The sequence below is a fragment of the Aphelocoma coerulescens genome, chromosome 3 (genome assembly GCF_041296385.1).
Source record: "Aphelocoma coerulescens isolate FSJ_1873_10779 chromosome 3, UR_Acoe_1.0, whole genome shotgun sequence".
Lineage (NCBI taxonomy): Eukaryota > Metazoa > Chordata > Aves > Passeriformes > Corvidae > Aphelocoma > Aphelocoma coerulescens.
The window spans coordinates 115,634,753-115,899,477 of NC_091016.1; the positions used below are offsets into that span (position 1 = coordinate 115,634,753).

A 264,725-nucleotide genomic window follows, 5' to 3' on the forward strand; every position below is an offset into this window, starting at 1 on the left:
GAGTGCATTCCCTGCTCCATTCCCTGTCAAAAGCAAACACCACACCTGGCTCCACATCCCCCCAGGAAGCTGATACCCCTTTCCATGGTCCTCAAATACAGACAGGGCAATGAAATTTCCCCTTTGACTTTATGCCATAGGATGCTTCCCTCTGCCAGTTTACTTTTCAGTCACAAGAAAAGGAAAGCAGGGAACAGGGCAGCTTTACTTTCCTCCTTTGCTTACCTGGCAAAGAATCCACAGGTTTATTTTTCTTACCTGTGGTTTTATTTGTCAGTCCAAGTATATCAAATCAAACATAGTTTTTGGTCTGGATGGATCTTAAAGAGAAAATGATACTGTCTTTCAACATTTTGTAGATCAGAAGAAGTTAAGCAATGGCTGTAATTACAGTGGTATAAGCAGCAAGTGATGTGGGAAGAGGGATCAGATGATGACCGTCAAAATTAATTATGTGCAACAGGACCAGTTGACCAGAGGCTGCTATAGGAAAAAATGAGCCAATATGAACTGCAACCTGCACGAAATAGAAAGCATACTCTGCAGATCTGGGGGGGAAAGAAGCTATATTGCCTTATCGTTGGTGGATTCTTCAGAAGGACACATATAGGGATAGTGTGTCAGAGTCTTGTCCACCACCTGGTTTTCACTATTTGCTTGTCAGAAAGGAGCCAAAACAACTGAATTCCATATGAAGGCATGACCTAAAGTTCATTTAGTCATTGCTTAAAATTAAAAATGCCAGGTTATATTCATGCTGTTAGTCTGGAAAAAAAAAGACCTTTCAGAATCCCTCACAGGAACAGAGCATGAAGATTCCCCTTTTGGTGTGGGCCTGTCTTTTATGTTTATGCCTCTGAAGTACAAAGAGAGAAGTCTACAACCACACTAACAGTTTTCAAGTTTTTGTGACTCAGAGATCTTTCCCAGCAGAGATCCTGTGGATCTCATCTAGGAAACACATACTTAACGTGTGGCCTGTTGGAATCTGCAGAGAAGAGGCTGAAACCCAAATGCTTTACAGTAGGGAAAACCAGGACCTGTCTCTTCACCAGACTACACTTCCAGGGTGAGAACATTCCAATATTGTGGTCAAGTTTGTTGCTGTTCCCAAGCTTTATCTTCTTTTTGTCAGACAACATCAACATCTTTGGCCCATACCTCAGAAAGCAGCTAACACCTGCTTTCACACCAGACATGGCTGAACATCCAAACTTGGGGCTCCAGGGAGCTTATTTGGCACCAATCTTGGCCCCGTTATTAACATTTCATGTAGTTTCAGCCAAATCACATCAATTCAATATCCCCCTCCACAGAAGCAAGGATATGATTTCTCCTTTTGCTCGTATCTCTGCCACCACAGCTGCTACCAGCACCTCTCTAATAACCCTGTCTTCACAAAAAGCCCTCCCCTGGACCAAGGCTCCTCAAACAAGGTCAGGCTTTCATTGGGGAACACCTCAGGTCTTCTCACGCACCTGCTGTTTGCTGCTCTCGAGCACAGTTTCCAAACAAGAATCAAATTATGATTCTGTCAGGCCAAGAGCAGGATATGAGAGCAGACATGAATCCCTGTCTGCTCAAGATTTAATGAGCAATTCGGTTTTAAATTTATTGAATATCAAACAGGCAGAGGAAGAGGACACTGAGCTGTTTCCCATGTCTCTCTACCTGAAGACAAGGATTATAGATATTTTGATAGCAAAATATCCCCTTTTTCCTTTTCAATCAACAAAATGTGAGTCTCTTGCTCATCAGTGAGCTATGCTGGAGCAGTCTGTTTTGCATTTGGTAATGAATTGCATACCATCTTTAGATAGAGATCTTTTGGACTCGTTTTTGGCATCTCCGAGGAAATATGCTCTCCACCTGCTTTCTGTCCAGTGCAAACACCATTCCCACAGCATGTTTCACTGCTGCAGACAGATCCTGCCACCTAGTGCATCCAGATGTGTACTAGCCCCAAGGCACACCTGGAACAGCTGCCTGGACCCCCACTCCTCACCAGGGATGACCTTATTTCTCCATAACACGCCTTTCCTTCAGTAACTGAAGGAAAAACACTGCCACTAGAAACATTTTTATGAGAGATGGACCTCGGCAAATATTTTCCCAGGACCTGGATCAATTCTCAAAAAAGCCATTCTGATTTTAATTTCCATTTAGAAAATGGTATGTCTGTATTTCTCTGTTAGTAATAGCGAGGAGTAAAAGACAAGACCTCATCACAGTCTACAGATTCCTCATGAGAAGTGGAGGGGCAGGTTCTGATCTTTTCTCTGTAGTGACAGTGAGAGGACCTCAGGGAATGGCCTGAAGTTGTGTCAGGGGAGGTTTAGGCTGGATATTAGAATAAGATTCTTCACCCAGAGGGTGGTTGGGCACTGAAACAGGCTCCCCATGAAGTGGTCACAGCACCAAGCCTGACAGAGTTCAAGAAAAATTTGGACAACTCTCTCAGGTATGTGGTGGTTCTTGGAGTTGTCCTGTGGAGGGCCAGGACTTGGACTCAATGATTCTTGTGGGTCCTTTCCAACTCAGGATATTCTATAATTTTATGATAATAAACCAGGTAAGCAGATGCAGGGGCACCCTATTTTGTTCTGCTCTCGTTCTCAGGTTATATCCCTTTTCTCTGGCTCGCTCAGGCCAGTATCCAGCAAGGAATAGTATTGTCTGGTTTTATGGTCTCTTTTGCCCCCTTATTCTATGGGGTTTCCTCTGTGTCATAAAATGAATGGCCTTTCGGAAAGCCCTCAGTGCGCTAACTTTGCTTCCAGTCATAGGTTAAGTGGTGTGGCTACTGAAAAAGGAGAGAGTGCACAGCCCAAAACTGGATTAGAGATTGTCAGGAAAACAAAATGGGACTTAGGTATCCATGTGTGGCCTGATTCCCCTCCATAAGACTGAGATACTCCGTGTGTGTGTGTGTGTGTGTGTGTGTGTGTGTGTGTGTGTGTGCTACACAAAACACACTGTCTTCCTCTGAGAAATCAGGTCTGGGCAGTGTTGCAGAGGGAATACCAAACTGGACGCAAAAGTTATGATATTTGACAAATTCTGTTTATCAAAGGAAAATTCTGCTTTCATTTTGCAAGAACAGTTTATAAATCTTCAGTCCAGGTTTGGAAGTCTGAACTCTTCCACACTTTCCTCCTCACAGAGCCAATGATACTGTATTCTGACACGACAACCACCAGGTTTTTGCACTCTGTGCTGAACAAATATCCACTTCTTTCCTCATCTCTCATCTCTGGGAGGAAGGTATTTGTTTTCCTCCACAGTAGCAATATAATGTATTGCTTCAATCCTTCATTAGCTGCCTAATCCAATTCATGTCAGCCTCTTCTCTTTTCTTCTGCCCTGTGTTTCTAACCTTGCATCTAGAGAAAAGCTGTCTTTGCTATCCTTTTTTCAAACTGTTGACCAGCCTTGCAAAATTTGCACTTCTCTTCTCTGTTTCTTTTTCTCCTATGCTTCTGATGGTAAATAGATTCAAACCAGTAAAGAGGTGTATGGTTTTTGTATCATTCATTGAAATTACTTACCAAGAGCCTTGGTAGACTCTCCACCACTTGTGTGGCTTTTATATAAGATCAGAGCCAAATCATAGCAGCAGGTGAGAGGGACTGAGCCCAGAGCAGTGGGAAGGGGGATCCACAAGCTGCCTTCTCATGCAGTGCTAGGAAAGAGGTGGAGGACCCCTCTGAGCCAAAGCACAGCACAGCTGGATGCCAGGGTAATGCCCTGATCCTGCCCCAAGGGAAGGATTGGGAACAGTGGTGGGGCACAGCTGGAGTGAGAAGCAGCTTGTGGTGCACCCTAATACTCCTGGCAGCAGAAAGGACTGTTGCCCAGGTGTCCCCTCCTCAAGACCCTTGCCTACCTGTAGCTCTCTTCCCATCCATTTGTGTTAGTCCCCTGATGCAAGGTAAGACAAATAGGAACGGCACAAATAGGGCGGTGTTTCTTGCCCCAGGGGGTCAGCTGGGGCTCACGCTGTGGGGCTCACCCTCCTCTGAAGTATAGGAGCTGTAAATCCAGAGGGGAAGGGGCTGGATCAGGTGAGGATCCCTACCTCAAGTGACAGTTCCCTCAAACTCATGTCTCTCGAATCCCTCCTGCCCTCCACTCAGACCTCTCAAAAGTTTCATCACTTCCATTCCCTCTCTGGAATTCATGACTTTTCTTCTCCATCTCCAGCCTGTGATGCTTCAGTTTTAAACTGCCTGGCCCTGTGACCTCCTTCTGAAACACACCTGCCAAAAAATAACCTTAATCACCTCCATATCTTCTCTGCAGTTGTCTGTGATGTTTTCTGAGCCTGTTTGACGCTCATGGTCTCCAAAAGCTTGCCTACCGGAGTCCTCCTGACTGATCCCAGCATTGTCATCCCCATCTCCTGAAATCCCCTGGCCCCTTCCAGCCCTTCTTCTCTCACAACCCATTCTGCTGCTGCCCTGAAAAGAAATTTTTGCCTACCCTGCCAAAAAGCCTTCAGCCATCTCTGATTACAATGGAAAACTTTCTTCAAGTACTCTCTCTCCCAGCTGCAGGAAATCCTGAGGGGGCTATTCAGTGACCTCCATAATGAAATAGGTCAGATTAGATAACCACAATAAGCTTTCCTGGCCCTAAAGGCCTCCTGCAAAACAAATTGCATGATCTAGCACATAAGAACATGGATTAATAAGGACATTCAGGGAGGACAAACCGCGTGTTCCTAAAGCCTTTGAAACTCCAGATGCCAAGAGCAGTCTAAGCCTATAGATCTAAAGAGGGAGGAAAACAAGTGTAAGGGCAAAGGAACAATCTCTGTAGCTGTGATAATTCCAGCATTACACCCGTATCATTTGTTTTGTATTATTAGACAAGTTACACAGACATCCCATATTCCCCAGTTTGAACTAGCAAAATGCCAATGGACAAGGAAAAAAAACACAAAAGTTTGTTTTTGTAGGAATAATGTGATGACACATTTTCAGCAATATATACTATATCGTCAAGCCCTCATTAGACAAGCCAAATATTTTTGTGTAATTTCTGCAGTAAAATATGAAAGCAGCAACATTCAGACAGAGAGGCTGGCTTTTGTTAGAGTGGGGCTCCAAGAATAACAGCTTGTGAATTACCAACACCATTGTTTGGGGGGAGAAAGTTGCTTGATATTAACAAATTCATTAAGCCCAAACTGACACGCCTGTTAAAGCAGCCATTAGTCTCAATCTTTATGGATTTGTGTCCCAAACATACCAAATGACACCAATCGTGGGTACTGTGTTGGGGCACAGATCTGTTTTCCAGCAGATGTTAACGATGATTTATGACTCACATTTCTTCCATGTACTGTGGCATTCTTACAACTCATTTGTGCTACGTGCTTGCAAGAGTCATTTCACCCACCCACAATGCCAGCGAAAGGCGATTGTCTCTACGGATCAAAGGGAGCGAGGCTTGGAGCTGTTACAGGAGCAGCACACAGGTGTCTGGAGCAGGGGATGAGGAACACACTCATCTGCTGAGGCCCACCTCACCAAAGAGGCTCTGAGCCTCTCTCTAATTCCTTCCCTATCTCCCATCCCAAGTTATCATCCTGGTGGACAACTGACCTGCAGCACATGTCAGTGTTCCCTTTTTCAGGTAGGGACCATGCACAGGGACAGGGCATGAGCCCCAACCTAAGTGCAGTCCAGGGCCTCAGCACATGGCAAACTTTTTTTCTTTCTCCAGTAGAAACTGCCAAAAGGATTTGGGAAGATGGATAACAATTTGCCCAGGAGAAATTTGGCAAGGACACCAGTGTAAGTGTTCCAACCCCTCTGATAAACTTCATATGATATTACAGCTTTAGGTATGCAGCAACTGTGTCTGACTACACAAAGTTTATTTATTTGCTGCTTGATCTGGGTTTTTTTTCTATCTGAAGGACAGTTTCTCCTTGTCTCCATCTCATATCTTTGGGAGATTTGATCCAGGACAACAGAAGGAAAAGCGGGTTTCCACAGCATTAACAAGAAAAATTACAGCAAAACGTGGGAATCTTTACTTGAAGTACCCCCATTGCTGAACATTCATTTTCCTTGTTATCTCCTCCTTTTCCAAAGGAAATGGTTCTGCCTTCCACCTCAGCTGAAACTCCCGTTTGCACAGCAACTTCAGAAACATTTGCACTGTGTAAGGCTATCATGTTAGACATTCATATTTTGATCTGGAAGGTCACAAACTTGAGGGAACATCAAAATATAACACTATTATGGTGGTAATGCTCTTTCCATTCCTTAAAAAACTGTAGGAACACTAACAGATACAGAGACATTGAAAGATAAAAGTTTTTACAGAAGCAGAAAACCCTTTTAGGGTCAGGCTAGCCTAGGTTTAGCCCAGTTCACCAAGTAATCTTTCGTGAAGCTCACATAAATCAATTTTAGACAAGGATCATGCTAATTTTCACCTTCTTACCTATCCACACATTTCATTTATCTCCAAAATGACACTTCATTGTCAAAAGAGATCTCATGAGTACTGTAGAGATGTGCAACTCCCATCACAGTTAACTGACATCCTACCACACCATTTATGTAGCACTCTCATCTGGAAAATGTTTCTTCCCTGCAGTAGTTTACAGCCTATATAGAAGAAAAATGTTAAATTTGGAGTGATGGAGACTTTCAAGTAAGAAAGAAACTCGAGGTTCTTTTTAATCCCTAGGTCCCTGGGAAACTCAGCTGCCAAGTATCTGTCCTACCCAACAAAGAAAGCCAAAGAAGCCCTACTCCTACGTGTCACTGTCTTTTACCAGTCAAACAGAGCTAAGATTTAGCTGGATTAAAGCAAAACTGCACAAACCACCAGAGACACATTATCAAACAAACCCTTAGACAGCATGGAGACTACCATGGCAGAATCAGATAGGAAAGACAGATCAGTGTATTATCCTTTTGTATAACCAAAGAGTAGTATGAAGTAGCAGCAAATCATCTGTGTTATTCCTCCACCTCCCTTAGGGAATACATGTCCCAGTGAATCCAAATCCACTTCTGCAGATCTGTCAAAAAACCCATGGAAAACCTGCTTCCTCCTTGCTCTGTCACCAGTAACAAAACCTGACCCCAAAGCCCCCAACAAGCTTCTGTCATGTTAAGCCTGCCCTGTACCAATACTGATCAATAAATTATGTGCTGTACCTGTCACCTGCACACATGTGCCCACAAAAAGTCAAGCACTGCCTCTCTGTTGCACTTGTCTGTGTTCATTAAAGCTTGCAGCACAGGATGCTCACTCTAGCTCATGTCACCAGCATAAACTCCCACAAAATAACAGTTATATTCATAGAAAACAAATGAGTAAATTAGGTGACTTTGTTATTTGAGAGGACTGAAGATAATGTTCTAGAACTTCTCAAGGGCATACAAGCTGTAGCCCTGAGCTGAAACAGCCCCAGAAAATTCTGTTATTTGGGAGTGTGGGTAGAGTTTGTGGTTTATCTCGCACTTTGCTGAATCCCTCCATTTAGTCAGCTCTCTCTTCTTTCAGTCCCACGTGTAGTGACTGAGTTCTGGTACCCTGTCCAAGTCTCCCCATCCTGGGAATACCGACCCCATTGGTTCTGGAATCAAAATGACCACATGGCACTTATAACATTTCCAGACAGACATAAATACACAGATTAGTCTTTTCTGCATTTTTCCTCATAAAAACAACAGCAGATTCAAAGCGCATTGGCACAAGCACTGAGATTAAGTATTGCAACCTGCTATTGTTGGCAGGGTTGCTCTGGCTTCTTCTGCTTTCCCCACCTCCTTGTAATCCTCTCTCCTCTTGGAGAGTAGTTAAATGCTATGTCCATTCATGTCACCACGGAGTAGTTTTGGCAGATGCATGCCCCAAGGCTGGGATGTTTTTACGAGAACCGTTTTCATATTTCACTGTTTGCCTGGCTGATCCTTTATCTGTTCTAACAGTTATACAACTAAACATACTGAACCTTCTGTCAGATGATTACATATTCCATGCTGAATTTCAGGATATGGATATCCTGCCAAACACAGTCCTGATCTAACTCTGTCAACTTCAGTGCACAGCTAAGAATTAATTCAGACTTTAAACTCCTTTATGCTGGTCTTGGAGAATAAATAGAAGCAAATTATCAGTAACATGTCTTTGGTTTTGTGCATCTATGCCTTTCTAGACCTAAAGGCTCCTGTGGATGCCCTTTAGCTGTGAGTGATGGGCTTGTATATACCACCCCTCTCCTCGGAGGTGTGCATTGAGGGCGTTAGAATCCCACAGTATAAAGCTGAAAGCATTTTGGTCTAGAAGCAGTGGCTGACAGGCTCCTAAAGAAAAAGAAAAGATGGCAGCAGATGGAGCCCTTCCCTTCACTCCTCGCTGTTGACCCGGCAGAGGCAGGAGGGAGGTGGAGGTGAGGGAGGGAGGGGCAGAGAGGAGCTCATTTCCCTTCTCCACCTGGCAGCATCCTCCCAGTGCTGCCGGCTCTGGCTGCACAGCTCCCAGCGGGCACGGGCTGCACTCATCTGCTCCTGGTAGAAAAACTCAGGGCATTTTTCAGCTTGCATTTAAACATCCCCGAGACCATGAGGTGTTTGGGTTTTTTATGAGGAAGACCTCATTCATTTTTGAACTCATGATTCCCTAGAGAACTGCTTCAGGAGGAAAAAGCTGATCTTATCTATTCCCCTATCATTCAGCTATTGCTACTGAATCAAGCCATTAATACAGCCTGAGGGTCTGGGGTGCACCTGATCAGAAGGGAAGGAGACAACAGATGATTGTAGCAAGAGTTGAGGAAGGGATTTTCTCCACAGGAGAATCCTAAGAGAGAATGGACACATGGAAAGAAGGAAAAGCAAACGTACTGTTCATGTTTAAAAAATAGCTATCAAAGTGTTCTGTAACTTTGATTTCAGGATTTTTTCACAGTCTCTGAGTCCTCCTATTAATATTGCCACCCAGACACCTCCCAGACATTTTAGCCAGCTTATCATGTGTTTATCTTATATTTTCAGTGCTGTTACTCTGATCACAGCTGCCCACACACAAGCAGCATTCTTTTGTATTAAAAGCAGAGGAGGGTTGTCTATTTAGTAGGGGATTTTTTCTGTGTTTTGACAAGAGTGGCAACCTCATCTCCTACCAGTGTCAAAACAGCATAAAAGAGGCCAAAGCAAAGGAAAAGGAAAGCAAAGGGAAGGGAAGTTTTCAGCAGGAAAGTTCTTCAAAAGTATCACAGAGAGTGGCTGAATAATCATCCTCAGCATCTCTGGGTGACTCACACACTGAATTTCAAAACAAAAAAGTCGTGTCCTGTTAATATTAGCATTTCAGTTCCTCAGTCCCCAAAGCTGGGGAACCACAGAGCTGTTCTTCTTCTCAAACCATTTTTCCCTGCATGACTTCTGTGCAGCCCCTCACTATTCCCACTTCTCTGGGCCCTAACAGCAATTTCTGCTTACAGCAGATTTAATTGAGGACTGCATGTTGCTGGCTATTTAGTTGGCTGTAGCTATAATTAGACAGCTGACAAAGACTGGCTGGTTGTGGGTTCTTTTTTTCTGTGATTACATATCATAGTTGGTCTGTGTGCAAGACAAAAGATGATTTTTCTTCTTTGTCACTCCCCAAACTCCTCAAGGGAGTTGATAAGAGTACTGGCTGCTTTCTGCCACTTACCTCACTACTAGCAAGAGGACATTGTCATCATTTCTAAGCTAATAAGTGTGTTGAAGTGACATAAAAAGGAATTCAGTCAGTTGCCTGCCTATGCCAGCACTTTTTCCTCTCTTTGCAGAAGTGCTAAGGTTTTGGGTTTTTTTGGGGGGAGAGGGAATATAAACAAATATTTTAATTTTTAAATGCAGTGTTTCATGAAAATAGTTGGTTGAACTGCACGTCCCAGTGCACTGTGATGTCCTCACACAGCAAAGGGAAGCAGTGAAAGGTGGCAATTCTGTGACTACAACAGAACAGAGATGGGGTCAGGCCCATATGAGAAAGTGTGGACGTGAAGATGGCCTGACATAGAACTTTCTAATAATATTTTTCACCTGAAATATTTCTTGGTTTTACTCAAATTTTTCTATTTTTCATGCAGAAGGCTCAATCTTCCCATGAAATTAGAGCCTTTTAAGGAAAGAGTCAATGAAAATGTTTTTAAACATAATGTGCTAGTAGAACACTTGTTAGTTTATTAAAATAAACACATTATCTTTAGTAATCACTCACAGTAAAAGCCTAGACTCAAAGTCAAGCCAGAACATATATTTTGAGTGAGAAGACAGCATTTCCAAGACAGTTACTTTTCTAATAATAGTTCAAGACCCTACCAGCAACAATAAAACTATCTGTAAAACTACATAGAGCCATTCTTCATGTCCAGTTCACTGAGATGAGCAAGCACAGTATTATTACCAAGATAAATGGGTAAAACAAATTCCTGAAAAATAGAGACCAATTTAAAAAAAAAAAAAAATCAAGGAAAGACTTTTGATCCCTAGTCTGTGAAATCTCTCAGTGAAGGCAATGGAAATTGTACTTGTCTAAGGACAAGGTTTCTACCTTACCAAAAAAGGCCATAAACACAGAAAAGTCAGGTGACATATACTGGCACTCCTCATAACCTTAATTTGCTGTGGATAACACCACATCTCTCCAACCAGAACCTGTCCAGAAAAATATGGACTTTTTATCCCAAGAGAAGCAGAAACCTCCTGTAAGCTTCACTCTCAAACATACAGAATGGAAAGGTAGCCCCTCTGTGGACACTGGCCAGAAATGGTACTGCTAACACTGGGCACTACTTCATGACATCAGACAGATGCAGGAGTGGAAGCAAAGCCTATGAGGCTGCAAGCAAAGTTCCATCCTAACGATGCTGTGACCAACCCAACTCCAGCTGCTACACATTTTCTATCAGGTTGCTTCTGGCAAGCGAACAACCAAAAGCAAGTTATTCATTTTAGCAGCTACCTCCAATTTCTACCTTTCTTCCTCTGTCAAGAATGTCCTGGCTATGTTAGATACCACACGAACAGCTTTCCCACTGTCTCTCCTGCTTCCTTCCACTGTTCCATAATTCAGCACAGCACCTTGTAACGCTCAGAAATTATACCCCAGGGTATCATTCCTAACACCTTCCCAGTCCCCCCCAACAGCTGCCCCCACTTGCCTTTTGGGCCGACCTCCTCACAAGTCAAGCGGGTTGGTAAAAATAGTTCTCCCTGTCTGCCCCACTTCTGATTCATGGTCCACTTAGGTAACGTCTCTTTCAGCTACATGGAATGGCTGGGGCCTCCTGGACCCCAGGGACATTACATCCCCATAAATAAGGAGATTTATTTACATATATAAATCAAGAGACAATGTTTAGAACATGCTACAGGGAAACAGTAAAATGCAAGGAGAAGGAAAGAAGAATAATCAAAAGTCGAGGATTCTGGCCAAATTCTTCTTAAAATAGCTCTTCCAAGACATAGTGAACATTGTATCAAACTCACACAGGATCTTTGCTTCTTCATGACTCATTTCACTTGAGCTGGAGAGTAACAATTTCCTCCCTAGCCACCGACTCACATGGCTAAGACTAGGTAGATAGAGCTCAACCTGTTGTGATTGATCAGGCCCCTCTTTAGGGTAAACGATGCATTTCATCAAATGCTACCATACATCAAGATGTCAGCATCCAGAAAATCGTCCTCTTTAACACACACTAAGCCCCTGCACACCCACACACACCCGTGCACACCCAGCCCGGTGGTCAGATCATCACCTGCTAGTGTTAACATGCACACAAGCAATTACAGAGCAGACATCTGTTCAGGATGTTGCTCACTGGATCAGCATCTTTGCACTGAGATGGCTGCAAGCCTCTGAAGCATTTATGTTCTGACTCTGTGCTGTCTACTAGTGCGGGATGGTTTGTCTGTAAATGTCCCTCATGTTGGCACAGCATGCGTTGGTGTGAATTATTCTGGTTCTGGTTCAGAGCTAAAGCAATGATCCTAATGGGGGAAAGTCAGCCTTGTGCAGACAAGATGAAGACCACTTCTTTCAATTATCACTAAGTGGAAATTATGGAGTCCTGGGTGGAAGAAGGTTTTGCAAATTTTCCTATAAACAAAAAATAAACAGTGTCAATAACCTGTTCTGTTTGACAAGATAGGCACCATCTCAGGGAAATCAAATAATGATTTGGAAATTAAAAACAAAACACAGGTCAGTTACAGGGTCTCATCTCAATTATACTAAAGTTTTAAAATATTCCTCAGAATGAATGCCAAAGCAAAGTTTGAGTTTTCACTGTGATTTCTGAATACAGACTGACGCAACTCACTCTGAGGGCATTGGTAATATCTTGAGATTGGCCTCGAGGGTAATTAAAAATTAAACTGGACAGTGGTTGCCAAGAGGTGGTAAATGCCCTTGCCAAGTCCCTGGTCCTCTGTCCTGGTATGTTGGTAGCAGAGGTGCACAGCCCCTGGCCATGACACTGCAGAGGTCATCATGCCCTGACTTCTGCACCTCTGCACCATCACACAAGTGACAAGTCTTCCTGTGCCCGTCAGCTATAAAAAAAAAAAAAGCAAAAATATATTTGAAATCCATGTGAACTAGACATTACTCTGGAATTCACCATGCCTGACCTCAGGTGTCCATGAATAACCCATGGGTATCCCAGCATCTTCATACATAGAGCCTAATGGCCCCTTCTCTTGTGGGCTGAGCCAGGCAGAGCAGTGTGATTTTCAGGATGGGCTATGCCACATATTGAACTTGGAGCCCTTCTCTGTGCCGCTGTCACCAAATATTGCAAATAAGGGGAGAGATTGGGAGGAGAAAGAGAGAGAGAGAGAGAGAGAGAGAACAAGCACGTGTATCTAATACACACACAACAAATTTAAACTGCACAGTTGTCTAATGTTGCCCACACCAGCAGCTGGAGCCCATGCACTGGAGCTGGACACAGCAGAGGCTGCAGCACAGCCACAGCGCCACAGCCACAGCACCTCAGTGCCAGGTGGGAGAGCAGCACACATGGCACCCACGGGGGCACCCACTCAGCCCCAGGCCACCACGGGGATCAGGCTGATCCCAGGTTCTTGGAGGCATTGAGCTAACAATGGACAGTGCCCTCGGGACGTGTGTTTGCTCCATGCTGAGGTGGAGGCGAAGTGGGGAGCCAGTGCCAAGGCAGCTGAGCCAGCTGCCACAGGGCACCCGGGCTCCTGCTCACATTCAGTGCCTGTGCTATATTCTTATCCTGAGCAGGTGTTCCAGGCCTCCTCTCCCTGGACATGGTGCTATATTCTTATCCTGAGCAGATATTCCATGCCTTCTCTCCTCGGACACGGTGCAGCAGTGGCTGAGCTCGCTGGGCTGCGGTGGAGCTGGGAGCAGGACGGGAGGAGGGAGGCATGGCCAACACTTCATTCAGTGATTGCAGCCCTCCTCCAAGGCTCAGACTTTGAAACAAGACATTGGCAGGACTGCTCAGAGAAATGATTTCATCCATGTATGAATTAAGCCAAAGAACACAGTACTTGTCCCTTTGGTGTTTATTTTAAAATAATTATTACATGTTCCCTTTTCTTTCAGGAACATTAAACACAATGCTGCACATGATTTTGTTCAGGAGGGCTGCAGATGGCTGAGATGGGGGAAAGTCAGTGGCAAGTACTGACATATGCACTATGGCAAGCACTCAAAAATGAACTCCTCATTCCCTTCAGCCTGAGGAATGCTGAATTCTGATACCATTTTGGGGGAAATGAAGATCAATAATAGCTAGCAGATTTATTTGGTTGTTGATTTTTCTAGTGCTGGGCCATCAGTCCTGTTGTATTTTTACTCTTTAAATCGAGAGCAGACCTTTGCAACCAAGTGCCAGCACCTGGTAGCAAGAAAGGCTTTCCTCAAGCAGCTGTCCTCAGAAAAACATGCCATGGTTTGAAAACGTGGTTGCAAAATGTTGACAATGTGCACAGGAGTTATTAATGTTTGCAAGAAAATGTGCTGCTTCATCTCCATTATGGTCATTAAGCACAGCTGTGGTTTTGCAAGCAAAGAATTCTGCACTCATTCTTAGAGCTGAGATTTGGATTTCAGAAGCAGAGACACAGGTAGTTCCTAGAATTCCTCTCCCAGCTACAACACAAACATATATAGATACTGGAAAAAGACTTCTCTTTATCTTAATGGACCTAGCACACAGATTGCAGAAGGAATTTAAAATAGGGGTTTGATGTCAGATGTTTCACAAGGACCATGTTTCTCACAGTGAAAAGGGAATATATACATATATATATATAATTTATTTTTTTTAAAGGGAGACAATACACTGTCCAGGAAAACAAAGCAAGCCAGCCAGCTCTACAACCATTTGACTGGGAGACAGCTCCAGAGTCATTCCAGTACTGGCAGTACAGCTAAGCCAAAGTTCTCCTATAAGCCAGATGACACACTTGGAAAAATATATTCCAGAGCTTGTTATCCATCCTGTGCACCTGCCAAATTTGCCCATATGGGACCACAGGTGTTGGCTCAACCCAAGGAGGAAATGGATGAGAAAAGGCAGCAAGATGAAGAGTATCAATATCTCAAGCAGTGAGTATCATCAAGCCAGTGCTGAAGTTGCTAGAAGCCAATTTCTGATGAAAGGATTGTGATGTTTAGAATGTCCAGTCCAAGGAAGAGGGTGCTTTTAGATACCTGCATGGGCAGATATTTAAAAGGCCAACATATAAAATGCCAATCCAGCTTGGGATGCTCCATTTTCACACATGCATGCACACAATAGTTGTCAAACATTTGTGGGCACAGGTGCTGGAAAGCACAGCCTTCAGCTTTGGTGGCACAGGACCTCTTTTGGCAGTTGACCATTAAGTGGTTCCCCAAGCACTGTTAACATAACTCTCTTTACAGTGGTGTGAACACTCTCTTTACAGTGACCAATGCATTCACCCCAAATTCCAAGCTGCCCCTGTCTGGAAGTTGTATCTCTGTGCTAGTGTAGCAGGGTACCCAAATGAAACACCACCCTGGAAAGCAGGATATATTATCCAGAGAGCACTGCAGTATTAGCATGGCTGTGTGGCTTCTGGAGCCGAGACCAAAGGGGCTGAGGGCTCTCTGAACCACGCAGATGTAACCAGGGAGGAATTTGCTTAGCACCTGCACAGGTCTGATCTTTCTTCCAGGAGAGTGAACTAAAGCAGAGTTGTCCTTGACTAAGTGTAACATACCTGACTTTCAGTTCCAAAGGCTGGCCCCCGGCTGCTGGCTTCAGATGAGTCAAATCCTGAGCAGCGCACGGATCGGCACTATATTTGTCATTGGGAAAAAGCATGGGAATTTTAGCATCAAAGGTACAAAAGCTCAGCACTTGAACAGGAACAGCATCTCTTACATTACCAGCTTGAGCCATCCAAAAGTTGCAGACAGGTTCCCATACTCATGAACTTGTCCTTAGCTAAAAATCACACCACAAGATATGATTTTAATAACACATTTGGGGTTGATTGCAGTTGCTGTCTAGGGTTTTTTTTTTTTTTACCACTGGGGTCTACTTCCAAACACTTCCACAACAGGAAGGCTCAGAATGTGTTATTTTATGCTATTTTTCAAATGAAAGCTGAGGTTCTATGCAGTCATCTTAACTCCAGGAGCTGTGTTTTTTAAGGCACACACCAAATGTCAAGGGACTCACAATAAAATCTCAAGAATTGGCAAGATTGCCTTTGCTGGCTTTGGGGAATGAGCAGGTTGTTGTTGGAGCCACACATTAGAGGGAGACACACTCACATGTTCTTAACCAGTAAACCGTGCACCGAGGTATAATGGCAATCCGCCCAGCACTGACATGGAGCAACAAGAACAGGATGCACAAAATTCCCAGGCCTCTTAAGCTAATAGAGAAGCTTTGTTAGTTTCACTAACAAGGGAACCAATGACATAACCTGTCATAAACATGTTGGGGCCATTATATACACAGACATGAGATATATTTAAACTATAAAACCCATTTAATAACCAAAAAGACAGCTGTGTAATCTGCACATTACACTCACAAAAAGGAAATAAAAGTAAAATGAACTGGAACATGTGTGTCTGGAGAGAAAAGGGGTGAGAGAGGACTGAAGACTGCTCAGAGGAATCTAGGACCTACTTTAGCAGGAATGCCCTTCTATCCTCCAGTCTCTCTTGCTCTGTACAAACCCTATTTTTACAGGTTTTTTTGATTTTTTTTAAATAGAATTGCACGTACACTAACAATGGGACAATTTTCAAGTACGGGGAGCTGGGAGCAGGACTTTATCTTCTCTATTGACGGGGGAAAACAAATGTGTGCTCTTCTCTGTGTCCAAACGATCTGACTAACATCACTCAGGATCGAGACAAAGTCCAAGGAACACAGTGAACTAGCCCTTAACTTTCTTGCATTGACGTGCAAACACTGAGACACAATATGGCAGAAAAGAAAGGGACCTGCTCTCTTCATCTATCTCTGCCTTTTGTCTTAAAGGCATTGTAGATTTATGTGCAACAGGAAAACTGACTGAAGCGTATTTAACTAGGACTATGCTCACAATGTATTTGGGGTATGGAGGTTTTTATAAATCATATCACTTATGTTTTGCCATCTCTATGAAGGACAGGTTTAGCTCTATAATAACTCACTGAGGTTTTGTCAGGATCAATTTACATTTGTCAGATGCTCTGCAGTCTTCAAACAAAAGCCATAAAAAACAGCACTGCACCAGTATTTCATCTTTTTAAAGGTTATGATTTATAGCCCAGAAGAAGAGGCAGTGGAGAGGTGTATTTCTCTCCCAGCTGCAAGCACTGATCTTCTCAAGAGAGGAACCAATGTACAAAACTCTGCAACATGTATCCTTAATACTAAAATAGAGATCAAAAAAACCCTCCAAGGTGCCTAAATGTCTGTATCTAATTTATGGGTGATTTACAATGGAAATAGATGATTTAAAAATGTATACAAATTGTATCCTTGCACATCAGGGCAGATAGATAGTTTAACTACAAAATAATGAACATGAAGTGTCTCTTGTGAGCTGCCAGGTAGACATTTTGATTGCCCAGATTTCATTAAACTCAAACCAGAGAGAGCTTGAAGTCTTCCAAACATTCTTTAACTCTATCAAGTGTGTCGGTGCTCTACAGCCGATGACAATATATTTCACCAGAGTTGCCAAAAAATTGTTTAATTTTAAGCAATGCCTGTATTGCATTACTTTTACAAGTTGAGCCAGTGTGTAGGGCACGATCAGCTCCATAGCAGAATAAACCCATTGCCAATGTTTTCTTTGCATCCATAAAACAAATTTCACACAGCCGTTCCTTAACCAAGGAGAAAGACAACAAAAACAACAATAGAACCCCTGTCATGTCCTTGTCTCCTCTAGCCCTCAAGTCAGCATTGCTTTTCCCAACTTTGCCAATCAGACTCAAGCAAGTGAAGAGTTACAGAGAATGTCTGTGCTGCCAAGAGCTATTTCCAGTGGACTTTGATCAAATGATGCTGTAATCCCTAATGGGAAGCATACTTCATTTATAAGGTATTCTTTGGTGTCATTCCCAAGGAGCAGGCATATGAGTTTTTGAGCAGCAAAGCTCTTTCCCTGCAGAAAGTTTGTGTGAGGGTAGCACTGCCATATCCAGTGTAGGTGTCCAGGCCCGCCCAGGCCAGTGGGATTTCATCGTTAGCCATTGGTACAGTCAGAAAAGGCCAAGGGGGTCAGAGACAAGACTGAGCTCTGGAATTCCCTCAGCCACAGACCTTTACCCAGCAGCAAACACACAGCAGTGCGCTCTGATTTGATCTTTTCAGTGAGGAACACGACAGCAGGCTGTTCTGACATTTGCACTTTCATGCAACTTTGTTGAACTTAAGAGACTCGGGTTGTTCAGAACAGTGTTTTATTTTCCCTGAAGGTTTATTCCAAGACCAAGGACAATTAGCTCACATTTTAACAAGGAAGCAATTAAAATGCAGGATGTTCATAAAATTGATTTATCGTGCTATTAAATTAGGATGAAAATCATCAAAGTTCATAATAGCCAAAGAAAAATAAATATAAATAATCTTCATACTCAGTTTGTCCCCTGATGCTTATCAGCCTGAAACACATGTATTTATTCTCCAGTGCTGCTGTGCAATTTTGTCACTGTGTCTGGCCATTTGGAAAACCTACCATTTTCATTCTGTTCTGAATAGCAGCCCTTTAAATTGAAAAGGCTAAGACAGCCCTTATCTGCTTAAAATTTCCTCAAAAAATAGGTCAGGCTTCTACAGTTAAAAGGCGTTTTGGGCACCCCAGCCAAACCTACTGGAGTCAGGTGTACCATTGGACACAAGAAGAGCCCCTTGTCACCCAAAACCCTCTGCTTCTTCCATCTATCCATTTGTCTATGAATTTACAAAAAAAGCCTGCTCTCATAACTAATAAAAAATCTATTCTTTTTTATGTGCCTTCACTTTTTCGTTAGGTTTTTTCCACTGTTTTTACATTCAAACCAAAAAAATTAAGATATTTTTTCTGAAATAGAAGTTTCAAACCAATACACTTTGCTCCCATTTTCTTCTCTAGCATATTTGGAAATTGCAAAGATATCTATTTATTATGAGATAGAAATATGTTAATAAGTCCTCAAGAAAAGAAAAAGCAATGAGAATATGTCCCAGTAGTAGCAGTATAGAACCAGAGAGGAGTCTTTCTACTACTGGCTGCCTCTGTGATACTGAGAAGAAAAGTTATCTGTGCCTTTGTTTTGTCGGTGAAATTACAACATATTAACTCCTTTGTAAGACTTTTGTCTGAAAAACATTTGGGCACTTCTATAAAGAAGCATTATGTTCCTTTCAGGCAAGGTTTCCCAAGAAATCAGGGTTTCCCTTCCATACCAATACACAGAAGCCCCTTGTAGCAGCTTTCTGCTCTTTATTAGCATCTTTCATAAGAATCCTTCTGGCACCTCACTGCCAGCCCCTCAGATTCTGACCAGAGAGCAGGTTCAAAGTCTGGCAGAAGCTGCATCCCTGTAAAGGTCCAGTTTGCACAATGTTTAGGCAGCCTGCCGTGCTATCAGAGGCTGTGAGCCTGCTGGTCCTTCCTGAGGTTACAAAGTGATGAGAAGATACACCTAAGAATTGAAAATGAGGCCTCCTGAGCAGTAAAATCATCAGGAAAAATCTATCCCTCAGTAGGTAAGAGCCAGTTCAGATAACCTGCCTTCCTATCCTAAATTTGAAGCACGTGGGAAATTGAGCGCCTTACTTATTAATAGCTGGAAAGATTCTTGGTTTAGATGTCTGAATTCCATGTCAACAACAGAGTTCCTTATAGATTTAATTTAAGGGAATTGTTCATCTACTAGCTACATGTTAAATTGATTTGCTGAATAGGGACCTGTGTTTTAAAGTCATAAGAAATTTCTGTTACTGTGGACACTGTTTCCCTTACTTTAACTTGGTAAACACTTATTTATTAAAATTTGGATTATGCAATTTGCAAGTAACTTTCATAGGTTCCTTAAGAAGGCTCCTTCATGACTTGGAAAGCATCATGCATTATCACATCAATGCAAAGGGAGCTAATAAGAGCTTAAGTACATCTGTTTTCTAGAAAGTAAAATCAAAAAAAAAAAAAAAAAAAGTGTATCCATTCCCCATTTCCTTAGCAAATCATCCTTACTTTTTTTGAAAAAGGGAAGCATTAAATGCTCTGTCTCCATGATGAGTTCTAAATAGATATTTTCAGTGAATTATCCTGATTGAGTTGCCTGTCAAGATAATGGTATAAATTGCTCCTTCAATCTACATTTACAAACTGATTTGAACAGCCTCAGTAAAGACTCAGACAAAAAGTAACAAAAGTTAAAGGAATCTGATGTAAATCAACAATGAGATTAGTGTTCAGATCTCCTCTCACAGACAGGCTGTGCTGCAGCTGAACAGACTCATGTTACAGTTTCTTTTCTGTTTTGCTTTAGTTGCCTTATTTCATCTCTGTTTAAATTTTAAAAGTATGAGTGGCAGGCTAGAAAGAGCATTCTGAGCTAGATAAGGAAATATTTCCAGAACATCAGGTACTACATCTTAAAAACTTGCATTCACCAATTGAAGGACTGAATTTTACATGTAGGAGATGCATTCAAATGTTGAAAGAGAAACAAAAAAAGGGATTTTAAGAACTAGAAATTTTCGAGTACTTTACATGTGATATGGGCTTAAAAGGCAGAAGTATTGCAGGTCTTATTAATGAACCTCAATCTCATATAGAAAATGTTATTTTTAGCTTTTCACTTCCCTGCTATAAAAAAAATACATCTTTTACTGTGTTTAGTTTAATTTAAATAACTTGATCATTAGAGTGATCCCCGTTTTATTTTGTTTGTAGTTCAGAGGCTTTAGGTGCTCTAGTAACTTTTAACAGCATGTTCCAATACTGTTTTACCTTCTCAATTACTTTACAGACATTAATAGAAGAAAAAGGAGTAATGATAATTGGATATAAATTTGCAGTATTCATGTTCTGAAAAATGATTAGAAGCCTTGAAAAATGTTGACATACCTCACTGTTCTGTTTTGCTCTGGTTTAAATATCAGTGTATTTATTAAAGCTGGTTGGAAAATTTAATCACATATAATATTTTCTTTTTCATCAGATGTGAATTCTTTCCAGGTTTTTCAAGACTCTCATTTTTCTATACATCTCAGAAAATCTGTATTAAATGAGGTAGGATTTATTCCAAGTTATCCAGTGCATATCTTCAAAGAAGTACGTTATGCATATATCTTTTAAAATAACTTATTATGTAAATAGTCATTAATACAGAATAGCTGGGGAAAGATTACTTCAAAAAATGTTGGTCTTTTAAAATGCTATGTGAGAGAGATTTAATGAACATAGTGAATATCCTGAGTTATAGTTCTATAGTTTGTGTAGTATTTTATATTCATCAGATTTAACTCCTGAGGTTATTTTCTATGGTTTTTTTCATGGATATATGTTATCTGTTGTTTTCCACAGCCAGAAACTAATTCCTGAAGGGCAAGATTTTTTTCTTCTTGAACTTGTTGTGTGCTGCATGATTCTCCACTGCAAATAACTCATACATGTAGTGGAGAACCATGCACGTGTGGATGCTCAGACTCTGATCTCACAGCTCTGGGCACAGAGGACAGACGGCTGCAGCCACCCGCGGCTCCGGCACAGGACCCACTCACGGAGCTGCTGCAGGAGCAGGACCAGCTCCATCACCTTCAACAAGGTCAAGGTCAGGGGGAGTTTTGGGTGCAAGGACTTCAGCAATAACCTCACAGGTGGTTCTTAGACATTAATAGCTGAGGGTATCCCCTCCTTCCCCCAGCTTTAGGGATATAACTGAGGCTAGTTTGGAGCCCAGTCATTGTAAATTCCCAGTATGGTCCTGGAAGAAAGACAGGCTTCGTCTCCACTTGCAGAGCACAGCTAAGACTGGACACGATGTCTGGAGAAGCTGACCTCTGTCTGTTGACTGCTGTGGGAGTGCGACCTGAGGAGATGCTTACTTAGGCACTTCCAGAAATTTCCTACAGCTCGGCAGAATGGATCCAGGAATAGAAGTACTGCAAGAAAAGTGGCACAGCTGGGTCATGGATTTTGCCAAAGATGCTTATTATAGGAGTGTTTATATAATTTAAGCTTGGAATGAAATCCTGCTAGACATACACTCCATTATTTTTTTTACCCTCTGAGCAGATCTCCCATCAATCTCTGTGGTGGTAACCCAAGGTAAAACCTTGGTTTGTAAACACACAGAGGTTGAAGTACACGAGCAGTCCTTCTGAAGTCAAGGACCTGGCTTTTTCAAGAGGGATTACTTGGCATGTGTGTAATGTGCAGGACTTCAAAATGGTGATGCCCAAGCAAAGGCCAAAGGCTTTCAAAAGAGAGAGGCAGGAGGCAGAAGCAGTTCGGTTCCTTTCAGTGAGAGGAGAGACAAATGATTGCAATTGCTGCTTGAAACTGTTCTTGCTACCCAGGAAGCTGCCAACTGCCTGCCATTGCCTGAAGCTGCCCAAATTCAAGGAACAGGGGAGAACATGGCCAGTCATTATAGTGATTTCTTCCTTGCCAAGGGAACTGAACTACTACAGCTTCATGTGGGTTCACACCAGAAGAGACAATATTCCCAAACTCCTCAAAAAAATTGCTCTGAATTGCTATTACATCAGTGGGAGTTTCATTTTTGAGCCTTAATATTCTTCAAATACAAAAGGGTTTGTGCCATGTAGAAATTATACTATCAATGCACTTTTCTGGCAGTAAAAAGATATGTTTGTCACTTCTTTGCATCTCCTTCATTCTAAAATATGACTGGGGCCACGGGGACAGATTGCATTTCAAGGGTACCATTACCTTTTGGCAGCAAGTAAAGCTTGCTAAACCCACCTTCCTCTAGCCTGAGGAAGGACACTCAGTTTGAGAAGTATGTTCCTCATCAGGCCGCTGGGGGGGTTGTTAAGTGGTAAAACCAAACAATCCTTTTTCATGTAGGCTGTGCTGAAAAGTGACTTTCCTTTTATAAAATGGGCCCTAGTCTCTCTCAGCCACGTCTGGTTTATGTCCATGATCCTTGCAGGGGAGGGAAGGGAGTAAAAGTGATTCAGCGCTTGGAGGCTCATCCAAGACTCTGCACAGCTTGGATCACTGTCATGTTGGGAGGTAGGAGGATGACAGGAGAATCTGCTAGCAGAATGCCTCAGATTGTTTGTCCTTGCACTTAATCCACTTTATATTTCCTCTCATGCCAACACTAGCAGCAACCAGCAGCTTTGAAACACTGGAGGTTTTGTGTAGCTCTTGATCATTGTTTTGCTTCAATTTTTCCTTTCAGTGTTGCACTTATTTTTTCTCTTTTGTGATATATGTGGTGGTTATGAACGGTGTGCCTGTGAAAACAATACTGACAAAAGGTTCTATTCGGTTCACCCAGGAATACAACAGGAATTATGCTGAAGGTATCCAGCTATTGTAAAGTCATGGAATAAATTAGGTTGGAAGACACCTCTGGAAGTCATCTGGTCAAAACTTGTACTCAGAACTTCAAAATTACTTCAGATTGCTCTGGGCTTTGTTCAGTCATATTTTGAAAATCTTCAAGGATGGAGACTGCACAGCCTCTCTGGGCAATCATGCCAGTGGTTAACCACTGATTGTGAATGCTTTTTCCTTATATTCAGTCAGTATTTCCCTTCCTGCAGATTGTGATTATTGCCTTCTGTACTTTTGCTATGAACATCTGAGAAGAGTTCAGTTCTATCTTCTCTGCAGCCCTCCTTTAGGCAGCTGGACACAACAGTGAGTAGATGTTCCTCATGCTGAGAGAACCCAGATGTCTTGACCTCTCCTCCTATCTCAAGGAATCACCAGTTCCCTCAGCCTGCTGGCTACACTTTGGCTAATACAGCCTAGGGCACATTAGCCTCGCTGGCACAGGAGCCCGTTGGGGAGTTCTGTCCCATTTGGTGTCCACCAGGACCCCTACCTACATCCTTTGTTGCAAAGCTTCTTCCCAGCACTCAGTCACTCCTCAGCCAGCGGTGGTGCATGGGGTTGCTCCATCCCAGGTTCAGGACCTCACATTCTTTTTTGTTGAGCTTTCTGAGGCCCCTTTCCCCAGCTTGTCATGTCTCTCTAGATAGCAGCGAAACCTCCAGCATGCTCAGTGCTCCAATCAGTTGGCATTATCCACGGAGGTGCCTGCCAGCATCACCTGGGGCAGTGGTGAAGGTGTTTGACACCATCCATCGCAGTACCACAGCTGAGAGACACCACTCAGCACTGACCACCAGCCAGACCCCAGCTCACTAACCACTCACCGCCAACCCAGACAGATTTTCAGCCACCTTTTTATTCCACATCTCCCGAGTTTGGCTACATCACCTCTCTTGCCTGTGGACATTAGTGTTGCTCTGTGGTTGGGGAAGCATTGCGAAAATTCAACCAGAGAGATCAGAGGCAGGAGAGCTGGGCTGTTTCCCAGTCTCTGCTATGTGACCTTCAGTAAGTGGCCCAAGCCACAGAGACCAGATGCTACATGTTGTTTAAATAAGTCAGCCTATACCAAAGATTGTAGATGCAGCTGCATCTGGGGCAAAACTCTGCTTGTGAGACAGCTGAACTAACATCACTGCCAGCAAGAGGAGCTCATGCCCAGAATTAATAAATAAATTTAAATCAAAATAAAATTTTAAAAAATACTTCTGTAAAGACATTCCTCTCTGGCATCTAAATCTTGGCATGATGTTTCAGGCGCAAGCTTAAGTCCTTCTTTCTACAAAATGGTGACAAGATAACCTAAACTCATATGCTGCAAGTGTGCCAGTGGTGCCACTTCAGTGTTGCATGTGAATTAAGAATAAAATATGCAATCAGTTATAAAACTTTTAGTGCCACAAAAATCCCAAAAAATCACAAAAAATGCAAGATGAGTTCAGATGAGGAGCAAGCCATGGTAGTGACTGGATGATCTCTGTGAAGGCTGCAGCATGCAGGTATATTCACAACCTGCTGTATTTTGAGCACGAAATAATACTGGATCAGCAGAAATTCACGTCCAGTGTCAAGATGCACAAAACTTGAATAATTTTAGACAGCTCCCTGGGATGACACACAGGCTACACAGGAGCCAAACTGATTAAAGCAGAGGTAGGATCAGAAATCATCTGCAGAAAGAGAGGCAAAAGCCTCCCAGCCACTCTATTGCCAAAAAGGGCCTTTTTCTCACCACATAAAGTCTCCGGATCATTGCCATCATTTCACATTAGGATTCAGGGAGGGGGCCAGGCACGTTTGTGCATGGCTTGCTATCATGCATCCTTCTTTGCACATGTTTTCTTCACACATTGGTAACACAGGGGAACATCCCAAACAGGGACAGCACATAGTACCTGTGACTAGGCAACAGCCCTTCTCTAAGCCTCCCTCCACCTTACTGGCCTGCTTTCCTGACACCAGGAACTCTGGGTTCAGCCTGAAACTCCATGTAGGTGTGTTGAATGAAGCCACAAAGTAAGTTGTATGGATACAACATAGATACAGCTCTGTGTCTGTGGGGCTTCTGCTGGACAAAAAGCTGGACATGACACAAGAGTGCCCTTGCAGCCCAGAAAGCAAATCATGTCCTGGGCTGCATCCAAAGCATTGTGGGCTCCAGGCTGAGGGAAGGGATTCTGCTCCATGATTCTGGTCTCATGAGACCTCACCTGCAGTGCTGCATCCAGCTCTGGGGTCCCCAGCACAAGAAGGATGTGGATGTGTTAGACAGGGTCCAGAGGGGGCCACAAAGGTGATGAGAGAGCTAGAGTACCTCTCCTGTGGAGACAGGCTAAGAGACCTGGAGCAGAGAAGGCTCGGGGGAGGCCTCTAAGCAGGAATGTCTCCAAACAGAAAGAGACCTCCTAGTAGCCTTCCAGTACCTAAAGGGGAAACTTAAACTACTTATAAAAAGAGGGAAAGCAACTTTTTCCACTGGCAGATAGTGATAGGGCAAGACATAATGGTTTTAAACTAAATGAGAGATTTAGATTAGATATTAGGAAGAAATTCTTTATTGTGAGGGTGGTGAGGCACTGGAACAGGTTGTGCACAGGAGCTGTGGATGCCCCAACCCTGGAGGTGTTCAAGATTAGATGGGGCTTTGGGCAACCTGGTCTAGTGGAAGGTGTCCTGGCCCATGGCAGGGGCTTGGAACAGGACGATCTTAAAGGTCCCTTCCAACCCAAACCATTCTGTGATTCTGTGACAGTCAGCACTGTTTGTCCCTGCCTGCAGACACACCTATCCCGAGCAGGGATGCTGTTTGCCCCGAGCAGGCAGGGAATAGGAGCCCCAAGGAGCCCCAAAGATCACTGTGCAGCCCCGGGGAGGCTGGAAAAGGGGGGGACACACTGCTCTGACAGCGGTGCCGGTGGCAGGATCCAGCTCCCTTCCCTTGCCAAGGAAATTTCCTGGGCAAACATCCCGGCACAACATCCATCAATGTGCCCTGAGCCAGAAGCTGACGGCGGCGGGCTGCGGTGCCCGATCCCGGTGCGCCGTCCCGGAGCGGCGCTGAGGGGCGATCCCGATCCCCCCGCTGCCGCCCGCACGGACCGCGCTCTCCGTACGGAGGGGAAGGGAGACACCTAATGGGAACCGGCGCTAAAAGCGGGGCCAGCGGCGTGTAGGGGTTTGGGAGCGGCTGGGCGAGTACCGCTCTGAACACTGCTTCTGCAAAGACATCCAGACGGGTAGGCTGTTGTTCCACCCCCACACCAAAAAAATATTCTGTCTGCAGGTGACAGCAGCATCGTGCACTACATCAGGCTGGATACCTGAGGACAATCGGCATCAAAATTGTTTCCCTCAAGAGAACAAAAGGACACTGCACCTTGCTCTCCCCTTCACTGTGGGCCATGAGCACCAAGTCCTACTGAGAGGTGGGGAAGTCTGACAGGTCCCACAGAACACAAAGACTCAGTTCCTGTAGTGCAGCACTAATTTAATTCCTCGATTTCTGACAGTAGAAAGAGCCATAAGGTACCAGTGATATGAAGCAGTGACCTCATAGATCATCTTCCCAAACAGACCTCCACTCACAGGGAGGCTGAGCCTGGTGAGTTATAGATACTCTCGAGTTACCCAGCAACTAATTAGTAGGATTCCCTGCTAATCCCTTGCAAGGGTCCCTGGCAGCAAGTACTGTTCCCATGTTACAGGTTTTACATCCCCAAGGGGATGAGAGGGGCTGCAGCTCATCAAACTGATGGAAACAGCATCCACCCCCCTGACAGCAACATGACAAGAAGAATTATCCAGTGAGGCCAGGAAGTAGATTACCTCCACAGCCACATAGGCAAGCGTGGAGAACTCACAGAGAAGAGAGCAGCCATGCAAGCCACTGAGTGAAATCAGGAAGAAACCTCACAGATCACTGTTAATGACAGCTGCTCAGCAAGGAACAAAGTGCTTCACACTGGTCATGGGCTGAAGCCCATGGTTGTCCATGCTGGCCATCATCTTAGACAGATGCACAGCATTAGCTTGCCAGGGATTTCAAGCTTCTGTAGTCCTAACCCACGTTGTGGTAACCCGAGATAGGAAATAAAAGCAACTTCTTGCCAGCATTCCTGAATGTGCTTCAGGGTGAAATCTGTCTGCTCCTCTCTGGCCAGGCTATGCCTATAACTGTGTGAGTCTAGGGAAGCACGAGTGGCTTTGTGGTGAAAATGTGACTCAGCAGGTTTTGTGCTCAGCTGGATCCTGGAGGCAGCTGTGGGTGTCTGAGATGGAGGTGAAATACCTCCAACAGGCCGATGACAGCTCCATGGGAGGGGGCTGCCCACTGGTGCAGGTACATGTGGGGGGCAGGATGGGGGATGCCACAGTGCGTGGCAGAGAGAGCAGAGATGCTGTAGAAAGAGATGGAGATTAATAGTACGGGTATTAGGGGTAGTCAGGGAAAAGGGTAAGAGAAAGAAAGGAGCACAGGGCTCCTCTACAGGAGAAGAGGAGAGGGGAAGGACATATATATGTCCCCTTGAGGGGTAGCCAGGAAATTATGCTGATAATAGGTCAATACCTGTTGTGGAACTGACTGCAATAAGCATATCAACAAAATATCTAATTCTTTAATATAATCAACCTTTTTTCTTGGTTCCTGACAGTGAAAGGCATGTCATCCTTAGCACAGGACACCAGAGGTAGCAGCAAGGGGAGACACAGGTCTGAGCTTGGCATGCCCAGGGTTTGGGAAAGATTTATTTGTGTTTAAATCTTACTGAAATAAATGAGATTTAAGCAAGGGCTTAACTACTGCACTCAATAGAGATGTTTTCTCTAATCAGGCCCTTCGTCAAGAAATGTTAATTAGATGTATTTCCTTCTGAAGACACCTGCCTGTGAGGACAACTTGATCATCTCTGAGATGTTCAAATACATTAGTAACAGGGCTCCACAGTCATCTGGGCAGGCAGAGTGCTGAACCTCTCAGATCCCAGTTCTGCTACTGCAGATCATGACAAATAGTGGTTTGTTTTGTTTGGTTTTTTTTTAAATAACCTCCTAAATAACTACTTCAGTCCTGCTAAATGCAGGACTGCTCCTCATGAGAAAGATGACAGTCCAGTCTTGGGATTCCAACTCCTTCATACCAGGACTTAACAGACAGCTCTGAAGACCACCACGGTGCTGGGTGTCACAGGCACTACAGAAACATACAGTGCATGGTCCACCTCCTCCACCTGCACAGAAAAAAGTCGTGTGCCTTCAGCGGAAAATAAACCCATGCAGTCAAATACCAGAGTGAGGTGGGGGAAAAGTCAGACAAATTAAATAGATGGATCAGATTCCAGTATGCCCCAAAGGTCACTCCATGCAGGGTCTGCTGGAGGGAAGGTGGGAGCAGCATCGCTCCTCCACGGAGGGTGCCAAGCTACCAGTCTCTTGATGATTAATCCTGGGGAGCAGGAGGCAGTGGAGAACACCCTGCCAATTGTAAATGTGGTGATGGGGCACTGGGGGCATATATATGCATCATTAGTCATCTGTAAGAATTTTGTTTTTGTAACCTCTGCATTTTTATCTGTCACTTCGAGCAATAAATATGCACTCCCGCCAGTGATTTGACATTACACTTGCTTTGGATGGTTGCCTTTCCCAAATATTAATAGTAACTCATTGTGGACACAGCATTGGTATTTAGTTAGATCAGACCAGTTTCTTTTAAAAAACAACTTTTCGTATAAAGGGAACAGATGTTTTTAATTTACACAAAGAACAAAAACAAAGTTCTATTGTTCAGTTATAGTGAACACAAACATTACAGACACTGAGAAATTAACACCAATTGCATGTTTAAAAAAAAATTAAAAGCCCATCAAGGTACAGGTCTGCCTATTTGTGCTTTTTCCACCACTTTAATGATTTAGTGGCATGCAATGATAGCAACTGTTGCTTTTTGGAATTCACATGCATTTGAGTGTGGCATGTTTTAAAGATAAAAATGGCATAAACACAAAGACAATTTCTAAACACACATTATACAGACAATAATAATAATAATAATTATGATATTTTAATAATAACAGATGAGGAATGTAAACTCTCACAGTCCAGAGCATAAGCCAACTACTTGCTCATGGGGATAGGAAGAAATTGCCTCTTTCAGCTGATTTTTCTGTAGTTGTTCCTTACAGGTATATTTTCCCCTGCACCATCTGCACAGAACAGTAAGGCCTCAACCCTCTGAAACATGACATGTGCATATGAAGACAGACAGACCAGTGGCATCAGTGAGGTTATCTTGTGCCATGGTATGAAGTTCAACCAGAACTGTCTTTAGATGGTATTTTACCCTGGGAATTCAAGAGCCTTTTGAATGCATTTACAAGCTCCTGGTGCATGTGGATGGGAGCAGAGCTCAAGCTTACAACTGTGCCAAGGTGACCAAGCTCATTCCAGAACAACAATGCTACCCTGCAGGTGGAGGCCACTTGCACCTCTCTGTCTCACAGACACCCTGAGAAAATACTTCTCAGAGATAAAGCTTAACACCACTCCCATTTCTCACCTTCTGAACCCACAACCTGGTTATCTAATTCTCAGCTTTCTCCAAGGCATATCTCTTCCCATGGAGAGGCATCTCTTCTAGCATCTCCTCGAAGACTTTCTAGAGGCTGTCTCTAGTTGAAGGCCACATCTTAACTCACCTTCTTGGGCAGCTACTTCTAGTTTTAGAAACACTGACATAACAATATTTCTACCTCTATTTCAGGTTTGCCAGTCCTGCCGTTGCAAGAGGACAAGGAGGGCAGAGATATCTTATATTGGCTTTTCCCAACCCATAGGTATAAGCAAAGATTCTATATAAGCAAAGACTGTTTCTCAGAGAAGCTGTGGATACCCCATCCCTGGAATTGTTCAAGGCCAAGTCAGATGGAGCCCTGAGCAGTTTTATCCAGGGAAAGGTGTCCCTGCCCATGGCAGGGGGGTTGGAACAAGATGATCTTTAAGGTTACTTCCAACCCAAACCGTTCTGTGATTTTATGATTCTATTAATCTGCTTTTGATACGCTAAAACAAGACTTTGCCCCATTCCCTCTCCCATTGCTCACTAGTTTTTTTTTGTCCAATAATCGGTGTCATATTACTCTATCCCACACTCAGACTAAGTATCAGACTATGAGGCTTACTTCAGATCAACACGCAGGACCCAGAGGAAAAGAAAAAACACCAAAAATATCTTTGGACTTTAACCAGTGGTAGAAATAAAGTTATCATTAAAAGACCTGGGACAAAGAAATTCAAAAATCTGTTTCTGTAGTATTCAGCTAACCTGTGGATTTCAGTGCCACAGAACAACAGACACAAACACCATGACTCAAAGGGCTGGAGACTTTTTCCACCACTGAAAGCAAGCCTCACTGGGAGAGGTGCTGCTCCAAGTGGCTGGTTTTAAATCTTCAATCACGTTATATAATACAAAGCCCAGGTCCAGACCCATGCAGGAAAAAAAGAGAAACCAAAACATTACATTCAAACAGTACCTTTCAGCTCAAAAGAACCCAAGCCATGAATCATCCACCACAGAATGCCATCACCTCAACGCTGAAATGCAGCAGCTGTTTATTACCCTGCAAGAACATTAAGATGGGTGCTCTTTTGCAGCCAAAACAGCGAGGAAAACCGAGTAGACAAACATAATAACCTGGAACACACAGGCTTATTCTCCCTACCTTTATAATGAGTACCAGAGGAACTTTAGGGACCACAAGCAGCTGATGCTTCCAGACGCCCAGTGCTAACAATGCTTTCCACAGCACTTAAGCCATCCTTGGAAGCCAAAAGCATTTGACCTGGACATGCTTTGCTTTGCTTTGTTGACAGTGAGGCCAAGAACTGGCTATCGCACACTGACCACAATTTCTATGTCACATCCAAGGTCACCTCTGTCACATTTAGAACCACAATTAATGCCAGAAACATTGTAATCACAATGGTCTGAGTTGTCCAAAGATGCAGAAATTTTCTCAGTGCTTGTGGCAGCTAATTGCAGCTGTGTACCTGCCCTGACAGTTGACTGCTAATTAATAAATTGCGATCACGCTCTCTCAAACATGGCTCCCTCAGACCTTGACTCACAGTATCTCGGGGAGATGCTACATGTCTCTTGGAAGTGCCTTATCAAAATTGGAACTGTTTGCTGTCCAAATACACTGAAGTTTTCACTCAAAATTCAAAATCTCATTGTTACACCACACTCATCACTGTGGTATCTGAGTATGGCCATTTCCAGCAGAATTCCAGCCCCAGCTGGATTCAATGAAGAGTCACTCGGACGCAGAGTTAACACGGGCCAGGATCATGCAGCGAGTCCTGCATGGGCTCATGAGAAGTTGTTGCAGAAGCTGGACTTCAGTTCCCACTGAATGAGAAAGGGTCTTGTGGCCAAAGGACATTAATTAGGAGATTGCTAAAGCCCCGGGGCTTCGCTTCCAGAGCACTCACACAATGTGTGCCACTGTTCCCTGCTGTGCAAAGTGAGCGTGTCTGGCTGGGCAGTGGTGGGGGGTCTGCTGTTACTACACAGGTCCTCTGAGAGGGGAAGAAATCACACTGATTGCACTGTGTCCTGGGAGGGCATTTGTCCGCTGGCTTTTGTTTATCCTACAATGGTGCGAAGTGAGCTGCAAAAGCAATCTCAGTTCTACAGCACAGCTCTGCTCATGCCTGTGAACCAAAGTAAGGTAAGAACGTTTGGGCAATGGCCCAAAATGGGGACAAAAAGGAAATTGAGCCCTGGGTTGAAATGGCTAAAATGTCAACCTAAATCTCCTGTACTCCTCACCTGGCCGCAGCTCATCCATGCCACACAAGCTGTATTTTTACCTCACTAAGCCTCTCAGCCTTTCTTTCCTGGGTCACTTGCAGTCCCAGAGAAAAAACTCCTGTCTGGAGCAAAGACTTTCCCAGGCAATATGCTTGGCCATTTACAGACCTGCACATGGTCTGACTGACACAGAGATATCGCTGCACTTCTGAAAACAAGATGTTTTCAGCAAAACACTCTCTGATAATCAAATAAATCAAAGGGCAACCTAACTGGATCCACAAAAGCAAAACGTGCAGCTGCCAAAGTACTGCTGTTATCTCTGGCATGGCTGGGTCACTGGGACATTTCACAGAAACAAAAATGTATTTCCTGTGTAGACCCAATTAAAATACCTCTGGGGAAATGTTTCATGTGTTCTAAAGACCTGAAGCCAGAGCTACCCAACTGGCCTGTAAGGAATAAGGGTACTTCCCAGGGTTTGATGGAAAGCACCAAGCACCCTCTGCTGTACTCATTACAATTAGGCTCAGCAGCAGCCTCTGACCTTGCAAATATCTGGCAGGAGGGTGCTGTGCCCTCCCAGAGAGAGGGAGCTGCCTCCCACTGCTGGGAGCGAGCTCTGATAACCTTGGAGGGCACTGCAGGATTCCACCCAGGTGTCCTTGCACAACAGAAGCCACTGGCCTCTCCTGGTCCACACACAAGGTTTGGAGAAGACAGCACAATCTGTAAAAGGTAACCTGTACCCTCTTCCTGGGTCTGACCAAGTTCCATCTGCACACCTGGGTCTGCTTTACTTCACAGGGAGGAGAACTTTGCTGCCCACGCGCAGGTCTCTGGGGACGGATGGAGGCTGTGGGTCACTTGCTGTGCAGGTAACAACAATTTGGTTTCCACCTCCTTAATTTTCCATTTTGATCTTTTATTTTTCCTCTCTGTTCTCCCTGTTATTAGTTCATGTGCTTATACTGCAGGATCTGGCTGTTTTTCTTGCTGTTCTGGCTGGGACAAGGGAGGCGGATGGCTCCCCCAGGTTAGTGAAACATGATAAAAAGCAGAGTGGGGAGAGAGGCAAGGATGACAACTCGGTTATTTTGCTCATAACACAATGTGTCTCTTCTCTGCCCTCCAGTCCCACTGACTCAAAAGCTCTGTATGTGCTCCTACCAGGTTTTGTAGAGAGCAGCTGCCGCTCCAGAATTTTTTGGATGAAACTGAATAAACTCTTGCTCCAGGGAAAGTTCTTCCAGCTGGAAATTTATGGTGAGTTACAAGTGGCAGCCTCGAATAACATGAAGGCTGGGGAATCACCTAAGTGATCACAGAGTCTGTGATCTGGATGCTGCTGCCATCTATTGATAATTGGTAACTTACCCCAAGGAACTTGCAGCATATCCTTGTCACCCTGAGCCAGCCTCTCCCACCTCAGTTTGGCCACTGCCTTACAGAGGAGTAAAGCTTGGGACTACAGCCACAGTCCCCTCTGCCCCATGCAACTACGGTGCTGGGAGAGAAGAAAGGATGGTCTGAGGAGGGAGGGCTGACGTTTGCCTTTCATTCTTTCCTCTGCTGAGCCCTTACACATGTCTAGCAAGGAAAACGAAGGCGACATTGCAGATTGGATGTGTCCTGAACAGCATAATGACAACAGCAGTGTAGGCTGGGTAATACCCAGAAAACACACTCTCAGTGAGTGCTGAGTGAGTGCTGCAGCAATCAAAGGACTTTGGAGGTTTTTTGAATTTCCTTTTTATTTAACACCACAATGGCATTTAAATACCGTAATTCAGATTGGACAAAGGGGTTCCATTTTGTGAGGAAAACAAAAATCTTCGGAACCAAAATGAAAACCAGAAAATGTTCACATGAGATTGTAAAAAGAATGTGATTTCACCCCAAACATAATTAATTTCTCTTGAGATCAGTGCACTTTTTTTCTGGGTTATGGTTTTTTCATTTTATTTGGAGGCAAAACTGAAAAAATCAAGTACGGAAAGGGTGTGGGCAGAAGGGATAGCATTTATGAGAGTAACCGATACTGCTGGAAAAAACAGACCAGCCTTCAGGCACAAAATGCTGTTTGTTTCTTCCAGCTCTATCAGTTGGTCTCATAAAAGCTTTTCCTTCTTCTTCCAAAATCGTTCCGACTTATCTTCTGAGCCTGGCTGCAGCCATACATATACTGAACCAGCAGTTCTAGAACTGTCTGACATACAGACATGACAGACAAATCTAGAAATTGCAGTGGCAGCTAGTTAAACCCTATCTATTTGTACAGATTCTTGTGTCTAACCCAAGACTAAAATAGTTCCTTAATCAGAGGGAAGATAATTAACAAAATATGATGTTATTAACTTACCATCATCAAGAGCTGAGCACAGCCAGCCTGTCATGCCTCTGAACTTGGCACCCCCATGGGCTTCACAGCCCACAGAGAGGAGCAGCAAACCTGATCAATATGTAGAAGTGACCACCCAAAACAGGTCTGTGACCACATCCTTTGAGCAAAGTGAGCAGGAGATTATCACAACTTGATGATTTTTAGAAATTGATGGGCTTAATAGCCCATAACTCTTTTCTAGAGAAAAAAATCAGGGAGAGAGAAATGTAGGTGATGCTTCAGAGAAACTCTCCATAACAGCACTTCAAAGTGGCAATGGCACAAGTTTATGGATGCAAGGAAACAGGCACTGAAGTGCACATTATGTGTGGGAGCTTGAGTCATGCCAGACTGTCTCATGCACTCCTACACATGCCAGCACAGTGTCACCAGCTCCTTAACAGCACATGTCGCTGGAGAGCACCCAGCCCACATGGAGAAGAGCTGTGTGAGAGGGCCTCAGCACCACTCTGCCCCAGGACTTGCCTTGAGCTTTACACCCCCACATATCTTTCCCTTTTTCTGTAGATCCTTATTCTGGCCCTGTTCTGCTGGATGAGAACCTAGCATCTCGCTGTGGCTATGTCCTGTCAGAAGACGTGTGGGGCAATCCCGTCTTCCGTGCTTCAGTGCTTGGCTGTCACGTGGCCAACGAGGTAAGGCCCAGACACGGGGTTGGAAACAGCTCAGGCATCTTCTCCAAAAATACAAGACTGAGATAGTATATGGCATTCTAATGGCATGTTTTGAGAATACTCAACTCAAGGAACTAGTGTTGGTAGCGTAGCGTAGAAATGAATAGGCAATGGCTCTCTGCTCTGAGGTTTGTTCAGTGTGACTGACATGGGATTTCCTCTCTCCATGGAATGACACTTATCCTAATGCTGCTGAGTAGCTGCCAGTTCTCAAGCATATCCTTGTAGCTGCTGATTGCCAGAGAGTTTCTTGAAAGCCTCTCTGGAAAGAAGTAGGCATCTGCTTGAAAAAGCAATGTTTGCAGTGTGATTCTGGCAGATCATTTCCTGGCTTAATTTGTATGGTAATATGCCTGTTAACACATGCCTAGGAATGTAGATCACACATGTCTATTAGACCCAGATTTGCCTCACGTAACTTTAGCCATCTAAAAGATAATGTCTAGTCTAAACTAGTTGTTTGCTCTTCCACAATAGTCAGTGGAGAGAAGCAGGCATCTCCGGAAGGTGATTCACCCCTTCCAAAAATACATGTAAAAGTGTAGCCTGGATTTCCAATTTCTAAATGTTAGTTGAGATGAAATGTACTCAAAACCAGAAAAAATCAGAGTAGAAACTTCATTGCTTGTCCATGTTTAGTCTGCTTGGTCCTGGAAGCCCCACAGAAAAAATATGGTAAAACTTTATAGGCAGAGGTTAGCTAACAAGAATGGGGGTGTACAGTGTCCTGTGCAATGACTTGGATTTCCAGGCTGGAAATTTCTCTGTAAAGGTTTTGCCTTCTTCTGTAGAAAAATACACATATATGTCAGATAGAAGGACAGTCCATGGCTTTGTGTGTGGCTCCTGGGGAGCTGAAGAACCAAAAGGATTTTTTACTGGAGTTAGTCTAGTGTTAGACACTAAACAGCATTTGTAGGATGGATCTGAACTACTTACACCAAAACAAAAGTTCCAGTACTTTCTCTCCATGTGGAGACACATAGAGTCACAAATGGGAAAACAAGAACCTCAGAGTAAGGTAGGTCAGATCTTCCCTTGACCAGCTGCTCCTTTATAGTGTGGCAAAAATAGTGCTGAGATGGGGTCTGAGGCAAAGGCTGTGAGTGCTGAGGCAATGCCCTTGGCTCCAAAAGACCCTGCACACAAACCATTTCAGACAGAGTGGTTTGTTGGAGGACCTGTCACTGCAGCTCTCAACCTGCTCTCATCATTATAAAACTGTCAGAAACTGGACACTGGGCTGGATGGTCCCATGCAGCCACTCCTGGAACCTTCCACACCATCTGCTGAATTGCCTGTTTTTCTTCCCAGGCAGATGAGCTGTTTTCACTGACTGTGAACATCAAGGTCTCCTCATTTTCAAGCATGAGGGCAGCTGTCACCTACACCTACCCTATGTACTGCTCCTACGCTTCCTGGGCTTCAAGAGAAATTGTGTGCGAAGAAAATTATATGGAGGTAAAAACGTTCCCACGAAAGCTGAGGCTACATCCAAGCTCCCTGCCAGGCACAACAACCTCCCCAAATTCCTTTCAGAAGTTGATTGTACCCCATGTACCAGGCATAAAAACAACCTGCTAATATTTAGCAGAGTGTGTAACTGTAGATCTGATTAGTAACACATTTACATGCCATAGATATTTTGGATGCAGTGAAACTTGGTTAACTGTACAGATGAAGTAAGGCAAGACTCTGCAAGCAAATCAACAGAGAGGCTTAAGGCCAAGCTCTTAAGCTCATGAGAGTACCTTTTTGTCATAAAGTCCTGCAGCATCTGTGAGAATGTCATCCTCATATCTGACATAATAAAACCTAGAGTTTGAAGAGCTGCATCTCTGCTGCATCACACAACTCACAGGACATGACTGTGAGAAAGGACCTGCCTCCTGCCAGGTGGTCCAGTTGGGCTGTCCAGCCTGCTGCCATCACCTACACACCAGTGTAGAAATGAGGCAGTGAACAAACCAAACTTCATTGCTTGCTGTGCACGCCTACAAGAGGCAGGACAAAGAAAACATACTTCTCCTGTTAGAACTCGAGGCTGTGCAGTCACATCTGGGTGTTGCAACACACTTAAACCATGGTACAGATGTCTGAGGCAAACATTGACTCCAAACTCGGTGTCCTCTGACTCTGTCCTCTGTCCTTGCCTCACTCTGCAGCACGTGAGGGCAAGATTTATACCACAGCACCTGCCTTAGGTACTTAGGGATCCTGCATTTTCAGGTGTTCAGCCTGCATGGGAAGATGGAACCAGTCCTGTTAGTGCCAATAACCTGCTTTCCAGTATCTCCACTGGAGAGACCCAGATGTCCCTGAAAGTCTCCGGAGCAGAATCTAGGTTACACCTTACCAGATAGGAGCAGGACTTTAGGTTTACCTGATTATACACAAAGTATTCCCACCACTATAAATGCCATGGTTTTAACTTTCATTTTAAGGCCACATAAATTACTGCCATCAAGAACCTCCATGGAAACACTAATTACCTCCAGGGAATGCAAACTGCTAAATCCTGATAGACACTGCTCCCGATGCCTGTAATAATACTGACGATCTGTTTGCTCCCATTGCTCCCAAAGAATCTCCTGTGTCCCCAGGTGTCAGTGAAGACTGATGTCCCAGCTGTTTCAAATGACTACACCGTGGCATGGATGTCAGCACTGCCAGAGGTATGAAGGAGAGTCTTTCCTAACAGTTCCTAGCCTGCCTCTTCTCTCTACTCTTATGAGTCATTCTTGGGGCATAGCTCCAGCTCTGAAAAAAAAACGGAGATGACAAATTTGCCATCAAGTACTGAAAACCTCTCAAGTATTTTTAAACCTCTAGACTGCAAAAAGACATTTAGGTGGGAGAACAGAGTCATATGTTTGTTCCATTAGTAGAAACTGAGTTCAAGACAAACAAAGGTAGGTGGTTCTTCACACAATGGGTAGTGAAACTGTCAAACTCATCACCAAAAGATGTTATGGCTGCTAAAATCTTACTTGATCCCAAGGAGAGTCTGGAAAAGTTGACTGAAGAGAGTAAGCCCAATAAGACATACAAAATACAAAGAAGCTACAGACAGCTCAGGAGTCACTGAGATGAAAAATATTTGAGGCTGGAAAGAATGAGTGGGAAATGGTGACTGGAGCATCTCTCTTATGAGGAAAAGCTGAGGGAGTTGGGCCTGTTTAGTCTGGGGAAGACTAGGAGAGGATCTTACCAATGTACACAAGCATCTGAAGGAGGGGTGTCAAGAGGATGAAGCCAGGTTCTCCTCAGTGGTGCCCAGCAGTAGGACAAGAGACAGCAGACAGAAACTGATCCACTGGAAGTTCCACCTGAACATGAGGAAGAATGGAAGAGATCTCCCAGAGAAGGTGTGGAGTCTCCTCTGAAGATATTCAAAAGCTGCCTGGACACAATCCTGAGTAACATGCTCATGGGGACCCTGCTCAATCAGGGAGGTTGGACTAGATGGCCTCCAGTGGTTCCTTCCAACTTTAATCATTCTGTAATTCTGTGAAATATATATGCTTGTCCCATTTTTTCATGTCTTACTTGCTCCTTATGCCTATTTTCCTTTTGACTGTGTTCCCATATGGCCATCATTTCAGAGGACTCTGTTCAAGGCAAGTACAGGCATTGCTCTCATCTTATCTTTGACACAGTATGGCTACACACTATAAAAAGTAGTCTGTCATTTGGCCTCTGGGCTGCTCCAGCAATCAACAGACATGGAGACAATCAGTTTCTTAACAGAACAGGTATTTTGTCCACAGTGCATTTGTTCAAGGCCACCCGTCTACATTTCTTCCAGGGCTGCTAAACGATTATCTCTAAAGATGCCTTAAAGAGCTCTAGAATTCCTTATCTTTACACATACATATATATATATATATCAAGGGTATTTCTTGCCTGAGATGAACTAGTAGTGTCCAGTATCATTCCAGTTACTCCCATTTCTAACAGGAAAATAGGTGCTACAATATCATAGCTTTCTAAGAGTCTTTGGGAGACCTAGAACTGATGTAGCTCACCTTTCTCTTGCAGACTCAAAATGTTGCATACCAGCAATGGCAACTGGTGTTTGTTTCTCCATCAGGGAGAAAGAGAATAACAGTAAGTGATGCAGTAAAACTGGGCTACAGCTTCAATAACACCCTGTCCCGAGTGTACCTGCGAGCGCCCTACCACAGCAACGAGTCTGATGTCAGCGTGGTGAGTTGTTGATCCCAGCCAGAAACAAAGCTCTGCTGTTCCCACTGCCCCTCCAGAACATCAGCTCTCTTTTTCTGCCTGGGCTCAAACAGGTCAGTGGTGTAAATATGAACATGGTCACTTCCACTTCCATGTACAGGCAGCGATGGCTGCTCTTGCTGATTGACACAACTGTCTCCTGTCCTGTTGGTAAGGATCTCCTCCTTCTTCAACACCACCTAAGGATAAAAATAACCACCTAAGGAGTTAGTAGAAAACACAGTCCTCCTATTCTCTCTAAGAGAAGAGGTTTACAAGCTTCCCTCGGAGCAACATGAGCTAAGAGTCTGTGGCTTTGGTCCTGGACAAACACGGTCCCTGCTGTGACACTACATTACTTGTGTTCCCAGTGCAGTGTCATGCCTTCTCTGGTTTCTCAAAACCCCCCCATTAGATGCAGGGAACTGGAAACAAGGAAAACTGCTATAGAAGAGCAAGGGAGCCTCCCCTGGGCTAATCCCACAGCCTTGGCTTTCCTCTTTCATACAACTCTACGCAAGGCATGCAGCTCTGCATCCTTGTGACTCACCTAGTCCTTTTCTTTGGAGAGGCAGGACTAGCCTGGCTTTTTGCAGAGAAGTGGTGGCTGCACCTGGCTCTCACAGAAGAGTATTAATGTGAACAAGTGATGAGGAAGCATGAGGTTTTAAGTTGTCGTGACCTTGAAGCCAGTATTTCAAGAAGGTCCAAACAGGTTGCTCTGTGCCCTATTCTTTTTTCCAGTAATCCCTGGGACCAGAAGGACAACAGAGCAGGTATCTGGAGTATGGCTGCCAGTTCTTCTGAATAAATTAATGATTCACCTGAAACTGGTGATTTAGGTCTGTTTTGAGTGCCAGGGTCTCTGTGACAAAATAGCATCATTTGACTGATATCCTACAAGGTGTTGCATCACTGAAAGCTGTAGAGATAGCCTGGTGAGGGGAATCAGAGAAAGGCAGAGACATGACTGACTGGTAACCCCTCCTCTGGGACTGTCTATCTAACTCCACAGATGGCATCAGCTTCACCAATACTACGCTAACATGGACTGTGCCAAGAGTTATCCCCACACTAGTGGTTCAGGAATCCACCTTTCTGTCTAAAAGCATTGTAATGGGAGTGGATGATCAAGTCATAATAAATCCAGAGGATATGAACTACTCACTGGAGCACAACGAGACACATATCCGAATAACCATCCCCATTGGAGCAGAAGGAGGCAAGCTAGAGGTTAGTACAAACCTATCACACACAAATACATTTGAGGGCTGATTCTGTGGATGTTTCCAAATCATGATAATTCCAAATACTGATTGATTGCTGCTTAAAATTTGTAGATACAATAAATATTTGAAGAACCAGATGCCACTTTCCTGTGTTTTCAAAGTACCTACTCAGAAATTAAGAATTTATGATGACAAATCATGATAGAAGCAAGAGACGGCCTTTTGTTAGTAATCTATAAGACATACTAATAAATCAAGGGCAAAAGTACTCCTGGAAACTGGAATTCAATTGTCTATGTTGTTAAATAATGAAACTAGTCCTGGTTAATTCTGGCCTGGCTCCAGGAGTAATTTCCCTGCCAATTTCCATACATAGAAAGACAGCATGATTTAGCATGGGACAGGTTCTCTGCATGTGGTTGGCATGCAGTCACCTGCTTTGAATATAGTTTGTTCCTCATCAATATATAATTTACAGATAGAGAGGTAATGTCAAGAAAAATGTTCAGTAGAACAGAATAGAATAGTTTGGGCTGAAAGGCACCTTTAAAGATCATCTACTCCAGACTCCCCTGCCATGGGCATCTTTCACTAGATCATTTTGCTCAAAAGTCCACCCAGCTTGACCTTGAATATCTAGAAAGGAGTTGGCAATATTTCTTCAAAATTACATTGGTGTGATTTTGACTTACCTCCTTCAGGAGTTCCCTTTTTGTGTATCAGACAGAACAAAAGACATGACTGGTAATCCATGGATTGTAAAAAAACCCACAAATGTGGTGACATGCTACACTTAATGAGGACACCCCTGAAAACCTGGTACTTCATTATTAAGGATCTCAGCAGTATCTGAGCCACACACGGACCAGACAAATGGGCCAAACTACCAAACAAGCTCCCTTAGCAAAATCCATTCCAAGCTATACTAGAATACCATTTTCTCTTTCTAGTGTAAGAATTGTAGCCATTTTCAGTCATCTCTTTATTAAGCTACTGAGAATTAAGACTTAATCACACTTTTTACCTCCTAGAGCTCCATATCTGGTGGTGTATATGGAGTCATTTACAGTATTGACCTGTGTCTGGAGCACACGTGGACAGATGCAGGTTGGCAAACCACGAAGTATACGGTCATCAAATCCATCACCACACCTTTCATGCCACAAATACCAACTGTTATCAACAGTAAGTCATTCCTCTCACTGATTTTTACCAACCTTTTGCTGTGCTAAACATAGCTCCACCTGACCTGTGCCACACATCTACATTCACCAGAATGTTCTCAACTCCCAATTTGCTAGGCAAAGTCAAGATTCAAGTATCATATTACAAAACAAAACAAAACAAAACAAAAAATACACACAAGAAAACAACAAACAAACATATAAACAAAACAAACCACCAACAAAAACTCTTTAGCCTTAACTTACAAGTTGCTGATAAAAATGTAAACATTCCTTTAACATTAACACCCGGATTTTTCCAGTAGCCGCTGGGACCCTAGCATAAAGATGTTGTGATGTGCAGTTATCACACTGGGAAGAAGAACTATCTGAGGACAGCATTCTTTGATGGTATTTTCTCCCCCAAACTGCCTGCATTTGACACCTTGGGGGTGTACTGAAATCATTGTACCCCCCAGTGCTGCAGTCATGGTTTTTAAATTATATTTTCCAATGCATTAAGGCACTAAACATATTTGGAGCTTTCTGGATAAGTGATATAGAAAGAAAAAGGAGCCTCTTATCATACATTATGATTTTTTTTCATATTTTATGTGGCTGAACTAGATTCTAGATTTCTTTATAGCAAAGGTATTGCACATCATAGTGCACCTCTAGAAAGTCACTGAACCCACTTCCTATAGAGTTGTATGTATTTGTTGTTAATCCCCTGCAGCTTGAAGCAATTCTCATGTGCTCAGAGTATTTCAGATCTGACTAGAACACAAACATTCATTAATCAGAGCCATTAAAGAGATGGCTGCTGGCTAAGTTTCCTGGAATTTGAATGGGAGGCCACCCTAACCGTCTTCGTTATTCGATCCACATCAGCAGTAATTTGATGTTCTCTCCCTGCAGATACTGTGCCAGAGGAAAGGCTATTTAATGTTGCATTTGGACACTTTCTTCCTGATGTCTCTCTGGTGGCAATCGCAATAGGAAATGTGCCATTTACCCTGAGGGAAGCACAACACCACAGCTTCAGCATTTATGAAACTCCCTTTTCTAATGGAACAAAAGGATTTATCCTGGAAGTCTCTTTTGATGATCCATATGTTCTAAAAGAGGTAGGATACAGCAGGTCACTTCAGCAGCAGAGTGGAGGAAGTGGGCAGTCCCTTTGCAGAACATGGTCCAGCTTTTATTAACCAACAACAGTTCCTTGATCATAAAGGTGTCAATGAGTCTGAGCTCATCTGAGTTAAGATTAGAAGCTTTTGCCCCCCCTTGCTCTCCACAGATCTCTAGGAGATCAGTATCAAGTGTAATTAGATAGGATGAAATGTTACTTTCTTAAGTGCCTGTCAGCATGACTAATGTCCAAGTGCACACCCAACAGGAAGAGGTTTGCCAAATCTGTGTTAGACACTGCCCCTTGAAACAGGAGTGTCTAGGAAAAATAAATTAATTATTGCAATGCTGGCAAACACCAGTTTCCAAAATCCAGTAACTCCTGAGCCCACTGTTTGTGCAGAGCCATTTGACTGCTGGCACAGGCCATGCCCCATGCAAGCATGTTACAGGCAGGGTCAGGGTACTCTAAATGTAATTTTGTTAAGCTTCAGACCATTTGTAATCTAAATATTTGTAAAAAGTATATACTCACAGAGGGGTTTCAACCTCTCATTTCAGTGGGAGGATGCATAACTGCAAGTCCTCTACCACTCTTTCAACCAAACCACACAGAGCTGTGATGCTGTTACATGGAATAACATTGTGAATGCACAGGGTTTGTGCAAATAGTTTTCAGGCTGCAGTCAAACCACAGGCAAATGGCATTAAGGATCAAAGCAAGCAAAAAAAATTCAGAAGTATTTCTTTCAGGTTGAACACCAGGTTTTGCTTTGGGAGCACTTTCAGTGAAGTCAAAGAGGATATTGAGAGGGATCTCTCACAGCATCTCCTTGTACCTTCTATTCAACCGATTACTTACTGTCCTGGGTTCAGCCCACACTCTGAGTAAAGAAGAATAAGGATTTGGACCTGGATCTCCCTCTACGAACTCTTTCACCACTGGGCTACAGAGGAACCACCACTATATTCACTTGTCTTTATTTTCTGAAAAGGCACAACATTCTCCACATTTATGCTTGGCTGAAAGAGCTGTTGAATCCAGGCCAGATTTCTGAATAGTTTTAGGCCAGCTGAAGCAATGCTTTTGGAGACTGAGCTATTTGCAGGGGAGAGGAGGGTGTTGGAATAATTATTGTTGTTCAGCATATACATATACTTCTCTCTCTTTCAGTATGTGAACAGAAATGAAACAAAATACACCCTCCTGGTTAACTACACCCTTAGCGTGGGTCCAGAGATGACACTCTATTATCATTCAGCAGAGGTGGAGTGTGTGATTGCTGATATTGGTAAGCTTTCCCCTGACATAAAACTGGTTTGCATCAACAGCATGGATCAGGCTGTCACTGAATTCAGTGAGAACATTAGAGTGAGGGTGAGAGCTTTGGGGAAAACCCCACCCCTCCATAGCTCATTGTTGGTAACAGCCAAGTTGCTGCTCTACTGATGGCAGCTCCTCTGCATACTGGCAAGACAGTCTGCCCTCGAGACACTGAGAGCAATAAAGCAAGCGTGTAAAAGAAGTTGGCTTGCAAACTCAGTGAACAAGATGCCTCAGAACATGAACATACATCTACTGGCAAAACTTTCAGACATTGCTACAAGTTTCAGTTTGTCCTCAAACACAATTTTGCCTCTGCATACAGGGCAGAATTTAACTGACTCAATTAAATTGCTCTGATCTCCAAAGACAGCATTTCTGTAAGGAGAAATCATCTACTAAGAGCTGTACTTAGCAGGTTACTGAAACAAGGCAGGAGGTCTGTTTGGTATTTTCTCAAATTTATTTGCTTTTTGCATGCCACAAATATGACAGTCTCCTCACTGTCCTGTTTTATCTTTGAAGTAGCTCTTGGTTCAGGTCAAAGAAGGCTGATCAAAAAATATATTTACATACATAGCTCAGCTTGCCCTACTGAAATAGGGATCAGTCCTGGATGCAAGCTGGCAGGCCACCGCTAAAGCAGGAGGACTCCCCATCCCACCAGATGTGAGCTGCTACACCCACTACACAGCCAAGCCCTGCAGACAATGCCAGCATGCACATAACAGGTTGCTGGGTTTTTCACCTGTGACAGAAATCTCTGCCTGGGCCAAATATCACCCTCAAACCTTCCTTCATTGCTAACTCTTCACCCCACCTTCTTCCTGCAGAAATACCAGAGGCAGTTGGTGACTGTGATGAAGAAAACCTGTATCTAACGCTGCCCACTTTTGGCTTGCACCAGTACTGGGACCTGTACCTTGGTAACAAGCTTCTGAACAGGCACCTTGCCCTCACCAATGGGTATCTTGCAGCTACCAACTCCACACACCTGATCTTGCAAATACCTCTGTTTGCTGGGGGAGTCATCTATAAGGTACAGGAGCTGTTTAGCAATGCCTTTTTTAACACACATGGGACTGTTTGCTCTCACAGAGTCCTACAGTCACAGTCTGTAGTGCTGTGGTGTTACACATATTGGAAAACCTCCAGAGGGAAGGACTAAGCCAGAGCAAGTAGGACAAGAGGCATCGGACACGGACCCTTCTGGTAATGCCATGTATTATGCAACCTGCAGTCCCCACTTGTTTCTAAAAGATACGCACCAAGTCTTCAAAAACAAACTCCTCAGTGTTTTTAGTAAGATGAGGCAAAATGTCCCATCTGCACTGAGCCAGAAACAATATTTCAATACAGCTTTTATGAAAGAAGCTCTTTTAAAGGAACTTTTTTGTAGAAATGCTAAGACACGGCAGGGGAAAATTGATGCTGTAATAAACATTTGAACTATTCTACAATAATCAGCCAAAATTTATCACCATGACAGTGACTGATTAATTCATACAAGAAACCTTCTGCCTCCATGTTGCATCAGGCTCGAGTCTTCACACTGACTTAACTCTTGTGACTTGTTAGCATTCAAGTGGCACAAGCTAAGGAGAGAACTTTGTATATATGGATGATTTACGGTAACAGGAGATTTCTTCCATCTCCTCCTTTGCAGGAAGTGTCCTTTCAGAAAATTAAAGCAAGGTTTGATGTTGCCCTAAGGAAAGTGAGAACTATGGAGACCTTACAGATGTTCTCTGTTAGCTGCAGTTTTAATTCATCAGTATTTATAAGTAAGTCATCAACTGATCAATCAATAAAAAGATGTGCGATTACTTCCTTGAATACTTACTCATAATCAACTCTGACTTTCTCAGTTTGCCACCCAGATGGTACCATAATGATATCTGCCCAAATGAAGACAGTTCCTGCCATTGACATGAGTAAAACCAAGCTAAGGGACAGCTCCTGCAAGCCTAGAGAGTATAATGAAGCCCATGCCTTCTTCAAGTTCCATGTCACTACCTGTGGCACTTCAGTAAGGGTAAGCCCATGGCCAGAGCAGACACACCTGCTGGAAGTCTCTGCCTCTCCTGCATTCTCGTTTGTTCCCCTGCCCCAGCTCCTGAGAAGAGCCAATTTATAATGAGCTTCCCATATGCACAGTTTGAAGGTGATCACATCATTTATGAGAATGAAATCTCTTATGAGAAGGAGACTCTTCCAGGACAGAGCATACCGACAATCACAAGAGATCCAGACTACAGGTAGGAGCTGCTGCTCACTGACACTGCTCACTTTCACACAGCTGCTGGGAAGCAGATGTGAACACAAAAATTGCTGCTTCTTCTATTCTAGACTAACAGTCTTGTGCTACTACCAAGCAAAAGAGACCCTAGTGCTCGGTGCCTTCTCCAGTGACCCAGCCACATCCTCTCCCTTTGGCTCTGGGACGATGGTTCCACGATCAAATACTGCAGGTATGCAATTCTCTTCCCCCATTTTCAAACCTCTCTGACTCTTTCAGTCCTAAATTCCCTTGTTAACACATGCCTTTCTTTCAACTAAAGAACCTCACCAACATTTCCTTTTCTGCAGCTTACAGAAGGGTAAGACAAGCTCTGAATGTAGTTTCAAGAGTGTCCAAAGGTAAATCTCCTCCTATGGAAATCAGAGAATTTCCAAACATGTTTTAGTTTAAATAAAATTAAACAAAAACAAAATCCCCTGACATTTTCTCGAGATGAATCCTTCACGGAATTCTATGAGCCCAGCATAGCAATACTCAAACAACCTGTAGAGCCTGTGTTTCTTGAGGTGGAGCTGAAAGACGAGAGCCCCAGTGTCGAGTTATACTTGGAAAACTGCTGGGTAGCCAGATCTCCAGACTTCAACAGCACCCCAAGATGGAACATCACTGCAGATGGGCAAGTAGTATTTAATGTCCAATGCACTCATCAGCAAAGCCCCAATTTCTGCTTAGATCTGTTGGTCTTTCCTCTCAAATAGGTGTGAGATTAGTGGCAGTGAGTTTGCTGCAGAGTTCTGCCCGGTACCTGTTAGCTCCAGGGTGAGACACGCTTCTCACTTTAAAAGGCTGGCAGTAAGGACCCTGGCACAGCAACTGGAACAGGTAGGATCGAGTGAAGGGTTCACATCCCACTCGTGGACCCTATCCTGGAAGTCTGGGTGATGCTCTTAGTTATATGGTTAAGTTGGAGGCAGTTCTGTGAGGACCAGGATGCTGGACTTGATGATCCATATGGGTCCCTTCTAACCTGAGAGATTCTATGACTCCATGCTTTGAAAAATAGTTGATTTAGGCACCTCACAGACTTAAACCCTAGCCAGAATTCAACTCAACTACCCTGACTGGTGCACGGCTTTAATTTAGTTCTCTTCTTAAATCTCCTCTGCCACCCAATTGACTTGAGACTGGACTGGTTGGAGTAAACAAAATAATTTGATGTGTAAATATAATTTTTATATGGTGGTTCTGGCTTTGTGTAGGATCAGATTCATAGCACTTCAACTCAAAATGTCTAGAGCAAAAAATCAACTTATATGTCCCAATATCCATGTGAAGTTCAGCTCTGTTGTCTCCCATCTGTCCTAGCCACTCATCCATCTCCTTGGGTGTCAGCCCAATGGGCAGAGAAGCAGAGATGTGGGTTTGGTCTTAAAGTTTGAGATCCTGTTCTCCTCTAAGGACTAAGTAGAGCAAAATACCTAGGACAGTCGCCTGAGGGTACTTTTCTCCTTGTGCACCAGCTGAGTGAACTGCCTGCCCTGACATGTACTGATACCAGCCATGGTGTGTTCACCCTGCCTGGGCAGCTCAGCTAACTGCATTATTATTTACTCTGCCTTTCACAGGCACCTCAACTCTTGAACTTGCTAGAAATGAACGTGATGCAATTCTGGCTCATGCTGCTTCCTTAAGTGCGCAGCTGCAGCAGACACCAGATTGAGTTTCTGTCTAGGTTTGATACACTGCAGCACGTGAGGTTTGATTTCTCCTGTCTCAGCCTCTCAGTTACCAAACTGCCTGAGGGCTTCCTTGACACCAACTTTAAAATTCAAGGCAGGTTCAGCTAGAAGGTTCCACATGGAAGTGTTCAGAGAAGCCTAAGTCTAATCAGATGTAGTTTCTGCAAAAGGACAACGAAAGATAAAACAATGCTCTGCAAATTGGGATTTGATGTGGACCAAGTGGCACTTTTTCTTCTTCTTTTCAGGTGTATGTGCATTGTTCAGTGGCAGCGTGCTCTCCTACCAACACACAGCCTGGCAGCACCTGCAGAGGACAGTGCCGCTCAAGCAGGGAGAGGAAGGGTAGGTGTGGAGGAGAAAAAGAGCCATTGCAATGCACCCCAAACCTGATGTTTCTCAGAGATTTAGGAGCTCTGACTTTTGGTATCTGAAATGCCTCAAGCATGGACTGTGAACACTGATGTCACCTTTAGTTCATGCTTAATACACAAGCACTTAACGTGCAGCATGTATGTATTCTTTAAAAACTGCACAAACATGCTGTGTGTCGTTCTCAGCCTTTCCAGGTCACCGTTCTGACAGTCTCCAGGGCTATGTACTTGCTGGACCAGTACGAATTGTTGCTCCAGATCTAAGATGACACATGTAAACTGAATTTGGTAAGAACACCAGGCCCTGTGTACTCACCCTGAGAGGTCACATGCAGAGCCTGTCCTTGAGGACCTCAAAAATAAAAGTTGAGGGACAAGAACTAGGGAATGGACATGGTTTGAGCCCATGAGAGGAGAAGAAGGAGAGCTTGAGCCCATGAGAGGAGAAGAAGGAGAGCTCCCTGCCAAGCCAAACACAGGTGGCGTGGCTCTGGAGCAGATGCCAGCAGCAGAGCAGGTCATGTTGGCGTTGGGCCATAGCAGGCAGTTTTGGAGCCAGGTATTATTTCAACAGGTTTTCAACGGGACTGACCCCAGTCTGAGAGAAAACAGATCCAAAAATTTAGAAACAAACATTAAGGCACAAGTCACTGCCATATTCCAAGTGCTTTTGAATGGTTCAAACCCTCCAAACAGTAGGGTTTATCCTATAGCTTCATCTGCCCTTGGAGAACCAGAGCTGCTGAGTTGTCTGCTCCAGCATCACTCCTCACTTCAGCCTCTGTGTGTCTCCAACAGCACCTGAAGGCTCTGCTGTGCTGGCTGCTTTCCAAACAGTGCCACTGGACACAGGAGCTACTTCTTCCAGGAATGACCAGAACTATTTGCATGAAGTTTAAAGACCAGATGGTGGGACAGCACTGGAAAGTTCTAGAGTCTGCTAACAGTATCAGTAAATCTTGCAACCTGTTGCCTCTCTGAAGTGGCTAAAAAAGAAAACTTACCAGAAAATGACCCAAGGCTGCGAAATAACACTTCTTATTTCTTCCAGCTGCTGAAATATGGGACTTGCATATCACTAAAATTATTCCAGCCCTGATTATGGCTGCTTCTTGTAATATTTCATAAAATGACTGCCAATCCTCCCATCTGAATGTAAAGTGCAAATCTGAAAAGTCAAATAAAAATACATCAGAGCAATGTAAGCACAGAACATCTCCTTGCTAATGTGCAACAGCAACCATCTGGTGTACCAACACTGGCTTCAAAGAGCCAAGCAACCGCTGCCAGCATCCCTTCCACATGCAACACAAGGGCACATGCTCCTTCCCACTAATGCAGGGCTTTGTCTGTATCATTACATCAACCTGACATTCCTGGAAACGTGTTAGTTCCTCATTTTCCTCTCACCTGCCCCTGTATGGAAAAGACTAACTCTACAAAATGTGAGTAGATCGATGCTCTAGTAGGAGTGAAAATGACACCTGGTATTTTTAGTTTCTGTGCACACAGAAAGCTTTTGGTTTTTATTATTATTATTTTTTTTAGCGATCAAGTACAAACCTGACACACGGCCACCTGTAATCACTCTCAGGATGTGCCTACAGTGTAACTGCAGGTGTGGCTGCAGCACATATTGGTGTTCAACAGCACGGCAGAGGGGGCAGATGGCACACTTGTGTTGACAGCACACTCGTGTGCAGTCTCCAGAGGGTTTCCCAGCTCCGGCAGCCCCTGCCTTCCCAGGCCTGCTGGTCAGTGCACACACGTAGCCTGCTTTCCAAAAGCTGCTGTCATGCCTGAGATGATTGCTGAATAAATGCCCTCTTAAAGCTGTACCTGCTGAAGGAGTAAGATCTGTAAAAAGGAATGGGAGGGTGCTGGGACCCCAGGACCCCCCAGCAGCTGCCTGGGTGCTGCCTTCCTCTGCTGCACGAGTAGTGCACTCTGCTGTCCACAGCCTACACTGCAGAGCCCAGGAAGCTACTGCTCCCACACCTTGGCCAGGAGAGTATATTCCCTATTTTTAACAACAGCAACAAACTCCTAAGTTTAGGTTAACTTTCTGTAAATCTAAAAAGAGATCCTCTAGAAATTAGCAATGGGGATGAAGGGAAAATAATGATGACTAAATGCTAGCTCTTCTTTTCTCAGCACCCTCGAGCCATATAGGTGAGCATCGGGTCTGGTGTCACAAGGTTCATTTGTTTTCCAGCCTTGCAGAGTATATTCAGATGAAATTGTCTGCAGCAAGTGGGATATCCCAGATTCCCCCCTTTTGCCCTGGAAAACCAGGAATGGGTCCAGCAGCATTCCATACCCTGACAGATGAGGAGACCTTTCTCTTCCACATATGTTGGAAGGGAGATGGAGAAGGGGAGACAGACTTGCTTTCCCATTTCAACAGCCATTTCAGGTTTCCACCTTCCCATAGACAAGCCAGAGCAATTCCACATACTTGGTGTCTTTCTCCTACCTTGGTTGCTGTTCATGGTGTGGATGATGATTTTGACACTGAATCTCACCATGTGTTAGAGTTAGGCATTCCCTGTTTACATCTGAGGGTCTTTCCCAAGGTGTGGTTCAGCCACACTATTGCACGGGTGTATTGCTCTGCACCTACACTCTCCTGGGATTATTCCTACTTCTCAGGTGTTGCAGGTGGAACTTCCAGCACCTAACTCCTGTCCTAGATTGCTGTTTTCAGGCCCATGGGCTTAAGTAGTTCCTTGAATTAGCTTTCAGGAACCACTCTGGTCATACCACTGTAGTTGAACAAGCCTTCATTATTCAGCCAATTTGGAGAAAAGGAACTGGAAAGTTATTTTAAATGCACAGAGAGAGGCACACCAGAGTCCCCATGCTGGGGAGTCCCCAGCCTGGAAAGCACTCATCAGCCTTCTGTAGCAACAGGAGTCAGGTTGAAACTACTGTTGTGAAGTCTGGGACACAGCTGGAGCAGCTGTTCCTTGCTGGGAGACAAGGATATCCTTCAAGCCCATTTCACATGCTCATTGTACAACACAGACATGAGTGATGAAAAACGTGATCATCACGAGCTGTAGGAAGCGATGCTCTGGACTGCATCCAATCCCTGCTCATGCACTGAAGGGATCGTAGGAGGAGAGTCTTGGTAATAATCTTTGGAAACAGACCAGTGTTCAGCTCAAACAGTCCAAACATGCTAGAAGTGGGGCCTCCAACTTGACCAGATCTCTCAGCAAACCTTTTTCATAAAAAGCAATCAGACGTTTCATTCTGCATGAAAGCCATTGGCTGGGGTCAAATCTGTTCCACTGATCCAGCTCCTGCCTCTGTTAAAAGGATGAGGCAAAGGAACAGTAATCTGCTGACATAAAAGAATATTGGATATTATCCTTCCACTAGCAATCTTCAATTTTGAACATTGCTTTTGCTTTTCTGAATCCTTCCCCTCCTGACAGGCAACAGAGAGCATGACCTGCATAGCTGAGCTTGACTGGGGTAGAGGTGTTCAATCCCCACAAAACTGGGATAGTGCACCTTTCTCTCCTCAGTCACTTTTTAACAAGGTTACCTCCTAGATGAGAAGTGCACAGTGCAGCCCTCACTTTTAACAGGCCAAGAGTTTCAGGCTTTTCATGCTGACTTAACCTCTGTAGCTCACTAGGAAGGCAGGCACGTGGAAGAGGGACATACTCTGGGTACTTGACAACCAAACCCTTTGCCCTCAGTGTACCACAGCTTTTCCATTGGGAAAGGCTCTCCTTGCTCCCCATGCTGCACTCACATCAAAACATGCACGAAAGCCTTCCAACACTGCTCGGTGCCCTGCTAACCTTGGCATTGTCAGGTTTTCCCACCTTTCTGCAAAAGCAAGGGAAAGGCCTTGCAACACTGAGAGCTGTGTGACAACTCCTCCTCCCGTATTTCAGTAGGACAAATAGAGTCCTAGGGAAAAAAACAGGGTGATGATGTTACTCTTTGCCTTGCTCTGTATGGTAGGGATGTTATTCTTTGACATTCTTTAACGTGTTATGGAACTCACAGGGGTTTTTGTAAGTTTAGAGGTAAATCATCAGGTGAGAACAGTTACTCATTGCCAAATTAATCCTGGCTACAGGGAATAAGCCAAACAGAGGGGCTGCCAGTGACGGCTGTGGAAGGAAAGTCAAGGGTTTGGGAGAGTAGCTTTATAGGTAGGAAACCTTGGGAAAGCAGCTGAGAATTATTCACGTCTGAAACATTTCTGGCCAGAGTAAAGAGAGTCACAGGGCATTAGCAGCAAGCACCTGTTGGACTTTCTGGTACAGCCCCATGACTTTGATAAGGGCAGTGGAATGGGCAGGACTGACCCAGGAGCTCCACAGAGGTGTGGAAATCTTGTGCAGAGACAACCCCTAAAGCCTTGTATAAAGCTACAGCACCTCACACTGCAAAGCATCCAAAGCACACAACCCTGCTCCTTTTACAGGCTGAGAGGTTGCCTGAATTTCACAAAACATTACATAAAAGGATTTTATTATTCTCCATTAAGCTTTTAATTCTTAAACTTTTACAAAGAGGAGACTTTGCAGGACAAGGGGAGTTACTAAATACATCCTCCTCTTTTGAGTTTTGGGGTTTTTTGTATACTTTATATACTGAGTATGATGCCCTATGGTGTGGAGTACCCCTTTGGTCAGTTTGGGTCACCTGTCCCTGCTGTGTCTCCTTCCAGCCTCACAGGCATCTCCAACTTCCTCACCAGGATGGCAATACAAAAATCAGAAAAGGTCTTGGCTCTGTGTAAGCCCTGCTCAGGAATAACAAAAACATCTCCATGTTATCAGCTCTATGTTTGGCACAAATCCAAAACACAGCTCCATACCAGCCACTGTGAAGAAAACTAACTCTACCCCAGCTGAAACCAGCAGAGCTATTTAATAACTTCAGGCTGAAAACCTGAAAGCCAGAGAACTAAGTGAGTGACTCGTGTGCATGTGAAAGGGGAAAATGTGAAAACCCTACTGGCCAAAATTACCTTGAAAGAATTCCAGATTATGCTGAAATACATGATGACAGTTCATCCTTTCACAGGAGAGACAAGGAAATACTGTGGAGAACTGGCAATTACTCCCAGCCCAGTGTAGTATTTCTGTGCCAACAACTGCATGAGAAGTAATTAAGCAACATTCACAAAACAACACAAGCTGGAATATTATCTCTAGCATCTTTGTTTTCTAAAATACTTATTGACTGTTAATATTTTGATCTATAGCCTGTCATTTAAAGTGTTGTGTGCAGAACCACATCTGTGATCTCTCTTCTCACTGCAAAAGTTCGTAAGTCACATTCAACTATTCATTACTGGTTTTTTAATTGCCTTGGCATGGTCAGTCAGGAACATGTTTAGTTCTAGTTCACCTTCTCACCATCAACCAGAAGCTGGTAGGATTTCTCAATTTTTAAGACTGAGGTGACATGAAGTGTGTCAAGTCATTGAATTATCTGTGTTGTTTTGGAGACAGAAGAGCAAGATAAATGGTAGCAAAGCATGTGCTTAATATATCAAGAAAAGTCCAAAATTAAGACTTCTGAGGGGGGAAAAAAATGGCCAATGCCTATTTCCCAAACTGTCAAGGGTCACATCCTGGTATCATGCATCTTATTTCTGTAACTTCAAATGGCTGCAGTCAAGTGTCAGGAGCATGAGAGCTAAATGCAGCACTTCCTCAGCCCTGTTTCAAATTTGCTCATTGTGGCTGTTGCAGTTTCATCCCAAAGCTGAAAGTGATCTCGGTGAGGCTGCTGGGAAGGATATCCAGAGGCTCCAGTCTGCTCTCATGACTCACCCAAAGGGTCCCACCATCTTCAGTGAGACCTGTGCTTGTGCAGGCTCTGGGATCATCCATGGAGGAACTCACCGTAAGAAGCAGAAATGTCACTGGCATAATTTTATTTAAAAAACAAAATCCTAATGCTCATGTAGGCAATCTGAGAGTATGAACATGCAAGGGTGTTTCTGCCTGATGATTCACAGGTTTCAGTAATGGTCCCTCCTACCATGTGAGAAATGAAGCTGCCTGGGTATTCCCAGCCAGTTCCATCAGATGGATTTCACACAGTATTTTTCAGGGAATTGATCTCTTCAATAAGAGAAAACGACAATTCCTCCTGTGAATATTCTTTACAGTAAACTTATTTGCAGACAATCATGAGATAAAAAGTACATGTTCATCTTTTATTTTCAATTCATCTGGCCAATACATTTTTTATAGAACTACAAACTATTTCTGTACAAAATCTGTACATGCATCTCACGGAGATCAACATTATACTTCCCCTCAAGACTAAAAATATCCAAAATCCAGTTTATTTTGCAATCATAATCAATTTTTAACTTATTTACTTGAGAATGAAGTTCTTCAACAGGTCGTAACAGATGATCTTGTGTTTCATCCATCAATGACACACATCACATGTTTAGTGGAACACTTTCACATCACAACACTACCTGTATTTTCAATAACCCCGCTTCTGTTTTTCTTCTTTATCAAGAATAGCCTGTTTTAGACTCAATGCAGCATCTTCAAACTGCGGGTTTAACTCTAATACTTTTCTGAAATCTTTCATGGCCTCATCAAAGTCTCCTGTCCCAAAAAAAAAAAGAAAAAGAAAGTAAAATTATCTTTCTGTAACTGCTCACACTCACAAACCACAACTCAAGAACATCTCCAAATAGTTTCACCAACAAAAAGTAGCAGCTACTTACTGGACCCACTACATTTGGATTCCCCACAGGCCCAAGCGGGAGTCAAAGCGTTTCACACTGAGAATCAGAATATGTATTTTTGAACCTCAAACGGACTTAAGGCTCAATTCAGCCAGTTTATTCCAAGAGAAGGAGACAAAAGGCCCACACCAATAATGAGGCTGCCTTAAAGCTGGCACACAGGCAGAGAGCTTCCAGCTGGTGCCCATGGTCTGGCTCCATTCTCCAGTCCCTCAACCTCTACAACGGCCAAGCTCCAACAAAAGGCACAGGGCTGTCACTTTCTTACAGCATCATCAAAAACAGGGCAGGAAATTCCCCAGAGTCGCCGGCAGCCCACTGGAAGTTGAGAAGGCTGCACTCACGGCAGCTACAGCTGCTTGGGAGATGCTTTATCTCAGGTTTAATGGTGGTGTTTGGAACCGGCTTTATTTACCCCAGTGCAAATTTTCCCACAAGTCAAACGGCACCTTTCCTCCCACTTTCCACGGAATAGCATCGTTTCGAATGACTCAGCAGCACACCTAGGAACAGGGGGTGTAGCTGCACACACGGGCAGGCAGCTGTCGCTGCTGGGAACGCGTGTCCCGCCTGTCCCGCGTGTCCCGGAGCGATGCCCGCCCCGTCCCGCCAGTGCCAGGCAGGTGTCCCCGCCCGTGGCCCGGGGCCGCCCGGGTCGCGCTGTCCCGCCCCGCCCCGGCTCGTACCCAGCCGGTAGCGCACCAGCCCGCGGTTGTAGTAGGGCACCTCGAAGCCGGGCTGGCACTCGATGGCGGCCGTGAAGTCCTGCACGGCGGCGGCGAACTCCACGCGCAGGTACCGCACCTGCCCGCGGTCGTTGAGCGCCGTGGCGAGGTCGCTGCGGGCGCTGCGGGGACGGAGGAGCGGCGTTAGCGGGGGCCCGCCCGGCGCGCCCGCCCCGCTCCCCGGCCCCGGCGTTACCCCGGGGGGCTGCGGGCGATGAAGCGGCTCAAGAGCTCCTCGGCCGCCGAGAGCCGCCGCGCCCGCAGCTCCGCCCGCGCCGCCGCCAGCAGCGCCGCCGCCTCGCCCGCCATCGCGCCGACGTCACGCGGGGCGGGCGCGCCCTGACGTCACGGGCGCGGGAGGCGCGCGGCCTCGTGAGGGACGGCGCTGGGGCGGGGGGGGCTGCGCGCTCGGCGAACACAGAAACGTGGCGGTGTTCTCAGAGATAACCAGCGCGGCCGGGGAGGTGCCTGCTCCTCTCTTCTCCTCTCGTGAGAGCCCCGCCTGCAATGCAGCGTCCAGCTCTGGGGCCGCACCACAGGCACGACAAGGACCTGGTGCAGCGAGGCCAGAGCAGGCCAAGAGGATCAGGGAGCTGGAGCACCGCTTCTCGGGAGAAAGGCTGGGAGAGGTGGGGCTGTTCAGCCTGGAGAAGGCTCTGTGGAGACCTTAGAGCACCTTCCAGTACCTGAAGACGCTCTAAGAGAACTGGAGAAGGACTGTTCACAAGGGCATAAAGGGATAGGACAAGGGAGAATGGCTTTAAGATGAAGGAGGGAAGGTTTAAATTAAACATACGGAAGAAACTGTTTTGTGTGAGGATAGTGAGACACTGGAAGAGGTTGCCCCAAAAAGCTGTGTCTGCCCCATCCCTGGAAGTGTTCAAGAACAGGTCAGATGAGCTTTGAGCTACCTGGTCCAGTGGAAGGTGTCCCAGGCCAGGGCTCAGGGCTCAAAACAAGATGGTCTTTAAGGTCTCTTCCAACCCAGGCCGTTGTACAACTCTGTGATTCTGTCTTCACCAGGCTTCAGCTTAGGTGAGAGCACAGAAGAGGTCTCACACTCTCAGAAACATGCCAATGCACAATGGGAACAGCACAGCTCATGGCTCTTGCCAGGCAGCCGAGTGCTGGCTGGCCCTGGGGAGAGCTCACCCTGTGCATCAAGGCCCTGCAGCACTGCCAGAGCAGAGGCCTAGGCCAGCAGTATGGTAGGACAGTGAGACATCGTTCCTTGGACCTCTGTGTGTAACAAGGGTGGCACTTAAGCTCCTGAAATCTGTTCAACAGATGCAGGCTGCTCTCTCAAGCTACATGAAAAATGCCAGGTTCCAGTTTGTAGGTTCATGGAGGTTTCCTTAACCTGTTGAGGATATCACCCAAGCTCAGGAACTGGACTGACACACTGACTGCTGAGTGTTTTCAAGCCCTTTATTGCTATGGTGATTTCAATACTCTTGGCAAAAGAAACCAGCACTAACCTATGCTTACACTAGTATCATCACTCTAGTAACCTTAAACAGTAGTACAAAAACATACATGGTAATATTATCAAAATTATTGCGACATTATTTCAACTCAGGAATCACTTCTTTCAAAAAGCTGAATTCTGAGAAAACCCAGTAATTTCTGATGGAATTAGAGAGACAAAATAATGGAACCTGCTCAGAGTAAAACATATTGATATGAACCCATATTCAGCTCACAAAGTTTTGAAACTAGGCTCAATCTATAATTCAAAAAGAATGCTTTTACCTTAAATCTTTTTTTTTAAAGTGTAGCAAAAAATGGGGTCTATTTGCATGGTAATTTTTTCAGACAAATGGAACCACTAAAGGTTTCTCTTGTGGTTTTCTGTCTTGGTCTTGTTTGGTTTTTGTTTTGTTTTTTTTTAATGTTGCTCTAATAGCAGCACTAACTGCTACAATACAGTACCTGAGCTGTATTTCAAAACATAGTAACATTTTACAGGCTGTTTTTAGCAGTCATAAATGCAGCTACACAGTCTTTTTCCTCAGCTTCCTGTGCTGTGGCACAGAGGACAGGCTTTATAATGTTCTGCTTCTTTGGTTTTCATGCAGTGCTTACACACACTGCACATCCAGAATTGATACTCCAGGATAGGGGCTCCTGTTGCGACACATACAGGAATTTTACCATCTCCACTATTAAAAACAGAAAAAAAAAGAGTAAATAAAGCTGAAAGAATAAAAATGTGGTGCACCAATTGTTGATTAGAAGTTACTAGCTCATGTAACATTTCACTGTTCACTTAACCGAGCATGTAAATCTTCACACCAGAGAATGCCCACCCCCAGAACCATACAGTCAACAAATTAGGAGCAGCAGATCCAAGAGGTGGGGTGAAAAGAAGCAGTGAAGGCCATGTAAAGGTGAGGTGTGATTAGACACCTGCCCTGCTATTATACTCCTTCCTCTGAAGTCTGAAGGGTCAACTTGACAGCTGCTAGTGAGATTCTGTACAGCTGCACAGTAGGATCAATCAAGACAGGTTAAAATCCTGTTTGCTGAAAGAAAATTGATTCGCAATTGATTTCCATATTTACAAGTTCCATGCTCTCAGCATGTCAAAGACACTATTGTGGGTACAGCCACTCCAAAGACTTACCCCCTTAAATGTGCCCTTCATACTCATTTTTCCACTTCACATACTGATCTTTTCACACCAAGTAGATTTAGGTAATTCACAAAACACTGGAGACCTGTTAGTTAATAATGGTTAAACATTCCCTTGTTGATACTTGCATCACACCACCATGGTGATGCAAACACTAACATTCTTACTTTAATGTCACATGACACAGTACCAAAGTCCTAAATCTCCTGTGCTTTGTCTACTTGCATTTCAAATTAAGATGAAGTTACATCTCTGTGCCCAATTCCTCGAATGCAGTCAGTGTCTATTTTCCCAAACAACATAGTGCTGTATTACCTTCCTCCAAACTGGCTAACACCTTCTTCATTCTTGCCTGATAGTTGGTTTAAGCAGCAAAGCACTTACTTAATTTGGCCATACACAAAACCTGCTAAAACCCAAAATACAGAGAACAGCAGAAAAAAATGATAGTAGTATTTTAGTAGCATGTAAAAATAAACCCACCTCTCAAGAACAGCATCCAGATCAGGTTTTTTGTTACACTTTGGACTATATCTTGTGAATATCTCTAGAGCAAGGTCTTCATACTGTTGCCTCTGCTCTGGCTTAAGAGTTTCCAAGGATTCTAGTTTAACAAAGGCTTTTGAACAAGTATCAAATTCTCTGTTTGCACATGCACAGAGTGCCAAAAGGGAATAGATTTCAACTGCAGGGATAATGTCTTCATAATCTCGCAAATGAAGAGCTAAAAAAATGAAAAAGATAAATCCAAGGAAATTTTTACATATCTGAGAAGTGCAAACATCTGTATGAAATAGTTGATACTAGTAGACAGTATTAATCCTAGAAATTGGACAAAATGAACCACAGTTTTTTATTGACATTACTATGAAACATTGCTCTAAAAAAAATTAAGGACATTTGACTGGGAAATTGAAGTGTCTTCTTGAAACACTTTATTTTAGTTGGTTGGTTGGTTTGTTTTAAAAATATTAGATTTGAAATCTTCACTACTTGGACAAAGTACAAGGCACTATTTGTTTCTCTAATTCCCACAGATTTTTTATGAAGGACGTCTGATGTAAATGCAGGTATGCCTTATAATTTAAGGAAAGAAACAAAACAGTCAGCAGAACATCTGCAGAGATTGACCAATTTACCAGGTAATATTTGGAAAGATTTGCATTTTTTTCAGCAAAGTCCTTTCCAGGTACTGTGACTGCAGCCACATTCAATTCATTATATGGTTTTGGTTTAAATTACATGGATTTACTAAGAACTGAAAAGTGTGGCAGCTGTAAATGAAGTTACGTGCTGTCTTTACAGGGTTGAAAATTAATTCTTACCTGTTTTAAGTGCTGCATCTACAGAACCTTTATAGAGCTGTTTTTGTGCAAGTATGAAAAAGTGGTAAGCCTCAGCTCCTCGCCAAGCATTGTCTGCAAAGCGATTTGTTGAAGAAAGAACATCTTCTTCCAGCAAACCAGCCAAAGCTGAAGCACTCTGAAAACAAACCGGTATCACAAGTAATTTTTTATATGAAACAGATACAGCAGGAAATGGGGATATATGAAAAGAGCTTTTCTATACTTGGTGATTATACCACTGTCCGTGTTAAGTAGGAGAACTACAAATGGACCTACAGTGAGCATTGTCAGGCGTTCTGTACAGAGCACAGGCAGAACATATGGTGCAGATTTTCAAAGATAAATATCATATATGTGTGTATACAAATATATTTTGTGCACATCTGCAGACTGGTTCATAGTTTGGATTAATACTGCATTTCAACACCAGAGCTCTTAAAACTTTGTTTAAACTATTTCATTTGTGCATATGAAGATGAACGTGTGAGCAGAGAAAAAAAATTCTTCCATTTGCTTCCCCCATATCTGGAGCCATCTCTCTGCTGAATTACAGGCAACATAGCTTAATCTAATCACAGATCACCCTGTGGGATCAGTACTTACTCCTAAATGACATGAGAGTCTTGCAGGAAGAAAAAAGTCCAGAGTTTCTTAGTATGGTTTTCATTGTTACAGTGAAAACATTAAGAAAAACACATTAAACTTAGGAAGAAAAATATCTATTAATACATACAATTTAAATGTTTTAAAATAATACTTAAAACAATATGTTTTCATGGGGAACTTGCTTTAAGGAAAGCTTTGTTCTTAGGAGGGAAAAGGGTTATTAAAAAAACATTATAGGCTCCCATGAAGATGGCTTGCTTTATTCTGACTAGCTAGCAGATACCAGAATTCAGAAAGGGGAAAAAAAAAAAAAGACACTACCTCGGAACTTTTCTCTTTAACTTTTCCCCTTTGTGCATTTTGCATTTGTTCATGACACTGTTCCATAAGTAAGGCTGATAGCACATAAAGCTTTTTAACTCGCAAAGGCTTCGTTCTTTTCTTTGACTCTTCATCTGCAATCTTAAAAAACACAACAAAGGGATTTAATTCTCTTGGACAATTGCATGCTAGTACAAACCTAGGAAACCATGCCAAAAAATGATTCTGCCTTTAAATGTAATAATTTAGACTACAAACAGAACTATAAATGAAAATGTCAAAGTGAAGTATGCACATTATTCTATATTTATTTAGCTAACATGTATATAAAGCCAGATTCTCAGGAAGGATATATCAGTGTAACCATGTATAAGTCTATTGACCTAGTATAAAAATAAACTAAAAAATAGCGATTTTTAAACACATACATAGCTTTCAATAAGGTCTGGTGGTTTTCCCAGAAAAGAAGAATGGCTTTTGAAAGTAACATATATATACTGCTATAAATATTTGCTGTAAAAATTACATATCACTCCTACAGACTTTAAGCTATAAAGAGAAATCTCTGCAGCCAAACCAAATCTAAGCAACATCTTTATGTTAAAAGCACACCACAGCCGTTTCTAATTGAAGGAACTAATTGAAGAAATACCAAAATTTAACTTCTACTTATTGACATTGCTATTTTTTTAATAAAGGAGATAAAAATAACTCCCATGACATCTAAACTAATGTGGTCATTGCACCCCAGGCCCATCTACCATACTCCTTTTCTAGGCAATGCAGGGCATCCGGACCTTTTCTGAGGTGCAGTTCATCGCATACTGAAGCGAACGTCTCCCAATAAATAGATGGCTTGTGTCCCCAAAGTGTCCTTTCCACTAGCTACAGAGGACCCCCAGGGTAACTATTACACATAGAGATACCTGAACTCTGGGAGTTGAGTTCATCTTTGCAGTATCCTGTATGATGGTATCTGCTTACTGCCTAGACATTGTTAAAACTAAAATAACCCCAAGAGAATAAAAGAAGCATGGAAACAGTAAGAGCTAGTCCAAAAAACCCAGTCATTTGACATAAAAATAAAACCTGCAATACCTTGAACATGAGCTTAGCAGCTTCAAAGAAATAATTGGCTTTGCGGTACAGTTCTATAGCATCAAGGATTTTATTCTTTTCCAGTAAATGACTTGCATATCTGGCTAGCAATGATCCAATCTCTTTCATATTGTGATTTTTAGCAAGCTCCACAGCTTTATTCCACTAGAAATGAAAGGAGATAATTATTAACCTCATTTTTTCAAATACACTCTCAGAACAAACTGGTTATCCATGAACAGACTGCAACATTTGTGTGCAATATTTCATCACCATTTTGAACCAGACTTCCATAAAATTAACATAGAAAGCAAGAGAATACAAATTCTTACATCACTGCCAATCACGTGATGCAGCAGGCTTTTGAAAAAAATGCTGGACTTCTGTCCAAAACCATATATAAAACAGTTGCTTCTGCTTTCATAAAAGCTTTGCAAAATCATTTCACTGCAGCTCATAGCTGGACATGTGGATTTCAACACTTCTGATATTACTTAACCCAGACTCTCAAAAGCATGTCTGAAAGAGGACCTCAACCCAGAATCTTAAAGCACACAGTAACACTTTACTTATCCTTCTATATACCTCATTTTGTCTGTGAATTTTCCTGATCTTCAGTGGTTTGGCTACTGTGTTTGCTCCAGATGAAAAGTTTGGCAAGACTAAGAATCTTAACTGAATCTCACACCTAATAGTTCTTCAGGTCCATAAACTAAGAAATTGTTCACATAAAGCCAGCCCTAGCTAGTCCTGCCATTCCCATCCATCAAGTTCCTCATAGCCATGCTCAGTTTTTCTCTTATTTGTGTTGACACAGACATTTGCACAGGTTAAGTCATAGCAGGAAACAGCTCTAGTTACAAACATGCAGATCAATTTCCAGCTCAGCTTTTTTCAGCTACGTCCTCATGCAGTGACAAATCCATTTGCATCTATACAAAGGAGGAGGATGTGGAAAATATCCAGAACAAACATCTGTCTCTTCTCCTGTCTTCTCCCATTCCATCAGGAGGTAGCACAGCCCAGCTTCACAGAGGCTACAGAGGTCTGTATGCTGAGCATGCTGCCCACACACCCTGCATGTAGCTTTGCACTGCCCCTCCAGTGGTCTAATCTCAACCTCAGAGAACTGGCTTAAGCATCGAAGTATGAATTTTCCAGAAACTATGACAAAACATCTGACACTTAACAAGGATTTGTATTTAACTGGTCATCAGGATAGAAATCTCACTGTTAAACTGGTATTGCTAAAGCAGATTATCTCCTTTTATTTTACCTGGTTGAGATGCACACAGGTATCCACAGCATCCTTTGGTTGATTACATTTCAGAAAGGCTGACACAGCTTGTTCACACATCCCCACTCTCACAAACATGTAAGCTATATCCTGCAAAAAGCATCAGCACTGTGTTAAATTCACTTCCACATTTTTAGTACATTGTGCAGCAACAGCAATACTCCTATTTGGTTAATTTAGTCGAAGAGGGTGGGGAATGGGTTGTTTGCTTCATGGATCCTGTGAAGGCACCATGCATTGTTGAAAATCTTTAGAACAGTGTGCTACGCTCTACTGCTTGTAAATTCAAGAAAACTATTACAATGAGGTTAAAAGAAAATGCTATGTCTTGGTTTACTGAAAAAGGCATTAAAGGAGCATGTCTTGCATTTTTCAAGCATTTTGGGTTAAATCAACCATGGCATAGTTTTAAATTAGCTATTATTTAGTAGGTAATTTCCTGCTACATAGACTCACTTATACCCTGTACACCTATATACCCTATACACCCTATCCCACCTATTTCCCCTCCTTTTAGAGTATTGTCAGTCAGCTCTTTCTGGGGAACTGGGACAATAAGGGAAAGGGAGAGTGATGGAGTATGAAAACAGCAATAATACCAGAGATCAATACCACAGTAACACTATTGCACTTAAGTGAGTAGGTTATACACTGCATTCTTTCTCTCATTTTTAATCCTCCCAAGATGGGAAATTTTAAAGAAATAGTTGGGTATAAGACAATGAAAAATAAAGGTGTTTTTTGCTTACAGGGAGCAATTTATGATTCTCTGGAAGTGAGTTAGCCAGGTTCTCCAGTCCTTGGTAATCCTCTAGCATGTAGTAACATTCAGCTAAACGTTCCTGGTTTTGTCCTTGGACATAGTACTGTACAGCATTTAACCTAATAAGACAAAAAAATGTGTGGCTTCTGATGTATAAACACAAGAGATGTTTTTAACTCTGTAAGCCTTTTGCATTTGTAAATTTAAAATCACATTTTAAATAGGTAACTTTGCTTGGAAAAGCTTGTGTAGCTAGAATTTCACTGTTTTTCCAAAATGCACTACAAATTTTAATTTTTACAGATCATCATATTCAGAGTGTAGCAATATTGATTCTCTGACTAGCATAAGATTAGGAGGAATTCCTAAAGCTATATTCCTACATCTGCAGAGATCACAGCAGATAATGGACAACTTACAACTAATCTTTCAGGAAAGGCTTTACTGTTGTGCTTCCATATTTTACAACACAAGCACCAAGACCTCCAAGGCAATTCTCCAAAATTACCTAAGGCACCTAAAACTCAACTTTTAAAATCTAATCACAAGTTTTCAGCATTGTGACAACAGTCTGGATAATGGCAATACATAGTGCAGCTGTGGAACTCTGTGGCATGAGCTTAGAAAGCAACACGTTCATTAAAAAAAATCCCTTCAAGTTATTAGCGATGAAGACATTGCCTCTGGCTCAGTAAGCAGCTGACTGCAAAATGTGTTTTGGAGAAATACCATTACAAGTGTGCATTGCCCTTAAAATCTTCCTTGGGTGCCCAGTTTAGGCAGCAGCTGGAGACAGATCCAGGTCATAGAGAATTCTGGACCTTCTCAAATATTTGTGGGTTGAAGCTTTCAGAAAATTCACTGATGGTAAGTAATTACATCCTACTTTTAACCCTACTTTGTTTTTGTTAATACTTTCTATATCACAACTGTATAGGTATTTCTCTTTTCTTCCCCTCTTTTGAAGCAGACAGACTTCTGTAAAGCAGAGATTTTTTTTACCTTCACCTTTTGAGTAGCTGATCAACAGCTCTCTGTTTATCATACCATGGAACCATAAAGGTCTGAACTAAATCTCATCACGCCAAAATTATCCAATGTATTGCATCCTGACTTTCCTGACATCTGTCCCTCCTCATAAATTAAGTTTTGTCATCAATTTAATAACTTCCTTTGTAAATTCCTTACTGCTGTTCCTCTACAGAATGTACCATTTCTGCCGGTCTGCAAAGTAGTCTCCAATAGCGTTGTGTGCCTGTTCCAGGAGGGCGTCATCCGAGCCCCCCGAGCCCGTTTTCAACAGCTGCAGCACCCGGAACCAATCCCCCAGTTTGATCCGCAGCCCAATGGCAAGGTCTCTTAGCAGAAAACAGCAGGGAAATGTCAAACACAAAAAATAGGCAACAAAAATCTCGAGAAAAGTATCCAAAAGTATTTTTGTGTTCTTAACCTGCATTGCAGGTATCAGAGTGATCCCAGGTAACTTGTTTACAATTCAAACACTATTCCATTTAAGCAAATACTCAAGAGAACCCACAGGTTATATCACACATATGCACCTTCTTATCAGCCACACTCCTGTCTGAGGGGTTAAATGCGTGAGACACTTGGGCTGATATTACTGCAGGTTGCCTCTTACTCTGTTCTGCATCTTTCACTGCTGACCACTACAAGAGATGGCAGCAGCTGCAAAAGGCTAAAAGCAGAAGAAAGATGAGGGGAAAGGCCAAGAAGCAAGGAATATGAATAATGGAGGCTAAAGCTGAGATGTAATAAAATGGATTTCAGAGACTTCTCTTCCAGATTCAGGGTGATTTTGGATAAAGGAGAAAGGACTCAGCAGTAGTTTTTCCTTTTTATTATTCATGCATACATATGACTCACTGTGTGTGTGTCTGTCTGGCATGTTTTTTTCCACCAAATAGAATAATTCTATATTACCTCATATAAAAGTAATTCTGCAGGTGCATAGAAAATATGGAAAAATGGGAGAGACCTATGCACTTCTTTTAAAAATGCCCTCAACTTACAAGTAAATTAAGGAAGGCACTAGCAAGTCAGTGAAGTCAGATAAATAAGAGCATCTATCTAAAAACATTAAAATTGTATTTGAAAAATATAATTATTTCATTGTGATTTATGGTAGATCCTTAACAGGAGTTTTCTAGTTGTGCAAGTTGTGTTTTCTAGGAGACACATAAGGTCATACAGAATTTCCATATTCTTGTAGCTGGACAATAAGATGCTTTACTGTTGAAGAAAGCAGTAAAAAAAAAAGCAAGTTTTTGACTTCTGCAATTCTATGTCCAAATTTCTCTTCAGCCATGTGAAAGGGAATATGCCATATCTAAAACTGGGTGTTGCAGTGTGACTGAAGTGCTCAGGAGGCAGCCCACATCCCCAGACCAGCAAACTGCCATCAACTAATTAACGACATGCAAGGAAGTTTTCGTTACCAGGCTCTGTTGGGCAACTCTCCCCAACTCCTGCCTTCTCCCTCTGGCCTGCCACCCTGTCCCCCTTACTTTCACTCTTACAGAATGAAATAGTCACTAATTTTTTCCTCCATAATTCCCTACTGTTTTTCATGGCTCCTTTAATCAAAGCTTAAAAATTTCACGTGTGCGTAAGGGATTCATGTTTCTCCATGTTTGACTACCATCTACAGGCTACACTGCACAACTGCTGCTGATGATTTCTCATTATCCTTTTTCAATAGAGACAGTGCTCTAGCTAATTACTTAGTGTTAATTTATATTCCCAGCAATACTAAAATTTTGCTTTGTTTGTTTTCATTCCTGAGCAAAAATTACGCTGATTGGTTTCAATGTTTCACAGTTTCATCCAGAGTCCTCTTGTCTCTCCAAAGATTACAGTTCATTACAAACTCTGTTGTTTGTATATGTAATTGAGAAGAATGTGTACTTGGCTACTAGCGAAGAGCAACACCACATAAATTAAACATTATTTAAGATTGTTTGTATTTTTGGAATCCCAGTTGAAATACCGACAAAATACTTGTGAAAAAAAATCTATAAAACACAGCACTACCTAGAGCAGCCAAGGTTTTGTAAACAGTTTGGAATGCACTAGTTTACATACAGAACTGGTTATCTATGGATAAACCAAAATTCTCTCCATCTGATCCTTTTATGTCTTTGCAGAAACTGGTAAAGACTCTCCAGAGAAAACAGCCATTCCTGATTAAGGAATGCTTTTTCTTTTCCCAGACTTTTTTTTCTTTGCTGCTGAGATGTTTACATGCAATTACCTTCTGTCCATATCCAGATACATTCTTTCAGCCTCTTCAAATCTGCTAAAATAGGCTGCCACTTCTGCTTGCTTCATGGACTCGCTCTGCAGATTGCCCAGGCGCTTCACAAACTTAATGCCTTGGTAATCTTTGCAACGCACAAAAGCTTGTTCAGCCATCTGCAGATCCAGCTTCTGAAGAGCAGCTTCAGCCAGGAGACGCCTGTGTGAAAAACAAACATAGCAGATAGAAAAGCAGCTAGAGTAAATTAAATGAGGATACATTTAACTAGTAATTATTTAAAGAAGACATACAAGTTGTTGCAATTTATTGTTTATTAGCTGATCTTAATACAGTCATGTGTTTATTCCTAATACATTCTGTGATCTGTCTGGTACTTGGTCAGGGAGAGATGTTCAAATAATTGCTAATATTCTTTTGTTCAGCTGTTCAGATGGACACTGGCTTGGGAGGAATGGGCAAGATTTGAGTGTTACACTTCTGTGAAATGTGTTGCTGGTCTCAGTGCAGTTCCATTTATTTATTTCTCCCTATGCATTTGTTGAAACTTTAAGCCTTGATGGCAGCCTCAGTCTAAATGCCTCCAACTACACTGGCCACGACATATAAATTATGCTTCTGATCCATCTGGATATTCCTTGTCCTGTTGGGACAGCAGTCTGGGAGAGCAAGGAAAACCTTTGGAGAGCCTTGTAACAGGTGCTGCCACATTGGTTAGTTCTGCAAAGAGGGAATTCAGGCCAACCTATGTGCATCAGGTGCTTGAATGAGCTCTAGAAATTTCTGCAAAAATAAAGCAATTTAAAATTTAGGCTGGCTGATTGACATTGTAAGGCACTGACAAAACCACTAATTATTGCTGTATTCAGTGACCCAAGCCATGCTTAGGCAGTATCAGCTCTGTATTTTTGCATCAATTTGAGAAGATTGGTATCACTTAAGTGCTCATCACTGACATCAAATAAACCAATTGATCTGCTACACATCACCCTGTTTGTTGCATTCTAGAAGCAAGGTCACTGTTTTGTTCTGATCTGGAATATATTGGCTTTATATCCAGTACTTCTAATCCATCTCTTCTTCATAAATATGTGACACGTTTTCTCTCATAATAAAAATAAAATTCATGGCAATTCTGGAGCAAGATGAACAGAATTTCACATATATTTTGTGATTTTACAATATAAAACTTTTACTGAGACACAGACTTGCAAAACCAATAGTCATTTTATATTAAGTGAACAGATGGTACTAGCAAAAAAAGCATGAAAGATCTCAAAGTTAAAAAATCTTCAGCTAGTTCAAGATATTAGCAAAACTGAAGACTCAAAATTCTAACATTTTACCCTACACACTCAAGCTAATAAAATTACAGGATTATTACAGAAATTTTCAATATGTAACTAGCAAATCCTGTTTCTCAAAATGAACATTGTGGAGACAAGGGCACAACCAGATAGAAAGGAATGTTTTTTGGGACAAACTTTTAAAGCAAGGTGTCTTGGCCAGTCTTTCAGCAACTCTAAATTCCTCTTGAACCATCATAATTAACAGTGAACTCTTTAACCCCCTTGATGCAAGCTAAACATCCAATGCTGCAAGAGATCATTTAGCTTCAAGACAGAGCCAAAATTACTAAAGAAAGGTACAGATAAGTAAACAATCCCCATGGAGTTAAAGAGAATTGATGCCATTCATCAAGAAACCTGTCAATGAAGTTTTAGGTTCTGCACTGACTTTTCATTAAATTACTTACTAAGGCCTTTACTCTTTCAGCCCTTACAAGCTGGGATATTAAACAGATTTCCAGAAATCCTGTTTTCACAGGTTTACTCTCACATGTTTGCTGTGTAGGCTTTTCAACTTTAGTTTAAAAGCTGAGCCATGTTTAGTTTAAGGCTGCCAATATCTCCATTTCTCAGATTACTTCTGAGAGGCTACATGGGAACACAGCACACCCAGCTCTTCTCATTTCTGTCCTTTACGGCCTGTCCAAATGCTACAAGGTTACTCAAACTACTCTTATCCTATTACCATTCTGATGTGTTCCCTTTACTGGGTTTTAAGCTCTTTAATGTTCCATATAAAATATAAAAATTTTAATTTAACCAACTTGGTTAGCTTTCTGTCAGATTTTAATTTCCTTTAAATTCCCTCCAAAACACAAGGAGCACTGTGTTTTGGGGCCCATACAGCACAGAGCAAAAAGGTGTCCTGAGCCTGCACCCTATACCCACTACCATGACACAGCACATGCCTAGGTAGACCAACATTCTTTAAATCTTAAATGATTCTGTGTAGGATGATTTTACCAAAGTCTGGGATGTGGATTGTCTTCTATGAACTGGAAAGATTCCTCAATGCCAACTTTTTCAATCAATGCTCGACTGTCTCGTAATGACCGAATCTCGAAATTGATGATGTAATCCTTGTTAGGATGTTCAGGATTCTAACATAATGGATAAAGAAACATACTTTTATTCCTGGTGACCTTTATTTTCACCCAACAAAACAGGTATCTATCATTAGACAGACACCAACTTTTCCTACAAAATAAAATTAATTATACTAACCTTTAATATTTCATCCAGAAGAACAGACTTGATTTCTAAATCTTCAAAGTTGCATATATATCCAGATGTTTGTATAGGTTCCTTAAATTTAAGTAAGTTACATAGGAATGAACTTGTATTCTCTCTGACTAAATCCTAATCAAACCTGTTAAGTGTACATATAGATTCATTCTTCTCTAAACTAGGACAGAATTGCACTTCCAACAGGAAACAAATACTACAATCATTAACATTATTGACAATTCTGTAAACACAGACATCATTAAAACTCATGTTTTCTGTAATTAAATTATGAGAAAAAGATAAAGCAACACCTGCCAATATTTAGATTCAACTGAACTGTTTTACAGGCATCTCTACTAAAATTGCATTTATGTTTTCCAAAGCATACAAAAACATATGCTCCTGAAAATCTCATACATTTAAGAAAATATGACAGCATTTTTTATGTTTCTAGGACTGACCATTCGTTTTACCTGTTTGGTCCAAAACAACATTCCCACATAGGAGTTGATAGATTTCGAGGTTTTCTGAAGCAAGTTTATATAAACAAACACTTGCAGAACTGAATGGTAAGCACAAAAATAATACTGTTCAAGAAAGAGCCATTAACTTACAAGTGAATTTTTTTAATTAGTAGTTTATGTATGTTGATATTTACCTCCGGATCCAAGTTTCTGAAAACATACATTCTTGTTTTCTCCATCATTGCAAACAAATCTGGGTTGTCCTTGGCCCATTTCATATCCCAGACGTCTCTGCGTTCCAGTTTCAGCTGCTCACCTGCCTCTTGCTGCCCTGTGCTGTCTGCAGCCCGCATGTCCAGGTCAAGGAAAGTCAGAACCCCTGAAAGATCTATGATGGCAAGACGACTACAGAAAAACAGAGAAAAAATAAGGCAGCCAAATAACACTACTCAAGGCTGTAAATCTGAAAGAGTTCTCTAACCCAGCACAGTATAATTCTATATATTCCATGAGATGCTGTCATGTGCCAGAACCAGCACAGATCCATGTGATTTTCATTTTTTTGCACAGCAGAGACCAGACACATGGAAAGATGTTCTTCATCTGCTCACACAGGATCTGGCCCTGCAAAGGTTCTGAAATACGCCCATTTATATTGTATACCAGGTTGAATAAATTACAGGTTCTGTCCTTCGCCAAACTTTTCTTGACAAAAACTAAAATGAACAACTGAACAGAACTGGTTTTCCTTATTTACTAGGAGGCAATGAAGCAGATTATTAAATTAAAAAATCAGTGTGGTGATGCAGATTGTTAATCCCTAAAACGGGATAAAGCAATATGAAGTATAATCCAATTAATCTTTGAAGTAATTTAAAATATGGGGAAAATACAATTTCTAAAAGGCTACATGTGAAAATTTACGGTTGTGTAGGTCTTCAGTGACTCACAGTAACCTGTATTTACTACAAGGCCATTTTAAGAGCACTTCTAAATATTGATAGGTAGACACCCTTAATCCCTATTAAAATATCAAAAGCAATTTAGAAAATTAACCTCAAAATGCTTATGAATCTGAACTTATTTCCCTAGACCAAAGTCATTTAGGAAGAAAACAACTTGTGTTCAAAACAAATTGAATATGGCTCTGAGTAGATCACATTGCCTTTTAAGCGAAGCAATCTATTTTTGGGCTATACCTGAAGAAGCAAGAGATCTACACATGCATTATGAATTTTGTTTGAAATTATAAAGTTATTTTGAAGTGATTAAAATTGCCTTGCAAATTCTTGTGTATTTTTGCCTTTTTTGCCAACACTCTCATGCACTCTCTTGCAAAAAAAATAGCTGTTAAATAGAAAGTAACTTCAGTATTGGCACAGCTAAAGCTCAAGAGAACCAGACTTACTAGAAGCATCACCACTAATTACAGCCTGTAACAATGGAAAATTAAATGGGATGAACAAAGTTTCCAGGCATTAGAAGGACACGGAAACAGAAAGAAGTCATAGAGATATAAAGTTTCAGGTTATGACATAATTTTATCAATTCATGTTGCAATCAAAGGAAGGTTAAGTTTGGTTCATCTAATAAAACAAAGGTATTTTCATGTATATAGGGTAGAAAACACAGGAGACCTTTACTAACAGTCTCTCAGAGCAATGACTGTCCAGATGGAATTAATTAGTAATAAATAAATGCTTAAGCAACTATTAAGAACAACTAAAATAAATAAATTGTTTCTATTAAATTAAAATTAGTATATAATTATTATAGAATTGTGGATGTCATAGAATTAGTATTTTCACAAATTTTAGCGCTGCATTTTGAAATTGGATACCTCTGTTAGAAGCAGATCTGTAACTCACCTGGAATTGCAGTTCAAACACAGCTGATAGGCACGACAGCCCAGGGTATAGCTCTGCACCACAGCCACACTAGGGAGGCTGTACCTCTGAATAGTGCCAGATTCTCTGCCCTAGAGGAGAGCAATGCTGCCTTAGTGAGAGAATTTGTCCATCAGTAAATCCTTTAAAATAGTCTTCTTTATATGCTGTTTTAGACAAAAGAGCTTTGGGATAAGTGACAGAGCATGAGTGGAAAGAGGGAATGTCATCAGCCTAAAAGTTATGAATTCTGGTATTTAAACAAAATACTTTTAAGATGCTACAACTGACAGATCTGCTTAAATCAGGGCTGTAAAAACAAACAGTTACAGTCCACATACAGCGCACAGAATTTCAGGAGCCATGAATCTCCAGACATGGTCACAAAACAAGAAAGGAGAGGTGTCCTTGTCCGATGCTGGTAAATCCCCTCAAAGAGCACCATATGACAGCATCAGCCCAGGTCTGAAAGCAGGACAGCTCTGCTCACGTGGGGCTGTCTGCATGCCAATAAGTCTCACCAGTTACTGCAAGACCAGAGCTAGATTTAAAAGGAAATGCTATAAAATACACTGGTTATTCACAGGTTTGAGTAACAGGAAACAAATCTAAGTACCAGTGTGGTTTATCTTTATTTTGCTGAATGTAACACCCTTTCCTTGTGTCAAGATACCATCAGGCCAACAGGCTGAAAAGTAGTCTGACATCCCTGGACTGAAATGATGACTGCCACCATTTTCTCGTGGTGCTTCTGTAAAGTGAACAACATATCCAGCTTGGTCTGCCTACTGTTCAACTCTTATGCTGGAAATGAGTCAACATTAAAGGAGTGCAAATTTTATTCCTTCTTTTTCTTTTTTTTCTCCCCCAAAGCCCTCCCTAAGATCCTCAGCATAAATCACCAGCTTAGACTTTTTCACATGTGTATATTCTATAGACTAAGAAGCACATTAGTTCAGAAGTGTTAGAAAATTGAACCATTATAATATGCATTCAGCTTCAACACATTTACCCAGATCTGGTCTCAAAGGCATTTCCTCACATTCCTTTCCTTTTAACAAGAGTCACAGATTAATTATTGTCTGAAGTTCATTTTCTTATTCTTCAAGTGGCAACAATCCTATAGTCACCTATTTAACCATTGCACTTTTCTTGTTCATGCTTTCTCCCATGACCCTCTGATTTTGTAAAATCTAGTCCAAGGATATAACAAAAAACAAACAAAAATCCACACTGGAATAAGAACATGAGAAAACAACAAAATCTTTCTTGGAAGGTGGGTAACGGGAAGAAATAGTGTTCTTTCTCTCTCTTTGTCCTGTTCAGTTAGTTTGCTTTAAAGCCAACATGTAAGTTTGTTCATCTAATGAGATCACTTTCCAGATCAGAACAAAAAAATGCACTGGCTCTTTGGCATGATTCAATACCTCACACATCTGTATGATCCATAAGTGTATGAATCTGTATATGGTATCGTACCATACATTATACCATTAAAAGGTAAACAGACAAACTTTGTAATCTTTGTGCCTAGAACATACAGTCAAAGAGACTTCCCAGGACTCAGATTACAGAATTAAGTCTTGACTTAGACTTTATAAAATCCTATGTGTAAGTATTAACTCAGGCAACTAGTCTGTAATTAAATTGTAAGTACTTAGTGTATTAGCCCTCCTAAGGAAAGAATCCAGGTTAACAGAAGAAACTGTTAAAGTTATCTTCAAGGAAGTTTAGAAAGAGATTTTGTGTAAGTTCTAACTTCAGAAATGCTTTGAAATTATGACTGCTTATGAACACAGAGCAGAAGAATCTTATGTCTACAAGCACAAGAGGCAATTAGAAGTTGTGTTAATTGTGTAGCTTACCACAAGTAGTATCTTATCAGATGCTGTTATTGCACAAATTGGATCTATTGTTCCCTGAAAGTATACAAGTGATATCAGTATCAGTTTTACTGCAAATTAAGAATGCCCTGTTAAAGAAAGAAGGTTTATTTAAATAAACAAGAATGTTGCTACGTATCCACATGAAAAGGAGCCGGCTATCAAACGTCAGCATACACTGTATGGATGGTTTATGATATTAGTAGCCTTTGCTATGGGAACCATGACAATATTAACACCTTCCTTTCTTGTCCTGCCCATCCCTCCAGAAATATAAGAAACCCAAAATGTAACAGGTGTTTAACAGAAAACACAAGAAAGCAACAATCCCAGACTTGTGAGGCTTGTTAATTAATAATTTCAGGTATATTACTAAGGACAGTCAGCACTCGCACACACACCTGAAGTGAAAACAGCCAAAAATATTAGAAAATATCACAAAGGATATTGAGTTTTAACAAGGTTATATTTTGTTGAAGTAAGGGGAGCTGCCTCTGACTAAGAAGACAGCAGGTGTCTACATACTGTACCCCAGAATATACTTTTTCCATGTTCCCTATCGTTTGCTGTAAATTTCCAGCAACACATGACATAGGTAACAGCACCAACCAGAGGGAAGAAACATAACACTTATGTACAAAAGGTAGAAGTAAAAGAAATTTTAAGTACAACCACTTCTACTAATGAAAATCGCTGAAAATAAATAAATCAACATGTACTACTGCTCTTTCAAGCTACCAGTGACACCACAATAAACTAGTTCAGAACATCACTCACTTCAAAAGCTCTGCTGTAATCAAGGTGTCCATCTCCAGACCCTGAAGAGGTGTCATCAATATGATAGATCCTGTAGAGAAGGAAAGTTAGAAGAAAAAGTGAGTCCAAAGAAAGGATTATCTTTGGTATTATATAGGTATGTCCTTGGAGAAGAAACCATTGTAATTAGAGAAGACAATAAAAGCTGTGCCTGTTCTTATGGTCCAAAGCACCCCCTTTGATAAACCTGCTTTGTATTGATATAAAGATATGGCAACTGCTTTCACTTTCACAGCCCTGATGGTCTATTCCCTATGATCTGTAAGATTTCATCCTGTAACACTAAGTTCCTGCAAACCACCAACCACGCAGTTGTCTCTTTTCAAACATACACTTCCATATTTCCCCAGGCTCTTCTCCATAACTATGAAGAGTTTCACCTTCACATCCACAAAAGCTTATATATTACTGCATTATTCAACACTTACTCATAACTTCTCTTTTGCCTTAAAAAGTAGCATTAGGAAAGATTTTAGAATGCTAAAATCATCATTAATGATGAATTATGACTATTTACATTTTTCAATATTTTTATCAATTTATAATCTTGTCCAAGGCTAGAACATCCAGGTCCTACAACAATATAAGTTATTACACTATGTACAAATAATTACTCATTACTAGGGATATATGGTGACAAGAGATGGTAGATTTACACAAAGATGATATAGTGTCTCTATGGAAGAACCATGAAAACCATGACAAAGTTGCAAGCTTGTGGAGGTGACAGAAAAATTAATGCCACAAATGAGCACCTGGGAAGGAAATATTTTGGAAGCAAAACAATGTTGACTTTGGCTTGTTTAGTTTGAGAGGATAAAAGTCCATACAGGATTAGTTGTCAAAGCCACAATCAGACACGAGTGTATTAGAGAAGAGCCAGCTGGACAGACTGTATTCTTACAGGCAGTGACAGACGACAAGCAGTTAAAGTTATCACAGGGAACAGAGCTGCTTGGAAACTAAGAGCATGGAGGAGAAACAGGAGAGGGGCAAAAAGGCAGCAAGACACACAGCTCTGTAAGGAAAGTATGCAGCAAGCAAATGGAGACACTGAACAGGAACTAATTCAAAAAAGTCTAAGGGATTTGGATAACACACAGTTGTTATAAAAAACTAGTATTTCATCTTGCAGGCCTGCAAGTCAACAAACCTGATTAAAAAATGAGAAGATAAGGGTTTGCATTTTAGACATGGCAGAATCCACCTTATCAATGACACCAATGCAGAGGAAGAAAAATGACAAAGCCTGAAGACAAACCTTTCCCTGCCCTCTCTCCTGGTCCGTGTCAGCTGATTGATTTCCATGGCTGTGAGCTTCTTGGCCACCCGATACTGCCAGACGTAAAACGCTTGTCTGGAAGCCGCAATCACGTGTGTTTTGGTCATTGTGACAAACAATGGCTCTGTTACAAAACCCAAAGAGTTGCAAAATTAGAGCAGCAAGCATTGAAGTAGATGCTGATTCATAAATTTTTTCCAAGAGGGATGAAAGCATATGCCCATACATTAAAAGCAAAAAAACAACAACCAAAAAATCCACCCACACAAAACCTAACTGCAGTTTTCACTAGCTGGTAACAAGTTTCAGAGAGGCCTTGTGGCCTTGTCCAGAAGAAAAGAGAAATTCTTTAAAAGTTCTGATTTTACCATTAACACTTTTCTCCCTACTATTTCAGCAAATCTTCATGCGCTGATGCAGAAAACATCAAATACATATAGACAAACTTTCATTTTAATGACCAGTTATTTCAGGAATATCTTGAATCTCATTAACAAGATCTATTAAATACTTCTATACCTGACATATTTAAGGCTATTCAAAAGTTGACAATCTAGAAGAGGTTCTTCTTCTTAAAATCAGTTCATAAATTTTAGTTAGACAAGACCTAGAAATGCTGTTTGTACCTTAGTTAACAGCTGGGCCAAATATCAATTCTTTATCTGAATGGCAACAAATTAAATATTTAGTAGACTCTACATTTAGTCTTACTTTATTATACCAAAAAATCACTGTGTAGGAATGCAGAATATTTTCTTTACTTCAGCCCTAAGCCCACTTAGAATTTGTGCATAAATTGAGTATCTCATTTCTGCTGTCCGTGCTCAGGAAAAAAAAAAAACAATACAAAAGAACCAAAACAAACAAAAAAAAAACCCAACAAAACCAAAACAGTGAAGGCATAGAAAAATGAAGAAACCTTGTATGTAAATCACCCAATGTCTTTAAGTTCTACAAGTAAATCATGATGATACCAAAAAAACCCCCAGATAAATTCAGAAGAATTGTGCAAACCAGCCTCGTAGTGGAACACTGAGTCACGCAGATAACATGATGTGAGCACAAAATACAATTCTTTTACAGTGAATCTCTTTTGGTTTTTTTCTGCTCTGTATTTTAGAACAGAACAGAACTCTGGAGGGAGCTATAAGCCTGCCACATAGAAGAGCACTGCTACAAGAGACAGATGGGGGAAGATTGGTTGAACAGATTTCATTTCTTTGAAACCAAGAGGATTATATAAGCTACCTGATGGCTGCAGAATACTTTTGAGTAAAAATGTCAATACTGGGTAAGAAGGCTTAGTGATGATGCTTAACATGTGAGCAGCACAGTTGTTTACATTATATACAACTCAGTGTATTTCATGTACTTATAACATTCATTTCAACTAGTCACATCCAAACTGATACAGTCTCCTGTTTCATCAAAAACATTAATAAATTCTATGTATTTACTCTGTTCTTTTATTAACTTCCAGCTGTATGTGCCATAACAATCAATGCTTTAAAAATGAAACAAGAGAATCTCCTGACCTGTGAGGGAATAAGGTTTGCACAAATCACAGTATTTTTGTACTAAGCCTCATATTTGGACTCAAATTAGTCAACATTTGAGTACTTGTGGGCCAAGACAATGTTAAACCACATTGCCATACCCACATTTGAAAGCCATGGGCATTCCTCACACTCACCAGGTGATGCCCCCTTTGACTTACAGCTTCCACAGAGCCTAAACTTGCTCATTTGTGCAGACCCTGAAATAGCCCAATCTGGGAAAAAAGGTTGTTCACATAAGCTCTATTGTGATCCAGAAACAAGATGGCAAAGCATCCATGCTTTATCCAGGGGAATACAATCAGTTAGGCATTTTATGAACATGCCTAAGACTAAAGTGACTGTTACTGCCAAAAAGCACACGCACACCAACCCCTGACGCATTTTCCTGCCACTTCTTTCATATCAGCTCTAGCAGCAGCTGGACAGCAGAGTAAGTTGGATCAGTTCATTCATCTAAATGACCTCAAAAATAAATAAATAAAAGATTACATTAAGGTGGATTAAAGAGAAAATCACAAATGCTGGAGCAGGCAGGAATGAGCAGCCAGCATGGAGGGCAGGGCCTTCCCTTCTTTGCAACAGAAGGCTCAGCAATGACTGGATTTAAGCCAAACATGAAATCACAGGGCACAGCACACAGACACAATCATCAGCATCAGATCCATTCAAAGCCACATCTGGAAGAGCAGCATCTCTATGTGGGAACTGATGCTTTTACAAAATTGCCTATATAACTTCAACAATTGCATAAAAGTAGGACACACATGGCATTTTTTCTAGAATTGCTTTAGCATTTTATATTGGTCAATCATTGAACAAGAAAACACAAACAGAAAACTCTGTGGAAAAAGAAACTGAAATCCAAGTCTAGACTGGAGATAAGAAACACTTTTTACAGAGGGGGTAGGCACATGCTGGAACAGCTTCCTAGATAGGTGGTCAGTGCCCCAAGCCTGTCAGTGTTTAACAGGCATTTGGACAATGCCCTTAGCAACATGCTTTTGGTCAGCCCTAGAGTGATCATGGACTGGCTGATCCTTGTCAGTCTCCACCAACTGAAAGTATTCCATCCCACCTTCTCACCTCAGAGCCTTCCACACTGGGCTATGCTCTGCTCCTAAAATGTTTTCCTTCTTGACTGCATAATAGCATAAATTCAGCATGAGGGAAGGATGTCTCAGCCACTCCAAGTTTGGGCTGTTGCTGGGGCAGAGAAGGAAGGAATGGGATTTGTCATTTCCTAGGAAAGACAATATGCTCATTGCAATCCCTTCAGGCTGAGGAAGATCTAGAATCCCTTTCCAGGCAGCTGGTTTAATTACCTAAGTTTCCTTCAGTGTAGGGAAATACCATTTTATATGACAGCATTGATTTACCAGCAGGTGCTGCTTACCTGAGCATCAGTGCCCTTCACAGAACCTGTGCTCTGACTATTAAGCAGACAGAAATGCAAGCACCTAAGGTCTGAAGAAGGCAAGAGATTTGGACACTCCTCTGCCCAGCATTCCCCATGCACAGCAGCTTTCCATGCTCAACGTGTAAACTTCTGAAACTGTTTAGTTCTTCCTGCTGATTTTGCAGATACCCAACTTCAGTATTGATGTCTTAATACTTCATTTTCAGACATTGAAAATATGTGGGGAAAACACTTAAACAGGTGCTTTACTTTTCAGTGGCAAAATACTGAAAAGGACTAAACAAACCATCCCCATCAAAACAACTCCAACATGTGAAACAACTGCCCTTTAAATTCTCTCTGGCCCTCCTTTCTCTTTTCACCTCATTTCTCTTCACTATTCCTTCATAAAGCCTCCTCCCTGAAGGAAAGAAACTTTTTTCCTATATATCCAGGAATCTCAAATAACCTACAATGTCTGCATTTCATCCACACACACTCCATCTCACTTCAAAACTGTTAGAAAACACCTGCTTCAATGTCTAATCTTGTAAAAATAGTAGACAGAAAACAAACTCAGTGCATGACTGACTACATTACTTCACCACACGAAAAGGCTGGGATGCTTTTCAGTCTATGAGATAGGATACACAAACAAGAAAGACAAGAAATCCCACCTAAATCTGATGGAAAGGAAGCAATCTGACTGACAGACAATACTAAACTGTTGTTTCCATACAAGTCTGTTACAGGCTGTTCCTGAGAAACTGGAATGAACGTAGTCTAATCAATAAATCTACCTAATTTTAGAGCTTGATTCAAGTATCTCTACAAGTGTTGGCTCACAAATTGAAGAAAATGTCAGGCAACAGCAGGGACAACTGAACATGTTGGGACATGTGGGACAACTCATGAACAACCACAGTTTACAGAACATACTCAGAATCTGTTATGATTTACATTAAAAGGATCAAGCAAGTAACAGCAATTCAAGTGCTGTTTCACATGTAGTTCAGTCATCCCTGCTAAGGCATCCAGGAGGGAGGCAAGACACCTGGACATGACTCCAGCTCTGCCTTTAATCCACCTGTATGTTGGTCAGGCTGGTGTATTAATTTCACTGGGTGCTAACACACACTTGAAAGATAACTCAACACTTCAGTATGTCAGTGCTCCTAAGCACATGTAAGATGATGATATAATCCAGCCTGAGTGACCTTTTCTTAGCAGATACCATCTGTTGTGTTTCCATTAAAAAGATATGATATAACAAGATATTTAACGTTCTGTAGTGTATATTTAGTTATTCATCAAAGGACTTTGACAGAAAGCCTGTGAGCCTGTAAAACAAGCACAGAAGACACTGTGTTGGTTAATTTTTGTACCAAAGTAGGATGGAATGCAGTAATGTTAAACAATGAAGAAAAGAGTAATTTATGGGCTAGCAAACATGAGCTATTGTGAAGGACCTCAAACACAAGGCACAGGAAGCAAAATGCCTTTGGACAAAATAAAAAGCAGTATGAGGAACAGCTGAAAGTGTAACCACCCATCAATGTCTAAAGAAAGCTGAAGTGATGGCCCTTCATCAGATAATGACTGATTAATCTTTTTTTGCCAACTTTAACAGAGACAAGCATTAGAAAGCTAATGACATAATTAAAAATTCAACAGAATAAAGGAAATAAGCACTTCTTTTCTTGAGCCTTACTTGAGCTACTGGCTTAGAGCCCAAGAGCAAGATTTACATCTCCTGAGGGTGAGTCAAATATTGCATAATGTCACAATTACTTTGTCATTAGGAGATTAATAGTGCTTTGTTGAAACAGTATTATAAAATACTATAAATTGACAAATCAGACAAATTGTGCCTTAACACACATTCTCAGATGCATTATTTAAGTACTCTGGCAGCTATTTAGCATATCTAGATGAGCAGTCTTTTTTCTCCACTATCAATCTTCTACCTGGACAAAGTCCAAGAGGCTCTGCCCAAGAGGCCTGTAAGGCACCAAAGTCTCAAGGAGGAATAAACCCTTTATGCTCACTAGAGCTCCAGGTGATTCTTGTTTCAACAAGGGGCAGTCTGCTAGAAACCAAAAATAGGTGTGTTCAACTTGCAGTAGTTACAGCCAGTCAAAAAGTATAGTTTAGACTCATGGCAGTGAAGAGCACATACTCAAGAAAAGGTAGGAGCACACAGACACCAAGTAGTCTGTTGAGGACATCCTACAGCATAAGAAATAATTTTTTCTCAGCATTTATGAAAATCAAATAAAGTAACAACCTAAGTGTATTTAAGCCACTCTGAAAGACGGCACTTAGAACTCCAAAATGAGAACAAGAGTTCAAAACAAAACTCATCTAACTTTTTGTGGACAGAACTTAATGTAACAATATATCAGTTTACTAAACGAAAATAACCTGAAAAACTGTACTGGTATAAAGAAGAGGAAAAAAAAGAATATCACAAACAGATAATAGTATGTTTTGTAAGTCAGTAACACCCCTCCAGTTATCTTGAGGAATAGATAAGTTAATTTTACTTTTTAACTGCTAATACCTTAAACTATTAATAATGACTCTCACCTGATAAATTATTTAATGTGGATTTTCCTCATTTATAAGCAGAACAAAAGGTCAATGATTTGGTTAGAAATCATGTATCAACTGGAATCTTAGAAGAACTTTCAGAAAGGTCTTCTGCTCTTAAAGTTTTACAAGGTCTTCTCTCTCTATTGACTTCTGCAAGGCCAGACAGCTGCTTAAGTTCAGCATGCTGTCAAACTGGAACAATTACACTTCCTACTGCCAAGAAGCTCCAACTGTGATAAACAGCATGACATACTGTACAATAGGACCTTGACTATGTACAGCTGTTAACCTCTCACACAAACTGACCTTATGCTGTAAATATTTCAAGTTGTTCTATAAAGTTGCATTTTCAAATGTTACAGAAAGAGGAAAATAACTATGATGAAACCAGCACAATGTGTTCCAAAGGAGTTGCATTTATAGGCATTTGCTTTACACTTTTACCTTCAATCCCTTCTGCAAGTTTGGAGAGCAAACTTTAAAGGAGTCTTACAGGATGCATATATTTTTAAAAAAAGGTTGAATCTTTGGCTGTGTTTACCATACAGCAATGAATGACTCACTTGTAATGTTTTAACTACTGAGGCTACAGAAATTTTTCAGGATTCAAAAATGTAAATATTCCTAACCTCAGGTATCTGCCCATCTATGCGGCTGAAGGCCATAAGGCCCAGCATTTTCACAAGCAAACTCACTTTAGAAAAGAGCATTGCAAATCTCTGCACTAAACTGGTTCTCCAATACTGGAGGGAACAGCAGCAGACTGCAGAAGGCTTCGTTATGCTAAAGGAATAAATTGTTTAATCTCTTCAGTGCAATTCAAATACAGTTGGAATAACAACAGCCTTCTTCAATTAAATAGCCTTTCTTTTTAACTGTTCCCAGTTACTGAAAAGGATTCTTTTCTTGTGTACAGGCAGCTGTAGGAGATGGATCATACTGGCAGAATCACAAAGAAACCTTTGTTTATAATGTAAATAAAACTCACAGATACATTCAGTAAGTTCACATAAACAGAACACTAGAAAAATGCAAAGCAAAGAGTTTAAATGCAGAGTTAGAGGTGTATATGCAAAGCTAATTTTAACAGTGAGTGGGATTCATCTCGCCTAATTTTAGACATCTCTGACAGAGATGAGCTGGCTGCCCTGGGCTTCTTTGTACCCAATGGAGAGCAAAAAGACCCCCTTCATGAATGATTCACTCAACTTATTTTAGATGTCAACTGCAGAAATGAGAAGAACTACTCCCTCTAAATCCCTGAATCTGCCTCCCACCCAATCCCACCTGCCAAGTAAGAACAGGAAACTACTGGGCACATACAGTGTAGACATCTGATCAGGAGCAGACACAGGACAGGGGGACAAAAGAGCCACCCAACTTACACCACCATCACCCACCACATCATCTTATTTCAGTGCTTATGTTGTTGGGATTCTGGTTTGGGTTTAGGGTTTTTGGGAGGGAGGGAACATTGTTTGGTTGTTTTTTTGCTATTTTTTCATCCATTCTTGGTAAAACTTTTGATATTGAACTTCCTGGACACATTATTCCTTAAGATTCTGATATGGCCCCCCTATTGCAAAAGGTGGCAAGAGGACATCAAAGGGACACAAACAGAAATCACAAGACTAAAACTACCATAGTATTTCATACACTTTTCATGGGACAAAGTAGTCAAACTCATTCATCAGAGCATACTCTTCATTTTATTTATGATCTACAATATAGGGCATGAATTTCACAAAATATGTATGACTCACAGATGATTTCCTCCTGCTATCACTGAAAAATTGAACATTAGAAATTGATACTTACAAACTTAGTTAATAGATAAGAAAGAATAAAACTGTTTAGAAGCATTGGTTGAGGAAAATAATCATCTTTATGATCTCAATTTTTTCTAGTCTTTGGTTGATTTTTTCCTACCTATACTCTTCTGTGAATTGTTGTTACTTCCTTGTTTAATAGTTCTTCATCTTACTTTTCTCATCATTTCTATCTTACCAAAACCTTGCTAGACACCTTACCCATCAATTTTATCAGACAAAAGGACTGTTTGTTGTTTAATATTAACACCAAGTATTAGCACTATGGCTTGGAACTAACTTCTCTACTGAGACTAATTTAGGCAGAGTAGTCTCTTTTTTCAGAGAGGATAAAACAATGGCTCTAGAAGGCAATTTACATAAAAACTTCATGAGGTTTCTTGTCATTATAGAGTCTTCTCTCTCATTCAAAAGCAAATAAATATTTGTATAAATTTAAATAAATTATTTAGCCTTTCAACAAAACAGGAGAGTTAATCAAAGAATCAAGCTTCAAAAGGAAAACTGCAAACAGGATTCACAGTGTCTACTCTGAATCCAAATTCAGATCTATTTGGGTAACAAACCAAAAATAAAGCAAAAACCAGAACAAATAAAAGTGGATTCATTCATCAAAAAAATTATTAATTTGCCAGTTTGTCTACAATTCCCTCATCTGTTTAAAGGGAAAATAATCAATGATCCTTATGCTCAAGCAAAACTCACAGAAAGCAGTGGTTTGCAATTACTTGGCAATGTTCTGTACCACACCTGCAGCAAACAAGAAGTAGGGAAAGCCTGGAATTAAGCACTATTTAGGATTTGGGGGAGTTTTCATAGTTCTGTTATAATCCACTAATTTTTCTTTAATTGAATTTTAATTTATAATCTGAAACTATTTAGATAAAACAATTGTGAGGAAGATAAAGAAGACATTATCAACACTGAAACACAAGAAATTAATGTTTAAGATATCTGGGAAGCAGCAACAAGTTATTTTTAAATGAAAGTCCAAATCAAATTATTTCACTTCCTCTGATACAACTGGACCCTTTTCAAAGTACATTTCCTTAAAAAGAAGTTGAATTACGACTGTTGTGAAGGAAAATCTGAATTGCCAAAAACCATCCATTAAAAAGAAAAAAAAGAAAAGTAGCAATTTTTAAAAATTCTATTATCCATAGTTTGCATTAAGTTGAAAACTCAGTTTAAGTTTAGCCAATTTGACAAGGAATATGACAGGTTTTATAAGCCATTATCTTTATTAACAGATAACTAACAGGTCAATTCCAACATAAGTTACAGAATAAGACTATACCAAGTTGCTTACCAACATCGATATATTTCGGGTCCAAGGGTGTGCCAATAGAATTGCAGAGAACCAGCACATACTGTATGGAAATAAAACCAAGGTAGAAATGAATTACCACCACACTTTTTGTAAATTAGTAAGCTGTACAAGGTTTTCTGTGAAGGTGCATCTCATAACTCACATCACACATTCTAATGCTCATCAGCAACAGAAAACACAGAGACCGTGACTACAGCAAATATAAAGCAGCGTAAGCATGAGAGTAATGAGATACTTGCCAATTAGCACTATAAATGAAGAACAAGCACAAAACAGGCAAGTAACCAGCTGTTTTATGCATGGGAGCAAATCTACCAGAAAAAATCCAATAGGTAGGAGGTAACAGCAGCATGTCCACAGACAACACATGGGCAAGACAGGCAGCATCTTCCCTGCTGCTGTGAGGCACACACTGCACTGTGAGTATTTACAGGCATGACACACCACTGACTCAGTGGCTCAACTCTCATCAGCTGCTCATGCAAAAGACAATCTAGTGAACTCTCAGCAGTTAGGATCTTTGTTTTATCCTTTGCAGATCTCCATCTCCTTGAACCTCCAAGAGGGTAACAGTGTGGGGAGAATTGTCAGTAAGTCTCTTCCTGTGCCCTGCAGTATCACAGGTACTACAAAAAAAGGTTTTTTTAGTTTTGCCCTTATTGTAATGCCACTGGGGAAGGATTTGATAGCACAGGTACCTCAGATATTGGGCTGTTAAATTCAGGAAGATGCAAATATGTAACAATTCGCTAGACACCAATGCTTCATTGTTGTAGCTTATGTATTTATTTCTTCAGATCTAAATCAAGAATTAAATAGCTTAATGATTATTACATAGGGAAATGCCTTGAATGAGAAGTGTGGAAATTAAGCAGCAACTTTTACTGCCAAGTCTTTAAACTTAAAATAAATATAATATACACGTAAAATAAATATAATATAATTCACATTTGGTACCAAAATGTGAGTTGCCCAAGAGTCATTACCCTGACTCTCCAAGAAAATGAAAGATAATTATTTTTTCATGGCTCTTTCACCTTCTGAACAATCCATGTAATTGTGGTAGCAGAATACAGCAACTGTACAGCTACCCTTTTAAACTGATAGATTGACAGCTTATTCATCACATGAGAGTGTGGGGTATGTCCAGCCCCTGCCCTGGAGGAGGCCTGCTGAGATAAAGATTGCATAACCTCCCAGCAGAATCCCCTTGGAAAAGGCAGCACTTTCGGTGAGGGTGAGAGAAAACAAGAACCATGCTCCTCTGGGAGACCCTATGTAGATTCCTTGGAATCCATTGGCTTCTACCCTCTCACCCCCACCCTTGTATCCCTGTAAGACCTACCCTTCTCCCCCTTTGAGTTGGGAGAACTCGTCCCTGGCCTCCGCGGGGTGCGGACTAAAATAGCTGCCGCATGCGGAACTGCTAAAGGAGCCTCTCGTCTCTCCTCCTGGTCCAGCCTGGGGTTTGCCCCGCAGAACAAGAGCTGGAGTCACTCTCGCTGAATCACTGAAGGGCTGACAGCCTGCTGAGACAGGCACCTTTCTGCAGAGGCATCCCCGGCGGCTGAGGGAACGCCGGGGGTTCCCTCTGGATGAGTGTCCCTTGCGGGACGCTCCCTCCGGGTCGGTCACGGCTTCCTGGCTCTGAGCCACAGACCCAACCCGGCCGCACTGAGAGCAGCTCAACTTATCTTTTCATCTACTGTGTGAACTTCATTCTTTCAAAGAAAAAGAGCTGAACATGGATTTCTTTTCATTAAATAATTTTTTTTTTCTGGTTTGGCCACCAATAAGTACCTCACAAAAATTGTATTTTTATTTCTTTGTTCATGAGTTAAACTGTCCACCAGCATTCTCAAATTTCTATTATCCAAAAAAATACGTTGTGCCTTTGCCTTTGTAGGAAAACACACATAGCTTTCTTAACTGTCTTATTTTTTTATTTCCATCATGTTTACATTAATTCGTCTCTGGTAAATTATGCCCACATTCACTCTACAATAAATTCCTCTTTTATGCCCTTACTAGTAACTTCTGTGACTCCAAGTCACTAGATCAGAGCCTGTCAAGGGATGATGGAGTAGCAGTATCCACGACTGGCTGTATGACCCACACAGGGTGGTGCCAGGGCAGGGAGTTTCCATTATCTGATTTATCCAGCCTTGTTAATGGTATCAACATGAAGTCCTTCTTAACTTACTGACACATCTACTTGCAATATCTTTAAACAGGTCCTGCTGAAATTAAGTCTTTTTTTTAACTATTGCTGTACATTCTGCCAATTTGAAAGCACAATTCTAATGACCAAAATCTCTTGTAAACCAAATCAGTTCTTCAGAAAACAACTCTAATGAACTTCTACCCATAAGCCTATGCACTTCATTTCCTAAAACCTGGCAACTCACAGTGTTAATAACTCCACTGGAGCCATTTCAAAACAAATGAAAGGTCCTTACTATCTGTAATTTTCAGGTGCTAAAATTAAATCTCTTATTTATACTCAATAAAGTTACACTAAATCTCTCTACTGTTTGTTTCCTCCTTTAAAATTACAATCAAAAAAATCCCCCAAAATTGTATTGCACTCAACTTCACCAAATGGTTATGGCCACATATCCTATGTTTTCAGTCCATATGATAGTATACCATTTATTGCACAATGAAGCAAAGCAGCACTAAAGCATGTTTGGGGTTTTTTACCATGGCACCAAATGACTCTGTCTCAGGCTCCTCCTTCGTAAGCAATATACAAGTGATACAGAAAAATAATTCTGAAGTGATTGAGCAAGAAAAATCGTGTAACAGTATCACACTAACCGAACATTCATTAACCAAAGGATACATTTATCATTTGTGATTACATATAAAATAAATTAATAAACAAAGAAGTTTGCAGTAACATGCAATTTACATCACCTAAGAAATTGCCCCTTTTTTTCCATTTCTGACTGATGAAATATTCGTTATTGTTCTGATGCTTTTAGCTTGTCTCTGGAGAACTGTTCCAAATATTTCTAAAGAAACACTAATCTGGAAGGGTGCAGTTTTTATTAGTTTACTAATGGCTACAAGGATTTCATCTGTAGATGCAGTTTATCAGCTACTTTGTTATTTGTTGGGATTCTTTGTTTTTAAACACTGAGCCCCTTCAAGTGCTATTCCATCAAATGACAACTGACACAACTCTAAGACAGATTCAGACTTTTACATTTCATTTTATTGTCTGTAAAAAACTGACGTGTGGAACAGAGCATTTCATGCGAAAATTAAAAGACAGATTTTACCTGAGGCTGATTTTCATCTGCTTTGGTTGCTAAAACACAGAAGTCCCCATAAGTTGTTATGGAAATAAGGCTCTTGACATATTTCACATATTTCTCATTGTTTTTTGTGTCCCAAAAGACTACACAGCATTCCGGGCGATCCGGTCGGGTATAGGCATAAACAACGGTATTGGAGCAGTAACCCCACTGCCAAGAAAGACAACGTTGACAAAACCAATCAGAAATTATAAGCATTCAATAATGAATTGTTCACAGCCATGAAAGAAAGAGTTTATTTCATCTACACAATCAGTATTCAGTATTTTTTACCTGTCAAGTAAACTGTTAAAAGTATGAGAACACAGCTCAGGCAATAAGATATTGGCATAACATTAAACAGGCAAAATAAGCCTTTCTATCATGCAAAGCAGCCTCAGAATTGGAAGATCAACCTCAAAATGTGACAAGATCTCACTTTGCCTTGTTTCTTCCTTGTTCAGCGGGTATGCAGAAATACCTACTGTGATGATGGTTTTTGCCATGAAAATGCTTGCTTTGTGACTACTGATTTGGAAACCCAAAGTTCATTTCCCAGAGGAAATATAATAAATACCCTAAACAGTGCAATTCCAGAAGCAGACAAATTAAGCAATTATACAGGAGTACTGTAATAACTCACATCACCTCTTCCACATCAGTACCATGAGAAAACCCCTCCCTTACTCCCAGAAGAATATAATTATTCCTCTAACAAGAGAAAGGGCAAAAAGGCAAAAGAAACAGAATATACAAGAGGATCCATTTTATTGCATTCGACTGATTTAAGTACAGAATTTAATAATGAAAATCAATAAAATAGAACAGAATCAGAAAATGTCTCAGAAAGGAGGTGAAGCTGTCAAATAAACGAGACATAAAGCAAACCACTTAAAGATGATGATGGAATTGCAGAAAAACTAATAGAATTCTCTGCATCAGCATCTACTAGAGAGAGAGAAGAGAAAGCTTATTAGTGCTGGCAAGAGAGGTTCCCACACTCCTCAGGAAATGAAACCAAGATGATAAACTACAGCATAAACAGAAGAACTAGAATAGATCTACAGACTCTTAATTAGTATTACAACTCCATGCAAACTATGAATAGGTCAAAAAAAGATAAGCTCAACTGACAGTTTTTACTGTCATGTTAATTTAAAAACCCCTCTTATTTTACTTTATTGAAAAATAGAGGAAAATAAATTATTTAGTATATTGGTAATGTGATATTAACTCTTCATCTCCAGGTCATTAATTCCAGTCCAGCCTAAGATAATTACTGCTTTAAATCACTCCTATTTAATAACTGTCACTTTTAGCATATCTAGTTCTGAAAAGGGAGTTACTGATATAATCAGAACACAGCAGAAGTAATGTGTATTATTTATTGAAGGAAAACATATATCATTCACCATAAAAATATTTAACATTGAAATAGAGTACACTATCAACATACTAGGAGTTTATCTGATGCAGAAATAATTTAATTTGAACACATCTTTTTCCATTTCAACTATACAAAATGAAGTTGGGGGGGGAAGAAGAGCTTACACATGCAGTTTCTAAAACTAAGGTTTCAAAATATTATTAATTTGCAAACTGTGCCAGATCTTGAAAGACTTGTGGTCTCCTAGATACTGATGAGTTTAAGAAAAAGCAACAGGCCTGTGTTCCAGCTGTTAACACATTTCCCAGAATAAACATTAGGTAGCATTTCCTGAAAGACTAATTTCCAGCTCAGATTTCCAAAGTCTTTTCCAGAAGATTTACAAACTAGTTCAAATTGTTTCCTAGCAGATTTGTGTTTACAACTCCCTAACCAATGATTTTTCACAACCAAGTGGAAGAATACATTTCAATATAGCTGCAGGGTGTTCCTCACATTGCACTCTCTTTTTAATTACAGTGGGTACACACTGATGATTAAAGAACATATCCTGTGCTGGGAAAAAAAAGTATACAATACTGTATACTGGATAGTAATTGCTATTATTTGTTAAACTGTGAATTTTAGTGAAATATTCCTAACTCCTAAAACAACACCCCACCAAATGAAAAAAACTCAGGTGGTGGGTAAGATAAAACATTATTTAGAATTAGCTGAATACATACTTGTAAGGAGTATATGGGGAATTGAAATTTAAGTAGGAAGTACATCTATCAGGTTGCATTCATTTCTGTTGTTCAGGTTTCTACATAACTTCCCTGGCTCAAATAAATAATTCACCACCAAAAAAAAACCCACTAAGACTCAAACAATTCCCATCGTATCGCTTAGCTCGACCTAGTTAACCAAACAGCAGTGAAAACACAGGAGCCTTACCTAATGACATCCTCCATTTCTACAAAATTTAGAATCATGCCCAATTTAACAATGCATACATTTCCTTATTGTGAAAATGAAACTCCAAATGCATTGTAAAGGCAATGGCTGAGTCACTGCATCACCAAGACAGACCCTCACATTCCACTAAAATGTCAAGTCAGTAGTGTTGATGAAGCTGTAATCCTAAATTAAGCTAATACTAATTTCATATATATATACATACACACACCCACAGATATGTATGTATGTATATTAGAAAAAGCTACTTTTTCAACCTGATCAGAAAGAGAATAAATAACTTATAGGAAGTTATGAGTTTCCTATATAAATAGGAAACTTATTAATACAATTAAGCTTCACATTATTACATACCTTGTAATGTGGACGAATGTTTGCAAAATATATGTAATAATCAACAGCCAGTGCAATTTTCAGTCCACCTCCCTCCCAGGACAAGGAGGATATCTGTTTGCCAGGAACTTTCAGTGTACGTAAGTGCTTCGTTAGAACAAGGAAAGAAAAAGATTCTGAATTTATCACAGGAAAGCCACTCTAAAATACATAAACAACAATTTTGATAGTTGATGAAAAAAAACCCCGTAGATATTCTTTACAGTACCCCATAACAATTATCAAATTGCAATACATTTGCAAAGAGAGAGATATTTAAGGTGTACACCATAATGTGTTCTTTCACCTCAGGTTTGGTTTGTTGTTTTTTCGTTTGTGTTTTATTTCTCCAGAGAGAAATTAAAAACAAGACTCAGTGATAGTTCGATCTTACACAAAGAAACAGTAGATGGAGAACGACAGTTATAAACATTATTTCCTTTGGCTGGTAATTTGAATCACCTTTATCATTTCAGTCACAACTAAAACACAGCAATAATACTGATCCTGACACACCTCAGAAGTTTCACTGACGCTCGAAGTGTATTAGTCAGTTCATGGACAAAACCTTAACTACAGCTGATAGCTTAAATAAAAACATATCCCTAATCTATGTCAAGAGCATGCAATGAATTAGCTGCATATGTACACAATTTTCAGTGAGGTAATGGACATTTTCCTCTTCTCTATCCCCTTTCCAAAAGAATCTAAGAAAGGCAGTTGGTACACTTTCCATCTTTTTTCAAGTATCTTTATTTTGCTGAAGAATTTTAAATTGAATGAAGGAAACAATTGGAAAAAAAATAATGCTTTCAAAAGCTATAACCTTAGTCCCACAGAGCACTTGTTTGTGGGTACCTTTTTAGTTGCAAATAATACAGATGTATGTAATAAAAGATACACTTATCTACTGTTTACTGTATGTTTTAAAATAATCTTAGGCTTTAAAAAATACATTTTATTGAGTATAACACTGATACTTATGCTTAGATCTAACTTTCCTTGTGAGGGCATAACTTTGTGTCTAAGGAAACTGCTACCAATGAACTTACACAGTTCAGTACCTATTTCGTGCCTTTGACCAGATGCAAATACCAAGTCAAAATACTGGTCACACATTATTCACAGAAAATACCATCTTCCAAAAAGTCAAGTCCATATCTGAGTATCAGAACTAGTACAAAATTCTAAAACCTGAAGAATTTACTTCTGAACATTAAATACAAAATCTGGAACATCCATTTCAGTTAATCTGAAGGACATTAGCAACCAGAGATGTAACATTACTGCCAAAAAACTTTGGTTCCATTAAATACTTTCAACTAGGGAAGCCCCTACAGATGATGTTAGATACCAACCCCTTTCACAGTTCAGCTCAGAGCTGGCTGGTACTTTTGTACAAAGGACAAACTTCATTGCACTCTGATACATTACACTAACTTTCAGATATATTACTAAGAGAGAAAGGGATATTACCTGGCAAGGCAAAAATAGCACAACAAAAATGTATTGACCAGTTATCTCTCAACTATTAAACATCTAACATACTATCAAAAAGACAGTATGAACAAAAAACATTTACAAAACAATAGCCCCAACAGCCAAATGAAGAAGTTTAGAAACAATTTAGCTTTTCTGAGGTTTCTGAGCCATTGCTTTTACTCATACAGGATGCCTTTTTGCCAGTTTCACTGATTCCATAAAAAAGAGGGGAGCATTCACTGCTTTTCAGCTTTTCAGCTTCTTTTCAGCTTCTAATTTTCAGCTTCTAATTTAGCTTCTAATTTTCAGCTTCTAATCTAGAGATGTCCAAGTTTCTTAGACAGTGTAGAAAGAAAAGTACTTCTCGATTTTATACACAGATGCTGACATCTTGACTGGTGTCTATGCTCAAAACTGCTCATCCTCTATAGTCTCATGGGATCTGGTGTTCAAAGCTAGACACCACACACTTATCCTATCATTAGTGTTTTGAGATGCACTTGGATTTTCGTGCTGGACACTACCCTGCTGTTCTAAAATGGTACTTGGTCCTGTGCCACCTTTCCAGATCCATGTGGATATCCTAGATGGATAACTGAGAGCATGTTAAACACACTAAACACCTACATTTTGGCATTCAAATTCCATCAGTAATGACCCTGTAGCAAAACATAATAAAATTTTTAAAACAAACAAATAAACATTTCTATTATATATCAAATATTTTTACCTCACCAAAGGGAGTATAGAACTGCACAACATTGACATCTTTATCTTGAGAAGCTGCTTTGAGGGAGCCTGCCACTGCCAGGACACTTCCATTGGGGTTCCACTGAATACACACTACATTGATACCAGTGTCAATCAAAATAGGATCTAGTTTTTAAGGAATAAACATTAAGAATATCAACACAAGTAGACATTTTGGGTCAAGAGCAGCTCAGTAACTCACACCCCACATTTTGTACCTACTGTAGTCATTCTCATCTCTCATTATCTGACATCTCCCGTTGTCATAACAGACAGCAAGGCAAGGACAGTTGGGTTCAATGTAGCCTTGGGTACCGTGGTACCAGTGTATCCCAGCAATACAGAATGCTCCAGTTGAGTTCACCAAACAACTCAGCTTCATTTTCACCTACACAAGAATGGTTAATTAAAGTCATATACAACAGGTTATTTAAAGAATAATTTATATCTCTACTGACACTTGCAAAAGACAAGATGTCTAAGCAAAATTGTTTTCCTGTTCCAAGAAAAATTTTCAAGTTCTCAGAATTTTATGGGTTTGAAAAACTTCCTTATATAATCAAAGCCAGATCAGACACATGAAAACATATATTTTTAACTACAAAGGAGTACCCTAATATTGGCATTTTCATTCTTTGAAAAGTAACTTAAAAACAAAGAAAACCAACAACATAAAAAGCCCACTGTGCACACACACATGTACATAGACACAAGAAACCCCCTGGAGCATTGGAAAAAAAGAAAAAGTATTTCAAACCGTTCCTGGGCACAATATTAAAAAAAAAACAACCTTCTGTCTGCTTTTTCTCGACTAAAGTCTGCTGAATAACATATAAAAACAATGGAAAAAAACTAGTATCCAAATTAAAACACCAATCAAGATGAGTTCACTTTTGCAATAATTAGCCCTGAATACCTGGTAACACAAGTAAGGGTTTTTCTGAAAGATAAGAGTATTCCTGGATCATTTCAAAGAGGAATGCCAGGTAAGTTATGGGAGAGAAGGGAAGAGGGAAAGAGAGCACAACCATACATGTTGTTGATATGGTGGGGGAAATGACAGCAAGTTATTTAAAGAATTTCAGTAATTCTCTAGCAGTAATTCAGCAGTTGGAAATACCATGACTCACACAGTGGGAAGGAAGAAAGATACAGTGGGAGGATAAAGAAAAGAAAATGGGAAGGGTAGCAGATACTTTCTTAGAAAGGTAATGGAAAGGAGAAGAAAATTCACCATATTAAGCATTTAAAAGTTAAGAACATGGTCCCAAATCACAGACTTTAAAACCAGTGTTTTTACTTAGCATTTTGCTATAGTCATATTCCAATACTCCAAGTAAGTAGAAAAAAAAAAAAAAAGAAGTCTAGGTTGTAGGACTTCAACAATATACTATAGCTGTTATTTTTCCACTCACTACCAGGTTTCTCTAAAGAATAATAGGAGCAATAGGAAAATAAACTATTGCTTTTTTCTAAAAGCATGCTAATACTTTAAGAAGTAGAGGCTGTAAGAAGTCAGTATCCTTTAAGCCAGCATTAGTTCCTCCAAATAATGAAGAGAGGAAAGAAACAACAGCTTAAAAATATTAAATCTGACCTATCATCACAAACATCTTTGAAAGTAAGTATTTTCAGATGTCCTAAAGAGTTTCATTTAATTTCACTAGTATGACCATTCCTACTTTTACATTTTCAGTAATCATTGCAAGGCCAAAAGGCATTAGTTGATGTGATATTCATTTAGCTACCAGAAAAGAAATTATTATAAAAAGCTGCAGAATTCTTGAATAAAAGCTCTGTGCAGGAGGTTGTCCAGTTCTCAGTACTGAAGTCCACCAACTAAACAAACATGAAATAAATTAAGAGGAAGTGAGCTTTTATGCCTGTTGAAGTTATAGTCCTTGATTATACAACAATGAACTTACAATAAAATTTCCCTGATTGTCATAAATGTGAATCTCTCCATTTGCCATTCCAAAGAGTAGAATTTTGCTATCAGAGGACCAGGCCACGTGGGACAGGTGGGTACCTTTCAAGTCTTTTCCCCAAATGCGATTGCCTGGAACAGAACATTGACTGCACTTAATCAATACACCATAAAATTTAAAACAGGATGCAAGTTACCAGTGTAAAAACTAAAACAGCTAAAGTCAAAGCAACAATTAGTAACTAACTATTAATTGTATTTACCTAGAGAAACAGGGCCACTGTGTATATAACACTACGAACAAATTTGTGTAATAGCACAGCAATTAGTAGGGCTTAAAATTTTACCATCCACTGATCCAACAATCACAGCTCCATCTTCATATACAATACAAATCTTCTGTCCATCAGCATTCCAGCTCATACTTCGAACCACTGATTTATTTCTGTTGTTAATCATCTCTTCATACCAAGAACCTATTTGTAGTGAGAGAAGAACTGAGTTACACTTCTGATTTGACAAACCTCTAGAGGACTCAAGGGACATGCTAATCACTGAATTGCCCTTTCAGTAAAAGCCTAACAAGACTACAGTACAGTGTCCCCAGAAGACACAGGCACAGTTACTGTGAAACCCAGAGCTCACATGGGAGCTGCTCATTTCCAAAGCGAACAGTGACGAATGAGGGCTCGGAAAGGGGAGCCAAAGTCCAAGAGGGGCCCTACAGAAAGAGTTCTGTGCTTAAGGAATTTCAGAACTGACAATACAATAGGAAACATAAACAGAGCAAACAACTGGCTTTGCTATGAATAGGTAGTAAGAAATTTACTGATTACTTTCTAAAACTAAGAGGAGATTATTTATATGACAGTAGCCACCACAAATCAGCCAGAAAGACTGAGTTTTATTCTTTACTCCTGAAATGAGAAGCAGAGCTAAGATTTTATTTGTTTCCATTTTTCATTAAACTAAAATTCCCAAAAGAATAGGAAAGCCCTTTATTTTCTTTTTCTTTCCCAGATGTGTTGGAAAGTGGTTACCTTGACTGTGAGGTTTGCTGGCTTTCAAATGAATGCCAGTGAACCACAGTAGTATATATGTGTGTGTGAAAGGGTCAAGAGCAATAAAAGATAATTACAGTCATACACTGGTTAGTCATATTGGTTCACTACCTTAAACATTTCTAAAGATTGTTTTTATGAGACTATTTAATTGATGCTTTAAGCAGGGTTGATAAGTTCTTCTAGTCTACCAATATGTTTGTGCTCAATGCACAATGTATTTTTCATATAGTATTCCAAGGGAATAAAGCAGCAGAGATCAAAAATTTAGAGCACTTTATCAAGCACATGGCTAAGTACTGGTATCTTCTTCTACAGTAGGCTCAGCAGGACCAATGCCTTGTCACATATGACTACACTATAAACAAGTATTACAATAAAACTTGAAAATTGTTTTAAAGCTATTTTGAACTATACAATCTGCAAAATAAAAACTCCAGAAAAGAATTGTAAAAACTGCAGGCGAGGGGAAAAAAAAATATTTCTCATGACACAGAATATTATCCCAAGTTTATTTGCAGAATACCTCTGTACAGCATCCACACAATAATGAGGCCATTTTGATCACTGGTAGTCAATTTTTGATACTGTTCATTCCACGTCACAACCTGCACAAAGCCTAGAAAGTGATAAAAAGCTTTTTATTGGCACTATTTAAGTAAGTTAATAAAAATATCACATCCAACCTAATCAGCCTGGAGCTTTTCAGAAATTTGCACTGCTGACTTTGATTTAGTTGTAGGTTTCTTTCTGTGCCACTTATTTCCTCTTTTAAAATTCTGCTCAAGAGCTCCTTTTGCTTCTATATTCACCCACTGGAGTAACATCCTCTCCAAATCCTACTCAGAGTATTGATTCCACACCCAAAACCCAAATCATAGTTACGCAGTTTCTGACCACCTCTGACACTCTTGGATACTGACAAAACTTTACTGTTACAGGAAGTTTTGGGTTTTTCTTCCTCTCAGTAGTCTGATCCTCACTATTGCTGCACTTTTAAAACAATCTCCCTGATAATTACCCAAAAGAGCATTCTACATATAAATGCTTCAGACCCTCAAGTTTCATATGGGATCCCACTCACAAATATTTGACTTTACTTGAAACATATTTGAACTTTTATCAGTTCCATACTGTACATCAACTTGCATCGCACTTTTTCCCTCCCTCACTCCTGGGTACCCATTCTCTCTGTATCATTTCCATTTTTAGTGTTTCAGTCATGAACTTTACCAATAGATGCAATCAAAGATATTCTGAATGTCAGGGATTTTTAAGGTAATAGTAATCTGTTTCAGAATTGAACACATTCACCCAAAGTATCCACTAAATCAATTCCTCACAATTAATTTGTTCCAATCCTATTTAATTAAGCCCTTAAAATAACCTGACTCTTGCCAGATTTCAACTGCAAGTCCTCGTAAAAAAGTCCACTTCTTCAAATATTGCAAGGATTTTATAATCCTCTTCATATCCCATTGTCCATGGGTGATGACCATTCACCATTTCTCATGTGAGAATTTAAGTCCTCCCTAATTTTGCTGCATTCAGTTTTTACCTTCACACATTATCCTTCTGCAGCTTGCTTTCTAACCTCTCTAAATTTTGTCTGTACACTACACTGCAGTCTATGCATATACACATTCTGTAATTTGTCAATAAAGGGAAGAATGTTTAACACAGAAATCATGTTTACTGAAATAACTTTCATTTCTTCAGAAGAAAATGGAAAGCTACTGTAACACATAAGCAAATCTCACAGACATGAAAACCCCAAACAACTTTATCCAGGATAACATGGTAAAAATATACAACCAAGCTGTTACATACCCATGCTAAATACTCATAACCTGTATTTCAGACTTACAATAAAAAGTTACACCAAAATTACTCTATCAGCTTCACAAAATCTTGTGGTTTTTTTATTCTAACCAAAAGCAGACTAAATGCCCAAATACACTTACCACTATGGCCTTCAAGAGTCTGAGTCACAGAAATGTTGTTAGGAGCCGCCAGTCCCTTTATCTTTGCTTCATCTAAAAAATAACAAAATTCACTATGAAAATAAACCTAACAAAGCAAACATATTACCATGTTTCTATGAATACTGCAGCTCTAATCACTATTTACAGAGATAAACTGAACCACTTAAAAGAAAGTATATAGTAACTGCGAGATGGAATTTTCCCCTCTCTGTTCCATGTGTTTGCTGTTCACATCTGTCATCCAAATTGATATATGCCTTATGGTCTAGCAGTTTTTCAGGAAAAAAAGCCAACAAAATAAACAAAACAAAACAAACAAACAAAAAAAAACCACCACAACAGCAGCTATGGCTATCACATTTTGTTACATTCAGAAAAAAAAAGTTTAAAAATTTTTGAAAATTGATTTTACCTTTCTTGGAACACATTTATTTAAAAGAAAATACACAGCTTTCTCCCCTAAAATAATTAAGATGGTAGAGAACGTTCAAACAAAATCAAGAAATAACAAAGTAAGTTCCAAAATAAAGAAGAAGCCTACACAAAAAGAATGAATGATATGCCCTGAAAAAAAAAAAAGCAGCACTGAAGAAAACTTCAGCAAATATAACAGGCAGACAAATTGTGTGCCAAGTAAGACCAGCTGGAGGAAAACTGTATTCAAAAGACAGTGATGAAAAAATGTGATGTTAGTGGAAATACATAACTAGCTATGTACAGATTTAAAACATATGCAATATTGCCAAGGAACTCAAGGGAAAAGTTATGCTTTCTTAAGTGTGTTGCTCTTAAAATAAAAACAGACAAACAACAACAACAACAAAAACCCGCCAAAACCAAAAAACGCTGCCCCCCCGCATTTACCTGTTTGTGTTTCTAATTTTAGAACTTTCAGTAATCCATCCTCTCCACCACAGGCTATAAAACCTTGATTCTTATTCCAGGAAATACATTTTAATCGAACATTACCTGGAATTGCAATCTGAAAAAGAAGTATTTTGCATCTCTACACAGTTGCAACAACAACGTTTTATTTTACATAGTCTATTTGAGCACCTCAAAGACACCTACAACTGGACAAGAGATAAATTTATTTCTATTAACAGATCCGTATATGCAAAAAAGAGGAGAGAAGACAGAATTACAATCACTAATGAAACTGTGCCACACTCGAGCAATTGAACACATGAAGTAAGTAATAATAACAGGACACCTTCGAAGGTGTGCTCAGCAACCAAAGCAGGTGACCGTGGTCACACAGTGCACAGCGCTCCGGTCTCCAGCGGAAAAGCCGCGTCCAAAGCCCACCGGGGGGAAAACTGCGGAGCTGCTGGTGCAGCGGGAGATCAAAGAAACCCCAGCCGGGCCGAGGGAAGTGGCGGGACAGAGCAGGGCAGCGCTCTGGGAATGCCGCACCGTGTCCGGCCTCCTCGCAGCGGCCGCAGGCGGCGGGGGGACCCCGAGGGTCCCCTCAGCTCCCGCGGATTCCCGACCCCCGGGACTCCCCAGGGCAGCTCCCCCTGCCCGAGAGCAGCCTGCCCTCCGCCGTCCCGCGTGTCCCCAGCAGCACCTTCTTGCACAGGTAGATGAACATCCCGGCGGAGCGCGGGAGCCGACCCGGGCCGGCTCTCACGGCAGCGCGGCCGCGCCGGCAGCCGCGTCCCCCTGGCAACCGCCGGCGGAAATGGCGGCGCTTCCGGGGGAGCGGCCGGGCGCCATCAGCGGCTGTGCCCGCCCCGCCGCGGGCCCCGAGCCTCCGGGGATGGGCCCTGAGGGGCCGCCCGCGGCTCCCCGGATCAGGCGGGCTGGGAGCCCCAGCCCGGCACAGCCGGTAATGGGAGTGCTCAGCTTGGTAAGAAAGCACTGGGAATTTGTTAATAAAGGTCACTTTGCTTTTACACGAAGGAAAATCCCAGAGTTTGTGAACCCCAGGTTGTCTGCACACGGTGTTTGTAGTGTAACTTATATCAACATAGAATCATAGAATGGTTTGGGTTGGAAACCTTGAAGAGCATTGTGAAAAACGAGGTTCACTCTCCTGTGAGAATTTAAAGGGTTTAATATAAAGACAATAAGAGACACATAAAATAAAGCAAAGGGGTAACGGCCGGGTGCCTTGGTGCTCTGCCAAGAGCACACCTGATGCTCGGGGATAGTCCTTTTTATACCATTTTTACTGTCTGTTCTCTGTTAATATTAAAACTTTTCCCGGAGCTGTTCTGCATGGCCACTCCTTGGTTCCGCCTTTTTAGAGCATGCGTATTCTTCTGCCTTGTGGTTTTATTTCTTTTGATTCTTGGGGTTGGGCCCGCTAGGTAAGAGTCGATGGTAGGTAATTCTCCAGACAGTCAGGGCTGATTGCAGCTTTGGCCTCTTTGCCCCCCGGGCAGAGCGGGGATAGTGGCTCTGGCCCCCCTGGGACCCCGTTCTCCGGGCAGAGCAGCCTTTGGGCCCTTTTGTTCCCTGGACAAAGTGTTGATTAGCAGCTCCTTGGGCCTCATCCTCTGTTCGCTTGGAGGTTATCTTACTTGCTCACACTTGCTAACATTCTTGCTAAAAAGAGAGAAAACCACATCCACACAGCAAAAAGCATTTCTAACATTATATAATATCTACCTTTATACTTTGCGAGAAGCCAATATTACAATATATGTTTATAACAGCATCTAGATCCAACCTCCCTGCCATGGGCAGGGACACCTTCCGCTAGGCCAGGCTGCACAAAGCCCCGTCTGAAGAAGGGGCAGTCAATAACTAACGCGTGTAAGCACAAGTTAACTATTGGGAGACAGCAAATGTTAGTTCAGACAGAAGATGTTAATTACAAAGCCTGAGAAGCCAAATTCACCCTAATCTTGTCAAGATAGAGGGGACAAGGATCATCTCAGAGATTGCTGAATCATCCCTCAAAGGACTACGCATGTCCAGGGAGAAAGGTGAAAAGTTCACTGCGAGGATGAGTACTGGCCTTCATCAGAAAGACCCCCGAGGAAGAGGAGAGGCCTTCCTCAGCGCGACCACCAGGACACACAGCGCATGCGTGGCCCATATGCTAATGACTTCCAAGAAATAATTTGTGTAACCACACCTGTCCCAAGGAATGTGATGAATATTCATAATTTAACCCTTAATAGTGTGCTGTAGAGAGCACCAGGTGTGTGTGTTTGGAGGAGCGATCCCCACACACCCGGCGCGCCGAATAAAGCAAATACCCGCTTCTCTGACTCTGTCTCTGAAGTGTCTCCTGGCCTGGTTGCGGCACGATTCACATCCAACCTGGCCTTGGACGCTTCCAGGGATGGAGCACCCACAGCTGCTCTGGGCAACCCGTGCCAGAGCCTCACACCCCCACAGTAACAAATTTCTTCCTAATACATAATCTACAGCTGCCCTCTTCCAGTTTAAAAACGTTCCTAATCAAAAAAAAGGAGACTTAATCCATGAAACAGAGAGTGACTAACAAGCTCTCAGTGATGTTCAGGTATTAGAAAGATAAATTGTCACTAATATTGCTGTGTTAAAATTTACAGCTGGACAAGTTTTGATGATCTCAGACCTAGGGAGAGGTTAACAAAGCTTAGGAAGAAGGATGTCACACTGATAATGGACACAAAGAATGCAGAATTTATGAGCCTCAAGGCCCACATTTGGCAGGACTCCCAAGATAAGAAAGAAACTAATAAATTCAACTCAGCAACCATGCTGAAATCAGCTCTGACAGGGTAAAGGGTAATTCCAGCAGGGCAGATTGCGACCACCAGACCCAAGAAACCCACCAACCCAAAAGAAAGACTGAGCATGTGGACTAATTAGCATGAAAAGCAAGAGAATCATTAACCAATAGAAGATAGAATGCTAATTATTAGAGAACTATATAACTTGTAGCACTATGTAACTCCAGCACCCACAGCCCTTATGGTCAGGAACTCTGTGAGTGTCTCCCCATCCAGGAGTGCGTAAGAGACTCAAAGATGCAACATATGAAAAGCGACTGTATAAAGTAAAAAGAGGGGTTGATATAATATTGTGGACTTGGCATTGTGTAGTAGAATTTTAGAATACTCATACATGCTTTACAGTGACGAGTGTATGAAGTCATGGTTAAAAAACATTCTTTTTTGGGTAATGATAGGGAATGGGGCAATTGGTTAAACCTTCTCCTTGTTCTCCATTAGGAGGTATTTTTAATCATTGGAATAAGATTGGTGGAGAACCTCTTACAAAGTGGAAGTTAAAGGAATATTGTACTCAATGATTGGATGGTGATGAAAAGTGGCCAGAAATGGAAACATTAAATTATAATGACATGCTGCAACTGTTGTTTTGCAGAAGATTGGATATGTGGGATGAAATGTCATGTGTGGAGTTATTTTTCTCATTGAGAAATGGTGATGAAACAAGAAAAAAATGCAGGTTATTGATGTCTGATTCAAATATGTTGATGATGGAAGAGAAAAAGAAATTATCTTGTTGCTGCTCTGCTTGTAGTATAGGGAAAAGGTGTCTGAACATGGATAGTGAGGAAGAGGGTGTACAGTTGTTGGTTTCTCTGAGGAAGAATCAGGACAGTGATAATTGGGACCAGGACAGTACTGATGGTAAGACTGGAGGGAGTGATACATTTAGTCCAATTGTAGGTAGAATTTGGGCACACCAAAACCCTGTATATGTAGAAGTTCCTTTTTCGACCACTGATTTGATACATTGGAAGGAGTCTGCCAGGTTGTACTGAAAAATCCAGAAAAATTTGAAATCCTGTATGGTACACCACATAATGTGAATCTGACAGGAATTCATGTAGTAGCAGAGAAAGCTTTAACCAATCATCTCTTGTCTTTAAGTAAAATCCTGTCATTATTACAGAAGTGCTTGCTGTTTAGAACACCGGTCCCAGTCAAGTCACCAATACATTCTTTCAAGCATCGAGATCAAGACTACCTGAAAACGTGGAAAGATGCTCCACTAGCTGAGAAGTGGAAAGGACCTTATCAAGTACTGCTAACCACACACAGAGCCATGAAATTAAGGGCACTGGACTCATGAATTCGTTACACACGGACCAAAGGTATTCCTCCAACTTCATGGTGATCTGAACAGAAGGACCCTGAAGCTGAAACTGACTCAGGACTCATGAGCTGTATGTGGACGGAAATAGAATCTGTACTGCATTTTGATTGTATTCAGGGAGAAATGTTACTCTATTTTTGTGTTTTACTAAGTTTAAAAAGTTTTTATAGTCAATGTGCTTGATTTTTAGAACACCACCGAGCACCCAGGCCTGGGTGCACAACTCTGAAATAAACAATTATGTCTCTCTTGAGTGTGTAATTATTGGCTTGTAGCACACTGGATAATAAATCCAATTTTGCTGAACAACAGTATGTCCTATTTTAAACAAATCGTTTATATAATCTTGGAATTTTACCTGGTACTCACAAAGTGAGGCAGGTAATTGCTCAGAGGAATTGAATGTAAATATTATCATTTGCAGTATAAAATGAAGTTGTGAATACTAGTGCATGAATCAAAGCCTGCACAGCTGACAGCTTGCAAGATACATCTGGCCTCCAGAACAATTTTCCACTATCATATAAAATTTTACATCTCATCTGACAACTGGCCTTAGTGTAAATAGGACTGATGTCATCCCCTCCCAATTGCCAAGAAGTTGTAAAGTCTTGCATTAGATTTACGACTTGTTTATTCTTACCAATTACAGAGGCCAAGGCATACTGCTGGCCCTATAAATGCCTGTATAATACCCATGTCTATGCAGAGGACATGAAAGTAAGCAAAGTGCTGGATATAAAACTCCATGACTTACAGAAAAAAAAAATGCATGCACAGCACTTTGAGGAAGCAAGTGTAGCATAGCCAGGATGTCCCACACTCACTTTAATTATACTACAGCAAATTAATATCAGTGTGGGGACACATCACAAAATACCAAGCACAGCCAAATCCAGCATTATTAGAGAGTTTATGGTCTCGTATTTAGCCCTTGCAGCTGAAGCTGTGTCCTGTGTTCACTTGTGCTGTGTAGTGTTGTATTCCCGCTGAACATTACTGTGTAGGCATACCTGAAGTCACACTCCCATGTGCAGTGAAGTGAACATAACTGAACTTGCTTCAATGTGTTATGTGCAGGGTGCAAAACAAGTACAGATGTTTTTTGATATGCCTTTGGCAAACCAGCTACCAGATATAATATTTTATGTAATTGTATTGCAAGGGTCTACAAACTGTGTGGGATTTTTCCATTAAAAAATCCCCATCATTTTGGCTCCTAATTTAAATATAATTTCTAAAGTATTTGGATGATTATAAATGCCAAATGTATAAAATCAATGGATTCCTTTAATGACTAATTTTTTTTAATTGTTAGCTTGTATGTTTTATCCTAAAGGCCTGATTGACACAAGTAAAGTGTCAGTAAAGTTTGTGTAATGACAACAGGAATGACTGTCTAATAACATAAGTAAATCTTGCAGGGTAAAAATATTAAATTGGAGGATGTCTTTCATTCTTCTACATGTTAAACATTATTAATACTTGAAATTACTGTTAAATATTTTATCTATATTTTCAATGACTTCTAGGTTTTAAAATAAAATACTTCTTTTTCCAAACATGTGACTTGGGGCAGTTTTCTGTTTAATTCTTCCATTTATGCCTCCTTTATCTTTGAGGTGTTGTTTCCTTGGGTTTTTTAAACCCTTTATTTCATAACACACACCCTTTAAGTTGAATACAAAATAACTTACAACATCAATCTGCATATCATATTATATTTTATTAAAATAAGTTACAAGATCCCAACTTACTTTCCAGTTTAATGGAAAGAAGACATGGGCACATTTTTTCATTCTGCCTTGCCATTTCAAAGTTTTATATAATGTGATATACTGTGTCCATTCTTTTTTTTTTTTTTTTTTTTCGTATTTACTTTGAAGTAAGAGAATAAAAAATGCAGTTACTACAGAACAGCAGTACCTGCAGTACAGACTGAAGCACAGCAGGTATGGGTAGCCCCGTGGCTATAAAGTGACTGTATACGAAGATCTCAGGGTCACTGTATTTTCAAGACTGTTGTCTTCCTGAAGTCTTCTTGACGTTTGTCAATAATAATAAACCAACTGCTGTTTTGTAAGCTGTGCAGTGAAATAAAGCTTGCTGAAAACAATAAAAAGGTTTGATTCTGAAAGATTATTTTAAAATCAATCAGAATGATAGCTTAGACAGTCTGCTGTCTGTCTTGATATGCCTGCAGCTTCTCAGACACTTCCTCTAGTGGTCAGTTGTTAAGGGCAATAAAATAGATGTCTATAAGGTTTGTTTTATTTACAGTCTTTTTCATTGCAGCATTTTCAAAAAGCAGTCTGTTTTCTAGATGAGGTCAATACATGCTTGAAATAGAGATTTCCAAACACTTTAGAGCTCTGTCAAGATCTGGCATCTTCCCAAATAATCTCAACCACCCCAATTTCTTAAAAAGGAGTTGGATCAGGTGATATTCAGGGATGAAAAGCAGAAGGTGATGGTCTCTGCTGGGTTTTCCAGGTTGTCTTGAAAGGATGCTAGGGATAGAAATGGCCCATCAAAGAATAACTTTGAAAGAAAGACTCAGTTCTTTATAATAAAGTCTATTCCTAACTTAAACCCACAACATTTTCTTCCTTAATATGAACTCTTGGGGCAGAAAGATTGATCTCTGAAGGATGTGCTAGTACTGAGATGACATTACAGGTTTAAATATCTTGGTGTTCAGTTCTAACTACTTAAATTCCCTATAATTATATATTATAATCCAGGAAAATCAGAGTTCTTCCCCTCACTTTTCCCAGGCAGATAAACTGAACTCCAAGCATACTGCAAGAAGAGGGATGTGCAGTTAGATCTCACAAAAATAACTTTGAATTTATTGAAAAACTGGGAAAGTCTTGTGTCCTTGGCAGAAATTTTCATTTGGCTTTCAGAAACTTTGGCAAACTGGAAAATTATTTTATCTATGTAAATGATGAGTTCATGTATAAAACTCACTAGTCTGCTCTCCTTTTTTTTAATCTTAAATATCCCACTCTTCCTTGATTATGAATCCCCAGGGATCAGGATGATAACCACAGACATGATGCTTATTTAAATCAATTCCTATTTGAACTAAAGCACCTTTGACAGAAAAAAAACATTAAGTCTCAAAAATTTCAGCAAAGAAAATCTGCCACAGTCCTTGGTAAACTGTAACAGTGACCAACCACTCCTAAAAATTGTACCTTATAATGTACTATGGCTTGTCTCACTTTAATTTCCAGCTATTAGCTCCTGCCATGTCATCTGAGGGCATTTATTCCAGCATGCAGGCTTGCTGTGGTAACACAGAGTTCACCACTTTCTCTTTGGTGGTTGGATGGGGTTTTTTTCTCTCCCACATGTTTGTGGAATGTCTAATCCAGGGGCTGGCCACATTTCACGGCTGCAGACATGGCACTGCAGCAAACGAAGCTGGCAAATTCCACCCACCAGCACCTCCGACCTCCTCTGGACCCAACGCTTGCCCAGAGCCTCCAGCCTCAGCACCCTGCCTTGCAGCTCTCCCATTTTCCTGTATCCCAGGATACTAATATGCTCACACATTTCCAGAGAAAAGAAGATGCTTGAAAATCACTTGGGACAGTGCCTGTGGAGGTGGGATGCAGAGGAATACCACAGCTAATGGGACTGTTGTCACACATGAAGTTGTCTCTAAAATTTTGGGGCATAATAAGAGGGGTCAAAACTCAGTGTTTGATGTAACAGTAAAAGTCATCCAGAAGAATTATTAGTAGAGCTGTGCTTGATGTTCAACATGGTATAAGTAATCTAGGAAATGTAGGTATATGCATTTATTTTATCTGTATCATGTTGCTCTTCAATGAAGTGTGAAAATATAGTCATGTTTGCAAACAAGATTTTTTTTCCATTGTATTGCTAAAATCACCCTGAAAATACTTTCTCTTTTGAGGGATATTTCTTCCCTGGTTTATGTCAAAACAGCTACCTCTAAAATACCAGTAAAGTGCTAAATGCAGATGATCATGTACAAAAAAGGATATATTTTGAGGACAGAGCTTCAAGGCGTGAGGTCACTGAGTCCTGGAGGGCAACTATGGCTTCACACTTACAGGACTCTTCAGTTGTTACAAGACTGCTTGTTATGGATCCTAAGAGAGAAAACAGCATTTAGTATTTTTATTACAATTATTGAACATTTAAATCCCAAGAAAATGCTTGACTCTGTGGAAGGAGTCAAATCCATGCTGTGAGACTACAGCAAGCACTGCAAGCCAGGGCAGTTGGGAAGGAGGGACAGCAATGAACAGGGGCTTGTGTGTGGCCAGAGACCTGAGTGTCATAGTCCAGGACAGGCAAGAGAGAGCTCAACTAACCAAGAAGGAAGCAGAGCAATGATTTCCTCGCCTGCCTACCTGGATCCTGAATCCTAGTCGTTAAATTAGACCATTACTGAGCAAAAAAAAGAAAAAGGGCCTGGCTGCAGAGACCAACCAGCCTCCCCATCAACTTTAATTGTGTCACCCCACAAGTATTCTTGGTTTCTAACATTGCCAATATGCATGCATAGGGAGTATCTATCTTGCTTCAAGAGGGTGGACACAAATCCATTCCAATGTCACATGAATATAGATGGGGGGAATGACATCATTCAAATAGGCCCAAGTGAATTTAAAATCTAGCAGAAAGTCACTGCAGGATCACTGGAAGAGCCAGTTAGTATGACAGAGAAGTCACCAGTCTCTTCAGAAAGAGAAAGCAAGCACTGCTATACTCCACAGTGCTTCCATTGAATCTGTTCCTAGGTCTTGACCTCAGTCTTCCAGACTTACAGGGGACCAGCCTCAGATGTCCTCAAGAATTCCTTTTTCTCCATAATTCACAAAAAACCCAGCAATGATGACAACGAGTTCAGAGAGACAACAATTTCACTGTAGTATAATAACGTCAAGCATCAGCAGATGACTGTGAGTTCTTAGCTGCATGAAAGGCAATTCAGCCTCACCTACTCCATAAGATGAGTAAGTTAAGGCTGCACCACTTGCTGACGGTTGAGAACAAATGTGTCAACAGCTACTGCAGCACAGGTAGCTACTGATATTACCATATACATCTGAGACAGGAATAATAAGTTTCCAAAGCCAAAGCCTTCTTAAAAGAGAGCCTATGAATACTTTTTCAACAAGTTATCCAGAGGTATTACCTGTATACAATACCCACCCCTTCCTAAGTGTTTTTTTCATTGCTTGCAAAGGTAGCAACAGCATATTAATCTTTTTTTTCTGTAGATATATAAATGCATAGCTGATCAATGCCAAACAAAGTGGGTGAGCATTGTCACAGTAAAACAATAAAAATATTATACTCAAGTACATTTCCCTTTTTTCCTGGATTGTTTTGGCTTCTTTTTTTTCTTTCAGAGAAACTGCAAAATCTAAAATCTGTGAGTTTGCAGTTCTGGCAGTGCAGAAATTCATTTGTCTTAAAGCCAGTGTTGAAACTGGTGTCTCCTTGATTCCACTGAAGCTGTATTTGTCCAGCTCCCCTCTTTGGAACATTCCACCGGCTTTATGGTCAATGTACAAAGAAGAGCTGTTCAAGAGTCAGCTGGAGGAAGGCCAGTTCAAAACATCACACCAGCATGGTTGGTTTCCAACCAACTGCCAGTCAACTTTTTATGTCTGCATTTAAATTCTCCAATGACAGATATAGATCCTCCTTGGATTTTGTCTGATTTAACAAAATTACTTTTCCAACCAACCCTGGAAATTGTCCAAGAGTACTCTGAATTCTTCCACAGTCCTGTGAATTTGAGAGTCTTCCAGTATTTGATATTCAAAATCTGGGGCGTTCCTGTTGCTACTGGGATGCCCAACAAGTCACAAAAAACATGCTAAAGCTGTGTTTTTACACTGCCTTTGTGTTCAAGTCCAGACCAACAAGAAACTATTTTTGCAGATGGTGTTTGTCTATATCCACCTATTTTATAACTGTGCTCTTACACAGGGTCTTCAGCCACTTGATATGATGGCAGGTTATTCCTGCTCTGAACCAAGGGCTGTGCTAGGTAGCTCTTGATGCCCCTTCCAACCCAGCCTAACTTAGGATTCTACATCAAACTGTGGAGCGGTTCTGCCAACATTTGATCCCAGTATTGCCCATCTGAAGAGAAAACAGTTGGTGAGTTCATGCTTGCCCCATTCATCTTGGAGGAGTGGGCAAGAATATAAGGTTTAGCATTGCAGTAGTTCTAACCTGAGTATTGTTCCCCTCTGGACCCCCACAGCCACTCTCCAAATGGTGGTAGGCAATGCAGACTCACTTCCCAGAGACAGGTGCCCCAGAATCCTGCCTTGCCAACACTGCCAATTATTCCCATTTCATAAGGAATGTAGATTATGACAGATTATATTTCTAAATACAGTGAGTCCTTAAATGTGTAACGATAGGTAAGAGGCAACATTAAACTTAAACTAATTTTAAATACAGTAATTGTTATAACTAAACAAGAAGGACCAAACTAGCTCACAATAGTCATGGAAAGAGGCATAAAAGAATGAAAAGGGATTATGCTTTCTGGGAGCTTGTGAGTTGATAGACCATTTCTCAAAGAGATTAAAAATGTTTAACACATTAAAAAGAGGTGCTTCAATAAATAAGCATATTCTGAAAAAACCACAACATTAAATTATTACTTGAGCATGTTTTGTCATCTGAATTTAAGATAAAGCCTTCATAGCAGTCACAGGTGTATGATCCACTCACACAGACCTGCTTCCAGTCATGGGTTCCTTGTGCACATACATCAGTTCACACAGGATGTGCTTTGGAGAGGCAGTTATCCAAAAACAAGATAACATTTTTAAATGCTTCCCAGTGGCAATGCTTTTCCATGCTGGAAGCCTATCTTCTGTGAATCTTACCAGGAACTACTGAGCTGTGTAACTGATCTTGCCTTGGAGCAGCAATTGTCTTACTGGGGATTAATACATTAATTAATACAAGGGATACCTGAGACCTTGCTCACTCTGACCCAGCTGGTGCCTTACCCCACCAGACGTGAAATGTCACATGAGCTCCAAAGGCACGCTAGGAAAGGTTTCCAGTACACAAAAACTTGTAAGGAGACTGGGAAGGAAAGAAACACTTCTGAAATTATTACATTTTTACTGTAGCACAAAGTCACTGAGAAGCTAAAAAAAGGAACAGCAAGATGAAATTCAGCCTGGAGGGGAGGACATCCCCTCAAACTGTCTTGTATGGTGGTACACACATTCCACAATACTGCAAAGCGTGTGACTAACCCCTTCTCTCTTCAACAATTTCTCAGTTCTGGGTTTTCTCAATATTGCATAAATTAGGGAAGGCCTTAAGTTGTAAGTTGAGAAAGACTGCGTGGTGAGTACTTACTAACATTGTTAAATATAAAATCCTTTGTGTCTCTGAATTTTGCTCAAAATGGGCAAAGCAGAGTGACACAGAGCTGTCTTTTAACACCTGAATGCACATGAAAGTTCCTCCGACAGATACAAATATATGAATGTGCTAATGAGAGTTATTTCAATACATGCACTTAGCTGGGGAGGGCATGGGGGGGAAGGGATCAGCAATCTGCTCTTACTTGAGCATGTCTTCCTGTCTGGGTTGAGGGTGTAGCCTTGGTGGCAGTCACAGGTGTAGAACAGGTCATCCCTCACGCAGACCTGCTCGCAGTCGTGCCTGCCAGGCGCACACACGTCAGCAGCTGAGGGAGGCATTTCAGAGGAGAAGAATATCAATCAGTGCCCAAACTTCAGCCTTGAGAGCTGCTCGTAGTGATTCCCATTTGCGAATGTATCTTCATTTGGATGCAAACCAGGATGCTTTTACTGCATATCAGCATGCTATTAACCAGAGCAGGGTGCAGAGAGTGTGTTTTTATCTGGCTATCAACATCACAAAATTAGTACAAGTTTTGGAATACTGGCAACACTTTTTTGCAGCTGTAACAAACAGATGGCAAGAGGAATGGAACTAGAAGTGATGCATTTACAAAACAATTATCCAACAGAACTTCAGAAATCAAATACCTAGATTCTAAGAGACTGTTTGGCATTACTTCAGCTCTAATTGAGTTGGAGAAGACACTGTTTTATGGAGTGAGAAGACCATAAACAGAAAAGTGTATGTGGCTGCTAAAAAGATGTGACACCCACTGCCAGTTACAAAGTGGGCACTTTATGTGTGAGGCTGCTGTTTTCTGCCAAATTTAACATGTCAATTTGGAAGGACAAGCTGAGAAGGAATTCCTATATTTGGATATCTTTGCAGTAAGGAGGCCCAGTAAGGCACAAGAAAAAATAAAGGACGGAGAAAGAAAAAAGGAGAGAGAGAAAAGAGAGTGAGAAAAAAAGAAAGAAAGAAAGAAGGAAAGGGAAGCAAAGGAAGAGAAGAAAAAAAGGAAAAGTAAAAGGAAAAAGGAACAAATACCCTCTCCCAGACCTAGACTATTTTTGCATCATTTTTGCACATCTTTGTGATGTAATTGTCACAAAGACATGAATGGTTGGGAAATCATTAGCAGCATACTGCAAAATGAGATTCAAAATAAAAAAAAAAAAACAAGCATGTGCAGAAAATAATTTAAAGTTTGAGTATGCAGGAGGAGAATTGGTGCAATGAAATGAAGTTTGGGATTTACATTCCCTCACATATTTATTGCCTCTCTATAACGCCAGCTAAGAGCTAATCCTAGGCACCGTACTTACAAAATGAGCTCCTGACCTAGGCAGGAAGAAATACTCAGGCCCTGTGACTTCACCTTTTTACGATGTGAGAGCTGTGACTTAACTGAAGAGATTTGCCTAGGAACCTCCTGGAACTGGAAGCCTAAGTTCAACACTTGGTCACACAAAATATAGTAAGGAAAGGGATTGTAGTGGAAGTAGAAAAAAAAGGATTTTCCCTATATAAATAACCAGTGAGACATCCAAAGAAATTCAGAGTGAAGATCAAACCATAATCAAGTGAAGACAATATAGAATAGATACTAATCTGTAGATAATATATACTTAAGTGTATATCCCTGAGTACCAGCTACATCTATGCTCTTGTTCTCCACAAGAGACCAGCACTGAGAAGGAACATTTCCCTCCATCCTCTAGAGCTCTAAGGCTGCAATATTTTTTAAGGTCCAAACACATCCACCACAAAGAGCAGTAACACTCGTGATAATACAGACTGCAATCTCTCTTCCAGCACAGTCCATGCTCTCCCTTATCTCATTCATTGTGCTGCTTTACTGAAGAGTTTTCTGACAGAGATGGTACACATCATGTATTGGATATGGCAGTTCATGCTCCATGGGTGTGAAAATACTGTGAGGTCCTCAAGGAAATGCCAAATGGCATATTAATCTTACCAAATACAAGCCTCACAGAACTGTAGCATAGCCAAGGGTCTCAAATTACTACTGTTCATATGAAAAAACAAAGTTGCCCTGAGTTTTCAGGGGTTGTACAGAAACTCTGAGATAATTTATCAGAAACATAACATAAATTAGCTGGCTTTTTAAAAGCTACTTGCTTTTAATGGAACACAATTTTTCCTTAATCAGATCTTACTTGAGCAAGTCTTCTTGTCTGGATTCAGAGTGTATCCTTCATAGCAGCCACAGCTGTACGATCCATCATTACTCAGGCAGACATGGGCACAGTCATGCCTTCCAGGTGCACACATGTCCATGGCTGTGGTGAGCCACGGTTTAGAAAAGAAACCTATTAATCCCTCCCAGACACTTCACTGTTTTAAATGCTCATTTAAACATTTGTAATTACATTTTAATTACAATTTAACCAGTGTCCTACTACATTATTATATTATGCTGCAGACAGCTGAATTCAGTTATTAATTATTTAATGGAGGAGGTAGATACTGCAAGACGTGACTACATCACATCTCATGCAGTTCTGTCTTTCATCAGCAATTCCAGCAGTCCTTACCCCAGTAAGGATGAACCTAAAAACCCACGAGATAAGCAGTAACTTGCCCCATGTCAGACTGAGCAGCTAAACGATGTTTATGGAATTCTGTGAAGACCATAAAAGGGTAGGTAAGTGCCAAACTGCATTTTTTAATCAACAAATTTAAAGAAAAATGCAGTGTTATTGTTATTGAAACCAAGGGGAAAGACTACAGCTGAGTTCTTATTTTAGGGTAACTCACAGAAAACATGTCCATATCTCCATGGGTTTCATGTATTCAAGTAGCCTTTAATTCTTACCTGAGCAAGTCTTCTTGTCTGGATTCAAGGTGTAGCCTTCATAGCAGTCACAGACATAGGATCCATTTTTACTCACACAGATCTGGTCACATTCATGCCTCCCAGGTGCACATGTGTCCACAGCTTGTAAGGTATGTTAGAGAAACAATTCATTGTTAATAACAAGCAGTTTGGAATGGAGTGAACATTCACTTTTTTTAATATATTTTGGTTTGGAATCAGCTCAGAAATGGCAATAGTAGTTGAAGGAACTAGAACAAGTGGTAGGAGAAAATATCTATACAGTATCTGCATCTGAAGACTTTGTTTTGGCATCTGGCCCATGAATGGATCTGTAGGCACAATAAAAAGGATGGTGACAGAATCAAACTACATCTCACCATTACTTGCAGTTGAGTTTTATTTATTATTCATTACTAGATTTTTTATTATTGAAAAAGATACAGATGTTTGCTGTTTCAACAGAAGCACACAGGTAGCATCTCAAATTCAATTATAGTGTAAAATTTTTATTTTTTTTCTATTTGAACTCATCTTCCAAAGGAGTAATACCTGAGCAGGTTCTCTTATCTGGATTCAGGGTGTATCCTTCATAGCAATCACAGAGGTAGGATGCCCCGTTACTCACACAGACGTGCTGGCAGCCGTGGGTCCCCAGGGCACACACATTCACAGCTACAAAGGGCATTGACAGAGAGGTGCTTCAGTCATCCCAGAGGAAAGGAACAGGCATTAATCATTCATGCTTACAGAAGTACACCTTGCACTGTTTGCTGGATTAGTGGTAGTAAATGTCAGTGCTGTGTTGCTGTCACAAGAAGTTACAGGCCTCCTTTGCACCTCTGTAGCCCGGAGAGAGAGGTTATAAACTGCACGGAAATAACTCACCACCTGAGGTGGCAGAAGAGGTGCCCTGAGAAGGGTTCAACAAGGAGAGTTCTAAGCATTTAGTAGCATTACACTGGAAGTGAGAGCTCAGCAATGAAAAGGACCATCTGGCTCTTCGTATCCAGTCCCTTTCTATTACAGGCAATCAGTTAAAATAATGCTAAAATACATCACTGTCTGTTGGCTTAAGAGCTTCAGCTCATCTGCACAGAAACCAATCTATGAATTCCTGCTGCACTGTAAAAAACTCCCAGATAAACTGAAATGCAACAGAAAGCAAAACTAAATTAAATTAAATTTTAAAATAAAATAACATAAAATAAAACTAAAAAATAAAACCAGGAAATATTAGAGAGAGAAATGGGAAGACAAATCTGTTTTTACCTGAGATTTTACTTATATTATTAGTAGTTACAGTGTGGGTATGGACTACTGGTAAAATCAATCTCCAAAGCAATTCTGGTGAGATAAGAAATCAGAAGCAAGAGTGCTTGAACCTTCTCATGTATTGCTGAAAACAAAGCAATTTTGTGGCAACAAAATGGCAACATTTCCCATTTTCTAAAACAAGGAAGATTTAGAAGTCCGCTAAAAAGGCTGATAGAGTTGTCTTGTCTTGGTAAAAACAAATTTGAAACAAAGACAGAACCTTTTCATTGTGCTACACCCTTGGGAATAAGAGAATTAATCACCATGATTTATGAACAAAATCTCTGGATGATATTTTCAAGCATAAGTGAGAAGCTCAGACTCAAGTGGTCAGATTTTTGTGGTAGGAAAGTCAAATGTCCCCGAGTTGGACAGCAATTCAAGGCTAAGATTTTTCATCTCTGAGATGGTCTCATGCTGAATAATGCTTTCAATGCATCAAGATCTTGGCCAGCTATTTTTCCCCTGAACATTAGCTTTCCTGTTCACCCTACAAACAAATTTATTTGCCTCGGTCAAAGCAAAGAAAATCCTAATTGTCACTGGTGAGTCCAGATTTCTGACCAAAAAGCACTCTGGAGCTGGAAAGGGACCCAGTTTACCACACTGTCTTACAAGACCCTCTTAGGTTCATTTGGTTTATAGTAGTCTTTTTAAAGACTATTTCCTTCACCCTGTTTTTTTCATGAATCCCACAGATTCTGGCAAACGGCATGCAGGCAACTCAGAGTTACACTGGAAGTGTACATGTGTGAGCTCTCTGATTTATCCTCCAGTCTTGCAGGTGCATAATTTCTGTACTTCAGCACAGTAAACTCTTAAGTTTATTCTTAAGTACAAGAATAAATTATTACTTTAAATATTCTTAAGTTTTTTCTTAAGAAGAAGAGTTTTTTTCTTTGCTGCTATGAAAGGACTTGCTTTGGCAAGAACATAGGTGGAAATGAGTGCCATGTTCACAGCACACATACCTGTCCAGCCAGGTGGGGGCACTTGTGAGGATCTGGTCACATCAGCAGCACAACATGGTGTCAAGCCAAACCTCAAGGCATTTCCTATGCTAATTATTGGGCAAAGTGTCCTGTCTGCAGATGGTCTTACACATTTATTTCATACCTAGAGAAAGAGGTCTATTCACTCTAAACCTACTCAAAAGGTGTGGTGGTAATTTTTAGTAAGCCTCTGAAATAACAAAGTAATACACTGCCAACCAAGTTCCCAAGGCAGTGGCTGTTATTTTAATTTTCTTACAATGTTATTTACGCCTGATTTTACCTATTACTTGCTGGAGACTTATTTTAAAGTAAATTTCTTAGAAATTTACTAGAAAAAACTGCTTTGCACAAGTTTTTTAACTGTTGAAAAGTTGTCATTTGATTTTTGTGACTAGGGCCATGTCACAGCTATCTATAGGCAGTTCTAAATACTCCAGATGACCTTTTTTCCCTGTAAATGACAATAACAGCCCACTGTGGCCTAGAGTCGTTAGTGAAGTTCTAGCCTAAACCAAATACATACAGCATTTTTACAAGACCAGCCCTGAAAAAGTAAAGTTAATTCATCTCATCCCAGAGTTCCTTGTCTAAATCAAGTTGCAGAGAAACAGGGGGAGATGTGAGCCTGGCACACTGGAAAAACCCAGCAGAGCCTAAGGAGTGAAAGCCCGTCCTGAGATGGCCTAACACTGTGTTTGGGCACTTAATCCTGCACCACATTGCTCAAGCCAGTGTAGTGGTTTACCTGCCACACTGATTTTCCTACTCTGAACCATAAGGAATCCCTTCAGCTGCACACTCCCACCCTCCTTGCTTCCCAGTGAGATGGAAAAAGAAATGAGCAGCCTGCACAGCTCTTCAGTAACTTAGTAAATATATGCAGTCAAACCTTGTCCAATTGCTGTGATTTCTTTTGCACTAAATCTGACCAACTGCACAAGGAGGTCCACTCAAGTCAGGTCTGTTACCTGCATTAAGGTCACTATTTGAAATGAAAGGCCATTACATGGCCTCAACTGAAAAAAAGGGCTGGCTTGTTTGCCCAATGGATGGTAAAGGAAATATTTAGATGCAATACGTAACACTCATTAAAAACTTCTTTCTTAGGGAGTGGAACCAGAGCAGAAGTCAAAAGGAGCCAAGTTACACTACTCTTTTGGACCGATCCCCTTACCACAGAAAGTTTCCCTGAATTTGGATGTCAGCTTTTCGATCACACCATAGGTCTCCACATAGAAGACGTGTTCATCCAAGGGCTCACTGGCCATTATCCTCAGGGACTGCATGTCCGCCCGGTCTACCCCAACCGCGTAGATCTCGATGCCAGCTGTCCGGGCGCGTGCTGCCACATCTTGAACCTGGTCTTGTGGCCGTCCATCTGTCACAACAATGACCACCTTGGGGATGTTGAAGGCTGCTGGCCGGGTGCCCATTTCCTCAGTGAAGACTTCATCCATGGCAGTTTGGATGGCAAGGCCAGTCATTGTGCCAGCAGACAAGGGCTCAATGTGAGACACAGCCTCCTTCAGAGAGGCTTTGTCAAAGTAGGTCCGGAGGGGAAACTCCACCTTGACAGTGCTCGCGTAGTTCATGACCGCCACACGCGTTGTTCTTTCACCAACATCCAGGGTATCGATCATTTCTGACAAGAAGATTTTCACCTTCTCAAACTCTCCAGGTCGGACGCTACGGGAGCTGTCTACGATGAAGACGAGGTCTAGGGGCCGGTTCTTACAGGCAGTGTCTGCCAAGAAGGAAGGAAAACGCTTCAGTCGTCTCCTGCACGGGACAGGAGCTCTCACCCAAGGGCAGTGAGTGCTGTCATGGCAAACTGCTCCTACCAGATAATGCTGGTTGATTCTTTATGAAGAGGCTTCAAATGATAGTGAGCAACACATTAGATATTCTTAAATATTAATTTTAATAATTAATAGATAACTGAACTTTTCTAAGCATTAATAGATAGGTGCACATTTGAGCCCTCAAAATGTCTAATTATCCTTGAAACAAAGGGTTGTGGTTTTCATGTAACAGCCAACACAGACATGGAGCAGTTATATATAAATGTACTTACTGTTTATTTTCATAAAGCCTGAATTCCAGTTTTTATAAGATAAAGAAATAAAATGGCAAAACATCTGAGTAGATCACACAGGGAACAAATCTTAATATTTTTTAGCATAGTAAAAATATAAACTGCTAATTAGGAATTATTTCTTCTTTGCAAGTAACAATCCAAAATACACAACAGAAAAATAAAGGTCACCAGGAAAAAATAAAGGTCAACAGGAAAAAGACACAAATGATGCTGTAAAAAGGCTTCATTGGAAATTTTTACTGTTTTAAGGCTTGTAGAACAGAGAGAAAAGTGAAATTAGTTATGAAGTAATTTTACATGTAAAAATGAACATTTACACACACATTTCCAAAATTCCTCACTGCCATATAAATCTAGACAGAAGCAGAAAAGCCATAGCTCAGATCAGAGACAAGCATCACTTCTAGGAAGAGAAAAACCAATTAAGACAGTGACATTAATTCGGCAGACAGCCGAAATGCACCCTCCTGGTACTGATACCATGTCCTGACACTGACAGTACCATGTACTTAGTTTCTATCATCAAGGTTGGATTTGCAGCTGAAAAATGGACAACCTAAAACAAGAGTATTTCTATAAAAGAGACATTCTGGTTCACCAGTGCATTAAATAGCAAAATATGAGGTGTTCAGTTTGAATTCACACCTTGAGGGCTGTTTTGGGAACCTGACATACCTCTCCTGGCTACTATCAAGTTCACTCTTATTATTCCATTCCAGCTGAAATTTTAAAAACCGTCAGATGTATCTTAAAAGTAGAGGTGAAAACAGCACCTTGGTTTGGTTTTTTTTCAAGGCATTAGAAACTTTTTTTCTCTGATTCAAGTGAAAACAGAGGGAAAAAATGAACTTGCACAAAGTCCCTCAGGAAGCACAGCAGCAGAGTTGATTTTGCCTTTGGATGGATTAGTAGACCAGATGAATCTAGGATCCCATCCAGGTATATTCTGTATCGTTCTGTATGTATCCTGTAACTCAATTTTGCCTTTGGGAAGCTGAGAAAATATGAAGAAATGTTAGTGCATGCATGCATAGCTTAAGACATAGGAAAAAAAAAAAAAAAAGACAAGCAATGTTTGTCCTAAAAAAAAGGAAAGAAAAGAAAGTAAAAAGCCCCAATGCAGAGTTTGTAGGTAGAAGAATTCTCTTTTTCAGAGTAAGAAGAACAAAAAAGCTTTTCAGCAACCTGGTCCTTCCATGAGTCTGAGATAACAATGTTTCGAGCAACGAGCACAGGTGGGGAAGAGCTACGCGGGGTTTGGGGCAGCAGCGAGCGGAGCGCGGAGCGGGCGGGCCGCGGTACCTGCGGAGGGGCCGCCCGGGCGCGGCTGCCGGCGCGGGCGGAGCGCGGGGCCCCGCGGGGCCGCGGGCAGCGGCAGCAGCACAAGTGCCAGCGCCAGGCAGCAGCCGAGGATGCCGAGCGCCCGCCCCATGGTGCCACCGCCGGCCCCGCACCCGCCGCGCCGCCTTTAAAGCTGCCGGGCCGGGGAAGGGGGACGGGACACCGACGGGGCATCGGCCGCCCCCGCCGCCTCCTCCCCGGGGCGGGCCGGTGGCCCTCGCTCCCCCGCCCCGACGGGTGCTCAGCCGCCGGGAGAGGGAAGGGGGCGAGGATTAGAGCTCCTCTTTGGGAACGTGCGGCAGGACCCGGGCAAGGTTCAAACCCGGGCGCAGGGGAAACTGAGACACCATTTTTTCTTTCACCAGAAGTGTTCACCAGGCTAATTTTGCATTTCAGTCTGTAGGGCAGTATTTGAAAAGAACAGGAGAAAAAGCTCCCAGTGTGATCACCGAGGCACAAGGAAGAACTGCCTGCTCTGTTGCCAAATCTGACCAAGGGCATTTTGTCTGGTTCCTGGCACTGAACTCCTGCCAGTTCCTGCAGGAAGCTGCAGTGAGCTTCAACGGAAAGCACAGCTTAGGGCACAAAGGCACCCTGATCTCCAGCACGGGGCTTTAGAAGACACCTTTGCCAAATCTGTACCCTGTTGTACTGCAGAATCATCTTCTCTCCCATCACCTCCATCAGGGGAACAGGAAGCCCTGATCTAGAAGAGGAACCACCAACCCACCAGCTGTACGGTATCAGGCAGGCACTGACTCACTTCAGCAAGTTCTACCGCGAAGGCAGAGTAGAAGAGGCCACCATCACATTCACAAAGGCTGCAAACAACAGCAGGGAAGAGGGACCACCACCCTCCAAGCAGGACAAAGCCACAGGACAGGGCTCCAGGGGAGTACAATGCCTTTTCTCACCCAGAAGAGGCTGCAGCTTTTTGAACAGGAGCACATGCATACATACCCCAGACAAATTTCAGGCAGTGCCTTTTGCTGCCAAAAAATGCTCACCCACATGGCCAGCCACCCACTTAGATAGTCTCAATAGCCAGCCCTTGGCAGGAGCTCTTCACCCACTCGTGGTCGGACACACACGCACTCCCTTGCTGGAGAGGGATCCAGAGCACAGTGGGCTGGAATCCGTATTTGAGCAGCACCCAACTGCCCAACAACTTCAGCTGTGGTTCTTAGACCACACAAAACCACAGTGATGTTTCATATCCCCCCCTCCTCCAGTCACACTTAAGCAGTCTGTGGCAGCATCTAAAGACGCCCTGGGTTTGGAGTCTCTCTGGGAGTCCAGATCCAGTGCAGTTCCTCAGAATGTGGAAACAGAGCGCAGCTGCCACCAGCACTGGGCACAGCCTGGGTACCCCCGCAGGGAGGGAGGGCACTGTCACAACAGGGGCAGAGAGGCTCTGAGACCAGTACAGTTCAAAGTGCTCTCACAGGTGGCACCTGAGTTAACAGGGAAACTACTGCTGATAGCAGGCCCCTACCAGAGCATTTCTAAATGTGTACAGAGGTACATACCAAAAATATAGTAATAACCCCACAAACTCTATGCTGTAACAATTTGAATCCCTTTTTCCAGAATTTAATACCAGGTACCTTTTCTTTTCCAAAGCAGAAAGATATTTTATTTCTTCAGACATGCTAATTGCTAAATTATCTTTTACCTCTTTACACCTCTTGCTACAAAAAAAGGAAGAGTAGAAAGTTGTGTGGTTTGGTTTTTTGGTTTGGGGTTTTTTGTTGATTTTAGAAGAACATCACTGAAGTTATGGCATATCTCCAATGACTGTGGACACTTTCCAATGTAAATAATGGTGTGGTCCTACTGGGTGTCTGTCCTGCTCTTAATGCCTGAGCTGACCAGACATCAGATTTCCCCGAGGGCTCAAAGCCTCCAGTACAATTCCCTTTTCCCAGCTCATGTGTAAGTACCAATCAGACAAGTGGAAAACAATCAAGTACTTGAACTGTGAAGGCTTTAAACACAGGCTTGTGTGTTAGAGAGAATCCATGTTCTCCACCCACTCAAGGTGTTCTGCTGAAGAATGGATCAACCACTAAATGTGTAAACTACAGATGTTGGACTATCTGCAGCACAAGGAAACACTCCAACAAAAAAGCCACCAAACAGACTGTGGCGGTTTGATGCTGCTAAACCACCACACAGACCAACCAACACTACTGATAAACATTTTGTAAAAGATTTATTTAAGTATCATTTATCACAAAGAGGAAAATACATAGAAGATTAGAAGCATGCAACCATCTTCCACATTTCTATTTATTTTTCTTGCATTCCCAGCTTGTTGTAATAGAACTCCTGTGCCACCCTCACCTGTTCCTCAAAAATACTATGTTTCAAGACATAGGATAACCAAAAAAACCACAATAAAAGGTAAGATAACATATGAGAAAAGTGCAAAGTAAAAAAGTCATGTATATACCACATTCAAACCCTTCCCCTTCCAAAAAATGGATAAAGGCAAACTGTCATTTTGCTGCACAATCAGATTGTCTTTATGAACTACTTACAAAAATTAATATAAATTAAGGGCACAATCCTGCAGACACTTATAATTGTAGCTAACTTCAATCAGAGTGGCTCAATTGGTATTCTTAAAAGCCACAAGTTAGTCACATGCTTAAGTTCTTGCAGGTGCAAGGCCCTAAGGCAATAAAATGTTTAAGAGCATTAGGGAGAACAAAAATTAAAGCAAACAAAATCACTCTCAGATGTGTTTTGCTTAGTAAGTTTATATCAAATATATTTTAAACAGAACAGTTTGCTCCTAAAGCCCTGGATATTTCTATTACTTAAGCAGTTTTGCAAGATTAAAAGACAAAACCCCCAGGAAGCTGGTACAGATGTTAATGAACATAAAAATTGCTTCAGGCAGGTATGTAGGGAGGTGGAGGTTCCTTCTCAGGCATCTTCACTGCCATTTCATATGTTGGCAGAACATACTAAGGAGAAGACATTTTGAAGTGATTAATGCAGTAGACTTCAAATGAAGAAAAAAAAAAAGCAGAACAAAAGCACACATGCCCCATCAGCAACTTAGTCCTCTGTTGCAGGCAGTTATTTTAAGAACTTACTGCTTTCCTAGTAAGCAAATGAGGAAGTGAAAGAAGGTGCAGGAGCAGTTTACTGCTCTGCTGAGCCTAACCCTGGGTCATTCATTCCATACCCCACTGCTTCTTGACTTTGCACAGCAGGCAAGGTTTGGACTGGTACAATCAAAGCTTCCCTCTGCTACAAGAAAACATTCAAAGACTTCTCTCTAAAGATCCTCCTTTTCGGCAATGACAGAATTTAGCTAAGAAATAACCCACCACAAAATTAGCTGCTTTAAATTTTTTTTATCTTTCCAGTCTTTGTTTAGAAAGCTGGACTAGGCTTGGAAACATACATGGTTGTGGTGATTTTCTACTTCAAAATTAATGATACTGGTTCCTTTTATCTCAAGAAGAGGTTTTACCTGTGGAGGAGCTTCAAAAGCAGGGTACACAGCAATCTCTGGCAAATTTCTGTTGCTGATGTATTTATAGCAGTTCCATACACAATTAATTAAGTATGCCTGAAAGAAGAGATATTTCTTTTAAACACCTCATATGCATTGGCAGAGTCAGAAATTAGATGCTGGATTACATTCCTATGATAAAAAGGAACATAAATCAACTTAGGCAATACATATCTGAGGAATGGTTGCTATTTCACAGACCTGGCCACATACCTATGCTGCTCTCCATTTAGCTTTGCTGTCACAGTGACTCAGAGAGGATGCACTGCACAGGTTTTAGCAAAAGAATTCACAGATCCGTTCAATTAATCTCTGTCTGCCTCAGCAGTGCTAATCAAATTAATCCCCAACTGGCTTATGCTTCTGTGGATCTCAGTCCAAAGCTGCCAGGAGGAGGAGGAAAGGCCAGCAGTACAATCCCACTCATCCCCCAGTTAGCACTATTTCTCCAACTAACTGCCAGTGTGAAGGAGAGGGCTCAAACACACAACTGAGGCAGCAGGGAGATGGTAGAGCCAAGAACCTTGAACTTTGAGTTAACACTGACTGCTGCAGAAAGAAACACTATCGTGGTATGATGAGGATTAAGGGTTTTTTTACTATTAATTAGTCTAACATTAATCTCTCACTGGCAAGTTAGCACTTTGTTGTACAAAAGGTATCAAGTTTCCCAATCAACACACAAGTGTTATCTACTGTATTAGGCTTCCACTCCCCTCAGTTAAACATTCCTCTTGTGATAAAGTATAGAAGATCAGTAAAATTATTTTTCATCATTGCATTTTTTTCTTAAATGCAATCTGAATGCAACAAAGAAATAATATAATAACCAATGTATATTATCAATTCATTTCTCTAATATGCTTTGTCTACACAAGAGTTTTTATAATTCAAATGAATGCTTCTGTATTTAGATCTTCAGAAAGAAAATGACTGGTAATACCCTTCAGTACAGAGGAAGATGCAGCTCTGAATTAACCTATGCATTTCCTCATTCTATCATCTTCCTTCCAAAGCTTGCACCCTGGTTTGTTAGGCACAGTGAGAGATTTTAAACATTTTGTTTAGAAACTTGTATGCATTAAGTCAATATTCTTTCACTACAAGCTTAATTACAAATATTAAAATTATCTCCACATAGACAAAAAGATGGTATGAAGCCTTTTTGCCTTCCTCCTTCCTACTCAGGAAGGGCAGAGCTGCATAAGAGCTGCACACCTCACTGCAAACACACAAATGAGCTGAAGACACCAGTACACAACATATTAGACTTAAGTCATACCGGCACTGAACATCCTAACAATTGTGCTCAAAGAAGTTCTTACCTCAGCATTAAGAGGGCAGCTGGGTTCTCAACTCAGCATTAACTCAGATTGACAGCATCTTAATATTTATTAATTCTTCCAACAGACACATGATTAAGTTTTAACTTACCTTTAAAATGATAAATAAAACAAAGAACACCAGAACAATAAACAAGAGACAGCTGGAGTCCAAAGAAAGGAGATCTTGTTTGTAAGGGAAATCCGGCTAGTGAAAAAAAAAAAATGGGGGAAGGGAGAGAAAGGGAGGAGATAAGAATGAACACTGCACAGTCAAATATGATAGAAAAACATCCAAACTCCACACCAAATAAATAAAACAAACCCTTGCACAAACTACTCCCCTGAAACAAAAAGTTCTGTTTCTAGCAAGTTTCCTCTTTATCTTCCCACAAAGCACAGCATTTATCCTGCCTCTGTCCTGCAAGAGCAGATCACTACAGTACAGTCTGTCTCCCTAGTCACTTCATCAGTCTCATGCCTATACAGATAGCCACAAGATTCCTTTTCTTAGCTGCAGCACAGTATTTGTGCTTACGGTCCTCCACAACTCTTTTAATGACTTACTGTTAATTACATCCTGTCAGTCCAACCTGTAACATACAGATGTATAGCATAAGAAGTCATCATCAAACTTGGAAGAGCCAAAACAGAGCTTCTGCAAAGCTCAGTCTCTTTTCTTTCCCTGACAACAGTAACAAAGCCTCTCTCCAACACCAATCTAACACTTAATCTGTTTTAAAAAAGGACTTTTTTTTAAACATCTACTTGAACAGATCAAAACACCAGCCAGACAGAGCTTGTGGTCCCTGCTGCCAGTAAATTCTATCCATTGACTCTTCTTGCAGTTAAAACATAGGCAGTGTTAGTGAGAACTCCACTGCAGTTTTGTTAGAAAGTGTTGTTTCAACTTGAGAAGAGACACATGGAATGTAAAAGGGAAACCTTGGAATCTCAGATTCCATGTGTAATGCTGTTGGAATCCTTACCTACACTTTTCTTCCCCTTCCCTACCAAATAAGGGTTAACACATCTTTAATGTGCAGCAGCAAATTTGCCACTGAGCCCCATTGCTTAAAGGGTTACAAACAGTTTCAAGTTCAATTGTAGCCAACACAATCTAAACCAGTAGTTCCCATCAATTCTTTCCTTATTCTCCCTGGCTTTCTTTTTAGGGAGTAATGACACCTTTGACTCTTCCACCTCTGATAAGCTAACATTCCTATAACCACCTATGGCTGCTGCAGGCTGAATTCCTTTTTCTTATGTACAGGAAGGGAACTGTAGCTCAGTCACTGATCCAATTAAAACAAACTTTAATTTCAAATGTAAAATATCAACTTGAGCTGAATACTTACCAACTGATCCAGGTAATCCTTGATTCTGGGCAAATAGGTTAGAGAGCTGATGGCAACCAGACAACTGAGCACAAAGTCAAAGAACTGATAACAGAAAAATGGGATCAGCCAGCCTACACGATGCTAAGAAGAAATAGAAAAAAGGAAGTGCCTGTAAATTATTTAGTTAAAAAAAAAAATCAAGTAGCAACTTTAAAGCCATGGATTATAAATATACTTACAGCAATGGCACCATACACCATCATTGCACTGATTGTGAACATGAGGAGGGAGATAGCAAACAGAACGCAGGCATTTTCTGCATTAAAAGAAAAACAGTAAGAATCAGTCATTTCCTGGAGTTGTCACACTGCAGCTGACAGGTACCCAAGCTTTGTCCATTACTATGATCTGTTCTCAACTGGTTCATCTGTGCCAACTACCAGCAGCAGAAAATAGAGTACCTCAGATCCTTCCTAACAAAAAAAGATGTGGTTCAAGAAAACCTGCAACTGTCTGGAAAAATCCCTCTGCCTTAATCAAAAGCCTGACTAAAGCCCAGAAACACCAATTAGAAGCTTGACATAGTTTGACAGTAATGCACCATAATGATGCTGATTTACAATATATGTCAGTACTAAAAGTATGTGAGTGATTAACTCTACAACTGGACAGAATATTAAGTGAAGCTAACACAGTATCAACTTTTACACTTGAAAATGGTTTGGTTACGTAATTTGGTCATTGGCAGTGGGAGCAGTACTGCTCCTTCAGTAACACTAAGGGAAACAGGAAATCACTGTGTGGAAGGTATCCCATTATTTACAAGAAAAGGCAGTTGAACAGAAACCAATTTGTAGCAAAATCCAGGACACTCATGGAAACTGCATGATAAACATTCTCCTTGTGCATCACAGTTACTGATGACAGAAGCACAGCTGCTTTCCACAAGTAAGATTATACTTGTTCTTTTTTAACACAAAGAAACCAGCTTGAGAGTCTATAGATGTGGTAAATTAATGGTTTTGAGCAATATTGAAGCCAAAATGTTGTGGTTCCCCTGCTTGAAAAAGAGATGATCTGAGACTCCTTTCTACTCTGCAATTAATTTGAAAAGACACTGTGGAAGCACTTACATATCCAATTCAGTACAAGGTAATAATATCTACATACACAGATGGCATCAAGAAAGAGCCCCCCTGTGTCTGAAATGCACTGTGTTGATCAGAACTAAGTCTCAGCAATCACCCATAAGTGTGGTTGTCTTCTGAGGATTTATTACTCACAATATCCACAAGCACAGTAAGATCTGTAATATTCTTTCATGCACACAAAACCCTCTAGGCCCAGATCCCGACACAAGGAATAAATTTTTAAGTCAAAAGCATGTAACAGAGGTTTTACACTAAAGAGTGAAGAAAGCACCTTCAGCAGCATGTTTCACTCATATAAACTTAAGGCTACCAAGTACACCAACAGTTGTTAGAGATCATATGACATTTTACAGACATCTGCTGTGATTTTAGTTAATATCTTAGCCTTATGAAGAATTTGGTCCTTGCTCCCACTCTTATTTCATTACTAATAACTGTGAGTTACAGTCACAGGTCAGAACTGACAGATTCTCAATTCATTAAAAATTAACACAAAATGTTCAAAACCCAGGTTTGGGCTGTACTATTTATCTTTGCTGAATCTGACCCTCCCTAAATTTTCATGTAACACAACAGACTGAGGTAGATTAGAACTGCCACACAACACATTTCTGCACATTTGAAACCAAGAGAAGCAAAGCATATGCACAAGTTTACAGATACAATAGTTAAAAAGCTTGACACCTATTACACTTGTACACATCATACACTCAATAACAGAGTGAAAGTAGGCTTAATTCTGCTCATGGTGCTTTCTATTTCATTTATTCTGCAGGTGAAACTTAGAGAAACACTTTGGTTTCACTCAAGTACTTGGCATCCCAATTCTTCCACTTTTCTTAAAAAGATATCATGGTGTTATTCTTAGTAAATTCATACACAATAGTGCTAAGCTCTTTCCTGATCTATGAAGATCACTAAAAATTCCGAAAAAAGTCTTTTGTTTTCTGCTGCTTGTTTTACTGAGACAGCAAAGATAGTTAATGTTTATGGAGAAAGTGAACCAGATGTCCCACACATACTTCAACACTTGAAGCATTAGAAGGCCAAGAAATCTCATCGCTTAAGATGCTTCAGTGTAATATGAAGTTAAAATAATAGTCCATGAAGTCTTTTTTTATATTGTAAAAGAATTTGGTCCTAGTATAATTAAAGGGAAATTCAGAAAACAAGATAAGCATATTTAAAAGGTGTATGCATGTATTACACCCTATTGTAAGGCAAATCCATGACATTGCATGCTTGATATTCCAATCAGCCAGCAGAGTTCTAGACCTACCAGCCATTCTCTCGGAAGCATAGTAATTTCCAATGACTTCATACTGAATATCGACAGTTGGCACCATATTTGGATGAGTCACTTCTACTGTCAACAAGATGCCCATCAGCAAGTTCACCACCTGAGAGAGATCACAGTTACCTCAAGGTTAATTACACTGCAACAGCTAAGATCTTTTTAATGACCACTAATAATCCTTTATTTCAGTTAAAAATAAACTCTTCCCTTTGCCTGTATGTGGAAAGAAAAAAAAAAAAGAGCCCAACTTACAGTTAAATTTCAAGCTGATTTAGTTAAACCACTACCAAAACAACCCAAAGAGCATGGAGCACTTACTAGGTTCAATGAATCACAACTAAATAACTTTGAAAATTGAGGAGATGGTAAGGTTCCTAGGGATTCAAATTACATAATTAAGCTGATGCTGCTTGTAGAATGTACAGATTTGTGAACTGGAAAACTGAAAACAGTTTAAAAAGGTCAGGAAGGTAAAGGTATAAAATGAGGAACATCTGGAAAGAATTTCTGCTTTCTACAACAAATTGAGTTAATTTAACACACAAAGTACTGTGTTTCTGCCATGTTACAGCTTTGATAAGATAGAACATCTCCCTGTACTTCCCAGATAATTTACTAAAACCTCATCAGTCCTTATCAGAAAGGTCTACACAAGCACAGGGGAAGTTAAAAAGTTTCACACGAAGATCAACCCCCATAATGCGGACGCATTCAGCAAAGGCTGTGCGCTCACCAGTCCTGCTCCTCCCTCACGCTGCTACTTAAGACTCCTTCTGTGGCCACATTTTGGTACACACCAGAAATATCTTCAGTAAGAGCTCAAAGAATCATAAGTAGCTTAAGCTTTTGTAAAATTGCCTTGACAGCATTTATATTGTATTCAAGATTTACAGGGACATAGTTTCTGTTACTAATATCTGGACACATATGCCAAAGGTTGCATAACACAAAAAAAGTCATGATTCAAGCTGCAGATATTTTCCAATCAGTATTCAGTACTGCCACCACCACCAGCAGCATCCCTTCCAATTAGCCTCAAAAGAAAAAAAACTGGTTTGCAGTTTCTCACAACGTAAGAATATTTGCCAGGTATTTCTTCTTCTACTGGCCGGGTTCCAGCAGTCAATGATGTACAATTACTGAAGATTTCAGTAGTGGAAAAAAAACCCCACCATTTTTAACCTTTTGAAAACTTTGAGATGCACAGTTCCCATAACTTTTCCCCCCCTGCTGTTTATATTGGTTTTTTTCTTTTTCTTTTTTTCCCAGGGGTTTAGAGACACATGGTGATAAACTTGTTTGCACATTCCACTAAAAAGAACCCTTTAGTGGAATCAAAGGTGGTCACTTTGTATAAATGCAATAATCTCATCATGTATTACACAAACTTGATAGAATTTCCAGCTGTTTTGAGCCACTTGTATTTTTATAAGGCATTTTATGCCTTGGAATATAAAACATAGTAGCCAAAACAGCTGGCAGTAAAGAACTCTGTTCAACCACCAATATCTTTAGCCCCAAAAGGCACATATTTTCACTCTCACAGGACATTTCCTACAGGGCAAACTGTCAAGTTGCTCACCTGCCTCTTTAAATCTTACTTTCCTTCACCATTGGTCTCATATAGAAAACGATCATCTCCCACCCAGTTCATCCTTCTGTACTCTGGCCTTCTGCTCGCAATGCATTTTCAACCCTTCTATTTCATCCCCTCTGTGAGTGAACTGGGAGTACTGGAAAACACCTTTCTGCACTGTACTTGTTTTGAAAAGCCCATGTCAAGGTTCAGGTCTCTGGCAGTTGAAACAGTGATCTCTACTTTGTAAAGCACAAAATTCAATTACAGCTAAATCATTTATTGTTTATACACAGTCATGAGTTTGACTGCCATGATAGGCTATCTGCCTCAAGATAAGGAACAAGCAGCACCTGAAATACTATAGAAGTACTAAAGAACTTGAATGCATCCAAATTTTGAGATTGTAATTCCCCATTAGTAACTTTTTTTTATTTTCATCCTGTAGTCCTAATTCAGCATACCAAAGTCCTTAGTAATTTCACTAGTTACTGACTGCAGTTCCAAGTATTAAAGGTTTATTTTCTCAACCTGAAATGGTATGCAAGTAAAACAGAAAATAAAGAGTCATTCAAAATCCAATCTATTAGAATCAATGAGACCAAATAAAAATAGCAACAAACCAAATGTAAACAAAACAAATAAACCCAAACTTCTGCCAATTAACACCTCAGGGTTTCCAGTACTCCATTACTGCTGTTTATAAATCCATCATAACACTGAGCAATTTATCACATTTAACATATGGAGTTCAATAAAGAGGTACACAGCCAGAGCCTCTATTTTAAATACTTCCATTCTTTCCCAGAAGCTTGATAACAGCAATATCACAAGGCTCACTTCAAAATAATCAACATAACAGCAAGCAAAAATATAGCTCGGATCACAAAACATCGTTAGAGCTTTTAAGTACATTCTCACTGCAGATCAAATGCATGTTCACAAACATCTACGTGGAGAAGTCAGAAAAACCATAACTCATGTATGCCTTAGTGTAATATGAGGGGTAAACCCATCATCACCTCCTCCTTAAAAAAAAAACCCAAAAAACCCCCAAACCAGACAAGACAGCACTCAGTGGATACTGCAGCACTCTGAGGTAACACCTCAGAAATCCCAGAGGCCTCATCCTGGTCTTTTTTGCTAGGAAATCAAAATTAGTAACAAAAAAAATTTGCAAAATGCATGTTCAAATTCTTATTCAAAAAATTATTCCATTAAGATGAAAAGAACCTTAATTTAGTTTTGTAGTAGTTTAAGGAGTGTATTTTACATTTTTATATTTGGGATAACTAAGTTTAACAGTTTGGTGTAGCTTGTATCAAAATTCAAATGGCTGAAATTTCAAATTCGCAAGCAGAAAGTCAGCATTTATTACACACAGGTAACAGAAATATTAGCTCCCCACATGAATAGAATGCAAAAGACCATGGAACTATGAACAAGCATTAGCTTTTTAATTAGTGAGTTTTATGTGCATGGCATATACTTAACGCCTTATCATGTAAGTGCTTCATCTCTCTGGAGGCCTGAACATGAAGTCTAGTTTTCCCCAAGCACTCTGAGTGGCTTGGGCAAACTCAAGAATGCCTACTTATAATTTGCTTATATCCTTTTATGAGGGGAAAGAGGGAAATTGCCTTGCACTACTAAACTCATTTTCCTGTCACTTTTCCAGTATTTTTCCCCTAGACACATTCCCAAAGGAAAAAAAAAAAAAAACAAAAAAAACCACCCCAAAAACAACAACAACCAAACAAGACAGAGATTCTGGTTTGGTTTATCATTATATTGAATTAATAAAAACTGAAAAAGAGTAATTTTAAATAGGGGACTTCAGAGCCTCTAGCACTACCAGTATTAGACTGAGACCAGTTATACTGGCTCATTTCTGTCAATCTTGTTCAGTGAACAAATGAGTCCAGAGATCCCCCTCATGCTCCTGCTAACCAGCAGCAATTGCATCACTGACTCCAGTGCTGGAGTCTGCTGCCAGAACGCCCCAGCCCCTCCCTCCAAAACAATGCTATTGGCTTTTAGACTGTTTGTTGAACTCTGATCCCATTTTTGCCAGTGCAGTGTTCATGCTTCCGGTTTCTGGAAAGTGCAGTGCCCAATATGAAAGTTTACAGGAAGAAACAAACTTCAAAGCAACACGACTGCAGTTATGGAGAGAGGAACAGGAGGTTTCTTTTTCCTTCCTACACAGAACAGCAGTGGGTGTTGCAGAGCTAATCAAGCTTTATCAGTCCTGGAACTCAAGTACAATTCTGCCGTTAGTGTTCTTAACTCATCTTTTGGGAAATACACTTTTATTCATTAATCACAAACATCAGCAGCACACAGACATAACCGTGCTTAAGACACACTTCGATCACACAGCATCAGCAGCAGACATTTTAGAAGACAGTCCTCATTCTCTCTGGACTCACAAAAGCACGCAACAAGGACAGTGATAAAACTGTTTTAGTGAGGAGAAAAGTTAATTACATGCACAATTTAAGAATATACACATAAGCAAGGAATAGGAAAATGCCTAAAGAAATGGTTACATAACACAAGTACTAAGTAGACAGAAGTCTTATCTTACTAAAACATCTGGAGTAGACTGCTATGGGACTCCATTTTAAGTTTGATAGCAAATTCCTTCAGGACTGCACTGTACGAGAACACTGTTTATGCAGTAAATAGCAAGATTTTCAGTAACACAAAGCTATTCTTGAACTAAACATTCTCCCCCCTACATCCTTCAAAAAAAAAAAAAAAAAAAAAACAAAACACACAAAATACAAATAAAAAACCCCACCAAACCCACAAAGTAAAAAACACCATCCTACACAGAAAGTTACTACTATTTGTCCCATCATAACTTACATGAGAGATAATTTAATTGATTTAGCAATACTTCTCATAAGAACCTGAAAGACTAAGTTAGAGCTATACTTAAATTGTGCATTAATTAACATGTCTAAACAACCTGACATATTCCGGGCCATTTTTTTTTAAAGTTTGGCAGCAGACAAAAATTTAACTTTCACTGTCCAAACTGCATTTTACCTTCAAAAAGGTACAATTTATAGCTGAGTTCTGATTTAAAGCACTAGGCAAGACCACCTAAAGCTTTGTGTTATAACCTTATTTCAGCTCAAACAGCCAAGAGTTACCAGAATCAAAAGTTCTCACCCTTTCCCAGGTGACAGCTGAGAACTGGATAAAAATACTAAATGCGCAGTTTAACAAAGTTTTCGATACACTTGATATACAGGGAGTTTTTAATAAAAAAACCGCACCTATGAAGCCCTTTGCATGCCCCCGCTACCTTGAACTCAACTCTACTTTTCCGTCTAGCAGACCGAGTCGCTGCGGCTCCACGAGATCAAAGCCGCACTCTGCCCCTGGAGCAGCAGCCTCACGGGTGCCCGGCGCAGCTTTCACCGTCCCCAGCACCCATTCAGAAAGAAGAAAGAGGTGCTGCATCCAGGCAACAAGAGGAAACATAAGCACAGCAAAGGAGGTAGAAGCTGGAAGTGCTACCAGGTCTGTGGCCACGGAAATATCTCCCAGTCCTCCACCCCCAGCAAGTTCCTGGGTTTACAGACACTCCCGCGAACAGGAATCACAGTGCGGAAGGCAGCGAGGTGCTTTTGTTCCCCTCACTGTTAACGATTCGTGCTTTTACTTGAGGTACCAGAAGCATATTCTTGAACTCCATCCATGAGCAGCCCAGCGTGGTCTGCGGGTTTCCAAAAGAAGTTTGATTCTCAATACTACAGTGGACCTTTTCCTTTTTAAATGAACTAATAATAAAACTTAATGAGTACCAAGACTTTTGCCCAATTTCTTTTTGAAAAAGAAATAACCTTTCCCTAAAGTTCTGCATTTCCAACTCCCTAGCTTGCCTTTTCCTCAGGTCCTCTGTCTCCAGCCACTTTGTTTGCCTGTACATTTTCTTTTTTTTGCCAATTGAGGGACCACGATGCATAAAAATAAAGGACCTCCCCATACTTGTTGAAAATAAGCCATGAAGTCTTCAAAGTCAAATCCCCATGCCTCCAAAGGCAGTTTCTGTGCATGGCTGTTTCATATCAACACAAAAATTCAGCATTCTTTGTTTCTTACAATCTGGAGAAGGGTGAAGGAGAATAAAGGCTTTGATTACAGCTTCAGGAGAAAAAAACAGCTATGATGCTACTTTTGTAAACTATCCACTCATTTTTACTGCCCACGAGGGTGAGGGGAAGGAAAGAGGAAATGACTTCGATAAAGGGGAGCTCAGGCCCCCTTTAAGGGAACCAAGGGAATTAGGGCTCCAGGCCTTTAACTTGGTACTGTTCTCACATTTCCACTTCACCCTAGTTCAGAACTTTAATATTTCACCTTCACTACCACAGCTTTTTCTCGGACAGAAAGCACTCACCAGTCAGGAAAAAGAGGTGTTTTGGGAGCCAAATTTGTTTCCATTGCTCTTCAACCACTGTGCTGAGTATGGAAGAACCAGGAACTTCCCCTGCCACAAAGCTCTTGCCCACTTGGAGACACTCATTTTCCTCTCAGAGGTTACATACCACTCACGGGTACCACACCTTATTCTCCTATAAAATACCCCAAATTCCACTCTCACCCAACTCTCCTCCTTTACCAAGGACACGCTCAGTACTGTATAAAAGTCTTAACTTTTACTGTATAAAAGTCAAACCAAGAAAAGGAAGAGTAACACAATCCCTCTGAGACGCAGATTAAAACGCTCTAAACTTTCTCTTCACTTTTTTCCCAACCACAACAAGGAAGGCAGCCGAGGAACAACAGGGCTTGGTTAGCCGGAAGGAGACCCCAGAAAAGAAGAGAGACCCCAATCCCGCCAGGTGACCCCAGGCAATCCCCTCGTGCAGCTTCCCCCGATCGCCTCAGGAAACAACTTCCCGGGCGAGGGGAGCGGGACCCCGCGGCCCCCCAGGAAAGTGAACAACTCCCCGGGCGAGGGGAGCGGGACGCCCGCGGTCCCTCAGAGCGGCCGCGCGGGCGCTGCTCCGCCGCCCCACCGAGCCCCCCGCGCACGCGCGCTGAACACGGCCCCCACCGCCGCCCCTCCAGCCGCTGCCCGCCTCTCACCATGTACCAGGTGCCCAAGATGATAGTGCCGGTGCGCACATGGCAGCAGCCGCAGCAGCGGGTGCTGTAGAAGCGGTCACGACTCCGCTTGAACGTCATGGCGGCAGCACACAACTCCAATCACCACAGCCGCCACCCGCCCTCTCCAAGCAGCTCCCGATACCGAGGCCCGTAAAACGCCCGGCGCGCGCGTCACCGCCGCGCTGACCAATCAACCGCCGAGAGAGTGTCGCGGGGCGGGCCTGTGTTGCCGCGGTGACAGGTGATTGACAGCACCGCAGACCAATCACAAGAGCCCTGGGACTGACGCCCCGCGTCCACCTGCGGCGCGAGGGCCGCACCTGAGGCTGAGGCGGGGGAGGTGTACCTGCCGCCATGTCGGACTTCGCCCGCCCCCACCGCCGGCCCTCAGGCGCTGCTGTTCGGCGGGTCTGGCGGGGACACGTCCCGCCCTCTCCGCCTGGCGCACGGGGAGCAGCTCGCCGGGGATTTCAATAGCTGGGACTTAGCAGCCGGGGAGGCAGCGAAACCTTATGGGGAAAGCTGCGTTGTCTAGAGACGTTCCGCTGTACTTGGCGCGGGTGAGGGGCAGCTCGAGTCCTGCGGCCAGTTCTGGGCCCCTCAGTTCAGGAGGGACACTGAGGTTCTGGAGACTGTCCAGAGAAGGGCAGCGGAGCTGGTGAAGCGTGTGGAGTAGAATTCTGATGAGGAGCGGCTGAAGGTGTTTTGCCTGGAGAAAAGAAGGCTCAGAGAGAATCTTATCGCCCTTTACAACTCCCTGAAAGGAGGTTGTAGCCAGGTGGGGGTCGGCCTCTTCTCCCAGGCAGCTGGTGACAGCACGAGAGGACTTGGCCTCAAGCTGTATTAGGGGAGGTTTTGTCTGGACATAAGGAGGAATTTCTTCCTGGAAAGGGTGATTAGACAGGAGAACAGGAGTCACTATCCCTGGAGGTATTTAATGAAAGACTGGACATGGCACTCACTGCCATGGTCTGGTTGACATGGTGTTAGGTTATGGTTTGGATTCGATGATCTCAGAGGTCTTTTCCGACCTAATTGATTTTGTGATTATGGACAATCCTTAATTCTAAAATAGTAATGAATAAGTAATATCTCCTGATGTCCTGATTCCAACTGGGGCAGGGTTAATTTTTGCAGGAACCAGGAGAGAGCGTGGTGGCTAGGATGTGGAGGTTATTCTATCGCACCTCACATCATTGGTCATTGCCAGCAGCAGGGGCAAAAGGGGTTTCTTCCTATGGAGAAAACTAGTATTGTGTATTGGGAGGGGGAGCAGGTTTCCTATCTCATTGATTTTTCCAGTATATTGTTGTGCCTCCAATTCTCAACTCCAGCCCACAGCAGCGGGAAAGAGGAGGAGAAGGGGGAGTGAGAGAGAGCAGCAGCATGTGGTTTTGGAAAGCCTCAGTGGGGCTCCTGAACTGGGGAGTACCATTCCTAGACCACGACACCTGGGATACAGCCTGAAGAGGCCAGCTTTGAGGTGCTGCCAACCTCCCCCAGCTTTCAGTGAAATTCACCCAGTGCTGCAGAAGGTTTAGTTCACATGGACCGTTTTGCTGTTCTTTTGAGTTAATTCCGTGGATTAAAGAATAATATTAAGATTGTGTTACATGCTAAGAGGATATGCCATCAGAGGGAAAACAGAAGAGGTGAAATTCAGTCCACAGAGTTGCTTTACTTTGTTGGTGACTCCAAGCCCCACTCAAGCCCCTGTTGCTGAGTTGGTAGTGCAAATGCTTCGTTAGTTCCACCAAAACCTGCGGGTGCTGCACTGGTTAATACGTTAAAGAAATAACGTGTAAATCCGAGTCCTGTCTTCATATGTGTATGAGATAAGTTTCACCACCACTTAGACACACAGTCTCCTGTTCCCACATGGAGCAGGACCTGTAAACTTCCCCTGACCCAATGGTTTCTGGAGACCTGAGCTGTTGATGCAGAAATGCACACAGTTTATTTTAACCTTCTACTTGCAGCTGCAAGTATTTCCTTCTCAGCAGTGTACAATCTGAGACACTCACAGAACCATAAATATTTGCTGTGCATATATACACCAAGATGTATGTCAGTATTAATACTGAGTTTTTTCACTTTGAACAATGAGAAGGTAATGAGGGTGACTGTGCTTGTCCGTTTGATACGTTCCAGATTGCCCAATTAACACATTTTATTGTTTTAGCTGCTTGGTCTATTTTTAATGTGAGCTGTTGCTGAGTTGTTTGAAATTATTTACTTAAGGGCTTTAAAAGTGACCTTTTTATTTTAAATCCCCAGAGTTCCATAGTTGGTGTTTTTCTTCCTTAGGGCATATTTCATTTTTGGATAAACATGTTGTAAGTGCTGCTAAGATGTCTGTAATGATCCTATTATAAACTATTGTTTGTTTCTTTAGTGCTCCTAATGTTTTCAGCCCTGTGGATATTTGTCTAATTATCAACACTGATTCAATGTAGCAAGAAAGGACTAATTTTAATCAATATACATGCATCTATGTAAAAAATAGAAAAAAGAATGTGCATTTTGTTGTAATCAGTCATTTAAAAAATCGGTTTTCTCACAGATGGCACTTTGGGAAGTCTAAGCCAACTATTCCTGCTGCATGCATGCCTGAATTTATTACATTGTTCTGCGGAGCTGAGAGATTCTCCTTCCTGTTGGTCTGTCCCTGTGTGAAACAGGAATTCACAGGACTAGAATGAGTCAGAAATGAAAGCTGCAAAGTTTGGACATCTACTTGGAAACACTTAGATCTCGCTCGCAGCTCAAATGATTTGTGAGGGCAAGTGTTCCAGCTAAGATCTTGCAGTTGGACACTTTGCCTTCACTAAGATCAAGCTCTCATGTCAGGCTCGGATATTCAGGGTTATTTTCATGAGATGAAAGAAGTCTTAATTAAGTGTTCATATCTTTGTCAGCCAGACTCAGAATAAAAATTGATGCGATTCCCTTGAGCTTCACTGCTTGTTATACTCTGCAAACAACAAAGATAATGGAGAAGAATAATGTGAATCTCATTTAACATTACAAAGAAGCTTTCCACAGCAGGATAGGCTGATGTGGAACTATTGAATTTGCATAAAAAAACCTCTCCGCTTTCTCCTCCCTTAAAAAAAAAAAAAAAAGGAAAAGAAAGATTTAAAGAGTATTTTAAGAATGACTGGATTGTTTCTTGTACTCGAGGGAAGAGATAATAGGTTAATGATTTTAGTCCTACTCTCTGTGAAAAATTCCAGTTCTTCCATGCTACAAGCAGCCCAGATGACCTCAGGCAAGACACTTCCTTCTCGCTGAGCCTTAATTCTCTCCTTTTTGCTAGTTCAAAGAGGATTTGTGAGGCTAAATGTATTAAAAACTCTGAGTGGCTCAGCTTACAGTCATAACAGGCAGAGCAAAATTTCAGAGACAGCAAGTACTAGTGAAAAAACTTCCTCACAAATAGCAAAAAGACCGTGGCATGCAGGACCAAAGCATCCATAGCAGTAAGAGCAGGAAGCCCTACACAGGATTTGCAAGTCAGAAGCAGCTGCAAAAGAATGATTGGGATTCCTTTACCAGCATGACATTTTAACTCCTTCCGTCTCAGCAGGTAGGGAGGGTTTGGTATCATGATGTTCCTCATTAGCCAAGCTAGTCAGGGCTTTCAAAACCCATGTCTAGACAGGAGATTTGCACTTCTGTCTTGAGAGGGCCTGGCAATGTTTTACCAAACACAAATTAGTTTTGGATAATCATATTTTAATAAGGTGACAGCAAAACAGCTAGGATCAGGTAAATGAGAGACCAGGCTTCAACTTCTTCAAAAATTTGAAGTCCAACACTTGCCAGATGTCAAAACAATGCAGCCCTGTTTTCTGCTAATTTTTGGAATACCACAGTTTTTTCCTTTTGTGCCATTCTTCAGTCTGTCCTTGACTAGAAGATGGTGGTTTAACGCTGTAACCACACACTGAGCTATTGCCAGGATGGCAGTATTTTGAAGAATAAGGTGTTCTGCTTCAGCATTTGCTTTGTTATTTGAAGGGAAGCCTACAGACCCTGAACTGATAATCATATGTAATCTCGGGCAGAGTTCATATCACTTTATAACGAAAGTATTGTCCTGATTGGGGTTGAGAAACTTAAGGCACAGCGAGATGAACTGATCTGACCAACACCACTAAAGGTCAATCAAAGTCCTAGGAACATCAAGGAAGTCTCTTGTCCATTGGCTTCTTTGCCAGGCAATAAAAGCTGCAGTGCAGGACATGTGGGAGCTCCTCCATCCCAAATAGAAGGCACTTGACTATGAGGGCAGGAACAAGCTACTACTATTTTTTTCCCTATAACTTAATGCATGTGCCTGCTACTCTGCATTCTAAAATTAAAAAAAAACAAAAAGAGAAAAGGTTAGTTAGCTTCTCAGACTCAGTTATTTTCCATGCTGAACAACCATTTTTACGTTAAAAAACACGGAAGTTTTTCAACATCACAGAGAAAGTAATATCTTTACATAGAAACTGCAATATATAACACTGTATCCCCTTAACAGAATTTAGAAAAATCCATAGAACTGGTGCAGAACGTGTGAAAAATACCCAGGCTGAAAGCATGGATTGACTTTTTGCTTCCTTAAAAAAGATAAGAATGTGCTGGAGTAAAAGCAAAGCATTAACATATCAATGAAGGGAAAAAAAACCTCATATAAATTAGTCGGGGGAAACTTTCCTGTTGGTGATTCATACAGCAAAATCATAAATATACTGAAGTCAGCATTAACAAATTTTACCATCCTTTTTTTCCAAGATGAATTTTGCAGGAAAACAATCTAATTTGGAGGATCAGTGGTTTCTTGTAAAAGGGGTAAGAAAGTAATAAGAATGTATCACGATGAGTTTTGTGGTTATTGAATTTTACTCGTTTACTGAATTAATCAACTTCACTTTGGGATTCCTAATGTAATGTTCCAAGCTTCTGTACTATTTGTTCTAGTTGGTTACTGTTAACAATATGAATTATCTTTTACCAGTATGACTCAGTTTAACTCAGTTCCAAACCTTTTAAACTCATAACAGATGGATCTGAAAGTCAGGGTTAGAAAATAAGCTAAAATATGACAGCATGGTTTAAAATTTCTCTAAGCCCAGGACTATGTTTCTGGGTTACTCGCTGTACACTCAGATTTTCTAAATCTCAACACTGAATAAATCTTGTCTTCATTTAGAGAGTCAAAATCTGCTAAACTAAAAGAGCTGTGGTTCGTTTATAGCAGCCTCCACACAGCTGAGGAGCTATGAAAATATCTAAAAATAACATGATCTAAAATGGAACTTGCAATTCCAGATATCTCAGTGCTTCCACATGAACAACAGTGAGCACTGGAAATGGAAAATGTCCTGTACTCAGTGGCAGGCTCCCCCTTCCAGCCCTCAGCCCGAACTTGCCCCCTCCATGAATCTTGGCAGGGTGAAGAGCAGGAGCCTGAGGACATGAACACTACCTGCTCAGGGAAGCAGGGAGTTCTGGTGGTTGTTATTTCTTTACACATTGGCTACTTGGCTGCGTTTGCAGTTCGGGATGCCAGCAGATTTCCAGGAGGAACACTGGCAGGCAGCTGTTGCTGCCAGAAGAGCTCGATAAAACCATTTATCATGTGTCCCTGTAACATGCACTGCACAGAACCACCACCCAAGGTAAATTGTGCATGCAAAGAGAAATCAAAGTTTGATAGAAAATAAAGTTTACCAAATTTATAATATTCTCATGATGGGATGACACAAGGGTGAATTACTCCTACAGTGGCCTTTTCCCCAGAAGACACAGGGAGTTGTTTCTGAGATCAGTGCATTGCAGTGTCTGTTCAGTCAGTACGGGGGGACCTTTCCTTTGCAGGAACATCTGCAGGGCTGAATGTCAGGGATGGCACATACTGGGAAAGTTCATTTTGCCTTGAAAAGATCCCTGGGTCTGGTCCAGTACAATCAAAGAAGGACAAGGTTTCCTATATTTGATTTTTGTGACCCATGACTTGAAAACCCTCTCTCCTCACAACATTCAGCTACCCTTAGAAAATACTCAGTGCTACAGAGGAGGCCCATGTTGTAACCATAGTAAAGAAATTATTTCCTGCCAGCCAATTAGCATTGCTACCTGCTAGTCAGCTTGTGCACATGCTGGCTGTGCCACTGATCTGCAGACTGGGTGGGACCTTGATAATTATAGACAATTATAATGATCAGTTATGGATAATTATGGAACAGCAGGCCAAATTCCTCTCTGCGGTTTCCCCTCTTAACCTTGGCAGTGTTACACCATGGTTTGAGTGTGAAGCAAAGCTTCAGCCTGTGCCTCTGCAGCCTGCTGTCTGTCTGCAAGTAAACACAACTTTGTAGGTCAGGAGTTCATCAGTTACATAATCAGCCACATCTTAATGCCTGTGATACTATGGACTCATCACGTATGGATATGGCTTTATTATAAGGATATAGCCAATCTTCCACCTTCAAGAGGCTGCCCACAAGAAAGAGCATCATTACAAAATAGAGCAGACTGAGTTTAAGAGAAAGTGGAAACTTAAAGCCGTGTATTTCATCATTTACAGCTGCTGCTGTAACAATTAACTGCCTGCCCCTAACCAGATCATAGATGTTTGCCAGCCACACTTCATCCCACCTCCCACACTGTGGCTGCACCAGATGATTGATTTCCAGCCAGTGGGCCATTTGCAGGCACGGGGAGAGCTTTTGGCTGTTGGTAAGGCAAGTGTCTCTCAAGCAGCTAATAAACTGCTTAGGGAAAAGGCAGGGGGTGCCAGCTGGACCTTGCCCATGAACTGGCAATTAGACTACACTGTGTTATTGAATGACCAGAGAGAATGACTCTCAATTTACTCTTCTAAGGGATAACATTCAGTTATAGCTCAAGCAGTGCTTCAGTGTGTTGGGGGGATGTTGAATCTTCTGTCTGAGGATTTACAGTACTCTCCAGCTAGCAAAGATCAGAGACTGGGAGAATCCACACATCTAGCACATTAATTTAACTCTGCCAGAGCCAGGAGCACCAGAGCAGGCTGATGATCTGCACAGCCTCTGTCTTAGAAGCACAGAAACCAGGGAATAACCTGAACATGTGGTGATGAAGGGGATTTTCTTAAAGAACTCAAAGGTCTGATTTTCAGGGAATCTGCAGAGACCGTTCATTAAGCTGTGTGATGGCTTTTCAGCCTCTGACAACTGGGAAGTGCAAGAATGGAAGTTGACAGCAGTTGCTGAGAGCTTTGTTTTGGTTTGGTAGTTTTTGTAAACTCAGTTTTCTGATTGAAGAACACTTTTGCATCCCTGGAAGCCTGTGCAGCAGCACTGCTGGGGGATGTGGTACAGGAAGGATCCAGGCAGTGCAATAGCCATATTAAACAAGCAGCACCCAACATACCATTTCCTAACTGCTGACAAAACAGATGAATCACACAAGCATGCTGTACATTGCCACCCAATTTGCCCTGAAAGGTGCTTTTCAATTATTTAGGAAAGCCTACGATCAAGAATATTTAGTTGTAGGAGTGTGGAGGTTTTTTGCCTACATTAGAGCATGGTTTTAAATAATGTGCTGCTGTAAACTACTGAGCCCATCTGTATTACTGTGATGACTTCCCAGAGGTGAAACAGTGGAACCAGAAGAAAAATGCAGGTCTCAGACAGCACTGAAGTCACCAAGAGGGGTACTGAAGAATTTGACAGAGAAACAGTAATATCATTTGCTGCTGCTTGTCATCAGCACCTCAGTCAGCTTGTCAGTGTTGCAAGTCTGGATTGTTCTTTCATCCCAACAACAAAAGAATGTCTTGAGGATTTCCTGAACATAGAAGAGTTCAGATGAAGGGAATCTCTTAAAGAAATTTATAGTACCTCAAAAAAGCTTGAAAATGGAATAGTTCTAGCCAAAACCACATGCTCTCACACACATACAAATTAAATAAAACAGCTCATGAGTGTTGGGCTTTGGACAAAAGTCTTAATTTTTTATTATAAAAACAGTGACATTTGAAATACTGAAAAATGTTGAAATAAAGCATAATTACAGAGACATCAAAAAGTTAACAAGCAGATATAGAGAAAAAAGCAGAAGAAATCTGTAGTCCACCAATCTTGTGAGCTTCTCTTTTTTTTCTTTCTTGTTTGGATGACAGAGGTTATCTTCAATGCTAAGCAAAGACCATGGGCAACATCCTGGCCCCAATGAGGTCAACGAATGTTTTCCATTGGCTTCAGAGATAGCAGAACTTTGCTCATTACCCACATACTCATTAGCACATCTTCTAAGTCCTTGAACTTGCTGTACCTGCTCCTCCAGTGAGGCCATGTATTTTCTTGTTACGCATCTGCTCCAAACCAGTTACTTTGCAGATAAAAGCTCTTTGGTCTATTCAGTTCATTCATAAACTGCCAATATTTTGCCTACACTGAGACACAAACACCAAGATGTGCAGATTCTAGGCAGTGGCCTGCAAAGTGGCATCAGTTAAGATTACTCCTCGCCTGCCTGTCTGAAATAACCCTGCTGTGCTAAATTTCAGGGCACACAGTACAGCTGACTACCCCAAAAATCACAGCACAAGAGAACTGCCCTTCAACATATAGTACCTAAACTCTAAACACAAATAGATTGCTGCAGTTAATTGCTTCTCTGAAGGGTGCAGCTGCTTTGACAGCTATGCAATAGATGATGGCCATCAGGGAAAAGTGTTGAGCTGCAGGTAAAGCTCAGACAAGCCAGGATCAGGGATCGGGGATGCAATGGCAGAAGCACAGAGCTCTCCTCTGGCTCCGTGATACAAACAGGAGTGCAGCTGTGGCAGTGTAAAACCACGGACATCCCTGGTTATACATGGTCCTAGCGAAAGGAGTTTCACAGCATCAGCCCAAAGCTTACAAATGTGCACACATTTAACATGCATTGGTAACCTTCCCACACTGTCTCCAAAGGCACAAATGCAGATGGAGAGTTGAGAAACGCTATCTCATCCTTCAAGGCAGCACTTCTGGGATGGGTCAGGCATAGTCTCAGGACCGTCTGAAGAAAACCCCCCAGCTACCACCAAAGCTGCAGCTCCTCTGGGGATAAAGGGCTTCTGCTTTTCGTGGTGTCAGTTCAGCATTGTTTATAAACCATAGTATTCAGTTGTAACACATTCTCTTCTCCATACTATGAGCCCTCTGACAAGGAGAAATACACACTCTTCAATAAATACTAAACCAACATTTTTAAAAACTTCATTCACAAATTTAGTTTATATTAGAATATTCAAGTGACAAAATGATAAAAACTTCCAAACATCAGATTAAGAAAAATGACTTTAAAAAGTTACCTCAGTCTACTATAAGTACAAATGCTACATGCTTTGGACACACAGACTTTAAACTTTAGCCCACCATAAAATTCAGGGAGAAAAAGGGTTTAGATCATCTTTCCAAATAAGTTTAAAAGCTCCTTTAGAAATATTCCTTGAGGAGCGAACTAGTCTGATGTGGGGTAAAAAGGATAAATATAGCAATGTAAGAGGCAAAAGTCTGACCGTAGCAGCCACCAAGGATTTAAAAAAGGAGGTTGGAGAATGATCCATGTTATTCTCCCTCTGTCTCTGAGCAGTGCTTCCTTCTGTACATTACTAGCCTGTCGATGAGCACCTCTGCAAAAATGCCAGAGGAGACCAGACTAGCTGGTGGATCCTCCATGGGACCAAAGTACAATCACAGTCAGGTATAGCCCAACTATTTCTACAATGGCATAGAACACTACAAGTTGACGAACAACATGACAGCAAAAAACTGAAAGGACTTTATGCAACCAGTCAAACCCCATTCAGCAGCTTTTGATCAAGGGCAGCAGCTTGCAATGAACAGCCACTCTGTTTCAAAACCACCTCCTGTGCACAGCCTGCTCCCTCTCTCTGCTTTCTCACACACTCACGCTTTCTGGCTCACTGCTCCTCTTCTCCTCTTCCTCTCACTGGGAGGTCTCCCGGAGCCTCTCTTGCCTGGGGCTCAGCGGCATCGCAGAAAGCAGAATCCTTGCAGCTCATCGGCATGTCTGCCCCATCGGGTTGGCGCTCTGGCAGCTACACAGCTCCCTCAAGTCTCTTTCTTCATTTTCTTCCTCTTCCTCCTCTCCTTTTTTCCAGGTACACCTGCCATACAAACAACAGGGGCCAGTGCACAAACCTTTCACATGCAATTGCATCCCTGAGAACTCTTGGCTTTTTGCCAGATGAAGGAAATTTAAGGGTTCTTAGATGTGTTTTACAAGGGCCACCTACTTTCAAGGGTAATTCAAAGTCATGGGGAGAACTCTGAATGTTTTCAGTGGGCTCTGGATCACTCATATTTGCTTCTGTTTCACGTTGAAAAGTGCTGTGCAAAAATTATTGTCACTTAATGCAATAGTAGCTTTTTTTTTTGCTCAGTAACTCCAAGAGGAGCAGGAACAGGTATTTGTCACAGAAAAGCCTCTGAGTAATACAGACCCTCTCAAAGAATTAACACATGCAGCTAAAGGAGAAGCATTTCGCATATTCACTTAAATATGCATTTGTGAACACTTCTCAGATTACACATTCTTCTGAAAATTCATCCGATGTGCAATCACTTACCATTATTGGGTGAATTATTAGCAATGTCCAAGGATTTTTTGAAGGAAGCACCAACTGCATCACTGCTATGTTTTGTAGATATGAAGTCCCTTGGGCCTTCTTCCATTCTTGTTTGCAAACCTTGCTGGGGCTTAATTGAAACAATGTGCTTCACTAAGCATATGAGTTAAACAAAGCATAGGCAATTACAAAATATGAGAGAAAATGTCATTATTGTAGGGCATTTAAAGGAACTGCAGGACAAATTAATTTTTACATGATTAGAATATTTTGCCATGTTATCTACCTACCTCTTATTTATTTGTTTTAGAGGGGATTAAAGTGTTGAAATTGTCTTTCATTACCATTTTTCCCCTTGCTTCCCCCAGTGAACAGAGGAATAGCAAGAAATACTGAGATGAAAGTACTGTCATTGTATAGTGACACTGAAGAGTAAGATGCACCCAGTGACTGCTAAGTGACTAGAGTCCACAGAAAGACTGGAGGTAGCACAAGGAGTGTGATGAGCAACTTTGCGGATCTGGCTTCATAAGTAATTTCATTTTTTATGTCCATCTGAAGGATGAGCTTGCACAGCAGCATTTGGGGCACCAGACACCAGCATTTGGGGCTGACATGCAACATGAGCTTCTTCTGGCCCATCATAAATGTCAGAAGAAGCAATGCTGTCCTGAGGAGTCTGAACAGCACTGTTAAGATTATTCATTAAGGTATCTACGAAGCTAAACCAACTAATTGGTTGTGCAAGAGAGTGGCATGACAGCACTCTGGGAACTGATAGGATATCCTAATGATTATGTGGATTGTGGTCAGTGAGGTAGTTAAAACCTTTCCCTTAAAATGGGAGCATCAGGAGATCCGGGAGCAAAACTGTCCCAAGGATCATAAGAGACCACAGGGGGTGTGAGGGGAAGACAAATTATTTAAAAAAAAAAAGGGGGAAGAGAAGGGGAGGGGGAGGGGAGGGGAAGGGAAGGGAAGGGAAGGGAAGGGAAGGGAAGGGAAGGGAAGGGAAGGGAAGGGAAGGGAAGGGAAGGGAAGGGAAGGGAAGGGAAGGGAAGGGAAGGGAAGGGAAGGGAAGGGAAGGGAAAAGGGGAAAGGGGAAAGGGGAAAGGGGAAAGGGAAAAGGGGAAAGGGGAAAGGGGAAAGGGGAAAGAAAAAAGTAGCTATACATGTCCAGAAAAACATATTCTGTGACAAGTGAATGAAATACAATTTGGATATTTTGGGAGATCCCTCCCCATTTCTCATTTAACTGAGCACCAAGGACATCACAGGCAAGGACTAGCCCAAAACCCAGTACACACTCTGTTCCTTTGCACTTCCCATCCCAAATGAACTGACATTGTCTGCAGCCTTCCTCTGTTGCACTCTGAGACATTTTTCTCTCAATAGGCTTTTTACTGGTATAACAGTGGCCTCGTTTTATCTTCACTGACTTTTGGGAACCACCTTTTCATTACTGTTAATATCTCTGGGTGACCTTCAGCTATAGATGAAACAGGCCAATTGTACATTAAATTTGGAGTGCATCTGGCTTTAATCATGGATGAAAAATTGTTTAGGCAGATGCATTCCAAGTTTAGTGCACAACATTCTGTACTGCAAAATCAAAGTGTTGTGCAAATATGTTAGAGAATACCATGTTGCAAAACTCCACTGTTCGCTGTACTCATAACTTCTTTTTGTGGGGAGAAAATAGAAGAGAAAGCCAGAAGAGAGAGGAAGAAAAGTCTCCCTTAGGTCATCCTAACAGAGAAGAATCCCCCTCTGCTTGTGGAAAACCAAACACTACTCTTAAAATACAAAATACTCACATGCCTCAGTCCAGCTCCACCCCTTGCTTCCTTCACTTCCATTTTCTTCTTCTTCCGCTGTGTTTTGCTTTCAAGCCCAGAAAGGCAGAAACTGATGCCTGCTTTGCCTTTTGGCAAATCCTGAAAGCATCAGAGATTTTGTAAGATGAGTCCTGGGACAGCTAACTTTGTTTTTTTCAGGAAAACTGATTACCTCCAGGAGTGTGTGCTAACAGTGTACAAGCAGAGCTATCTCTCTGGATAAGGTGCACACCTCAGCTCTTTGCAAAAAGCTCAGCATGCTCTTCCCACGCCTGCCTGAGGGGAATATTTCCCTGGGCTTCCAGAAAGCATTTAAACAGCAAGATTTCTGCTTCTACATCTCCACCCAAGATACCACTGTATCACTGTCACCAAACCCTCTTATCAGCAAACTTAAATATGTCCCGCCTGCCCAAGATGCTGTGAAGGCTGTGTCAGCTCTTGACTCCAAACCTCTTTTAAGGCCTGGTTATTTGAGAAGGTCAGCAGCAGTAGGGTGCAAACAGCCAGGATTTGCTGCTTAGGACAGCAATACCACCTGGATGATGAACTCTCAGAACCAGCCAACTCTCCCCAAGCCATCTCATGCATCCTGCAAGTGTGTGCTCCAGCTCCCGCTATCTCAGACAGATCAGGCAGTGACCATGCCAAGCACTTCCTCCCATCATGAGAAGGCCCCCACAACCAAAGGAGCCTGGCTCCAGGGCTGGAGACCCCAGCCTGGGTGAGTCTGACCCCAGTGGAGCAGGTCTTCCTTGGCCATCAACACCACTCTCCTCACCTTCCTCTCATCCCTCTTCTGATGCTCCTCATCTCCAGTCCAGTTTCCCCACTCTTCCGTGGGAGCCTTCCAGTCAGAGTCCAGATCAATCACTGAAGGGTCAGCTATTAGGGCAAGCAGACAAATGAGTTATGTTCAAATCCATACTACTTCCCAGCCTCACATGAGTAGCACAAATGCTGCAAAAATACCTTCCTGCTCGTCGTCTTCCTGCTTGACCGTGTGATGTCTGGATGTGCATGTGTGCACATCTTAAATGCATTAAAACATTTACAAATTTATTTTAAAAATGTATTAAGACATATACATTGACTGCCAATTCACAATTAGTGACTGCACTCTTCAGGACAGGAGAAAAATTAAAGAAGGGCAGAAAAGCACATACAGAAACAAAAGCCCTTCCAGCCTGCACTTCAAGAAAGCAAGCTTTACAAAACTAATAGTGTGTCTTGTCAAACATCTCCTTTTAATTTTATGGAGAAGGATTGAGACATATCCAGAAAACACTGGTAACAATGTCCACGTTATTAATTGTTGTCTTCCCTGATGGGGGAGATGCCAGGAGAAAAAAGGAGGCGAATGGGACTTCATGCTTCTCAGTCTCCAGATGGGTGTTTATTAATTCTTATCTAAGGCGTACAAGCCACTGCCATGGCCGAGACATAGCACAGAGCAGAGAATGCAGCAAGAAGACAACTTACCAAGATTTCACAGCCTTTTTAAAGGTAAATTACCCAATGAAAACTTAAAACGCAAGATATTTTCACTTTTTTACCAATGTCCAACAAGTTCCTAAATCACATAGACAGGAACTGTGGAATTTTGTATCCAATCATCCCACACCACTATTGCTGCAAAATATGGAGTTAGTGAAGAAGGAGAAAGAAGGTTTTAACTACAACTTATCCTCCATTTTGAGGTTTTCTACTTTTACCTACTTACTATGCAAATAGACCTAAAAACTCTAAATTTTTCACCCTGTGATAATCTCACATAGTATTCTATCACCTAATTCACACCATTGTAGATTCAAATTCTTCCCAGAGGCTAGGCAAATTTTCCCATGGACAAAGGCCAAAAACAGTGTTGTTCAGGGGGGTAAAAGCCTTCAAAACAGGCAGAGAAATGTTCTCTGCGTTCTGGGTTCCCACACACTGGCAGACACAGCAGGCTCTTCCATTCACTGCAACACACCATCCTCTGGGCGATTATTTGTAAGGAAGAGTAATATTAGCAAAGGATTTGTGCATTTGTTATTGCTTTCATTGGTGTTTTCTTTCTTACAAAAAATAGAACCAAGTACATTCTCAACTTCATCATGCTTTTCTATTTTCTTTTCTTGAATGTAAGCCAGAATAGCACCATCCCAGCACTGATTTCCAAACCTCCCTAAGATGCAACTCTAAACAGGCACGAAATAGGTATCACCTACCCAGCATAAATTCTGATCATTTCATGGGAGCTGGGCAAAAAAACTTCTCAAAATCTTTTAGTTTTCTCTATGTTTCAGCATCTGGTACCTTTGAAAATCTGGCTGCAAGCCCTCAGCTGCCTCTCCTCAAAGCACTGGCAAACTGTACTCAGGCAAGAAGGCAAAACAGACCAGTTTAATTCCTTCACCCAAACTGAATGAGGCGCAAAAAAGCAGATAAATTGGCATAAGATGTTGAAAGGACTAGTTGATTATTTTTTAACAATTTGAATGTAACAATCTTAAGTCTTATCCTAGCAGGAAGAAAGACTTTAAAAACATAACATATAATAATAAGTCTTAGCTGATTACTTCTCTTAAAAAAAAAAAAAAACATCCCAAGCCGGATGGAAAAACTTCTACTTGAAGCAGGGCCAAAACCAAAAGCATGCTGGGAATGATAAAAGAAAACTCTTTCCAAAATGTTGCTCTGACCAGTTTACTGCCAAATATTATACACATGATTATAAACATTGTTTAAGTTTCTCAGTTTAAAATCCATGCCCTCTATATAAACAATATTTCTTTCCTTATTCAAAAGGGAAAGGAACAACTAATTTTGAATGCATTCCCCGATAAAATTCCAGTCCAAAACAGAATTCAATCTCCTGAGATGCAAGGCAGCAGCTCTGCTGATGGATGCTCTTATGGGTGCGCAAGCAAAACAGACAATAGCTTAACAAATGGAAAGCCACAACTGTTGTTTTCACATTTTTAACTTCTGATATCTCAAAAAGTGCATTTGTCTATATACTTCTAAACATGAAAATAGTTTTGATGGCAAACTGCTTGCAATGGGCTTACATTAATGTTCACCCTTATCACATGTGGGCATGAAACAGCTGAACAGCGGTGACTCTGCCTCATCTCAGAATTACTCTTCGCGAAGCATTGTGTCCCAGGGGTGTTAAAAATCAACTCAGACTAAAGTTAAGGGCGGTATAAGATTCTTTATAATTTGCTGAATTTGATGGGGATATCAGATTAAATGTACTTATCCCAAAGGTCTGTCTTAAAATCTCTTCTCTTGTGTAGCATATTTCTCTTCTACAGTGACATCTCCCACACTGTCGTTAAACTTTGAATGCTCTCTAGTATTTTTAAATCAGCAACTGATTCTCCTTGGGTCATCAATCCTCTCACAGGCTAAAACTGATCAGAAGTTTCTGTGAACATAAACTCTAAAAGGAATGTACCATGCAGCAGCACATCCCCCTTCTCCCCATGTGGGTTTAGCCCTGACAGAGGTGATATCCCTGACAGAGGTGATATCTCTCTCAGCACCAGTACAGACCAACATCTTGGCAATTCCTTCTGTTCATTTTGACAAAAGCAATGCTGTTAAATGTCATTTTCCAACTAAGTTCTTGCTTGCAGGCCACTTCAGTCCTCCAGCAAACTCCACCCAGACACAGCTGTACTTTTCTGTTGGCAGCAAATATTTGCAGTGTGCATTTCAAGGCCAAGGTAGTTTCCATGTACCCCGTGCAATGAAAACACTTTTAGATCCTGAAAGGCACAATGTTGAAGGTGTCTTCAGAAACTCTGAAGGCAGAAAGTCCATCCCAGCACCAACTACCAAAATGCCCCTGGTCTCCAATCTCTCCCCTGTGTAATGAAGAGGAGCAGATGGCTGCACCCTGGGGGGTGTTGGGGAGCAGGCAAACAGGGCCCCACAGCAGCAGGATCTGGTCAAAGGGGACAGTCAGCAAGTTCCCTGTGCCTGCTGATAGATAGGGTGGAGTACAGGCTGAACCTAATTATCTGGCCTGGAAAACGAAACTGGAAAGTACTGCAGCAAAACTCAGTCTGTGTCACCAAGAAGGGGATTAAAAATGTTCTAATCCAGAGTTGTACATTTGGATTCTATCTACCAGTATCTCTCTTGGCATGGTGTCCCTCAATATGGGCAGCAGAAACCTAAGGGAGGTTCATCTGGCAGGGCAAACTTCTCAGTAGGCTGCATATTGTCCCTGGCATTGAGCTTTTCTGTGGCTGCTGCAGAAAACCCATCCCTTTGCAAAGGGCAGTTGACTGTATAATGAACATACACCCAAATCCTTGCCAAGTCATCACTTGTAGACCAAGTGTAATACATCCAGTTAAAATGGGTAGAAAATTTCCAGTCTAAGGCTTGCATTTCTGTGTTACAGGTCAAAACCATTGCCACCAATAGCTGGGTGAAGGAATCCCTTATTTTGCATCTTCCTTCAGCATAACTCAGTAGAGGCAAAATAGCAAATAAACCCCAGACTGAAGACTTCTTTTAATGGCTAAAAGCTACTTATTCCCATAAAACAAAGGAATTAAAATTGATTTTAACCCTGGAACAGAAGGAAGGTTGGGAGTCAGGAGACATAGGATCAGGAGACATGGGAGTTTTCTTAAGGTTCTGGGGAAAATTTGCATTGGCAATCAAGGACTCATTGGGAAGATGCCAAGATGCAGGTAAAAAGCGACTCTCATGGTCATGAGATGTTGCATTTGCAAAGCAGCATGTGGGTTTTCTGAGACTGCACTGTGCTGTTGCCAAAGCGCAGGTCCACTTCACTTGGAAGCAGATGCATGGGATAAAATTAGTATTCCCTTGCCTTAGAACCAGGAACAAGTGCTCTAAAACAGCCCAGCCGGCCTCACTGTGTGGGTTACATGTTTTATAACAGCAAAACCAGCCACAGCTTGAGATGCATTCTGTGGGACAGCAAAGCTGAAGTATATAAATGTCACCAAAGGGGCAGTGGCAGATATGTGGCATAGGTACATAAAAGGAGTATTGGGAAACACATGCAAGTAAAGCTTCCAAGGCAGAGGCAGGAGGATCAAGAACAACCCTGCAGAAGAAGCAGGAAAGGTGCCTGGCAAAAGCAGAGCATTTCCCGGGCTCAAACATAAAGTGAATTATGCCAGGACCAGAAGAGGTTCGCCCCCCTTTCTTTCTCTTTGTGACAGGAATGAAAGGTAGGTAAACACTAATGATGAGCAGGGAAAAATGATGATGAAAAAACTTTGGGGCCCCCTTCCCTCGTGGAAGAGTCCTGGCCACCTCAGCCTGCTGGTGGGACTAATGGGACAGCACCCATCAGTGCTGACCACTGTGGCTTCAACTCCAGGACACTGAATGCCCCCAGCTAACAAAGGCTTGGATTGCTAAGGACTAATTGTTTGAATATGCAGAGACAATAACTGATGACAGAATGAGAATTTCAGAATCAATGAGGTTGGAAGAGGCCTCTGGAGATTGTCTAGTCCCACCCCACACCTTACAGACGGCTCAGCTACAGCAGGTTTCTCAGGAATGTAGCAATCAGGGTTTTGAATATTTTGAAGGGCAGAAAGTCTGCAGACTCTCTGGGCAAACAGTTCTGTTGCCTGACCACTCTCACCATAAAAAAAAAGCTTTCACTTATGGATAAGTGGAAATGAACTTCTTATCCATTGCCTCTTCCCCACTGTCTGGGCTGACCATAGGCAACAACCCTATGCTCATACACAGGCATGGCTGGATCTGCTCTGGTATATCCCTGACTGGCTTGTACTGGGGAGCCCAGAAATGGACACAGAACTCCAGATATGACAATAATTAAGAATTAACCATGAGCAGCATGTATCATTAGTGAATGTCAACACAGCAGTGCATTATTTGGAAACCAGCCAGACTGATAGACTTTTAAATATTCCAAAAGTGATTGCCCAGTTCCCTTTACCACTAACTCCCTCTCTCCCTCTATCTATATACACTTTCAGTTGTGCCAACACTTACGCCTCAAGGCTTTTGTAAGTGCGGGTGTTATTATTGTTGGTACTTCACAAAAAACCCCATGTGGGGCAGGGAGCCAGCCAAGGCAGCTCCAGTAGCAGGGGCAGAGGCAGGAGGCCAGCATCCAGCTCCTTTGGTTGTACCAGCCTGGCAAAGAACAAAGAGAGTCATTACATGTACTGCTCTGGATCTGATAAAATGACCCCAGCTCATATTTAGGCTATGAATGGTTTTTTCTTTTAGTTCCCAAGCCTGCAAGAGCTAATAGGCCATGTTTAACTGTCTAAGAGCTCATTTTGCCTGCAGCGCTGACCTTAATGCCAACCATTACCTCATCTAAATTCAGGGAATACATGTTCATGACATGGCTCTCCCCTGCATCAATATCAAGGCTGATGATTCAAAGGCAAAAAAAAAAAACAGGACAAAAAAGCAAGCTGTAATACAGACAGACTTCTCCAAAAACTTCTGTTCCGGTATTTGCAGAAGGAAGCTGCTGAATTTGCTCCCATCGTTCTACTCTCAGGCAGATATGGAACTCCAAAAGCAGAGCCCTGCCTGGCTTTGCAACTGCAGATCAAGCCCAGAGTGTGCCAAGTCTGACATGTGCTAAATGTAGTGCAAGGGAACGCTGCTGAAGAGCTGCCCACACTGCCTCCCTCCATCCCACGTGGGCACAACGGGCTCCAAAGTTGGAAAGGGCCAGGAACCCTTTGCAGCAACACAGGGGTAAAGAAACACAGCACCAAGGGAAGGGAATGCTGGGGGTTGGGGGTTTAGTTTTTATTATTTTTAAAGCAAACTGTGCTATTTATAGAATCACGGCCAAAATGATGCATTTTCTGCAGAGCTTCAGTTACCGCTGGACAGAGAAGCAAGACAACCACAATCTTTTCTCCTTAATGCATTCCACCCCTCTGGGTTCTCCTGCAGTTAGGCAATCAGAGCAGCTAGAGCATGAAGAGGTTTGCTCAGCTCATCAGCCACCATTCCTGCAAGAGCAGGGAAAGGCCTCCCAACAGCAGGGGTATATATAGATACTTCACTCAATCCTGACCAAAAGGTTGAGAGAAAAGGTCATCTAATACCCACACTCTTCATGTTAAATTATTCGAGCCACTCAGGACCCATGCTTGTCTTTCTTTTAAAACTAAAAAAAAACCCCATTACCAGTTATAGAAAGACTGAAATCCTGATTGCCACAGTGACTGGAGTTGGATTCTGCATCTGGGTTCAGGGCATTTCCAAGGAAAGTTAAAGTTTTGGGAAAGGTACACAGAGCTCGAGAAGCACCCTGTCCTCCCATGCCTCTCCCCCAGACACTTCCCCGAGCCCAGGCTGCGGCTGCCTGGAAAAGTCCCACTCAGCTCCACCTTCCCACACAACAGCGGGAGGGAGGGAAACACAGTGCTTTGGTTATGAAAACCAAACACAACTTTGAACTCGTTTCACAAATTGAGTAATCTGAGCTGACTGCTAACACATGGGGCTTTTTGAAACACAGAGCCCATCCTGCTGCTTCTGGCTCAGGAAGTCCCTGACCTGCTCTCTGCAGGGTGTGGGGAGGGATTACCCTGTGCTTGCCCTGTTCCTGTGCTTATCTGCTCGCAGCTGATAGCCGTGCAACTGCTGGAGAGAGGACACGGGAGCCTGCAGACAGCCTCCCTGCTGCTGCTCAGGAAATCTAATTACACTTTGCACCAGTATGTATGCACCAAAACAGACTGTACCTACTGCATTATTTGTTTGCCTTCCAAGGAAAAACATAAATAAAATGCACTTTCTTGCCTTTCTCAAGGGTCCCACTTGGACAACGGCTGCCCTGACCGAACTCACAGCAGCTCTGGGCACCTGCCCAAAACCAGACCCATACTGTTCTCCCTGACCAGCAAGTGAGCTACATGGGAAGTGGACCCTGATGTCTGAGGCTTAGGGAATGGACTGAAGAGAGTTCCTGCATTAGTGCACTTGTCTGTCTACAGAAAAAGGGCAAAGAGACGTACCCTGTCCCTGCCACGCATCGTCTGCTGGGAGGAAAGTCGAGCTGCCATGGCAACAGCATCTGGAAGGACTGTCCTCAGATGATTTACTCTTCACGTTATCTACACATAGGAAAGCATCTTCATTAAAAAATTAAACCAAAAAAAGCCCAAATCCCAGACCTAAAATATAATCACAAAGGTATATTCACATTATTAAAACCAATTAATCATGCCTCTGTCTGCTTGCTATGTCACAATGCCTGGATGTTATGTAATTTAAGCCACACATTAATCTATGCTTCTCATCACAGTGTATTTATTAACAAAGGCTGGATGAGGACACTACATGCGTAAGTTATTAGAAACAACTCACTCAGGAGTAGCTACACTAACAATATTCAGAAATGTAAACTTCTGGCACATCCCTGTTGTGGACCTAAGGAAGGAGCTGTAGTTCCTGCAGAACAAAAGCTGCATCCAGAATATCCAGCTCCAACTTCCACTACCTTAAGTGAGAAGGCTTTGGTTCAAGCTAACAGAAATCCATAATTACCAAATTAATTGCTCCATGAAAGAGAACAGGTAAGTGTGCTGCTGGAGGAAAAAGAAAAAGTTGTTTTGATGATTACTTTCAGTAACTAAAGCAACCAGTAGGATTCACATACCTCCCAGAATGACTCCCCTTAGCCACTTTCTAAGGCCTGTATATAACAGACTAGGGTTTTCTTCACATCTTTCATAAATCAGGGGGTTTTTTTCACATCTCTGATTTTTCTTTTCTTCCTTTTACCTAGTGAACTCTATGGTTTATGCAGTTGTGTATCAGTTCGATTTTTTTGCTGCATAAATGCAGATGTTAACAAGTATTTCTCCCTGTTGAGTACTTGTAGATTAGGAACTGCTTGAATCCCCTGACAAAGTGTCAGAAAATAGATGGTTAAATATGGCATGTATTATATTAATTGCCTTATCTGGCTTTGGAAGCTAGTTTCAGCATTCTGGCTAACACCACACATGCTGTTTTGTGCACAGATGTCTATCTATATGTATCTATGCTTGTCTTTAGCATCTCTAAGAGATTCAGGATCAGATTTTGCACTCATCATCCAGCTAACCTTTCAGTCAAATGTGAGTTGCTGGTAGGCAGGGAATTTATGAACCAGGGGTGCTTGGAGTCAATCAGTGAGGATTGACAGTTGCAAAGATGCAAAGTGAAAGCCAGAATTGAGGCTTAACTCAATGCAAAGCAAGAAGATGCTCCATCTTTCTCAAGGCCACGCATGGAGAGGCTCAAGCTGAAAATCCCTCACTGTGCTGGATGGGAAGCTGCTGGCTAGGCAGCCTTTCCAAGCTGCACATTCACTCCCTCCCTCAGTCTGAAATTCTCTGAATTTGTTGGTTGTCAGAACACAACAGAAACCTTCTGTGTGAGTCAACCTAACAAAGAATCTGCAGGGGAGGCAATATTTTTTTTTTATTTATTCCTGGATGAGAACACAAGTTTGGAAAGCACTCAATAAAAGGTTCTGATGTCACTCCCTAAAACACTGGTGTGCTGGATAGCAGATGCAAGCAAGCTCTGCAAGGGAGAGTGACTAATGAGATGTGGCTCCAGAGGAGAAGACCCCTATGTGATCAATGTGAGCCCCTTTCAGCCAAGCAGCTAAGAAAGTGGTAGAAGAATTCAGATGGAAGTACAATGAGAGGCCACTCACCTAAATCCCTGGAGAGATCTGACAATGTCCCAAAGGTCACAGGACAGGATTTTACATCTGCAATATCCCATGTTCCTGCATTTAAAATGCAAACAAACAGTAACCCAAAATCTGATGTCACGTTCACAGTTTCTACCTCATGCTCCCAAGCTCATTACAGCCCTTCCATGTTCTCTCCACTCCAAGCCTACATCCACTGCTGTTGCTAGATAAGAATCAAGCAAGGAGAAATCACCTTTATGGACAGAGAGAGCCCAGCCCCATCACCACGTACACCTTCTCAGCCTTTCAGCATGCATGTCACACCAGCAGAGCACTTCTCTGGACCTAAATTCCTCACTCATCTGAACTGATGTCCCCTTTATGCACTGCTGGCAGAAGTTGTCATCATGTATTGGAATTTGGCCTTTTGAAAGCATTAGAGTAAAAATGGTACTAATGTCCTCCCTCATCGACCCTATACTTTTCAAGAAAAGGACTCTAGCAGAGAAGTCAACTCATGTGGGGGCAACCTTAAGAGCATTTTCTGAATCATCAGAGTACTAGATTACTGCTACTGAAGGTGAGTCATCATGTGGCCTTATATACCATTCAATTCAGCCACCACGCTCAATTAATCACTGAGAATGTAGACAAAATCAAATGCTTTTGATTTAGGAATACCCTGCTTTATCCTGCTTTGAAACACACGGATGTACCCTGCAGCCTAACTCTGACCATACTCTGTGAGCATCCTCGGAGGGCAAGGCCTTGGCTGTAAAGGACACAAACACTAAATACAAATACCTGTGGGAAGAAAACAACTTGTACCCCGCAGGTAGTCTACAACACAAGGAATTCCTGCCATAAGTACCCCTCTTTTCACATTGCTGGGAAATAAACGACAGCTACCAGGGTCCAAGGGAGGTGAACAACACTATGTGCAGGATGGATGTCAATGGGGCTACACTCTGACGAGGACACAGCAATTTGTGAAGCTTCCCCTCGGCAATATTGGAATGTCAACACTCACCTACATTGGAGAAAACATCGTCTTCTGACCTGGAGGGTGCTGATTCTTCCCGTAGGGCTCCTGAGCCTTTCAGCATGGTCCCACACTCCACCTTGGCAAAGAAAGCACCTTTTCCACCACCACTGGTGTCCTCTGTGAGTGGCCACACTGCTCCCTTCTCATCCCAGTTGAAGGCTGGCTCAACCACCGAGCCACCCTGGCATGCTCTGCTGGGGTCTTCTCAGGAATAAACATTACCACAGGATGATCATTATTTTTAATTACAAGTAAGAGTTTGTACAGGAGAGACAACAGAACAATGTCTGATCTAAACCCATCAGATGTTATGACTATTTCCAACTGAAATTATTTACAGATACAATGACAGTGAAGCAGAGTTCCTGGGATGGGACACTGAAGTGGAAAACAGGAAGGAAGGCCAATGTGAGAGGGAAGGCACCACAGCAGCCTTGGGCATCCATCCCTGGAGGGGAGGCTCAAGGCCTCCAGAGTCCTGCTGGGGGCCCAGGACATTGAAGGGAGAGAAAGAGAACAGCTGGACCTCCAAGGAAAAAGAAGGCAAACCTCTAGGATGTTGGTAGTTCAAGGCTGCTAGAGAAATCAGTGCCAGGCAAATGAATATTTTTAAAAGTGACAGTTATGTCCAACATTTTTGTTCCAAAGGACTTCTAAAGTGTTTTATGACTCCAGCCTTCAGAATAGCAAAGCATTTTCTGGAGCTCTGGTGAAGAGGAGACCACTGCTGACATCAACTCCACCTTCATACACCTTAATGCTGATGCTACTGTTTCTCCCCTGCCAGGGAACGTCAACCAGCACTCAGCAGGGTTAGGGCTTCTTCCTAGAAGCTCAGATCTCACTACTCTGTGAATGCCCATGCTAACATGATCACTGGGTTCAGCATCCTGCACAGCCCAGGCTGCAGGATTGCACCAAGGACTTCTGGTACTTCAAATGAGACTTGGTGAACTGAGCCCCCTTTCCTGGGTCAGCAAAGCCCTTAACACCTGCATGACCTTAGGGTTAAACCCTGTGGGGTTCTGCATGTGCAGCTGGCACCACTGATGACAACAGGCCAACTTACATGAAGAAAGAAATGTGGACCTATTCACTTTGCTGGAGAGAAAGTGGAGACCTCAGCACCTCTAGCCTTTATAGACCCTTGATAAACCAAGAGTTAAAAATCTAAACTCTTGATATTTAACTCTATATAATCCAAATCATAGATAAAGTGGTCCCAAGGTGCCTGTATATTTTTCTATTAAAATTTCCTGTTCCCTTACCCTTCAATTTTAATAGAGCATCCGAGAGCACTTTAAGAGCCTTATTGCAGACAGTGCACTAACTCACACGTATCCAGCTACATCTCCCAATCCAGCTACGTCTCTCCAATATCCAAACTCCTACCTTAGCTTCTAAATTACTCTACTATAATAAACTTAAAGGTTATTTTGATCATTTTATTACAGATAATGAAAATGCTTCCAAATGACTTAATTCCATGACCTGCTTTCATATAGTGGTTATTACATATAACATGATTAGTAGAAATGTATATAGGCATAAGTGCACGGCAGACACCTGGAAATCCCTGGAGGGAAAATGTGCAGCGAGCACAAAGTGTTGTTTCATTTTATCTCATTAGGGTAAGAGTATATTTCTGCTATAGTTCTTTAGTCTAGTGGACTAAAGAACCTGTTTGAGCAAATTACATGTGTTTTTATATGTCCATTATCAAAAAACTTCTTCTGTCAAGTCACACAGACAGAACTAGCCCATGTGACACCAAGCCTTTAGCAGATCTCAGATCTAACAGACATCTGCTTTCAAAGTCCTGTGGGTAATGCTGTGTGTTTTAGTGAGAGCATGGAATAAAAGGCAAGCTCCCAAGTAAAAGCTCCCAAAGCTGTATTTTCTTAAGTAAATAGCCTCAGTAAGTGCACGGATTTTGCTGCCAAATGACAGATAGAGCAAACAGAAAGATGCTGGGGTGTAAGGAGGGGTAACAAACCCAGCCAGATCAGGTGTGTGAACTGAGCCTGTACATTTACCTTTTTGTTTCAGCCTTTCCTTCCTTAAGTGTCTCTTTTCGCGGCTGCTGATCTTGGTCTGCCAAACTCCTACAACACAGAGAAAAGTCAATTTTTAAGCTATCAAAGAACTTTCTTCATTGCCTTTACTGCTTAACACCAAGGTAAGTAGCCATCTGATAGTTTCTGATTCTGGCTGTAAAAGAGGCATTAGATCTTGTGCAGCACCTCTCCTGTGTGCAGCCTTTGCTTCCTCTGCAGAAAAGCATTACATAAGAAATCCCCATCACAAACCTGTCTGTCATGTCCTGAATCATGTAACTGTGCACATTCTTCTGTCCTGTGTGTCAGCCTGATGTGACACCCGTTCCCTTGAGGGACGTCACAGCAGAGCATCAACCACCTTGTACGTCTGACAGTGGGGAGAAGTTGATTAAAATCTTAACCATTAAATAAGGCTTCAATTTACAGGGTTCCTCTAGCCCTGAACCTACCCTAAGACTTGTTCTGCAATGTGGGCACCCTCTCCCACTCAGCTGGTTTACACACATATTCACTCACACCCATGTGTCCCCATCCTTTCTCCATCCAGGCTCTCCATGACCCAAGAAGTCAGAGGACGTGCTGGCAAAAATGGCTAATGAAGGAAAAAACACAGCCCCTGAAGCTGACCAAGACACTTCCTTTCTCTGAAGCATCCCTGAAGAACACGTGAAGCATCCCCGAGAAACACATGAAAGAGTTCAGCTGGCTCAGCCATTCAAAAAACTACAGATCCATTTGAAAAAAGCCTCTGCTGTGTTGCCTTCTCCCCCAGCAGCCTCACGGGCCCCGGGAAGGACTCTGGTCCAACAGCAGTGAGGGCTTCTCTTGCTCTCACCCTAATCACATTGTAATCTTTTAAGCCCAGAAAAGCTTAGAATTTGTTGTTTTCAATATAACCCTTGGTGGGGAGAGGCAGAGAGGGGCTCACAGGATGCAATGTATTTTCCAGTGAAATTCTAGCTGCCTGAGCCTTGCTGGCCTCTGCCACATTTCTCTGCAGATCTGTTTGCAAACAAGTCTTGTCTCTGCTCGCAGGTGTGCTAGAAGTTGGCTGTGAATTGCCCCAGCACCTTTAACAGCCTCAGTCATGGGCAAAACAATGTGCTGCTCCATCTGTGTATCAGCATGGCAGAGGCCACAGGATTAGGGTAAGAGCACAAAGAAGGACCCCACTGACCACTGGGCCTCTGGCCACTTCAGAGATCCTTCCTCACCTGCAGATTTGCCCTCCCTGTGTAGGCAGTCAGGACCTGGGGAGTGTGGCAGAAAAGCACATGGCCCATGTCAGAGACTGAAATGTTATGGTTTATGGCTTAAACATCTTTATGAAGGACTTTTGCCCATTACAGAAAAAGTGTATAATGAAGCTGCACCACCGAAGGCCACCCTGGATGGGCCTCCTGACTGAAACCCTGAACTGTGAGTTAAACGCCTAAGGCAACTTGAGATAAGGAAAGTGACACTGTTGTTCAAAGCATCTGGAAGAGCATCCATGGCAGGGCCCAGACCACCACCTTCCGTGGAGGCCACAGCCCCAGGTTTATCTGCTGCCAGGCTTGCACAGACCCTGCACCAAAGGGGGAGGAGGAGAGATTTTGGGGGTGTGGCACAGGCTCTGGTCAGAGGCAGTGAACACCCATCCTCTGCTGTGCAGACCAGCTGAGCTGTGGGGCCCTTCACCCCAGGAAAGCCACATCTATGGGGCATCCATGTGAGGGACAGCAGAGGGGGTGTCATGGCCCATCAAAGGTTCCCCCCCAAAGGGGTCCCCAGACCCTGCACCAGAGCACTGCACATGATGCAACCAATCCACAGTGTCTCAAGGGAGAGTGTCAAACCTGCCCCTCTCAGGGGAGGTACCTGGGTGTTCCCACCTGGCCCAAACAGGATTCTATACTTTTAGGTGAGGGACCCTCACCACCAAGAAGACCATATGGAGGGAAGCCACAAGACATTGTTGGAACCCATAGAGGGGTGATGTGCTTCTACTTAATCTTTGTCACTCTCCCTGTCCCCCCCCCACGCCTCTTTCTTTCTATCTTTTCTCCTTCTTCTCTTTGCCTTTTTTACTGTTAAATAAAGCATATAATTTTTTTGGTATCAACATCTAACCTCGTTTGGTTTTAATCATATTTTTGGGTATATTAAAATCTTTCAAAGTTCAACCCATTTTATTCAGAGTGTTAGCTCTCTTTACTCCTCTGTAATTAGACCAGATTGCAACAGCCCTGTCCATGTAGTTACACGTAGGAAGGAGCAGGTGATAGAAATAACTCTCAAACTGGCAGCTTTTCGCACTAACACAGAACTCTAGAATAGTAGAGAAGACCTCCCTTTTGACATATTTTATCCCATGTTATTATTTGGTCATATGCATTAGATAACAGAAGAATCAGATCTTTTGTTACCTTCCTCCTCTTGCAGTTTGTCTTTTTCCACAGAAAGCAGATCTTTTGGCACTTCCTTGTTCGAGCACTGGGTTTTCCTCTTCTTCTTAGGCTACAGTATTCATGAGATACACAGCAGAAAGATAAAACAAGTATTTGTGACATTTCATCCAGAAGAAAAAAAGTCAGGGCAGTAGTTTCAAAATGGAGGCAACCCATGATACTCAGAAAGAGCAGGGGACTGCTGGATTCTTTGAGTGTGTGCAAAAGCCTTCCTGAGCAGATTTAATTGCAAATTCCAAACAAATAAATGCTATTGTTTTGGACCTAAAAATCTTATCTGCCAGATTAGAAAGTTCACATTTTAATTCAGGTACCTCCTCTATAGTAAGACTTGCATTCATCGTTCTTAAGTCCTAATGTTCTTCCTGTGAAGGAGGAAAGTCTAAAGTATTTACCCACTTTAAAATCCAGAATGCTGAAATCAAGAGTTAGGATCCTGTCAATGCTTTATAAAAACCCCCAACCCCTCACACACACACATACACACACACTGCCCCCCCAAACCATGGAACAGCCTGTTTTTAATGAAGGCATCTGTAGTTTACACTAATCTGAAAGGGCACAGGAGTAGCTGAGGCCATTTTCATACAGCTTGATGAAACTAACCTTAAACCATCAATTTTGAATGCTCTAGTTTAAACACAGTGGTTCTTGACTTTTCCAAGGTGGGAAACCCCTGCCAGAAACACAGGCTCAGGTGCTGCTCCTCACTCAGAATCACAAAATCACAGAATGGTTTGGCAGACACCTTAAAGATCATTCAGTTCCCACCCCCTACCATGGGTAGGGACACCTTCCACCAGACCAGGCTGCTCAAAGCCCCATCCAGCCTGGCCTTGAACACAAGGGGCAGCCACAGCTTCTCTGGGAAACTTGTAAAACTTGCTGCAAAGACTTGGAAGCTCTTTAGAGCATCAACCTCTTCCTCCACATCTGTACAAGTGCTCAATGCCCCCTTAAAGACACCCAAGGAAATGTCCCTGTTGGAGCTGGAACAGAAATACAGGAGATCCCACCCAGCACCCACTTCTGGGCTTGGATGATGAGACCATCTCCCTTGTGGTGGCAGTGACAAGCACTACAGTGTGACTGTGCCAGAAAATTACGTGGTCTGATATTCCTAAATCATCTCTTAAGTGCAGCAAACCCAGGAAGAACAAATTACCTTAAAAAATGAACATTCTTAAAACAACTGTCTCTTGAAAGACAATACATAAACTCTAAAACTCTTGCTGGTACCTTGAGGAGCTTTTTCTCTCTGATGTTGACTGATGTGATAAGATGGCCATTCACTGGAACCTAGGAGATGGACAATAAAAAAATGCATTATAGTACATATACATGCATGTGTGTGTATGTGTAAATATAAATATATTTATTTCAATACCTCCCTATAATACATTTAATAGTCTGAAAGATACAGCTAAGTAACCCCCTGTATGAATCTGGGCTAGAATTTGTGGCCTTGTTCCAACTGGAGTAATTTATTTCAAATTAATTAGTGTATGCTAAGCCATTATGAATGTAAATCCAGAAACTCCACAAAGATTTATTCCAAAGCAGACATATTTGTCGTTTATCATAAGATTTGTCTAGGATCAAAGTTGTTTTTCAAATAGGGTAAGCCTGTCTTAAAAAACCAGCATAGACAGGAGAAGGCTTATTTTAATTCTTGTTTACCAGTTGGGGTGGACCTTATGTTCCCTCTCAAGTCTATCTGACCAACTAAAAGAATAGATTTTATCCTACCTAGATCCTGTAAAGTAAACATTAAATGTTTAAGGACTTTTCAAATTATAGTTTGATTATTGTCTCAGCTGTCTCAGAATCCCCCAGGAATTGCCAGCCACCAGCTACAGGGATGGGAGGGTGTAAATCTGCAGCTGAGACAGCAAGGGCTGTGCCAGCAAGGGCCACTGCACACTGTGCAGAGCCAGCAGCATCCAAGACAAGGCAGAAGCTCCCTCCACAGGTGCCTCTGTTTCCCCCTGACAGACACAGGACCTCGTTGCTGGATGTATGGCACTTCTCTGCCTTACCCAGGTTGCTGTCCTTGTGCAGTGCAGCCACTGCTCAGCACTGCCCAGGCTTCCTTCAGCCCATCAGACCTGTTGGGCTGCCCAGCTGATCCCACAGCTCCCAGCAGGGAGCCTGACCCAGGCTGTCACCCTAATCCCCAATCCATCCTACTCCACCTGGGGCTAGGGGATCCCTGGCAGGTGAAGGCAGCCCTGCCCAGAGCAAAACTCATCTGATCCCTCTTGAATTCTGGTGCCCACTGTCCTCTCAGGGAAGGGAAGCCTGCTGATGCTTCCTCCTGTCTTCTCCTCTCCTCTCTCACAAGTCATCTCTGTCCCTGAGACACTTTGGCAGTGATTAGCTACCAGCAGATGTAATCCTGTGGGTGACTGTCCATGTCTGTCCCCAGCAGACCCAGTGGGGCTGCAGTCCTTCAGACTCTTAATGCTCATCTCTTTGATATTTTGGGGATTTTAGAGCTATTCTTCACAAGTCTCAGGAAGTTCTGGTTTGAAGTGCATGACAGACACCTGTATGCTGGCAAATGCTTCATCCCTGGAGGTGCTTGCTTGGAATCCCAGACTGGTTACAGGTGCACGGTGGACATGCACCCAGCAGGCTGGTGTTCATCCCATGTTCCACAATTATTAGGAGAGGAAGCCCCAAAATCGTGGGCTTTGCACACAGACAATACTGATTCTGGGTCTTCCAGTAAAACATCACAGTAACGGGAGGCAAAACCCCTGCCTGTCATAGCAGTAATTCCACCAGCTTCACATTAGAAGCTTAAGCCAAAATGGTCCACATCTCCTCTGTCTCCCTTGGCTGTCAAACGCAAACAATATAATTGTTTACAATTATGTTATTCTGAACATTAGTAAAATAATTACTTCCCAGTTAAAACCCAGCAACATTTGTTAATAGCTAGCAAGGCTGTCTTGTTTCTTCCCATGGGCTCTCTCATCTAAGACTCTCAGGTTCATTTACTAAAGGCACTCCATAAACCCCACCACAAAACAAACCATTTTCCATCTCCTGCTCTGCTCAAGGAAAAAATCCCACTCCACCTGCAACAGAGAGGGAAGCAGCCTCTCACATATGATGTGGGATATAAAATACAAAACCAAGGGCATTTTGGTGAAAATTTGAACCACGTAGATATGGAAAATCTTGAGCTCATACTTCTTTCTTTCTCAGCATATGCTTCTCTCCATTTAAATATGTGAAAATACAAACAGATCTTGTCTCAGTGGACAACAATTCCTATGCAATGCAGAATGTTGGGGCAGTGACTTTCCATTCTATGACAGAGAACTTCAGGAAAACTGAATTTTATTGGATGAATGCAAGAAGAGATGACTGGGGGAAGCTACACAATATGTGAGTGGAATATTCCTTCCTAATATCATCAAACCCTGGTGATTTCCCAGTTTTCATAATGAAATCTTCACAGTTTCCTGAAGGCTTTGCAAATGGACCTCCCAAGTGAAGGCACTTTGAGCAAGACTGCCACCATGGGCACAGAAATAGCAACACCAGCTTAGGAGGCAAAGAGGAGGATGCTTTTTCGCCTTCTTTCAGACACACAGATAAGAGGGTAAGAGACATCCCACCTCCTGTTAGCCTCTCTTTATATCAAGATGCTTCTGCAAGCATGAGGGAACTAACTACAGGCAGAGACAAGGAGACGTCAGGATTAAGGACATGAAACTGCCTTCCTCCCCAGGCTGGCATAAGCAAGCACAGCCCGAGGCTGTACAGAGCCCTCACACAGGCAAGGAGAGCTCCAGAGGGAAAATGTTGAGTGCAATAGAGGACTAGGGAAGATGCAAACTGTATTGGGTCTGACAGACTTGTCTCAGGTGGGGCAGAATCACATTCCTGGACCTTCTTTCCATATAAATGACAAGCAAGCAAGGAGCTGGGAAAATTGCAGCCGTTTGTTTTAACGCTTTGCCAACCTGACTGCTGCATACTTTTACCAGACAAGCACAACATTTGCTACTTAAATGATTTTAATCTGCTAGACAAACATCCCCCTCTCTCTCCATCACTGACTAGGTACTGTTGACAGTCATTTACTATGTTCCAGGGGTCTTCATGATGACTGAGTGGCTATTCAGCCCTAAGTGCCCACCTGGGACTCCTTAACCTTGCTGCATCCTTCCTAACGATCAGCTGAGTGCAAAAAAATACCAAACCTGACCACTGACTGATGCTCAGCAAAAAGCCCACCACTCTGGTGATGCTCTTTCGAACCTGAAATATTTCTTGCTTCTTTGCCATTCTTCAGTAATAGCATCAACTCCCTTCCTTTCATCACCAAGAATTTTTACTGAGTTCTACTTCCTTTCAGTGGAAATGTATTATGTTAGCCTGACCTTTTGTATTAAATCCTGCCCTTATCCAACCCTTTTTCAGGCAGTAAACTGGCTGTGTGGCTGAGGAACCCCACCCTGTCCTATTCTTCTCTTTTGAAGCCCTTAGGGTAGGGGATTAGTCATGCCTCTTTATCGTGCCATTTGGCCACTATGAAAAGGAAAAAGGAATTTTCATTATTTTATTTCGTTTAACCTAATGGAATCATTAAAGAGAAATTAATATTGTCAGGGAAATTTTTTTCTTAATGAAAAATGTAGTTTTGTACAGGGGAAACACATCTGAACCCACCACATTAAGTGACTATATTAAGTCTTAAGTGCAATTCCAAATACATCAAATACATGCAGAGAAACAGAATCAGGACTTTTAGTGGAATCAGACTTAGCATATTAATTTCTACTCACATTCTGTGGAACAATAGAAAGATTATTTTTAGTTCATGGACATTTGGTTCATGACCCAGTGGAACAGGATTTCCCCCCCCACCCCCTGCCTTTTTTTCACTTTTTTATGTAACTTAAGGTTATATTTCTGATGATTGCTCTGAAACTAGCAATTTCTGGTTCTCTTGAGCTAGTGCTTAATTTATTTTATGCTGTTAATATAGTTCTACGTAAAGTCACAAAGAAAGGAGGCAAAGTGATACATCTCCAAGTGCTAAAAAGACTGGGTTTAATTATTAGTATATAAACCTTGTATTCAAAGCCATAAAGCTGTACCCCTAGAGACTTACCTTTATGCATTTCAATAGTTTTGTCAGGCTAGTCATTTTTATAAAACCCACCACCTTTGTGTCTATCAGATCAGGCAGCCTGCTTTCACATCTCAGTGCCACCAACCGGTTAGAGGATTAATTAAAAATTACGTGAATATATCAGCTTCAAGTTCACTAACTGCCCTTTTTCCCTCTTGGGGAAGGTGCTTAAAGTTGCCTTCCTTAGGAAGGCATGGAAAGGTTTGCCCAGTAGAGGGATACTAAGACAAAATAAACTCAGCCCATGAAACCCAAAGGGAGCTATTATATGCTTCACACACTGGAAATAAGGGAATTCATTTAAGAACATGAAAAAAGATTCAGAAAATTGTTTTCAGCCACCACTTTCAGAAAACTCAAATTAAGTGGGTTGGACACTGGAAATGAAAGGAAGCAAAACTACCCCATTCTGGCAGGGGGTCTGTGAACACAAAACCATTTCCAGATTTAAGAAATACTTCAATTAAATTGTTTCTTAGTGCTCATTTCCAGTGAAAAAAAATGGGTTTTTTTTCCCTTTATGTTACAACACAAGATAAATATGGTGGATTTAGGCCAAAAGGCAATACTGGTATGACAAAAGTAACACCAACATGCACTAAATTAAAAAAATAAGGGAGGGGGTGAGAGAAAAGAACAAAAAGAAAAGGACTTTCTAAGCAAGCAATAAATAACCTCCCTTAAACACGCTCTGTTATAACAACTCTATCACTGCACTGTACTGTATAACTGTATAACTGTATAACTGTATAACTGAACTGTATCACTGCACTCCAGCTTTCTCAGTAGATCTTCAACAAGCTAAAAAATGAGCAGGAAGTCTTCATCCCTCTCAGCATCCTCTGGAAGACCCGGTCCTTGCTCCCTACACTCCATGCTATGAGTCAGATACTTGCAGCACCACTCGCAGTTCACTCTTGGCTCTCTGCAGATGGGTTCTTGTCTCCTGTGCACAGAAGCAGGGGCTGGGCCACAGGGTGAGCAAACCCAAGTGCTGCTGCTGTGGCCAGACAGGAGCTCGCATTTCCCCATCCTCAGTCCATGGGCAGTCAGGGAGACAAACGTGTTGGGAAATAAAGCAGTGCTGGGTTTCATTAATTCTGATTCAGAGTTCCGTAAATGGAAGCAGACATCCTGGCCAGTCTGGCTTTGCCACATGGTCTGTCCTGATGATGGACTTCGCTCTGGGAGACTTATTCCCTAAACCAATGGGAACCAGGTGAATGGGAAAAGACAAGCCTGCATTTGTCAGAGGAAAAAGGAAGGGGTTTAGGCAGAGGCAGAGGCCACCAGAGAAACAGGAAAGTACCAGATTCAAAGAAAATTACTCATTCAGTCCTAACAGCTAGAGAAAGGACAACACAATGGCAATTTCTGCTGAGGTGACAATGAAAAGCCAAAAAAATACATATTGGGTTTGTTAGCATAGGAAACTGAGTGGCTCTCCATGCATGGCAGAAGAACATAAAAGAACTTCTTTGGGACATGGCTGCTCACAACACTACGCAGACATATCTGCAAAGGGGGTGGAAAAGAGAGCAGAATCTTGGTCTGTGATCAATACCGTAAGTACTAATAATCTTATTATTAATAGCTATTATTGGTATGTCATAATGCAAAGTTTTCCCTGGCAAAATTACTTCAGACAAATGTGTTCCCAGTAGGAAAGAAGAGTCTGTTGGAAAGGAAAACTATGTGGGAAACACATGCAATGAATAAACAGAATTATATGAGAACTACACACTACGGATATGTGAAATTTCCCTTTCCCTTAAGGCACCTACCATAGCAAAGAAAGGGGTGGTTCTCCCGTCAAATGGATGCTCCAAGAACCTTGTGGAAAAGGACTTGGGCCATCAGCACAGAAAACCCATTCCTCTGCACACATTCCCAGGGATGAAGTTGCTTGTAGGGAACTTGACCCCTTGACCACAAACACAGGTTGATGACAAGAAGTGGGAGCCAGGACTGCATATGTAGCCACTCATATCCAAAAGCAATTGCAAGAGAAAATGTAGGGAAACAGCCTTAAGATGATGCTGCCTACATTATATATCCTCCTGCTGGCCAGCCTTCCCTGGACACATGAGAAGCCACACAGCAGCCAGAAACATGAGGAGCTGACAGGAACCTGCCTCAGTTCAGCTGCTCTCATCATCTGGGGATAAAAACATATCTGGGGAAAGAGTTTCTGCAGCGTGAGTTCTGTTGTGAGGAGGGATGAAAAAATGAGTTTCCTGGGATCTTCTATTCTGATTAATTAGAGCACCATCTCAACAAGGGATAAAGGCTCAATTTTAAGGAGTAAATTACCAAACTCCAACACCTTCCAAGATACTTTCAAAATCATTTCTCATCCAAGACAGCTGTATTAAAATAATTGTGCAACTCTGTTGCATTCTCATGAAGAATAGTGTGTAACCTGAAAGGGTAAAAGAAAAGGTCTATTTGCAAAGCTCTGGAGCCGAAGGGATGGATCTGTTGTTCTGGTACTGTTAAGCAATCCTGCAAGATGAAAAAAGTATCACCAGTTTATAAAGACACTTCTGAAAGACAGAAAGCTTTCTTTTGGAATGTATCAGATAGTACATATTTTTAGAAACTGCCTAAGGAAGATGATGTCACTGCATTTGTAAAAAATGCTCTTCTTTGCAACTGACCAATTTGCAGAACAACCCAAAAACTTTGAATAAACACAAATCCCCAAACTCAGCAGCTGTCCTATTCAGATCAGTTGGCTTCCAGCAAGTTTCATTAGCAATTTCCCAAAAGAAATTAGGGAAAAGGCAATTCTGAAAAAGACTAAACACACTCAGCATAATTTCTAGAGGGTTTTTTTGGTGTGCGTGGCTGTGTGACAACAGCCAGAATGTAACTTGTTTTGTGTGTTGCATATGAGATCACATTCCAAATGTGTTTGTGTGATTGTGTGGAGGCCATGTACCCATTTGAACAGAGCGGTGGGTGAGAGGCTGGACATGACCTGGCCATGTGCTCGCACAGCCCAGAAATCCAGTTGTGTCCTAGGCTGCATCCAAAGCACCAGGTGAGGGGGGATTCTGCCCCTCTGCCCTGCCCTACCTGCAGTGCTGCATCCAGCCCTGGGGTCCCAGCACAGCAAGGACGTGGACCTGTTTGAGCAAGTCCAGAGGAGGGTCACCAAGATGATCAGAGGGATGGAGCACCTCTGCTATGAAGAAAGGCTGAGAGAATTGGGATTGTTCAGCCTGGAAAAGAGAAGACTTCAGGGTGACTGTCCTGGTTCTGGACAGGGCAGGGCTAATTTTTTCAGAAATTGAAACGGAGCATGGCCAGGACCTGGAGGTCATTCTATCCCACCTTACAGTCATTGCCAGGGGTGCCAGGGGAAGGGGACTCTCTTCTGGGGAGAAAGGGTTCCTTCCAGTCTGGTATTGTCTATTGTCAAGGGGTTTCTGTATGAACCATTTCTTTTATTGCACCTTCTGTCATTAGTATTGTTGCTGTTCCTGTTCGTTCTCTTATCTCTTATCTTGTTGCTGTTTCCAGTAAATTGATCTTATTCCATTTAGTGATCTTTACCTTTTGTGCCTCCAATTCTCAACTCCATCCTGCTGCAGGTGGGAGGGGAAAAGCTGGGGAGCAGGAAAGAGCAGCATGTGGTTTTGGAGAGTCTTGGTGGGGGCACTAATCTGGGGACTCCCATTCCTAAACCATGACAGTGATCCAACTGAGGCCTTCCAGTATCTGAAGGGAACTTCCAGGAAAGAGAGGGCAAGATTATTTTCAAGAGCATGTAGTAAGAGGACAAGGGGGAATGAGTTCAATTTGAAAGAGAGGAGGTTTATATTAGATATCAGGAAGAAATTGCTTACTGTGAGGGTGGCGAGACACTGAAACAGGTTTCCCAGGGAAATGGTGGGTGGCCCATCCCTGGACGTATTCAAGGACAGACTGGATGGAGCTCTGAGCAACCTGCTCTAGTGGAAGGTGTCCCTGCCCATGGCAAGGGAGTTGGAACTGGATGATCTTCAAGGTCCCCTTCCAACCCAAACCATTCTATGATTCTGTGAAGGTTTGTTCAACAGACTTATCTCACATGGGCTGTGGAAGCCACTCAGCCTGGGTCTAAGAGTGCACAGTAGCTCCTGGACAGTTTCTGGCTGCCTATTGCAATGGGGATTAGGAACACACAAAGGGAAGAAGATCAGTCCTACATCAGACAACTGCAAGTAAGAGCAGATTTCATGGGAAGGCGACCTTACAGCCCACCCATGGGGCAACAACTGGGAACCACTGGCAAACACGCATTCCCAAACTGAAAAAATAATTAACCGCCTAGGTTCTTTTAATTAAGATCTTGACTTATTCACCACTCCAGGATATGCAGATGTTTGGCTGCTAGGATGTATCAACACACCTGAGCACTGGAGGCAATTTGTGTCTTGGTTTCATACCACAGCAGGCAGCAGAGAGGGGCTCCCATCCTGTTATACCTGCAAACTCCATCTTATGGCATTGGCCATGTCTATGAATGGGAGAGTTTGTTATTAATAGCACCTCTGCTGCTTTGGTGGGGATTTTCATATGCAAATTTCAGCATATCAAAGGTGTTTCGCTGTTCTGGCATCCTCACATCAGCTAAGTGCCAAAGCAGCGTGCAGCGTTTTACACTTACTTAAGGAGATAAAGTTTTTTGCCTCAAGGATATGATGTTCCAAAGACAGAGACAGCATGATGGGAAATGACAAGGAGCAGTGGAGAAGAAAGGGTGGGGAAAAGAAAAAAGAGAGACAAATGGAGAAGGGAAAGGGCATGGTACCATCATGGGAGGACAAGCCTCCATTTTTCATTTTGGTATGTAAGATGCTTTTTCTGGGTTATCTATCTTTAGGATCTTTAAAGTTATTTTTCTTGATCATCGTCTTCTCATCCTCCACCTCCTCAGGACCATGTTTTCTGTACTCTGCACAATAATCAGTGGGTCTCATATAGAGGATGATGCTACTGTGTAAATGCAACTGCTAGAGCCCAGTACCTAAAGAGTAGGAATAGCTCAGCATTGGAAAAGAGATTAATGTCAGAAACAGCACATGACTGTAAAAAATTTATCCCTTCTGTTTATCCTTCCTCTTGTTTGGTTTCTGTTACTCAGGCCTGTGAGATGTACATCTCTGACTAGAAGATATCTATTCAAATCAATGTCTTCAGCTTGAACTAATAACCCTGCCACCATCACAGCACCTGGATTGTCTCTGACACATTTCTGTTCATGAAGAATAAAATCACTTATTTTATAGCACACATAAAAAAATCCTTGCAAATTCATTTTGTTTGTTTTTCTCAGAAATGAGACCTAGGAGATAATAGTAACAGATTAAACAATAAGGTGGGTGTCTCCCCTTATTGGTGGCTCTGGAAAATTTTCATTCATTCTGCAGCCAACTCAAGTTATCTAGTATAGACGATTATAAAGCTATAATAAAATTGTTACTGAAATCTCTCTTCACCCCTTGACACAGGCAGCTCTGTTCAGATTGCTTTTGGATTAATTGTTCTTTACTAATTTGGGGTACTGGTACTGTCAGGTCGAGGTTCTGCTCTGACCGATGAAAGGAAAAATGCCCTAAAATGGGACAGTTTATTAAAAGAGAACTATAATACAACTAAAAGCTAAAACTTCAGGACAAAATAATAAACCCTTGAAAACTAGTGTTACAATGGAAAGCCTGACACATTTTTGTTCCTGAGGAACAAAACCACTTATTTTATAGCACACTTTAGAAAAATCCTTCAAATTCATTTTGTTTGCCTTTCTCAGAAATGAGACCTAGGAGATAATAGTAACAGATCAACATGTTAAAAAAAGCTCGATGTATTAATTTTAAGTACATACTTATGTTTGGTAAGTTATTCTGAGAGCTTTACTTTCCATATTGCAGTGCCTCAGTGAAACTGTTTTCTGTAATTTACACTGAGGTTTTCTGCTACAGACAGCTTACAGCATGTCAAAGCAACAGAGTCATGACAATGTCATGCAGAAACTTCAATACTGTGCATGAAATTAAACTCACAGCATATATTCAACAGGGTGGCCATGGTCATAAGCTCACAGACACGTATTAATGCAATTACAGCAGAGCTTTGATTAGGAGTAAATATACACCATTAGCATATTGTGTTAACACCGTAGTATGGATACTATTCTTGTATATTCCTTCTTAATATGATGGACATTAACTGCAGTTTTCTTAATTCCCTGCAAAGAGGATCAATCTCATATGGAGTTAATGACTCAGACAAAGCCAGTGCCAGCAACCCCCAGCCAGGTGCTCGGGCAACCTGCTGCCTTGCACTGTCATCTTGATGGCACCACAGGGTTCAGCGGGGAATGCTGAGCCCACTCACCCCTAAGTCACACCGAGAGGTTCGGGACGGTGCGTCTCTGGGCGGGACGGGGTGAGATGGGATGAGACAGGGTGAGCTGGGATGGCAGCAGCCCGGTGGGGCCGGACTCAGAGGGTGCAGACCGGGCTGTCTGCAGGGCTGTTCTCCGCGCGACAGGCAGGACGAAAAGGTGCCGGGGAGGAGAGAGGGAAGGATGCTCGTCCCGTCCCGGGGAGCGGGCCAGGCGCGAACCCCGCACTGACCTTACCTGCGCCGTGCGCCTTTGTTCCTCCGGCTGCCGCGCCGGCAGCGCCCCGGCCGCCCGGCCGCCGGCCCCCGCGGGGCCACCCTCCTCCTCCTCCGCCTCTTCCTCCTCCTCCTCCTCCTCCTCCTGCGCCTCCCCGGCGGCGCGGCGGCGGGGGGCTCCCGGCGCGGCCCCTCGGTCCCGCAGCCCCCGCAGGACGAGCAGCGCGGCCGCGGCGGCCGCCAGCACCAGCGCCGGCCAGAGCAGCGCCAGCAGCCGCCCCGGCAGCTCCCCCGCGCCCAGCGCCAGCCGCGCCGCCGGCCCCAGCATGGCCGCGCCGGCCCTGCCGCTGCCCCCGGCGGGGATGCTCCGCTCGCTCCGCTCGCTCCGCTCCCAAAGTTGGTGCCGGAGCCGCGCTCGCCGCCGCCGCCCGGAGCGGCACCAGCGCGGCTGCGGAGCGGCGCGGGCGGGGGACCGGCCGGCCGGGGCGGGGGATGCGGGGGGGCCCGGGGGGCGCGGACACGTCGGTGCTTACGGGAGCCTCGTGGCGAAGGGCGGGTGCGCCGTGCGGGGGGGGAGGGGGGCGGGAATGGGACCCCGGGCGCGGCCGATCGCTGGTGAGGGGGAAGGAAGGGGTTAATACATGGAATGGGTCTTCCTGTGGAAGGATGAGAGTGGTACACGATGAAAGGTGAAGGCGATGTGATTCGAAGCAGCGGAGCTGCGGGCAGCAGCGTTGGTTTGAGAGCAGATGTTTGGCCGAGGATCGGGGTATGCAGGGATGCTCACAAGTGATGCTTTTCTGCAAAATTCCCCAGTTAGACAGAGTAGTTTTTAGCGATGTACTTCTGTTGCCAGGCAGCGTTACAAACATGTCGTTATCGAGCACCATCGCTGTGATGATGACAAGAGCTGCCATGTAACGCAGCGCGAGATGCGCTCTCATCTCGGGCTGATCCTCGGAGAAACAGCGTTTTACCGCCGCCAGCAGAACGCGGAGCAGAGCGCCTCGAACCACAGACCTCTTTGCCCTGCAGGATGGAAAATTTCTCCAGCCACCTGATGAATAAGTGCAGATGATGCTCTCAGAAAGTCTGTTTTCGAAGTCACCGAGTTTTTTTAAAGTGGAATGCTGAGTTTTGCCTTGGTCAAAGTAGAGGGACAACCTCTGAGCAATAAAATAAACGTTGAATAGCAGTGAAGGGAAGGAGCGTGCTCCTTGTTCTCTCAGCATTGTTGTGTCTCGCACCTGGCACAAACACAGTGGGACTTACCAGGAGCCATTGCTACAAAAAAACCCAAACAATAAAGAGATAGTAAATAAAGCTTATTTAACTAAAACAGCATAAAAAGTCATATTTGTAGTAAAGCCAGCACAGAGAAAAGGCTGTTAAGGGAATGGCTTTTATCTGTCATGGCTTTATTTCACACCCAGCAGGGATTGCTCTCTCTTGAGTGTGGATCCAAGTGCTGGAGCTCAAACTCAAACCCACTGAAAACATGGATTTCTTTTGGGGAAGGTTCATTATCCATCCTTCCATTGGATTTCCAACTCTTCAGGGATGAAAGATTTATTATTCCCATGTCCTAGGCCTAATTACAATTATTCCTAAACAAGTCTAGGTTTTGAAAGCACAATGAGGTGTTTATAGCACTCTAGAAATTTTCAGATGAAATACAAGAGGATTGTGGATAAAATGATGTGCTGAATGGTCTTATGGGGAGAAAAAGGTTTTGGGAGGGAGGGAGAAATGCTTTATACGTAGGAGAGAGCTGTGGGGGTATGGTGCTACTTCAAATACTGTTGCAGGGATAGGAGGCTTCTGCTTAAACATGGATCCCACAAGTTATCATTTTCTGTCTGTATCTCATGTTGCCTATCTTCTAAAATTCAGCGCTGAATAATCTTGTGGTCTAAAACCTCAGGAATTTGAGTGGTTTTGTTCCTAGGCCTGATACTGACGTCTTGTGAGAATATGTCTGTCCTGCACCCATCTGAAGCCCTGAGCTGATAACTGAGTAATCATGTTCAAGTGTCAGAGACAGGGGGACTTCCTCCATAGTTAAAAATGGCAGTTATGTGGTTAGTTTAGATATTTCTCTTTTATTTTTTTTTCCTTATCTTGATTTTTATTTTTTACCCTTCTTGATTTCCCTGTTTGTAAAATGAAGGTACATCTCTTCAGGTCTGAGCTGTTAAAATGCATACAATCTATACCTCAGCTCATACATAAATTCACTACTTTCAGCTCATCTAAATTAGTTTGTTTTTCTTTTCCTGGGGAAACATAAGCTGAAAGACATTCCAGGAGTCAGCATTGCTTAATTGAGTATGAGATTACTGCTTTGCACCATTCCTTTCTATTTCTTTTTTTCTTCAATAGAGGCAATTACTGTGGCTGGCCTCTCATGGCATTTATTTTCAAAGATAAGCATCATCATATTAGACCTCTTTTTTTAGTATTATTACAGGCTCATTTGGCAGCATATCTCTTATAGTATTGCTCCATGAAAATAGCATAAATTATTATCATGTCATGTTACATGGAAAGACTGAAATTTTATTGCAAAAGTGAGGAGGTATTTTTCCATTTATTTGTGACATGAACTAATTGCAAATGTCCGATGGGGAGTGGTTCTCCATTCATACCTGGACAGAAAGTCCAATAATTAGGAGCTGGAACCACCTATTTGTTGTAGATCAAAATGCGGTGGATTTTCACTGACAAAATAGTGCAGACACTAATGCCTGATGGGTCCTGCTCAAATCTGTCTGCTTCTGTGCAGAGTTTGTCATTCAGGATGCTGAAATTATGAAGGTAGGCTTTGGGAAATTTTCTGGAGAAAAATCCAGTAATTAATTTTTAAATGGTTCATGAAAGCTGTTTGATTTTGACGAAATCATACGGCACTGAAAAGAAAAAAAAAAGGCAAAAATCTTGGTTTGGGCAGTTTTCATGGTAAAGGCAAACCAGAGTTTTCTAGCTGAAATTAAAGCAGAGTTTTCACTTCAATTTTCTCTTGAATTGTTAAAAAATGAAATTTTCTAAAAATGAAACAAAATTATTGTTTTAATAACATTTCACAGAAATTATAAGGTTCTGGCCTGATGTATTAACAGTAGACTTAAGGATTTTCAAACACATCAGAGATACAGAGAGGAAGCTTTTAAACTACCCCAGCAAAACCACCTTTGGAGGGGTAGTGAGGAGACCTCTTTAATCAGACTCCCTTAACTAGGAGTTCAGAAAGCTGTATCTGAAAGAAAGCAGGAGAGTTTTGTTCCTAAGCAGCTGCTCAGAAATCCCTGAGTAAGGGCAGAGCATGAGCTGTGCCTTCCCTTGGAGGAGCCATTGGTGCTGACCAGGTTGTTCAGAACAGACTCTTTGCATAGGATCACAAGGCTTTGCTTTCCCCTCTCTGAGACTTGGGGATTTGGGGTAACTGCATGGAAAACAGTGGGGCTTTGCACCAGTTCAAGTGACATGGAGCAGCCTCTGTGTTTCTGAGCCCACAGCTGGGAAAGGTTTCGGGGGAGCACTGTGCAGACGTGGGCAGGAGGATGTTTGGACATGGCTGAGATCAAAGCACAGGTCTCTGTTTCAGGCATTCGTGGGTAATGAAACCCTGAGCAAGAACGTGTCCCCCAGAAAGGCTCCTGCTGCAGGGCCCTGCTGTGGGCTGGGACCCTCCTGCTCTGCTGTAATGAAGCTCATTTGCAGGCTGAGATGATCTCACAACCTTCTTGCTTACAGGCCTGAAGGGACATTTTCACCAAATCCTGACATTCATCTGCTGATGTGCAGGACAGGTATTCAGCACATATTTGTGTAATTCACAAGCATCTCCCATTTTGCCTCTTGTCTGAAGCCCTGATGCAGCAGTGACTTTCCATGGGCATGCCTAAAGCTGATGAAGTACTGAGCCTGCTTAGCCTGTCGATGAGGAAACTGAGGAAGGTGGTAGCTGCACACTGGGCAGCAGCGTGACAATAACCAGTAATGAGAGAGGAGTGCTCTGTCTGTTCAGACTGTTCAGCTCTTTTGCACGGCTGCCCACGTGGCCAGGTACTAGCCATTAAATAAGATGATTAATTCCTTGACAAGTTGGTATCTGGCCTGGCAGTCCGGCATTTCCTTTCAGCATCTGTGGCTGCTTTGAGGAATGCAGCTTTACAGAATTTTACTAATTATCTAATAGCTTTTCAATCTCTTGTTTCAGTACAGGGAACTGCTGTTAATTAATTGCAGATCTTCGGCATACCATTCTTAACTGATTCCCCTAGTAAATATGTTTAACACTTGCCTCGGTTTCCTGTACATGATTCATTCGGTCGGTAAGTGATCCATCTTTGTTTGCTGTCAAAGTCTTTGAGTTGGAAGAGGACTTTAATCATGTTACTTGGCTTTCCTGAATAGAGAGAAGAAATGAAGTCGAAAAAGCACGCAATGGTAACACAGTCAAAGAAAAACCATGGCCTGGGTTTCTTTCACCAATAAAAAAGTTGTGTAAGCTTCAATTTCCCTTTCATTTTCATAAAGAACATACTGGAAACATCTATTCAGCCAAAGACATGAAACTAAAACAAAGAAACAAAAACATCTTGAAAGGAGGAAAGAAGGCACTTTCCCAGCTTATGCATTAATTAAGACCAGTCAAAGAAAACGGCTTCAAAGGAAGAGGAAGCCAGTGGTAAGCACGGCTGCAACTGCTTTTAATGGGCTATAGCAATGACATGCATGGCAGGCAGAGCCATAGCAGGCATCAATGCAGTAGTGGCAGTTCAAAGGCAACAGAGAAAAAGTTGGAGGCAGAACTGAAGTTGCTGAATAGTAAAATTGTTTCACTAGCAGATTTGTCAGCCACACTGTGGGACAAAGGAACTTGTTTAGCAGAACACGATCATCTTGAGAACCATAAACACTGCTGGTTTAAAGATAAAATCAAAGGCCTTGAGAGCAAAGCAGAAGGAGACATAAAAGTATGCATGACTGGCTTTCCTGGAGGTGAAGAGGTTTGCATCCCTGTCAAACAATTCAGAAAGAAGCTGTTAAGTGCCCCAGGCCACTCGCACCCTTAGCACCCACTCTTCCCCTCGGTGGAATCCTGTGCAGAGCTGCATGAATACACAGCAGGATTGGTAGGTTTTCTGCACATCTCCTCAGCAGTGGTGATTTGAGAGTCTGGCAGGAAAATTTATTGCCTTCCCCTCTAAAAAAAAAAAAAAAAAAAAAAAATCTGAGTGCCACCTACAACATACTATTATAAATATTTTATACAAGTAATAAATGGATTGTTTAGCAGCAAAAGACAGGGCTTTATTATTTTCTTTCCATGCATATTTATTCCCAGTGCTTTTCAGCCTGTGTCCCACATCCAGCTGTCTGGGAAACCAGCTGGTAATTTGCTGTTTCTTTTGACAAACACTTCAAGCTCATGCTTTAAAAACTTCCTTGGTCCCTTCATCAGCAACCAGCAGCACGTGCGCAATTTTACAGGAACATGATGTCTACAGAAAAGGGGATGTCTCTCCTTGCTTTATTGCTTTATTCTGAGCTGGCACACGACACAGGGAACGTGGAGTAAATGAGTGATGCCACACAGTTTATTGCTATCAAACACAGCATTCAGAGGGATGCAGCTGACACACTGGAGGGAAGCAATCACTACCCTCAGGGAGGCTTTAGTGTCAAAAATGTCTGAATACACATGCACGGGTAAAAGTGTGGCTTACACTGCAGTGTTCAGCAGTGTCACACTCTCACACAATCTGGGTATCAAAGGCATGGCTGTCCCTAGATGTGCTCAGATAAGCTTCACATCTGAAGAGGATCTTCCACTTTGATCTGGAGATGTGGAAGTCTGAAAAATGTACCACATCCACCACATCCTCCATGGTTTCTTCCCATGTTTAGTCATCCTCCATGTGAAAAAACCTACATCTTGTTGCTAATTTAATGTTATCTAGCTTTGGTTTCTGTGACTTGCTCTGACAGCAATATCCTTCTCATGTTCCTCCTGAGAAAGTGCTTCAGTGTCATAAGTACATTTCCTCTTAAACTCACTTTTGATAAATAAAAGATATTAAAACTCTAGTTCTGATCAAAAGGCTTTTCCAACAGGTCTCATGCTGGTTTTGGAGTCTCTTATTTTGCACATTCCCTTGACATCCTTTTTCTGCATTGTCTTATGGAGAGGTAACATTCAGCCTTTGTAACCTATTCACTTGTTCCTAGGCACATAGTAGAGAAAAGCTCTCTCAAAAGAGAGTTTAGCTCTCTTTTCCTCATCAACATATGAGGGGCACCAGTGGAGCTGGCTGCTCATGTTTTTTTCTGCTTCCTAGCCAGTTTACTAATGTCAATTAAGTATAATGTGACCCTGGTTCCTTCAAAGGAGGTGTCACAGCAAAGGGCTGAGTCTCCTCCATGGCTGGCAGTTGCCTGTGGTTTGAGGGCACGTAGGTTTGCTCTAACAAGGGCTCTGTCCTGTGAGCAGCCAGGCCAAAGAACTGGAGTAACCACAAAGAAGATTCTGGATCTGGCTTTTTAGCAGAAATCTCTATTAGCAACTAAGTCCTAAGGTTTTTCAAACTGTCATTTTGTCTAGATGCCAAGACTGTGTCCTTGAGTTGTGCCCCAAAGATCCAGACAGTCAGGATTTGTTGGGGCTGTTGCTCTTCTGCTCAGCCTGCACAAAACCCCCTCAGCCACTTGGGATAAACCCCACATTTATCATCTCCTTCCACAACCCAGGGTGCCAAGATTTCACCATAAGGCATGTGACAATGAAATAAATTACACCGATGGCTTCCCATTTTATAATTGCCATGGCAACTATATTGTAACTTAGACTGATAACATTTCATTTCTGGGGCTATATCTCTTAAAACATGGCATAATTTAGCACTCAGAGCCATCCCACCAGCCTGCCAGCCACACCATACAGCAACACATTGTTGCAGCTGTGCTACTGGAGACTCCCATGCACAGGGTTACTTGTTCTTCCACATTTCTTCCCAAGTACTGCAGCATTTCAGAAGGGGAGGCTGCATATTTGGTAGCTGTTTTTCAGAAGGGAGTACCTTGCAATTCTCTGAGTGTTTGTAGGAGTGTGTGTTTAAGCCAAATTCAAGTCCCTTAGTGGTTCCCTACACTTCAGGTTCCTTTCATGTAACATTTTTCTAAATTTAGGGTATTGAGCTTAAATTTACTGTATGAGACATCTCCAGAGATGAGATGTGTCTTTTCTCAGCCTCCAAAGACTGTGCTGCCTGCAGCTGACTGTGGTCTTTAGATACCATGCAACACATGCTACTCAAACATGCAAGCCAGGAGAATAGGATGTTTACCCAGCATGGATCAGAGGCAGTCCTATTTTTAAATCTACCTCGGGAATGTGGGAAGCAAAGTGTCTCAGGAGGAAATCCAGGCTGGAAGAGGTAGGCAGTCATACCAAGGCTCAGGTTTTTTATCTGAGTTGTGCTGCTGCTGGGCAGAGTTGTGCTGGCCTCGGGACAGGCAGGACAGGGCAGCTGGGGCAGGAGCAGGTGGCTCCATGCCCAGGTCCATCTGGCAGGTTTGTCCAGCAATGGCTGGATCCCAAGGCCTCCCTCCAGGAGGAGCTTGCTTCCCTTCATATCTTGCTCCCATCAAAGCCCTCTTGGTGAAAAACTCACAGCTACTTTTGCCTCCTGCTTTCAGCCCTCCTGTTTCATTTGTAGTCCTGCTTCTGGTCCAAGGCCCGCTCTGAGACCTCCTGAAGCCAGGAAAATTGGGAAAGATCTTCAGCATCACTTGACCTCTCTACAGCTCTCCTCTAATTAGCCTCAGGCAGTACTGGGGGAAGGCAGCTCCCATGGAAAAAGGGCTTGGTGTGGATGGCATGTCCTGTGGGAAAAACTCAGATCCTGGAAGGAAATGCTGGCTATCATTATGTCAAAGGTGTCTGCTGACACTTCATCATGTTTCTATCTGAAAATGAATAATTTGCTGTTATAAACAAATTCTAAGATGATTAAATGAAGCGGAGGAGGAACACCAATATTAGCCACATTTTCAGTCTGCAAAAGGGATTTTTTATTTGTGTTCCTGATATTTTCCATTTTATTTCTCAACTAGAAAACAAACCATGGTTTACATGACCTTTGGGGGCCATGTTCACTTCCCAACTCTGCTGGGTAATGCTGGCCAAGCTATTTCAGCTCAGGAACAAATGGCTTTGCTTTCACATCCTTTATCTTCTCATATTCTCAGATCAGCATTCCCCAAAGTCCACCAGCCCATGGTCTACAAAAGGCACCACCCCTTGCTCTCCTTGTGAGCCTCTGTTTTAACTTCTAAATGTCCTGTGCCTGTGAGTAGCACTGGGGCAAGTTCCACAAGCCATGGGCTAGTGTGGCCAGCAGGGTCAGCTAGTGTGGCCAGTGGGGTGTGCTAACATGGCCAGTGGGGTGACGTGTTGGTGCAGGAGTTGTTGATGGTAGGATGGACACCTAAAGCCTTGGGGACAGGTACTTGGAGGAGTGCTGGTGTCATGCCATCTCTGAGTATTAATGATGTTGTTGATCTGGGAGTTCTTCATGCTGTTGAGAGAAAAACAAGCCTTAAAAACTGCCTAAAACCTGAAGCAGAAGAGGGTTTAAGGTCTATGTCTCAGTGTTTCTAACCAGATGGTTTAAACAGCTACTTGCATGGTGTGCTGGTCATTCTTGGTTTGATCCCTAGGCATGTACGTCCCCTGCATTAATAGGTGCCAGGTCCTATAGCTCTCAGTAACAAAATCCTATTAACTAACTGCTCACATAATTCTGTGTCTAAAATGTAAGACATTTCCTTTCCTAATAGTGTCAGTAGACAAGCATCTTGGTAATGTAAGGCAGTCAGATGTAGTCATAACAGGAACCAGGAATGGGATGAAGAAGTTCCAGGTCTGTTGTGTCTCTCAAAATATGGCATTGTTCCCCTGGAGAGCTGATCCATATATCAACTGCCTCATTCTCTGAGCTGCCATAGACAGGCATGGAGCACATCATGCCTGTTCTGCAGTGACTGCCAGGAAGATGCCCCTTGTTGAAATGTTAAAATTGAAAATACATTTGGGAATATTTCCCTGCCAGTCTTTCCTGGCAGACCTTTGAGCTCAGAAATGCTTCTGCAGAGGATGTGGGTTACCCTTGTGAGGAATCTGAGTACCCAATGCACAGTCATTTTCAGTTTTCCCAAAGCGGTATCGCTTTCATGTTGGCAGATAGGAGATGCTTGTGGTTAGGAGTGTAATCCAGTTTCAGTAGCAGAATAATATCTCTATTGTTCAGTCTTGTTTTTAATAGCTCTGTGATCCCACAAGCATATAAACAATGGGAACTAAAGTATAAAGCTGGGAAGGTGAAATTGCCCATTCCTTGGTTGTCTGTGCACCTTCTTTGTTCATGGAACCGAAGAGCAGAGAGGACGTTCAATTTTCTGCTAAAATTTAATACTGTAGAATATGACTCTGCATCCCATGTGTGTCATACCACCTTTGATACTTCTGAGCAAGAGGGAAAAATGGAAGCCCTTACATGTCCATGCCAAAGCAGAGCCCTTCAAAATAGTGAAATAAATGATCCTGGGAAGGTCGAAGCCTCCGCCAGGGATGGCAGTCATGCCACAACGTGTCCCTCACCTGGGACAAAGCACAGCCATGTGTGGGCCAGGCTGTCGGAGCCGACTACCGCAGGCCGTGCAGACCCAGGGAAATCTGCAATTCCAACAGCAGATGGCACAGTCCTAAAACTAAAATCAGCTTGCAAGGGGAAATACTGCCTGGGCTGTGAATCTGAGCGTTCCTTCAAGGGGATCCTGTGGATTTGTCAGCCTAAGCATACTGGTTTTGAAAATACTGTATTTTCTCTTTAGGAAAAATTTATAAAAGAAACTGCATATATAAGACAATCTGATAGCAGTGGAGTTTATTTTAAGACTCTCAAGTACAGCTGACAGCCTAAGTGTAATTGTAGGTTTTTTGCATCCATGCCTCGTAAATCACTCTTTTGATCATCCTGGTATGATCTAGAAACAATTTACAGTGGCCATAGATACAAAGAAATTCTATTTACTAGAAAGACAGTGAAACCCTAAAATGTTTTAATTGAACAGTAATGTCTTAAATTTGCTTTTATGTGGACATAATCCTTCTGTGTTTCTTAACCATCGTCCAGAATTGTACCAAATTAGGCACAAAAAATGTGTTCTGTTATGTTTGGAATTTTATGAACTAAGCGAGATATGGGTAAATCAACCCCATAGTCCCCAGCCCTCCACATACGAGGAAAGCAGTACAGTAGACCTGGAACTTTGGTTCCATTAGCAATTAGCATTTGGACAGGCAAACACACTTAGTTTGGCACTTTTTCTACAAACTTACAGAATAAAACCTAGAGATCTTCCTCCAGCAGGCAATATGATAAGCCTGGATGTATAACACAGGAAAACCATTTCATGATGTTTAAGGAATTAAGAAACTAATCCATCCTTTTGATGCACTAAGGAGTTGCTAGAGGAATTGTCTAGTGGTTAGAGCAGGAAACTATGAGTCAAGGCGTCTGTTCCCCCCTTTGTCAGTGAATCATTTCCTCTTCTTCGGGTCCCACAAAACACCCAGACAGAATCTGTCCCCAAGTAAAATATATTCTTTACCAGATCTGGTCCCCATGTAGCTCCCAGGCTTGTGGTAGAAGCTCTCACGTTAGAGTCAGAAAGTTCTAGATGTCAAAATAGACAAAGTCAAAAAGATGTTCTGTGGTCCTGTATGTGAATTTTCCCTTTGTGGGCTTCACAGATCCCAGAGCTCTGTTATCAGCTGCCCAGCAAGAGCACATGGAAGCAGCAATCTCAGCATGGCCCTCTTTTTAGTAGATGTCAAAGTGCAGAGAAAAGAATTTTCCAGTGCTAAGAAGCATGTAGTTTGTATTAGCAGTGTTTAAGGAGTGAACTATCCACCACTGTTAAGTGTCTCATGACTTTCCTGCAGTTAGAAAGAGGCTGTTGTATTCAGAGAGAAATTCAATCCACAAATTTTAAATTTTTTCCTTGGGATAGGATAAATTATATTTTGGAGCTGCCTGTCTCCACTGTTCATATAAGGAAATGTCAAGCAATTTTACTCCTAACTTACTGCCTCAATTCAGTGCTTAAATGGGTGTCCCAAACTCCTGCCACAGGAGTCAGACCACATTAAGTAGATATTATTCCTAATTAGATATTAGATAGAAATTATTTACTGCGGGGGTGGTGAGGCACTGGCACAGGTTGCCCCAAAAAGCTGTGGGTGCCCCATCCCTGGAAGTGTTCAAGGCCATGTTGGATGGAGCTTTGAGCAACCTGGTCTAGTGGAAGGTGGCCCTGACCACACCAGGGGGATTGGAACTCCAACCCAAGCCATTCTGTGATTCTGTGATTGATTCTGTGATTCTGTCATTTAGCACTAACTCACTAAGTCTAACAGTATTTGTTGCTCTGTTGTACTTTCAGCATCTGCAGTTGTTGCTGCTGCTGTTTTTGTATTCGCCACACATTCCCTGCCTCCCACTGCTTCACACCAAGCACTGCTGCTGCTCTTCTGCTCAGGGGTGTTTGCCCAGGAACCAGCATCTTCCCGGAGGCAGCCTGAGGCAGCAGCAGAGAAACAGCACAAGACTTTACTGCCCAACACACCAATCACTCATCCTCTCCCACTGCTAATCAAGCAAACAAAAATATGTGCTCTCAGAGATAACAAGGATTAAAGGTTTTGCAGTTATTTCCCAGAGGGATTCCAGGCGTTCCCATGTTTGCAGTGATTCCCAGAAGTTTACATCCCGGTTGCCTATGCAGGGGGAGCAGTGGTTTTCAATGTTCAGAGAAACATGAGTTTTAAGTAAAATAACTTTGCAGAAATGTCTCAAATATTTGAGATTCCTCCATCAAAACTATCTGTCTGACACAAGAGGAGATTAACCTCACCTAACTACAGCTTTCTAAAAGTTAGGCGGGTGAGCAGGAGCCCTCAGTAACTGATGGAGGCAGGGGAGTGATCTCAAGACAATGCAAGTATGAAAAAATTAATTCCTTAAACAAGGGAATAACAATGGCCTATTCTGTTCTTCCTCTATTTGTCTTAAAAACAATTCCAACTGTAGCTTTCTTAGGGAGAAAATAATTTTCAGTTTCCGTTCTCTGTGAAAATTCAGTTTGCATTTTCCTGATTTCTCCCAGTTGGTATGTTTTTTTCCTACTCGTCATCAGGGGCTGTTGTGGTTCAGGTGCATGAACGTAGGTACACGGATTGGAGATGTTTACATCTGATTTAGCTATTTTGAGCTCTGATTGCAAATACTTCTACTGAGTGGTATTTCTTGTTCTAGGGTAGAGTAGGCCTAATGAAAAGCACGCCAGAGATGCTTATTTGTCCCCATTCACAATGAGGAGAGCCTGGGGTCACTAGCTCTGGTGTAGATATCTGCACTGCAAATGTCTAAAATTAGGTGGGATAAATCTCATGCAAGAAGCTTGATACTTTAAGCCCCTGTTCAGCAAAGCACTTACTGACAACATAAAATGAAGCCTGAGCTTTAATGCTTTGCTGAGCTGAAGCCTCAATTACTTAAGGAATGAGAAGACAGTCGTGGGGATCATAGCAGTCAGGCTTGTGCAAGGCTTATGCTGGATTTCCCCCATGCAGTCCTACATACCACTCTTCTCCCCTACAGAAAACACTCTTCTTCCTTCAATTTCCTCCTCCAAACACATTTATTTCCAGCCCCTCCCAGGGCTCACTCTCCCTGGCTGAGTCACCCACACTGTGTAACCCAAAACAGGGGCAGACGAGCCAGGGGCTCCGCAGGCTGCCAGGATCTGCAGCTCTGCGCCACTGTCTCTCACTGCTTCATGGCCTTTGGGGTTTTTGCCTTCAGTGTTTAGCATCAAATTCTTCACCACCAGGCTGAAAACTTTGCTTGAGAGTGGCAAGGCTAAATAAATATCCGGTGGTGGGATGAGTGAGCTTCGTGTAATTTGGGGCTTGTTTTTTAACTACCCTGGGTAGTGGCTGGAGCTGGAAGTCTGAGCTTGTGGGGTGTGCTGGCACCAGCAAACCCCAGGCTTGCAAGGCACAAACCCAAGCACAGGCACCAGTACCCGTGTCGGGATGTTGGCCTGGGTCACCCTGCTGTCCTGTGAAGCACCTGGGCACATCCAGTCCCGAAACATCGTCCACGTCCTGCCACCTCCTTCTGGCTACCAGGAAAACCTGGCTGTGGAAATAAACCTTAAAGTTATGCTACTTCATAGAATCATTTAGGGTGGAAAAGACCTCTAAGATCATAGAGTCCAACCATTAGGCAGCACTGCTAAGTCACCCACTAAGCCATGTCCCTGAGCACCACATCTGCATCTCTTTCTTTTAAATACCTCCATGGGTAGTGACTCAATTATTTTTATACCCACCTTGCACCTTTAGGGCAAAAATCTAATCATCACTTTTGTGCAGAAATATGTTACATTCCTCTCCTGATCTTGGCCAGGGCATTTGGGTGCAGAAAATAAATAATGGCAGAGATTTATTATTGTTGTGCTCATGCTGTAAAGATGTCAGAGGAGAAATCAAAATACGCAAATCAAATTGACATGCTTTGTTTATATGTGCCATCACTCTGCTACATAAGAAATGAAATTAAATTACTAAACTGAGATCAGCCACCAGAATGAATTGCTGCAACCCTGAGGATGTGCAGAGCGCAGACTAAGTGGAAAGTGATAACTATAAAAATGTGACACTTTTCTTCCCCCTGTTGCCACAATTTAGGTCTGTACTCCTTGCTGGGTAATAAAATCAATGGAGACTCAATCCTGAGTATTGAGCAATACTAATATTGATAATCACAGACACTTGAATTCACACAAGTCGTTAACTGCCTAATAAACCAAATAAGTAAATTAACCCAGTAGTGGCAACAGAAATGTAACTGAGGATTCAGTTACTCCAGTGACTGTCACTGCCATGGGCATGGGGCTATGTTAAAGGACAAGTGAAACTGAGGTCAGCATTACTTGAAATAATAATAATTTTTCTGGGCTAGAGTACATTATGTTTCTTTCTGTAACTCCACAGAACTGATGTCTATTTCCTTGTGTCGAGGGCTTATGCCATGTTTACCAGTGCAAGTATGAATCATTATCAAATGCATTTTTGTTTGTTTTTCTTCTGGTATTTTCTATAAGAAGTGTTGCAGATGTCCATGTAAAAAAAATTCAAAACATTCTGTCTTTCATTCCATTAGCACTCAAAAACTTTGGAAGATAATGAGGCATACTTATGTTTCTGTTTTTCCTTTCTGATGATACATTTACAATTTTTAAATGAGAAATAAATAGTTTTTTCTTCCAATTAATTGTATCAAGTTTTTATTATTATATTTTCATACATTTAGCAATAAATATTGTATTTTTACCTTTTTTACACCTTTTATTTGCAAGAAACTATGTCAATATTCTCAGTAAACTGCAGGCCAGAGAATAGATGTGTGTGTGTGTTATAACTTCCAGAAATGCTTTTTGGTGACATAAATAAATGCTTTTGGAGTCTTTCAAAGCAGGAAAACCTTTCTAGTAGAAACTAAAACACTGTTAATGAGACATGTTTAATCTCTTTGACAAGTTCTCAGGGAGAAATGAGTGAATAAGATTTTTGTTAGCTTTCTTTTTCATTATATCATGTGTGAATTAAAATAGCTCTGCAAAATAAGCTGTACAGATAGGTTTAATTTTCCATTACTCTAAAAGCAGTATCAAGGACAAATTTACCTGCAGTTCTTATTTCTAATTGTCAAGTGCTCAAAATGTAATGAGTAATTAAAAGCTACTAGCTGTGCAAAAAATGTATAAATTCAATAATTGTAATTAAACTCCCTCCTTGCATAACTCACAAGGTTACACAATTCTTTACCATTTCTCTTTTATGTAAGACAACGACTGCGTCAGAGACTTCAACACATCTTTACAAGCTCAGTTGGTGCACAGCCCCTGTTTGCTTCCCGACCATGGTCATGAGATGATCTACATCCAATTAAGGCTCGAAGGCTGCAGGTTAGGTATTCATTACACAACCCTGATGACTGTGTGCAGCAAAATTGCATAATGTCTTTGTAAATCTTATTTGAATGAACGAGCCATTGAATTAAAAAGTGATGTAAAGCTCAGTCCTGCCCTTCCAGATGTTGCATTTCAGTACACACTTTTGAGAATGAGCAGGTGGTGAGATGAGCCCTTGCTTTCCCCATGAAAGCCTGGAGGCAATGGCTGGGCACTCAAGGTCCTACTCTGACTCGGTGGCTTTTATGAAAGCAAGGTGTCCACTGAGGAGTCAGAGTTTAGGCAGTTTAAACTGCAGCCCTTATTCCCTTGGCATTTACTTTGGTTTCATTATATTTGTCTGGGGGGCTGTAAGGTTTCTGCCCACAGAAGGAAACTGTTGTAAAACCTAAAGGTACAATCACATGCATGGCAGCATCTTAGCTCTATAAATATAGGGGAAGCCTAAATTTTGGTATTAATTTGTGGCACGTGCTTTGGCTGTGAAACTGAAGTTCCCATGTGCATCAAGTGCACCACGCTGCCATTGAAAACCAGCATGCCTGAAGCTGAGGTCATGTAAAACTTTTTGTTTTGATGATACCATAGAGGCCCGAGCAAGCATTTAATAAAGTAACCTTGCCTCTTCATGCTTGTCTGGATGGTAAGGCCCTAAATTGCCTGCAGAGTGCTGTGCCACATCACTGTGTTACATAAAACTGCATCTCTGGCCCCGCTCAGTACATTTCCAAGGGAAGAAAAAATAATGCTCGCTGACCTGCCTTTGGGTGTGAGCTGTGCTGAAAGCACTTACAGCTGTTGACAGTGAGCCCTCAAAAACCTGTCCCACTTGAAAACCAGTCCCTAGCCTTTTCACAAGAGCAAACAGGCAGAGCAGATCAGGCCAGCGATTTCATTTTGCTGTCCTCTGACTCTGCAGGAGTGGCAAAATCACCATAATCCTGCTGATGTTACTCACAATAGTGTAACTGATATCCAGCTCAAGAAATAAAACATGTTTTTACCTACAGGTAACTCACCAAAAGTAGTACATTAATGTTTTGTTCTCTTCCTTGGACAGTAAGAACCTCAAACCAATTTTTTCTTGCTTCCCTCAGGAATTAGTTGCCAAGAGACTGCACCACTGCCTGATATAATTCCTCTGCCACCTCTTTCTCTGTCTGCAGCCTGGTGAGATGCCAGAGGATTGGGAAGGGAACAGGGGGTTGCTGACACGCTTCCTGTTCAAAAACTGCTCCTATGCCTTGGCCAGGCATTAAATGAGAAAGTAGGTTTGCAGTGGAGTTCATCCCCCTGGGAGACAGGTCACAACCTGGCAAGAAATCCGACTAGAAAACTGATTACTTGTTTCACCATAGGAGGAAACCATTATTTTTAGATATGAAAAAATAATAGGAGTGAGGGAGAAGCCTCTCACCTACTTCAGCATAACCAAATGGTCACAATCCTTATTCCAGATGTGGTGAGAGGACACAGAAGCTTTCTAAATTTAGTTTTACAACCACTATGTTTTTTCCTGAAAAAAAAAAAAAAAAGAAAGAAAACCCACCAAAAAAACCAAACCAAACAAAAAAACCCATCAAAATCAAAACACCTTTAGAAAGAATAAGTCTACTTATAAATCTGGGTTAAGTTTGGCCAAAAATATTGACCCTCAAAATCAAGGCATATTTTTTGAAAACATTACTTTGGTATCCCTTCCTGGCTTTTGCTAAACAAAACCTTTTACTTTTCACTGCAGAAAGCCAACTTGAATTTTAAAATTATCCTAAATTTACCAAAAAAAGCATTTGAAGGTTTAAGTTCTATCTCCCCCAAGACACATGTTGGCTTAGATCAAAAATATCTTAGATGTTAAGAAAAGTATTTCTCATCTCCAGAAACCCCAAACTTCTATTTCTTGGTTCAACTTAAGGCAAAATTTCCCCTCTAACTGTTCATTCAATTTCTGCCTAAACAGGAAATGTTGTTTTTGTACTCAGATACTGATTGTAGAGGAAAAGTTGAGTCCCTGTTCTCATGTCCAGCTATTTGTAGAGAGGACATTAGAATTCTGGTCTAGGCAAAGGTCCCTGACACTGATCTGTTACCTTTGTGCAATAATTTTCTCCTGTGTTAAGCAAAAATTCACTCCCTTTTCCCCCCTCCAAAGCAGACATGCATAGTCTAAAATATAATTTTGATTCATATTAACCAAAATGTTCAGGTAGAGAAGGTTTCTGTAGGAAACTTTTAACACCCTCTTGTTGCTGGCTACTTGTGGGGTGATTTCCTTTCACATTTCAACAATGGAAAAAGCTGTTTCAGGGGTGATAAATGAAGAAATTGGTCCAAAAAAAGCAGCCTTGCTGAGGGAGGCAGGGATTCAAGCCACCTAGACCCCATGGGAAGGTGGCTTGAATCCCCATGGCAGCCTCAGCCCTGTCTGTCCTCAGCAATGTGATCAGGACTGGCAGGGAGAGGATTGCTTAAAGCCCCTAAAATTTTTTAAAAGGTTGACTTAATAGGTATTCCCATGTGGGAGTTAGGGAGCCCATGAAGCAGTAACACACTATATATTTTAAAGGTTTTGAGAAGTAGTGGGAGAAGCAGAAGACAACCTGGGTAGAAGTAAAACCATTTATGGCAAAACACCCTCATAATTAAAAAGAGATGATTAGTTAATTGTCTCACAGGCAGAAAGGCTTTCACTTTCTTTCCTCCTATGTAGGTAAGAAAGAGAAATCAGGAAATGAGAATCTGAGAAGAAATGGTGAAAACGCTACTTTCATTTCTCTACATTGTTGCTAACTTTAAGCCATGAAGATCCAGTGCAGGTGAGTGAGATCATCACAGCCATTTACAGAAGGGAGAGAGGTGGGATTTGCCCAGCGTGCTTCTTCTGGTGATGGAGAAGCAGATTTCAGTAATATTTATTTAATGAAGTCACTTCATTGAAACAGGAGCCCAAACTGCCAGACCGATATTGCAAAGTCCCAAAATCTCTTCTCCACCTGAGGGAGGGAGGAACAGAGGCAGGGTGGGGGTTTTGTGGTTTTGTTGTTTGGGATTTTTTGAAACATTCTCTTCGATGCAATACAAGTGAATTCTGGGGTGTTTTGCCCTTCCCTGTAAAGTAAGGATGTATTAAGGTCAGCTGTATGTGGTACAGAGAGGACAGACGATGGGAAAACAAAGACTAGACATCCTTTAATTTGTACCTAAGCACAAAATGGCTGGTGACTGCCCAGCCACGGGGGGGGCTGCTCAAAAATCACACACAACTTGTAACAGGGCCAAGTTAGACGTGTGGCAGCAGACTGATTTTTTTTTTTTTTTTTTTACATGAATTAGGACTCTTCCACATGGAAAATCTCCATTTCAATCTCACAGCTCTTCACTGTTGGCTGCGAGAAACTTGGCACTGTCTGTCCGTCCTGATGCCCCTGGGGCTGCCAGCACGTCCCCGGTGCAAGGATGGCCTCGCTCAGCCCCGGGTGCTGAGGGCTGTTTGCTTTTCTCCTCCTCATCCCACAGCGTCCTTGGCACGGCTCAGGTACTTCCCTCCTCCGGTGAAGCACCACGGGTCGTTTCCGTGCTGGAGGAACGCGGACATTGGGGAGCGAGCTGCCTGCAGGGCGTGAAGCCCAGTACATTTCTTGCTGTGACACGGTGCGGGGAATGTCAAATATTTCACTTTTCCCTTGATTACAGTGTTTGTTTGTTTTGTTTTTTTTTTTTTTTTTGCTGTGAGAGGGTGCGAGGAATGTCAAATATTTCACGTTTCCCTTGATTAGTGTATCGCCCTGAGTCGGCTCCTCGGCTCGGGGGCACTGGGAGAGGGGTGTTGGCAGGGTCCCGCTGCCGGCTGGGTCCCGGCATCTCCCTCACTCCCTTATCAAACCCAACAGCGCCGTGTCTCCGCTCGGGCTGAGCCAGCAGCACTGCCCATGCTGCAGCTGCAGCTCCCGGGGCGTCCGAGCAGCCTGAACTTGGTCCCGTGTCGCTCACCCCGCCACCCGCGCCTCCGCGCAGCAGGGAACGCGCTGAGAGGAACAATGCCCACGGCCCATTTTCCAAAAACCTGAGTGCTCTGAAGAACTCGGTTTACCCCGTACTTCTCTGTGTGTGCAGGGAGGGGAGACAACTCGAAGGGAGTTTCTGTAACATGTAATAAGAGGGGGAATATATCCTGGGACCCGGTAGGAAGGCTTTGGAGAAATACAAGTATGGGTTATAATAGCGCTTGGAAAACCTGAACCAAATGAATGCCTTTCTTGATATAAGGACCTTCAAGGCTAATATCAGTGCTAAACATGCTGAGGGTGGAAACAAGTATTTCCAGGCTCCTTTGGATGTCACTAGCACTGGTGCCATTGTGGCTGTCCAGGCAGCAGGTGTCCCGGCCTGCAGCCCCAGGGTCACAGAGTGTGCCAGTAGTGAAGACTTGTAGGGAAAGAAGGAAAAGCACTGGGGAAGATTAAATATTGTGAGTAGGAAGTGGCTGCACCATGTCTCAGATGGGTTGTTTCTGTGCCTCATCCTGTCTTTTGACCTGTTTCATATCATATGCTCTGCTCACTCTTTTCCCCCCTTGTTGTTCTGTGTTTTCTTTCCTTACCCTCCTTTTGTGTCATTCTTCCTCCTGTACCTGAACACACATCCCTCCTCTTGGGCATCAGAGATATCATCCACATGCTCCAAGTGCCCAGTGCTCCACCAGTTCACTACCTGCATTACTTTCTTCAGCCCACCACCCTCTTCACTCTGCCATCACTTCTGGCCATTAGGTAGTTACAATCCCCTCACAGACCATGTATTATTGTATCACTGAAACCACCATTGTCACTTGCAATAGTAGTAGCTAGAAACTTGCCAATTTTTGGCCTTGGTACAGTGAAAGCACATGTTAGGAGACAACTGCTGTACCCAGAAGGCTTGTAAACATGATGCTGGGTGTCCTAAAAGGTGTGGAGTTCACCAGCCCCATTGGGGAGCCTGGAGAAAAGGCATCCCCAGTTCTCAAGGGAGCTGCGGGTGGGTGGCCCAGAGGTGGCCTAAACAAGTGATGACCACAGAGGGGAGCAGGTCCCTGGCTGTAAGCAAGAGCTGGTACTGCATGAGCCATAGCACCCCCTGGCAAAACCTGTGGCATGGTGGCTACTGGGGACCAGTCTGGGGCACCTGGGAGCACCTGCCGAGCCTGATGACTCCATGGGGACACCAGCAGCAGGGCTAGGAATGTTTTCCATGGGATCCTCAGAGCCCTGGAAATGGCCTGAGCTGTCACCCCCACTGAAACACCCTGAGCACAGGCATGTGTCGAGGTGAATGGGACCAGGCAGGAGGGCAGTGCTGTCCTTTTGGCACTGTCACAGCTGCAAGCAGAAAGATGAGTCCAGGCTAATTCCTTTATAACTCTGCTCAGGGGCAAGGCTGGGGCTGGCTGGGCGTTAATTCAGATTTCCCAGACTATTACTTCCTTTTGTTTCCTTCCCTCCCTTCCCTCTAATAAAGTTTAGTTCATTTAAAACATTTTGTTAAAGCTTGCTGCTGTGACTGATGAAACACTGCCTAATCCAAGGTGCACATAGTCATTTCGTGTCCCAAGTTTCTGATTGTGAAGTTGAGACAGGGTTGCTCCAGTTTCCAAGGATGTGTGGCTCAAAATTGGACCCAGCTTAGCAGCACATGCTGAGAGTGTTCCAGAGGTAAGAAGACAAGACCCATAAAATAAGATGACAATGATGAGGTGAGGAATGCTCCCAGGATCTCTCAACATCTCAAGACATTCTGTGACCCAGCTATGGGTCCCTTCCAGCTTGGGATGCTCTGTGATTCTATGATACAGCAGACCATCAACAGCAGAGTGGAGATCTCTGAGTCAGGCTCGGCCTGCCTGACAAAATGTCTGTCACGAGACTGGACACAGACACAGACGTACCCTGACGAATGCCAGGTCATGGGTTCAGGCTCAGTTTGGCAACTCTGAATATGCCCAATAAAGTCCCTTACTCATCTATTTGCCAAACCACTCTCTTCTTACAATTGTCGCTTTGTTTCTTCTGTTGGAAGTTCTCACACTGCAGAGCCTCACGCTGAGAAACTCGCTGTCACTGTTGTAGAGGGGGCAGTAGCAGCGTAAATATGTCCTGGGAATTTGTCCCCACATTTGCTTTCTATGCTCTGTAAAAATATTAAAAAGCACTAGAGATAAGTGCTGCCTCCAGAGACATGATCCACCCATGACCTTCTCTGAAAACACAATGCCATCTCACACAGGCAAAATTTCAGTACCTAGAATTGCAGAATGAAGAGTAATACAAAGTATGGAAATCCACAATGGTCGTCCTTGATATCTGTGATACCTCCCTACGCTTTGGATAAAACAACTAAGAGTAGCAATCTGTATAATTATCTTAATTAAAAGACCAATACTTGATGTTATTTGTCTTTTTTAATTAATGACATTTATTATTAATTTAAAAATTAATCCTTTAGAAGGTTAGGGTAGGCTTCAGCTCTGTATTAAGAGGGGTGTAGGCTCAGCTCCGCTGGCCAGACAAGTGTCCTGGGCTGTACAATATTTTTATGTGGTGCTGTGGAAATTGGCACAGCACAGTCCCAAAGATGTTTGCACTGCTGTCCAGAAGCCAGAGAAAGCACCAAGAAGGTCTCAGGTGATAAAAACAACTTCTCCTTTACCTCATGTGTTGACACTTAGATGTAGACACCTAAACTTAGTGTAATAATTTTAATGACTTTTTTTTCTGCTAAGTCCTGATGTCTGAATTGCTTCAGAGAGTTTCATTTGCTCCTTTTCTCTCATGCCCTGACAAGATAAATCCTAAGATGGCTCTACTGTGAATAAAAAAGTAGTTCAAGGACTGCTTTGTGCCCCATGGCCTAGAGTTGTGGCATTCTTCATGGCCACACAGGTAAGCAATCTTCTCCCCAAAACTGAGTGGCCTCATCCTAAATGCCTGTTGGCAGTGGTTCAGCTCCTGAACCGTACCTGAGCTGTGACTGCAGGAGGACAGGATGGCCTGGGATGAGTGATGGCCAAACCATGGGCCTCTCTACACCTCGCACATGTATTTGTATCATCTTTTCAAAGAGCTGCTTGTCTGTGTTATATCCACCTTTTGTGACAACATAATGTTTTGAGGCCAGGATGAAATGTGAGTGACATTTTCTAAAATAAGTCTGTTCCATATAATGAAGTGAAAATCACAACCACAGTGTTGCTTCACTCAACCTACAAACTTTTCAGGGATATCCTGCAAATGGCAACTTTACTCAGCTAAGGCAAGCTTGCAAAGCCCAGGAGTGCCAGATTTTCTGAGAGCTTACTGGGTTTTGCCCTTTCATCCCACCTTGGCTTCACATTGTAAAAGTGCAGATGCTTAGGAAATTGCCTCAAGGTGTTGAGTGATCTGAGTTTCACAAAAATAATAAACCTCGATCTGAGATAGATGACCTTGCTGTCAGCATAGGATCTTCAGACTTGCAGAAAAGAACTGAAAAGGGTCTTTTTGCATTCACTTGCTGCAGCTGTGAAGCTCTTTCAGAGAGTCTCAGAGAGACTTCTCTGTTTTCTTGGGGAAGAGTCTTATGGTACATGCCAAGCACAAGGCTGTTTTGGGGAGATACAGGAACTAATGCTAAACTCCCTCATTCTGTACTGTCTGTTAAGTTAGTCCTGGCTCTGCAGTACTCAGCATGGAGGAAGACATCTGCTTTGGAGCTATCCAGGGCCATAAAGCCACGTGGTGTCTCTGCACAAAGGCCTGCAGTGGAGACCTGTCCTCCAGTTTTCTTTGTATGTCTCATGGACCATAAGCACCTGGTCTTTCTGCCTTCATTTCTTCCACTAGCAAGAGGTGGCAGCACTATTTTGTTTTCTCTTGGGGGTTCTGTACTGGTTGATTTATAAACAGGGATGAAATCTGGAAGTCTTTGCATAAGGGCTTGCTATAATTCCAGTCCTTTGTCCCACGTCTCCCAATAGACAAACTAATGCGTTTGGGGCCTCTGATGTGCACAGTGGTAGCGCAGCAACTACTGCCCAACTGTCTTTATGGCCCATGCAATATTTACTGTGCTGCCAGGTTCAACAGTGCTGGAAAAAAATGAATTGTAGATGCAATTTCACAGTAGAAATTATTTAGAGCCTGCTAAAGCTTTAGCCAGAGTATATGGGATTTTTTTCTTCTATAAAAAGCCTGAGGGTTAGTTTCTGTTTAATATTCAGGAGGCAAGAAATGCTACTAGCACTCAGAAACAGTGAAGAGCATCCTTGTGGGATCCTTGAGATGAGATACTAAATCTTGTAATGAACTTGCACTCCTTGTTCTCCCATTACAGCAGACATGGAGGGGTAGCACTTGTGTCCCTGCACATCATCACCAGCAGCAACAAACACATTAACTCAATGCTGCTAATGAGCGCCGAGTGAGCATTGGAATAGGAAGCTGTGTTGACATTTAAAAGATCCCAGTTATCAGCTCCATGTTGCCTAATTGCCAGGGCTGTGTGGGAAGCACTGCTTCAATGTCTCCATCTAGTATGGACATGACGGGCAGGAATACACTACTCCTATGGAATGTCAGTTACTTCAGGAAACAATTAGCCTTTCTGAATATTCAAAATATGTCAAAACATTCTTCCTTTTTCCCTTTTAGAGCTCTTCAAAGCTGTGAGTGTGTCAACATCATTCCACCTACTCGGAGGCGGCTCTGGAATATTTGATTCACAGACGTTTCTCTTGATTGGTTTCAAACCTTGAGCTGCTGTAGCCGAATCAAATCTTTGCAAGTAATACAGGCAAAAATGGATTTTGTCAACTGAAGGGTGGTCTGGTCAGCATGTACCACTATTATATTCCTTTCCTGTCCAAAATACAGTGCCCATGTCCAAATTTCTTGTAACCTTGGACTATGCTTGTTCCCAAACTGTGCTAAATGTGTCTGGGAAAGGGCTAGTTGACCCTGGTCAACAACACGTGAAGGACTGTCCTAACAATTTAATAGCATAGGTCATCATGTTCTGGAGTCTGGGCCTGGGTCCTGACACTTTAATTTACTAGCAGAGACAGAGCCAGTGAGTAGTAAGAACAGGATCATCTACTCAACCAGTCTAATGGTGTATCACAAACTATTATGTCTCACCTTTCATAAGGGTTTGCCTGGGGCATCTCTACTAGGAAGACATCCAATCTTGATCTGAAAACATCAAGAGAGAGAGAATCCAGCCCTACTTTTGGTAAGTAGTTCCCAGGATTAATTGCTCTTACTATTAATAATGCATGCCTGGGTTTCTTTGTATGAATTTGTTTGGCTTCAGCTTCCAGCCGTTGATTCCTGCTATGCTTTCTCCACTAGACGAAGAAGATCTTTTGCATATGGTATTATCTTGTTGTGGTGGTACTGTATGCTTTAATCAAGTCATGTCTCCATCTTTTTGATAAGGTAAGAAGAGAGATCCCTTCCAGGCTTTCACTAGAGAGAGACATTTTTCTCTCATCCTCTCTCTGACCTGTCTCCAGCTTTTACAATTTAAAATACAGTCACCAGAACTTTATGCACTTTGCCAGTGTTAGTCTTACCAGAGCAGTGGGCAGAGATAAGATCAGCTCCCCGCTCCTACTCACTACTTCCTTGTTCATACGTCCATGAATCACATTATCCCCTCCTGCTTTACATCAGGATCTTGCTTAAATTCAGTCTGCGGTCCTTGATTTCCATGGCTGCCTGATGTCTACACAATAGGCTCATTCCCTGGTCCTACAGCAGTGTCTATACTCAGACATATCTTTAAAATCAGGTTTTCTGCACTGTCTGTGTTATAACGTCCCAGGAGCATGTTGTGAAGTTAAATCCCTATGCTGCTCAGCTGGCATTCTTGTGCGTGGAATAAAGAGAATAACCAAAAATTGTTCCTTAGAAAATGAATGACAAAATTCCCCCTAATGTCGACTGGGGCGGGAAGAGCACATGGCATTTGTTCACCAACATGAATCTGTAACTAAATTTTCCACCCCAGAAAAGGTAAAATCCATGCTGCTCTAATCCTTTTTCATATACAAGAGATTATAACTGCTGTAACCAGTGAACACACGTTGACTCCTTCCCACTGCTACTGACAATATTTTCTTTTCTTAAAAAAAAATAAATCAAGTCTAACCTGTCTTTCCAACAAAGACTTTCTGCTCATTAAAATCTGAACGCTGCTGCATGGATTTCGGCTCGATAGGCAGAACGTACCTCATACATCCCAAAGGCAAGTGTACTCTGTGTGGCAAAGCCAGCATTATGAAGCTTTTTTTAAGTCAAATCAGAGCTATTCTTTGAAGGACTGTGATTGTGCAATCATCAAGGCATTTTTCAAGTTGGCAAGAAAAGACACAAAGCAAACTGATCTGACACATTTTAACAGGTATTTTTTAGATATTTAGATTGAAAGAACAGCCCTGAAACTTTTACATGAGCAATTCTTACATCTTTGGCCCTACTGATTTTGATGAGGTTTCTGGTTGGGAAAGGATTTCAGGATTTGACTTGCACCAGTACTTTCAGCCACTGATTTTTCCATGTAAATATGAGGTCACATGGATGTCATAACACCAAGAAATCAGTCTTGTGGGCTCATTAACAGGGGACAAGCATCTGGAAGTCTACAGAGTTTTGTGGCTAGCTGAGGATTACAGTGTAAAACCAATATATTAATGCATGAAAGAAGAAAGTACATTTAAGTTCATGCAAAGATGCAAGTTCCTGTGCATGATACACTTTATATTAAAGCTCAAGAGCTCACAAATTCTGCCATTAAAACAGGAGTTGGTAATTCTGAGGAACACTACAATTTGTGTCTGAAGGTACTTTTAGAGGCTACCTGTGATTAAGGTTCATAGAACTGTCACTGTCAGATAGTCACATGAAATTAAATGGTAATTATTCCTGAAGAGCTGGGGTGCTCCCCGCAGCACTCGGGAGGGAGGATGCTTCCCCACGAGGCCATGGCTCTTGTTGAGGGCTGAGCACGAGGTTGGGATGTTTGTGGAGACTTGTACCTCTGCAATGTGCATCTCACTGTGGTCTGTTTGTGCTCTCCCAGAACCCTGTAGCACACCCTGTCCGTGAATGCCTCTCAGTGAGGTATTAAACTAATCACCTACTCGTCACATGCATTTCAGACACAGGTTTGCAGTCAGAGAGGAGAACTCATCGCACTTCGGGCCAGTCCAGCACGTTCCCATGCAGCCACATTCTCTCTGCACTTCCTAAAAGTTTAAAACGAGCAAGTAAAGTCAATTGCATTTTATATAAACACAGCAAGAACAGGAGCATGAAAATCCACAGTTAATAACAGTCTGACCACAAAGCTTTCTATGAGCATGGGGTGGGATTTTTGTGTCAGCGGAGCCGTAGCTGTCCCAGTGGTTGGGTGGCAGTAAAGGTGTGTTGGCCCGTGGGAAACCTGACCCGGGGAGTTCCCAGGCAGGCGAGCGAAACGAGGCCACGCCGGGCATCTGTCGGGAGAGCAGTCCCACACCTCACTCTGCCGAATGCTATCTGCCTAAGCGCTGCTGTCTGCCCAGGCTTTGGGAACAGTTAGAAACAGTGGTCAGGTTCCCCAGCTGCTTAAAAACTCTGCTGAGAGAAGAATCAAAACAGCCATATGCAAAACATCACTTCCCAGCCTCGGCCATTCCTGGGAAGCCGACAGGTGGTGTTCTGTAAATAGATCATGGAGAAACCTGGCCAGCAGAGGTCAGATATGGATTTGAACAGTTAGGGAGAAAAATAAATTCCAAGATATTAATTTGGCTCTTGATATTTGAGGATGGAGAGGTGTTAGGTGCTAGTGTGCAGAGCTAGCCTGCCTTGAGCCATTTTAGTTTACTGTTGTGATTATATTTCCATCATTATGGTATTTGCTGTGTTACACTCCTTAACTACATTTTTAATGGTAAATTTCATATATTGACTCAGTAATGAAAATTAGACTGTGAGAAAAGTTACAATTTTTAAACAAGATGTACGAATTTCACTCCCTTCCTCTCTTCTTTCTTTTTTCCTCTTTTCTGTTCTCTCCTTCCTTCCTTCCTTCCTTCCTTCCTTCCTTCCTTCCTTCCTTCCTTCCTTCCTTCCTTCCTTCCTTCCTTCCTTCCTTCCTTCCTTCCTTCCTTCCTTCCTTCCTTCCTTCCTTCCTTCCTTCCTTCCTTCCTCCCTTCCTTCCTCCCTTCCTTTTCTCTTTCCCTCTTCACTCTCTCCCCTCTGTCTTCTGTTCCCTCTCTCTCTCTCTCTCCATTTCTATGCCCTTTTTTCTCAGGCTCACAGGCCTGTTTTGTGAGCCTGGGTGTACTGGATGATGTAGTTACACCCACAGATTCACCCTCCCTAAAAACAGTCACAGTCAGACTTGCCACTGCATGTTTCCCTCCTTTCTGAAGCTGAACAAATTGCACAGAAAGAATTGAAGCAGCTTAGATTTCCTTTGTAACTTCTTTAGATGCCACAATAACTGAGATTGAGTTATTCTTGACTTACATACTTTGCAGACACAGAGAGCAGAACACATTGCACAGAGGGGGAAACTGGGGCGGGTTAGTCACAAGTGATAAACACCCTGTGGCTGTTCCAGAGGGGCTGGACTCCAAACTGTGTGGTGTTGGCATCCTGGCCAGGACTGGGGCAGGGCCTGGACACCCACCAGCAGGGCCCAGCCATGGCTGCTCAGCCTTTGGGCTTGTGGTGCTGACTGTGCTTCTCATAGGTTTGCTTGAAAGTAGCCTTGAAGAAAATGAAGACAATGTGCTAGAATAAACATCCACTTTTATATATGTAATTGTCAGGTATTGGTAAACATTGTAGCTGGAAGCCAAAGTCATTTACTATTTGTACCCTGACGGCAGAAGTGAAGTGCTTCTGGTTCACCGGTGGTTTCCTTTTACACTAAATTTAATCTTATCTCCAGTTCTTTGTACAAATATCTACCAGCAATACCTTTAAAAGTTACATTTGTACTGCAGCTATTTCCTTCTTTCTTCACAGTCAGCATCTATTGTAAGATGGCAGGTAAACTGTTTTCTAGGAGAAAAATACTCAGGCCAGGAAAGAAAGCACAGCCCTGGCTGAAGGGCAGCCCTTAACAGACATTTGCAGTTTTCATTGTGAGCATCCTAACAGGAAAGATATTTGTTCAATCAAAGTTTGCCCTTTCTCCTTTAAACCATGTTTTGTTTGCACTATATAATTTCCTGATATAATTTCCTGAGCTCAAGAATGAGAAAAATTAAGAGGGATTATTCTGGAAGAGTAGACCTCCTGTGATGGTTTTTTTCCTGCTGTGAGTCACACTTTCAGAGGGAGAGAACCCAGATTTTTGTCTCTCAGGAAGTGAGGTTCAACAATAGTAGGAATATTGTATCTTGATATTTTAGAGCTGTATTAAGATCAGGGTGAGAGGGGAAAAAAGGACAACAGGAGCTGTTGGCTCCTGGTAGATTGGTAAGCATCTCCCATTGCAGGGAGCTCAAAAAGGAAAAAACAAGTAATTCCCACTTCCAAATGTCCTGTTATTCCTCTGAAAATGTTTTATATGTGTATGTTAGAGAAATGCTCACAGACATCAGTCTGCATTGGGACTACTTGGTATTAGCAAGGGAGAGTCCTCCTGGGGAGAGGTTGCAGTCCAGATAGACAAGAGGGATGAAGGCTGAGGGAGGGAAAAACTCTTCAGCAAAGCAATGTGCAGTCAACCAGGACAGCCCTGCTCCTCTGCACTTCCAGGCTGGATTTCTGTGGGCCATACCTGAAAAATATGTGAGGTGCAATGGACCTGGTTCGTAATAAACAGCTCCTGTTTCCATGTAAAGGTCTGAAAATGGCATTTCTAATAAATACTGGAATTTATGGATTTACTAACCCAGCATTAAAAGTAGGTTGAATGTTTCAACAGGACTTATGATGGTACCTTTTGCCTCTGCTAACAAAGGCTGTAAGCGGGTGTGAAGAACAGGTAATACAATTTGCAGCAAGAAACATCTCAATAAATGCCTAATTACACCATTTAAACTGTGCTTGCTGAAGCCCTGGGCTATACTCTGCTGCTTGAATTTTTGTAAATCCTTGACATTACAGCTGCTTAAATCCATGCCAGGAGCAATATTGGATCTGTCAAGAGAGGGAGGCTTCATTGTCCAAAATTAAAGATGCGTGAAGCCTCAGATAGCTTTTCACTTTCAGCTGCTCTGCTTCGGTGTTGGAGAACTTGTGTAAGAGATCCAAAGCCCAGCTGAAGGATCAAAACCTTACCTGTGTAACATGGACAATAGGTATCACTAGTACATGTCTGGGTCATGCAGATACAGCAAAGAGCTACCCTGTTCCTGATTTTCTTCATGCTTTGAGGGCTCTGGAGCCACTCCTGCACCCTGAACAAAGCAGAGAAGTCCTGCCAGCCCAGTGTCTGACTTTTAACTAAATTAACTGCAGTCCTTCCCAGTACCATGCTAGATGTGTTACCTGTGTGATCGTGTACATCTCCTCTGTAGTGCACTTCTCAGCATAGTTCTTTAACACAGCTAGAAGAACATGATCAGATGAATATTCCTATGGTATCATCAAGTTGGGACTATTTTTCTGAAAATAATCACATGGGAACACCTCTTCCACCTCCTTTTGGGAGACAAAAAAGTTGGTTGCAGAGAAGGAGATCAAGTAATGTGTCAACAGGAGAGTCAGAAATGGCCGTAAACAAAAGGAGTTTTGCCCAGATTTCTACACAAACTCTTTTGCATTCTCTGCATTTTTAGAGAGATTAGGAAAAAATAAAATTCAGTGCATGTGGATTTCAGTATTCCCATTATATGAGACTTTCTCAGTCATAACACTCGCTTCTTCTCATTTATCAAAACTGAGCTGAAAACTAAATATTGCTTCTTCCATGAGACTTGCAGTGGTGGGGCCTTCCTTTGGAGGGCACAAAACAAAGAAGTCAAATGTGCTTGGACACTGAAGATACCCTGGCACACCTTTGTCAGAAGAGACATGGTATACTTGGGGATGAAAAGTAATTTCCACCATCTTCCTAGAATTCCTTGGAGATGGACAGTAATGATAAATCTTTCCACTTCCTTGCATGGTGTAGGGTTGCTGTATGGTGTTTGAACAGCTGCTCTTGTCCCATCCCTGAAGGTGGCTGCAAGTTGGTGGAAGAGGAAGAAATCTGAGTATATATCATTCTAAAGTGGCAGACAGGATGAATTATTGGGGTTTTTTTCCCCACTGATAAATCCCCTGTTTCTGTTAGTGATACTGAACATGGTATGCTGTCATGACTGGGGAGTTTCAGCAACTCACCAGTGCTCAGTGTGCCTGTCATGTAACAGAAAGGTTCATCTCAGTGTCCTGGCTCAAATTTCCTAATACACTAATCTCTCTAAACTCCCTTTAAAGCCCCCAAAAGACACATCCCATGGAGCAAACTCCACTGTCCCATGGCTTGGGTAACTTACTAGTTACAGCTGTCCTGCAGTTTCCTGATGAGAGAATTCCTGTAAAATAATTCAGTAAATATGCAATGTGTATCCCCTTCTTAGAGGGCTTGCATAGAGTAAAAACTATATATATGTAATTTCCCCCATATTTAGTAGCCTTAAAGGCATAATGTTCAAAGCCATTATTTATTGCCAAATTCCTCAATTGATCCAAGAAAGCATGATTTCTTACAAAAGAGGGAAATGTCTTCAGTCTGCCAGTGTGTTGCTACAAGACTGAAGTCTGTATAATTGCCACAGAGTGAGCACACGTCCATGCTGGATACTCCAGCAGAGGAACCTCTAGAACACACTGCTTCTTTAATCCAGGGGACATTAGTGAGTGACAGCGAACATCTCTGTGGAGCTGCATTTTGTTCACTCTGTGACTGGCATCTGACAGTGAATTTAAGCAAGTTTGGTTGGGTTTGTGGTGGTGCCACTGATCTGGTCAATATCTCCATGGACACTTCCAAGTCTGCTGTGCTCAGTCTCAGCTCACTGCTGGCCAGCTTTCAGCTTTGCTGTGTCTCTCTCAGGCTCCTCCTGGTACACATCAGGCACAGACTCCAGGAGTCAACTTCACTTAAATTTCAACATGTAAAAGTTGGTTTTAGCTTCCCTCTGCCTTCTGTGGCATCAAAGGAGAATGCTGAGGGGGTATTTTTCTCATTCAAAGGGAAATGTCAAAGTTAGATAAGAAGAAAATTTTCCTCCAACTTCTTGTTCTACCTCTTAAGACTTTAAAGGATGCTCAGAAGAGCTGAGACCTGTGACAAAATTTACACACCTGAATTGAAGTAGTATGAGACCCGTCCTCTCTGTTTCTTAGTCATTCATGGAAGCAGGGGCCCACAAGCCTGTTGCTGCTGGCCATTAGGACAGCAACATTTCCTAGGCACGACATCCTGGTCACTTAAATACCGAGAGCTGTCCAGGGAAGGGGTGAGGCTGTGCAGCCACAATACAGGAGCAGGTGGGAAGTTAGCACCTACACACAAAAACAGGCAGGTTTTGTGTGAGTTTTGTGGCTTTTCATCTCAAAGACTGAGAAAAAGAAGTCGGATGGTTTAGGAATCCATAAACAGTAAGAATTCGTGCTATTTCCAGCAGCTTGTCTGTTGGAGGCCAGCAGACACAACAGTCCCTGGTGAAAGCAGATTCTGTCATTCCCTCTCTGCTTCTCCTTGATCAGCTCCAAGAGGCAACGTCAGCCTCTTCCCTCCCACTACCCCCACAGAACTTCACTGAAGAGCTGTTTTGCACCAGGCAGCAACACCTTTTCTCTTGTCCCTTTTATAACTGCAGAGGATCAGTAATTTCCTGTAGCTGGTCCCTTGCCATCATATTTTCCCTCTTCCTGGAAATCTAGCTCAAAATTGAGGTTAACATAGGGAAAACTCCACCATCCCTTACATTTGTAAAGTAAAAACATTTATAAAGACATTGGTGATGCAGAGAGTTTGCAGACTCCAAGCTCATTTCCACCAGCTGAGGGAACAGAGGGAGCTGCACAGACTCCCAGGGGAAAGGGGAGGTGGGGGGATAGACATTGCATCACAGCGTCTGCTGTCTTCTGAGGGCAGTACAGACTGTTGAACCCGAGGTTTACTACAGTCATCTGAAAACTTGCAGAAGAGTAATTTTTCTGTAAAACCCCTTTGGTCAGAAAGAATCTGAATTTTCTACATGCACAGTGATTATTTCTTCAGTTTTAGAGAAAGTGAACGTATAGGCTACGCAGGAAGATATGCAGAGGGCTTGCCCTAAAAATTATCTGAGGGTCACCAGAAAAAAATAACGAACAGTTATAGTTTCAAAAAAAGAGTTAAAATAACAACACAACTGTGCAGTCTGTTTTACAGCATTTTCCACATATTTCCAAAGTCCATATCAACCTAAGAAGTCGCCAAAGACTTCAGTGCCATCTATGGTGCACCCTGTTAAGGACTGGCAGTAAAATATTACATCCATTCAGTTCCTGGCCCACTAAATTGAGTACTGGATCTTAAATGAATGAAAATTCTAAATCCAAACCCTTAATTCAATAACATTTACATTTAAAAAAAGTTTAAAAGTCTGAATCTGGATTTGCACACCACCTTACCACCAGAGTGGATTTGCCTCAACTTCCAGCATAAATGTCCCATACACATTGGAATGTATTGTGGTTTAAGTCAGCAACTAGAAAGGAAAGCAACATGTATTTCTCAAATGACTAATGTAAACAAAATTGATGCATTTTATAATTTAAGTCTATTTTGCAATATTTTATTTATTTAACAAGTAAAAGGCTACTTTGCATCATAAAAGAAAGCCAACAAGACAAAACTGACCAAAGCTGAAAAACAGGAAAGCCACTGGGGAAGGAGAATAAAGGAATTCTAGTTATTTTACATAACAGATGGCAGCATAACAGAGAACAGCTGATGCTAGAAGCCTAAGGGAATTTTCCCGTGTCAGAAGAAAAATAAAATTTAGGATATACAGAACCCCCCATTAAATTAGTTTCATAAAAAGTGTCATACTTAATGTACAACCTCTGGTGTCTGTATATCTTGCCTGGGCAATTCATTCACTTTATGGCTTACTCTCAGTGACCTTTTTTCCCCATGAAGGGTGAATGAAATATTCTCAGCAGTGACATGCCTCTCCCACTCTGCATCTTCCCAACTGGCTTGTCCCATTACGAACCCCACACCCCCTCACCCCAGGCTTAAGTTTTATGACAGGGATAAACTAAACCACTAAGCAAGCAGCTTGGTTTGCCTCACCAGAGGGTCTTGTGGAGCTAAATACCATTAAAGCTGACTAAGATATCCAAATCTGAATATCTTATCCAAACAACGTATACAATGTGCAAAGGAAAAGAAGCTGCAGTGAGGAAGCCCTGAAAAAGGACAACACAGGAGACAAAATGGAGAACATAAATAATGTCATGCAACAACATGCACCAGTGCTGCTTGGAGGGTGATGGGCTCAAGTAATTTTGGGCTACATGCATATGAATGTCTGTCTGCCCCTGTGTGCAAGGGATTTGTGCACTGCCATTTGGGGAACAGAGGAAAAATAGATCCAGTGCCACTTGACCTAGCACGGAACATCCCTCTGTTATAACTGTTACTGTAACCAGTAGCAATCATTTAACCCAAGTACACCATGGCACCAAGAGAAAATTTATTATTAACTAGAGTCATTATTCACTAAAAGCTACATGGTGGAATTTTCCATGTACCAACCTAACTCGAGTCCTATTGAATTAATGTGTTAGTTTTTTCCCATGGAATCAAGTCAAGGCCTGGGATCTTGGAAACACCCATCCAAAGAAGGGACGTTGCCTTGTTGAGAATAATTTTTCTAAGACTTTGAAAAAAGATGAAGTTTTACTTAGAATCATACAATATTGTGAATTAAAAGGAACCCTCAAGGATCATCAAAGTCCAACTTCCTTAGAAGGTAGTAGATGGGATCAGCATGAAATTGCTGACGTTAGCACTCTTAAAGGGGAAGCATTTCTTCCATCCATCCACATCCTAAGAAGTGGTCAGATGAATGGTGTGCTCAGCACCATTTGTTCCTGAGACAGGTTCAGCCATGTAACTCTCACCCCAGATCTTACCCAGTACTGAGCTAAGGAAGGCCACAGGTTGCTGTTGTACCTGGTCATTTCCAGGTGGAAATGCTCTGCTGTGAGCAGAAATGTTCTGTTGTGATGAAGCCTGGCTGCAATTCTTCCCCTTTACAATTACAAGGCAACACTGGCTCAAAGTTGACTCAAGGGATCTGATCCTAACCCAGATTTCCCATGTTGTTGCAGGCTGTTCCACAGAACCACTGGAGATGGAAGTGATGTCTGGAGACCATCTGGTTCAACATCCCCACTCAGAGCAGGGTCAGGATTTCCTCCCTGGAGCTGCATCTTCAATACTTATTTGCTTCAGCTGTTCATGGATGCCTACAAAGGTCCCTGAGATCCTTGAGAGGGAAGAGCTACAGAAGTAAAATGCATGTGACAACTATCTGGATATTTATCTATGCAACTTTGGTACCTGCAGGCTCAAGAGTGTGCTTATGTGTGTGTATATATATATTTACGTATTCTGAGCATGTTGGCATGAATCAACAGTTTTGTCCTAGTCGCAGCTTTTATTCTGGTTGCTGTTAGTATTTATTTTTGCTATAACAGTAGAGCCCTATGTTATGGAGGTAAGCTCTTTTTAACTCCTGTCTGGATCCTCAGTACTCATCACCCTATATTACCTTTGGGTTTCTCAAGGTCTCTAAGCAAAAGGAGCTCCTACTCCACCAGCATCCCCTCACATTTACTGGAGAATGATGCCATGAAACCTTGGTGCAGCCTGAGTGAATTAGGTGTAGCCTGAGAACCCTACTGGTTTGGGCAAACAAATACACACCGATGACAGACCTTAATGAAAACAAGCTTAGGCAATAGCACAGTGCCTGTCATCTCACAGCAGGGAGTGGCCGAGCAGATGGAGGACCCTCTGCTCAGGTACCTCAGGGCTGTGGGACTCTAGCACTTTGTTAGTCTTCCTAAGCAACTGGATTGCTCAATAATCCATAGGAACCATCCTGTGGAACAGAGGTAACAAAAGACTTTCTAAGCTTGGACCCAGGTTTTGTGGTTTTAGTACCTAGAGAGAATGAGGTCCAGAATTTTTATGCATGTCATTTGGTTTGAACCCATGCAGGCAGAGAGGGGTCCTGAAGCTTGGCCATAGGTGCCTTTATACAACACACTGTGATGTTTGGGGCACATTTTTATTTCCCTCCCATTTCTAAAAAGATCATGGGAACCAGACTTCTGTATCTGTATAGGAAGGGATCAGATGCCGATCATTTCAGCAGCAAACATGCTTGGAAATGACATCCACAGGCAGGTCCACAGATCTGCACAGTCTGGTCTGCCAAAATAAACCCTGGTGAAGAGCACGGACATTTGCAGGATGCAGCAATATGATAGGATGTGCTTTTCTTTTATTATTTACTTTTTTTTCCCATGAAAAAAAGTTTCAAACATACCCTTACACATCTGACCAGAGTGAATCAGGCCAGCTGAGCAAGTTTAGTATAGCAAACACCATTCGATGTGGATCCTAAAGAAAATCTCTGTAAAGTATCTCAGAGTGCTGCAGAAGTAAATGTTGTACAGGCTGCCACCTGGTCACTGTGTCCACACATGTGTATTTGAATGGAATGGGAGGCAAATGAATATTATTTTCCTAGATTACTGCAGAAGATTTAAACAGAATTTCAGTTCTCACGTTGTGTGCTCCAGCTGCCATCGCAGCTCCAGTGCAACATCTGTACCACTATCAGTCACAAAAAATCACGAGCAATCCTTGAGACGAGGAGCACTGTAAATAAAACCAGCACTAGAAAGCATTCAAAACATCATAATCCTGCCTACTCTACACAGATGTTAGTGAGCTCCTTTGGGACAGCAGTCTGTGCAACTATGGAGGAGCTGCTGTCTGTGATACTGTTGGATATAGAGGTGAAAACAGAGCAAGAATCCAAGAAAAAGGGCAAATGAGTGAGGAAAACCTTACAACTGGGAAGGTGTTTGAGGGTGATGGCTTCCAAATCCAGTCAGCAGATTGCTGGCAGTTAACAGAGCTATCACAAGTGGTTTTGATTTTGTTTCTAGTGAGACTTGGTGAAAAGGTAGTTGTGAAATAGGATGGCTGACTCTGCTAAGTCAATGCACTACAGCTGGAGCCTGTTTTAGGGGTAATGAGCTAAGAAATGGCAAAGACAGAAACCACGTCTGATTCTGAAGGACCAACAGCTCATTCTCTTCTGCAGTATCATCTTCCTGACTTCTCAGTTTCCTTTCCCTTTGCTCAGCTTTAATGGGTGGTGTTGAATTATTTCCACTATGTCACAACTGTCACAGGTGTTGTCTTCCAGTTTGCTTTGCATTTCTGTTATTACACCCAAAATTAACATGCATTGGAACATCTGATCCAATAAATCTCTTCCAATCTTCTGTATAAATTGGATATGGAAATCCTTAATTTATTATACATGTTTAGACATATCATAATACAATGCGGTTCCTTAAAGATATTTTACCTGCTTCCTGATGAATCATGCTACAACATTTTAATTTCCTAATAAAAGATCTGTTCCATCAGATTAAGCAAATAACACTGAAAGCATTGAAAGTTTGAGGGAATGAATTTCTCCTGCATAGAAAGTGGAGAGGGTGAGCTAACTGTCCTTTCTAATTTCTGATTCTAATGTGAAATCTGAATTCTCATTTCACATCTCATTTCCAGTGCTCTCCATCTGGGGACTGTTCTCAGAAACAGAAGCTGCACTGGCAGAAAAATGGAGAAGACAGAAACTTCTTGATTTCAAAATTTTATAAACAGCTAAAAAAACTATCCAGCACAGATGAGCAAAAAATAGGCATTGTTCCCCCTGTGACCACAATTTCTCTGCTTTGATATTGCCATAATAGAGCCTGGGCATCGACTGCCACTAGTGATGCCAAAATCCCTCGGGAACAGACAACTCCATCTGGCAGCTTTTTCTGCTGTCATTTGGGGTTATCTGCTTGGTCATCTCATGTTGGCCCTCCCTGCGGACACTGACTTATTGCCAAAATCCACACGCTGATAGTTTAAGACTCTATTTCAGCCTACACTTCAGTCACTTGAGACATCCTGTGGGGTTTAAGCCAGGATGAGTAACTTGTATGTCTCTGCATCCTGCCTCTGCTCTGGCACAGTGTCTATGAAAACATTTCTCCTCTCAGAAGATGTGGCCCTGGGGCATGCACAGCCTGAGGACAGCAGATCTGGCATGCTGGCAGGATGACTGCAGCTCCTCCATGCTGAGTCATGTTCCCCCTTCTCCAAACAGCAGGGCATTTGGGTTATTCCCGGCCAGGTGCACAGGGCAAGCAGAGTTACATCTCTGAACACGTAACTTCCACTCTGTATTTGGATGCAAACACATCCAGCTATACTGCTACCAGGCAGGTAAACAGTACTGCATTTTAGCTTTCCCCAGAGATCCTGGATCACCAGAGCTCCTCTTGTCAAGCATCTCCCTTCCTCTCTCCCCTGCTCCTCCTTGTTTCTCACCCACTGCTCCAAGGCCTCGTGTGTAGGTTTGCTTTTGAGCAGCTGTACTTTGTTACTGGTTTTGTTGTGATAGCACCCAAAGACAGACAAGGTCTCTGTGGTCACAAACTGCTTCACTGGGCTTTCATTTCCAGGACTCATCTGGGTACTGGGGGGCTGAGTGATCTGCAGGGTTTTGGAAAGAAACACAGTCATAAACCCCAGGACAACCCCAGCCTTTTCTGCATTTTACACAAGCTTCACAAAAGCTGTGTCAGATGAAATTATTTATAGTCCTGGGCACTGCTCACTTCTGGTTTGGACCTAGTCCTTTCCATTTTCCTCTGCCCTGACATTTGGTGGTTTGAGCACAGTTTAAGAGCCAGAGACTTCTGAGCTAACTGCGCCACTCACCCCTTGTGTGGCCCTGTGCAAAGCCACGGACCTCTCCTGTGTCAGCCTCCTCATCTGCAAAAGGAGTGTAGCCCTGCTCACTTCCATCCTCTGAGAGTGAAAAAATCAATTAATTTACATTTGGGATACACTTTCGATGCTTCACAGAGCACAGAGTGCTAAATGTGGCTGGGATGCTTAGGAGCATCTACAGAGCTTGTGCACGGGGCTGTTACTTGAAAGTCTTTGGGAAAGAGGAAAAGGTGATAAACACACAGCAAAAAGCAACCTCTTCTTGGAAAGAAAACAACACACTGAGTGAAGGACAACTTCCCCAGGGCAGTAACTAAGCTGGAAGTGCTATTTTGGGGACTTTTAGCCAAAAAGCTGCCTTACCCTCAGACTGTGGGCATAAACTGGGAGCTTGCACAGGTACAAATCAGTCCTGTGTTTGGAGGCCTGAGGAGGAACTGAAGAGGCTCTGGGGCTGGCCCAGGAGATTCTGAGTGTACCTGGAATGGGGACGGGGTGCACCCCTCACTTATGGCAGAGCAGCAGACTCAGATTTCATGCAGGCTATAATTTTGCCTGCTGCTGCGCTAGATCCTAATAACCAAACCAAGAAGGGAATTTTTACGCCATCCAAGGCATTCCTGATCCCCCTCCGCATCTAGTGAAAACTTAATAGCGTGAGAAAATGCCTTCCTGTAGCTTATTGTAAACCACATGCAGAACAGGAGCAGATGGAGGGGCCTGTCCTCGCCCAATGGAGGGGCTCCATCAGGAAGTTCCCTGCCAAGGGATGGGAGCAGCAAGGAATGGCACCTTTGCAGGGTGCAGTATTCAATCAATGAGGGTGAAGCCAGCAGAAATTGCAGAGGCTGTGGGATAATAACTCTTGCTGCTTGGAGGAATGTAAGTAAAAGGAGAGGGAGAGCTGCTTTTCCAAAGCCTTTCCCCCGTACAGATGGAAGCAGTTAAGATTCCTGCAGGAGCCAGGAGCGGCAAAGTTAACACATCTGGAAGTTTCCTGATGCCTGAAGTCAGGCCATGGTGAACAATGCTCACTGGGCTGAGCAGGCTCTGCTCGGCTGCTTTTATTGCACTTGGACTCATTTCAAGCTCTGGTCTGTGATTAATTGCACTTTTAAAAATAAAGTTCAAAACACTTCCCAGGAAGTTTGGGGAAGGCAGAGTGCTTCAGTGGCACCAGGAGCTCAGTGCTCAGCGCAGTTTCATTACAGCAGCCCCAGATACAGCTTGCATTAGCCACAGCTTCATTTGACATGGGATCTTGTAACCCCATTCCATCGTGGAGAGGGTGTCTGGCCTCCCAAGCCTCTCCAACACCTGCCCAACACGGTAGGGTTGCAGCAGGTGTTAGCCACATTCTCCACCCATCTTGTTTGTGCAGTTAAGTCTGGGGCCAGGCTAGGACTGTAGATGTCCTCTGCCCCATGAAAATTAAAGAAAGGAGGAGCCTTGCCCCATCCCAGTGTGCTTCTGCCTATCTATCCCAGGGCCTCACTCTAACTCACAACTAAAAAAAAAGATAATCTTTTGGGGGTGGGAGGGAAGGGCATAATTAGAAAAGCACATTCTTGGGATGCAAAAGAGGACTTTCAGAGGACTGAAGCTTGGTCCTTGTTGCCATATAATTGTGGTGGAGAGGACAGAGGCAAGACTGAGAAAAGGAGAACAGTGGATACTTTTCATTTCATCCTAGGATGGAAGTAGGCTCAATCTCTTTGCTATAAAAACAAGTGTATATTTGTGATAGAGAAGTGTCCAGCTGCTCTAATAGTGGTGGAGGTGCACAAATTACACTGCCTGAGAGGAACCGGTGTGAATTGAATGGAGACCTGGAAGCCACAGTCATGGTAACTCATTAATACCTAACAAAAGGGTCTGTGAAAGGCTGTTGCACATGTCCTACAGCCCCTCCGGGGCATCTCTCACACGAGATAGTGAGAACTAAAACTCACACATCCACAATAAGATTACTTGGAGCCAGTCACTCACAGGCACAAGGGATGCCCAAGGCTGTTCAGCACTGTTAGCACCCAAAGCTGCTCCAGAAGCCAGTGAATACCTGTCAGCTCTTTGCAAATGTCCTCTTCACTGCAAAAGACAGAAGTTGCTTTTTGTACAAAGGTCAGCAGAATAAACAACAAAAGATGTGCTGAACTGCTGGAAAATTTTGCAGGCAGGCAGCAAGAAGGAGAGCGGGGAGCTGCAGGCACCATGGGCTTGCCTTGTCAGTCTCTGCCATCAACCAGCCCTGCACACTTGGGCTTTCGGGTTGGGTCGTGCCCACACAACACAAAACCCGCGGAGCCCTGCAACACGAGGCATTGCTGTACACCATGCACTGAGGGGAACAGAGGCTGCACATGTGTGTGAACCACACAGGAGATGGGTCATCCTGTGGGCTTGTGGTGGGCTCTCACTATCCCTGGGCTTCTGGCATTTACCTACCATTATCAGGTATGTCTGAAAAACACCCAGATCGGTAGCCATCAAAATGGGTGCGCTGTAGGTTTATTTTACAGCACGTCTGGAGTGCTCCTCCCTTTCTCCTCCGCCCCCTTCGCTTCCTCTATTAAACTGTCTTTGCATCTTGTCTCATGTTAGGACCTGATCTGGAAAATGATTTAACTGCTTGCTTAATTTAATACACTGCAAGTCATTGTGTTGCAATCACAGCTGGCTGCATGGAGAGCTCACCCCGTGTGTCGGCACTGGCAGCAGGGCCTGCTCTGGAATGCTGAGACAGGGACTGAGCCTCTCCTGCCGGAGCTGGGCTGGGGGGCTCTCCCAGGCTGCTGCCTCCAGTGCTTTTTGGCTGCATCAACACCTACTGAGTGATTTGGCTGGGGCACTCTGGGCCGCTATTTGCCATGCTGCTGTAGTATTTTGGGGTTTCTTTGCACCTCAGGTCCCTTTTGTAATCTCAGTTTGGCTCGTCCTCGAGCTCTGCTCCGCTGTTACAGGGCATGGAGCACCCCGGGGCTGGGTGTGGGGTCGGTGTCCTGGCAGGTTCCTGCATGTCAGTGCAGCTGACTGAAATACCACGGGGAGCACACAGCAGGCTGTGAGGTCACTGCTTGAAACAATAGCTTCCTCATTACAGAGTAGGGTTTTTTTCACCTATTTACCCATCATGCATGGATGCCTTCTGAGGTGAGGTCTGGAGCGTATGGGCCCTTAGACAGGCAGCACTCCTTCAGAAATGCTCTTCTGCTGCAAAGGGCTCAGATGCAGGGACTCATAGGGGGACTTCTAGAATCATAGAATCACAGAACTGTTTGGGTTGGGAGGAGCCTTAAAGATCATTCAATTCCAGGTCTCTTGCCATGGGCAGGGACACCTTCCACTACAGCAGCTTGCTGAAAGCCCAATTCAACCTGACCTTGAACATTTCCAGTTCAAAAACTTACTCAGTTCAGCACCACTGAAGGGTCTGTCTCCCATTACCCTGAAAATCCTTAGGGTGGATTTTTTTCTGTTTGTCCAGCATCAGGGCTGCACTGCTGAGGGATGCCCACTGTGGCACAGGTACCTGCTGTGTGTAACTACAGCACCATGCACTGCTGTGGGTGCTACCACAGTGCTGGTAATCATGACAAAAATAACACCAGGGGCTGCTCTGAACCCAGGGTGCTCAGCTGTTAGCTTAGTTTGCTCTCTGGTTTATCTTGTGTACTCTTTCCTTTACCCACAGCCCTGAAGGCATGAGTCTCTGTGGATTGAGGCTATATTGTATGCTGTTTTACATATATATCAAATAATAAATTAACAAGAAAGGGATTTTCCTGAGACAGATCAAGCTTCTTACCAGAGGCATGTATCAGAAATCACTGTACACATGTAAAATTGCGGGTGGAGCAAGCCCGCACATGGAAATACCGCTCTTCACAAGCAAGAAATTACCATGCTGTTTTGTTTTTCTGTTTCAGTTTCCTCCTAGGAATTTCTTTCTGCTTCCATGCTTTATCTTCTGACCGAATTTCATAGTGCATGGAGTAGAGGAATGTGCGTGGGAAACACTTGGCTGGCTGGGCTGTGTCTCCACCGCACACCCTCCGCTCCCACCGCCCAGGCGCGAAGCCCTTCCCAGCGCTCACCGAAGTCGCTGTCACGCATTTCACCCGTGAGTCACTAATGTGCCTGATGTTCATGCTGCAGCTTGTAAGCGATTAGTGCTTGTTCACACAGCTTTTTTTTTTTTTTTTCCTTTCCGCTGGTCCTTCTGATTCAGCTGATTTAGATGGCCGATGGCCTCCTCGCTTGCTCATGCTGCCGTTAGTCACAGACCAGCTCTGGGTTCACCAGCCGCCCAGGGGTGGGGAAAGGACAAGTGGATGGAGGCCAGTGTTTGGTAATCAGGGATGGGCAGGTGATTTCATGGCACCTCAAAAGAAAGCTTAAGCCTTGCTGGTACCATCTGCCTAAGCATTTCACACAGGAGGTGCTAAAAAGGGATCCCGGAGCTTTAGGGATAAGTGTGAGCTGGAAGTGAGCACCAACAAACCAGGGAAACAGGCTCTGCTGCCTCTGCTGGCAGGTGAGCAGCTACTGAAAAATGTTCATGCAACTCTTTGAGAAATAAAGGTCTGCTGCTTAGGCTGACTGGAGAGAGGTGCTTCCTCTCCAGTCATATTGTGGTCTTCAGATGTATGGGGCTGGCATGACTGTGGCTATCCATGGCATGAGAATACACCATTCCAGGTCTGTGTTCTGTGGGCTGGCTGCTGCAGTGGAGAGAAGACAGGCAGCAGAGCTTGTTTGGTCTCGCTGGGGCTCGTATGGGCAGAAGTGGTTATTGAGTGGCTGCATAGGGCAAGGTGGCATCCCTTTCTCCAGCAGGGATGCAATGGCCCAGAAGAGAGTCCCGGAATGGATGGAACAAACTGGCAGTATTGCCCTTTGCAATGGTTTGTGCCTCTGCGACTCACTGTGCTGCAGGGGAGTTTCTCTGTATTTTACCAATTTCAGGGCGTCTGGGAGCCCTGAATCAGCAGCAGGGACTGCCTGCATGCACACAAGGCCATGCTGGGAGGGCTCTGTGTTGGCCACTGATGACCCTAAAATTTCCCCCCTGGCATCTGTTAAAGTTTTTCTTGTTTTCAGGAAGGTCTGCTGCCTTCTTACCGACAGCAGTGAGAGCCCCTCCACCACAGCACACAGAAATGAGATACCCTGACCACATGCTTACTTTTTTCCTTTCTTCATGTTTACCTGGGATTGCAGCCAGATGGGCACTGGAAGCTGGTTTCTGGGAGCACAATTTTGGACAGTGATAATCTAATCTGACCTCCTGTGTAACCCAGGTCAGGGAGTTTAACATGGTAATTCCTGCATGGGAAGGAATTAGTCTTCTTGGCTGTGCCATGAACCCTGCTCAGCCCAGCAATTTGTGGTTGAATTAGGTATATCCACTCTTGGGTCTGAGGAAACAATGAATTTTTGAGTTTTTGTCTCCCTTGGTGGATATAGATCTGGTTTATTCCATTAGATTTTCTTCCCAGACACATTCAATAGAAGTTCTACAGTTGAATGAGATTAGAGGAATGAGACACCCCCCCCACCATAATAGAGGTATAAGTTGGATGTGTAGAAATATATTATGCCACTAATACTTGAACCTTGAAAATTCTGGAGTAAAAAGGGTGATGATTACAATTGTGGTGATCTCCTGCAGATGACTGTGAGTTATTTGTTCACATAATTGTGATTCAGAAGCTGTAGGAGCTGGGTGCAAATAATACAGAAGGAAGTTTATGACTTCCTCCTCCACTTCACCCCTCTGACGCTGCTTCTCTCCTGCCTCCACTTCTGATATTATTTTGGTTATATGAAGACTTGCAAGGGGATGATGGCTATGTTTCATGGGGTATCCACTTGTGAAAACTGAGTCATGTTCTCCCACAAGAAGAGATTTTATCAGAGCGTCTCATCTCTTGCATAATATGAGAAAGAAAGACAAATAAGTTGGAGAAAGAAAGACAAATAAGTTGGAGAAAGAAGGCTAAGTGCTGAAAGCCTCAGAGATCTCAATCTGACCCCGCCACTCATTAAATGACCAAAGGGAGATCACTCTTAGTCTTTCCAGCAGAAAGCTGCTCCAAAAACTGTTCCTTGCCTGCCTCTCAAGGTAAATGAGTTCATATGGAAATACATTGCTTGGAGTATGCAGCCATTTGTGCATTTTTTGTATTTATCTACACACATACTTACTTGAATAATATATACAAACAGATCCCTGCATATACCTGAACTACTTCAGTTTGAACTAGGAACTGTCAGTTCTCATAGCTTCCAGAAGAGGTGATATATATGTATATATATATGTTTACACACACATGCATCAGCTTTCCCTGTTTTCCCTGACAAAGACAGGAATCCCTGTGCCTTTGAGCAGCATGGAACAAGCATTTCCATCATGTTGGGACTGGCTAAACCAGAGAGAGGTGCAGACATAAAACAAAGCTATCCTGGTTGGGAAGGAGGAAAAATATCTAATTAACCAAATATACACCCAGGACCTTAGTACAGCTGTGCTCCCTTTTTGTGCCACTGGGAGAATTTAATACGTAGAGTGAGTTGATTTATTTTCTTCTGGTCTTTTCTAGCTGCAGATTCTGTCACTCTGCAAAAAACTCCTTCTTGCCCATAAAACTCTGTCTTCATTTTACCTAGTGGATTAGCACTGCTCAGTCTGTGGCCTTTTGCATCTGTGCAGCCATCTGAGAAAATAAGCCTTTTGCCAGATAGCTTAAATTAATAAAGCTGAATTTTTCCCTCCACCGAGGCCAGCAAACTGAAAAAGGCAGAAGTCCTCCAGAGTGATTTTAAACATACAGGTCAAAGGGAGAGAAAGACAGAGGAGAAAGGGCCTGTACAAAAGTCAGGTGAGGAACGAATGACAAATGTGTTTGCATTTGTTGTCTTGTTCCTTCTTCTAATTCTTCATCCCATTTCCTTTTCCATGGGTGAGTGAGGTAAGTGGGTCTCAGGTTGTCTGTGTTTAGTGGAGTACAAGGAAATCCTGTTACAAAGCACATCACTTATGGCACAGTTTGGTGGTGTAGGTTTTACAACATTCAGGGAAGGAAGATCTTTTCATTGGCAGCTGAAACATCCTACATAAAACAAGGCTGTGCCTTCTCCCTGCAGTCACTGCTGTGGCTCACTGAATAAGAAGCTCTCTTTAAAAAGATATGCTCAGCCTGGAGACTTGTGATCAGCTGGAATGGATGGAAATCAAAACAAGGCTCTCGGTTTTGTTTTTTTTTCCTCTTGGCACCTGATGAATTTTCCCCATGTAGAATAATTTGGAGCCAGGATTTTTTTTCCAGAGCTCCAAGATCGTTACTTTGCCTGTTCACACACTTTCTAACAGAGTTTTATTTTTCAAACCAATTTTTCATCAGACCAATAAATGAGGAGCTTGTGGAGACCTGCTCACATGTGAACCTGGAGAGTGGAGGGGAAAACCCAAACCAGTATTGCTGCATCACTAATGGTGCAGAGGCTCAGATAACAATTATGGCTGCTGGATATTTAGGCTCTGCATTTAACCCACCTTTCCTGGCTACCTTTACAGCTCACGTTTAAACAACAAGCACTTTCTCTTTCCCAAGGCTTTTCCTTAATTGGATTTTTGCTGTGCTTTTTCCCTTTCTCATCTGTGGCTTAAGAAACTGTAAAAAAATAGCTTGGAGGAACCAAAAAGAACCAGCACTTTAATTTCAGGCAGGAATTACACAGCTTTCCTAAAAAGTCATTTTGCTTCTTGCTTACAGGATGGGAAGGGAAGGCATTTTGTTCTGCACAAGTTGGTGATGATCCTGAAATGCAAGTTTAAATCAGCAACTGCATTTAAATCAGCATTTACGGTAAAGGGAAGGGCTTTGGGAAGGTGATGACTTTTATACTCTTTGCCCTGTACCTTTTCCTGTGGTCTTGCTGGTCCCACAGGGTGGCAGAGCTGGGACTGGCACAGAGGCTGCTTGACTCCTGTTCCTGTTCCCAGTGGCTGAACCATCCCTGTCCATAATAACTCCACTGCTATGGGTTAAACTGAGGACTTCACACAAGGCTGTGTAGTCCTTTGTCTCATGAACAGCCATGTCACCTGGAGCAGAGGGCACAGCCCTGCCCAGGAGGGGAGGGTGAGCACACCACTGACTAAAACCCTTTATCCACAGCATCACTGAAAGCATCCCCACTGGAAATAAAAACATCCTCTTCTGCCCCAGCACAGCTGAAGGGGTGCAGCAGAAGGTGAGAGCAAACTGGGTAGGATGCCCACCAAGAGCCCTTCAGAAGCCAAACAAGCAGTGCACAGGGGCTCACTGCTTTTCCAGTAGATCCCTGCAATAACCTTTCAGTCAAGAAATTTATTTCAAATAATATGGTGGGCAACTCGATACTGGCAATGAGGGAATTGAAAAATATTTTGCACCTCATTGCATAGCAAGATTTCTCAGTACAGAGCTATAAACTGCTCACACTGTCCTCTGGAGTGATCAGTCTCAATGGCAGTATATCCTACAGAGGTTTTTCAATAAAATTAAGAATTTAGCCTTCTTCAAGAGAACTACTGACAGGTGCTGTGCATATTCCTGCCCCTCCAAGATTTTCATGCTCCTGTGTCCTAATAGACTCACAAATGTATGCAAACATTGATCCTCATAGCACAAATGCTGCTGAAAATTCAAGAGCAATGCTTGTTTTGCCATCGTATAGTTTTGCCAGTTCTCAAAATGCACTGGACACCAATTGCCAGCTTTTTTGAAGAAGCATTCGCTCACAGGCCTTTAGTCAGAAATGCTGCAGATTTGGTGATTAAGGGATGGTGAGTTTTTTCTCAAGCCACACCAGTCACTGTGATGGCAGCTGAGTTCAGACTTGAACTCCTGATTTGGGGGATGTAGGAGTACCCCTCTGAATAAATAACAACACTCAGTGGGCATCCTGAAGTCACTGAGTGCTAGAGAACTTTCTTTTTCTCTCCAGAAGATTGCAGCATCAGGTTGTGTCAGAGCTGCAGCTGCTGCCAGGGATAGCACTGCTGCCAGAGATCTGGAGACATGCTGATTTCTACTCTACTTTTCTGGACTTTGTGGCCTTATAAAAGAAGCAATTAACTGTCTTTCATAAGAACATGGCTTTGCATTGTTGCAGTGTTTTTCGCTTCCAAATCATTTTACAAACATTCAGTGGTGCATCACAACACACCTCCAGTGGGCTGTGGATATGTTTTATCTTAATTTTGTAGTTGTATTTAATCAAACAAACAGGAAACTAGTTTCTTGTCAATCTTCATTTTGTGGCCCTCAGGCTAGACCCACAGGCACAGTCTTGTCCTCTGTCTGGCTTGGGGTTGGTCTATAATCAGCCTGGGATGGCATTGCTACAGAAAAACAGCCCAGAGAATGATCTGAGGGCAAGTTACCAATGCCAACACCAGGCCTAGAGTGACTTAATGTCATTGTTTTACCTCCAAGTGTAAATGGTTAAGATCTTGGGCATTTGCAATCTTCTCCTCTCAGTCTGTTCCAGACAGTGAATAACATTTTGTAACCACAGCTCATCCTCTCTGACCAACGGGCTTGTTTTAAAGGCATCTATTCCCTCCAGTTTATAGCCACACAAGCCAACAAAAAATGACCCAGTGATAAAATGTGGTTGTATAAATCTCTCCCAAAACATATTTTCATTATCCATTAACTGCTTGTAGTCAACAGTGAAGAACAGGTAATAGATATCAGGAAAACAGCAGCAGGATGGGTGAATGCTGATCCTGGAGGAGACCAAAAGACCCCATAAGCTGCCAGCATGCTGCTGGGAACCTGGTGCTCCTGTCCCTTCAGCCAGAACAGATTTTATACTCCCCAGGGGACCTAAATAGTACTTAGTGATGACACTGTGTATTCTTTTTTCCCATCCTGCACCAGCGTATTCACACATCCGTATGATAAGCTTTTAAAATTGTAGTTCTTTTAATTTTAGTGAATAAAACATACACAAATACCTATAAAATATATACAGGCTGCCAAGAGAAGTTGTGGGTGCCACATTCCTGGAAGTGTTCAAGGCCAGTTTGGATGGGTTTTTGAGTACCCTGGGATAGTGGAAGCTGTTCCTGCCCATGGTGGGGGTGTTGGAACTGGATGATCTCTAAAGCCCCTGTCAACCCAAACCATTCTAGAATTCTATGATTCTGTGATAACCATCAGACCACTGTCTGAAGCTTACAAACAACCTTATTTTTGATCGAGTGTACTCACTTGTTACGTGATGATGCACTGAGATTTTAATTGTGGTTAGAAAGCTAAATAAGTCACGAAGGCTACAGCTTTGAGTCCCATCTCTGTTGCTCAGACCTCCTGGTCAGGATACAGTTCAGCAAACCATGCCAGGCTTATTTTCAGACTGTATTTTTCAGAGTCTCTGTGTAATTAAAAAGGCTGCAAAAAAAACCCTGACTGTTCAAGTAGGGCAAACTCGTGGAAGCTGGAGTGCTTGGTCTCTGTGACTCACATGTCGATAGCCTTTTAACACGAGAGTTTGACAAAGGCCAATGACTCACTTCAGAGGAAAATCCCACCATGGGATGGTAGTTCCTGATTCTCAAAGACTCTTTAATCTGAACATCATGGTGCATCTGCTGAGAGGTTAAACCCATGAATACTGCTCAGGTTTCTATTTAACATTTGGAGGCCAAATACCACATTTGAAAACAAAACAAGGCTCTTGTCCTTGCCCCTCTACCAGACTCCACAATTAACCCATCCATATGTGTTTGTAAAGCACAGCAAGACAAATAAAGGCTGAAATTCCCAAACTGCGGCCACAGCATATGAACTTATAGACATAAGCAGAAAACTTCTCCACATCAATGGATTTCTTGCTTGTCTGGATCACTTGCATGTCTGTGTTTCCTGTTACTATTAAGAATTATGGCTGTAATCCTACAGGAATGGTTCTTTAGTTTTTAAAGTGCAGCTAACCATCAGGCAGGCAAGATAGTGCAAGCCACAAGGACTGAGCTGTCTGTGATCTCACCGCATTACACAATACTGTGAGGAGCCCCAGTGGTGTAACATTGCACAGAACAAGCTCCAAGGAGTTTGGGGGTTAGAGACAGTCCTGAAGAATTATTTTATGTCATGGGAGAGAGAAATGGGAATGAGCGGGATTTCAAAGTCTGGATTACCATTAGGCCAGCAAAACACATTCCTGTAGTCTGCAAGTACACAAAGACATCATAGCTGGCTCATTTCCTTCCCTCTTGCCTGTAGCAGCCACAGCTCCAGCCCTACTTTATTTGCACTGCATCAATGTGTCAGTAAAATGTGGCTGTGGGGCCTCATCCTCACCCAGTAGGTGTGAGGTGGCTCTGTGTGAACACCAGCCAGGGCTCAGGCTGGCAGCTCTATCCTGGGCAGGGAAACATTATTTCCATTACATTATCTCTTCTGTTTATTGGCTTTTCTTTTTTCCCTTGAAGGTATTTATATTTAAACCATAAAGTATGATCAGATTCAAACTTGTTCTGGACTAGCTCTCCTCGAAAGGGTTTGTATTTTAAGTTTCTTTTCAATTTTCCCATGACATTGATATGTCTGCTTGTAGGGAAGCACAGTGATAGGCAGGCTGGGCTTAAATCCACCAAATTCTGTTTGGATTTATATTATCACTGAACTCCTGCCAGGGGCTGAGGCAATGGCAGGCTGAAGGCTGAGGGAAGAGCTGAGGACCCAGGGGAGATGGGGTCACTCTGGAAGAGCAAGAGAGAAAACAGAGGTCTGAAAAACAGGGGTCCTACCCTAAAACCCAGAAGGTGCAGAAGGAAAAAGAGCTCTTAACCTACCCCTAATGCCAACCTACCCCTTGCAGGGGTTGCTGCCCAAGGCCCACAGGAGATATTTTGCTCTCCAAGCCTTTGCTGGTCCTTGTGTTTCAGAGCTTCTCTTCTTTTTCAGGGCTGACCCCTGGATCCCTCCCTGCTGCTGAGGGTGGAGCAGACTTGGATGCCCTGGATGTCAGCACTTACTTCTGCTGCCTCTGTGTATCATGGCAGGGGAGCGGGGTTATGCCATTTTACTGGATTTTGGATGATACCTCATATGTTTACTGGACTTTGCCCTCAGCTGTGGTGAACACAGCCTTTAAAAGAAACCTCGGACCCATGTGTGTGCTCAGTGCTTTACAGAACTTTCATGTTTCCCAAAATGCATCCTAATGTCCATTCTGTTCCTTCCTGGGAGCCTTCGTGCAACAACCTCCTGCAGTTGTTTTAGTTATCTGTATATTTTCTCCTTGAATCAGATGACTTCTCCCTTCCTAGACAGATTACACAAAGTATTACCCAGACACCATGAGTCCTTCCGCCCCCAGCAATTGCCACACAGCTCCTTGCTGAGCCTCTCTTTCCATAAATAATACATGCCCAGATTTCTTAAATTCTTAGTCATCTTCCTTGATTCAGATATATGTCAATGACCTCTGTTATGACAAACAAGTACATCTGCAGCTGGAATCCCATTTAATAACTTTTTTCTCTTATTATACAAATATATACTGTAGTCCTTCATGGGTGGAGCAGGGAAATTACCATGATGGTTTCTGCACCCCGTTAGCAGCTTTGACCTGGTTTAACATAGGCTGGCTCACATCACCTCTTACTCAATGTTTTCCATGAAGTGCAGACATGCCACATACAAGGAGCTCATCACATGTGATGAGACAGGAGAGGATAGAGGGGCCAACTAACTGAGATGCTCTAGCTGAACTCCTAATTACCCAGTCTCTCTCTCTATCCACTTGGTTTAATACAATCCCCTTGTCTCTGTCAGAGTGACATGTTTGTTTTTCCCACATTGCTCCCTACAAACGCTGGTACAAGAACAGCTTCACCATAAATGTGGTGAGTGGAGCAAAGACATCATCTTCCCAGCATGGATCATCTTTATGGGTGTGGTAACAGAAGTGAGATTCCCACGCTCAGCCCAATGAAATCCAGTGGAAACAATGAGACCAGAAGCAGAAGCTCATAAGATTGATTCCAGTTTAACCAGTAAAGTATCAGTTACCAGTTAACAGTTCATTTTTCTCCACAGAACACTTTCTTCCATAAGAGGATCTCCTTTATGTCCATATTGACTTTGTCTCCAAAATGTCTCTCTCCCCATGGAAAGGCAAACTGTTTCATGCTGCTTTTTATGGCAAGTAATGCACACATCCTTAAGAAGGAATGGATGCTTTCCCCACCTTTTTCACCCTTATAGCATCTGAGGACCAAAGCCTCCTCCCTGTGCTGTTACATTTGCCATGCAGTACTGCTGTGCTGCTAAGCAGGGGGGCTGCTTTCCCAAGTTTTTCCATTCCAGAGATCTGCTATTTTCTCATGTCCTGACCTGCTCTCTTTCCACATACATGAACATCCTCCTTCTCCCACCCTCTCAGTGGGGGTAGTTCATGGCCCTGCCACACTCCTGTGTTTCTCCTATGAGGAGACACTCTCCATCCTCTTTATAACCACTCCATAAGTACTGGAACACTGTGATGAGCTATCCCCTAAGCCTTCTCTTCTCCAAGGAGAAGGGACCTAACTCCTTCAGTCTTCCTGCCAAACCCCTGTGTTCAGAGCATGTCCTGCCAGACATACCATGTTTATACAGGATCTCCTTGCACAGCCCATATTTACTGCCTCTGACCTTGCCATTCTCCCATGTTTACATTCCATGGCCCCTATTTACATACTGTGACATCCTAGGCCCTGCTGCTTGTCCGTGTTTTAGTCTCCCAACATCTGTCTCTCACTGCACCTTTGCTCTTGGGTTCAAAGTGTAAAATGAAATGCAGTCATAAGCAGAAGATTAAAAAACCACAAGTGAAACAAGACACCTAAATCCTTGCGTACTTCTGCTGAGGTCCTTGATAGGAATTGATCCTTCCATCCCCCTTGATATGCAGCCAGTGGACCCTTTGAATTGTGTGGGATGCAGAGATCAAAACATGCACATTTAATGAGCTCATTTCCAACAATATTTTGAAGTTGTCTTTTTCTGGTCTGTCTCCTAAATTCTCTCTGGCTATACTTTGCATTTCCCTCATTAGAAACGTGCTCTTCCAGTCAGGCTGCTGACATTGTAGAGAAAGCTGCTGCTCTCGATTGGAAGCTGAAACATAATTTGGGGTGCCTAAACTTACACTCACACACGCACGCACACACACACAGAGTTCAAACTCTCAAACATCAATTGAACTTTTTAACCCAAGTAGCTCACTAAAATTCAGGATTTTGTAAAAGAAATCCAGTTACAGAGAGAAAGCTGAAGATGAGTTCAAACATTTTTATACAGCTGCGTTGTCACAAGAAAGTACAAAGTCCTACTTTCCTGAAGACGGGAGCAGCAAGTTACTGTTCATGCAGAACTGGCTTTCTTTGAATCACAGTTCCCAAACTATGTGAATTTTTCCCAGGTTTTCTCTCCTGCACACTGCCCAGCAACACGTCTTTGATTTCGCAGGCTGTCTGCCTGCCTTTCCTGCAGCTTCAGAGCTGGGTGTCTGCTCCTCAGCCATGGGCTCACCCACTGCTCTGTTTGCACATCCAGACTCCACATGATCCATGGAAAAATGTCCTCACTGGGATCTATCAAATTCCTATGTTATCAGTGCTTTTCACTGTGCTTACTTTGGCCTTTTGAGGCTCCTGGTTTCCTAAAAGACCTCTCACAGTTAAATTAAACAAAGGCTGGGGAAATGTACTAGTTTGAAAACAAACTAGTGGGAGACACCAAGTCAGAATAACAATTTAATAGGGAAATAAAATAAGGAAAAACAAAAACCAAAAATAAAGACAGAAAACACTGGGTTAAACTGATAGAGTCAGGATACAACCAGACACCCTGTTAATCAGGGTGGTGGCTGCAGTCCTCCTGAAGCGGTGATCCTGTAGAAAAAGGGTCTGCTCTTCCTCAGAATGTCCAGTGGTGGCTGTGTAGCTCCTCTCCGCTGGAGATCCAGTGGAAAGGTTGTCTCTGGTGTTCAGAATCTCAGATTATATCCGGGATGGAATGCTTGGTTCCTCCCTCTGGGTGGAGCATCTCACAGTGGGGTAATGAGTCATGAGGCCAAGTGTTGATTAGGCTCATTAACAGAAGATGGTCTGGAGGGAGTTATCTCTGAGTCATGAGGCAGGACAATGATGGGCCATTAACAGCAAGATAGTCTGGGGGGAGGAGGCAAGGAAACACTGCCCCACCTGATTTCAACAGCTCATGAGGATGGTAATAGAATACACTGCAACCCAGGACAGGAAGATATGCTGCCCAGGAGCTTTTGCTCAGCCTCCATCACAGCTTTCTGGTTTCACAGCCAGGCTGACATCCTCTTCCCTGTGCTGGGGATCCACTGGAGAGGCTTCAGCCAAGTGTCCTCCAATATCCTGTCAGCCTGGGGTCAGTGTGAACCCTTCCAGAGCTGCCAGACCAGGCTCTCCTATACCTGCTTCTCTGCTCTCAGCCTGACTATTTTGAGGCTACTCACACAAGAGGCAGATCTGACACAAACCTCCCATAAAAGGGCTGGACCAGCATGGGACCAAACAGTTTCTGCTGCCAGTGTGGTGGCTGGGAGGGATGCCCACAGCCTCGGGCACTCCAGGAGCACAAAACGTCAGATTTCAATCAGCACCGAGCTCTGGCTGTAATGAGGATGTCGGCCTGCACTTAAAAAAGCTTGAACTCATCAACTTTTGGAGTGTTGTGCTGTCAGGCTCAATTAATATTGTTATGCATTGTCCTGCTATGTGACCCAACTCACAAATTGTTTCTTTCCGTCCCACAATGGTTTGCAGGCAGAAATAAGCCCAATTCATGAGTGTATGAAAGGCATATGCTCAGTGGCTTCATACATGCCATGGGTCATGGATATCCCGTGCTGTCCATCAGCAGTCCAGTGAAAGCTCCTGTCCCATTATACACAGCAACAGTACACTCCAAACTGCAGTAAGGAATTAGAAATTAATGGAACCACACACTTCCCCTCCTCAGAGCCCTGCAGCTCATGTGTGGCTGCTCAGGTGTGCAGTGCTCACTGGATGAACACACCACAGGTTATGATTTCTGATACTGCAGCACACGTGCTGTTAGAAGAGTGCCTTTTGTTTCCTCAAAATTCACCTGGTTACAGTGTGCAGCCATAGCTTTTATTATCCCTTTCTTTTTTTCAGGTTTCAGTTTTGCAAAACAAATGCATATACTGTAGTCAAACTCACGTCACTCTTGTTTTTGATAATTTGAGGAGGCTGAGTCTGTATTTCTCATTAGAAGTGTTTTGCTCGGCTAATTCCCATGGCACTTTTCTTGACTTCTCCAGTTTGCCAGAGTACTTTAAAAAGGGCACCAGAACTGCACGAATTTTTTTTCAGGATCAGCTTTGGACAATTAGAGAGGCAAAATATCTTCTCTGCTGCTACTAAACAACTTCCTTGCTTGTGCAGACAGAAATTGCTTTATCGTTTTCTGTCACTGTGGGAGTTCATATTGTGTTGCTTGACAGATAGGATCCCTCAATCCTTCCAGTGTAATGGCTTTTCAGAGGCAGCCTCACTCTGCAGATGGTCAGAGTTCTTTGCTATGAAATCTGTCATTTTCCATCTCTCTAATTTAAAACACACGTTGTTCGAATTGGCTCAATTTAGCTCTCTCTCCAGATAATTCTGGATGACAGCCTTATCTTCATCATTATTTATCATTCTGTCAAACTTTGTGTCACCTACAGCAATATCTCAGCAGCTTTTCTTGTATTTGCTCCCAGAACAGTGTAGAAAATTTTGAGTAGCATTGAGTATACACTGATCCCTGCAGTTCATCATTAGATGATTCCCCACTGACAGTCACTGTTTGAGACCTATCAATTAGCATGTTCACAGTCCAATTAATGTGTGCTTTACTGGCAGTGTGTGCTGGTCTTTATAATAGCAATGCTACAGGAGCGCCAAGCTCTGAAAAGGCCTGTTTACCATCACCACTCATCTGTTCAGTCTCGCCAATAATTAAATGAAACTACTCTGAATAAGATAGTGAACCGTGAATTATGTTCTTATTGGTGCCTTCTTTGTGAAATGAATCTTGCTAATGGAATTATTGCCATTACCTTGGCTGAGAGTGGTGGGATACCTGGCCTGTAGTTATGCAATTAATCTTGATTTCCATGTGTGACTGCCTTAACATGGGACCATTTCTTCCCTCTTGAACTATCCAGGTTTTCCAATGTATCATCAGTGCACTAAGTCTCCCTCCCCTAACTCCTCTGTGGCTCTAGAGTTCAAGTTACCTGGACCCACTGATTCTCTGACAAGTTCACCATTGTGCTGTTAATGGACCGGGAAGCCATAGAAACCCTCTGTTCTCTCTCTTGCCAGTACAGAAATACTTACTGAATGGTTCTGCTTTCTTCAGTGGATCTCCCAAAAGGAGGTTTCTGATTGCAATTTTACAAGGAAGTTTCACAGTCTGGTCCCTGTGCCAAGCTCCCTGTTCATGTAGGCTGTTTTTGTCTGGCTCAGCTCTATCTGGGTATAAGGATGTTGGCAAACAGGACTGGCAGAGACTTGCTGTGATATAATCTTGTGGCCTTATGATATAATCCCTTTCACAAACTGTTTAACCTTAGAACTGACTGGACTGTTTGTTTCTCTGGGAAAGGCTCAGAGAGTGACATTCCTCTGGAAGAAACTTCTTTCCAATTTCCAGCCTAACCTTATTCATGGCTAGCTTATAAATAATTTGCTGCACCAACATTTTCCTTTTCCTTAAGCATCTTTTCTATGTCTCACATGTACTCTCATGTTGTATAACAGCCATATTATACAACACAATCTTGGGCATGATTAGTTGAGGAGCCAAGGTATTTTTGTTTCTCCATGTCTAATAGACTCCCAGTTCTTCCAGCCATTCAAGCTACTCTTCTCTGAGCTTGCTCCAGTTTGAATCCATCTTTCCTTACTTTAGGATGACCAAATGAGGTCTTATTGAGGCTTTGCACAACAATACTGATATTTCCTTTTTTTTTGCTGGAGATGCTTCACTTGATGCGCCCCTCCCTCTTGAATGCCCTATTTCACGCATTCGTGCTTCTTCTTATGGGATGGAGACACCGAGGAAATGGCAAGAAAAGTAAAAAGAAAAATACCTATAAAATAAATCACAGACTGTGATGTCCAAATTCTCCACAGTATTTAAGGGTTGTAATGTGACTTTCATGGGTGTCTCAGCTCTAGTGCAGTTTCCTGTAGTGCTTAGGTGGGTGATGTACCTGTGACCCTTACATCCAAATTCTGATACACCCCTACCTGCACATTTAGGTCCTTAAAACACCTGACCTTAAGCACATGGAGTACCTCTTAAAAAGGATTCACTTAAAATCACTTAAATACATTTTAAGCAATTCGCTTAGAGGTCATACAGTGGGCATGGTGTGCAGCTCTGAGAGCAGTGTAGATGGGATGTGTCAGTAGTGACTAATCATGACTGTATGGAAAGTCTTCAAAGTATTTGGTTAATAAAGGAACAGTAGAATTTTCCTTAAATAGCCTTATACCAGGAAAAACTAACAGCAGTTTTTCCTAGAAGATTGAAGGATAACTCACTGACAGACCTTGATACAGAAAAGGAACATGTGTAGGATCCCCGGCCTTCTCACTCATATTTCCTCGGGGAATTGAGCAACCAATATTTTTATGGTATTGGCTGTGCTCTTTTTATGTCCTGCTTATTGCTCTACACCTTACAGAATACTGTCCTTTCTGCCATCCATCAAGGATCCAGCCTCCCACACACAGAAAGGGAATACCCAAAAAGGCCAGCAGGGAGGAGAGGAGGCAGAGGATGGTCGCTATATGAGGGAGATCCATGTGTGCCTCAATTCATCTACCACTAGAGGCAACTGAGGACTTGGAGATACATGTCTGTAAAACCATGAAGAGGGCCAGCTGAGAAGAACTGCCTGCTTTTACTGTCACTACAAGATGAAAACAAAGATAAGAGATGCAAATTCAAAACTCATAGAATGAAATGCTTCTTTACACAGTGCCTGAGCCCGCAAGCTATAGGCACGTGTAGGCTGATAGAGTACATGGGGCAAGTGTCATGCTACATTTGCATTTTCCTTATATTTTTCCCTAGGTGTCCATTTTTGATCCCTGTTGGCAACATGATCATTGGCTGGCTGAGCCTTCGGTTGGAGCTGACACGAATGTTTTCTATCTTTGTGCAGAGGAGGTGCATGTCTGCTCAGTTTCACCAGCACTGCACCGTCAAGCACAGGCTCTTGACCTACTTCCTTATGGTACTGCATGGATGGGGAAGCAGGAGAGAGGTTTCAGTGGAACTGTTCTTGTTCCTGGCTCCTGTCCTTGGCAAATCTATATTGCAGCAGGCCTGAGATCAGCTGCATCTCTGATCACAATGGGTTTGCATTGCTATTAATTGTTTTCTCCTTGCTTGACAGTAGTGTGCCATGGTGGCTGCCCCTCATCTATGACAGGATGGCTTTATGTTACAAATAAAGTCATTTTAGGAGGAGTTGGTGTTTAAAATAGTGCTCCTGCTTTGCTTTCTCCTCCACCCTTGGCTGCACAGTCTCTTCCCACCTCTCCTCTGCTTTGCCACTTGTCTTACTCTACAGTAAGCTGATTCAGGGATTCAGTCCCCCAGAAATTGTTTCTTATATTGTGGGGTTATGGTTCCCAAGGGTTAGCCCCGCAGCATGGTTCACAGTGAGGTCAGAGTACTGTTACTGGCCCAAGGGAACACTGGGAGGGGATAGGAAAGGGGAACAGGAATACGCTTTTCATGAGCCACTCTTAGATTCTGCATCATGAACCCTTTATCCCAGAGAACTCTGAATCTGCCTGGATGGAAAGTTTACACTTCTGTCCATATCAATTCACTGTGGAGACAAATTTGCGAAATATAGTCCTTTGAAAGATGTTTTTTCTTAAAAAATTGATATTTTCCTGTTTTTCGTCTCAGGCATTAATTTCTTGGAAACAAAAACCATTGTTAGTCACATCTGCATGAAAGGCATATTAAAATATGACTGTTGGGGATAAAATAATTAACCAGTAATTAAATTTATGGCAGTATTTTTCAAAACAGAAAATCGAAACTGTGCTTGCATTACAATATTGATATAAAGCCTCCACTCTAATAATGTTAGGTATCTAATAGCAATTTCAAGCATTTAATTAGACTAATTTTTCAGGTTAATACATCATCTTGCACTTCAAATTATCTTTATGTTCTTTACAAATAGCTAATAATTAAGCCTTATGTTACTCCTGACAAGTCAGTTAATAGTATTATACCAGGGATATGAAGTCCAAAGGGGTTTGACTGTTTCCCCTCCTGTCATGCTTCCCTGAGGAGGCAAAGGTTTGCTCCAACCTTATGCTCCTCTGCCTGGGACTGAAGCTAGATGACAGGGACCTGGGCCCTGGAGGAAGGTGACCAAATTATGCCAAAAGAGTCAATGGTAACAAGCTGGGAGTGCTTGGAGTCAAGTGGGAAATAGGTTGGAACAGTTTATATTTGGGATTCCAGTCACCTGGAGGTGGACACTGCTGGGACTCGATGCATTTCAGAAACATTTGGGTACTTACTTTTAGCTGGTGTAAGACAGAAAAGGGGAGTGGGAGGAAGAGCAAACAGCACAGGACAATGCCAGGATTGCTGGTGATGGTCTCCATGATGGACTCAGACAGAACCAGGGTGTGATGAACGGGCAGGTGGCGGCCAATGCTGCCAGCCTGGCATAGGCACCAGCTTGGTGATATGCTCCAGGACATACCTGTTCCCTTGCCAGCCAGGAAAAGCTTTACATGGCGCCATGAATGCGGTTCCCTACATGGGTTGTTCCTTATCACCAACCATTTCTCACATTTCTCCTGGTTTCCCTCCTCTTGCCCAGTAGCCTCCTCTCAAGCCACTCTCTGCTTAAGGGGACGGTCATTTTCCGGCCCCTAGCACAAGGCACAAAGGCCAGAGAAGTCCAGAGAAGACACAGTGGCTTCCTCAACACCTGAATGAGTGCAGAAACACCACAGCTTGGGGAGCACTCCCAGAAAGGAGCAGTCTAGGTCTGACCTTGTCCTCACCATGGGCAGATGGAAACTCATGTCTTCCCCTTGCCAGGAGCATTTTGTGTCGTTCCAGCACTAGGCAAAACATAAAGTTAGGCCAGGAGAGGGGAGGGTTGAGCCCCAGTCTTTTGGCTTGTTGCAGCCAAGCAAAACAGCTCTCACTCCAGTTTCTCCAACATCTACAGTTTAAGCAGCATTATCCCTGTTCTGCTACTTATCCATGTCCAGAGAAGTGCCCTGCTCTGAAACCTGAATGCATAAAGGCTTTTGAAGGTCAAAGCTCAATATCTTCCACTGTCCCGATTCTATGCTGGTTTGAGATAAGGGCTAAAGAAGTCTGAATTATGCAGTTTTGAACCCCCCCAACAATTTTCTTCATGTATTCCAGCACCTGCAGGTGTTTGACTCTGCTCTGCCAAATCAATTTGAGTGTGACACTTCTGCCAAACCTTGCTGGAGTGGCATAGGATATAATGAATGCTTACCCAAAGTACAAAGATGATTTCATGTAGGGCACTTGTGAAGTTAAAGTGATATGTAACCTGCAAAACAAGTTTAATTAAATGCTTTTAATTGCTGTGAGTTATGTAACCACATTAAAACAGTGGCATCAACACAAAAACATTGAAGATAAGCTCGGATTTTTCAAGTTGAGGTAGTCAAAAAGTGCTAAGAATTCAACTTCCTCACTCACATTACTGCATATGAAGACAAGGAATCAATTGCTGATTTTTACAGTAGAATAGTCACTACAGTTTGATAATTACTCTGTGTGTTGCCATTTAGAACACAATTCTCCACTTTTTCTGCATCATAGAGAGGAAGAAGATGAAGGTACTGTCCCTCACTCCACCAAGCTGCTGGAGCCAGAGCTTCCCCTCTTCCCACGAATGAGGGACTGAATGACCCCATATTACATTGACTGACTTTAAACAGCCATCCCCACTGACCTACACTTCTCCCCTTCCTAGAAATCCTCACAACTAGCCAAGCCTTTTTGCAATCTGTTAGTAGTAAAATTTTTCGGTATTTGGGCTAGATTGATTTGCACTGATGAGATATGAGATGATGGAGGGCTTTAAAATTTCTTTTGGGGAAGCAACTTTCTCACACAGACTAAGTTTTGGTCTCATTGTCTAAATCCACATCCTTTAGTCTGTTCAAAGCTTAACACTGTTTTGATTACCTGAACATCTTTTAACAAAAGGCTGCTGATCTTCATTATTGCTACCAAGAGGTAATGGCCACATAAAATCACTTTGCCATCCAATGAGATATGGAAGGAGTTCTCATGTGCTGAAGCTGTGGTCAGAGATGAGCTCTCTCTGCCCTGTGATAGTCTAATTTAGAAGCAGGAAATTCCTCAGAATAACCAGCTCCTAGTCCCAGCTGAGAGCTGGCTGATAAAACCACTGTGAAATATTTAACTATGCATAGTAGAAAAAGATTAAGAACAGATGTGATCTAGAAAATCAGCTACACCTAGAGCAAACACAAACCTCTGCCCAGCATCCCTGGCTCCAGCAACATCTGGCACACTGTGCCTGGCTGGCAAGGGGTCTGCCTGGCACCTCTGCACTTTGTCCTGCTGCTGCTCTCTCCCTACGGGCACCTGGGAAGAGCTGATTCTTTCCCTTTTCTCAGGAGCTGCCTTTATATCTGATTGAATCATGTAACCATAGAATGGTTTGTGTTGGAAGGAACCTCAGAGATCATCCAGTTCCAAGCCCCTCACCATGGGCAGTGACAGCTACCACTGTCATGGATATCCCTGTGATATAAATACCACCAATCAAATCCTGGTGCCTGAGAACATGGAGAGGTCGAAATGCTGCTGTTCTCACCCCAGGACACAGGAAGAGCTCGTGTTGCATGGAGTGGTAATACACATTCCTAGGTAAACTGAGAGAGCTGGAAAAAGTGGGCAGACAGTTCAGTCTCAGACCCCCTTTGCTACACATCTCAAGGACCTTCTGAGACCAAAATTTGCCTTCTTTCATAGGAGTTGGACTCAATGACCCTTCCAACTCAGCGTATTCTGTGATTCTATGATTAAAAGGGGTTATTTAAAAGGCAGTGACCACACAGTGGATCAGCTGACAGGTAGAGTGTGGCATTTGCAAAGTGGCCAAGGCATGTTTGGGCTCTAGACTTAGGCTGGGTATTTGCTGCCCACAGCTGAGCACTCAGGTTATTCTTCTCTCCATGTGACCTACAGCACTGTGAAGCAGAAAACGCTGTATTGGGCTCATTTCAGTGCCAGCTGGGGCTGCTGGGGGACTTTCAGGAATGCATTTCATGTGTGCAGCGGCGACCTGGGCTGCTGCATCCCAGGATGGGTCTGTGCCCTGGATGTGAGTTGGGGTAGGGGGTGGAGGACAGCCAGCCCTCTGGCTCAGACCGTGGCTCCTGCAGGACGTGGGTGTCTGATCCACTGGAGACCAGCCTTGGTTAGATGTGAATTTGAAGTGCCTCAAAACTGGGAAGTGTTCGGAATTGAAACATCATTTTAGGATCACTACAGGAACTGGGCAGAATGTGGATGCCCAAACCCACGTTTCAATTTCTCAAAAAACATGACTCTACTTTCCAGGTAGCCAAGTACCAGAGTTTTCCAGGTACTGACAGGTCAGGGCTTTCAGTGACTCCAGCTGCAACATTTCTGACAGTATAAGTTACTTTTATCTGGGTGCCTTGTATAAGGGTTCAGAAGTGTGAATTTTGGTCCTGGGCTTTGAAGCTTCATCCAGTCACAATATTTCTCTGCTCCATGGCTCTAATTCCATGGCCTTGTGCTTTGGATTTACGTTACTTACTTTCTCTACATTTCATTATCTTTTTGGTGTTACCCAGCAGATATTTTTATAAGAATTTATTTACTTATAAGCGTCAAGTGTTTCCACAATAAATTCAAGGGGAAAAAAGTGAGAGTAATTCCTTTGCACAGAGGCTACTGTTGCTCAGGCAATTCTTTGCCTCCCTACGACCAAGTGAATGGGAGTGGGATGGTTTTGGTTGCTATCCAGAGGTGGCTGGCTGGCTCTGACTCACTGCATGCAGTTTTACCTGCAGCCACTGAAACACTCTGAGTCACAACGAGAGGCACAGCAGCTGACAGTGAGAGGTAATCACACAAAGGATATTACAGCCATGAAGGCACTTTAGGCACTGCTCCTGGTGGACAGCAGCAGTGAGGCACAAATACATCTATGTAGCTCTTAATTAACTACAAAAGTGCCTGGGTCCCTTTCCCCCCCCACTCTTATTTCCCAGACCATAAACCAAATCTTCAGCAGGTATAAACTGGTACAGGCTTTCTGACTTCAAAGGAGCTGCATCGGCTTGAACCAACAAAGATTCTGGTGCCATATGGCCCTAATTATGTTAATGTGAGGCCCAAAGGATGCAGTGCAATAATAAAAAGGAAATACTGCGTGATCCATCATCACTTTGGCACTCAAGGCAGGACTTTCAAAGGTATTTAGGCACCAAAAGAAGTAGACAGGTGTGTCAGAGATTTTCTGTGTTCCATTTCCCCACGAGAAAAATTTATTTCCTTTCTATCCCAAACCAGGCTTGAGAGCCCCTGCAAAGAGGGTAGAAACATTTTATTTTTATCACCATGGAAATAAGAAGGGTCTTTCCAAGGTGAACCAGTAACTACTTTGTCTCTAGACCTCTCTGAGTGCTCAGCAGGGTCCCAGCACTGGCAGCGCCTGCAGACACTCCAAGGGTCCAGGTGAGGCGGCTGCCGGGTGTGGCTGGAGCGAAACTTTGGCACTAGGTAAGGATCTCCACGAGAGGAATGATTCAAACCAGGCTCACTCGCCCCCAAGAAGCATCAGCAAAGCCACACTGCCCCATCAGCACAGCTCCTTGCAGTGCTATCCCAGCATGTGGGGCTGCAGGAGGATATGAGGAGGACAAGTGCAACTTTTTCCTGTCCTTGGCAGATGGAAACCTCCTGCACCCTGAGTTCTCCCAGGCCCATTGGTATGGAAACCTTCAACAGAGCAGAAACTGCCTTTGATTTTAAATCTAAACACCGAACTGCTGTTATTCTTGGAGATTTATATTACATTTTCCTCATATTTTCCATCTCATGGATTATTAAAAACAAATTATTGCATTAAGGTGTTTGAAGTTAGGATGCTCCGTGCAGCAGTTGTTTGTTTCTAAGTCCTTGACAAGAATTTCCTGTTGATCTGGTTTTACGTTGTCTTTACCTAAAACAAATTTTCTCCAGGGACTGAACTAGTCCCTAAATAGTTTTAAAAGGGTTCTCCCATCTCAGGCTCTTTTCTAAAAGCCTTATAATCTTTGTCCTGCCAGGGAATGAAGCAAGACTGCTGAAAGCATATTCAGGTTTCCCTAAAGGAGTGGGAAACAGATTGCTTAATAAGGCAAGAGCTACATCCCACATAATAATTGTCACATTCATCTTTCATTGTTCTGATGCCTTTATATTGGTGCTCTCTGTAGTGTACTTGGGAGTGATGCAACCCTGATGCTGTAATGACCTGGTAGGCAGTTGGATAGATTCCCTTTAGAAAACAAAAGGTCACCATTTCACAGAGTTCCCAGCATGAAAATGTGTGATGGCTTGCATTTTGTATAATTTTGTTCTTTAGCTACTTTACTGTTCAGAGGCAATCCCAGGGCACAGATGTACTTGTGGTGTGGTGCTGCTGCCCTTCTAAAGAGCTTGCAGTACTCAATGCTTTTGCTGTAATTCCCAGCATGTAACAATGTGTCAGGAGTATACATCACCCTTGGGATTGGCCAGGAAATGTGGAAAATGAAGAGTAAGGTAAACCAAACAGCCAGGATGCCTATGTGTGGGAACAAGGTTTAAGTCTCTACTCTGCCTGAGCCAAACCAGTTAATGGGAATAGGGTTCCTGAAAACTGGCAGATGCTTCTCTACTCTGCTAGTCTGCAATGGGCCTCTCTAAATTTAATCAGAAATTTTTATTTTATTTTTTTTTACTCTTAAAAGCAACGCTCAAAATGGGTTTGACTAAATCCAATATATTTCTGAAAAAAATACTGGACTTTGTGTTTTGACATCTCCTGGTGAAAAGACTTTTGCTGCTGAAATCCCAGATCAGTTCTGGGCAGCTGCAGTGAAACCCAAGGGAGACTGAGTCAGAAGGGTGATCCCATACTCCTTCATGTAGAAGGTACAAACAGCCCTGTCACCGGGTTGCAAGAGAGGCACTCTAAAAATAAACCATTAAATTATGGAGGGTGCCCTATGAGATAAAATATCCAAAAGTTATTGTCAAAATGTATGCTGTTTAAAATAGCCTCTTCTGATTTTGATTTCAGCAAATGAAGGTTTACAAGATGAAACCCCGCTCCTGCACATTTTTGTGATAGTAACTAACATCACACATGTAAGCAATGTTTCCCCTTTGACTCAAGTTATTTATTGGCATAAATATTTGCAAGATCAGAACATTAACACCTAACTAACATGTTTTAGCATAAAATAGCAATAACTCACATGCAAGTCTCGATATTTTCTGTATTTTTCCATAAAATACCTGGAGTTCCTATATACTGTGCAGCAGGGAGCAACACAAATCTGCCTTTTAAAAATCACAGGACTTGTTGATTCATACGCAACTGAGAAAAAATGGAAAAAAATATTTATTGCAAATTCCTCAAATATTTACCAGGTGAAACATCAATAGCAAGACCTTAAATAGGCTCTTAATTCCACTGTGAGGTATTTAAACAGTGTTCTGAATTTCAAACATGCTAGGAAACAATACTACTTATTGACACCTTTTCTGAAGACCAAACAACAGACTTTCATTCTTACTATAGATGAAAAACCTACATTTAGGTATTCATTTGCGACATTTTCATTGCTACTTCTCTCATGTGACATTTCATCCTTGTGTTTGGGTAAAGGATGCTCACCTAATTAGTACAAATGCTTTGCAGCACCCAAGTATTGTGTTCTCATTAACTCACAAACCTTCTTGTGTTTATAAAATGCTCTGAATATTTACTGGGGACCTGGACAATGCTTGTTCATTGTTACAGAGTGTAAGTGTATGCAAGTCTCTTTCGCATTTCCCATATTTTGCGACCATTTTCTTTTCCTCTTCTTAAGTCATAATCTCTGCAGAGAGCTCTGTGATGAAATCCTGAGTACAATTAGGATAAAGGATTTATTATGATTCATCCAGAAGAGGGGTAACTGTGTGAACTTCAGCTAAAACCTGAAGGTTTTTCCCCAGCATATACTTTTGTCAAAAATCTGACACTGCTTTCCCACTTTCCTCAACGCTCCTGAGATTTTTAAACCATGTGGGCCAAATTCCAGGTATCTCTAATATCAGCAAGAAACTGGGGTAGAATCCAGACGAAACACAGGAGTTTCACTTTTGGCCCTGCTCCTGGAAGAACAAGGGATTTGATCTTTTATTTGATATAACATGGATCAGGCCTTCAAAACAGACACTTGGAAATGCCTGTGACTGAAGTGAGAAGGACAAGGCTGGAAGGAGTCTAAAAGATGAGGAGGCTGCACAGTACTCACCACATTATGCAATTTCCCTTACAAATGTATTCATTATCATGTAAAATCAGCTGCAATTTTTTCCCCCTGTAGTCTTACTGCTCACTACAAGAGAGCACAGACATGGTTGCACACAACCAGGTGGGATCAGACATCCACCCAGCCCAGGGTCCCATCCTTGTCCCTGTCCCATCTGGTCCAGGCAGGCCATGGGAATGGGGCAAACAGCCTACCCACAGTGGTGTCCTAGCCTCTCTCACTCAAAGCACAGGGCCTTCTGCACCAGAGGGAGGGACTTTTCATTTCATACCCACCTGGGCATTTGTCTGGTATGAATTCTTTCAGCTAGTTGTTTGAAATCATGTGAAGGCTTAACATTCATACGGTCACATGGAAATGGTGAGGGGTTTTTTAGCTCAAAGGCTGCTGAGTGGTCCCTTTGACTTCTACAGCATTCTTGGGAAAAATCAGGAAAGCTCCTCTTTGTAGATACCAAATGTGAGCTTTCAAAGCATCAAGACACGATTTGTACATTTACAAGCCCAAAGGAAAAAAGTGAAACTAATCCAAGGAGTATTGAAGGGGTGCTGCAGAGCACTGTGAGGGGCCCACTTGATGCCATCACATGGAGCTGCTGGGAGCCCATGGAAGAGCAGACACTGTTCAGGTCACTGGCTCCAGGTGAACTGGCGTGGGCAGAGGTGCAGCCCCAGCCTGAACGGCTGCTCAGAGAGAGAGGTGAGACATGCCGGGGGGGACAGCAGCAGCAAAGCTCCTCAAACAGAGCAAATCAAAGGCCTGGAGAGGTCAGGAGGAGTTATTTATGTGGAGGGGTAATGCTAGCTGGAGTATAATTGCTTTCAGGCTGCTCTTGGACAATTGCTTTCTGGCCGCTCTTAAACCGTTGCTTTCGGGTTGACCTCTCGCGGTTCATCTGGAGCTGCTCTGCCACTTTATTAGTTACTATTAGTAATTGTAGCCTGCAGCTATGGGGCAAAGGAGCATGGGGGAGAAATAAAGCACGGGAAGAGGCAGGGATGAGAGGGCTCTGCTCAGGAGGGTCTGCTGCAGCGAGGCCTCTGCTGAAGCGTGGCTCGTCCCTGTGCAGAGCAGGGCTGGTGCAGACTGACCTGTGGTTGTGCCCAGAGCTGAGGTGGAGGGGTTAATGCGATGCAGGTACACCATAAGCCACCAAGAGTAAACTGAGGTGGTGGAGGTAGTTTAGGAGAGTAAATGGCAGTTTTGGAGAGCTCAGAGGACTCAGAGGTGTGGGAGCAGCAGCTGGGAGCTTTCTGTGGTTGCTGCTTCTGTGGCAGAGGTAAAGCCCTGGTACCCCGCTGGGGCTGGGCAGTGGGCTGGACATTCCCCAACAAATTGCAGCTTGTTTTCAACCTTCAGGATCACGGATGATGGTAAGTGCCAGCTGCCACCAAGACAGAGATGGCAGTTGGTTTCCCAGGTGTCTGAATACTTGTGTGAGGAACCTCCAGTGGCTGAGTCTGGCCTGGCTGGATGGAGGAACAGCTCTTCCAGGAGGATTTCATCATTCTCAGTTAGTTTGATGTGCTGATGTGCCATGTGACTTTATGGAGAGGCTTGAAACAGAGCTTTGCTGAAGAGACACAGAAAATCCCTGAATTTGGAGTAGCTGGAGGCTGGGAAAGTACTTGGAGACACACCACATACTCTCAATGAGTTTTTGCTCTTCCCTGGGTGTCTGCTTAAGACGACCACTCAAATTTTTATTTTAGAGACAGAAGAGGGAGGAGGGAGGAAGGAGAGGGGCCCCACCAGTCTGCCCCCCATATCCACCCCCGAAGTTCTCCATCATGAGACACACAGTGATGTGTGATGGAAAACCAGCAGACAGCCTTGGCCTCAATGTCCTTGATGGTAGGTGGTAGGTGATGGGTGGTAGGGACAGGGTGACACCTCCACAGTGACAGCAAAGGAGGTGCAAAAGCCACAGTGCTCCTGGCAGTGGTGTCAAGTCCTAGATGGACCTAGAAAACCCCTGTGATCTATTGAGAGGTGATAAGGATGTCTCAGCATGCTCCTTCATTGCTAATTGGAGGGGGAATTGGATTTGCCTTGAGATGGGAAAAAGAAATCTACTGAAATTCCCAAGGACTCTTTCCATTACTTCTGCAAGTTACCTAAAAAACCCAGAGTCTCTTTAATGCAAGCTGCAAGCACTGCCATTGTACATAAAGTAGCACCAGTTCTGCTACAGGAAAAGGCCTTGGCACTACATTGCTCCAGCATGCAACTTAGATGCTCTTTAACACTTCCCCAAAGTGTTTCCTATATCTCTTAAGCAAAACAGACTCTCCAATTTTGAAATGCATCTATCTACAGCGAAAGCAGTAGCAGTTTAACTGGGACATGTAAGCACATGTGTGCTTCTGTGCATGTATACGTGACTCTCTAATATTTATTTTTAAATTTTGTCTAGGAAAAAAAATTATTTCACGTCTGGATAAGGGGGAAAAATGAAAGTAATTTATTTACTGAACTTGTAAAGCTGTAGTTCCCAGGGAGAGGAGCACAGACTCTTCAGAGGCTTCCCAAATCAAATTGTTAAGCTTTTTTTAATTTTCATGCCTGCTAATTGCTCTGTGCAGCTGGTTTTATTTAAGAGGTTAGTATTTTAAAGTTGAAATGAGGACATATTGCAAACTTCACCCCACAGTTCACTGTGCTATGTACTCTGCACAGCAGCTCAGACTGTTAATCATAGGTGAGAGTTAACAAAGCCAAACTGATGCAACTGCAGGGAAACATGAGGATACAGCCAGACAGAGCAGTTTAGAGCCATAAACAAAGACACTGTCCCAGAGAAGGACATGCATATTGCAAAATGTGTTAGCTCACGGCATCCCTTTGCACTGCAGTGTGAGGAATACATGCAGAAGTCCTGTTGCAGGTAAGGAAACCCTCCAGTGCCACCAGGATCACTTGCCTGACTTATTTGCTCTGTCTGGGGGAAGATCTGGACAGGCTCTTCAGGCAAGGTCAGGGGGTCTCCACTCACGGGTCTGGTTCAGTGCTACAGGAGTGTGAGCAGGGCAGACACTGAACACATAACCCTCGACCTTCTTGAGGCTGTTCCCAGGCACTGATCCTGCCCCCAGTCCATGCACTGCACATGCAGGTGTTCCCTGCAGTACAGAGGTGTCTGAACAGGTTGGTGTCAGTGGAGAGCTGTTCTGTGCTCCCAGATGAGATGCTTAATGGTTCAAATATTATCCAAACAACTCAAATACATACACCACCTTGAGAGAAAACTAGGGGAGTGCCTTTCCAGCTTCATCTTATGCATCAGATGGCACCAAATGTCAGATATTTCAGCTTTTGTTTTCCTATGACTCCTGTAATTTCTGGTAAATACATTCAACAAACAACTCAGTCAGCAGCGGTAAAGTTCAGACACAGCTTTCCCTTCATACACTCCCTCCCTCCCACCCACTGCTTGAAATTGTGCAAATACATAAACCTATTACAAGGTTAAAACAAAAATAAACAATTTGTCCTTCATCAAGACAGTTCATATTGCACATGACCTAGGTGTGGCATAATGAGGCTGCTGCAAGGAAACCCAAATCCAAAACCATTTCACCAGTCCAGCCAGTCATGCTTGCTCAGGTTGAAGGTGGCAGTGCTGTCACCACTTCCAACAGGCTGCTTCTCCCTTGGGAAAATGTTAGATTAGGAGGACCAAGGGTGTGGAACAGCATTCCCAACTCTGTTTAGCATTGTCCAAGGAACTGGTAATATAAAAGGAATGAAAGGAATCATGTCTTCTGGTAAAATTAATCCCTTGAGGATTTGCAGTCTGTAAGCAAGGTCTGGCTGGGCTGTATAGAAAGCAAAAGCAAGTATTTATCTGGGAGAACTGAAACAGTTTGTTAAAAAAAAAGTTTCTTTCATTCTGTTTGCTTACAAATGGGGAAAAATAAAAAGAAGGAAAAAACCCCATAATCAAAGGTTACCTTGGGAATTTAGAAGAGGAAACAGATATGAATTGAAATATGCCATTTTTTTTCCAAGCCTTAAGGGACTGAGAAGTATTTCCAGTATGTAGACCCCATTCACCAAATACGTCTCCCACTGTTTTCAGGGAAAATGAAATGCAATCAAATTCTGGGTTTAAAAAAAACAACCCAAGAATAATTGAGTTAAAAATCAAAATTTCTACCTGAGGGGAAGTGTTTTGAAGGGTAGCTGTTGCTAATGAACTTGCTAGTAAATTACATTGTCAAAAAAGGTTGTTAGCAGCCACTGGGAGGTGGGTAACATATCTTTAGCATTTGGCCTGTAAAATAATTTTATATCAAAAAGGCTGATATTTTTCTCTCCTGCCCAAAGCTGCCGGGAGAAAGAAGCTCATGATTGCTGCTCCCCACGGCAAGGACATGGAATAAGGGACCCTGGAAAAGCTCTTGCTGCCCTCTCAGCAGGCAGATGAACTTTCCAATTCTGAGACATGTTACGGGACAGCCAAGGAAGAGTTGTTGCTTCTTAACCTATTCTTGTAGTAAAAATACCTTTTTGATTTAACACTATTATCACCTTCCACTGGTGGCCACTTGTCACATGTTTCTGGAGAAAAAGCTGGCTTCTGCTAATGGCTTCTGCCCTCTGGAAAAAATCAGAAAAAGATTGAAAATCAGAAAAGATTGCATCTAGACCCTCTTATAGTTTTCCCACTGTGCTGCTGGCCTTGCTGCCACCAACAATCCCAGCAGAGATGATCCTGTACCACCTGCTGTGGTGGCAGTACCACTCCAACTTCATGAAGTGATGATGTGAGAAAAAACACCGTTTTTTTGATTGTGCTGGCATGAGAGTTAGAGGTGATGTCCTAGAGGTTGGAGGGAGTTGACAGAGATAGCTGGGGTCATGTTATTACTAATTCCCCCTGGGCCATGTGCAGAACTTGGAGGGGATTTCTGCTCCACCCTTCACTTACTTTCCTTTAACACTCACAAATCTCTCATTAACCTGCCTCTGTACAGTGGCTTGCTATGGTGATTTTCCCACTCTGGATACCCACAAAGACCATTAACAAATTGTCATATCTGGGAGGCTGGCTCCAGACTCCAGTATAGGCTCAATGTGATTTATGCTTGTGACCAGTAAACGGAAAAAAGCCATCATAGGCATCACATTTTTTTTCAATAACATATTTGGGAGTGTAGTAAGTGTTAAATCAGCTGCAGGATTGCTCTCTTCCTTCAGTGAAAACTCTTCTAGTAAAACATTAATTTGAGAAATCAAAAGCAAGGGTTCAAACAGAGCCCGCTTCCTGGTTCAGACCTTGATCTATAAAGGTCCAGAATTTGTTACAAGGGAAGACCTAATTTTCTCAGTTATGCCTGGATGTTATAGTAAAGAAAATGTTAGTAGAATATTTTTAAATAAATATTGAGCATTTCCAGGAAGTGTAAGTGTTTGTTGCTAAAATGCAGTGATCTCTCTAACATACACCAGAAGATTTTCTAATCAAAATACAGTCTTGAGCAAGCAAAATACTGCTTCATTATAATATATAATTTATCTTGGTGACGATTGAAAAGACCCAACAAATCTGCTACAGAATATGACCAGCAAGGGTTAAATTCTCCTCTCAGATATATCAGTGCAAATCTGATTATAACACTACTGCTGGTAACGTCACTCCAAATTTGAGACTGATGTCTTGAAGTAAACCTGTCCCCCCTGTGATTTCAAATATCCTTTACCACTCCCTGAGGTATGCAAACTACCATCAGCAGAACACAGACATGCTTCTTTGGAATGAGAAAAAGCCTATTACGTGAAAACAATAAAACCAATATATAAGTGAGAAGGAATTTAATTGGAGAGCAGGTATATGTTCTTAGTGTTCCCCCCGATCAGCAGATATAAATCTCTTCCTGTACCTCAGACTTCATGTACTCCAAGCTTTCCTCTGAGAAGCAAGGAGAGTTTTCTATCATTATACTCATTAGTATCTGTCTTAAAAAATGTTTTCATTTTTTTAAGATGAAAAACCTAAGCCATGAGTTGTATTATGCAATTTCTGTCATAAAATCTCCATTAATAGCCTGTCTAATCAAGTACTCAGTTATTTAGTAAAAAAAGTACTTTAAGTGGTGATGACTTTATGGTTTATGCAGCTGTTTAGCAGAAAAAAAAGCATGAAGAGGATAAATATTAACATAACAAAATATGCATAATATAATATAACATAATTTAATGTAATATAGACAGAAAAGAAAGGTCTGTCCACACCTTGGTGTCAGTAATGAAAACCCACCACTGCTGTACTGCGGACAAAGGGGTTCTGCAGAAGGGTCAATGTTTCTGGGGCTTATCGGAAGAAGGCATTTTAAGCTGGCTGTAAAAGGGGACGATGTGTCAGATAAATGAACTAAGTGATTAGCTTTGTTAAAAAGCTAAGAAGAAAGAGCAAAGTCTCTCCCCTCACTCTGGTGTAAGATGCAAACTTGGCCAGTTGCTGCTTTAGAGCAACAGTAGAGCTCTTTGTCTGGCTTAGATGAGTCACACAATTATCTCAATAACAGTAAGAACCTAGCAACAGCCTCAATAAACACCCATTTATTTGATTAATCAGCCATTTTGAAACAGGTTTGGTAAACATTACCCTTTCACTTTTGGCTTACATTATTAAAAAGCTGCCCACTGAAGCTGCGCCCCATGCTATGAATAACCACGCGAAACCACCGCTGTCCTGCCCAGCTCAGGCAGGTGCGCTGAGCTTAACCTGACACTTCTTGCCCATGTCAAAGCACAGAAGGCAGGTAGGGATCAGTGTAGGATTTATCACGGGTTTTCTAACCATGGGCTCATGGTTAGAATAAAACTGCTGATGTTAATGAGCGCTATCAAAAACTGCACAAAAATCTGGTTGATCTGAGACCAAGATAGGAAGAAAGAAAAAGCAGAAACTTAAGTTTCCACAAATGTAAACATTTGCATGTGCTATTTAAGGATAACTTACAGTGTCTGGAATGTACTTCAAGTGCTGAAAAGGTTTTGAGTATTCAGAGATTGTGAGAAGTGTTGCAGCTGATTGGGATCTGGGAACAAATGGAATTTTTTGTTATCATGGAAGATATCATGATCATTTCCAAAGTAACCCTTAGTGGACTCCTGTGAAAGGGAGGCTGTGAAGGCTGGTTACAGAGTATACAAATATATATGTAAATATATCCATATATTTATATATATGGATATATGGATTAGAGGTGCACTCTTCATGGGAGTGCTGAGGTGGCAGCACTTGACTGCTTTTCCCAAGATGTCCAAACAGAGCTGTGCTTGCTTCTTGTGCAGTAATGAGGGAAGTTTTCCTCTTCAAGGAACAGGGAAACTTATTTCACATTTCACAGGTAAATGTCTTTGTTCAGCCGAACCCCTGTTCTCTTCCCCTCAGGTAAGTGCACCATCAGCCTGCATGGCTGGAATAACCTTCCCTTAACCTTTCTGGCTGAAACTATTCTCTTGACCATGGCATAATTAAGTGTAGATATCTGCTTGCATTGCTATAATAAATAATTATAAATCTACATTCTCATCCAGCATTTCTTTTCATAATGCTGCCATAATGCCATTTACATTTGGATTGTATTTCATCAATATACCAGTATTATCCCCAGTATTAAATTATCATGTAGCAGCAGAGGTTAGTCCCTTTCCTGCTGATTTTTAATGCACAAAGAAATAAACCCTTTTTATAATTGTGCTGAGAACCCAGTGTCATTAAAGCCATACAGAGCCTTCATTTAGGTATGATCTAAATCCTACCTTGCTCAGCAGAGAGAAAAGGAAGGAGAAACAGAGATCTCTCCTGCAAAACATCACCCATCTGCTGGGTGGAGGTGAAGTTCACAGGTGCCCCCTGTTCTCAGAGCTTATCTCAACCGCACATCACACCTCTTCATGTTTTTTCATGCATTTACCTTTATGCAGCATCAAGAGAGCATAATTCAACACATTTCTGTAAAAAAAATAGACATTATGCCAGAAATAATATGCAGTACACATGAGAGTTAATTAATTACATATTTTTCCAAATATTTCTCTGGGGTAATCTCAGGATTTTTGTCTCCAGAACTTAAAACCTGGCTAATGTGAAGGTTCTGTGGAGCCTGTATCCTTAGAGACTTCTGAAAACCTGTCTGGAAAAATCTTACAGGCAATCTCATCTAGCTCTGAAGCTGGCCCTGCTCTTTGCAGGGCTCAGGATAAGTATCTCCAGTGCTTGTTACCAAGTCATTTTTTCAATAATTCTCTGAAACTCTGATTCCAAAATTGACATCTGAAGACAACAGTCATGCCTCAATATACAGTGTGCTGTGTTATACCACAAAGACCCTGGAATAACTTTGATTGGTTTATTTCCCCAAAAGGGGGAAAAGCCTCTTGGAATGTGAACTGTGGCCTTTGCATCTTTATTCTTGTAAAGCTCAATGTAACACACGAGGAAGGATGAACAGTAGCATTTTATTTACCAGGTATAACTAAACAGACAACTTTATTATTTGCAGCTAACTGTACAGGAAGGACAAATATAATTATTCATCCATTATGAAGTTTCTTTTGTTTTTTATATTTTTTTGCACATAATGTTTGGCAAGTTGTAAGTAGTGTCAAATTTTTCAACCCCTTCCATACTTCCAAGGTTCTTCACCCCTCCATTCACAGAGGATTCAAGAGGTGCTACTCTAGATTGACTGCAACAGAAAGGGAGAATAAATGCAACAGCTTTGACAGATGCACACAGATAATCCAAGTGTCCTTTTTCCCTGAAGTGTGAAACCTTCTTTTCCCTGGGATGGGTGTTTCTGTGGATGCCACTACCTGAATAAACACACAGAGTACCACAGCACATGCCCGAAAATAAATGCGGTGGATATATTCTGGATGGGAGAAACCTCTGACCAAAAGTGACCCATGGTGCAGGAATCTACTTGTTTCTTTTGTTCCCTCCCAACAGAGGATGTTTGTATACAGGCAGTCATAGGGATGTCTGGAAATAAAATGACAGGGAGTGAGTATGTGAGCTGTATTCCTAAAAGCAGCCAAAGTAATTTCTTATATTTAAAAGATAAAAAAAGACAGTAAGAGGAAGCCAGAGTTCTCTTAACGGCAATTGAAAGTCTTTCCTTTCCTTGCCCACACCTCTCAGTACAGAACACAGCATATTTTAACAGCTCTCTTGTTAAAGATGGTTCTTCAATGCAGAGAGCAGGTTATGCAAGTCGGGGCAGATGTGAAGCACTGTGCAGCTCTGAGAAGTAACACTTTGGAGTTACACTTTCGTTGTGTGATTTCTTAATGAAAAAAAAACCAAAGTGAAACTTCAGAATACTGAAATAAAAGTTCTGATTTTGTTCCTCCTGAAGAAACTATAATCAAGAGTTAAAATTTAAATTAAATTCTTCCAGGAAGCTTGGAAATAAAGCATCAAAATTGCAAGGTGAGACGTTTCTAAAACACAGGAACTAGCCAAAACTTGTTATGTTCCTGAGTGATAAACACAAAGTTCAGCTGATCTTTCATGGAAAAAATATAGTAAATTTCCCTTCTGGGTTCTATTTACCCAGCCTTTTCAGGCTGCATTATCACCCACTGCAATCTATTTAACTTCCATTCATGAGTCACTCTGACACTACACTGCTTTTTAGCTCTGAAACAATACAAAAACTGAGCTCCTAGCTACAAATAAGGAAGGAATTTAGAACATAATGTTTTTTATCAATGAAACATATTGACACATGACTATACTGTTGTCAGTCGTACTTCCATTGAAGTTAAAAGGAATAAGAGCAAGCCTATATTTGATAATCATTTCACAAATGTACTGCATAATCTCTGAAGACCAAGTCCTAACAGATACTGAACACAAGTGATTCTATGGATTTGCAGCACCCTTAATAATATACCATGATAAAGCTTCCAACAAAAAATGTGTACACTAACATAATAAAACACATTTTAAAGGTAAGCATAAGTGCGTATAGTATGTGAGAATGTAATATATACTTTATTAAAAATGTTTCACCATTATTTAAAGTTAGAAATAAAGCAGTCATGTAATGCTCATTCATGTTACAGATGTAGTATTATTATAAACAATAAATACTTTATTAAAGTTGAAGCAACAAGGAAGCATAACACCTTAAACTGAGAATTAAACTGAAGCACATTTATATACTATAAGGCTGAAATGTGCATTTGGGAGTGGCAAGCTCCCATCATTGAGTTCCTACCCCAGCAGGCCAGCAGGAAAGTCTTTTTAAAAGATGTAGCTCAGATCCACAGTCCTGAGGTGTGAGACTTCTGGAGATAAACAAAACTATCCAAGAGGAGATTTGGTCTGAATTCAGAGTCTGATCTCCATGTCTGAGATGTAGTGTCACCTGTGCTCCTGCAATAGATCCCAGCCTTTCCCTGGACTCTAAAGGGCAAGCAGGCATATGCATCACAGGGCTCCTTCCCACCTGGATTCAATACAGCTCTTCTTGGTGCATGATTCTTGGGAAAATACCTGCTTGATTTCAGCAAAACTTAGCCAAGTAACCCTGGTTTCACAGAATGCTTAGGGATAGGTGAAAATGGGGGTAATTTGGCTGGTAATTGTCTGTGTCAGTAAAAAAGTGACAAATCATGAAATTGCATTGCTTTGCCAAAGGGAAAGGTTTAGGATAAAACCATGAAAATTGTGCCTGGATGCTGTGGCCATAGGAGCACCCAAGCCTATTTTTTGCACCAGGAGAATTCACTTGAGCTTCCTTCCTAGTACCCAGATGGGTCCTTGCATGCAACCTGCTGGGTACCTCCTGCAGTTCCAGGTAGGCTATTTATTTATTACTTCCTCTCCTGAACTGCTGGGAGCCTGATTATACACTGCTGATGTTTGCTTTCTCAGTTCAGGGTTTGGCTGCTCTTCCAAAAGAGGTGCTGTTTGTGAATGGTCAAAATGACTTCTGGTGTCATCTCTATATACAGCTAGAAACAATGCAATAGTAGGGTAGAGATTTCTTGATGTGAAAATGTGACAGTGAGCTTGGAAGTCCTGCCTCAATCCTGCCTCCACACATACCATGAAATGCAGTATCCTTCATATTCTGTTACACCATATGTAAAATAATGTAGTCCATACACTGTCAGAACACTATTGATGATACACCTTGCACCTTTACTCTCTGAAGTCTTAAAAAACACCACTGTGCAAACCTGTGCTAACTGAATATCACTGACCAAGTCCATCAGCAGCTGATTATCCCACTAACCCAGACAAACATCAGGTTAGCAATAAATAATAAATAATAGGCTGTTATTTGCTCTTTGACAGCAGATGTCATTTCTGAGAGGAGTTCACCCCTCGCCATGCTCAGTGTGTTAGATGAAAGGAGGAGGAGGAGATGGATGACAAAGAAGCTCCCTGCTCTGCTTCCAGTGCTAAGGCAAGGAGCCCTCCAGGGAACTGTGAGGCTTCTTCAGGCTGCAGGAATGTCTGGGCTATATATCAGCTCATAGGCCATGAAATTTTACATATAGGGTGTGTGTGATTCACTTCTGGGTATTGTCATACCCTCAGTGAAATCTCACCAGTGACTGCAGAAGCAGCAGGCTCAGGGATGGAGATGAGCACTTCATAAAATCCCATGTGTGACACCACTCGTGGATCAGTTCCAGAAGCCTTTTAAGGAAGCACTTGGGCTGCCTGGAGCCTGCTTACTTGCCTGTCTTCCCAAGCAGGTTTTGCAACTTCCTGGGAACAAAGTTCCGCCAAGGATGGATGGTTACTGACATCCACTCTGGGAGCCCTTTGGGCTGTGTTTTTGCAAACTGGCCTGGCTGCAGCACAAGCACCCCAGGGGTCTGAACCCCACTGGGATTAGATAAAGATTCACAATCTGGCACAGGAAATAGCACAAAATGTGATCTCAGGTCTGCCATCTCCCTCCTTTCTTCTTCACGGTGGTTTGGAATGCCTGGCTGGACAGATGTTCCTGTGTATTTGCATCCTTCTGTCCCAAATCTCACAGCTTCACATGCAGCAACCCACAGGGCCCACTGCCTGCCCAAGCCTTCCTGTTGCTCACTCCTTGGACTATAGAAACTTTGCTGGGGAAACAGCTCCTGCCCTGGGACACCCCCCATCTTCATGGCTGAGATCCCAGCATGAGGAGGGGTGGAGCAGTGGTCCCAGAAATTTGGGACATGCCTCAAACTGGTGCTGCTGAAATGGAATTAAAATCATAGAATAATCTGAGTTGAAAAGGATCCACAAGGATTATCTAGTCCAACTCCTGGGCCCTGCACAGGGCCAACACAAGAGTCACACCATATGCCTGAAAGAGTTGTCCAGAACACTTCCTGAACTCTGGCACTTTAAATCCCTCTGAATTGTGGAGGGATGGAAGTGCATGAAAAAATGAATAAATTATTTTCTTTCCTCTTCACTGCCTTACTAAAAGTACCTGGGCACTTTTCATTTCACCCCTCAGGCTTGCTGTCACTCTTTTCTGAAGTTCTGAGCCTTCCTACCTGCTAAACACCCATCTATCTGCTGGCACATCACAGACTGAAGAGACATCTTTTTCTACTTGCTCATATTGAGGGGAAAAACTCAGTTTGTTGAAAGATGCTTAGTTGAAAGATGTTGAAATGAGTTTTGTGAAAGAAAAACCTCTTCCAAACAATGCTGCTGGAAAGATGAGGCTTGCATTTCTTATGGAAGATACAAGGGCAGATAAGCAAGCCCAGCATGTGTTTTGCAATCTGGCTGCTGTAGGAAGGTACAACTAAAAAGTCCCTCAACAGCCACCACAGAAGCCACTGGACTGCCATTTTTAAAAAGGAAAATCTGCCTTGCTTTAAAAATTCACTCAACGTTCCCTTGATCACTCTGACTACAGGTAGCTGGCAATGCTTCTGAACTCCTGGGCCAAGATGGATGTGTCCTGGAAATATCCTGGCTCCCAATGGAAAGAGGGGCAGTGGGGACTCCAGTGGGAAACTGTGCCACCATCCAGCTGCTGCCCTATCATCATAGCAAGGGACAGGACACTGCAGTGCTCCACAATCTGCTCTTCCAGGGTCTCACCTTTCATCAATCCAGGCGTTAAATGAAAGGATGGCTCTGTAATTTTGTGTTCTCAACATTTATCCCAGCTGTGCTTGTCCTCTGCCAAAACATGGCACAAGTGTGCTCAGCCCAGTCTCTTTATCGTGTCTATAGGTCAGAAATAATTTACCCTTCGTATTTTTTAAATTCCCAATTTCACGTTGTCCTAATTTTGACCAAGGCCATGGGGGGGTAGAGCCTGGAGCTGTGTGAGCGTGTCTGGACTGTTATTCTACACCACTCACATCTCTGAAGGGGGTAGACCTATGGAATTCTCACTTTGAGGAGGAAGGGGGATGGCTTGCAGTCAGGAAGGAAAAGGTGCACACAGAGGGTCTGGGGGATAATTTTTGTTCTTCTCTCAGGAGATATGCAGCATGGGCTCAGGTCAGTGAGAATTTTTTTTTGTGTGTAAGTCGCCCTCTTTTTGTATACTTTTGTTATTAATTTTGTTGCTGGTGCTGTTACTGTTTTCTTATCCCATTGCTGTTTCCAGTAAGTTGTCCTCATCTCAACTCAGGATTTCTGCCTTTTGTCTCTCTCATAGAGAGAGAGGGATGGGGGGAAGGGTGCAGTTCCATGTGGGTCAATTTCCAGCTTAAACCATGGCACACATTTATGAGTTACTTCAATTTTAAAATCACTTAACAGAGTGTATCCAGGTTTTGCTTCTCTCTTCAATCTTTATTAATAAATAAAATAGGCTAGGGACCATTTGGTTGCTCTGGGGCAAAGCAGCACAGCACAGCTCCCATCCACATGGCTGAACTCTGTTCCTGCCCTATGCACTGTGGCCGAGGGAAAACCATCTGCAGGGAAGAATCATCATCCTGTGGTGCTCCTTGGCTGGGTCAGGGTGCTGTTGGAACAGTGCAAGGCAGTGCAAGCCAGCAGTGATGGGGTCCATGTTAACAACTGGACACGCCTGTCTTGTGTGCCTGTACCCCCCCTCCAGCCTCATTTTATATACCAGTATAGATGTACCTGGGGAGAATTAATTCATCCCAGTTTAGTTCTCTAAATCCTCATGCGTTCTAGATACTTGTAGCATATGCTCCTAAATAGCATGGATGGGAAAAAGTGGACAATTTTATTTAATTTATGCCACATTTTATCTCATCAATTTTCTACTCAGGAACTTCATGGCTATGGCCAAGCAGGGTGTCAAGCTGTGCAAACTTGGCCTGTAAAACTTTAAGAACTGCATCTGCAAAGTTGATAAAGACAGAAGAAATACACAGGCAGATGGCTCAGGGAACAGAGCACACTCAGACTACAAGGTCTAGGAAAACCTGACCAAACAAAAATCATCCTGACATATAACACCCACACAGCCACTCATGCTTTCACCATACAGCATCATAGACAATTTTTTTTTAAATTTTCCTAAGTGATCCTGTCAATATCCTGGAGAACAAGAAAGCTAATCTGCATCATTCAATGGTCAAGGACCACAAGGGTTTCTTTAACAGGGCTAGACAAACGATACATTTTCAGGAAGAAATAAGGCCCACAAAGACCATTACTTTGCTACTTACTCTTCACTAGACACCTTCAAGTCTAGGATAGCTTCAGCCATGGGGTGAATGGGGGTGTGGGCAGGTGGTTTTCCAGGCAACCCCTGCATAGCCAAAGCCCAAGGGTAGGTTCTTATGGTGACTGAGCACTGTAAAGCTTTTTGCCTGGCCCTTGGGAAGCACTTTCTAAAGTAAGAATGAAACATTGCTCTGCTTAAAACCTTTTCCACAGGATTTATTCACCTGTGGCCTGGCCAGCAATTAACCAGCTGCATTGCTCCTGAGGCAAGTGATAGGCACTTGAAGCCTTGAGTGTGTCTCTATTAGTTCTTAGTTGTAAACATTTTTAGGACTCAGGAATTACTAGGGCTGAAAGCTTGGAGCTGTGTTATCTGTCATTACCTGCATAATTCTTTTTCACAAAAAAGATGGCCTTACTGAACTTACACAGTTATATTATGGATAGCATCCCACATAGCAAATGCATTGTACACTGATGGCAAAGCAGGTATCAATGTCGTTTATTTAATTTTCTAGCAAAAACAATGAAGAGTCAGATTACAGCTCATGTAATTCACAATGTATGCCATTGAATTCTGAGCCTGTCAGCCCCGTGCCAATGAAAAAAATTAGCATCTCTAGCCTGGTCACAGTAGTTTGAACTGCAGGATGTCAAGACTGAGCCCCAGAATTCAACTTTAAACTTTTCATGTATTAGGTAAAATGGGACCCACCACATCTACCAGAGGAGGTGAGAGGTGAGCTGCCCCTCTGTTTCCCATGTGGGTTCCCCAGGAATCGCATCCCCTGTCAAACTCCTGCTTTCCAGGCAGATGGTCAAGAAATATCGGGAGACTTCAGGAGCTCTGTGTGCTGGCCATATTCTGCCACAAACACATCACTTACCCGGCTCACTGGTGTCAGAGGCCATGTAACCTCCGGGCTGTGAAACACAGGGCAGGAATCACCTGGGACCGTGGGCATCGGGATTGCCCCTCTCCAGGTCTGCAGCAGAGCTGGGTCTGTTGCTGGAGCCAAACATGCCCGCAGGTTTTATCTGACCTTTACAAATCGCTCCTGCCACTCCGTGTTAGGAGTCTTCAGAGCACTGACAGGAAAAACAAGTCACCCTGTGAGCAGCGGGACTAATTGGTCGTTTCCTGTGCTTGAAGCATTCATTACAAAGCTCTTTCTCTCTTCATTCAGTTATCTAATATGGGCTGAACTCTGCAGCCTCTCCCTCACTCAGGCACTAATGGAGTCTGCTTTCTTTTCCTATTTCTTCGAAACCCGTGGAAAATAAAGACCTTTGCAATTGCTTTCTACTATCCTAACTGTCCTGTGAATGCAGGGTTTTGTGTAGGTGTTCTACTTGACTCAGCTTGTCGACACTGCGTTATCATAAATGTCAGGGTCTCTTCCCTAGGACAGCAGTACTGCTTAATCATGTTAATTTAATCCATTTTACTGTACTTCTAATCTTGGTCAGTGTAGGAGGACCTCTCAAAGTGCTCCTGTACCTAACAAGCACATGCTGTTTTCATCCAGCAGCCAGGAGTGCAGAGAAGAGCTGTACTAGAATCCTGAAAGGGTTACAGATGTCCTGGAAATTATTGCTGCTGAAATTTGGCTGCGTGTCCACATGTTTTGCACAGAGAATCAAAGAATGGTTTGGGCTGGAAGGGACCTTAAAGACATCTAGTTACAGCTCCACTGTCATGGCCAGGGGCACCTTCCACAAGACCAGGCTGCTCAAAGCCCCTCCTAGCCTGGCCTTGAACACTTCCAATGATGGGACATCTGCAGCCTCTCTGGGCAACCTGTGCCAGGGCCTCACCACCCTCACAGGAAAGAATTTTTTCTTAATATCTAACCTAAACCTACCGTCTGCCAGCTCAAAGCCATTCCCCCTTGTCCAATCACTCCACACTCCTGTTAAAGGTCCATCTTCAGCTCTTTTGAAGCCCTTTTTGGTACTGGAAGGTGCTATAAAATCTCCCCAGAGCCTTCTCTTCACTGGTTATTTTGACATGCTTACAGTCAAGCTGACTTTCCCCCTGGACTTGCTTTCCATCAGGAAGTCAGGCACACATGAAACTCCATCAGCCAGATTTTGCCTCCCAAATTCTGTTCCCTGGGAAGCATACAAAGGCCCAGGTTTCAGCAATTAAGACATTCAGAGCTGGTGTTGTATTGCACCATGATTCTTGCTCCTGAAGGAATTTGGGCAACCCTTTGGCCTTCCTCCCTTGCATAAGCAGAGCCATGCAAGAACAACAGGAACATGAGAACCTGCATAGGACAAACTCCTTCAATCTGAGTTCTCCAGACTTTAAAACCATATGGTGCCATTGACCACAGGACGGACAGACAGACAGGAAACTCTACCAACCACAGTGTCTGCTGGCATGAGGCTGCACTCCTGCCCCCTCAGCAGATTCCTTCCTGCCTGTTTCTGATTCATCACCACCAGCTGCTCACATCTTCATGCACTGTCCTGCGTGGTGGCCCTGGTAAGCTATTCCAGGGGAGGAGTTCCATCTTGAACTTCACTTTTGGGGTCTTTTTCTTTTAATCACTTTGTTTTACAGAGATTATTGTAAAACTACTTCATTTTTTAACAACAACGTCAACAGCTACTGGCAGATCCTGGTGGTATGTGATGTTTCCCAATGAGTGAGCATTAGCTACACCTGAATGGGGTCAGACCTCACACCGCAGGTGATGCTCAGTGGGTACATGAAACAGAGCAAGGCTTCTACCAAACAAGGCAAAGGAAAAGCACTGCAAGTAGAGTGTGAATGGTCTCAGGGGTTGCATTCCTTTCTCTTTGGTATGGCCCATCACAATTTCTCAAGAAAATAAAATGGCATTTGGTTCAGGTTTAGTAAGTTACATGAAACTTTTGTCCTGGTGTCTATACCTTCATCTGTTTATTTATAAGATCTTTCTTGTTATGTACGTGCTTCATGTAAGCACCAATCAGGGTTTAGCTGAACTTTTTTCAACATAAATATGATTTTCAAGCCCCCTTACAAACTTTCACACTCTGAGGTCACACAGGATGGGGCACCTGAGAGATGCCTCATTCTGGTCAAAGCCACCCATCCCTAGAGATGACCAAGTACCTTGTCAGTGCTGTAGGCAAGAGGCAGGGCAGGAAGATAACTCCACCAAAACCCGGCTGTTGGTTTCACACTGACCACAGATGTGGAGCTGGTAACTGAAGAATAGTCCTTGTAGGAGCAGGGACTCACTCCCATTTTTGCTTCAGCAGCTGCTGAGACTGTATTTAGGATTGAGCACAGATTCTTTCAAACAAATTTCTTTTATCAATTATATGCATATATACAGACTTTTGTTGTAAGATGGTAAAAACTTTTCAACCCTCTCTCTACTAACTTTTCAATCATTACTGTAAGGCAGCATTTTTTTCCCTTGATAGAGAGAGATCTTAAAGCACAGATGATGACCTTGGTGGAGAACAGCATTACCACATACAAGATCCAAAATATGTTCGTTGTGTATCAGAGAATCACGGAATATCAGGTTGGGAGGGGTCTCAAGGTTCATCTGGTCCAACCTTTCTTGGCAAAAGCATGGTGTAGGCAAGATGGCCCTGTGCCCCGTTGAACTGAATCTCAGAAGTGTCCAGTGCTGAGGAATCCACCGCTTCCCTAGGGCAATTATTCCAATGGCTGGCCTAGACTGTAACACATCTGCTTCTCTACAAGGAGGCTGTGGGAAACTGTATCAAAAGCCTCCAAGAAATCGAGGTAAACAATGTCCACTGCTTGCCCTACATCAACCAAGCAGATTACTTTATTGTAGAAGGCAATCAGGTTTGTCAAGCACAATTTGCCTGTGGTGAATCTGCTGGTTTTTCCCAATAACATGTTTCATCTGACTTGTGATAGCCCCCAGGAGGATTCACTCCATAACTTTCCCAGGGATTGAAGTAAGACTGAAAGGCCTATAATTTCCTGGGTCCTTCTTTAAGCCCTTTTTGAAGATGGGGTGACATTAACCTTCTTCCAGTCTTCTGGGATGTCCTTCAACCTTCATGACTTCTCAAAGATTACAGACAGCAGCCTCACAATGACGACAGCCAGTCCTCTTGACACCCTTGGGTGGATGTTGTCAGGGCCCATCGATGTGCAGAGGCCAAACTCCTGGAATAGTTCTTCCTGCACCGACTGTGGGTCTGTGTTTGCTTCAGCCTGGACTTTTATTCCCAAGGCCTGAGGTCCAGCAGTGCTAGTAAAGACAGGAGTGAAGAAAGTGTTGAGAATCTCTGCCTTTCCAATGTTGTCGGTGACTAATTCACCTCTCCTGTTAGACAGCAGGCCAATATTTTCTTTCTGTTTCCACTTGTTTACTGACCTGGAGAACCCTTTCTTGTAGGTTTTGACTACAGCTTCTCTTGCCCATGGGGAGCCTGTCTCATGCTGCTAGTTGGGAGTGCAAAGAGCAGCCCAGCCCTCGGAATGTGACCATACTCTTCCTCTTGCAGGGGTAAGAGTGGTACATGATTTAGAGACCCTCAGCTCTGACACCATCTTCAGACGGCAGGGATGAGCCTTCAGATGCCTTTCTCTACTATGTAGAGCAAGAACTTCTGAAAACATATATTTGTTCTCTGTAATAAACAAGAGAATATTTGGCTCCAATATCGTCATTAATACTACAGTGGGTGAGGGAAGGTGAGGGGACAGGAAAAGTTTAAACATTCCTGAAACTTCAGCATACTTTTCAGCCCCATTCCGTCCTTGTGTGCTTGAAGAAGAACCACAGCACAGAAGGCTGTGTGACTGCCTCTGGAGGGGAAATGCCAGCAGCACCGTGTGAAGGTTGTACCATGGTATTTCTCATTGCTCATACCTCATTTAACATGGATGAGTGCAACAGAAAGGAGATGGAGGATTGATGGGAAGACAAGCAAACTTCTCAAGAGGCAGTGTGGAAGTAACATGCAAAGTGCTCTAACTGGCCAAAGGAGCTGTGTTGTGCAGTTTCCCATTTATCTTCCCATTTATGAAACTGAGAATCAGTGTAGGAGCCCTCTGCATGGAATAATTTCAGATCTCTTTTTTCTGTAAGGTGTTTCCTGGGTCAATGGTAATGCCTCCTTGCTCAAGACAACACTGGAGTTTATGCTGCCTCATGCAGAGAAAACATGAAGAGCTCCAGGTAACCTTCTATTACTGCTGGTAGGGAAGGGGAGGGATGGTCTGAAACATGCTGCTGAGGTAACAGGATAACAGGCTGGAGCAGGTATTAGAATCAGTGGTGCTTGGTAAGGAGGGAAAGAGGCTCAGTGCGTAGATTACACGCATTGTCTCAGAGCAATACAACTTCTCATGTTATGGTATTATGTAAGTTCCTAGCCCAGCCTAAATTCCCTATCCAGACAGGAGTTAGGGTGAGTACACGGCTTCAGAAAGCCTAAGGGAACCACAGAAGCTGGCTGAGGATTCCCAGCTTCAGTTCCCAAACACAGGGACATCACTTTCAGCAACACCAGGAAGTTGGACCGCCTTGTTCCCAGTGCCCAGTTCTCCTTGATGTACTCAATAGGAGTCTAAAGGAACCTCAATTATTTATGTGAAAGAGACTTTCTTGGTTGCTGACTTGCAATGGGACATGTGACACAGGCCCAAAGCAAATCAGTAAATACAGAAATTTTCTCTTGAGAAGACAAGGGTGGAACAGAGGTAATGGTAATTACATGTTCTCCGTGAGCGCTGCTTTTCTTCGTTTGCCCAAAGCAGCTTTGGAGAAAACATTCCAAATTGTGTATTTATCATTTGCATTGCCTTCTTTGTTCCCCTCAACAAATATTCCCATTAAGAAGGTTTGTCATTCTTTCCATGGAATCCGGCAGCAGGGGGGATAACAGAATCCATGGTTGGTGGATGATGATCTGGGATGCTCTCCTGTAAGCCTTGACTAGTGTACTGTGATGTCAGCAGTATTCAGAGGCCAAAGCTCAATGTAGAGTGTCCCTAACAAGTCACAGGTTCCTAGGGGGTATGCTGCTGTCCTCTTTCTCCTTCTTCTCTAAGCTCTCCAGCTTTACTACCTTTGAGAAGATGGGGAAGGAGGACTTGGAAACTGAGTGCAGGATCTATACTTTGCTGAGAACTCTGCAGTATGGGACATACTGGGAGAAGGACGACAGTGATGAATGGGGATTTCCTGTTGATCAAAAAGCAACAGAACTTGCCACTGCATTTAGCTGCCATCTTGGCAATGAGCAAGGGTGTTCTAGCTCTTCGCAGGCCTAAAGCTGTTAACTCTAAGTCATCTTTTGACATCACCTGCTTTGCCTCAGGTAGCACTGGAATCATGTGGCTAAACACTGGATCAGTGTGAGTACCCCTTCCCCTGCCAGGACCTGCTGCTTTAGAGACACTGGCTGACTCAGCTCTACCTGTAAGACTTCTGTCCACCATGGTCCATGGAAGTGGAGAAGGTAGTGGAGTACCAGAGGAAAAGCTGCAATGCACCTCAACAGCAAAGTGAACATGCCAGTGAAGAGTCTGTTGCACAATGCTGGAGCAAAATGGAACAGAAATCCACCTCTTTGGAAATGAGCAGCAGCCTCAAAAGCCTCAGTGTTTGGCTATGATTTTCCCATAGACGTGTTTTTACAGCTGTGGTTAATGTGTGACTAATCCTCACTGTGCAGTAACCACACAACCACTCCTTAGAGTGATGCGAGCGCACGGTGGGTTTGGGTTGGAAGTAGAGATGGTAACATCTGAAAAGAATACTTAAAACTGACAACACTTCTGAGCAGGATTCTAATCATTTATGTCATGCCTGAGAAACTTGCAGCCAGGTCCAGTGTATATATATGTATAATAAAAAAGACAAACCACCTCCCGAGAACAATAAACAGTTCAAAGGCTTGTGTTCCCAGGTGGCTGCTATCAAACATTAACAGCACTATTTGAGCAGGAAGAGCAGACTCAACCAGCACTTTCAAGAGCATATGCAATCTGTCTTTTCCTTTAGTAGTACACTAACAGCAATAATAATAATAAAGCCACATTTTCAGTCTGAATAAAAGGCAGGTAATGTTGCTCCAAAGCAGCCATATTTTCCTCTGTGCCACCCTGAGAAGAATAAAACTCCTGGAAGTTCTTGAACCATTGCTCTCTGTTATGAAGACTGAACACTCAACTGTTGTTTCAAGTTATTCATAAAGGCAACTTCAGGCCTGGATGTACTGAATGAGAAATGACATCATCAGGGCTGTGTGCTGCATGTATCTGCACGTACAGTCTGCGTGATAGTCCCTGAAGAGCTGGCCAGGCCCTGGTGTCCATTCAGAGGTGGGCTTTGAAAGCCACTGACCATGACAGGGATGATTTTTGATTGCCAGCAAAGTCAGCTTTTCAGATCTTCTCCAGGTATGGACAGATAAACAATTAGATGGGCCATCTGCTGCCTTGCTTAGATGCATGCCAACTCTTTCTTTTTATGCAATATCTGCTTTATTTTGAGGGGTCCTAGTCTGGGGGGGGTGTTAAAATACAACAATGATCTTTTATGGCCTGTTGAAGTTGTTTCAGTCTTAATTCCAATTGCTTTGATTTTGTTCTGCACAGACATCCTAAGTTTCAGCACTTTTAAGCTTTCCTCAGCCAAGGTTTTGTGTGTGTCTGTTAGAGTAACAAACCATGTGATTCCTTCTGGTCACACACTGGTCACACATTGGCACCCAGCTCATCACCTGAGCACAGCAAGAGGTTCAAGAGCAAGAGTGCTCATGCTTAGGGAGCATCTCCAGAGGAGCAGCCCCTTTCTCTCGGCATATACTACTTCCAAATCTGATGGGAGTCAGGTGCCAGAAAAGAGAGGCATCTCATTCAGAACCTGCATTTCTCAGCTCCTGCTGAGTTTCCCCAGGCACTCAAACCCCCTCCTTTCAGAAAGAGATTCAACCTGGTTTGCCACATGAAGGACCATTCTCCTAAGGCATGGGTTCCCAGGCTTTGTTTAGAGGGAGAAATGCACTGGTGGCGTCAGCATAAGTTTCTTCCAGGCCCCACTCTTTTCCTCAGTGTCCCTGCCCTCACCTCAACCACCTGCAGCAGCCCCAGCCCTGTATACAAGAGGAATCCAGCTGGCTCCTGCCTATGACTTCCAGAGGTAAGGTAGGTGAGATAGGTTTTGGTGGTGGATATTTTGAGGCTTGGGGGTTTGTGATTGTTTTTCTCTGCATGCTATTTTTGAATGCATTGTACATCAGAGGGGTACCACAGTTTGGGGACCCCTGGCCTGGTGGCACATATTAAGCATACCACTCTCTCCCACACAGGTTTTCAGGGGCCAGGAATGCTTTGATGGTTGGCTCAGACAAGTAGGGGTTCATGCTGAGGACATTTTTATACAACAGAGTCACGTGGCTTTGGTTAAACTGGAACAGCTGCACTCTGGGGTCTAGGATCTATCCAAATCCTAATCTTTATTTTTAAATCACACCTATTTATCCTTTGCTCTATGCCATTTTGAGGTAGGATTTTCTACTTTTAAAAGCACTTAATATTTTCTGACTTTTTAAAATTTAGTGATTTAGTGATTGCACTTCCCTAGTTCCTGTTTTAATTTCTCATTGGCACATAGCTGTGTATCCATGCAAATATATACACATAATTACATGTACATATACACATGTGCATGTGCACAAAGCAGAGTATAAATCACCTTTTGTTATCATCTCAAAGAATGCTCCAGAAGGCTGCCCATCTGCCTTTCTATGCTAAAGGAGGAGAGTAATAAACTAGAGTAAATTAAAAAAAAAAAAAAAAAAAAAAAAAAACAACTAAACAACCAGGGTAAGAAAAAGGAAGGGGTTTTTAACTGACTTCTCTGTTCTTTGCATAGACTATTGGCTGAAGGACATCCCACCAGCTCAGGAACATTTTATACTGTAATCTTCCTGAGCATCCAGCTTTGTTTTCAATACATTTTGATCTTTTCTCCCTACCATTACTGGAATGATTCTCGAAGTTTTTAATTTTTTAAATGTTTATACTGGCTAATTCTTTTTTTTCTTGTTGCCATATTGTTCTTTTGCCTAAATTGCTCATCCCCATCCTTGGTACTGTCCTGTACCATGACAAGCATGCAGAAAGCAACTGTGTGACTTGTCAGTCTGTGTTTTCCTGAGCTGGACAAACCTAACACCATTAGTTAACTGTGGGCAGAGACTCTGTTCTTCCACATAATTTAAATGTTTTTCCTCTGTTCCTTCCCAGCATGAGTTAACCCTGGACTGTGTAGGTGATGGTAAGCAAAGGGCTCACTAGTTCTTTGTCTAATGACACCCATGATGCCAACAATTCACTCTACTTGCTGGAAATATTTGCTGGCTACTACATCCTGTATTGACTTATTTTTTCCTTTCTTACAGCTACAGCACATGTAATTATTCTAAAATTGACTAATTCACCTAGCCCTTTCTTCCCCTCTTATTCCCAGGTTAGAACAGAAATTCCTTTTGTTATCCCCTTCAAGCTTGACCTTGACCTGTTGAAGTTCACCCTAAATGTTACTTGTCAGAATATTAACATATCCTTCATACCCTAAACTGTCAAGGGGGCCCAAATTCCAAACAGCAAATGTAATTCTGTGTATTTCCTTCCATGTCAGACAGTATTTAGAAAGATGTCCCCAAAATGAGGTCTTTTCTCCCTACTAACTCTCTGCCTTGCTCCTTAGCTCACTCTTCACCACTTTACAATTCTTCCACTAATCCCTAGTTTCCTCCTTTTGATTATTCATTTTCTGTGTGGCACTGATAACTTGCTTTAGTGAAGTTCAATTACAAAAGATTGCCTTTGTCTGAAAAAAAACCTGCTATTGAAAAGCAAGATATCTGATTAGTCAGGCACAATCTACTTTTGGTGAATATATCTTGTATTTTGTCCTGTATATCATCATCCTACCTTTTAATTTCTCTATCCATCAAATCCTTTTGTAAGACCCTGCATACTGCTGAGGCTGCTCCTTTTCCTCTCCTCTTTCCCTTAGTGAAGACACTGCACTTCATTTTCTGCAGTAAAATTGCTGTCCTCTAACTTGACAAACTTATTAAAAATTCTGTCCATCAGGCTTCCAGTTTTATGAGTTAAACACCACCCCAGAATGCTAAGTAACTGTTTGGTTTTGAGCCTCTACCTCAGCTCTCGCATATTTAAAAGGTTGGGTTTTGTTTTTTTTTTAGTTTTGCAGCTATCTCAAATGGAGCGAATTTCACCCTGCACCTTTATTCCATTCCTACTCATTTTCATCAATATACA

At 42.5% G+C, this 264,725-nt stretch overlaps 6 protein-coding genes and 4 long non-coding RNA genes across 15 annotated transcripts; 4 read left to right on the top strand and 6 right to left on the bottom strand.

Moving 5' to 3' along the window:
* The first annotated feature begins 19,091 nt into the window (after positions 1–19,091).
* LOC138108675 (uncharacterized) lies at positions 19,092–23,227 on the top strand. Its single transcript, XR_011150051.1, has 3 exons — positions 19,092–19,240; positions 20,701–20,771; positions 21,066–23,227. It is a non-coding gene; the product is annotated as an uncharacterized lncRNA (long non-coding RNA).
* A 9,293-nt stretch (positions 23,228–32,520) lies between these two features.
* LOC138108676 (uncharacterized) lies at positions 32,521–49,602 on the top strand. Its single transcript, XM_069011643.1, has 24 exons — positions 32,521–32,628; positions 32,698–32,768; positions 32,848–32,926; positions 33,064–33,156; positions 34,802–34,929; positions 36,283–36,429; positions 37,572–37,643; positions 39,010–39,177; positions 39,270–39,366; positions 40,211–40,428; positions 41,456–41,609; positions 42,506–42,714; positions 43,893–44,010; positions 44,876–45,081; positions 45,709–45,826; positions 45,911–46,077; positions 46,200–46,300; positions 46,392–46,513; positions 46,632–46,682; positions 46,777–46,960; positions 47,043–47,166; positions 48,272–48,368; positions 48,584–48,685; positions 49,196–49,602. Exons 3-23 carry the CDS (start codon positions 32,851–32,853, stop codon positions 48,664–48,666), a joined length of 2,733 nt encoding a protein of 910 aa, XP_068867744.1. The 5' UTR covers positions 32,521–32,628; positions 32,698–32,768; positions 32,848–32,850; the 3' UTR covers positions 48,667–48,685; positions 49,196–49,602.
* Positions 49,603–54,585: 4,983 nt separating this feature from the next.
* Positions 54,586–56,196, bottom strand: TTC32 (tetratricopeptide repeat domain 32). The gene is made up of 3 exons (XM_069008635.1): positions 56,073–56,196; positions 55,838–55,998; positions 54,586–55,008 (listed from the first exon to the last, which is right to left on the bottom strand). The coding sequence occupies exons 1-3, from the start codon at positions 56,183–56,185 to the stop codon at positions 54,881–54,883; spliced, it is 402 nt and encodes a 133-aa protein (XP_068864736.1). The 5' UTR covers positions 56,186–56,196; the 3' UTR covers positions 54,586–54,880.
* A 1,090-nt stretch (positions 56,197–57,286) lies between these two features.
* Positions 57,287–99,719, bottom strand: WDR35 (WD repeat domain 35). Of its 2 annotated transcripts, XM_069011646.1 has the most exons (28): positions 99,626–99,719; positions 98,920–99,037; positions 98,035–98,106; positions 96,597–96,689; positions 95,357–95,485; positions 95,008–95,141; positions 93,305–93,470; positions 93,063–93,208; positions 90,833–90,958; positions 88,120–88,305; positions 84,812–84,872; positions 76,103–76,247; positions 74,803–74,872; positions 74,008–74,061; positions 72,125–72,234; positions 70,451–70,661; positions 69,790–69,870; positions 69,529–69,665; positions 67,214–67,417; positions 65,154–65,300; positions 63,929–64,061; positions 63,159–63,269; positions 61,883–62,047; positions 60,785–60,925; positions 59,837–59,993; positions 58,995–59,235; positions 58,503–58,596; positions 57,953–58,038 (listed from the first exon to the last, which is right to left on the bottom strand). In XM_069011646.1, the coding sequence occupies exons 1-27, from the start codon at positions 99,647–99,649 to the stop codon at positions 58,539–58,541; spliced, it is 3,420 nt and encodes a 1,139-aa protein (XP_068867747.1). In that variant the 5' UTR covers positions 99,650–99,719; the 3' UTR covers positions 57,953–58,038; positions 58,503–58,538. The 2 variants fall into 2 exon arrangements, with proteins under 2 accessions (XP_068867746.1, XP_068867747.1); XM_069011645.1 differs by lacking the exon at positions 58,503–58,596 and having other exon boundaries at positions 57,287–58,038.
* Positions 99,720–103,812: 4,093 nt separating this feature from the next.
* MATN3 (matrilin 3) lies at positions 103,813–119,204 on the bottom strand. Of its 5 annotated transcripts, none has more exons than XM_069011647.1 (8): positions 119,075–119,204; positions 116,849–117,418; positions 113,915–114,037; positions 113,363–113,485; positions 112,704–112,826; positions 110,723–110,845; positions 107,145–107,252; positions 103,813–105,345 (listed from the first exon to the last, which is right to left on the bottom strand). In XM_069011647.1, exons 1-8 carry the CDS (start codon positions 119,202–119,204, stop codon positions 105,290–105,292), a joined length of 1,356 nt encoding a protein of 451 aa, XP_068867748.1. In that variant the 3' UTR covers positions 103,813–105,289. The 5 variants fall into 5 exon arrangements, with proteins under 5 accessions (XP_068867748.1, XP_068867750.1, XP_068867749.1 ...); XM_069011649.1 differs by lacking the exon at positions 119,075–119,204 and adding an exon at positions 118,546–118,978; XM_069011648.1 differs by lacking the exon at positions 112,704–112,826.
* Positions 119,205–121,311: 2,107 nt separating this feature from the next.
* On the bottom strand, positions 121,312–134,614 carry LAPTM4A (lysosomal protein transmembrane 4 alpha). Its single transcript, XM_069011652.1, has 7 exons — positions 134,441–134,614; positions 127,738–127,858; positions 125,547–125,623; positions 125,326–125,448; positions 124,080–124,175; positions 122,604–122,702; positions 121,312–122,088 (listed from the first exon to the last, which is right to left on the bottom strand). Exons 1-7 carry the CDS (start codon positions 134,537–134,539, stop codon positions 122,014–122,016), a joined length of 690 nt encoding a protein of 229 aa, XP_068867753.1. The 5' UTR covers positions 134,540–134,614; the 3' UTR covers positions 121,312–122,013.
* A 235-nt stretch (positions 134,615–134,849) lies between these two features.
* On the top strand, positions 134,850–137,415 carry LOC138107416 (uncharacterized). The gene is made up of 2 exons (XR_011149506.1): positions 134,850–135,239; positions 135,796–137,415. It is a non-coding gene; the product is annotated as an uncharacterized lncRNA (long non-coding RNA).
* A 5,063-nt stretch (positions 137,416–142,478) lies between these two features.
* On the bottom strand, positions 142,479–174,261 carry LOC138108680 (protein LYRIC-like). Its single transcript, XM_069011653.1, has 11 exons — positions 173,956–174,261; positions 163,406–163,465; positions 162,125–162,215; positions 159,693–159,761; positions 157,642–157,857; positions 156,630–156,704; positions 154,936–155,034; positions 147,705–147,808; positions 146,903–147,022; positions 145,086–145,215; positions 142,479–144,623 (listed from the first exon to the last, which is right to left on the bottom strand). Exons 1-11 carry the CDS (start codon positions 174,259–174,261, stop codon positions 144,568–144,570), a joined length of 1,326 nt encoding a protein of 441 aa, XP_068867754.1. The 3' UTR covers positions 142,479–144,567.
* Positions 155,278–161,771, top strand: LOC138108681 (uncharacterized). The gene is made up of 3 exons (XR_011150052.1): positions 155,278–155,496; positions 159,706–159,835; positions 160,264–161,771. It is a non-coding gene; the product is annotated as an uncharacterized lncRNA (long non-coding RNA).
* Positions 174,262–242,283: 68,022 nt separating the features above from the next.
* Positions 242,284–246,838, bottom strand: LOC138107417 (uncharacterized). Its single transcript, XR_011149507.1, has 4 exons — positions 246,758–246,838; positions 244,324–244,392; positions 243,744–243,861; positions 242,284–243,131 (listed from the first exon to the last, which is right to left on the bottom strand). It is a non-coding gene; the product is annotated as an uncharacterized lncRNA (long non-coding RNA).
* Between the last annotated feature and the right edge of the window lie 17,887 nt (positions 246,839–264,725).

What these genes read in the sequence shown, in the direction of transcription:
- LOC138108676 (XM_069011643.1), top strand. Translation starts at nt 32,851, where the DNA reads ATGTGCTTATACTGCAGGATCTGGCTGTTTTTCTTGCTGTTCTGGCTG. An exon ending in AATACCAACTGTTATCAACA is followed by an intron (nt 41,610 to 42,505) that starts GTAAGTCATTCC and finishes CTCTCCCTGCAG; the next exon opens with ATACTGTGCCAGAGGAAAGG. An exon ending in CTGGGGGAGTCATCTATAAG is followed by an intron (nt 45,082 to 45,708) that starts GTACAGGAGCTG and finishes CCTCCTTTGCAG; the next exon opens with GAAGTGTCCTTTCAGAAAAT.
- TTC32 (XM_069008635.1), bottom strand. Translation starts at nt 56,185, where the DNA reads ATGGCGGGCGAGGCGGCGGCGCTGCTGGCGGCGGCGCGGGCGGAGCTG. An exon ending in ATCGCCCGCAGCCCCCCGGG is followed by an intron (nt 55,999 to 56,072) that starts GTAACGCCGGGG and finishes CCGTCCCCGCAG; the next exon opens with CGCCCGCAGCGACCTCGCCA. An exon ending in GCTGGTGCGCTACCGGCTGG is followed by an intron (nt 55,009 to 55,837) that starts GTACGAGCCGGG and finishes TTTTTGGGACAG; the next exon opens with GAGACTTTGATGAGGCCATG.
- WDR35 (XM_069011645.1), bottom strand. Translation starts at nt 99,649, where the DNA reads ATGTTCATCTACCTGTGCAAGAAG. An exon ending in CCCGAAATATATCGATGTTG is followed by an intron (nt 76,248 to 84,811) that starts GTAAGCAACTTG and finishes GTTTTGTAACAG; the next exon opens with AGCCATTGTTTGTCACAATG. An exon ending in TTTGCAGACCGGCAGAAATG is followed by an intron (nt 64,062 to 65,153) that starts GTACATTCTGTA and finishes TTGTCTTATTAG; the next exon opens with GTTAAATGCTGTACAGTACT.
- MATN3 (XM_069011647.1), bottom strand. Translation starts at nt 119,204, where the DNA reads ATGGGGCGGGCGCTCGGCATCCTCGGCTGCTGCCTGGCGCTGGCACTT. An exon ending in CCCGGGCGGCCCCTCCGCAG is followed by an intron (nt 117,419 to 119,074) that starts GTACCGCGGCCC and finishes CCTTCTTGGCAG; the next exon opens with ACACTGCCTGTAAGAACCGG. An exon ending in AGACAAGAAGACTTGCTCAA is followed by an intron (nt 110,846 to 112,703) that starts GTAAGATCTGAT and finishes TGCCTCCCTCAG; the next exon opens with CTGCTGACGTGTGTGCGCCT.
- LAPTM4A (XM_069011652.1), bottom strand. Translation starts at nt 134,539, where the DNA reads ATGACGTTCAAGCGGAGTCGTGACCGCTTCTACAGCACCCGCTGCTGC. An exon ending in TTTTATTTATCATTTTAAAG is followed by an intron (nt 122,703 to 124,079) that starts GTAAGTTAAAAC and finishes CTCTTCTTTCAG; the next exon opens with GCATACTTAATTAATTGTGT. An exon ending in CTTTTGAAGCTCCTCCACAG is followed by an intron (nt 122,089 to 122,603) that starts GTAAAACCTCTT and finishes TCTTCTCCTTAG; the next exon opens with TATGTTCTGCCAACATATGA.
- LOC138108680 (XM_069011653.1), bottom strand. Translation starts at nt 174,261, where the DNA reads ATGCTGGGGCCGGCGGCGCGGCTGGCGCTGGGCGCGGGGGAGCTGCCG. An exon ending in CAAACTGCAAGAGGAGGAAG is followed by an intron (nt 159,762 to 162,124) that starts GTAACAAAAGAT and finishes TCTGTGTTGTAG; the next exon opens with GAGTTTGGCAGACCAAGATC. An exon ending in CGATGCGTGGCAGGGACAGG is followed by an intron (nt 147,809 to 154,935) that starts GTACGTCTCTTT and finishes TTGCCCTAATAG; the next exon opens with CTGACCCTTCAGTGATTGAT.